The sequence below is a fragment of the Lissotriton helveticus genome, chromosome 6, assembly GCF_964261635.1.
Source record: "Lissotriton helveticus chromosome 6, aLisHel1.1, whole genome shotgun sequence".
Classification (NCBI taxonomy): domain Eukaryota; kingdom Metazoa; phylum Chordata; class Amphibia; order Caudata; family Salamandridae; genus Lissotriton; species Lissotriton helveticus.
The window spans coordinates 545459940-545748297 of record NC_136067.1 but is presented as its reverse complement, the minus strand read 5'-3'; the positions used below and the strand labels follow the sequence as shown (position 1 = coordinate 545748297).

Sequence of the window (288358 nt, the reverse complement as noted above, 5' to 3'; positions counted from 1 at the left end):
GTTCTTTAGGGGTGTATGCTGCCCAGACATTTAGGCCATAGAGAGATAGGACTGTTGCAGGGATTCTGCTCAGTCACAGAACTGTGCACAGAGACTCAGGACCTCAGTGAATTAGGGTGGACCAAAAACTCACCTTAGTACCCAACAACCCCTACCAGACTAGCATCAGTGTTACATTAGCTCTTCATCCTATAGCAAAGTCACCAATGATTAGACAACCCAGAACATGTGACATAGGATACGTCCGGTGTGGTGGGAAACATGAGCACTCTTTTGTAGAACAGGGAGTAAAGGGAGACACAAGCAAGTTTAAAATGTTTATTTTAATGCCGTGATCTCAGGTGCAGCATCTTAGCTAATTCAAGCAGACATATTATAAGAAATAAGATTGTCAGCATAGTTACTATTCCATAAAATACAAAGGGAGAAAGCATGTTATAATGCTAAATGGAAACAGGTTAAATATATACCTATATTTCACCCTCCATTGCTAGTAGGTTATTTTATAACTAAAGAAGGTCTCTTAGGCTTGCATAGGCGACCCCATACCTCAGAGATTGGCAGGAGTGAATCACATCTAGTTCTGCACAAGCTCTCAGCATACAAAGGTTCTCCAAGGGTGTTCAATCCTGCCTATACAGTGTATTATTAAAGGCGCCAGTTTCTGAGCTGTCCACAGCTGCATATATGTTATGTCTAGAACGTGCGCTGATCAGTTCGAACAAAAGCGACAGTGTTGATATAACCTTGAAGGCCTTAGCACTCACTGTTCAGACTAAGCTTACAAAGCAAGTTTAGCAATGTGGAAAAACAAGTTATTCTCATGTGAAGCAAAACTCTCAGCCTAACACGAAACAATAACTAATGTGTGTGCCGTGTGCACAAGAAAGCAAAAGGTAAAATGGCGTTTAAACTTCTAAAAAGCTCCTGCTAACTTAACACTGTATAAATGTAAGTCTCAGCCCCACTACAGGACCTAATGGGGAAGGTTTATCCAGAAACATCAGGCCAGTTTTTGCTCCATTTAGTTGTAGATAAGAGCCCTCCATCCACGCTGATACTTTTTCCAAACAATTGGCCAAATTGTTTTCCCTGTTCCCAGATTGATTAAGGGGAAACAATCAGTTGGGTATTGTCTGCATATGTTATAATCTGTATGCCAAAGGGTTCAACAATTTTGACCAGGGGGCTCATATAAATATTAAAGAGGGTGGGGCTCAGGGACGAGCCCTGTGGAACCCCACAACTCAATGACATTCTCTTAGAAATTGAGTTGTCCTCGAAGACCCGAAACAGACTCAAGCCACATTAGTGCAGTTCCGGATACCCCTGCTTACCTAATCCTAGAGATCAGCAGTTGATGGTTGACAGATTTGAAAGTCGCACTCAGATCTAAGAGGACAATTGCCGCCGAACCTCCGGCATTCAAGATTTTCCTAGCTTCCTCAACAACAACAATCGGAGCTGTCTCTGTGCCTTGCTGAGGTCTAAATCCAGTTTGCAATGGGTGAAAGCAGTCATTCTCCTCCAAAAAGGTGGACAAAATGGAGTTGACATGCTTTTCTGCAATTTTTGCGATCCCTGGAAGCAATGAGAAAGGAAGGTAATTTGCAAAAACCACACGGTCCGCACCTACTTTCTTAAGCAGTGCTCTCATCATGGCTCATTTCCAAGAGGGGACAATCCCAGAAGCCAGAGACAGATTGATAAGTTCTAAGATAGTGGGAGCAACTCTATCAAAAGCTTGGTTCAAAATGGTAGGGGGGCATGTCCCTCAGAAAACCTGATTTTAATTTAATGAGATAGATTTTTAGAGATGTTATGTCCAGAGGAGAGAAGATCTCCAACCTGGTAGTAGGTGAGTTTGACCTATTTTCTGATGGAAGGTCATTTAAAGGGGTGGTTACTGGCGGAAATGCAGAATAAATGGATTACATTTTTTTTTAAAAGAACTCTGCTATATTGTTGCAACGTCCTAATGTATCGACAGCGGGTGAGGCTGGAGGCGGGGGAGTAATTAGGGATTTATCAATCTTAAAAATTTCCTACAGAGAGTTGGATGCTGAGTAGATCCTAGTTGTGTAATTCAGGGATTGGACTTTACTGACTTCTAGTTTATGCATTTTTAAAGCCTCCCTGTAGACGCACTTCCTCTTGTCTAAGAAATCTTTCCTCCACTGTCTCTCTGATTGTTTGCAATTTAATTTCAATTCTCTAAGCTTGGGGGTGTACCATGCAATGCTCTTTGGGCCCTTTTTATTGGTTGTCTACTTCTTCAGGCCACCAAGTCCAGAGAGGCTTCAATCCATTCATTGAATTTATGGTTGGCCGATTCTGGATCAGTCTCTAATATTGGGAAATTATTGTTAAGAGTAGATGTCCATGTCTCAATAGGAAGCCTGGACCAATTACTGCAACGTTTCTTTACCTTCCTTTACCGGATCCAGAAGAGGATCACTAGTCAAAGAGGTCCATGAAAAAGATATCAGGTAGTGGTCACTCCATGATAGTGGAGTGGTGTTCTCCACTATTAAGTTATTAATGTTGGTGAAAATAGGGTCGGTAGATGACCTTTTAGGTGAGTTGGACTATTCACTTTCAGATTAAGTGAAAGGGCACCCAAACTGTCGACCAATACCTCCACATTGGGTGAAGATGTATCATCAAAATGGATATTCAAGTCCCCCGATACCGAAAAATTGGGCAAGGAGCTCACTGATTTAGCTTATATTTCAGGTAGATTGCTAATAAAATGGCCAATTGCTCCTGGGGGCCGATAAACTAAAACCCCGGAGAAGGTACAAGTATGCGAAAAGCAAATGGGAAACAAAATACTTTTACAATCGGAGATCAAGCCCTCCTTGATGCGGCAGCTGAAGGTATCTCTATGGATAATGGCCAGGCCCCCTCCTCTAATTACTATCCAATCTTGTCTTTGGATTACGTCGCCTAGTGGAAGAGCCTGGACCTCTGCTGGGTCTAACGAACTGGTGAGCCACGTTTCCGTAAGAAACATTACATTCTGATTTTCTTCCTCCAAGATTAGCCAAATTTCAATGGCGTCTTTGGGAAGCAAGCGGCAAGTCAGCATGCACATTTTGTAATGTGAATTATAAAGGGGAGTCTTTCCTACAGTAAGTTGGGGATCGAGTACTAGGGTGCAGTGCGGGAATTTATTATTAACAAAGGGCGGCCTGAGGCTATGAAAGCACACCTGCGCTTCCGTTCCTTTGAAATTGGTCAACTGAGCTGCCGTGTAAGAGCAAGGTGTCCTCTTGGGAGAGCCAGGGCTCCTGGTCCCTGGACGCGTTCGGGTGCAGACGGGCGCAGATGGGCTTGCCTTAGGAGCGCCTTCAGCATCTCAAGCTCCATGTTGACAGTTTATCGATGCAGTCCAGTAACTCAGCGTAAGGACTTTACATCACTCGGCAACCAGGGTTTAAGGTACTCTTGTTAAGCAGGCGTAAGTGGGTTTCTGGAGCCTGCCAATGTTCCATCATGGTAGGCCTGAACTTGTGACTTTGTCCTGATCCTGCGCGACCAGATTACCACAGTTGCCACTTTGTGCTTTTTGGCACTATATTCACAGACATCTTTAAAATTGCATATCTCTGGTTTTACTGATTCAGATGTTTCTCATTTTGGTCTTGTTTAATTCATTAAAAGTTAGTATTTTTCTAGTTTGGTGTGGGATATTCCTTGTGTGATGTTTTCACTTTATGGCTGTTTGAAGTGTTGCACAAATACTATACACATTGCCTCCAAGTTAAGCCTGACTGCTGTGTGTGCCAAGCTACCAGAAGGTTGAGCGCAGTTTAATTTGGGGGTTGCTTGTAATTTCATATTGACAAGGATTGTGGTGGCTTCTTGAGTAGGGTTTCACCCCCCTCAACCAGCAACCCAATATCTTGCAGATATATTTGTACATAGCCATTTAACATCATAAAATGACAGCAGTTGTTTGGCACAACAGAGCTTACACCAGTGTTGCAATTGTAAGGCATGCCAGAGAAGTCCTAAACAGAGACCATATATCCTACTCATTGGTAGGGAGAAAAACATCCAGAAATGAATCACATACACCTCAGGTATCTGTGTGTATGTTCTGCAAGGCCTATATAGTCTAAAATATCTAGACAACACATTTTCCCCTTGACAAAATGATTCTGAAACACATAAGGGGATAATAAAAGGGGAGCAAACCTAATCAGGTGTAAGACATTTCCAGACCAAACACAAACGGAATCCTGATGATCTCTGTTTTTTTTAACATTGACTGGATAGAACTGTGCTAAAGAGGTGAAGACTGAGAGAGAAAACTGAGAAGATTAGGGTCACAACACATCATTGAAGTCAACAGTAAATTTCTGTAAGATTTGAACTCAGATGAAGAGTTGTATGTGCGTCTGAAAAGTTATAAAAATAATCTTTTCAGAAACACAAAAAGGAATATTTCATTTTAGACATCTCTAAACCTGTCTATCATGCATTTGGCCCATTTGTAGAGTGTGGCTTTATATAGGGTCTTCCTTACTACCGCCTAGAACCTCTATTTTGGCTTCTGCATTTACATTAAAATGAGTAAACTATAGGAATATATGGGGTGATTTGAGGAGAAAAGTTTAAAGTAGACTAATTTTGAATATGAAGGGTGATATTTTGACCATTGGTCACCCTAAATCTAAACAATAGAATGAGTTGAGCCTTTCGGTCTCTTAAAAAGTAGCTATAAATCATGATCTACAAATACCAAGATTTCACTCCCAATATCAGACAGGTTATCATTTATCCATATAACACAGCAGTTTCAAGGAAAAGTATGTCTCAGTTGTTTTAGATAAAGTATTTTGACAGCTCAATTTTCACATTTGTTTGCAGTATAAAATGAATTTTTTTTGGGGTGTGTAGCTTTTTTGCAGTGAATTACGTTTGAATACAGAAATGTAGAACATTATGTGGCATAAGAGAATGTTGTTACAAACTCAGTGCATTGCAAGAAATACTAGCAGTTTATGTTGAATTATGAGAATGTATCCCTGTAAAAAATTGGGTTTTAAATTGAATGGGTGAAGAACTTTCTCCAGCAACAACCACAATCCCTGTAAGGATGAGCCACTAAAAGTCACTAAATTAACCTGTGCTCAACCCTCCAGTAGCTCAATACACAAGTAGACAGGCTTAACTTAGAGGCAATGTGTAAACTACTTATGCAGCACTCAAACATTAATAAAAGTAAAAACACAACACAAAAACAAATTCCACACCAAATTAGAAAATAGTTAGAATGTTAGTAATTCATTTGACACCAAAACAAATAAAATGTAATCAGTAGAACTGGAGATGCAAATGTTTAAAGGCTTCATGAAAAAATAGCACCTGAAAGATCAAAAGCCAACTACTGCAATATAGTCGACCGATACCAGGGCAAAGTCAAACGTTATGGCTGTCCATGACAATGCGTGGTTCAGACATTTTAAGGAAAAATGTCTGCGCAGGTACGGTTCAGCGGGTCAAGGCAGCCGGTGGTGTCTGAGGTGGAGTTGTCTTCATTGGGGAAGCACTGGATAAAATTGTGTTGAAGATTTCTTCATTCATTCTTTGGCAGGTATATAGAAGTTGAAATTCTCCATTGGGATGAAGCTGCAGGCTGCAACAAGACTGAATACCTTTCCTGAAAGGAGCCGCTGAAATGGATTTGCTGCTGCCTAAAGAAACATAGCAGGAGCTGCCTACTGCAAAGTTAGTCTGTCGGTTCAATATATGGTGAAAAATGTTCAAAGCCCCAAGTTTTCATTCTTGGCTGTTTCGTAACCTTTGCACCACTTCCAAGGGCAGTGGGCTGGTGGGGAATCACTCAAAGGGCAGGACTCACTCCAGGTGTAGGGGGCAAGTTTGTCAGAGCTTTTTTTGTCCCTGTACCTTGGAACAGGAGGTCAGCCAACTACTACTTGGAGTCACTCTGGTAGTCATTAGATCAAGTAGCAAGGCAGGCCTCAAGAAAGTCTCAAGAAGTAAGGCAGTTCTCTGAAGATACAAGGTGGGCTCCAAGCAGCAGGAAAGTAATCTGGCAGGAGTAGGGGAGTCCTCTGGAGTGCAAAACATGCCTGAAACAGCAGTATAGTCCTCAGGAGTATACACCAGTCCTTCTAAGTGACCTTCACAGGCCCAGGATTAAACTGAAGTGTTGGCCTGAGGGTCCAATATGTATACCTTGTGCCGGCCTTTGAAGTAGAAGAAATGTTTGGACTTCCCTTCAAATCTGGTTCTGGAATTTTCTTTCTTCCCCTTCCCAGGCTCCAAAAGGTCTAGGGTGAGAAAGGACAGGTGTCAAGTTCTGCGTGAGTGTGCTGGAGGCAGCCCTTTTGAAATGTAAGTAGGGCAGGGAAGACCTCTACCCATCAAATTTTGGCAGGATGGCTCATCCTGCCAAAACCTAGTCTCCCTTTCTCTCACTGTCTGTGAGGAATACACAAACACCAACTGCCAACTGTTTGCAGTCATGTGACAAAAGACACAGGCTGCTTGCACCAAGTGGTTAGGATACAAAATGGCAACTTTCTAAATGTAGCAGTTTCAGAATTGTGACTTAAAATCTGACTTTGTAATTAAAGAGGATTTTATATTGCAAATTAATTTGAGAGTAAATATTTTTCAGTAAATATTTATCTGTTCCCAATGAAAAATTAGCACCTATTATATGGAGTATGGTAACCCAATATTAACATAGTGAGCGGTAGGCATAGCAGTAGTAACACAAAAGCATACGAGTTTTCCAGTACCAGCACATTTAAAACTTAAAAGTACATGTACAACTATTTAAAGAAACTGTATCCTGCACTATGGCTGAGTAGCAGATTAAAACTACACATGTCTGAGACATGTTTTAAAAGAGCTACTTGAGTGGGTGGCTCAATAAGTGCTGCAGTCCCACTAGTAGCATTTAATGTACCCAGGGTACATATATATGCACTTTACTAGGGGCCTGTAAGTAAATTAAATGTGCCAATGGCTGTAAGCTGATTTTACCATGATTGAAGGAGTGAGCACAAGCACGTTTGCACTGCTCAGCAGTGAAAAAGTGCAAATAGTTGTAAACCATCAAAATTAATGTCAGCGGAAATGAGGTACTAAGGTAAAAAGTTTGTGGGAAGCACGCATCAAAGTCTGTCAGGTCTAACAACCCCAGAAAGAGGATTTGTAAAATTTTTCTTTTTTCCATTATATCAACTATAGTTTACTGAAACACACTTTGTGAGACTGAATACTTAGTAAATGTGGTCAGTTGTTTTGACAATACATGACAGTTTTGAAAATTAACCTCCTTGATATTTACCATGTTTTAGAAAGTCATCCTTTTTGCCCTGATCAATCCCATTTTTTGCTTGATACTGGTGGTAACTGACTGCGCCCTGGGCTCTGCTTACCAGACCCAGGGCCAGTGCTCTAATTCCAAGGTGTATGGTAATTAGGTTTTATTACAATTAGTTAATAACACTACCGTAGATTGGGGGTCAGAAGGGAAAAAAGTTTATAGACTAGTGGGTGTGTATTCCCTATTGAAAAATCTATATACCAAAATACACACCTTTAGTCTCATTCATGTGTATCAAAACAAATTATGCAGTTTAGCCCTACTTCTCTCAAAACTTACTTGAATGATGTATAACATCAAGGGGGAGACATCCCTTAAGGATAAGAACCCTCACTCACCCGAAGGTGACATGCTTCATCATATGGGTCCTCCTTACCAATGTCGAAAACCTAGTCAGCACTGGGAGCTACTACTTCAGTTTTAAGGAAGGAGGTCAGAGATGTTTTTTTGGTAAGGAAAAGGATAGTAATCCCATATGTGGAATCATGGGTGTATTGAGGTTGGCAGCGCTGTGTGGAAAGATATAGAGTGGGTTAAAACTGTCTAGATAGAATTCACTGTCAACTACTTTATTATAGTGTTCTACCTGACAGGATTAAAAATGAAACTGCACAGTGGTATAAATGTATAACCACTGTCATTTAATGGTCAACATGTTTCAGCCTGTTGATCAAAACCCTTTGTATCAGCGGCTTTCTTCAGGACCAGGTATAATCGTGTAATTGCTGCTGCACAAATGTGAAAAAATAATATATATAATGACATGTATACAACACCGGTATTCCTGTTATTCTTTCTATTTTCAGGTCATACCCAAGGTATCTAAAGGAAAAACAGGAAAAGGGGAAAAGAAAGATACAAGAGAAAGGCAAAAAAATACAAATATTTGTGAATCACATGGCAAATTGTGCATTGTGCGTAGTCACTATGTCACAAGGTTTATTTATGCTGTTTATTAGTCACAAATAAAGGGACTTACCCTCAATTGTAGGATAGCCCTGCCTCACCTCTACCTGACAGGCTGCTCTGGAGGGAGGCCCCGCGCTACGGGAGATAAAAGAAAAAGTGCAGAAGGTGTCAGAATGTCTTCACCCACTCCACTTTATTACACTTCTTTCTTTGGCAGTCAGGAGGTCAAAAAACACATCTAGGGGAAACAGACTCAGTGACCCCACGTCAAAATCACCCTCATTACTTTGTATTGTGATAGACAGACAAGAGATTCTTTTAGAAAGAGTTTCTTTTAGAAATGGCCTGGGATTCTGAAGAGGAAATCATATTAGACTTCAACTAGGAAGCGTACCTCTAAAATCTCCAAACAAAGAGTTCCAGGTCAGAGAAACGATATGGTTTCTACTTAAACATTCACCTTTCCGTCTGTACCTCTGCTCAAAGTAGAGCTCGCCCCGGGAGGTACCAGACAGAAAAGCGAGCGCACATTTATACACACGCGGTATAATTGCCTACTGCTGTGTTCAGCCCTGGGTCCTTAGGTTAAGTTTGTCTACTCCACTGCCTGTATATTCCTTCGCGCATGCGTATAACTTGGTAACGCTATAAACTCCGCCTGCGCTCCCTGATTGTGTTATATGTTGACACTTTCTTATAAGGCGATATTTATAAAGTCGTCAACAGTGGAGGGATGCTCGCTGTGCCTTTTGGCGATCTCACGTACATGTATTGCCTATCTTTTTCTTAAAGAAACAATATATCACGGAGGAGAAATTACGTAGAATGATGGACGCTACTCTCCGCGCATGCGCATGAGATCAGTGTCATCTTCTCAACTTGCTGTACTTGTCGAGTGTTATGTCCGGAGACAGAGTGTTTTATACCTTTTAATAACCACATTAGACGCTAGGATTTATGTTTTGATCACTGAGATATATGCAATAGGAATTTTTTGAACCTGTACGCATTATTTACTCAGAAAACCATAGTGTATATGCTGAGATACCAGTTTCACTTCCCCATCTGATTGTATCTGGTTTCTAACAGATGCCACACGTTCCACATCTGAAGGGTCTACAATTGTCCCAGATTTCAAGGTATGTATACAATCTCACCTCAACAGATACAAAAAAATCAATATAGAAAACAGAGGGGGCATGAAAGGTGGCGGTCTTTTAGGTAAAAAACAGTCACTCAGAAGTAATAGAAGCTTAAATCGACACCCAAGGTATTTCTTCGTTTAGGCCTATTGTGTCTGTTTTGAGTCTATAGACCCACTTTTGTTCTTTGCGAAACAAGAACTTCGGTGGATCTATCAAATGTGGAGGGATCCAGGGTTTTTCCAAAACCACCCACTGCAAATCAGTATCAAGATGCCCTTTATCCAAAAAATTATTGGTCAGCTTCGTGGAGCGTTTGCCACACCTTATCGTACTTTTATGTTCTTGAATACGGATTTTAATCTTTCTAGTGGTCATTCCCATATAACGAAGCTGACAGGGACACCATATTAAATAGATCAGTCGTTCGCTGTTGCAGTTGGTGTGTTTGTTAATTATCCATGGGCGTGAAGTCCCTATGTTGATCTCCAGAGTCTTTTCTGTTTGTGGGCAAACCGTACACGTCCCACACGGAGTGAGGGTTCTTATCCTTAAGGGATGTCTCCCCCTTGATGTTATACATCATTCAAGTAAGTTTTGAGAGAAGTAGGGCTAAACTTTATTACAATTAGTACTGACTTCCTGGCTATAACAGGGCATGTAGGTTTAGAGGCCCAGTAGACTTAATGCTAGACTAATGTTACAACAAGCTTTATTAAACCTCTCACAGTCACCGAGCCTACATTGAGAAATGGAGTTGATATGAGTAGAAAAATGGGTATTTTAAACAGTGTTTATTCTATTGAGATAGTTTACTCTGCACCACTCTGGAATCTGAAACAAAATTGTCAACAAAAAGAGAAGGAGGCAGGCTAGGAATGCCCTGACCCCCTAGGACTGTTAGTGGTGACCCCCCGGGACCCCATAAGGTTTAATTTTGTGGCCAATATCGTGAAGATTCTCAAATCCCTATTACATTTTAAAAAACAAAAACAATACAGCCTCCATGCCTGTTTGTATTTCAGTCCCCGGGTGGACCAGGTCCTGGGTGCAAGCATTAATGAAACAAAAGGGGAGGGGACACATGCGGCCCCCTCCCCAAGGACAGTTTATGCCCTGGGGACCACTACCGTTCCAGGGTATATCTAACAATATTAATGGGAGGGGGTCCACAAAGTCCCCCTCCTTTGGCCTTTAAAGGCCCCATGGACCACCACCTCCCTGGGACATGCTAGCATAAAACGAGGGGTGCCGCGCAGACCCCCATGTGATGTTTAAAATTGCCCCAGTACTGCCACCTCCCAGGAGTGTAAAACTTGAAAGAAGGGGGAAGGGGCCACACAGCCCCCTGCTGGGCCTTATTTGTCCTTGGAGACCACCACCTCCTAGGGTATGGGTTAAATTAAAGTGGAAGGGGGACCCTCTTGAGCTGTTTTCAGCCCTGGGGACCACAACCTCTTTTGAGCTGGCCCTCTGCAATCTAATTGAGGTGGGCAGTGCCTAGGGTAATTAATGGCCCTGGGGACCACCACCCACCAGGCCTGCTACCTATCTCCTGAGGGGCACATCCTCAGGAGTTAGAAGTTTGCTTACACTGGGAACAATCACATAGCCAAACAAGGGTATTTCCCGAATTATCACTACTAAAAATACATTATGAACAGAAGGTCGCTGGAGACATTATCACATCCTTTACGCAGCTGTAGTGTAGAACTGCTCGTCTTTACAGGATAGTGTGCTACCATTCTCAGCCCGCTACATACATGTTTATTGTACTACTCTCCGTGACTCAATTGTACTGTAATTATGCAATCTTTCTTTTTTCTTATTCTTACTTGTTGTTATAGTATTTATGTCCTTCCTTCCACCCTATTGTAAAGCGCTCTGATATCCTTCGGGATCTTATTTGCGCTATATAAAACTTTATGAATAAATAAATAAATAAATAAACATGCACTCCTTATTACCCAACGAGTTAGCACTTACTAATTAACCAGAAGAGAGTATTCCAATTAAGTAAATTTTTTCTGCAAAAACTGTGGACTCTTGTCAGATAAAGGGGCAGGCGAGTTTCTGTTCTGGGCCAGTCACTCACACACCCACTCACCAAACTATACAGCCAGTCACACACCCACTCTCAAAGGTTACAGGTTACAGAATTTTAAAACCTTAGATATTCACTATAAAATCCAAAGGTAACAAGGTTGTTATAGTTAGAAAATAACATTAAAAATCCATTGAAATTCACTAAAGAAACCAAATGTTACGGGGATGTTATAGTGAGTGAAATAGAATTAGAAAAACTTAGACATTCACTGAAAAAAACAAAGGTTACAGAGACATTATAGTTAGGCTCATATTTCACTGATACAAAACCAGTGATATTCGGCAGCTATAGTTACCTGAGCTAACTATAATGTATGCACCCCGCAATGCACGGCTTATGACCTCACATATTACATCACTTATGATATGGCCAGTTACATCATGGTTTGAAAACACAGATGATATTACTGATGATAGGATATATATTCAGAAGCAGCTACTGAGCCCAACCATGGGCCTTTTATTCCTAATATTCCAGGGTCCGATCTGCAATGGATTCTCAGCAACTGGGGGTCAAGTACCCTGCAGCACTTGCCTCTCAGCAGCAGGGCAGGTTGAGCAGTCCAACACTTCTTGGGTGGAGGTAGACACAGTGGGGTGAACACAGGCTCAACAAAGGCTCACAACTCAAAATACGTTCAGCAGTAGCAATAAATGATTTTCTACTCAAATAATTGCTTTTATGAAAAAAATTAGGATTTATATATGAACACAGAGTGAAGAATAACATTCACAAGCAATACACAGTCTCCAGAGGTCAGGGTTTTATTGTTTTATATATATACAGGTCCCTGAGTCCCACTCCCCTCCCACTAGCATTAGTGTTTTTTTCCCATTCACTATAGATGACATTCAGATTAAGCCACACTCATAGTCTGAGTCTCAGGACTCCCACTCTGACTCTTTATTAAAATCAAAAAGTATCCCAGGGCCAATGCACTGTATGACAGGCTAGTTCCCCCAGTGCCATTTGGCCTGTAAATCAGTCTTACGTGCGCCAGCAGGATCCGGATGACCAGAGTCTCCAAGCGCTCCTCCCTTGGCTGAGGTACAGTGGAAGTGTCTTGTAAGTTCCTACCACATGGTCTGGAGGGGCAGAGGTTGGGTGCCCTCAAGTTTCTCACGTGTGGTCCTCTATGCACTCTGATGCTTGGGTAGTCCCTTGGGATCCTGCCCACAGGTAGGAGGGTTTACAACGATCCCGGTAGTTGTCCTCAGTCGGGTCTTGGACTGCTCGGGTTACGGCGGCAGCCTTCTCGTTATGACGACGGTCTTGGCCAAACCCTGCTTCTTGCCTTTGCTTGGTGGCCCCCTATGTACTCCACTGAGTACATGGCTACAGAGCAGCAATCTGCACAGTGGGCCCAACTCGCACACAGGGTTCGCTGACTTAGCTCCACACATGGGCTACAGTTTGATTAGCATTGCAGCACTCTTTACGAAAGTCTTACCAGGCATACGGGGTCGCCAACTTAGCTCGGCACACAGCAACAGCCGGATCGGCAAGTTAGCAATTTTCATGAGAGCTTCACCTGGCATACAGTGTTGCCGACTTACAACTTATACACTGGTGATGACCCAATTGATGCAGCAATGGTCATAGCTCACTTCATGGCATATGGGGGTCACTGACTTTTGCCTGTACATTGGCAACTTTCTGATTGGTGCAGCAGTCACCTACTCACACCTCCCTACTGGGATATATTCGCCAGGATCCCCCGCTGGAACTCCCTCCCTCCAGTGTTCTCCTCTTCCTCACAGGACACACTGGCCTTGTTTCCTTCCCAGTGTAAGAATTGGCTTTTGTAGTTTGGTTTGCCCTGTTCCCATCATGCACTGGGACAGGAACAGACTAATTTGCATACAGCCAGGTTCTGAAACTGGGATGGTGCAATGAGCTAAAAAACGGTGTTGGATCGAGCCCTGATCTCTTGACTGGGTGAGAGTATTCTGCTTAATTCAGAGACTCTGTCCCTCACCACCCCTTGTTGTAAATAATTTTGTCCACCCTAAGCGTGGAAGGGTATACTCAGACATGAGTCCCTTGCTCATTGCACCATCAGGATTCAAGCAAGCCGGGCCGAAGACGGCTGTAATGCCAGAAACCGGTCCCCGGAAGCTTGTTTCCTTCCCAGTGTAAGAATTGGCTTTTGAAGTTTGGTTTGCCCTGTTCCCATCATGCACTGGGACAGGAACAGACTAATTTGCATACAGCCAGGTTCTGAAACTGGGATGGTGCAATGAGCTAAAAAAAGGTGTTGGATCTAGCCCTGATCTCTTGACTGGGTGAGAGTATTCTGCTTAATTCAGAGACTCTGTCCCTCACCACCCCTTGTTGTAAATAATTTTGTCCACCCTAAGCGTGGAAGGGTATACTCAGACATGAGTCCCTTGCTCATTGCACCATCAGGATTCAAGCAAGCCGGGCCGAAGACGGCTGTAATGCCAGAAACCGGTCCCCGGAAGCTTGTTTCCTTCCCAGTGTAAGAATTGGCTTTTGTAGTTTGGTTTGCCCTGTTCCCATCATGCACTGGGACAGGAACAGACTAATTTGCATACAGCCAGGTTCTGAAACTGGGATGGTGCAATGAGCTAAAAAACGGTGTTGGATCTAGCCTTGATCTCTTGACTGGGTGAGAGTATTCTGCTTAATTCAGAGACTCTGTCCCTCACCACCCCTTGTTGTAAATAATTTTGTCCACCCTAAGCGTGGAAGGGTATACTCAGACATGAGTCCCTTGCTCATTGCACCATCAGGATTCAAGCAAGCCGGGCCGAAGACGGCTGTAATGCCAGAAACCGGTCCCCGGAAGCTTGTTTCCTTCCCAGTGTAAGAATTGGCTTTTGTAGTTTGGTTTGCCCTGTTCCCATCATGCACTGGGACAGGAACAGACTAATTTGCATACAGCCAGGTTCTGAAACTGGGATGGTGCAATGAGCTAAAAAACGGTGTTGGATCTAGCCCTGATCTCTTGACTGGGTGAGAGTATTCTGCTTAATTCAGAGACTCTGTCCCTCACCACCCCTTGTTGTAAATAATTTTGTCCACCCTAAGCGTGGAAGGGTATACTCAGACATGAGTCCCTTGCTCATTGCACCATCAGGATTCAAGCAAGCCGGGCCGAAGACGGCTGTAATGCCAGAAACCGGTCCCCGGAAGCTTGTTTCCTTCCCAGTGTAAGAATTGGCTTTTGTAGTTTGGTTTGCCCTGTTCCCATCATGCACTGGGACAGGAACAGACTAATTTGCATACAGCCAGGTTCTGAAACTGGGATGGTGCAATGAGCTAAAAAACGGTGTTGGATCTAGCCCTGATCTCTTGACTGGGTGAGAGTATTCTGCTTAATTCAGAGACTCTGTCCCTCACCACCCCTTGTTGTAAATAATCTTGACAAGAAAGCAGGCACTGGTGCTCCAGAAGCATGTGGTCTTGGAATCCCTGGGTGATGGCTCCACACCCATCTTGGAGATTGGCAAGCCTTGGATCCAGTCCTGGTCACAGGCAATCAATCAATCAATCAATCAAGGGCTTTTAAAGCGCGCTACTCACCCGTGAGGGACTCAAGGTGCTGGGGGGATGGGTTGCAGCTCCGGGTCAGCCGAATAGGCAGGTCTTGAGGCTCTTCCTGAAGATGTGTACGGTAGGGGAGCATCTGGTGTTGACTGGGAGCTCGTTCCAGGCCTTACCCGCAATGTAGGAGAAGACTCTTCCACCTGCTCTAGTTCTGTGGATGCGCAGGGTCTCTGCAAGGATGAATTCCGCGGAGCAGAGGTTTTTTTTGGGTACGTGGAATGAGACACTTTTTTTGAGGTGTTTGGGTCTGATGTTGTGGAGGGATTTGTAGGCGTAGGTGAATAGCTTGAAGGTTACTCTCTTCTCGAAGGGGAGTCAGTGGAGGTCTTGCAGGTGCTGGGTCATGTGCTAGTGTCATGGGGTGCTAAGGATGAGTCAGGCTGCGGTGTTCTGGATGGTCTAGAGTTTGTGTAGCAGGGATTTGTTGATTCTAGCATAGCGGGTGTTACTGTAGTCCAGTCTGCTGGTTATGAGTGCGCGTGTGACGGTCTTTCTGGCTTCAGCAGGGATCCACTTAAAGGTCTTGCAGAGTATCTTGCAGAGCATCTGCACCTCACACAATGAGACTGCTTGGTTGACAGTTGACATTTTTAGGGGCCATAAACTCCCATTCTTTGCAGTCCATATCTAGAACCCAAATGTGATTTAGAGTCTTTGAAGTTTATGATAATGGTCTTCTTCCTTTTAAAGTGCCCTCTCCTCTGCCCTGCCTTTACTCCAGAAAGAAGTGTGTCAAAACAGGAGCAAATCCAAATCAGATAGTCCACAACATAAGCCAAGGGAGTGACTAGTGGTTCACACCTGGATATCAGCCACAGTGTAATGACTCCTGGTGTAAAGGCATGGAAAGTAACAGATGCCATTCATGTATGGAGCCGTGTTGGTGTCAATAGACTGACTCTGTTCCTGAGCGCAGCTTCTAACTCTGCTCTAGAAACATTCTGTGATATGTAGCAGTCTCAATCTTTTGGTGTCCAGATAGGTTGCTCCCTCTTGGGTTCAAAAAAAAATTGATTGTGCTTTTGGTAGGTTGTGTTGCACTAGCAATTCTGCTTAATGAACAAAAAAGTAAGATTTTCATGTGCTTTGATTAATTTTGTGTGCAAATTGTGAATAGGGCTCCACCCAAACCCTTAGTACAAATTGTGTCAACATTTCTAGAACCAATGTCCTAGCCACTGTGTCAAAAGGCTGCGTGCCCCCATTTAATCAAAATTGTACAGAAACAATAACAAATACAATGTAACACCCAAAATATGACACAAAATGTTTGGATGAATCAATTCTTTAATCCGGTGGTTTCTTTTGAAAGTGGTACATTTTTTAAGGATTGCTCATTTGAAGTATGACATTTAACTTAATAGTTGTGTTACAGAGCCTAAATTCAAGCTCCTCTGGAAGTTAGGAAAATGTAGTAACAAAAAGACATAGCTTTATTACTGGTGACCTGACAAATATGTTAAGGATGACAAATAACTCACTCTCCCAGCATGCTGCAAAAAGTAATATTAATAATAGTACAGAAATTGAACAACCGAAAGAGGTGAATCTAAAATTAAAACGTGAAGAATACTGAAACCAACGTGCAAACAGATGCAATACACCCTTCTATCAATGTCCATGCTGAAACTGTGAAATCTGAGCTCCGAACAAGCGTTTCCGGCATGTCCTGAACTTTCCTGTTTGCAGGCCCTCCGCTGCTGCATCGCTAAGCCATGTATAAGAAACAAGGTACGGGGTTAAAATAGACACGCTTATATAAGAAAGCATGTTCTTATATCAATTAACAGCAACATTCTGTTGTTGATGGTATTCCGCTTACCTAAATATATGTTTCTATGCGAAGATCCCCTTCCTGGTGAGTATGTGTATTGTGTAGTGACGCTTGCACCTGGAGCACCCCGTGGTTTGCGTGAGGTTTATACGTGCTCGGTATGCTTGCCCGCGCGTTGAAGAACAAAAGTCAAAAGAGACTCAAACGTGGGTGCATCCGTTTGTGATTTGTGCGTGATTGTAGTGATAAAGTTGCGTGAAATGAAGAATATGAAAGAAGCAGAATAGAAGGTATGCTAGGAACAAAATGAAGTTCATGACCCCTTTCTGTGAGTATTGCATTGGAAACTGGCCTGTTCGACACACATATGATATGAGTATATGTACAGATCATTGTTTCACTTTACAAATTGATGCATAAAAGTGCTTTACACCAGTTATTGCCACACTCAATACATATACAATAAAAATTGATGTACAATAAAAATTGATAGTGTGAAAAAACTGCATATCCCTCCCCCTACTGAGTGTGTGGGTCAAATGTGGTACTAAAAACCGATAGTGATGGGGACTAATAATACTGAATACATTGATTAAATTGTGTGTCCTGATCAAGTAGGTTGATTGCTCATGAACTGTTTGATGAAACTTAAGGGTAAAATGTACTGCGTTCTATATATTAAAAAAAGTACAATATTTGCACTTTGTTTTTTACTCCCTAGGGAATAAGGTTTTCCACATATCTGATCCAGTGGGTTTCCTGCTGTGCCAGTAGTTTAGCAATGTCTCTGTCTGGCTTCTGGATTACTCTCTCCATGATGGTAAAATGCAATTGAGCTAAGGCGTGCCTCTCTTGGGTTCAGCCATGTTGGATGTAGGTAGAGATGGGCACTGTGGGATTGTTTGCAATAGAGCACAAAGTAACTGCTGCAAAAGTAGGTAGGGTTACCCCTGGGAACTTTTACCCTATCGGTTAGAGAGAAAATAGGCGTCACCCCAACCCACAAGCTACTGTCTGGCATAAGATTGGCTCCCTCTGCACCCTCTTCAGAACACTACTGGCCTTTTGGAAGACAAAGGATAGATTGCACCTGTTGTTGAGATCTGTTAGGAGGACTGTAAGGAACCTGTTCACACTTATATCCTGGCAAAGAAGAGTACTTCAAGGGTCAGGTGGCTGGCCTCCTGTTTTTCGTCTGGGACACAAGAGTTGTTAGAAGCCCATTTTCCTGGAAGAGTCCAGCTGACCAGTTTCAACCTGCTGATGAATTCTGTTGGAGTAAGTACTAACCCCCGGGTCTAACTTCTGATGTCCTGGAACCCTTGGCTAGCGTCAGACCATATTCCTCTGGCTTTACCCAAAAATCTTGGAATTTGAAACTTTCTATAACTTTAGGCTGGATAACTGTCAAGTAATCAGAATGAACCTGCCAGCCATTCCACCGAGGGTTCTAACTTTGCCGTAGCACCCGTTACATTCTACGATCAATGTTGAGGCCCCATAGATTCTATCCTGCAGCACCCATCGGCACTAGCATTGACCATGACCCAATCAATGCTGAAGATCTCTGGGACACAAAAACTTGGAATGGGATTTCATTGTGTTGTGTTGTCAACTTTTTCACTGCTGTGGCACTTCTAAATGCTTTGCACAGTTTCTTAAGGTAAGCCTGACAGCTTTGTGCCATTGCTACCAGAGTTTGATCTTAGGTGTCAATAACTGAAACCTTTACTGGATCTAACAAAAATAGTGGCATTATTCCATGTGGTGGATTGCCAACCACCTCAACCAATACTCCACTTTCTTACATCACATTGGAGTTTAGCAGTTGTCTCGATAACTTGTGTTTAGCAATACCACTCAGCTATTACATTGGAAATTAAAAATCCCTAAATTGAACTAAAAGCAAACATTGATTTTTAATTTAAATCAATTCTTTTATAAGTGAATTTATGATTTTTCTAAATAATTTTTGATCCAAAATTTTGCATTGTTTAAACGTTTAAGGGAATATGGAGTTGCATCTGGCCACCCTGAAAACGGTGACAGTGACATAATGATGGAGATGACAGCCTAATGCAGATAAAGAACATTGAAGCTGGGCTATGTTGCCAAGAAGGCATAGTATGAGAAGGTTCTCAGGGCCTGGAGGAAACCCACCATGCACAGACCAGAGGATAAAGGAGAATGGAACAACTTGCCCAATGCAGAAAAAGAACATTGACGTTGGGCTATGTTGCCAAGAAGGCAGAGTATGAGAATGTTCTCAGGGCCTGGAGGAAACCCATCATGCACAGACCAGAGAATAAAGGAGAATGGAACAACTTCCCCAACATGTTTCTTTTTGGTGCATCATCCAGAGCCTGAAGTGAAGTGAAGTGATCTCTACCACAACAAGGCCTTCTGAACTGGACATCTGCCAGTTGGAGCTCAGTTCCACGAATCAGCAAGGGAGCTGCCAGCGAAATTAACATAATAGCCTTGTAAAAAAAAGAAACTGACACTAGATAAAAGAAACTGGCTGTGGAGGGAAAAAAGACAAGACTAGGCTCCATGTCCACTGAAGATTGTGGTAGCAATGGTGAGGGGAGAGCACATACCCCTCATTTGCCCAAGGGTATTGTGTCCAGCTTTGTGGTGGGGATGAAATTGGCAAATAGTATGCTTCCAATGAAAGAGCACTGAGAACGTACAGGATGGGTCAACAGCACTGGGGAGCCTTCATGTGGGAGTTAATATCAACACTGAGGGCGGGATGCACTTCTGGCTCTAGAATAGGGTGGTCTGACTTATACACTCATACAAAAGAGGCCCTTGAGCAGCATTATGGTTCCACGCCTGAGAAGTACTATGAAAATTGATGAGACACCCACACAGAAAAAAACAGCAATCCCGGGTTCACTTTGTAGATGTCTCACTACAAGCACTAGAGGACCAGGTGAAAGGCAATACAGTCACTGCTTATGATGAGCTATATCTCCTGATTATGAAAGAGCACATCTTGTGTAATTGTCATTCAGAGTTATACCAGCATCTAGTGGATTAAAAGTTGTCTTACTCCATGGATCTTGGTAAGGAAGCTGACATGTGGGTGTGCAGTAGGGTGTCTAAAAATTCCCAGGGGGCTATCCCAGGAAAGGAGTCTCAGCCCCTCCTCAGGGGAAAGAGGGGAGCAACAAGGATAAATCTGCCTTTTCCAAACCTAGGTGGGAAGGTGCAAGGGGAAGAACACTTTTGAACCAGTGCAAGCTGAGATGTGCCTAGACCGTCACAATCCCAGTTATAAAAAGGAAGACTTAATTTGTTCCTAGAATCCCTCCAATGGTGGACAGTATCAAGGAATTGTTAGTGTAAAAATTGGGGTGGTAGTTTTCCCCAGGACTGAAGCCATCTCAGTCTCCATGGGGGCAGTGGTGGATGGTAAACGACCTTTACGAAACTTTTACAACACACTACCATTACAACGCGGTCATTACAACGCAAACTATTACAACGCATTGCGCTGGGGGGCGCTCTAGGATAGGGAATAGGTTAATTTACTATCCAATAACCTTCCCTAGTGTCCACGGGGACTGGAGTTGGAATAGTAAATTAAACTATTCACTATCCAACACCCAAAAGCACTATGCGTTGTAATGGATTGCGATGTAAAAACCGCGTTGTAAAGGCAGGCGTTGTAATAGCATGCGTTGTAACGTCATACATCCGGATGTTCAATCCTCAGCAGTACATAGCAGTAAAGGGAATTCCTCTTAAACATATCCCATGATACCTCTTTGGCTGGGCATTTGGTGCAGACCAAAAACTGGTTGGTCAACCACTTTCACTGACCCCAGATATCCGAGAAGGTTAGGCCAACCCAAGGCTCCGTTAATTCCACTATTTATGCTTGAGACTTCTTTTGAAAGGGCTGGATTAACAATGCTGCTAAAATAAAATGCGGAAATAGATTCATCTTGGTTGTGTTCGAGGACCATGCCACTAGGTACTCAGAAGCCATACAACTGAGGATGTGACTGCTCCTGTGGTGGTCAGGCCCTGCTTGATATCTTTATCAGAATAGGATTTCAGAAAGGGGTAATCTGAGATAAGGGGAAAACATAATTTCCTTGTACTCAAACTATATGTAGGATGGGTATTCAGTCCCTTTTATGAAATTGTCTTGTATAAATTATTTGTATGCTTTTATGATTGCTTCAACAATCGAATAAAGCTTTCTTGAACTACAGTCACTTTCAAGTTCACCCCAACTTATCACCCGAAAGCCAATGGTCTTGTGAAGAGATTTAACAAGAATTTAGAAGTAGGCCTGGGTGAAATTGGATTCACCCAAAGTAATTGGATTCACACAAGGAACTCAAAATGTTTTTAAATTATCCTGTTCACATAATATGGAGTAATATGGGGCAGATATGACTGCCAATATATCACAGAAAGAGTGTGAGTGGCCTTTGTCCATGTTCTATTTTATAAGCACTATTTGTATAGCACAAAATGCATCCTCTGGTTCATTTTGGATGCAACAGTGCATTTTAGGTTAGGAACAAAGTAGTAAATGCAGTGTTACGCTCCTCAAATAATTCCATATAATCTCACTTAATTTTTAGTTACACCCACCCCTACTTAAAAGGTATAACTATGGGGTTGTCAGAGATATTCCAAAGGAAGTGGGATGTTCTACAACCGCACCTTTTATTTGCCTACTGGGAGGTATCACAAAAGGGAGTGAACTTCAACCCCTTTGAAATTGTGTATGGTCACTCTGTCAGAGGCCCCTTAATTCTTTTCCATAAAGGGTAGGAGACACCTCTCAAGGATCCACAACAGGACATTGTTGACTATGTGCTGGAACTGCATTCCTGCATGGCTGAGTACAGGAAGAGGGCTGACAAGAACTTAGAGGCCGGCCAGGTGCTTTTCAAGCACTGATATAAGCAAAAAGTAACCTTGGTGGAATACCAGCCAGGTCAAAAAGTGTGGGTTGTACAGGCTGTGACTCCCAGGGTGCTCATGGACAAATGGACTAGGACTTACACTGTACTGGAGAAGATGGGTAAGGTTGCTTACCTGGTGGACCTTGGTACCCACGGCATTGGCAGATGGTGATCTATTTCAACTCTCTCGAGCCCTACTTTGACAGGGCTTGAGACGGTCAGATGTGATCATGCACATGGTCACTGATGGAGGAGAGGATGAAGAGAGCCTCTCCCAGTCTTCCAATCCTGCAATCTCAAGGATGGCTCAGTGGAGGGAGTAGTGTTCCACCCCCTACACTGACTGAGCAGCAGTAGAGAGACTATCACCAATTGTTTGGGCCGTTTGCTGGACTGTTCTCCCTGACACCTGAACTGATCCAGTGGTGTGTTTGACAGTAACACTAGTGACAGCATATCTATTACAAATATATATATATATATACAGATTGTGAGACAGAGTAAAGACCAGCATAAAGGAAGAGGTTTCCTAAATGTAGTCCCCAGGGGTAATTGAGCCCTCTGGTAGCCCCTGGGCCAGCCTAGTGGCGCTGATGCCCATGACCAACCCAAAAGGGTAGGACACCAGAACTCAGGTTCTGTGTAGACAATAGAGGACTGAATGCCATCACAAAGAGTGAGGTACACCCCATTCCATGAAGTCAATAATTGGTTAGGGACTGCCAAGTATCACAGTACATTTAGTCTGACTTCTGGGTACTGGCAGATGTCCCTGACTGAGGGATCAAATGAGGGTACAACATCCTATTCCAATGGGAGCCACTTACGATTTACAGTAAAGCCCTTTAGATTGAAAAATGTCCCTTCCACTTTTAGGAGGCTAGTGCAAAGGGTACTGTCTGGGCTGGAGACCAATAATGCAGCATATCTAAATAACATTGTTGTCTTCAGCACCACTTTTAAGGTAAACCAGACTTGCCTCAAGGATGTACTCCGGACCCGGTAACAGGCAAAACTGACTAGTAAGGCCAACAAGTGCCAGATTGGGTAGGAGTCTGTACAGTACCTGTTAACATGGGACATATGTATCCTCAAAGCCCAAGATCCAGACAACCGTGGCTCGGGATTCTCTCAAAACCTAGAGTAAGGTCAGAGCTTAATACTGAGTTTATCAAGGGGTATGGCATCACTATAGCCCCCTGACAGAGCTGATTTCAAAGAAGACGCCAAAGAAGGCCTTTTGGATTGAGGAGTGCCTATCAGGTCAAAAAACAGCTACTCACTCCTCAAACCAGAGTAACAGGGGCCCCAGGGACACCAAATTGACAAACAGAGGAAATTCTAAACAAATGGACAGACTATGGAAGGGGGATAGGAGTACTACACTTACCAGGGTATCAAGGTACTCCATGAGCATGAGCCCAACAACAGAAAAGTCTTCAAGGGCAAATAGACAGTCAGACAGTTTTTGTCCTCATGAAGAATGGTCGTAGTTCCTCTGCCTTATGCAAATAGAGAGACCAGTGTTAGTGGCCACCCATGCAATTACATCTTTATGCTAAATGTTCCTAACGTGAGGCCAGGATCTTTCGAAAACAGATGTTCATTAGTTAATGAAATCATTTACTGGCTGCAACAGGTTCGTCATTGCAGATCTATAATAAGGGTTGATATTGTGATGGTAAGATGCCACACAAACAAGTATAGTATTAGAGACTACATTGGAGTACGATTTACTGATAATAACATGTATGAAGGTTTAATAGTGCTGGAACACAGAGTATCATTAAATAATATATGTATAAAAATGAATTAGCAATGGGTTTGTATTGCAACACAACGAGACGCTGGTTTCTTGAGAGGGTAGTTCATGCTCCCTGGCAGTGAAATATATAGATTGACTCCCACAGGCACACTGGAACAATAACGATGGAAACTAGGCTATAATGTGCGCCCCAAAGGGGGCAATTGGTTGAAACTCCCAGTGGTTCACAAGTGTGGTTTAGGAAGGCACATGGGATTTTGTAAATGGCCACCTAAAGTATACAGTACAATCCAAGACTGCAACCTTGGATTTCTCCTTGTCCACAATTCCAACTGTCTCTGAACCTGGGAGGGGAGCTATAGTTAGATTTGTATCATGGAACATGGCGGGGCTACAGGCTAAGTTTAATGATCTTGAGTGGGGGGAATGCATTGATAACCATCATATTATCCTTCTGCTGGAAACATGGCTGATGGAGCAAATCTATAGGCCAGCCCCAGGTTACCTTCCATTCTTTATGAATGCCACTCTTGCTAGATTGGGAGAGCCTCGGTGGGTTTACTAAGCTGGCTAAATGACATGAAACACTTTAAGGTGAAAGTCATAGATTCTGGATCAATGGACAAATTGGGGATTATTTTGATGTCCCTTAGTGCTGCCTCGATTAAACATGTTGTAGGGACAAATATATATATACTTTCAATCCAGGATAACATTGAATCTCCCACCATACATGCTTTACACACCTTCCTACATACTAGTAAACACTACACTTGAAATGTCATTTTAGCAGGTGTCTGTAATACGAAATTTTAACCTATTGAGCCCTTTTCTCCATTAATGATAGCGGAGGACGATGAGTGGGGCAGATCCGAGCTTATAAGTAAACCATATAAGAAATGGCCAAAAAGGGCAAGCCAACCTTTCCACCTTTGCCTAAAATATGACCTGAGAGCTGCATACGGGCACAATAAATCCAAACATTGCTCATAACGTGCATTTAAAAGAGAAGTTTAAATGAATTACATAGATTATATATTGCACAACATAAGGATATGGCTTTATATGGTTGACATGAAAATTGGTGTACGTCCGGTCAGCAAGCACACCGCTCTTGTTGAAGAATTTCACTAAGATTTGTCTTGTAAGTCCCAGGAGCATATTAATAATGCCTTCCCAATGCTGCTAGCTCTGGCAAATAATTGCAGGAATATAAAATGGCTAACATCAATGACAATGAATATGCTAAAGTCAAAATGTATCTAGCACTGGTTGCTTACTTTGAACATTATGCACATAAAAGTTTAGCACTCCTAACCTAATCTCAATACATTCTGATTTCTTTAAAACTTTAAAGCTTGTTTTTAGAAAGCAATCTAGGAAGTCGCAAGTTAAGACCCTGGTACACTAAAGACTGTAGGGTGGCAAAGGGGGGGGTCTGATCGAGGCCATAAAAGAGGTTGCGGAACTTGGTAGAATACGAGCCAAGACAACTTTGACTAATTCTAAAAAGAAATGAGAAGAAGATCAGTTGGTTGACTTAAAATAGGTTTTGAAAAACGAAAAATGTTAGAGCTTACTGTAGGATTATTGCCACAGGCAGCAGCTCTTGAATAGTCACACCAGAAGTATTCATCCCGCAGAGCAATGAGTTGCATGATTTCTGCTCTATATGATGTAAGCGATAATGCTAGGTTTATATTCTAATACTGATGATATATCAGTTCCTTTTTTGGCCCCTCCATTCTGCTTAGGTGGCCCATCACTCATCTTCACTCTTAAGGAAGAAACAGGTTATTCTGAGCACCACTAACTGTGTGTTATGAAATCAGAGTCCAATCCATCTTCTTTCCACTCCGATGTTTATTTCTTACGATACTCTCCTCACAGTTCACAATTCATCCTTTTTGACACACTACAATGTTCTCCAAATAGCCAACACGTGTTTAGTCAGATATGATGCGTTTGCATCTCTGACTTCATCAGGGCTATAAGCGAATAGACATCAGAAGTCTAAATTACAAAAGAAAGGCTAAGTAAGATCACCTTCACCATATCACCCATGTGCTTGGCGGTCTCAACGTGATTTGCATAATCCTAAACACTCCAACTCATATGTAATATTATAGACCTTGGCAAGGCATATATTACAGAAAGAGGGAATTGAAGAAGGTGCAATTCATGTCACCTTAAAATACATAAAACACATAATCTCATTAAGTGTGAGAAATACGCTCACACTGTAAACACAGAACAATGTTTACATGTGTACTTAAACACAGACAGACATGTTGTGCATAATAAATAAATCACCACCAACCCCGTAACTATCACCATTTATCTCTTTAGTTATTCCGGTCAATGAGCTCACCTATCAAATATCTCTCTATTCCAGAAGTCAAATGCTTAAAAAAGGTTTCTGTTCAATCTAAAGCACAAGATATGAGAATCACTATCCAATAACCATAATTTCTGTTGTAAATACAAGCCACACAAACTTCCATCTACAATAAATGCAGAGAAGTTTAATTTCATTGCCTCAAACCACATTGTACCTTTAGAATTAAAGGGTTCTTGGATGGAGCTTCTATTTAGAAGGTCAGGAACTTTGACTACCTAGGCTCACGGACACGCTTTCTAGAGATCTCCAGTTGTCAAGAAGCAACTATATTCTCCTGCATATATAAGCGGCTATTGTGAAACAGTTCATGTCAACATCTAGAAGGTCAGTTTCGCCAGCCCTCGAGATTTAAAGAGCTGTTGCCTTTGAAGGAGCATTGCATGGGGCAGACATGTGGGTTTATGGGGATGACACTCAACTGAATCTGTCGGAAAATACATTTGTGAGATCTCTCCTGAAAGTCCAAGTTAGCACACCTACCGCTTGTTAGACCTGACATTATTAGCGTGAGTCTCCCTTCCATTTTGACGGATTGCCTCCTCTGTTTTGATATGTTTTTGTTGGATATATGCTTTGGGCACTGTGGCACTGCTATTTAGTGCCACAGTGCAAGTGCTCCCTATGTTAAATTGATGTACTAATTAGTGATTCCATGATTGGGTTATTTGATTTACCTGTCAGCCCCTAGTACAGTGCACCATGTGTGCCCAGGGCTTGTAAATCAAATGCTGCTGGTGGGCTTGCAACACTAGTTGTGCCACCCACAGAAGCAGCTTGTAAAGAGTGTCTCAGGCCTGCCACTGCAAGGCCTGTGTGCAGTCTAGTACTGTAATGTCGACTTGGCAAGTGCACCCACTTGCCAGTCGCTATACCTTACCTTTGCTTCATATTAGACACCCCTATGGTAGGCCCAAGGGCAGGGTGCATTGTAAGTATAAGGTAGGACATGTTCTGGTGTGGGTAGTATGTCCTAATAGTGAGTTACAGCCATTTTCATTTTTTACTATTGCACGGCTACCTGTTCTCCATAGGCTTGAATGGGCAGTTAGATTATTACATTCTTATAATCCTAACTGACTCAGAGAACATGGTAGAAATTCGAATTTAGTGTGCCTGAACTCAGAATTATAAAATACATCTTTTAGTAAACCTGGCTTTAATAATCTGTGTTTGAAAATACCACTTTTAGAAAGTAGGTATTTTCTTGCCTAACTGTCGAGGCCTGCCTCTGCTAGTTTGTGTATTCCTTGTCTGGGTTTGTGAGTGACAGGGCTGGGGAATTCCAGGAGACAGGCTGGGGCAGCCCAGTGGTGAATAGAGAGATCTGCATCAAGATGGGAGGGAGGATTTGCACCTGTGACCTGAATAGGGCTGGGCCTTCCCTCTACAATGCTGGCTCCACCTCCTGTGGCTTGTCTAGTGTCATTGCGAATTATTAACTTTTGCTTTATTTTAAATTGTGCACTACCAACCTCTGCACGCGCCGGTGACCCGGTGCACTTAGATCCTTGCTGCCCCCCCCCCGCAGCTGATTTAGGTGCTGTTATGGGGTTGGAATTTAGCAACAGCTGCCATCTTGGGGGAAGTGGAAGGGGAGCGCTTCAGCTGCCTGGCCCCTCCCACCCTCTTCCGCTCTAAATGTCCGCCTCCATCCGTCTGCGCCCGTCCGCGACCGACCGGGGCCAGGGGCCCCTGCTGGCTTTATTCCTATGAAGCAATATAGCGCCCTGGAGCTTATAGAACTATGCCCATTCATAGACAATAACTGTAAGCATAGCATGCGTCTTGAGAACAGTGACAGAAAGTGTGTGCTCTGCCCCTTTGCCGTAAACCGGCAACATAGGTCAAGGCGTAGGGGACAGACACTAAATCTCGCCCTCATTAATTGTCGCTCATTAGGGAAACATAGGATGGAAGTCCATGACTACCTGGTGGACGGTCAGGTGGATGCCCTTTTTCTCACTGACACGTGGCTTAATGCCTCGTCGGCACCAGATGTGTTGGCTGCCCTTCCACCAGGATATGGTATAAACAGAATGGATAGGAAGAAGGGGAGAGGGGGAGGGATTGCTATAATACATAAGCATGATCTGACCTGCACCCTAGAGGAGGCGGATATTGCGGACAGGGCGACTGGGTTTGTCTCAATTTCTGCAGCCCATAACTACAGCTTCAAGGGATTTTTGACATACCGCCCCCTTGGGCCAGGAGCCAGGTTTGCGACACAACTGATGGAGAGTCTCACACAATCAGTGTTAAAACACGAGAGACTCCTTCTCCTAGGGGATTTGAATCTTCACTTTGATGACCCCCTGAATACAGAAGCTCAGGAGATTAGACAAGAATTGGCAGGTATTCAGTTGTTGCTGAAGTCGGAAATGCCTACCACCTACCAAGGTCATCATCTCGACCCTCTCTTTGCTAACTGGGATGCGCTGATCGTAGAGCTTCCAACTCATGTGATTTGGTCAGACCACCTTTTAGTCTCTTTTAAGGTAGCGGTCTCTGAAAATGTAGTACAGACTGGGACTAGCACTCCAAATAAGCGCAGGAAATGGGCGAAGTTTTCTACCATGGCATTTAATAAAGTAATAACACTGGGAGTGGGAATTGAATCTGCCTGTGAGGCATTAGATTTGCGGATCCAAAAAGCGCTAGACTACACGGTGCCATGGACGCAGAACCCACCGGCGAGGAAATCCAAGTCTGCCCCATGGTTCAATAATGAACTGCGGGAAACAAAAGCAGATTGTAAACGCTTAGAGAGGAAATGGAGGAGATGTTTTTTCTGAGACAGAGAGAGGTGGATACAAACAGGTTTTGAAGGAATATCATGCCCTAATCCGGAAAACTCGAAAAACCTACTATTGCACTAGGATCAAAGATGCGGACAACTCCATGAAAGAAATGTTTCTAGTATATAGGGAACTGTCAGATCTCGCCTGATTAGCAACTCCTATGAGCGGATCAGTTAAATCATGTAATCAGGTAGCAGAGTTCTTTTCTAGCAAGGTAGATAAGATCTACTCTGCCTTTCCGGACGCAGCCAGGGGAGGTGTTGGGAGGGAGGGAATCCCCACTACTATTCAGGATAGGCATTTCTGGTACCCTCTCGGGAAATTTTATGCCAGATTGCAGGAAGCATTAAATCAGGCTCACCTAGTGATCCGGCATCTCCAAAAATACTCCATGGCAGCATAGATATTCTGGAGCCCTACATTAGGTACCTACTTGCACTCTCCTTTGAATCTGGGGAGGTACCTAAAACATGTAAGAAAGCAGTAGTTCTTCTTTTGAGAAAAAAGCCCAACATTAGTATGGAGAAATTAGAGAATCTACGGCCTATCTCGCTTCTCCCTTACTTCGCCAAGATCGCGGAGAAAGCAGTTAAAATACAACTTTCTGCGTATATTGAGACTAGTGGATTGCTCCACCCCTCACATTCGGGATTCCGCGCTCTTCACTCGACGGAGTCAGCCCTGCTATCCTCTACCGAAACTCTACGAAGATTTGCGGATGAAGGTCAGACAGCGGCGCTGATTATTATTGACCTCAGGGCCGCATTCGACACTGTAGCCCATCATACACTGCTACAGTGTCTGAAAAAGGGAGGAGTGGTGGGCAAAGCATGGGAGTGGCTGGAGTCATTTTTAACAGACCGAAGCTTCCAGGTCGCACTGGGACCTTTTTGATCTAAAGAAATAAAACTAAAACAGGGAGTGCGACAGGGCTCCAGTCTCAGCCCCACTCTATTTAATCTGTATGTGGCACCAGTAGGAGGTATCACAGACAGATTTGGGGTTGAGATAGTGTCGTATGCAGACGACACACAATTAATTGTGACTCTGACGCAACCAAAGGAGCAATGTGCCGCCAATTTCTCGATATGTATGCAGGAGCTCGCCAAGTGGATGGCTGACAACTGCCTCCAATTAAATGGAAACAAGATGGAAGTGCTGATTGTGGGCAAATCACCTTCAGTGTGGGCCTCGGCCTGGTGGCCGGATGCGCTGGGTGTCTTACCCGCACCCAGCAACCCAGTGAAGAACTTAGGAATCTGGTTAGACAATAAACTATCATTTGATCACCAGACCAAACAGGTGGCGGGCACTTGTTTTGGCATGTTACGGGTCCTAAGGAAAACACTGGATCTTCTGCCTGTGCCGGTAAGACAAACCCTGGTCCACGCCCTGATAACGTCCAGATTGGACTATGGAAATGTCCTATATCTAGGTGCTAGCGTAAAATGTTTCCAGAGATTACAACGCATACAAAATGCGGCTGCCCGCCTGATCCTACTGCTACCTAGAAGAGCGTCAGCAAAAAAAGCATTGAGGACTCTAAACTGGCTCCCGGTCAGGGAGTGAGTGACTTTCAAGGCCTTCTGTGTAGGGCACCGCATCCTACAGGGAAAGGGCCCCAAGTACCTTCATAGTCTCCTCAATTGATATGAGCCCACTCGCCAGTTACGATCCCGTGGTACTGGGCAAGTTCAGGTCCCAAAGTTCTATAGAGTGCGAATGGGTGGACGCTCCTTCAGAGTCCTGACCGCCAAGAATCCTGACCGCCATTCAGTGGAACAAACTGCCACAGAGGCTGCGATTGGAGACATCAGAGTCCATCTTCCGGAGAGAACTCAAAACAATTCTGTTCCCCAAAGACTAGTGCATGAACTATAGATACTCCCTATTCAGGCCAGGACGTACGAGAAGCGGCATCTAAGCAACTAGCGCGAGGACACACTAGCCAGTGTAACCAAGCGCTCTATAAGCTGTATAAATAAATAAATCAATTGTCCTGCACTGTGAAAGGAGAGAAGGAATCTTGTCAACAATGTGATCCAGAGCTGTGCCTTCCCTCCCCTGTGCTGGCTCTACGTACTGTGGGGCGGCTGATGTCTCTGCCCTGCACAGTGAAAGGAAGGAGAGAGTCATGTAAACAAAGTGCTCAGGAACTGGTTTGGACTAGGCAGAGGCCTCTCTGTCTTCAGAGAACAAAGGATTTTGGGGTATAAATATTGGGATCCTGATCCCAAGAAATTAGATCACTTCTGGAACAAAAAACCTTTTGCCAAGGAGAAGAACCAAGGAAGCTGCAGGAGTTTGACTGCCCCTCTGGGAGAAGGAACGTTTTAAGGACTTTCATAATCTACGGAATATTCTCCAAGGGCTTGAACTGTGCTTGCCTCCTGCTGAAGTCTCAGGGACAAAAGACTTAATCTCAAGCTCCCCTCTGAATTTCTGTGCTGGGAATTCTAACTCCAGACATTTGTGTGTCGCTGGGAGCTGGAAGCGCGATGCATCGAGAGGAAGCGTGTCGCCGCCGCAGCTGAAATCGTCGCATCGCCGGAGAAGCGTGACTTTGCCGCATCTCCCTGGAGGCGTGTGTTCATCAAAGCTGCCTGCTGTCGCATCACTGGAGAAGCGTGACGCCATCAAGAGAGTCGCCATCGCATCACCGGAGAAGCGTGTCGCAGGGCCTGTCACGGCTCCAAAGTACAGAGTCGTCGCATGGCTGCCAGGGCACTTATGCATCGTCATCGCAGCGTCATCGCATCATCGCATCAAGGGCGCCATCTTCTCGCATCGCAACCTGATCATCGCATCAAGGTGACATTTTGTGCACCGCAACAGGCCCGCAGGCTGAGAATCTATGCATCAACCCAGATGCACCAGCCAGTTTATAACTGATTGATTTGTTTGTCCTGTAAATCTGATTATGACCGGGGAGCTGCGATTCTACACATGCATAATGTCAGATTATTTTAAATTTGGCAATTTGTATCTTTTTGCTGTCAATGTAATACGATGCTTTTTGATTTTGTTATGCTTCTATTGTACTTTTATGGTTGATTATGACCGAAATAATATAAAGAATGCATGAGGGTTGAGGAGTGCCAAAAGCCCTTTGACACCCCTAAGGAGGCATTGTGGACAGAACATGTACTCAAGTCACCTGATTTTAGCAATGAGGTTATTGTAAATGAATGAGGGCCAGGATTAACCAGTTGGCCTCATAAGTAGCTGTTTATGCCCCAAACAGCAGCGTTGACATGCCAAAGAGAGGTAAGCCTTTGCTCTGGTTTGCTCATTGAAGAAATTGACATCTACTTGTTTGGGACTCCCTTCGGGGTTCAGCCTAACCACAGGTCTGTCATATGGCCCATGCCGATCAGAGGGGAAACCCAGAAACCTTTAAGTTGACCATCTCCCTGTAAGGTATGAATGTTACAATGGACCACAGACCTAAGACAGAACATGCAAATTCAGATGCCCATCACAGCTTCTTCTCCTTAGATGATGAGAACTGCCAAGGGAATAGCTGAGTTGCTCCTCATCTTTCATCTTGATGGGTGTTAGGAAAGAATATAACTCTTTAGCATAATTCCCCTTTTTTGGACTGATGATGCTGTTTTTTTACTTTGTTCACAGGGACTTTGTGCTCTGACCCTAAATACATATTAAAAGTGGCTTTACTCCTAAATGCCATGTTTAACCTACCTAAAATCCCCAGGTATATGGTCAAAGTTACCGAGGCCCTTCAGGTTAAATGTCACTAGTGCACTGCAGCCCATATTGTGGCACCACTAATGTCACAATGTGAAACATGGCCGCAGCCCTGCCACCAGTACCCTGGCTATGCAGATTTAAACTGCAAATACATCCTATCACTATAACCCCTTTTTGACAGGGCCAAATACTCCTTTGAAATGTTATTAAGTAAGACTTAATCCACAGTAAGGCAGAATGCATGACATTTATCAGTAGAGCTTTTTAGTGTTTAGGGGCCGATTATGATACAGCCGGAAAGGGGCCACACCATAATGGGCCACTCGGTTTCCTTTCTGTCTGCCTCATTATGTTGGAGGAGGTTAGAATGGAAACCAGACAGTCATTCCAGCTGGCTTCCGATGGGCCAGTCGGAAGTCTGTAAGTAATCTCAAGGATGGGTCTTTCTGCCCTTGAGATTATGATCACAGTTTCCAACATGGTTTTCATGCCTGTCTGTCTGACATGGACACCACATTGCAAAGCGTGTTTGGGGATCCCCAGCAGGGTCCCCTTTGGTGCGCCTCCTCCGGTCTTGAGGTGCTTGCCACGGGGTGCATGGATGAACAGCACCTCTCATTTAACTGTGGGAGCATGCATTACAGCTGGTATACGGCTATAATGCATGCTCCTATAGTGAAATATGGGAATGTGCCTGAACAGTGTTCCTTCCCATCATAATTAGGTGGTCGGGACTGCCGCACGGGTATCAGTTGGTCCCATGACCAAGTCGTTGTTGGGCGGAAGTGATTCCGCCTGACAACGTATTAAGCCCCTTAAATGTAAAATATGTCCTTTCAGTGACAAAGCTTTTTATAAACCTAATTTATTGGTAAAATCAGAGGGGGCTCTGTGACAAAACCTATCGGGGCATTACCTGTACCGTTGCTGTTGGTGTCCCGTGTGTCCCGCTGTTGGTCTCCCTCCCGCTGCTGCACTTCTCCATCTGCGCAGCGTCGTCAGAGAGGGGAGAGGAGAGGGGGGGACTACAATCCCCGTGAGCCTTTGCCGCGGAAGCCGCCACCTCCTACACCTCGCCCGGAGGCGCATAAAATCGAGGAGAGCCCCAGTGGAGCGGGGCTCTGTGGCAAAATCTATCGTGGCATTACCTGGACCATTGGTGTTGGTGTCCCATGTGTCCCGCTGTTGGTCTCCCTCCCGCTGCTGCACTTCTCCATCAGCGCAGCATGGTCAGAGAGGGGAGAGGAGAGGGGGGACTACAATCCCCGTGAGCCTTTGCGGCAGAAGCCGCCACCGCCTACACCGCGCCCGGAGGCGCATAAAATCGAGGAGAGCCCCGGTGGAGCGGGTCTCTGTGGCAAAATCTATCGGGGAATTACCTGGACCGTTGGTGTTGGTGTCCTGTGTGTCCCGCTGCTGGTCTCCCTCCCGCTGCTGCACTTCTCCATCAGCGCAGCGTGGTCAGAGAGGGGAGAGGAGAGGGGGACTACAATCCCCGTGAGCCTTTGTGGCGGAAGCCGCCACCGCCTGCACCGCGCCCGGGGGCGCATAAAATAGAGGAGAGCCCCCGCGTCACGGGATCGCACGCGGGCCGCGCCGGGCAAAGCTCGGGCCAAGGGTGGGCCCGTTTGAGCCCGTTCGAACCAGGTCGAGGCTGGACTGGGCCCCCCTCCAAGTCCTTCGTATAGGGTAGGTACATCTGCCCATTGGCTCTATTATTTCTGTCACTGTGGTACTAAGTAAATCACCGGGTAACATGTCTCTGAGAACTGGCACTGGGAGGAAGGGCGTAGCAACAGGAAGTGTTGCAGGGACCCTTGATCAATTTATTATAAGATCTTCCTCAGTCCTTGCACACGAGTTTGAGCTGACAGAGCGTCGTCTCTCTATGGACCCAGTCTTTACAAAAAGATCATCTTTGAGGGCCATTGAGCGTGCTCGTACACCGGACAGACAAGGACAAAGTGACACAACAATAGCCCCGCAAGAGGTGAATATAGTAACCCAGACAGCTAGGGACCCTGAAACCCCTCTGAGTTGGGAGGCAAACTTAACATTACAGGAGGATGAAATCCCTGAGGAACCAGGACTACTGGTTGAGCGTTTGCGGGGGGCAACCAGTACAAGAAAGTGTGGAGCAGCTCAATTATGTCCCGACCAGAAAGGGAAAAAGGCGAAAAAAAGACGGAAAACTCCCCAGAAAGACATCGTTGCTGAGGATCACAGAACTGGTGATAACTTGATCCTTCAAGATACAGGAACTGCCCCAGAGACAGCAGGGACCCCTGCGGGAAATCAGGACTTATTTTAGACAGCTCACTTACAAGCGCTGGAGGGCAGACTCAAAGCAATCGAATATAGACTTGGGAAGTCAGAGGATGAGATAAAGGACACCTTAGGAAGTCTAACTGATATGCTTAGGAGGGGTGACCATCTGGAAAATATAGGAAGATGGAATGTAAGGGAGGGAGAAATAGACCTAATCCTCAATGAAACAGCTAGACCTCCCAATGCAGTAAAAACCCCTCTGAAGGGAAAAACAGGGGTAGTGGGGGAAGGCAAGAGAGGGGACAAGGATGATAAGGGTTCGCAGAAGGGCCCGGGTAAGGAAGGGCTAGGAAATATCACTGTTAAAAAATAAATTGCAGCCTATTCTAAATCTACCCCCAGATTGTGTCCCGTATGTTGCAATCTTAATGGGGGTCCCAGAACTGAATGCAGAAGTGGAGGAATCCTATGATCAATTAAAAAACAAAACTATATATTGGTTAAACTGTAATAGGCCCCTCCCCCAAGAAGCTAAATGCAAGATATTGCACGTAAGGAGAGTGGGCTGGGTGGGAACCAACAAGAAAAATAAAGCTGGTGACTGTATTGAGGTAAACTTCAATGATCCAAGGGCAGCCCAGCATGTTACTAACGCCCAACAGAAAAATACCCGTAGCAGTATAGAGGTGCAAGACCTTAGTTACTTTTATAAGCCTTATCAGCCTGGGACCACCGGTAGGCAACGGGAAGATTGGGAGGGGTGGACACAGCAGTATAATAGACGGAGGGGCTGCATACATAGAGTCAGGAACGAGAACCCGGTTTATCAACCTAAGGGGTTACAGTCACTTGAGAGCTGGGAAGCAGAAAGAAGCGAAGGTTGTCCCATATCCTTATATAATAAATATGCTCCACCGAGCTGGGGCTCACACCTCAGCGAAGTGGACTGACTATCCAACACTGTAACAGCGAAGGATTGTGACTTACAGTTAAGGACAGATGACAAAGCGATAATAAAGGGAGTGTTCCCAAATATGACAGAGGGGGCACATGGCAATATATCGCGAAGAATAACAACCGACACTAATATAGCTAATGGATCCTCCCTTGTCACAGGCTCTATAACGTTGAGCGAATGGAACACCTTAGAATTACTGTCCTGGAACGTGGCAGGGCTCTCAGCCAAATTCCAAAACACTGAGTGGCTGGAATATGTAAATAAATATAATGTAATTTGTGCCCAAGAAACATGGGAAGTCGAACCAACTAATTTTAATTTGGTGAGGTATAAATTGTTCGGAATCCCAGCTGTCAGATCCACGGCAGGTAGAGCGAAAGGGGGCCACTTTCTGTGGGTCCGTCTGACTCTAGGGGGGACCTGGAAGGATCTTGATTGGAAGTCAGACTGTATGTTAGCGGTACAGTTCAAAACTAAGGATCTTAATTTGATCATAGTCAATTTTTACAACGCGGGCGGTTGTAGAGTAGGGGAGCTGGAGGAAAGACTAGGTACCCAGAGAGAGCGGATGAATGATGCCTCAGCTCCACTGGTTCTAATCGCAGGGGATTTTAATTGTCACTTATGCCCTCAGTTGATACATTTTATGGAAAACTGGTCTTCCTGTAATATAGAGGAGGGAGCCCACTTTGACCACACAATAGAAGGGGCTAAATTTAGCATGATGATGAGAAGTTTTGATTTGGAACACTCAATGGACCTTTTATCTTTTAACTCTAACAGAGAGGTCAACCCTACCTTTAAACGAAGAGGCTACTGTTCCTACATTGATTTTATAATTATGACGCACCTACTAAAACAACAAATTCTGGGATTTAATATTGACTGTAGTGGTTTAGTGACCATAACCCCCTCACAGTAACAGTGGCAGTGTCACAGGTGACTAGGGAAACAAGGAGGAGAACATCAGATGTTAGGGAGACGGTCACGGACCAGGCCCAACGCTTAAAATGGGCAAAATTGGACAGAAAAAGCTTCTACAAATCATTATTGGCAGAGGGGGAATAGCACGTAGAGATGTGCCTAAACTTAGAGATAAATGGCTCCCCGCTGGTTGAGGCATTTGAAGAAATAGGACGGCTAGTAGATAGCCTAATGCACACAACAGGGAAAGAAAAAGAAAATAACTAATCCCAAATGGTTTGATGGAGGATGCTCCTTGGCCCAAAGAAATCTTAGAGCAGCCCTTAAACATAAACCCAGAGATGGTCTAAGGGTAATCCGCTGCAGGCTACAGTACAAACAAGAAGTAAGAGGCCTTAAGAAAGCCCTCCAAATCGAAACGTGGGAAGATTTACATCAGGCAGCAGAAAAAAGGGATTTTTCTACTTTTTGGTCAATAATTAATAGACCCCGCTTCCAAGACGGAACTAGCCCTACTATGGCATCAAATGTACTCCCCGAACAATGGGTGGAATATTTTGGTGGTCTATATAATAGAGGGACCCCAACGGAAGGAGAACAGGATGATAGTAGGGAGACTAGCCCAGAGGTGACAGTATTCACACTAAAGGAGATTGAGGGGGGTATAAAGGGCCTCACCCGAAATAAAGCCCTTGGCCCAGATGGGATTCCGCCGGACCTCTTTCTAAGTAAGATAGAATTATGGGGTCCGGTACTGACAAGAGTTATAAATGCGGCCATAGTCTCGGAACTACCCCGCTCATGGTCGACGACCACAATAGTACCAATATTTAAGAAGGGCAGTAGGGATAGCCCCCAATGTTATAGGCCCATCTCATTGATAGATGTAACAGCTAAAGTAATGGGTAGGGCGATCCTGAACCATCTCATGAGTTGGGAAGAGGAAAACCGTATCCTTACAGAAGTTCAGTATGGATTCCGGGCTGGCAGATCCACGATAGACCAGTGTTTAAATTTATATTTATTGGTCACAAAGTGTACAGCAGCTAGTAATGACCAAATATATTTAGCTTTCATGGATCTGGCAGCAGCATTCGATTGTGTAAATCGAACAAAGCTGTGGGCTATATTGTCGGGTCTTGGGGTTGATGCTGGTCTCATTCATATCCTGAGAGCCCTTCATCAAAACACAACAGCAAAAGTGAGGTACAACTTGGAGGGAGGGCAAACTGAGTCTTTTAAATGTACGAATGGGTTCAGGCAACGATGCATATTGGCACCCTTCCTGTTCTCTATTTATATTAATGGCCTAGAAAGTTTTTTAACCAATTTAAAAGTGGACTCACCCAGAATCGGAAGTAGATCAGTCCCAGTTTTGCTCTACGCGGACGACGCAGTCCTGCTGGCTCGCACGCCATTGGGACTGCAGCGTCTGATTGACGGGTTCGTAGAGTTTATGAACAGTTTAGACCTGTCTGCTAATCTGACGAATTCATACGTTATGGAGGTGGGCCCAAAACACAATGGGAAAATATTTAACTATAGAATAGGCTCCACAAGCTTGGCAAAGGTACAGACCTTTTTATATTTGGGCATTTTATTTGATAGGAATATGAGTTTTAAATCACTGGTCGAGGAGCATGGTAATAAGTTAGCAGCTAGCTCAGGAGCTGTAATGAACTACGGCCGTAGATTGGGTCGATGGTCCCCAGAGCAAATGCTGACTATGTATAACTCGATCACTGTCGCCAAAGTTCCATATGGAGCAGAACTGTGGGGGATGGCGAATGTTAATAAATTACAGATAGAGGAGAACAAATACCTAAGGAGGCTCCTTTAAGTTCCTCAATGCGTATCATCGTATATAGTACATGACGAATTAGGGTGTAAGTATCTAGAGGACAGGCTGAGGAATAGGCCCCTTGTGGCCTGGCTGAAGATATGGGTCAACCAGGAAGCCAACTTGACCCAGCAGATAATTACAGACTGTATGGGTAGGGAGAAAGGAATGTCTATTCCTTGGCTGAAATATGTGAAATAGGCCCTTGATAGAATTGGTTGTGGAAATCTGTTTTTAAACCCACAGAGTATTACTAAACAGGACCAAGTTAGAGTGAATGAGAAGCTGCTTAAACGTACAGCTACATTACGGGATGCTGACGTGAAAAATAAACAGTCACTCCAGGCATATGTGGCAGTAAGGTCCTGCAGCGGGCTGGAGCCTTATCTTGCCCTTGTATATAATCCCCATGATAGGTTTTTATTAACGCGTTTTAGGCTCAACCTCTTCCATCATTTATTAGCTGAGCCTGCGGGTTTCACTAACTCAGTTGAGTCAAAGGGCCATGCGGCTGCGATCACCGATCTCCGCAGGACACTTTTCATTTTGTATAATTTTGCCCATTTTATCAAATGCCCAGGTGTTGTTTTTTAATAGATCTTTTTAAAAAAGCCAATCTTAAGTCAGTGAGAGATGCCCTTGATTTTTTAAAAGTGTCCAGAGATCCCCTGACTCTATTTTGTGTGACACATTTTTAAAGAACCTCAGTTACAATAAGGGCCACTATTGGAACGTGATAGCTGATACTGTTATAATTTTGATCTATAAGGGCAGAGAGAAAATAATGCCTTTTTATACAACTGATGAACTAGGTGTGTTGTTTCATACTGGATCTTATTTTTAAGAAATGTTCGTATATTTTTAATATTGTACTTTTATGGTGTTACTGAAATGCAGAATAAAGAATATATGATGATGGTAAAATCAGATTTGTACTAAATATTTTAGAAAAGGTAATTTTAAAAAGATAGCTTTAGCCTGCCTATAGCCCATAAAAGCACCTGTAGATAACTTTCCACTTGTCATCCAGGAGCTGAATAGCACCTTGATTAGGTGTGAACTTGCTCCCAGAGTTGAGACAAATGCCTTTAGGCACGTGGAGGTGTTCTGTTACTCTTGCAGAATGACTATCTTGGCAGTGTCTAGGAACTTAATTATCTTCAAAGAGGCCTTCCCTGTCACAGGCGGATGTAACTAACACTAGAGCCACCAAATATTTTGTCCTGTTAGCCAGCACAACACCAATCCCATGAGGAGAAGAGAGTTGCCCCAGAACCAATTTCGAGTGACCACAGAGGCGGGATTGCTCATTTTCCTGGGCAGACCTCCAGGGTGGGCACATTAGCTCTGCACAGGTAAAGAAAGGTTCGACCATCTTGGTGTGAGGTAGAGAGGGTCAATGTGGAACTGCTGTAAAAGTAGTTAGGGTTAACCCTGGGAATCTGTTTCCCCACTCACAGGCTAGTGCTTGGCATACATTTGGCACCCCTGGGCACCCTCTTCAAATCACTAATGGAACTGTGAAAGACAGAATAAGGACTTTACCTGCTTTTAAGACCTATGAGCTGAAACCTAAGGTTGGGCTTGCTCCTCCTTGTACCCAGAACAAAGATGTGAACTGCAAGGGCTTGTTGGCTGACCTACTGTTCAGCTATAGAAACACAAAAACTACAAAAAACTCACTTTCGTGAAAAAGTCCAGCAGGGTCCAGGGCAGGCCCAGTAGGAACTAGCCTGTTGGAGGCTACTGAAGGTATTTCCAACTGCCAAGTGGTGTCGATGGGGTCCTGGAATCCTTGGCTGGCATCAGAGTGTGTTCTAAGTTCCTAACCCTAAAAACTGGGCCTTAGAACATTTCTACAAACTTTTGCCTGGAGAGCGTCAATGGATCAAGACCAATCTGCCTGGTGATCTGAGGAGGAGGCATCACCAGTGGACCTTACTTTGCTAAAGCTCTCGCTTGATGCTGGAATCCAAGGCCAGTAGGACTCCATCTGATAGACGCCTTGACACCGCCAATCAATGCTGAAGATCTCTGGGATGCAAATCCTTGAACTGCTCCCACCAGAGCTTTCCCTGCCTGAATCTGCGCAACGCTTGGGTTGATGGCTGTGTTCCAACTTTGGATTGCCTAGCCCTGGACGGCCCAGTCTGCAGATAGCCTTGCAAGATGGCAGCTCCCACTCCTTGAAAATCAGCGTGAAGATAAAAGCTCCGGATTAGGTCCCATTGCAACTTGATTGATTGTTATTTGAAATATTTTAGCAACCGGGGGTTCACCTTTTGTTCCTGAAGTTACCACTACCAACTCTCTTTCCGCCTCTGCACTCCATTTGCTCTGTGTTGGTCCCTGCCCACTGAATATTCCCTGTTTGGACTCAAGGCCCTCATCTAATCTGCACTACCACGCTTGCTTTATGTTTGGGTTGTGGTAGCAGTATGTGGAGTTGCCTATGCTGATCCGCATCACATAGCGAATATATTTCCCTTTACATATATTCTATTGCCTCTGTATTCCTTCTGGTTTCCGACTTTGCTTTCCTTCTGCGTACCTGCGCTCCCGAGATGCACCCACTGCCCTGCTGACATCTGGTGTAACTCCAACATTGCGTGATAGTTACATTCTAAACACTACTTCATATATCATAACCACTTGTTTTTTATCATCACTTGTAATGATGTTGCCTGTCTGCAACCACTTTTCTCTACCATTATTGTGGGAGACACTAAGCTTAACAGAGACCACTAGTGGAACCATAGATCCTTCATCAAATACCCTATGTACTCTTGCCTCAAAACCCTTTAGGATTCTTTTGCAGCAGCACAAAGGTGCCAAAGGCAAAAGAGAGCAAAGGTGCCTTGAAGTGAACCTTACAGGAACAACTAGTGCCTGACTCTCCAATAAAAGACACATCTTAAAACCCTTCTACTCTTGAGACAATCCTAAGAAAGTTGTATAAAGTACATCCATGCTCGAAAATAAATACAAATATATTGCAGGTAGACGTTGGTGGTATGAGAAAGGGCCGTCAAGATCTAAATATTAGAACCGCAAATGCTGAAAATAGAATTAGTGCCATCGAAGACTGCAACAATTAACACTCCAAACAGCTTCTGAAACCAGACCTTTCATTGCTTCCCTCAAACATGATAGTACAGATGTTGAAGACCGAAACAGGAAAAGCAATCTTAGGATCTTTGGCTTGCTGGAAGGCGATGAAGAAACTGCACATTGGATTATCAGCTTTTTTGGAGGAATGAATACCTTAAATTTTTTAGGACAATTGATTTTAATAATTTGAGAGAAGGAGCATACAATCAGATGATATTGCATTACAAACAAAGGGAATGAAGAATAGGTTACAGAAGACATGTCAATAATTTATACACAACAGTTGTTACAGCTGGGTATATGAGAACAATCCAGGTCCAGAGGACTATAATATAAAAAGTGCCTGCATGATAACTGGAAAAGTATAAGCACCAAAGGTATCGTAACCTGTATGAACTGTGTTCAAAGGGTAGGTTCAGTACCAAAGAATATGGCATCATTTGTATCACCTGTATACCAAGAAATGCCAAACAACAGAGAAGATTAGGAAGAGGAGGGCTGTAGAGGTGGGAGAGGTGAGGTGGGATTTCTGCTTCATAAACAAAGTATGACATTTTAGGGAAAAGACACAGTAATAAGTTGAGCAACAAGACCCTGAGAACTTAGTTCAATGTATTTATCCCGGGATCGCCATACAATGCTAGAGATTGATGGTGCAGGTTTATTCTTAAAATGTAGCGTGCAAGCACCTCTGAGATAACACACCCAAGCCCACCATGTGTGGTAAAATGGATGTTGGAAATATTTCAACTCTGTAAGTATGACTTTAACTGCAATGGTTGGGAGTAAGTCCAGTAGTGCCATATCATTGGCCTCTATGGACAGTGCAGATGCAGTGCAGATGGTGAAGCCCAGGGACCCAAAGTTACCATAGAGAATGTTGGAGTTATGGGTGTATTAATGATTACTGACAGATGCTTCTGTATCAATACCCAGTACGAATCTAACAATTTGCAACCAAAGAACATGTTTTTGTGTGTACCTGTATTCCAGTCATAGTTCCAGCATTTATCATTATTTCATAATTTCAATTTGTACAGGTGAGCTGGGGTCCAAAGCAAGAGATTTATCATAAATATTTTAGATTGAACAAGAGACGGGGCGATTTTATTGCACAAGGGAAGTTTGCCAATCTCATACCAGGTGGCAGGTGTAATGTGCCCAAAATTACCCTCATCAAAATGCTTGGCCCATTTGGTACAAATAATTGAGTTTTGTGGAGGTTGAGGGTCAGAAAGGATTTTGCAGATGTTGGCAACGATTTGCCCAGTGTGTTGCCAGAGGGCAAGATTTGTAATTAGGGCCAAATTTCTAGAGAGGTCAAGCTTAGATATTCTAACCATGAGTTTTTAAAAAATATAAAGGTCCAGGTTAGAAAGGTTGTATTTCCTGGCTAATACTGAAAAGGGGAGCGGGTCATTATAGATGTCTTTATTAGCTTGATTGCTTTGGAGGCCCACACAGTTGCAATGGTAGGGGCAAGTTCAGCCTTAATTTTAGGACTAAACCATAATGACTCCCATCTACAGTTATGGGTGGACTCTGGAAGTCGTTCATCCAAAATGTGTTATTCACTAGCCGTATCAGAGAGAGTATGTGGTAAGTGTGTGAGGGGTGAATTTTGACATTGTGATAAAGGAGGGTGTTCTAAGAGGGGAGTGCAGCTTACGTTCAATATACATTCATGGGGGTGTGTTTTGTGAGTCTGGGAGAAACCAGGAGCTCCTTGGACCGCTAAAAAGACTGATGGGTATAAATTCCAATTCAGGAGACTGCCCCCCCCTTGTGTAGCTGTCTTCCTGAGAGATTTAGAGGAAATCATTGCTCTCTTACCATTCCAAAGAAACTTAGAGACAAGTTTATCTAAATTCTTGGAAAAAGAGGGGCAAGGTTTTAGACGGAGCATGGCTGATAAAAAAATCGGAGTGATCATCATTTTGGGTGTTTGGAGTCTACCACACCAGGAAATAAATTTTGGTGACCAGGCAGTCAGAAGATCTCTATCTTAAGTACAAGTGTGAGATTTGTTAAAAAGTACTGCACTCTTGAGATTTTTACGGAACTAGAACCTCAGATATTTAAGGCGTGTGGATTGGCACTTAAGCCCCGAGTCGCCTAGATAGGAAGGGGGACAAAGCGGGTTTTAGGGAGATAGCTCAGTTGTGTCCTTCTTTAAGGTACAACAAGAAACCTTTGAAAACACACACATAGGGGTCAATTCCGATTCGGGAAAAAAAACGTCCGTACGATTTGTATCCGGAGCCCTCTCCGTACGAATCGTACTCATCCGTCCGAGTCGCGTAGTACGATCCGTATTCCGCGAATCCGTCCGAATCGTCGCGATCCGTACGTATTGCAAGGCTGAAACCATGAACCGTACGACTTGCCGTACGACTCGTACACATGCCGTACGACCCGACGAGTACGATCCGGACCGGGGTATGAGGATGCGATTCGTACGGTCCACGTCAGGTAAGGGCGAGTCGTACAGAAAAGCACACAAACACATATGTTATGTTATGTTTGTTAGACTCTTTTATATAGCGCTCGAATCACCGGGGGGCATCTTGGCGCTTTAATCAGAGACCCGATAGGGTGGGCAGCATAAAGGCGGAGGAAGACTTGGAACAGGAATGCCTTAAGTTGTTTTCTGAAAGCCGGATAAGCGGATTTTTCTCGCAGATATGCTGGGAGGCTATTCCAGTATTTGGGGGCGAGGTAGGAGTAAGCCAAGCCCCCCAATCTATGGAGTCTAATGCGAGGTACCTGAAGCAATTGCTGCATGCTAGACCTCAGAGAGCAGCTTGGTACATACTTTTATTTTGAAGATACACGGGACCCTGGCCCTGAAGGGCACAGAAAGTGAGACAACAAATTTTAAAGAAGGCTCTTTGTTTTATCGGCAGCCAGTGTAGTTTCCTGAGCAACGGACAAGAGGGGGAGCCAGCCGGCATGTTCAGGACCAGCCTGGCTGCCGTAATCTGAATTACTTGCAGTTTCTTCAGAGATGTGATTCCAACTTCTGCCAATAAGGCATTCCCGTAGTCTATACCGCTCATGACTAAGGCTTGGGTCAAGGTTCTCCGGTGCTCCATGGGGATGAAAGGTAAAATTTCACGGAGCAATCTGAGTCTATAGTAGCAAGCCTCTGATACTGAGGCTACATGATCTTGCATGGATAAGGAGAGGTTTAGCTTCACGCCCAAGTTGTTGATGCATTGCTTGGGCATTGGCGATGGGCCCAATTGAGAAGGCCACCAGTCATTATACCAGACTGCTGCGGCTTTCCCTAGAAGCATGACTTCTGTCTTGCCCGGATTTAACTGTAAGCAGTTGTTGGTCATCCAGTTTGATATTGCAGAAATTCCTGTGGCAATGCGGAGTCTGTCAGCCTCGAGGTTATGGCCAATGTTAAACAGCAGCTGGGTATCGTCTGCATACGAAATAATTTCGAACCCCAGGGCTTCCACCACCTTAGCCAGAGGGGCCATATAGATATTAAAAAGGGTGGGGCGAAGGCAGGAGCCCTGGGGGACGCATTTGTCTAATGCTGTTTTCTCCGATTGGTAGGGGCCCATAATGACCATTTGTGAATGTTTCTCCAAAAAGTTTTGTAGCCATTTAAGAGCCGAGCCACGGACGCCGAAGAGGCTTAGCCTCTCCGCAAGCCTTGTATGGGAGATGGTATCAAAGGCCGCGGAGAGGTCAAGCAGATTCAGAACTGCTGAGCCACCAACGTCTATCGTTGTTCTCAGGGAGTCAGTCACGGATAGAAGGGCTGTTTCCGTGCTGAAACCCCAGCGGAAGCCGGACTGTGAGGGGTCCAGGATATCGTTTGATTCCAAGTAGTCGTTCAGTTGCTTATTGATCATACTTTCCAGTATTTTCCCCAAAAGAGGGAGCAGGGATATAGGGCGGTAATTGCCCAATTCCAACGGGTTTGCCAAGGGTTTTTTTTTAAATGGGGCGAACAAAGGCTTCTTTCCAGGATGCTGGGATTATCCCTTCCATAATAGAGAGGTTGAAAATCTTTTGTACCCTTGGGGCTAGAATATGGGACAGGAGCGACATGATCTTGGGAGGGCAAAGATCCGCTGGCAAACCCGATTTGGCCGCCTCTAAAGCCATTTGGGTCTCTACTAAGGTGACAGGCCTAAAGCATTCGAAAGACTGTTCAGTCCATATGATAGCATCGCTTGGGTAAGAAAAACTGGGAGGAGCTGTCAAATTTACTTGGGGAAAATTGGCATAGATTTTTTCAATTTTTTCCTTAAAGAAATCTGCCAGTGAATTACATAAGAGCTTTGGACTCGATGGAGGGTTGTTTACATACCACCGGCTCCACAAAGTCTTTTACAATATCAAATAAAGCTTTGGCAGAGTTATTAGAGTTCTCAATTTGGTTTGCAATCAACAGGCATTGCGCTGCTTTTAAGTTTCGGTGGTAGGCCGTCAGAGCAGATTTAAAAAGTTGTTTTGACTGAGCGTTATTTTTCCGTCGCCACTGTCTTTCCAGTCTTTTGCAGGAGGACTTTTCCTGGCTTAATTCAGGAGTGAACCATTTGGCTGAGAGACGGTTTGCGGTGGATCTGGGTTTTTGTTTTACGGGGATAATGACATCCAAGACCTTCCTCAATCCTTCATTAAAATCTACCAGCATATTGTCTACACCCTGATCTTCTGTCAGTGGGATTGACTGGAAGGCTACCTCAAAGGCTTGTGGGGTGAGTTTACTCCACGGCCTCTGCATGGTTAGGCTTCTGCCAGTGGACAGGCCGCTAGGTCCCTGTAAGGGTGGGGGAGAAGTGAACTTAATAATTGAGTGATCAGTCCATATAAGGGGCCATGGAGGGTCATATTCAAATGTGTCAATGTTTGTGAAAATTAAGTCCAATGTATGGCCACCATTGTGAGTAGGTCCTTGTATTCTCTGCGGGAGCCCCAGCTGCTCCATATCGGTAAGGAGTTTGTTCACCTCTGGTAGTGAGCACAATTCCCCGTGAAAGTTGAAATCCCCTAATATCAGAAACTTATTAGCTGCAAGGACATGCGTAGCTATCAGGTCTATCAACTATCAGTAAAATCTGTTTTTGGGCCCGGTGGTCGATATACTAAGGCTTCCGTCCAGCTCTCAGAGGCTGAAAGTATCACTTTAAAAATACCGATTTCCAAGTCCTCATCTATTTGAGAATTTAGCCAGGAGATGTTAATGTGCCGTTTACAGGCGATGGCTATTCCACCCCCCGTTTACCTGTCCTATCCAGATGAATAAACTTGTAGTTTTCTGGGATGGCTATGTTGATAGTCGGGTGGTTAGTGGGGGACAGCCAGGTTTCTGTCATAAAACAGATTTCCGGGGAGTGTGAGTTTATCATATCCCAAATTTCGAACTGATGTTTGGCCAGGGACATACACACCGTACGGTCCGTACATACACCGTACGGTCCGTACACCCACATACACACCGTACGGTCCGTACACCCCATTATCAAAGAGGTACAGTACGTACCCCTGCGATCATGGGGTGTACGCACCGTACCACATGTACGCTGGGTGTACGCACCGTACCCCATGTATGATGGGTGTATGCACGTACACCATGTACGCTGGGTGTACGCACCGTACCCCATGTACGATGCGTACACCCAGCGTACATGGGGTACGGTGCGTACATCCATCGTACATGGGGTACGGTACGTACACCCATCGTACATGGGGTACGGTGAGTACACCCCATGATCGCAGGGGTACGTACAATACCCCTTTGATAATGGGGTGTACGGACCGTACGGTGTGGTCATGGGGGGACGCACCGTACCTGGGGGGGCCGTTCCGTACCTGTTTCGGCGCGAACTCTGCTTTTACGGCTGTTTTCAGCTCCCGTAGAAAAAAGGACGTACGGTGCGTACCCGACACGTGTCGTACTTACTGGGTCGTAAAAACCAGCCGCAAACCGTACAGATGTCACGTACAGCGGGTTCCGAGGGAGAATCATACGGAGATTAGAGTCGTACGGTCTCTGTACGACTCGTACGGAGTACGGCTCCTGGTACGAATCGTACTTCGTCGTACGTACGGGGGACGTTGCAGGGTACGATTCATATGGGAAAAACGCTCCAAACAGCTATTCGGAGCAGTTTTTACCGAATCGGAATCGGCCCCATAATGTTGATGATACAAGGTATTGCTGTTTCAACATCCTTAGAAAAGATAATGATGTCATCCACATAAACAGCTGTTTTAAACCTGTTTGGCCTAAATTCAAAACCTTTGATTTCCGGATCAGTCAATAGTTAGTAGAAAGAGCAAGGCTGTGAGGGTACATTCTTGTCTTGTACCTTGGTGGAAGTCCAATATGAGGAGGTTTGCTTTGGGATTCGCATAGACCGCCAAAACTATATTAATAAACGAGTCACCCAAATTGTGAGATTCAAGGACCACATGTACAAAGGCCATGACACTTTGTCTAATGCCTTTTTCACCCGCCGAGAGCAATCCTCGCAGACGGCAGCAAAGAAAGTGGAGCTTATTCTAGCATATGACAAGAAGTGTTAATATTATCTCTCGCAAGGCGCCCTTTGATATAACCCATTTGACAGTAATGGATAAGTTTAGGTATGTAACTTTCTAGCCTCACGTGTAGGATTTTTGCAAATGTTTTTGCTTCCATATTTACTAGAGAAATGGGCCGAAATGTTTTGAGATACGAATGAGCCTTGTCCTCCCAGGGTATAAGCACGGTGGTGGCCTCTGTGGCCATGCCCGAGACCTTGCCTGACGGTGCAAATTGATCAAATAACATTTTTCAGGTGCTTTATGATCAATGATGTAAATGTTTTATAAAAGCAATTGGGTAGACGTCCGGGCGCTTTCCCTGAGTGAACTACCCTTATTGCTTTAACAATCTTCTCTGTTTCTATTGGCTTAGTCAAGTGCATCCTTTCTTTTTCAGAAACTGCAATCATAGGTAGAGGGATAAGGAACTCTTGGTATTTTAATTTTTCACATGACAACAGTGGGGTATACAACTTTTGTAAAATTCTCTAAAAACCTCACCTGGAATTTTTGCGAACCATCCTGTTCTGTGATGTGGTTAATTTGGGTGTTGAGGTTGTTAAATTTAATAGTGGAGGCCAGTAATCTACCAGTTCTCTTGCGTAGTAACAGTTGTCGGGATTTCTGAACATGAACACCGAGGTAGGCTCTTTTACTGACAGTGGAGTTAAAGGTGTATTTTAACTGCATAATGTTTTGCAGTAGGGACTTATTGCTAGCGTGTCTATACAATTCCTCTTTCCTTTTAATTTCATCCCGAAGAGATTGAGTGCAGAAAATTTAAAAACTGTTTTGCCTGAACAGAGCAGGGAATTACTTGCTAACCTATGTATTATAAAAACACATCAATAACTTAACTTAATCTATTAAAGATCTGAAAGGCAATATTACATTAAAAACGTCAGAGATTTTAGAGGTTTTCCAAACATTATATGCCTCTCTTTACACTGCTGATTCACACACTACCAGGGAGGCATGCCTAGATTTCTTACAAACTGACCTGATGGACTCACTTTTAGAAGCGGATCAAATTCCTTTAAATATACTTATTGATCAAAGTTAAATTCTCTTTGTAATCAAACTAATTTCTTGTAGAAAAGTGTCCCGGACTAGTTGCCCATTAGCTTCTACAAAACATTTACTATATACATAACTAGCCCATCTAGAATCATTGCTCAATCATTTAGCTTCTACAGACCAAGTTACTGGCGCGGCGGCCAAAGCTGCAATTGATGTAATCTCCAAAGAGGGCAAAGACTACAACAATCCAAAAACTTCAGACTGATTTCCCTGATAAACATGGAAGCTAGAATGGGTGCAAAAATGTTAGCCAATTGTCTTGAGCCTCATATACCTAAGCTAATTCCCCCCTCTCAATCCGGATTTGTTTAGGGTAGTCTAGCAAGTGATAAGCTGCCATTGCTATAGCGTTGGATGCCAAGAAGGCTCTCTACAAAGTCTTTTGACTCAACTTAAAAGCAATACTTCACAAATACCATCTGTGTGACCTATTTACTAAATGAATCATGGCTTTATACGAAGCTCCCAATGTGAGAATTATAATTAATGGTTCCTCCTCTGACTCCTTATTAAAGCAAAAAACACAGTTGATGGACAGAATGTAGAACAATGTCATACATTCACCCCAGTACAAGGATCTGGGCCTAAATCCATCGTTTTTTTGCAGTCCACACCACCCTGGGTTAGACACTGGCTATATGCAAATCAGCTCCGACCCTGTGCCTCATGGGAACAGTCCAGTCCGGACTACCAAGCCATGTCTTTCCCAGACCAGAATCAAGCATCCAAGGACCGGTTTCTGGCTATCAGCCTTCATCAGCCTGGATAGCTTGACTCCAGTGGTGTGGAGAGCCTGGGACTCTCGTCTGAGCATACCCAGCACACTCGGGTGAAAATTGCAAAAAAACACAGTTGATGGACAGAATGTAGAACAATGTCATACATTAACCCCAGTACAAGGATCTGGGCCTAAATCCATCGGTTTTTTTGCACTCCACACCACCCTGGGTTAGACACTGGCTATATGCAAATCAGCTCTGACCCTGTGCCTCATGGGAACAGTCCAGTCCGAACTACCAAGCCATGTCTTTCCCAGACCGGAATCAAGCATCCAAGTACCGGTTTCTGGCTATCAGCCTTCATCAGCCTGGATAGCTTGACTCCAGTGGTGTGGAGAGCCTGGGACTCACGTCTGAGCATACCCAGCACACTCTGGGTGAAAATTGCAAAAAACACAGTTGATGGACAGAATGTAGAACAATGTCATACATTCACCCCAGTACAAGGATCTGGGCCTAAATCCATCGTTTTTTTGCACTCCACACCACCCTGGGTTAGACACTGGCTATATGCAAATCAGCTCTGACCCTGTGCCTCATGGGAACAGTCCAGTCCGAACTACCAAGCCATGTCTTTCCCAGACCGGAATCAAGCATCCAAGAACCGGTTTCTGGGTATCAGCCTTCATCAGCCTGGATAGCTTGACTCCAGTGGTGTGGAGAGCCTGGGACTCACGTCTGAGCATACCCAGCACACTCGGGGTGAAAATTGCAAAAAACACAGTTGATGGACAGAATGTAGAACAGTGTCATACATTCACCCCATTAAAAGGATCTGGGCCTAAATCCATCATTTTTCTGCACTCCACACCACCCTGGGTTAGACACTGGCTATATGCAAATCAGCTCTGACCCTGTGCCTCATGGGAACCGTCCAGTCCGAACTACCAAGCCATGTCTTTCCCAGACCGGAATCAAGCATGCAAGGACCGGTTTCTGGCTATCAGCCTTCATCAGCCTCGATAGCTTGACTCCAGTGGTGTGGAGAGCCTGGGTCTCACGTCAGAGCTGATTTGCATATAGCCAGTGTCTACCCCAGGGTGGTGTGGAGTGCAAAGAAACGATGGATTTAGGCCCAGTTCCTTGTACTGGGGTGAATGTATGACATTGTTCTACATTCTGTCCATCAACTGTGTTTTTTGCAATCCCTATTAAAGCAAGGCACCTGTCAAGGCTGCCGCTTTCTCCACTTTTATTTTTGTTACTGATAGATCCCCTTCTGGTGATGCTCAATCTTTCCTCATAGATTAAGAAAATCAGTTTTGCATCCCGCGTCTTTAAAACCACTGCATATGTGGATTATATTTTAATTTTCTCTGAAGCTCTTGACTCCACCATACAGACAACAATAAACATTCTTCAATCCTTTTCCAATTTTTCAGGCTGTTCATTGAATAAAGATAAGATGGAAAGGCTGCTCCTTAATATTCATTTTCATCCCTTTTGTATAGGCTCAATGAGCCTCCAATGCCAATACACATTCATCAAATATTTAGGTTTTTGGTTCTCTTGTGATCTCGCTGAAAGGATTATTCATAATGAACAAAGCGCAAGCCAGAAAAATAAGGACTTACTTTTGCTATGGTCACCAAAACACATATCATGGTGGGGTAGAAAGGAGACCTTCAAAAATATGGTGACTCTCAGCTGAATTTCAGCATGCTCCCTTTAAGATTCGCTAAGGTGTTCTTTTTTAACTTGGATAAAGTCACTTCAGAAATTCTCTGGCTGACCAAAAAACCCAGACTCGCTCTCAAAAAGATTTGAGTCCCTTATGACATGGGTGGATATGATCTCCCAAATTGGTTAAACTATCAAACGACCTTCCGGACTACTTGTGGTTCTCTTTGATTATCTGGCATCTCTAGTGATAGTTGTCCCTGGCTTATCATTGAGCAGCAGCTCAGCAGACCTGTCCCTTTTCCTGTTTGGATTTTCCCTTTATAATCTTAGTTCCTTATAGAGCCTCTTCTTCTCCAGGTCTATCGAATATTGAATTGTCATTTCTGAATCTCCTATTAACCATTACAATAAAGATTATCCTTTTAGAATGGAATTCCCTATGCCTATGCAGTGCGCATGTGCTGCATAGGAGAACTTAAGCCGCCGTACAGCTCTTTTTCCAAGCACATACTCGTGCTTGTGGCGGCATACAGCTTGTGGGAGTGCGCAGCGGCACGCCACAAGCACAAATATGTGCTTCAAAAAGAGCAGACTGTGCGTGCACGCAGCACTCTAATGCTAGTTCTCTTTCTACTCCTCCACTATTCCTTTCACTCGTTAGACTTCCTCAAATGAAACCTCCGAGAGTTGTTTTGTCATAAGGACATTTTGGGTCCACCCCGCGGTCTTGCAGTTTTAATAAATGCTTTCAGTGAGTTGTAGTAGGGTGAGTTCCCTGCTGTTAAACCAACAGGACTAACTCAAAGGAAAACTATTATTTATTGGAAAAAATATCAGGACTGCAAGCGTTGTGACCCAATGACCTAGGCTCACATACATATCCTCCCCTCAGGCACAAATTTCCCAGTCTGATCTTTTTCAACTTTTTCAAACTTGTTGACTCGCGTTCACACTATATACTGCCTCCTGTCCACCCGTTTCGCACCCATTCTTCATAATTGTTTACTCTTTTGCTTCTCCACTGTACCAGATACCAGCTACAACCCTTCTGTTGCAGCAGAGTCTTCTTGATACCACTTCTCCCAGTTGATTGTAATTGCTGTTGTTCACTGCCTCAGGTACTGCTGTTTCACCTCCTTATGCCTCTTCCTAGACCACCACAGTCATTTGTCTCACTGCCGGTCTTACTACATTTCAAGTCCATGGAACCTGTTTCACCCACCTGTCTGACCATAATTTCACCTGCTTCTCTCATCTCCATTAGACTCCAGTGTACTAAACTTTCTACTCTCGGGGTCCGACTGCGGCCCCATCATCCTCCTGCGGTCACCTTTCACATCCAGCTGGTCACTTCCGATATTACCAGGCTGTCTCTTTTCTCCCACGTTTCTAATTTCATGGTACCTCGTATTTATCTACTAGGTTGTTCACTGTTTCACCCCTTGACCCCCCTTTGCTACCTTCTGGATTGCGCTGACTCTATTCCCTCCTGGTCCATGTTTCTATCATCACTGCTTCTGTTCATGCTGCCTTTAATCAGATTTTAAAATTTTTTTTGACAATGTGTTGAATCCATACATAAAACATTAAGCGTAGAAGTCCTAAATGTGGAAATTACACTTAACTGAATTATGTAAATATATTTTGTAAACATTGAAATGAAAGATGGAAGATTATTGGGGGGCTCTTAAGACATTCCTCTCTTCTGCAAGATAATTACAAGGGGACTAAAGGTCAGCGTGAAGGAAGTTTGTGTGACACCACAGCATCACTCAGCACCACCCCAGCATCATTCAGTGCCACCACATCATCACTCAGCACAACCACAGCATCACTCAGCGCCACTACAGCATCACTCAGGGCCACCACAGCATCATTGAGAGCCACCATAGCATCACTCAGGGCCACCACAGCATCACTCAGCACCATCACAGCATCATTCAGGGCCACCACAGCATGACTCAGCATCACCACAGCATCACTCAGTGTCACAACAATATCACTCAGCACCACCAGAGCATCACTCAGCACCACATCAGTATCACTCATCATTGCCTTTGCACTAGTATACCACCACATCATCATCACTCAGCAAGACCTGAGTATCATTCAGCATCACCTCAGCATCGTCTCCACACCAGTGACCACCACTACCACCACTACCAACTCAGCACCACCTGAGCCTGCTCTTGGAATCTGGCATCTGTTGATTCTCCCCTAGCGACTGAGCGCTGCTAGTGTTATAATACAGGTACTTGTTCCCAACCTTCACCCTCCGGTGGTTTATGCCCCCTCAAAAAAAGCTTTAACATTCAACCATTAGAATAGGCACAAACAAGTTGCCAGAATTGCAAGAACAAAAGAAAGCTGAGGACATTTTTTATTGTAAATCCTATTTTGATATGGTCGTTCAATTGTACATAATGCCTTCTTGGTCATATATACGGTAACAAAAATTCTTCTGACACTTTTTAATTATAACTTTTCAGCATGCTGCGCAACAGCCACACTTCTCTACAGCACAGTTTGAAGACATTGGCAAAGTCAATAGCTCTGGCTAAACACTTAAAAGGCCCCAAAGGTGAGAACTACTGGCTATGCCAATGCTTGTTTCTTCTTGCATTACCCACATGGAACTTCCGACTCCTGTTGCCCTCCTGTCCCCTTCCTTTACACGCCCCTGGTTTCAAATAGGTGCTGCCACTCAATTGTTTTCATTTGTCGCTACATTTTGTGACTACATTATTAATTACCTAACTCTTTTTTGGTTTTTATGTATATATCGATTTGCTATGTTTTCCTTGTAATTTTGAAGCTTGCTGCTGATCTCTACATATTTTGTTTGATGATGGTATGTACCTCTTTATCAATATAACTTTGTGGATTGTATTTCCTGTTACTTTTTTCTTCGAAAATGAATAACATTATTTAGAACAAAAACAAAAAGAGCATGGTAGCCAAAGCAAAAAAAGGGTCAGTAATACTTGCAGGATTGGAGGCGTTAAACGGAAATTTCTCCAATATATGTTAAAATTCCATGATGTGTTTTTTGCTGTTTACCTCATTTTACCTACTCTTTATAAATCAGTACCACTACAATTTTCATTTGGTAGGTTAGCTGGAAAGTGTGATATATATTTAAACATAATTTGCTCTTGTGAAAATTTTTGTCATTATGTGAATGGTAGGCACAATTTTAGAAGACAACTGAGAACCTAAATGCAATTGTCTGAAAAAAATGAATAATTTACTCAGACATTGAGAAATGTTCCACTATGCATTCTACTGGTAATTTATTCTGAAGTTTAGCATGGCACCACTAACCCTACAGACCCAAACTGACACACTTGGGCACAGACAATGTGCTTCCATTCCACATGGTGGTGGTGCATTGAGGCAAAAATACATTTAATACCGTCATGGCACGTACTAAAAGGCCGCTTCTGAAACACTGTAAGTTAAAAAAAAAGTGGCATATCAAATAGCAAAAGAGAGTTCTTACAGTGAGCGGGTCAAAAAGTTGATGAGGAGGGTCTACATGTACCTGTAGGACCTTGGGGAGGATGGTGCATCTCTGTACTCTTCAGGTGCAGCCGCGTGCTTTATAAATCCATATTGCATTGTATTGCAGCTCCATGATAGAGTCATGAACCTTTTTTTTATTCCATTCACATTTAGTACTCTGAGAATCTTCCTGGGTAGGCTTACTGGTATTGCCAAAGCTCTCCTTTGACCAATCACAGAGGTGGCAATGGGGACTTTGATATTTTCTTCTTGTCCCTGCTCCAGCTGATAAGAATACTCTTTATCGTGGACTGCCTGCGGGCTTGCAAGCAAAGAAAGAAGCGCTTTCATGTGATTCCACCTAATACGCACTTTAGTGAGTCTCTGCGGTGGGCGCGCTGATGGCAGAAGGTGCACCAAAGGCTAGTCTCCGGGCCTGTTCAGGATAGCGGGCCGTCACAATGCCAGTTTGGCTTCTTGCTCACCCCCTGGAAGGAATGGTAACGTCTGCCCCCACACACCTTAGCTCAGATCTTTGTAAAACTATTTACACCTATTGCACCTCGGAATTGAGACAGCTAAATGTGGACAAGGGTTTAACACAAGCCCCCGCAGCCCCCACGTTGCGGGGGGCCCTGGGCTCCAGGGGGCCCCGGGTCCCTCACTGTAATACATGCATCATGATTCATTGACATTGATTTTAATGGACGGTCCGTGCGCTGTGCGCACTGCACGCCCGTGCCGGCTCTGACAAAATGATGAAATGCGTGGGCCCCGCCCATGGCCCTGCGAGTCTTAGAAATGGTGCAGGGGCCCCGGCTGGGGCCCCTGGAGTCTTAGAAATGGTGTGGGGGGCCCAGCCACCGGGGCCTGTGGGTGAGGAACTTCTGCTTCAGTATACTGTCTGGCCCGGCCTGAGGCTCTTGAGGACTGGTGCGGGCGAGATCTCGGCCGGGGCCACTGAAATTGTTATATGATGCGGGGCCCCGGCTGGGTTCCTGTGAGAGGCTGGCAGCGGCTCTTGATGAAGGGTGCAGGGCCCTGGCCGGGGCCCCTGTGAGTCTTAATGGTGGATGGTGCGGGCAGGACTCACTGCGGGCCCCGCCCATGAGACTCTTAAATGGAGTGGATGGTCATGAATGGTGTCAGTGCGGGGCAGCGGGGACCCCGGCCGGGGCCCCTAAGGCACATATAAATGGGGCATGGGCCCTTCAGAAATGGGTCCGGGCAGCCCCTGAGCAGGCTCTCTTTCTAGTCTTTACAATCAATGGCGGCAGACAGGGTGGGTGCGCGGCGCCGCGTACTTGTTTACTCCTCCAGACTTTCAATTTCCGCCTTCCGGGACACGTATGCGCGTGGGGGGCGGGGGCAGGGCTGGCTGGTGACCAATGCCCTCATTACATTTGTCGGGGGACAGGGATAGGACTGTCAGAAGTCTGTCACCGGCGGGGCCTTTATTTACAATAATTTAAATTGCCCGGCCCCTACCTGGCTAGCCTTGCGCTGCCCCCCCCCCTCAGCCCCTGCCTGCCTTCTGCCCATTCGCTCGCCTCGCATCCATCGCGCCGCCCTAACTCTGAGCTGACGTAGCCCTCAGGTCAGGTGAGTGAGTCTCGTGACGTCGCGAGTCATGCAGTGAGACCCTGGCATGTTGTAGAACGTTAGTGTGCAAGGCGCAGAAACGCTATGACATGTGACTAAAACTGTGGGGTACTGCTACTGCAGCTAGTCATAGTGTGCGCCAGTATTCGCTTCGTGAATGATTTTATTATCAAATTGCTGAGAGCCTCACCTAGGCCTCTCTAGAGCGAAGTTGTTCTTTTGTTGTGCTGGTATGGCAGATGAACTAGGGGTTCCCGGCTCGAGGATGCTTTCCCTTGGACTTCAGTTCCACCTGAATCTTCTGTTTGTCGTCGCCGCGCTTCACACTTCGGTGGTGTTAGAGCAAGCAGCGGCACATCCTTACACACCCGGCGGTCACTCGCCGTGTGACCTCAGCGGCTGCTCTCAGTAATTGTATTTATGGAGACGGGCAGTGGAACTTAGAGCGGTCGACCTGGAAGCTGGGGATCTGGGTTCGAGTCTTGGCATCCTCGCTCAACATCCTGTGATTCTAGCTAAATCACTTAATCTCCCCGTGCCTAACACTAACAAAAATGAATGTGTCTGTCCAACTGTAACGAAACTGTTGCTCATTAAAGCGCTCTGATACCCGATTTCAGTTCGCGCTATATAAAAATCTGGAAATAAATAAATAAATTATAGTGCGAATTGCGAAGGTTGCTGACTGTTCTGGATGCCTGGGCTCTTCAATCCGGTTAAGTACGGTTCTTATTTCATTTGGACGTGGAATTATAGCGCTGAGAACGTCGGGAAAAGGGTAAAAACGCCAGACACATAAAACTTGTGTGACTGAAGAGACAATTTATATCTATATATACAGAATGTCCATGTAACAGTTTTTCAATGAATTCCGCACCATGCACCAAATCTATAGGCATGCAATCTTGGTAAAACAGCATTGCAGAAACAAAATATGGTGCATATGTACATCGAGGAGTGCGGGAGGAAGGAGCTATGTGGGGTAAATAGCTGTGAATTTATTCCCTGGTCTATGTACTGTGTAAATCGGGGATGTTAAAACCAGTCGAGCGTGACATTTATATGTTGTGATACTACAAGTAAACCTCATAGTAAGTGCTCTAGCTTATTGTGTCCTTCTACTCCCTATTGGAATTTACACACGGTGACCTTAAAGTCTGCATGGCCGCTTCGCCTAACTGTGCCTCCTCATCAGCTGGGATTGGCCCCTTTAGGAAGTGTCAACAAACGCTTGTATTTATTATTTGCACGTGTAACAGATATTGTGTGGAGTTAGTATTTGATGGGCGGCCACGGTGTTCTGCACACATATTACAATGTCCTGCATAAATAAAACATTTCAAACTACCCTGATAGCTGCAGTTGAAAAACCCCAGTGTGGTAAAGGTTTTACAGTTGTCCTGACCACCCCTAACCTTGAGCTATATAGCGCATGCACGTAACTTTCGACAGGGCAGAATAATTAATTCAAGCTTAATTTGTGTGTGTTTTAGATCCCGTGGCCTCCACGCTCTCTGCTCTGCATTGATTGAACGCTGATGGTGCCTTTTCACAACCCTAGTGAAAATCCCCGTTGGCCGATTGCAAAGAGTTTCTGCTAGATGTAGTAGCTACCATATTGTTTTTTTGACACCTGATGTTTTCCTGGGGAACACTGCAACCCTGCAACTGGTTATTGGGATGTATTTTCCAGTGTACTCCCTTTTAAATCTCACGCTCTGTAACTGACCCGAGTAAAACATAAGTAAGTAGCCAGATGGATTTCCCATCAGGGATTTTCCATCTGAGAATACATAGATATTTGTGAGGTATTGTATTGTGCTTACGAATTTAAAATGTTTCCAGACAACAGTGTGCTTTCAAAAAGGTATTTATATAAGAACAATGCTGCCTTTTGAGTCACTGTTACTCAACATTGCTTTTGATAGTTATATTTATAAAGGGTTTTACAAAAACTGAGTGTTCAAAAATGAATCACATGCCTGAATGACATATATATATTGAAATATCTATTATCTCATTTAGCAAGCAATGGTTTATATCAAGGTGATTGACGTCCTAAAATTATCATATTTACGCAACAACTGTTATTCCTCTAAACATTATAACCAGGGCGAGGGTGCAACATAATGGCATTGCCGGTAATTTACCCATGCCCCCCCCAGAGAGCGAGAGAGAGAGTGTAGAGAGAGAGAGAGGCAAGTGGAGAGACAGAATGTGGAGAGAGAGAGAGAGTGGAGAGAGAGAGTGGAGAGAGAGAGTGGCGAGAGAGAGTGGAGAGAGAGAATGGAGAGAGGCAGTGGAGAGAGAGAGTGGAGAGAGAGTAGAGAGAGAGAGTAGAGAGAGGGAATGGGGAGAGGGAGTGGAGAGAGGGAGTGGAGAGAGAGAGTGGAGAGATTGGAGAGAGAGAGGGGGAGACAGTGGAGAGACAGTGGAACGTGACAGTGGAGGGAGACAGTGGAGAGAGAGTGGAGAGAGAGTGGGGAGTGGGGAGGGACAGTGAATAGACAGTGGAGAGACAGTGGAGAGAGAGTAGAGAGAGAGAGGAGAGGCAGTGGAGAGAGAGAGAGTGGAGAGACAGTGGAGAGAGAGAGTAGAGAGACAGTGGAGTGAGAGAGTGGAGAGAAAGTAGAGAGAGAGAGTGGAGAGACAGTGGAGAGAGAGAGTGGGGAGAAAGTAGAGAGAGACAGTGGAGAGAGAGAGTGGAGAGAGAGAGTGGAGAGATTGGAGAGAGAGAGTGGAGACAGTGGAGAGAGATTGGGGAGAGAGAGTGGAGAGAGAGTGGAGGGAGAGAGTGGAGGGAGAGAGTGGAGGGAGAGAGTGGAGGGAGAGAGTGGAGGGAGAGAGTGGAGAGAGAGTGGGGAGGGAGAGTGGAGAGAGACAGTGGAGAGAGACAGTCGAGTGAGAGATAGAGTGGAGAGAGAGTAGAGAGAGGAGAGAGAGTGGAGGGAGAGAGTGGAGGGAGAGAGTGGAGGAAGAGAGTGGAGAGAGAGAGTGGAGAGAGAGTGGAGGGAAACAGTAGGGAGAGGGAGTGGAGAGACAGTGGAGAGAGAGCAGATGGTTAGAGTGGAGGGTTAGAGTGGAGGGTTAGAGTGGAGAGAGAGAGTGGAGAGAGAGAGTGGAGAGAGAGAGTGGAGAGAGAGAGTGGAGAGAGAGTGTGGAGGGAGAGTGGAGGGAGAGTGGAGGGAGAGTTGAGGGAGAGTGGAGGGAGAGAGAGAGTGGAGAGACAGTGGAGAGAGAGTGGAGAGAGAGTAGAGAGAAAGTGGAGTGAGAGTGGAGAGACAGAAAGTGGAGAGAGACACTGAAGAGAGAGATAGAGTGGAGGGTGACAGTGAGTGGAGAGAGAGTGGAGAGAGTGGAGAGAGAGTAGAGAGAGTGGAGTCTGGAGAGAGAGAGTGGAGAGAGAGACACAGTGGAGAGAGAGTACATAGAGAGAGTGGAGAGGGAGTGGAGAGACAGAAAGTGAAGAGACAGTGGGGGGAGAGAGTGGCAAGATTGGAGAGGTTGGACAGAGAGAGTGGAGAGAGAGAGAGTGGAGAAGCAGAAAGTGGAGAGAGACATTGGAGAGAGAGAGAGTGGAGAGAGAGTGGAGAGATTGGAGAGAGAGAGTGGAGAGGTTGGAGAGAGAGAGTGGAGAGAGAGAGAGACAGTGGAGAGAGAGAGAGTGGAGAGACAGTAGAGAGAGACAGTGGAGAGACAGCGGAGAGAGAGAGTGGAGAGTGAGACAGTGGAGAGAGAGTGAGACAGTGGAGATAGAGTGGACAGAGTAGAGATAGAGAGTGGAGAGAGAGTAGGGAGACTGACTGATTGACTCAGAGACTGAATACTGACTGACTGAGAGACTGACTGGCTGAGAGGCTGACTGAGAGAGAGAGACTGGCTGACAGAGAGAGTGAGACTGACTGACTGACAGAGAGAGAGAGAGACTGACTGACAGAGACTGCCTGACTGACTGCGGTAGAGAGATACTGACTGACAGAGAGAGACAGAGAATGACAGCGAGAGGCAGAGACTGACAGAGAGAGAATGATTGACAGGGAGAGAGACTGAGAGAGAGAGAGACTGACAGAGAGCGAGAGACTGACAGAGAGAGAGACAGAGAGAGACTGACAGAGAGAGAGAGATAGAGGCTTACTGACGGAGAGAGACTGACTGACAGAGACTGACTGACAGAGAGAGAGAGAGACTGACTGACTGAGGTAGAGAGAGAATGACTGACTGAGAGAGACTGACAGAGAGAGAGAGAGAGACTGACAGAGAGAGACTGACTGACAGAGAGACTGAGAGATTGACAGTGAGAGAGACTGACTGACAGAGAGAGAGACTGACAGAGAGAGTCACTGACTGAGAGAGGGAGAGACTGACTGAGAGAGACTGACAGAGGGAAAGAGAGAGACTGTCTGGAAGACTGACCGACTGAGGGAGAGAGACTGACTGACTGACTGAGAGAGAGAGACTGACTGACTGAGAGAGAGAGACTGACAGAGAGAGAGACTGACTGACTGAGAGAGAGACTGAGAGCGAGACTGACAGAGGGAGAGGGTCTGACAGAGAGAGACTGACTGGCTGAGAGAGGGAGAGACTGACAGAGAGAGTCACTGACTGAGAGAGGGAGAGACTGACTGAGAGAGACTGATAGAGAGAGAGGGTCTGACAGAGAGAGACTGACTGACTGAGAGAGAGAGAGAGACTGACAGAGAGAGGGACTGACAGAGAGAGAGACTGACTGACTGAGAGAGAGAGAGACTGAGAGAGGGTCTGACAGAGAGAGAGAGGGTCTGACAGAGAGAGAGAGAGAGAGAGAGACTGACAGAGAGAGATAGAGACTGAAAGAGAGAGATAGAGACTGACAGAGAGAGACTGACTGAGAGAGAGAGAGAGACTAAGAGAGAGATAGAGACTGATAGAGAGAGAATGACTGAGAGAGAGAGACTGACAGAGAGATAGAGACTGACAGAGAGAGATATAGACCGACAGAGAGAGACTGACTGAGAGAGAGAGAGAGAGACTAAGAGAGAGATAGAGACTGAAAGAGAGAGAATGACTGAGAGAGAGAGACTGACAGAGATAGTGGAGAGAGAGTAGAGATAGAGAGTGGAGAGAGAGAGTGGAGAGAGACAGTAGAGAGACAGTGGAGAGACAGTGAGACAGTGGAGATAGAGTGGAGAGAGAGAGAGTGGAGAGAGAGAGAGTGGAGAGAGAGTAGAGGGACTGACTGACTGACTCAGAGACTGAATACTGACTGACTGAGAGACTGACTGGCTGAGAGACTGACAGAGAGAGAGAGAGAGTGAGACTGACTGACAGAGAGAGTGAGACTGACTGACAGAGAGAGTGAGACTGACTGACAGAGACTGCCTGACTGACTGAGGTAGAGAGATACTGACTTAGAGACTGACTGAGAGACTGACTGACTGAGAGACTAATTGACTGAGAGACTGACTGACTGAGAGACTGACTGACAGAGAGACTGACAGAGAGACTGACAGAGAGACTGACTGAGACACTGACTGAGACACTGACTGACAGAGAGAGAGAGAGACTAACAGAGAGAGAGACTGACAGAGAGAGAGAGAGACTGACAGAGAGAGAGAGACTGACTGACCGACAGAGAGAGAGAGACTGACTGACCGACAGAGAGAGAGACTGAATGACAGAGAGAGAGACTGAATGACAGAGAGAGAGAGATTGACTGACTGAGAGAGAGATTGACTGACTGAGAGAGAGAGAAAGAGATTGACTGACTGAGAGAGAGAGAGACTGACTCACTGAGAGAAAGAGAGAGAGACTGTGATAGGATTGGGGTCACAGTGTTTATGAAGCTATGCAATGCCTCTTAAGATTGTTATTGTCTGCTAATGAAAATGTATTATCAAAATTTGCTCTTTGTAGTTACATCTGCTTTTGAAATAGGGCATTGTTGCATTGTCTAATGTTTTAAATACAGAAATGAGAAGGAGCAGTGGATGCACTTTTGTCAAAACTGAACGATGAGTGGACCCGATGTTGTATATCATGACAGGAGTCTGCATCAGGAAACCCACCTGAAATTGGGCAAACTTCCCCGGCCTACTGATGGCAGGGACCCTGTAATGAATAGACCACCACCTATGATAACCTGCGGGCAGACCAAGCCCAACCTTTAACTCCACCATCCAGTGTTACTTATAACGGCTGTATTGGTGACAGATCCGTAATAATAGCTCCGCATCCCCTGCAGTATGGCAGGTCGCTGGCCTGAGAGCTCTAGACTGGCACGGAGAATGGGAGGGGGGCCCCCTCCATGTAGTTTGCAGGGGGGCCCCCTCGAGTTTCGTTACGCCACTGAATGTGGATCCTTCAAATTTGCAAACTGATACTTTGACTGTCTTGAAACGTTCTTATATATATAAATTCCAACACCTGTAGGAAGTTAATTCGAATTGTATGACTAACTGCCCTGAAGCCCAGCAATATCTACCACATGTGATGGCTGATAATTTGCATATGAATGAAACTGGAGGAATATCAATTGGTCTCATAAATGCCCGGTCGTGGTTTAGGCACAAGTTGAAATAATAGATTTGAATAATTTACACAATTTTGATATTCTATCAATCAAGGAAATGTGTCTAGAATAAGGTTCTGAATCTAATATGAACAAATAATACCTCAAGGGTTCAGCCTCGCTAAAGTGACTGCGTAGGTAACAAGAGAAGGGGAAGAGTGGCTATATTAATTTAAAAAAATATAATGTTTTAAAAATTCATACCTTTAATTTTCGTGAGGCAGATATATTGATCGCTTCAATTAATGCCAACCTTACTTGTCCTGTGTGTCATATTACTTTATCGGCCCTCTTCCTTTCCCTCCCTGCTCACCCTGGAGCATTTGTAAATGTTAGGGTGGTGTGTGAATCATACCCTATGTTGTATCATGGGGGATGTAAAACTTCATCTTGATAATCTGAATGAGTCTTCAGCAAAGCAGAGCCTTCTGCATTGTATGGATCTTGGTCTTGCACAACATGTAAGGTCTCCTAAACACAACGCAGGTCACTTTTAGATCGGATTTAGGCCTTTGCAGACACTATTGCGACCCCTATGATAGTATGAACTGATCTTTTTTTCTTTCAATCACAGTAACACTGGCACGCTCACAAAATGTCACATTTATGAGAAAATGGCAAAATGTTGTAAAGAAAAATCTTGTTCAGTCCTTCTTCTCGTCCCCTCAGCTTAAATGTTCGAACTTCAGATCTAAAAAGTATCTAAACTGGGCACTTTCCATTGTAAAAATAAGAGTAAAAAGTGGATGACGCAAACGTTTTCATTGATACTCTGCTGCGCTGGTCAAGCTTAAGCTGACAGTCAGACAATCTGAAAGAAAATGGAGACATTACTCTCCCGGAACCCAATCAGTCTTTAAAGAGAATTTGTAAAACTACAAAAGAGTGATTCAAAATAATCCCAAAGATGTCTATGCTAATCAGATCTTATCATACTCAAATACTGAACTTCATAAATTAAATGATCACCCTCCAAGGTTAGTAGCTTTCATTGACACTCCAGAGGTGATAAACTTTCACAATTCTTCATAGATAAAACCGACTACTTTTGCAAAAGTATTCAAAGCAATATTGGTTCTTCCATTCTTCCACTTACTCAGACCCTTTAGCTGTCTTTTACTTTGACTGTATGCCTGACGACCTTAGACCCGTGCAATTTTTGGATACAATTTTATCCTTCTGAACTTGGAATGGTTTCAGGTGTACATATATAGGCTGCCATTCTGGAATAGTTAAAAAACGTTCAAAGATACCACCTACTAATGTATTAGCAGTCACAGCATATACAGTGCTGAGGAGGAAATTATGCCTCTGAGAAACAGAAAGTTACAAAAAGATGGGGGTGGGAAGAGGGGGTTGTAGCCCATTGGTGATATGCACACTAGGAACCTCTTGCTTCTGGTCGGACTCTGAAGAGCAAATACGTAATATACAGGGAGGTGTTAGGGTGTGGTTGATTGTAAAGTATGATGTATTGTGCAGTGTGTGGGTGTATGTTGAAGAATAAAGTAATGATTGACCACAGTTTCCTTGTGGCATAATTCTTGTACTTGCTTTAGGGCTGAAAAAGACGATCCAATTGGCAAAGGATAGGGTATATGTGCAAGAAGAAAGTAAGACTGATCACCTTGAGCATTTCCAATGGTACAGCAAACTGCTCATTCATGCTACATGTGCCCAGAATCAATGCAAAGCAGTCGTGCGACTGCCACATGTAGAGTCAAAGCTCTGCTGCAGCCAGTACATGGCCGCAGAACAGTTCAAAGCCCTGCAGAGGAGCATATTCAAAATGCCTGCCAAAAAAACACCAGAGAGGTGGTTGTCAGAGATGCTATTTAAAGTCAAAGGAAGATCCCTGGACAGGTTAATCCTATAACACTCGCTAGCAGTATATAATTACAATGGAAATAATGTCGACGCGTTCGGTGTTTCCGTTTGGTCTACAGTTGACCAAACGGAAAGGACGCGAAGGGCTGTACCCGTGGCGAGCACTACAGGAAGATCTAAAAGACACACGTGAATTCCTATAAAATCCTTACCGCGAAGCAAGACAAGTGTCAGAAAACTAAAGCGAACCACGGGGAAAGTGACACCTCCAATAATATAAGGGCTCCTGCGTCCACCCATTTGAAGAATATAACCTATCAACAGAGAACAAAGATCTCGAGTCTAGGAGTGAAGGAAGCAATACTCCATACAACCTTTTTCTAATCGATTGGACCGAACTGTACTTTTCCAATCCCTCTTGAGGCGGTGTGAATAAACTGACCTATACCGCGACATAGAATAAGCATCCTCATTCTGAGCATGGATATCTGCTGACTGAATGAGATGACCCCAAATGAAATTGTCCTGATGAAGGTGTAACCACATTAATGGTCTGATACACCGAAACGCGTCAACGCTTTTTTTGTATGAAATTCAAGCCTCTGGGATTCTGGATATTTTGCACATTGTAATACCAGAAATCTCTACATATCTTTTTGAAGGCGGTTGAATTGAATTATCCGTTGAAATATTTGGTATTCTCTCTGTATGTGGGGTTTCTCCTTTCTTCTTTTTTTATCTTTCTTTATCTTTTTTATCTTCATTTCCTAAAGATGAAAAGTGTACTGCCTATGTAGAAAATGTGTATTTTTCAAATGACTGTGCTGTATAATTTAATATAATTGTGTCCAACCGCTTTTTAACTTTAATTTTATTGGATATTGTGGTGTGTCGTTGTATATGAAATCTGTTCAGTACATTTTATGTTTTCAGTATAATTTATTTCATACTGAAATTTTATTCAAAATATATGCCTTTTATAATAAAAAAAACTATGAACGTTACAAACTAGTCTGTGATCAGTGATCCCGACATTATTTCCATTGTAATTATATACTGCTAGCGAGTGTTATTGGATTAACCTGTCCAGGGATCTTCCTTTGACTTTAAATTGTCCTTAGTACCCTGTTCCCTGGAACCTGTGGGGTCTTCTCTCAATTTATTGACTGTCAGAGATGCTACACTGCACTCTGAATACAGAGCACTTAGTCAGATGAAGCAAGAATCAACAATAAAGTCAACAAGGTATGAGAAACAGAGCATTTACACACCATCCAAGACAACTGAAACATACTGCAATGCATGCTTTTCCTGCGACTTCTGCTTGCAGAAGTTGCCTGTGCCAGCCTGCACTGGATTTGCCTAAACAGAACTTGTCAACATAATGGCAGATGAAGGGGATGCAAAATACAATGCAGCCATGTTTCTGATGCCACCACCACCTTCTAAGAAGCAAAACATTAGTGTCAGGAGAACTGCGTGGATCGAAACATTCATTTACTTCATAGATGCACTAGAGGAAGAAGATAACAAGAAGATCTTCAAATATTTGAAAAACTTTGCAAGTGATAGAGTGAAAGAAATATTAAAGAAAATCTCGCACACTGATATAAAATCATACCATTAGGTAAAATAGGCATTGGAGACCAAGTTCAAGCCAATACCGAATGTTAATTAGGAAAGGTAAATCTTCAACCAAGCACAACAACAGGTTGGTAAAATAATGAATGAGTTTGTTGAAAGACTGGATGCACTCTTTAAACATTGCAAGTTAAGTGACTTGACAGATGAAGAAGCCATGCGGCTTAGAGGTATTTATGGCTGCCTTTCAGATTTGTTTAGAAGGTGCATGCTGAAAGAAAGGCACAATCTGGAGAAAATGCTAATGGCTGCGAGAGCAGAAGAATGAGCAGACTGATAAGCTGCTAACATGGAAGCATGAACGGCACACAATAAATCATCACTGATCGTAAGAAGCAACACAAGCATAAAAAAGATACACGTAAGTTGATGTATGCAAAGAAAGCAAAGCTATGCTTCCGTTGTAGATTTTCTTTTCCCCAAAAAGGTACATGTCCAGCCATAGCACAAGTCTGCAAAGGTAGTGGGAAACAGAACCATTTCCTAACCATGTGCCAAGATCAAGATAAGTCAAGTGCATCACAACATCAATTGAAAATGGATGCAAGAAGCATTCTCATAATGCGCCTCTGACCAAAAAACAAGAGCAGTTAGAAAACAGGCAAAATCCATTGTCTTCAAGCTCATCGTACAAAGGTTCTTCAATGTCACTATCGTATTCCAGCAAAGAAGATGGATGTGCGCTGATGATATATACCAAAGGACAGCTTGCACATGTGGGCTGAGCTGGTTGTAAAGAAGATCACAGTTCAAAGAAAACTCACCAAACAATGTAACCAACTTCATATGGACGCTGTCCCAAAATCACACTGAAAGTGAACCATCACCTAATAACTTTCATCATTGACAGTGGCGCATTGATTAATATCATGCCAGTGGAAAAGCTTTACAGCCTATCCCCTGTGCCTCGTTTCACTCTATCAGGCATGAAGGTATATACCTGGGCAGCTGCTGAGCCATTGCAAAGCCAAGGCTCATTCATAATGTCAATGTGACACAAAAAGACATTGGTGTGAGTACCCATTCATGTTCTACATCTGGACTTCATCGAGTGCCAGTTTGCTCAGTTTTGCCACTGCTGCTGACATGGGGTTGATGTACCTCCACTATAACCTCTGTGCTCAGTCTGATATCACAAGTCAGTTCCCATCATTGTTCCATGACCTGAGAAAACTCAAGTAAATTAAAGTAGAGCTTCATAACTATGAAGACATTTGCCTTGTTGGTCAGAGACACCGTTGAGTTGCTTTTCATCTACAAGAAGCTGTAGAAAAAGAGTTAAAAGCACTTTTAAAATATGACATCATCAAATGCTGCACAGGCCTCACGCTGTGGGTTTCACCCATAGGAGTAGTAGTACCAAAAAAGGAAAGTAGTAAAGCAGTGTGCATTTACGTTGCTATGCGCCAGGCAAACAAAGCCATTGAGTGGGAGAGACACCCTGGTCTACACATAGCAGTCATGATCATGCATGCAATTGAACAGAGACAAATTGTGTTCCCATTTTGACCTTAATAAAGGATACCAGCAAATTGAGCTTTAGGAGAGCTGCAGGTACATTGCTACCATTCTGAGTCATGTTGGTTTGTTCAGATATAAGAGACTGAGGGTTGGAGTATCTTTGGTTGCTGAGAACTTGCAGGATGTTATTCGTCGAGTAATCCAACCTGTAAATACATATTTTCAATTACAGCAATGACATTCTGGTTTTTGGGCTGCACAGAAAGAACACAACAAATCCCGTACCCAAGTGTGCTAGGTACTTGCTGATGCAGGTCTCACTCTGAATGCTGCAAAGTCTGAGTTTCACGAAACCAAATTCAAGTTTTTGGGCAATGTGGAAGGTGGATTATTAGTAGGGGTAAGTATGTACCTTCCAAATGCACTAAGGCCGTCAATCCGATAAAAGGTCCAGAAAAGGTCTCAATAAATTATTCCTTTGCTCAACCCTTGTTAGCTGGCAATATCCAATTTATTAAAATTAGAAATATTTTTATGATTAAAATGACACCAAAATGACAACAATCCTATATAGGGAACCGGAGATATGCATTTTGAAAGAATACACATGTTCTAGTGCTTAAAAACCATATAGCACCAACTTGGGACATGGTCACACTTGACTGGAACAAAGACAACGTTTGAGGTTGACTGCGGTGGAGCCCTGGTCAGATACACTAAGCGGGAGGCCTCAGTCAAAATTTTACCTTAGCCCTTAGAAACGTTTCTGGGGTATTTTCTCTCGACATCAAGCGATCTCTTCAGCAGTCTGGATTTGCAGGGGCTTCATCGACTTGGTTTAGCGAGAGCCCCCCGTCAACTCCTGCAAGTCTTGATCTCCAGAGCTTTCAGCAGGACGAACCTGAAATCAAGGCCGGGTTGTGGTCCTAGGTAGGGGGCTTGACTCTCAATGTCTGGTCCGTCACTTTATGGGGCGTTTTCCAAACATTGCTCCAAACTTCTGTAACTTCTTCCTGAAGTACCTCTTGATGACACAGGTGTCAACAACGCAAATCCAAGGGTCCAGAGTCTCTGCATTGCACCTCAGAAGTTGGGACTACAGTTCCCACAATGCAAATCACCAAATTCTTAAAAGTCCCCTGGCTGCGGACTTCTTGGTGTAGATGGTGCAGGTGAGCTCTAATAACCTGTTGCTTTCGGAGAATCCACTCTTTAATCCTTTGTAAAGCAAGACAAAATCCTCTAGGCTGAAGTTCCAAGAGTGCAGCTGAGCAGTCCTTCAAAGTGCAATCCTTTGGGTTGCCGACCAGGGTTCCTGCATTGCAGTCCTTCTTCTCCTTGTAGTTTCAGGCAGCAGATCTGAGTTGTTATGTTGCTCTCCCATATTTATCCATTATTATGAGGTGACAAGCAGGAGGCACCACTGACCAATGGCATCCAGGGTGCCACCCAAAAGCATGATAGGTTCCTCCAAAGTGTTGCATTTTCCTGTCTTATAAAGGGTATTAAGACAAAATATCAAAGCAAAAATATTGTGCTACCAAAATATTGTGTCCAAAATATCATGATATGGAAATATCATCAACACGAATATCGTTGTCAAGAATATCCATTTAAGGGAAGTAATATCGATTTTGAAAATATCAAAGTCAATAATATTGCTTATAAAAGTTGCTAATAATATTGTTTTTTAATTATTGCTATGCATTTTAGTATATAGTTTAAATGTATATGTTTTGAATATTTTGCGTAATTATTGTTTTCTTTTTTAATAGAGATACCACATTTGTTGTGGTTATTCAATTAAATATAATACATTTTTGTGATTTTTAGTACCATAGTGGGTTGTGGGTTTACAGGGGTACAGGGTGGAAATGTATTTAATTATAATGAATTAAAAATTAGTTTTTGATTAATATTAATAATTGAATTGATAATTAATTATATTAATTGTGTAATTTTGTTTATAGGGGACAGGGTGGGAAGTCATTAGATTTTAATTAATTAATAACTAGTTTTTAATTAATATTAAATATTTAATTTACAAATATGTTAATTGGTCAATTAATATTTTTGAAGTAAATTTGTTGGTAAAGGTTGTGGAGTTTGTAGGAGTACAGGGTGGGAAGTAAATTAATTAAAATTCATTAAAATTGTGTTTTTAGTTAATATTAATTATTTAATTAATAACTAATTATTTTAGTTGTTAAATACATTTTCTATAGGTAAATTTTAGGTGTGGTTTTTTTTGGAGTATAGGGTGGGAAGTAAATTAATTTTAACTAAGCATTCATTTTTTTTAATTTTTAATAATTTTTTATTGACAATTATGTTAATTGTGTAAATAATTGGTTGTTACGTTAAATTTTAGGGATAGATTGTGTGTTTTGTAGGGGTACAAGTTGAAATGTAACTAAACTATAATTATAATTCGTCTTTTGTTATTAATTAATTTTAAAATAATAATAATTCTTCAAATGAAAAAGAATTATGTGAATTGTGTAATATACTAGCTGTATTTTTGAGGTGTGGGTTGTTGTTTTTGTATATGTACAGGGTGTGTAAGAAATTACACTAAATAATAAATAATGTTAATTTATAAAATAATAGAAATGATAAATAATTATGTAAAATATGTATATACATTATTTATTATATTATGTTATATATTAGGTGTCATTTGTTGGGTTCGTATGAGGAAATGGTTGGAACTTAATTAAATATGAATTATGTATTATTACTTCATTAGTAATAACCTCTAAAGAAGATAGGGGTCCAACACTCCAAAGGGACATGACACCTTAAAAGACGGTTAAGTCGAAAATTATCTCCCTTAGGGGTATTTGATTAGTATACCAACAATGCATTCACCACAAACATCCTACTCAAACACACTCGGGTCAATTTATCAGTAAGACAGTAAGTCAGATCTAAATCCACTTTCTACAAATTATATTAAAACTTTGTAAATTTTATTAAGTTGCTTCAAGAAATTGTATATATTAAAACACCTTTTCATAAATAATACATCATAATACACATTAGAAACACAATAAATAAAAAAAAAAATTTTGAATAGAATTGTATCTACCTCTAATTCAAAGATTCAAAAAGACGCATAACCCTAATTACATACAACAATGGATATATTAATGCATTTGTAAATTTATGTCAAATAGCACTAGAATACGTATAATCGTCGGCCATAAAAACGACGCGTTTCGGAGGGTTTAGATTAATCCAACATCCTTCTTCAGGCTTCTTAGTGTTTGGTTTTGACAGCAGTGTCTATGCATAAAAAACATTTTTTATGAAACATGCAAAGTTGTTACATATAAAACATAATATAATAAAACATGAACCAACCATCTAGCAGCATCATGCATAATATGGTCATGAACCAAAATGTATTAACAATCCTAAACAGTTTTAGACAAAACTCATTAATTCATTGAGTTGCTGGCACTGAACATACAATTAGACCCTTCAAGCATCCATCTGATGGAGTCATTAAAATAAAACACCATCTGATTCTCTCCACCATAGTATTGTCATTCATTCAATGGATTCAAACCACGTCCTGCTGAATGGGCTGATTATTCTCCATCCTGATTCCCGCTATATCACGTTTAAAGTGACAAGTGCACCCATAAACCAATTTATCTGGAGTGCACTAATATATATAGATAACGAATATGCATCTATGCTGCGGATGCTACATAGGTGATAACACACACATATATATATATATAATATATATATATATATATATATATATATATATATATATATATATATATATATATATATTTTTTTTTTGTGGTGATGGGATATGGGTCCTGCCTTCGCATTGTATCGTAGGAGTACAAATACACCCATACGATAACTATCATTTCCATAAACAGAAGACTGCCATCTCCTCAAAGACAATCACTAGTCTCAGCATTTGCCTCACAATCATGTCTATAAAAATAATGTATGTATACCCACCAGGCTATCAGTTAGTTCATATAATATCTTGATCGTTTCAATCAAGATGTATCCTTCCAACAATCCTTGTAATCAAGCTTGGTGATCGCTGCCAGTGCCAATTACTTCATAATGCATCCTAAAATAAAGATACGTTTTGGCATACTTCGTGATTGTGTTTTTAATTTTTGTAGCTCAATTGTCTAAAGAAACATTTTTGCTGTAAGTAGACAGTGCACCCAAATCAAAAAGGTTAGGATCTACCATTTGTTGTATGTAAATGTGGGACAATTCCAATGGTTAAAAGCCTCTTGTGAATATTAGGTATCAATCCTACAGATAAATAGAGGGTGTCCACATATTAATGAATCACCCTAAGTTTGATACTAACTTAAATAGTTTAATTTGAGGCGAGTGAAAGATGTAACACGTTCCTTTATAATATTGGAAGAGTGCGCACTCTGTATTTTGTTTGGTGTGCTGTAAAGGAAATTTATCGTCTGCCCTGTGTTTGAAAAAACATTCTGTGTCAGATAATGTTTTAGGCCAATTGCTAAACAAAGTGTGTCTAACTTAATCCAATATGCCTCTAAAAAATATATATTAACACCATTGCCACTGCAACTGCCTGATTGAATAAGACAATAACTATCTCTTATAACAATACCCACCAGCTTCATATGTTGATGTGCATACACTCTGTATTTCCCCCATCGTAGGTCTAAAAACCACTCCAGAGACTTCCTGTCAATGTTCTATATATCCTTATCTAATGACTCGGTATATAGGTCACGTTTAAACACTCTAGCCATAACATATTAATCAGACAGGAAGCCCCTACAACATGTTCATAAACTGTCGATGTCCGTGTTGCATTATTTACAATAATGAATTCTGCAACCCGCTGACTACAAAATAAAACATCCCCAGAATACGCACTCAGAGAGTCTCCGTTAGTGGTCCCAGTCTAGGGACAGAGATCTCCAAGCGGCATATAGATGGACAGGTCTAATATCCTAGTAGCATTGTTTCCACTACAAAACCCCCTGCCACCAAACTCGCACTCAAAAGGCCTCCGTTAATAGTCCTGGTCTAAAATCAGGGAGCTCAAAGCGACAAAAAGTCGGACAAGTCTAACTTACCAGGATTACAAAATCACCTGCATCACCACAGCTAGTGTTCATTGACCGTGGTGTTACCGCTCTTCCCTTTTATGCTCAAGGTAATCAGGCAGAAAGGGCACCAAACCACGTATTCACGCAAGAGATTTAGAAATAGTATTGGGCTCACCGTAAGCCATGCACCATCTCCTAATGTAATGCAGAGGCGTTCTGGATGCGTTAGAGCCGTCTCAGGAGTTTGGCCGAGGCTCCTGCGTAGAGGGCGTTTCCGTAGTCCAACCTGCTGCTGACAACATTAAGAGCTACAATAAGGCTCCTAAACTGCTGGTCCTGACGAAAGCCTGTCATGTAGTTACTGCTTATCTATATACCGTGTTAAGTTAGCATGAGCTTATTAAATGTTTAAACGTCATTTTTTCCTTTTGCTGCTTCTGCACACGACACATAATTGTTGATTTAGCTTTCAGCCTAGAAGAGCGTTGTGATTTACATGAGAATAATATGTTATTGCTCTGATATCAGCTTTGCTTGGTAAACTATGTCTGTACAGTGAGTGCTGAAGCTTCAAGGATAACTCGACACAGAATTGTTGTGAGGTCTGATCTCCGCACCTTCATAGACATAACATAAGTGCAGCTCCTGCCAAATTCTGTCTTTAGGCGCGTTTTATATTGCTTTGCTTAGAGCACACATACACACTTGATGCGGTTCGCATACAGAGAGCTAGTGGAAGCTGATGTGATCTCTTCACACTAGGATTTTGAGGTATGGGGCCGCCCTGCTAAAACCCAAAGAGACCTTCTTAGATATTAATATAATATGCTAGTTAGGGAGAGTGAGAATTAGGTGTTGCTAACCCTTATTCATTACAGTATTTTAGCATGCTGTCACCTTTTGCTTTCTATGGACTAGTAACTATGCTGATAACTTTGCTTCTGATAATATGTTTCCTTGTATTATCTAAGATACTGCGTTTGAGAAAACGCAATTAGTAAATAAATATTTCAAATGTGCACGTGTCCTCATTTACTCCACGTTCTGGTTTGTAACGATTGTATAACAAAAGAGTGCTCATGTGTTCCATGTGACCTGAGGTATTGTAAGTTCATGTTCTGGTTTGTCTAAGCATTGGGAGTTTGTTATGACCAATGAGACACTGTAGCTAGCTCGGTAAGGGGGTTTTGGGTACTGAGGTGAGTTTTGGGTCACCCTAATTCACTGAGTTTCCAAATCTCTATGCACAGTTCTGTAGGAGAACGGAATCCCTGCTACAAGCCTCTAGAGGTCCCAAGAGGCTGAAACATGTTGACCATGATGACCACGATCACCAGTGCGATAGACGAGTAACTAAGTCTAAAAACGCATGCCACTGTTTTTAGTTTTCTACTTCACATGCCTCAAGAATAAAACACATGAGACTTGAAATTTGGTAATTTTAACCCAACTTTTTAAGCATGAGCACGCCCATCTTTTGATTTCTGGCCACTGCTGTAAACCCAGTTGGTCTTCCTCCATGTGGAGGTCAGCATAACGAACAAAGGAAAAGACCCAATGATCATGCTGTTTTGTTACACAAAGGTGGAGAATCAACATATACCGCCCAAGGCCTGTGTCCGTATATGAGGGTTTATTACAACAATGGTTTGCCACATTACTTGAGACCCTGGTGACAAGTGATCCACTCTCTCCCCAACTTGATCTAATCGTCAATAAGGGTTGTTTGGACTGGTACAAGGTGCCCACTTTAATTAGTGGTCAGCAAATACCAGAACAACTTCTCACAATCAGGTTTTCCGGAGCTTCGTGTTGTTCATTTTCAGTTCTGATGAAACTGAAAGCTGTGCAGTGAGGCATTGTGGGTCATCTTGTCACTCGGTGTCAGTTCTGATGAAGCTGGCAGGTGTGTGGTGAGACTTTCCTTTGCTCTGTGTTAGTTCTGATGAAGCTTGCAGGTGCGTGGTGACACTTTGCATTGCTTCACTCTGGATTTGATGGAACCTTCAGGTAGGCCAGGAAGATTTCTTTCCAATTTCAGCCAAGGGTCAAGGAAATGTGGGGGCACCTCTTGGGGATCAGGAACTCACTGCAGCCAAGGCCAGCAGGGCTCAGGCAGGTCCAGTTGCAGGTCCAGACAGATTAAATGCAGCAGGTCAGCTGGGCAATTGAAGGGAGGCCTCCAGAGCTTTCTGTGCCACTGTAGCTCAGAACAGGAAGATCAGCCAGCTGCCCCATAGAGTCAGCCAGCCTGGGATGAACGGAGCAGGTTGTCTTCCTTCTCAGGAAGAAGGGCAGGCGCCAGGCAACATAGCAGCCTCCAGTGGCAGGGCAGTCCTTTTTCTGTAGTGTCCACAAGTCCAGTAATGAACTAAAGAGTGGGTCTGAGTGCCCAATATGTATACCTGGTGCCAGCTTCAAAGTAGGAGAAACATTCACTTCACTGCACACCTAGTGTTCTGGAATTTCCTTCCTTCCCCTCCCTAGCTTCCTACGGGTGTGGTTTGACAACAGGATTGTGTTGAGTTCTCTCTGAGTGTGCTGGAGGCAGCCCCTTAGAAATGTTTTTGGGACAGGTAGCAGCTCTGCCCCTCCCATCCTTGCAAGATGGCTCATCCTGCCAAAACGTAGACCCCTGTGTTACTCTGCCTGGGAGGAATACAAAAAGGCCAACAATGCGCAGTCATGTTACAGGCTACAGGAACTAAATGGTTAGAATGCAAAAAATGCCAACTTTTTCAAAGTAATCAGAACAAGGAAGGCTTGGGTCCGTAAATCCTTGGACTGGACCACAGGTATACTGAAACAACAAATAGGGTGCCCGGGAAGATTCATCAAGTTGGATCTCAATAAAACTTAGACCGTTAATTCTAACGTCTATAAGCTTTATTGAGCTTAGGTTGGATTTTTTTCAAAGAGGCATTCAAAGTCAATTATACATGTCTTTAAAATGAATGACACATTATTAAATCACACATTGTCATTTATTTGAAAGCATAATTCAACATAAACAAATGACAAAATCGTTTTTGTGAAAAAGTACAAAACACAAATGAAAACAAACATATATCAATAACTCGTATGTACAAACCAAAAATGTATCCAGTCCTGAGTTCAGATTTGAACACTAGGCGGACACTAACTCATTGTTGGACACATGTCTGCTGTCCTGCCTGTGATCACAGAATGGGGATACAATAACAATACCAGGTGTTGTCAACACTAAGAGGGGGGAAACTATTTGACCAATTCCATCATGGCACACCCCATCAACGGTCCCCTATGCTCAAAAGTCAACGAGTTTCGAATCCCTTGTAGTTCCGAGATAATGCTGTGAAACGTACCCCACCATGTTTCAACAATAATTCAGTGACTAACAGTATATTTCTGTACCTTAGTTGAGGTGTAGAATTAATCAGAAGAAACTGTTGTCCGATGGTGGTACTTCTACTCTTTTGTAGGGGTGGGCAGAATTTGTGTAATCGCGTTACGCAAATCTCCGCGAAACGGTAAAAAAATCTCTGCGAACACACAGAAATTCCGCGAACACGCGGAATTGCTCGTTCACAATGCTTTTTTACTGTTGGCAATTGCTGTTTGCGTGCTCGGGGGGAAATATCTCGCGAACATACATTTGAGAACGCGAACAAGCAAATAATTTCGCGAAGTCGTGGAATGCAGAATTTTTAACAATTTTGCGTTCTCCCCGGAACACGAAATTACCCAAATTCCGCAAATTCCGCTAGCGGAGCAGAATTTACCGCCCAGGCCTATTCTTTTGATAATGAAGCTACAAAGAGTTTAAAAATTGGACATCAGGACATTATATTAGAATATACTCTGTGAAAAAGCTCATCACAATAGATTAATCTATGTGAGGCAGGGACGTGGATATTCCTACCTTGAAGTGAACAGGAGCGTAAAGCTCCATTCAAATTACAGAGTTGCAGCAAGCTGATGCAACTAGCATTACTGAGTGTTAGTTTTCTTGTGTGTAGGAAATAGACAGGATATCTCACACGTAGACCCAATCAAAGTGTAGATTCATTCTTTGATGGCGTCTGCTGACTTGAAGGTAACATTGTATCCAAGTCTGTGTTGTTTCTTGGCGTCTTGCACATCAACGCGCGCTTGAATTTAAACATACATCAGAGCTCTTACAATTCTTTCACTTTTTGGTATTAGAAATTGGATTCATGCCAGACTAAACCACAGGGCTTTAACACGCCTGTTCACTTCAAGGTAGGAATATCCTCGCCCCTGCCTCAAACATTTGCACCATGTGGCGATACATTGATGACATTTTCTTAATTTGCAGTGGGCAACTAGATGAAATTGTGGATTTTCTTTCTTACATTAACAATCTAGATGACCACATACGATTTACTCACACTGTGAGTTCCACTTGTTTACCTTTTTTGGATGTTCAAATTTCCCTGCATGACAACAAACTCGTGACTGAACTCTTTGTTAAAGCAACAGACAGAAACAATGCTTTACTCTACACCAGTTGCCATCCTACATCCTTAAAGAGACACCTGCCTTACTCTCAGTTACTGAGGGCCAAGAGAATCTGCTCTGATACCAATTCCTATCAGGTTTCGGAACAAAACATCCTTCAGAAGTACAGGGATCGGAGATATCCTGAACCCACCTTACAAACAGCAAAAACACGCATCTCGTCTAAGAATCGTGAGGATCTTTTGACTCCATGTACCAAACAAACAAGTGATCAAAGATCGGTCTTCATGTCAAAATACTCCACCAGGAGTATGGCTATCAAAAATATCATCCTGAAAAATTGGGATATGATTCAACATGAACCAGACTTTCAAGGCATTTTCAACCATTGACCATTGTTCGCATATCAAAGGTCCGAAAACATCAAGAACATCTTGGAGTCTGGACCGACTGAAACCTCAACCCACTTCACGGGCACCAGACCGTGTCAAAACTGCAGTCACTGCCATAATATCATCAAAGGCAACATCATCAACCATCCATCTTCAGGCCAACCAATTAAACTCATGACTAATGCCACTTGTGACTCCAAAAATGTTTTCTATCTACTTAAATGTCCATGTGGACTCCCTTATGTAGGGAAAACTGAGAGAAAAATAAAAACCTGACTTACAGAACATAAGAGCACAATAAGGAACAAGACCACGAAAGCACCCCTAGCTGCTCACTCTACTTCACACAACCATAATGTCAGCCAACTATGGTTCCTTGTGTTGGAGATTGTACCTCTGAGACCAGGCATGGATAACAGAAAAAGACTTCTACAAAGAGAAACCCTTTGGATGAAAAGACTTGATACCTGCCAGCCAAAAGGTCTCAATGACCGGATTGAATACAGCTGTTTCCTGTAATGCTGAAGCCTTTCCATATACATTAACGTCTACTCTTTGTTCCCCTTATCTTTAAACCTGTTCACTCTCTTTACCCCTTTTCAACCATTTACATATTTCTTTTCTACACCTAAGATTATCTTTAACACTCTCACACTGTTTTCTGTACTTTATTGTCCCGACTTTTTCTGATGTGTCTGTTTTTCTTTACCTCTTTTTTCCTCGTGTATTACCCGATTTCTTACACATCCTTATTTTTTACTCATACAGGCTTGCTTTCCCTGATTATACATTCCGGTTTTCCTTACATCACGTACTACACTATCCCGGGTTCCTGTTAGTTATGTTAGTCCCTTGTTTGTTTCCAACCTCTTCATGCCGTAGCATCACATTCTAGCTTGCCTTTCGTTTGTGTCTACTTTTTCACGTAACTCCGCCCACCTGCACCATTTACTTCACGGAACATTCACACGCTATTGCTGCATGAACTACGCCGCTTTGGATTACGCCGGTAAGATTCCACTACCTGCACTTCAATAACCTCTTGTACACCCTGCGGGGTACATAGCCCGTTCGGTTTTCAAGATTTCTCACTACCCCTCACCGTATATTGTTTCCATCACATCTGGTACCCTGGGAAATATATTTGTTTGTTTAACATTTTATTGTATTTTCCCTCCTACACTCGATGCACGTTTTCCGCTTTTGTTTTGACTTATCACCAAATATTCATGTTTCCTGCTTGCTTTCACCATTCTGAATTGTTATCCTTTAAGTACTTCGTCGTTTCACCTTCACCGAATTTCCACGCAATTTTATCACAAACTTGGCACCTCGTTGATTTAGTTCAGTCTTTCTGTATTTTACATCACCTCCGTGTTGGTTTTCTCTATTCCTGATTCCGTGAAATTTTATTCACAGATTGCTCAACGTCCCCTGATGAAGTGCATAGGGATACCTTCAATGCAATTGGATAACCTGTGACATGATGAACTCATACTTTTATTGAATTGAGATCGCTATGACTGAAATATGTGATCCTTCAAAATAAAAACTATCCACATGAACATTTTATGAAGTGTGAATCCTTACAAACTATTTGGATTACCCTATCTAGAACTTTGCAAGAGATGTTTTCTCCATCTGGAGTGCCATTGGAAATTGTGTAGGTGGTTCCTACACACCCCCCTAATTGTTGATTTAATAATGTGTCATACCTTTTATAGACATGCATAAATGACTTCGAATGTCTCTTTGAAAAAAATAAGCTTATAAACGTTAGAATTAATGGTCTAAGGTTTATTGAGATCCAAACTTTTTAAAAGTGACATTTTCAGAACTGTGATTAATCCAATATTACCACATATCAAGTTTTCAATTACAATTCATTTGAGTGTACACATGACATTCCTACCTGACTCAACCAAAGGTTTTCCATTATTTAATGTAATAAGTTAACCCAATGTTGTCTAATGGGAGAGATATGCCTTGCAGTACTTAAAAATGAATTTAGGAGTGTTTCACTATTAGGACATGTAAAACTTCCAACACCAGTCTTATGTTTTAAATACAATGCACACTGCCCTATAGGCTGATTAGAGCTTACCCTACTGTTCAATTATATGTTAAAAAAAATGTTTTGGGGTGTGGTAAATTGTTTATTTTGCCAGGTCGAAATGACAATTTAAAACTGCACTAGAGGCTGCAGTGGCCGGCCTGAGACATGTTTTAAAGGGCTACTTAGGTGAGTGGCACAATATGTGCTGAAGGCCCACAAGTATAATTCAATTTCCAAGCCTTGGTACATGTAGTACCATTTTACTAGGGACTTAATAGTAACCTAAATGTGCTAATTGGTTGAAAGACAATTTTACCATGGTTAAAGTGTGAGCACAAGCTCTTCAGCACTCGTTATGGACTACCAGGTCTAACTTCCACCCACTCAGTTCTGGTTTTTTCTCACTAAGCTGCAAAGAAGCCCATTGGCCCGGGGATGAATTAAGTGCATTAGATTATCCTTCCCTATAGGGATTTGAGAAGATTGGATGAATATTCCATGAAAGCAAAATCAAAGCTTGCCTCTGAAGTAACAAAAAAAGATGTACCCATAAATTATATTGCACCATTGCCACCAACGAGATGGTCTCTTGTAAGCTGGTCATGGGAGCAGTCTAGTTACCTGCTTTGGGGCTATGGAGTTTCTATATTTTTGAATTCTGTTGGATTAGCAGTCACTCAATATAACAAGGAGGCAAATTTGGAACTAGAAACGAGAAAGGCAAGTTGGTACAACTGCAATAAGAAGCTGCAAACAAATAGACAGGTGAGAGTACTGAGTGAGGCAAGAAGAAACAGATATAAATGGAGAAAAAGAGAGACTAATAGAGTGAAAGAAAGGCTGAAATAGCGGGGATGGGAAGGAAAGACACAAACAAAAACAGAAGACAAGTGAGAGCATAAAAAAGATGGCAAAAGTGAGACATATAGAAAAGTATACGATTGGGTGAAAAGAAGCAGGGAAGACAAGAGAAATATATGAGAGATTGACAAAATAAACATAGATGAATGGTCAAAAAAGACAGGCACACAGAGGTAAAGAGGCGTTTGGAAATACTGAAATAGAAAGCGAGAAAGCGTAATGGAGAGTGACCTTTAAGAGGAGAAAGAGATGAGATGAAGGAAAGAATAGCACAATATATATGTTAGAGAGTGAAAGTATGTCAAATGGAGAAAGAAAATTCAGTGCCACATTTCACTCTCTCTACTACTACTTATATGCATATACAGTTTAAAGTTTTGTTAACGTGAAGACTCATGTAAAGCTAAAGCTGTCTGTAGCAATCCCTAAAAAGTTTGAAACATCACAGTAGATAAGCCCAGGCCATTCACATGGTCTGACCACACAATCATCAGCTTCAGCATACCTATCCCACACCATTGCTCTAGGAACTGAAGACATGACTATTGCCCTAGCCCCGACCCTGACTCGGCCCATTCAGCTCCTGCTTGAGTGCCAGGAGACTCTCCTGGTTGAGTTGGGTACTATACAAATACACATAACAACATGGGGAAACGTTCCTGAGCACTGGCTTATCATTCTCATAATGGAGAAAAAAAAACGTGCAAATATAAGCACACACTATGATTCTTTGCATTTGAGGCTTGACTTGCGTTTTTTGCACAGTTTTTACAATTGTCTAACTGTGGATTTATATATTTAAATGTGATGTGCTTTTAAAAACATACGCTCACACTCACCTCAAAGGATTAGTTACCTGTCCCCGGTCCACCACGGGAGTATCCGGTTTGTTGTGAAGGGATTAGGCATCTTCCAGTGGCAGGGGTGGTTGGCGTTTTAGCTGCCCAGCCTTCCCCCGTAAAAACCGGATGCTATACAGGACGCGTGCAGCGGGCGCGCGGATGGCGTGCCAAAGGCAAGCCCGTCTGTGCCCGTCTGCACCAGACTGGGCCCCGGGGCCAGAAACCCTGCAGGTTTGGAGCATCAGCATATATGTAAATAATCTGGGGAGGATTTACTCAAACTGAATAAACATGTTTACCAAAATATAAAAACAGTATTAATGCGGACAGAAAGGCACTAAAATGTGCACACTGTAATTACAATCTAGCAGGTTGCAACAACTCCAAAAAACAATAGAGGAAGTTGTGTTTCATTCTACTAAATTGTCGGTCGATGGATAAATACAAATTTACAATTCGTGACATTTTAAAAGATAAAAACCCAGATACGTTTTTTTTAACGGAGACTTGGCTTAATGAGAGCTCTGATCCAGATATCGTAGATGCTCTCCCAGAGGGCTATGAGACTTTAAGGCAAGAAAGGGAGCAAAGAGGGGGAAGAAATGCAATTATTCATTAAACAACCTTGAAGTGTAATATAAGGGAAGTAAATATAGACCACTTTGAAGCATTCCTTTTTAAACTTTCAGTGACCGATGATATGACCGTAGCAGGCATCCTAATATACCGTCCACCTAGCCCAGCTGTTCAATTCATAGCAAGCTTAGGAGAAATAACCGTTCAACCTGCTTTACGCTATAAAAACTTTTACATACTTGGAGATATTTTTACTAACCAAAAGGAAATAGAGGTGGAAGCACCTTGGCCTATTCCCTGGACAGACCACTATTTAATCACATTCTCAATACATGTGAGTAGTCCAAGGATAGAAGTACTGGGGGCAAAGACTACTTATAGGAAATGGACTGGCTTTAGTACCAGTTCTTTCTCACAGGCATTGGTTAAAAATAAACCAATACTAGAAGCGGATATAAATACGGCCAATGATCAAATTGAGAAATGGTTAACACTTGCCTTAGATGAGATACCTCCCTGGACCACTAGGCGTTTTAAGAGACACATGGCATCAGCTCCTTGGTATAATGAAATCCTTGCTAAAGCTAAGAAAGAGTGCAAGAAACTGGAGCGGATTTGGCTTAAAAATTTCTGTGACAAGACTAAAGAGCAATATAAAAGTGAAAGAAAAAAATACCATACATTAATTAGGAAAACGAGGTGCAAGTTCTATACGGAGACAATAGAAAAAGCGAGGAGTTCATCCACAGAAATTTTCGCTATACTAAAGTCACTTAAATCCCATGACAACCAAAAGGAAGAAAGAACCTCCTCAATGGAAAACTGCAATAAAATTGCTGAATTCCCCGCTGAGAAAGGTGGCAAAAATATATAATGCCTTTCCAATAAAAGCTTGCCAGGGAAAAAGCTCAGAAACCAAGAAGGAGAGGAATTTTACAGGAGACTGGTTCAACGAATTTAAAATGCCAGAACTAGAGGAATTAAAAATAATTGCCAAGGGAATTAAATCATGCTCCCCCTGAGATCCGGCGCTCCCATAACAATTATTAATGAGAGCAGATCATATCATGGCTAACATTTATGAGCTCATTACCACCTCCTTCCAGAAGGGAGAAGTCCCCACCGGTTGGAAGCAAGCAATTGTATGTCCACTGAAGAAAAAAAAGTCAATATATCTAGCACACTTAGAAAATCTGCGTCCAATCTCGCAGCTACCATTCATCGCTAAGATTGCAGAAAAAGTAGCTAACAAATAGCTAATTAATCATATTCAGGAAAATGATCTATTACACAGCTCCCAGTCTGGCTTCAGAACAGCCCACTCGACAGAATCAGCTCTGCTCCTGGCCACTGACACAATGAGACTTTGTGCGGAAAAGGGGCAGACAATAGCTATGATCTTACTGGATCTAAGTGCGGCGTTCAATGCCGTCTTATATGGGCTGCTTCTGCATAGACTAGAGGAATGCGGTATTGATGGTACCCTATTACGATGGATGACATCCTTCTTATCGTTATGCAGTTTCCAAGTGTTACAGCAGTCACAACTTTCTAAGAGTATCATGTTGCCCCAGGGAGTCCCACAAGGATCAATTTTGAGCCCCACGCTATTTAAACTATATGTGGGACCACTGGCACAATAAGTGGAAAAACACTATGTCACCATCGTATCGTACGCTGATGATACTCAGTTAATTGTGACACTATCAGGAAACAAAAGACTGAAAGCGCTCAATTTCATCAGGTGCCTGGAAGAGGTAGCAGGATGGATGTCTGATCATTGCCTGAAATTGAACAGCAATGAAACAGAGGTAATGATAGTGGGTAATGCACTGAACATATGGTCCTCTGCATGGTGTCCAGAAACTTTGGGACAAGTCCCTACGCCTAAATCGGAAGTCAAAAACTTGGGAGTCTTATTTTGTCTTAAACTGTCTTTCGAGGATCAACTTCGGAAAATAGTGGGTAAATGTTTTGGAATTCTAAAAATTCTGAGGAAAATTCTGGACCTTCTACCACCTAATGCAAGGAAAACCATAGTGCATGCCCTGGTATCATCACAATTTGACTATGGTAATGTACTGTATTTGGGAGCTCCTAAAAGGGGGCTAGCCAAATTACAGGTGGTGCAAAATGCGGCTGCATGGCTTATATTGAATCTCCCTGGAAGAGCTTCCACAAGGAAAGCTCTGAAAGAGTTGCACTGGCTGCCGGTGGAGGAAAGGGTCCTCTTTAAGTCTATGTGCTATTGCCATAAAATACTTGCAAAAAAAGGACGTTACCTGCACCCCCTAATCTCCCAATATATCCCAGGCAGCAATCTGTGATCAAAAGGATGGTCGCTAGTGAAAGTTCCGAGAGTTCGGAGTACAAGAATGGGGGCACGGTCCTTTAGCTTTCTTGCAGCAAAGTACTTGAACGGACTCCCGAAAACCATAAGAATGGAATCATGCGAAGGCAAATTTAGGAAGAAGCTAAAAACCTGGCTATTCTCCTCTGTGTATTAATGTATAGGAGAATCGCAAGAATGCATTTGTTGGTAAATTCTATGTGAAGTGCCTAAATTTGCTCCCATTTAGCGAGTCTGCTCAGCGCGGGGACACGCCAGCTGGCATAACACTGCGCTTTAGAAATTTTAAAATAAATAAATAATAAAATACATTAACACGCTCCAATGAATATTTGGTGATATTCCAGGCACTTTGCATCAGAACTATTGATTATTTTTCGGATTTGCCATGAATTAAAAAAAATCTCTTTTAATTTAGGCAGTGATGTACTGGTGGCTGCGATTCATTTTTCAGATACGTTACCAGAACCTTTCTTTCATTTGATTAATAAACACTGGCATCTGTTTTGATACGTTAGTTAGGTATCCTTACAGCATGAAAAGTCTGTAAACGTTTGACTTATGACGTCATTGTAAGTCAAAAGTCTGATCACAGAATGACAATCTACTTTATTGAGATGTCTTGATAAACCAAAAACATTGTCTAATTCCCTCTTCCCCATATTAGTTAAACAAGTGAACTGGGTGCAATATAATGCACAGATTTTGTTTTGCTATACTTCTTAGCCATATCTGAACCTCAAAGATGTAATAATTGTATTGTGAAATTGCTTTGTTAAACAATTGATAATATTGTAGACATGCAAAACCTGAACAATAATAGCATACAAACTGGAAACAGTGCCACGATTTTGGTTCTGAAATAAAATGAAACAGGAATAGTTCCAAATAGGTATAGTCACAATGTATCTTATTATTTTAGTTTAATTATTTAATATTGTGTGTGTATAACATTTGTCATTAAATCCAGCGGTATATAACAAATACAAATGGTGTGGTTGCAAATTATGTTCAACATTTCTCAATAGCCTTTCAATTGTATGTTTCTGTAAGCCGCTTTCCTTTAAACCATCTCAAACTGCTCTCCCTGCTCTATTCATGTTTTATAGCAGAACTAATGAGGATGAGATTTTCTCCTAATGAAATTATTAACTTAGATGTGGAGAAAAGTTTCCACAATCAGAACTTTCAGACACTTCAAGATTCACTTGAGAAGCTAATTAAAAAGGGCTACAAGAAGGGAAGATATCAAAGATGACATGGTTTCAATAGATAATTTCTTTTACTCTTGGTTTCAAAATATTCATTTATTTCCAAGCTCAGGGGTTGCATTTTATTTTTGGAACATTTCTTACACAAAGGTATATCACATGGAAGCTTTAATAGACCTTCAAAAACAGGTTTTATGTTCACTGATATATAGTAATTTTTCTTGGGGAAATGAGATGGATGAGAATTATCGTGCCTCCTAACCTTTTCAGCGCGACCGCGTTTCCCCCTCCGGTGCTGGGCCCTAATAGAAAAGGGCGTGGTCATGACGGAACGGTTCCGTCATGAGCACAGCTCAACCGTAGCTCATGACGGAACCATTCCGTCATGAGCATGGAAGGGGTTAAGGTGTCTTTGCTGTAAATTGTTAATCTGTCCTGCATTATTGAACATAAATGTCTAATTTGTGGTAGTTATCATTCTACTGGTTTGCTATCAGTTTCTATAGGCTACGTGGCTGTTCACAATAGTGCATGATTTACAATCTCTCATCTGATGGAACATTTGAAGTTCATTTCTCGTGGTATGCATTTACAACATCACTTGCATTTCCTATCCCACAGAACTTAGGCAGTTACTGCAACCTTGTTCATTCCCCTTTCCTGATACGTAATGAATAGGAGGCTTCATCTGTTCAATCGGCCTTTGCCTTTCTTGCCAAAGATTTTCTTCTCAGGCCATACTATAATTAACTAAAACATACATGAATACTCCTTTCCCTTAGCTAATAAATTCATGAGAATGCACCTGCAAAAGAAAGAACACACTAACCAAACAAAATACATTTCCTAAATTAAGGCATCTAGGGCTAGATGTAGGTAATTCTATTTTACCACTTCCTAAATACCGAATTTTACCGATTCGGTATTTAAGAAGTGGTAAAATAGAGGGGGGGATGTAGGTATTTCAGAATCGGTAAATACCGAATCGTTAAGATTCGGTATTTACCGATTCTGTAAATACCGATTCGGTAATGCCCATTGATTCCTATGGGCATTGAAGCACATAGGAATCAATGGGCAATACCGAATCGGTATTACCGATTCCAGCAAGGGTGCAGGGGGTGTCACTTTGACACCCTCTAGCACCCCAAATACAGGCATGTGTGCCATGTGGCACACAGACATGCCCTAAGGGCATGTCTGTCGGTCACATGGCAATGGTGTGCATGCACATATGTGCATGCAGACCTGAATTCGGTATTTTACCACACAATAGGATTGTGTGGTAAAATACCGAATTCGGAAGGCCTGTAGCACGGTAAACAGTGCTACCTACATCTTGGATTTACCGAATCTGTAAAATTACCGATTCGGTATTTTACAGATTCGGTAAATTTACCGATTCGGTAAATTTACCGAATCTGTAAAATGATGCCCCTACATCCCAAAAACCCATTTACCGGTCGGTAACGGCCAAAATCGGCCGTTACCAGCCGGTAAATGGCCACCTCCATCTGGCCCTTAGTCAGGCAAAAGAGAAAGGTGGATAAAATGAGAAATGGCCTGGCACTCCCACAATTATCAGTTTATTCAACTGATACAAAGTCAGTGGCATAGCTAGGGAAAGGTGCGGCAACAGCAAGCCACCCCCGCTCCTCAATGCATGAGAAAATGCTCACCAGCAATACCCCCCTGCTCTTTACAGCGGCTGCTTCAGGGCAGCAAATGCAGAGAATGCCACAGGCGCACATAGGGCTAGCTACACTACTGCAAAAAGTTGTGGTAAGGGTCGTGGGGAGTTAACAAAAAAGTGCAATCGAGAAATATAACCCACAAAGTTAGGTTGTTGGTTTAATGTGTTTTTAGTTTCTTGTTGATGCATACAATCAAAATCATGACATTTAGTCATACATCAAATAATGAACAAGAATCAATAGAAATCACGATAATTATTAACAGATCCAAACTTCAAACAATTGTAACACTCAAGTAGCAGATTTGATCGGTAAACATAGCACTGAATATAGTCAATATGTGTTTTGCAGAATCTGTGCTTCTTCAGAGCTACAAAGATAGGGGTAAAAGAAAAAAAGAAAAAAGAGACCATAAATTCCTACACTACAACACAAAGGGGTCTATTAGGATGGCGGGCGGACTCCATTCTGCCCCCCACCCTAGCGGTGCTGGCACCAGCCGCCAGAGGTGCGGCGGTCCCGCACCGCCAATTAGGATGCCACCGCCACGGTGGCATTCCGTATATATTAAATTGTGGTGGGCAGTGCTGTAAGCAGCACCCGCCACAATGCAATATATGCATGTTGTGCATTGGCATGCACAAGGTGACAGGCACCGTGCGGTGCCTGCCACCTTGTGCATGCCAATGTTGGGGGGTACCATGGGTACTCAACAAGTGCTGTCTCCCCACCTCCACCTGCAACGGGCCCCCAAAGAAAACTCTGCATGCCTCTTCATGGAGGACTCTCCGCCATGGAAAGGCATTGAAAATGTCACATCATAATATGGATGGTGATGCCTGCAAAGCACCGCCACCATGTTATGGGCCTTTTCCGCCCAGTAGGCTATCAGGACGATTGCCTACTGGTGGAAAAGTGGTGGACGGTCTTTCTGTCCACCGTGGTATTCCCGCGATGCTAATGTGGCGGGGTAAAAGGCCATCCGGCAGGGTGATTTGGGGGGCAGTGGCGATCCACCTGCCATCCTAATAGACCCCAAAATGTCAAAAACCTAAAAAGACTGGACCAAGAAACAAAGTGGCATAAAGTAATGGGAACAAAAGGAAACAATATGAAGAAGCAACATGCAAAAACAATGTGATGGAGAGGATGAGGGGGGAAAGAGAGAAATGGAAAAATGGGAGGTATACCCCTTAGTACTGCGTTATATCTAGTGCTAAACATAATATGCAATCACATTGATTGATGGAAATGCATGAATTAAGCAGTAAAATATCCTCCAGTGGAATAAAGAGGTACTTGTGTACATATATAACAAAGCAAACTGTTATCACCAAGAAAAGATTAAACAAAAGGAGAGTCTGCATGTTTGATAATTGAAAAAATTGTAAATATGATGAAAGTATCTGGTTTTAAACCAGTTGTGCCACAGAATATTGGTTATAGTACCCTGTTTTTTTCTACCCAACGGGACTTAATACCATTTGAAACGTTTTTTGATAATTTGTCTCTTTTCTATTGTGCAGAATGTTTAGGATAGTGGTACAAGACATTGCTCTACTTCCGTATATAAACGGGTGTTCGAGCCCCGGTTTATTTCTTTATTTATATATATTTTGTGTTCATTATTTTGTTTATTTGGTGGTTTAAATTCAATCAAATTTATGTATCATGCCTTCTCAAAGCTAATTTCTTTTTTCAATCATTATATTGTTTACTATGTATCTATGTTTGGAGCTTATATTGGATGGAATAGTGTTTCCTTTTGTTTAGCATGTCTAAATAGGATGGTCCTTGTTCACTTAATATATGTATTTTGGATCAGGATTTGCACTATACAAGATGGCGATTGGACGATTTTAAATGTATGCAGGCAAATCACGGATGGTTCTCCCATGTGGAGGCATTCACAATGGTTTCACGTCTGTTGAAACAATTTAAACCCACTTTGAAGTACATTTGAGCTTTTGTCTGTTGAATAAGGTGGTTTATTTGGGAATGCACTCCTACTTTTATAAGTCTTCATGTAGGGGTAAGTTATCGGAACCTTACCATGTCTTAAGGCTATATGTTGATTCTGTGGTGCATATCATTACCGTTTTTTCATTTCCTCTTAATTTCTTTTTTTTTTAATGTGGCCCGCTGCACCACAACTTAGAAGTGATTTTGTTTTGAAACTGTAAGTAATGTTTGGTTTCCGGTCTATTACTTCTTTAATACTGGAATGATGCTATATTGTGTCAGTGAGAATCGGTTCTCACTGACTCGGGTTCAGAGAGTCCGACAGATCAATTACGATGGTTCTGAACACCGTTCTGAAAGTCTCCCATTGACTTCAGCGGGAGCCTGTGTTCTGACCTACATCACAGGCTCCCATTGAAATAAGGGTTACTTGCGGAAAGCCTTGCACCCTGTGGCATGCACCCCAAGGTGCCTGCCATACCGTGCATGGTTGTAGAGAGGGGTCCCATGTTTACCCCGCAGGCCCCAACCAGAGGCCCCTGGATGAAAGGGGGCTTGTTAGGGCCCACAAATTCAGTTTTGGACATCCACTTTGTTTCGGATGGACCGATTCGTAAAGGCTGTCCGAATATGAAACAGTAATATATCGGTGAGAAACATGGTCCATAGACTGTCGGAACCGATTCTTAAGGATCGAATAGCTATCTTTCCATCATAATCGGTCACTCAGAATTGTTTCTGTTTTAGGGGCCTATTATGATGCCTGTCGGAAAGGCTCCGAATGACATTCAGATTTTCCTAACCCTTGTCGAAACCCATGTTTCTGACAGACTCCGAAACATATCCGACCAACCAATTACGATAAAAGGAAACAGTTCGGTCATTCCAACTTGGTTACGACCGGCATTCAGAGAATCCAAGTCATCCTGAGCCAATTTGTACAGCTCAATAGATAGCGTTTCCAACCAACTGATTATGATGCCGAATTCCGACAGCCTTTCTGACTTGGTCTGTCCGACACAAAAATGTTGTCGGAAACTGACTTTGGGGCCCCCAACAGGCCCCCTTTCACCTGGAGGCCTCTGGTTAGGGGACGTGGGGGTCCCCAAGGGACCCCCCTGTTGAACCATGCACAGTGTGACAGGCACCATGGGGTGCCTGTCAAAATTACCATAATTCATTGTCAATTAATTAATTAATATTAAGTAACATCTAAACTCATTTTAATTAAAAATGAATTACTTCCTACCCTTTAGCCCCATAAACCCCACCTAAAAAATGTACACAATTACCATAATTAATTATCAATTAATTAATATTAATTACCAACGAATTAATAATTCAAAATGAATTACTACCCACCCGTTACCCCATAAACCCCACAACCCACACCTAAAAAAGTACACAATTACCATAATTAATACTCAATTAATTAATTAATATGAATGAAAAACAAATTATCATTTAATTAAAAATAATTTACTTCCCACACTTTACCCACATAAACCCAACAACCCACACATAAAATGTACCCCAAAACATTTAAAAGCACTCTTAACACTATTAAATATGAATTAAATAAATATAATTAAATATAAAATAATCATTCATTTATTATAATTAAATTACTTCCCACCCTATTCCATTTGAAAACCCACAACCCGCTACAGAACAAAAAAGAAATTCAATTAAATATAATAACTACTAGAAATGTAACACTAAGGGGCCGATTCCTATGTCGGACGGACCTGAGTCTGTCTGACATCAGCCAGGAGCTATAACTGACCGACCTGCTGTCTTCGGTCACAGCCCTACTAGTACGATGCGACCAAACAGGGTTCGGTCGCATTCATATACTTAACAATACAAGCATGCCTTTTGAGTGGAATGCATGCCTGCATTGTTGAAAGCAGGGGTGCAGTTCATCCCTGCATCCTGTGGCCGGCACCCCAAGGTGCCTGCCACCGGGTGCACGGATCAACAGAGGGGCACAATAGGTGCCCCCAGGCTGCCATTTGGTGACCTCGCACCCATCGGGGCCCTGCTGGGGGCCCCCAAAGCCAGTTTCCGACTGCCTTTTCGTGCTGGACAGACCGGCACGAAAAGGCAGTGAAAAACTGCCATCGTACTCCCTCAGTCCAAAGAGGTGGTTGGGGAAACACTGGAGGATTTCCGGACGGAGGACGGGCTCTCCAAGCCTGTTGTCCGCAATTCAGAAATCCGAGTCGGATTCCTTTCCGACCGAGCCCATCAGAATGGCTTGGTCGGAAAGGAATCCGGCCCACACATTCCGGTTCAGTGGGAAGGGCTCTGACCATCGTTCGGAGCCCTTCCAACCGAAATCAGAATCGGCCCCATAATATTAAAAAACCTCAAACAATACTTATACAAAAAATTACATCACATACATTTAAAATAAATACTAAAATACATATCACTAATTAAAAAATCAATATTTTAAAGAACTATATTTTTGCAAATGATATGACTTCTATAGTTTTTAAATTGATACTACTTAGCTTTCAGTCAATATTCTTGACAACGATATTCTTGCACTTGATATTTCCACGACAAACCAACTTCTGCCCCTTGACTCATCGTTTAAAGACTACATCTTCATCATGGGTGTAAAATTCTACCCATTTCGAAGTACAATAAATAGTGCAATTTAAGCTGCACAATAAAATATGTCCTAACAAGCTCAAAGGACACGAATAACATACCACAAACTGGTGATTCTCCTCTAAGGACCCTATTTTAGCAGATATTTCTTCTGTAATGGGGTTTGTCATTTGCTTATTTGTGTCTCCAACAACTTGAAGTTTTTTTCTTGATAGGTGTAGGTTTTAAACTTCCACTGTTCTAACAGAAGAGCGGGTAACACCAGTATCGATCAAGAATAATACAGGACAGCCATTCACCTAACCTTCAATACAAATGGACCACTCCTGTCTACCACTAAGACTGTGCCAAGTACACAATTTTCCTCTAGCACTATCTTTGTGATTGATCAGGGCCATAGCCCTAATACGCATCAAACATAGGAAATTGTCAAAATGCATTCTGATATTTGAAGGAATTTTGAATTAGGTTGGGGATTTCATTCGATTAAAATCAGGGACCATTGCATTTGTCTGCTCCGTCGGAGCTTCTGGATGCTTTATCCCTGGAGCTTGAGGCACATTAGAATTTTGCATTTTTGGTCTTGGTACACACTGTGACTGTACAGGGACATCACTCCGAGGCGGTACAAACCCTGAATTACGAACCTGGTTCTCAGTTGTTACCTTGTGGAGATTAGGGGCCTGATTACGACCGACATTCAGATTCCCATAGAATGTGGGACCAATTACGATCTTGTCAGAAAAGCATTCAGATCGAATTGGTTCCAGAATGCTTTGCGGATGACTTGGACAAGGGGGGTAGAACCGATCGATTTGAATGCATTTGGATGCTTCCAGATATGATTCAGTCGGAATCCTATTGACTTCAATGGGAGCCTGTGTTCTGAACAAGAACACAGGCTCCCAATGAAGAAAGTGGTGCCTGGGGAAAAGCACCATTTAGTGCCTGCCACACTGTGCATGGTTGGAAAGGGGTCCCTTGGGTACTCCCCACCGGCCCAATTCAGAAGGCCCTGGGCGAAGGGGGGCCTGCTATGGGCTCTCAAATACAGGTTCTGCCAGCCATTTTGTTCCGAGCAAACCAAATCGGAACAGATGTCCGGAACTGTCATCAAAAGTTGTGCGAATCAGCTCTGAAAGGCTCCAGCTGTACGAATGCATTTTAGAACCAATTCGGACAGCCCTTACTGTTTCCGGGTAGTGTAATTGATAATTCAGTACTGGGGACGATTTGGCCGGAAACAAGGGTTCAGAATCGTATTTGGCAAACCCAAATCCACTTCGGAGCCATTCCGAACAGGATCTTATTCGACCCCTGTGTCGGAACTCATCTGCCCGACCGACTGATTACGATGCTTCATTCATTCCAAATCAGTTCCCACTGGCATTTGGAAAACCCAAGTCTGTCACATCCAATTCATAGAGCTCAAAAGACAGAGTTTCTGATTGACTGGGTATGGGGTCAGATTTCGACAGCCTGTCCAACACAAAATGGCTGTCGGAAACTGACTTTGGGGGGCCCCTAGCAGGTCCTGTCTAATCCTGAGTCCTCTGGTTTGGGGTGGAGGGGTACGCAAGGGACTTCCCTGGAAAACCATGGACAGTGTGGCAGTCACTATGTGGTGACCGCAACAGGATGCAAGGTATTCTGCAGACACCCATTTTTCCCGTAGGAACCTGTTTTGTTGGCCGGAATACAGGCGTTTATTGAAGTCAATGGGAGTCCTTCCGAACGGTATTAGGAAGCATCATAATCAGTCAGGCGGAACCGTCGACAGTGAGACAGTCAGAACCAAATCCAAAAAGAAGTTGGGCAGTTTAGTTTCCGACCGACATCATAATCAGGCCCTAAATTGACATTCCCTCTTCTAATGCCTTAACTTATTGCAGAAACCCATTTCCACCTTGTTTCATAGGAGCAGCCTGCTGAGTGCCCTGCTGAAACACTCCTTGCATAGGACCAACATTCCCTACAAAAGGTTGACTCTGACTTTCTTTTTGTGCTGCTTTCACCTCTGCAACTATCAATTTGTCTGACCCTGCTCGCAGGCAGGTCGCTCCCCACACTGCTGCACGGCTCTGCCTGTCTTTGCCTTGCCTTGCTGCCTGTACTTGCCATTATTTTTGCCTTTTTTTCCCCTCCTCTGTGCCTAACTTGTTTTTCCTTCCTCTGTGTCCAGTTTTCCCTCTGCCCTGCCGTCTCTCGCCTGTTTTTCCCGCGGCTGCATGCCTGCGGTCCCGCCCCCCTGCTCTCCCATTCACCACCCTGCTCCCGCCTCACAGCTACTCCTCCCTCCCACCTCCCCTCATATGGAGGCCGGGCAGCGGGCGCGCGCCACAGGTGTGCCACTGGTGTGCAGAAGGCATGTCTAAAGCAAGCCCGTCTGCACCCGTCCGCTCCTGGACCGGGCCCAGTGCCAGAACACCTGGCCCCAGCGAACGCCACAACGCCCAACTCCTCTCCGACTCCAGCACCCTCCACGCACTCAACGCCGGACAATCACGCACCTGCTGCCTGGCCGCCCGAAGCGCACACAAGGACCCTTCTCCTGCCAGAACTGCAGCTACACCAGCATCCGGCCCGCCAACCCACCGACCAGGAAAGAACCCAACTACCTCAATTGCATCCTTCTCAACACCCGGTCTGCCCTCAAACACGCCATCGAACTCTGGGACCTACACGATGCAACCTCCCCAGATGTCGCTTTCCAGAAGGAGACCTGGATAAACCCCTCCTTGGCACCCGACATCACCATAGCCATCCCGGAAGGCTTCAAGATCACCCAGAGGGACCGCACCAACGGAGTAGGAGGAGGAATCACCATCGTCCACAGGAACACCCTCAGATTCTCGACCAGCACCGACAACACCCTCAGCACCACCAGAGCCAGATCCACACCAACCCCAGCACCACCTTCAGAGGAACCCTCGTCTACAGATCCCCCGGACCCCGACCACAATTCAGCGACTTAATTGCCGACTTCATCAGCACACAGGCCCTCGCCTCCAAGGACTGCATCCTCCTCGGGGACCTAAACTTCCACCTCGAGAACAACGACACCGACTCCACCACCCTGATCGACAACCTAGCCAACCTCGGACTCAGACAACCCGTCACAACACCCACCCACTCAGCCGGCCACACACTCGACCCCATCTTCTCCGCAAGCCCCCACAACTGCTTCAACCACACCACCGAACTCCACTGGACCGACCATCGCTGCATCCACTTCACCTTCCAGAAACCCACCACGCACCACCGCTCCCAACAGATGCCTCGCTGCCACTGGAGCAAAGTCACCGAAAACCAGCTAACCACCACCCTCGCCCAGAGCTCACCCTTCGAGACTATCAACACCGACGCCGCCGCCCGCAACCTCGGACAGTGGATCGACGACTGCGCCAACACGCTAGCCCCGTTCAAGAAACCTTCCAACAGTCACACCAGCAAGAAAGCCAGCTGGTTCACTGAAGACCTCCAGGCCTCTAAGCAAACCTGCCGAAAGCTGGAAAAGAACTGGCTACGTGAACGAACACTGTACAGCTATGCAGCCCACAAGAACGCCACCCAGAGACACCATCACCTCATCAGTTCCGCCAAAAGGGCCTCCTTCAAAGACCGCCTAGACAACAACGCACACAACAGCAAAGAGCTATTCAGCGTAGTGAAGGAACTCTCCAACCCCATCTCCAACACCAACGACATCCCACCTTCGCAAGACCTCTGTGACTTGCTGGCCACCTTCTTCCATCGCAAGATCGCAGACATCCACGACAGCTTCAACAACACGACCACCACAACAACCCCTGAGACCCCCGGCCCCCACAACCACAATCTGCACCAACCACCTTCTCTCCCGGACCAACATCAACGATGATGACACCATCAAGATTGCTCACTTTGCCACTGGATTCAAGATAGCCTGGCTGGTGAGGGTTATGAACCCGAAACCGGTCCCAGGATGCTTGTTTCTGGTCCAGGGAAGACATGGCTTGGCAGTTCGGGGGGTCAGATTGATTTGCCTATGGCCATGTCTGAACTGGAATGGTGGAGTGAGCTAAAGAATGGTGATGGATTAAACCCAGATCAGTAGACTGGGTGTGAGTGTTTAATTTGCTCAAACGCTCCGTCCATCATCCCCTTTGGTATTGCTTTGTTCGCCCTAGGTTGGCAGGGTATGCCACAAACGTGGGTCCTATGCTCACTTTGCCACTGGATTCAAGATAGCCTGGCTGATGAGGGTTATGAACATGAAACTGGTCCCAGGATGCTTGTTTCCGGTCCAGGGAAGACATGGCTTGGCAGTTCTGGCTGGACTGTTACCATGAGGCACAGGGTCAGACTGATTTGCATATGGCCATGTCTGAACTGGGGTGGTGGAGTGAGCTAAAGAATGGTGATGGATTAAACCCAGATCAGTTGACAGGGGGTGAGTGTTTGATTTTCTCAAACGCTCCGTCCATCATCCCCTTTGGTATCGTTTTGTTCGCCCTAAGTTGGGAGGGTATGCCCAGACGTGGGTCCCTTGCTCACTTTGCCACTGGATTCAAGATAGCCTGGCTGATGAGGGTTATGAACACGAAACTGGTCCCAGGATGCTTGTTTCCGGTCCAGGGAAGACATGGCTTGGCAGTTCTGGCTGGACTGTTTCCATGAGGCACAGGGTCAGACTGATTTGCATATGGCCATGTCTGAACTGGGGTGGTGGAGTGAGCTAAAGAATGGTGATGGATTAAACCCAGATCAATTGACAGGGGGTGAGTGTTTGATTTTCTCAAACGCTCCGTCCATCATCCCCTTTGGTATCGCTTTGTTCGCCCTAAGTTGGCAGGGTATGCCCAGACGTGGGTCCCTTGCTCACTTTGCCACTGGATTCAAGATAGCCTGGCTGATGAGGGTTATGAACCCGAAACTAGTGCCAGGATGCTTGTTTCCGGTCCAGGGAAGACATGGCTTGGCAGTTCGGGCTGGACTGTTCCCATGAGGCAAAGGGTCAGACTGATTTGCATATGGCCATGTCTGAACTGGGGTGGTGGAGTGAGCTATAGAATGATGATGGATTAAACCCAGATCAGTTGACTTGGGGTGAGTCTTTGATGTTCCTTAGTGAGCAGGGTTGGTAATTGGCTCCTCTTGTAGCACTGATGTGGTCCTGCATATCTAGGCATTTGTCCAAGATTAGACCTAGTGATCTAGTGAAGGTAACTACATGCTGGGTGCAGTTGAGGGCTGTTAGTTGTTTGAGCCAGTCCTGAATGTGCACAGTATGATTGTGGGGGGCGAGCAAGAGCAATTCTGTTTTGAGTGAATTTAGCAAAAGGTTGTGCGATAACCATTGTTGGGTTTTTAATATTGCAAGGTTGAGAGTAGTAAGGTCTTGCAGTGAAGAAACGTTCATATATAGTTGTGTATCATTAGCATACATATGATATTGAATGTTTGACAGTTTCAGAATTTTGGTGAGAGGCTCCAGATACAGGTTGAAAAGAGTAGGTGATAGTATGGATCCTTGTGCAACTCCAATTGAAGCAGGAATGCTGTTGGAAAGGTCACTGTTTACTTTGAATCTGAATTCTACCTTGAAGGAATTAGATAAACCAATTCAACACTGTACCAGATAACCCCATCCTTGTTTCCAGGAGGACAATTAATGTGTCGTGTTTGACTGTATCAAATGCTGAGGAGAGATCCAACAGTATATGTAGTCAAGGTTCATTCTGGTCTAGTAGTCTTAGGGCATCATCCACATTGTGTGTTAAGGCGATTTCTGTACTGTCATCCCATCTGAAGCCAGACTGGTATTGATCAAGGAGTTGGAAATGATCAATGTGATTACAGAGTTGAGTATGTACATATTGCTCGAGTAGTTGGGATAGAGTCATGATAGTAGAAATAGGTCTGTGGTTGATAGGTTCAGATAAATCTGCCTTAGGTTTCTTTGGTATGGGGATGACTTGACCAACCTTGAGGCAATCTGGAATGAGGCCTTGCATGAGAAATTCATGTACAATCTTTGACCAGAGCGGAAAAATGGATGAGGTAAGCTCTTTAAAGAGTTTGCTGGACATAGGATTATTGAGGTGATTTGATGGTTTTAATGTAGTTAATAAATTCCAGCTCAAGATCATCCGGAAGTCTGAAGATATTCCACAAAGAATCATTTTTTGGAGTAAAGGCAACTGTAGCAATCATAGAGAGCTCTCCATAGTGAACCAGAGGCTGGGGAGTAGAGAGCTTGATTCTGCAAGTCTGGTGAGGAGTGTTGCAGATCTAATTCGATCTTTCTTTTTTTTCAGTGAAATGGGCTGAGAAGCCCTCACTGCTTGGGATAGAGTCTTTAGGTTTCAAGAGTTTATTAGAGGGTTGGTTTGATTGTTGTTTGATGATTTCAAATGTTTTTTTTTTGGTCTTGTTTTGACCTTGTCAAGTTGCGATCTAAAGTGATGAGATTTAGAGCTGCTATATGTTTGTTATAGGCATTTTGAATCTTCTTTAGTAGTTTGAGGTTATCTAGGGAAGGAGAAGTTTTCCATGATCTTTCAGCGAGCCTAAGATTACATTGTTCCTCGTTAAGGGAGCTGTTGAACCAAGGCTTAGAATGCTTGTTTGGGTTTCATTTGAGATGTAGAGAAGCAAGTACATTGAATATGTCCGTCATGGAATGAGTGTAGTGGTCAGTGAGATCGTCCAAGAATGTTGTGGGGCAGCTGAAGAGGAATATTGCTCATATTGGTAAGATCATTTACAGTGATGTTTCTCAGATCTCTAGACCATTTTTCATTTTTTCGATGATGACCTTGTCTGATAAGTATTTTTTCCATGATACAAAATGGGATTATGAGATGATATGACCAGTCACAAGGTGCTATCTTCTCAAGTTGAATGATGTAATCTTTGGCTATGATATGATCTAGGGTGGAACCTTTGATATGCGTAAAATTGTTGCAGAATTGGGTAAGATTCAGGTTGTACAGGAAGGTCTTGATGGTGTTTCCTAATGGATCAGTGTCATTGTTTCAATGCAGGTTGAAATCCCCAAGGAAGATATGGTTGTGAGATTGGTCCGCGTTCACTGATATGGCCTCCATCATTTGGTCAGTGAACACAGAGTTAGATCCAAGAGGGTTGTGGATAGTGTGAAGTGTACACATTATTTTATCATTGTTCCAGATTTCGATTTCCAGGTGTTCGTATGAGGACATCAGAGCTGGGTGAATCAGTCTCAAGCAGAGTCTAGATCGATGGATGCAATCAACTCCACCTCCAGTTTTAACTAGTCTGTCCATTCTAATTAAGCTGTAGTCTGGGGGAACTAGAATGTCCAGGATTGGTGTAGAGGTTTCCTTGAGCCAAGTTTCAGTTAGGATCAAGAGGTCTGGATTATGTGAGAGGAAAATGTCTGGAATATCAGCTGAGTGTCTTACCACTGATCTGCAATTAAAAGGCATTGATTTGATGTGAGATTTGGTGATAACGCTTTCGTGGTGTGAGGTTTGGACCAGAAGTAAGTTTTCCTTATTCAAAAATCTGAGGTTGACAATGGGTTCTCTAAACGGATTGGAGGTAATAGTTTGTATATTGAAAGTAGAGGGAGAATATACAGTATGGACTGAATTCTAGGATGGTAACTGGGAGTGAATATCTGTATCTGTTAGATGATTGGTAACCCTATTATGTCTGGAGTGATTGTTAATGTATGGCCGAGATTTCCCGTGAGTATTCCCTAAGTTATCCCTGGCCAAGATTTCCCTTCGTAAGTAATTGAGCACAGAGGAGAGGTTCTGTTGATTGGTCCCTGAAGTCAAACTGAGATTCTCCGGTTTCTCTACTTTTATAAAGATGTGCCATAAGATCTGTATACTTTCTTTGACTAGTTTGAGATCATTCTTGATGTCATGCAGCTTATCCTCATTAAATGGAGGGTTAATCATGTTTAAGGGAGGTATGGTGGTAGGGTTGAGAATGAGATCCATTGGAAGGTAGAAAGGAAGAGGTAATCGAGGGATCCTCAAAAGAGAGGGAAGAGGAAATAGGGGAGTTGATCTGCAATTGATGGATCATGGACATTGAATTGGGATCGGGATGGGAGATGGTTAGTAAGAGGGGTCAAATGACTACCTTCACTAGATGACTTGGGTTGTAGATCTGATGAGACATGTGGTTTGGAGGTAGTATTGCCAGAGCCGGATTTGCACGAGGGTGATTGTATATTAGAAAGAGACGGAGCATCCCTAAAGTTCCCTAGATTGTTGTTATTGCAAACTATAGAGTGGTGTTTCTCAGTCAAATGTTTAGAGGGTTCAAGGTGGTTCAATGAGTTGTGGAATAAGCATATTATAGAGGCTGTTATGTGGGCTTGGATTGACCCCAGAGGAAACCCGCTAGTGTATTGTGTGGGGTCAGCCTGCTCTCTGGTAGGGGAGGAAGATGTCATATAGGAGGTAGCGTCTGTGGCAACGCATTTGGGCTCCACTGAAGTTGTTAACCATCAAATTTTTAATTCTCATAAAATGATCCCAGTGTCGTATAAAGAAATGGTGAGGTCACCTTTGAAGACAGGCAAGGGAATAATGGATAGTCTAAAACCATGAGGTGTTTTCTTTATTGATTTGGCACTGAGCATGGATGTAAAGCCTTTTTTATATTGGGCTCTTCTGTCTGTAAAAAAGATTAGGGTTGTTAACTATGATGTTTTTCGACGTGCATATGTGTGCATCAGGTATAAGTGCTCCGGGTGCCTCTTGAGAAGGTTGTGTTTGAAGTTCTTAGTGGTGTTTTACAATAGATTAGGAGGGTAAGTAATCTTAAAGATATTATTATGAATAACCAGTGAGAGAAGGTCCTCAATAGGGCTGGTGCTAGTTAGTGACATGGTGAGAGGAAAACCAAGGAGTGAGTTAAAGCTGGGTTTGATATGTGCACTAATCAAGTGGCATTAAGTATTTAAGGGATAACAGGCATTGGCTTCCGCAGTACAATTTATATTGATGAATAATAGTGTGCAGAATAATCCTAGCCTAAATGGTGTTAAGTGCCACCATGCGTGAGATGGGGGGCGGGTTGAGATCTGAGTATGACTTGCCTGTGAATAATAGAGACACCCTTCTAAGATGGCTGCTCCCAGGCATAGCTGGATTTGAGTCCTACTTTACTTTCATGCTGGTCAAAAATGCTCATAGTCCTCCTTTGACTTCAATTACTACCTTGGCCTAGAGTCCTACCGTTCTTTCAGTTGAATTCAGCTGGGTCAGAGACCTTTTACTTTCAGAGACTCTCTTGTGCCACAATAGTTAATCAGGTGGGACAGCCATCTTGCCACCGGGAAGGCAGATTGAGCTGCAAAGTGCGCCAATTGAACTGTGAATTATCGATAATGATTGTGGCAAGCACAGCCCACATTCCTTCAAACCTTTCCCTACTTTGCCTCCCCCTTCTGCAAACTTTGCTTCCTGGCACTCAAGCGTATGTGGGGGGTCGAGCCAAAAGCCAGCACAAAATGCAGTGTGGAGCAAGCTTGAGCAGGACTCAGTATAAGTCTGAATCCCTGGGCAAATGCAAAGGGGAAGGGGAGGGGCGCGGGCCAGCGGTTTACCACTCCAGCGCTGCCCTCTCCAGGTCCCCAGAGTCAAAAGCAACTGTCAGCGCAGAGTCTGCTCACTCACAGAGCAAGGAAGGTGGCTGGATGCCCTCACCCTGCTCGGCAGCCAAGACTGGGTTGGCAGCCAGATGTTGTGTTGTGGCACTGCAGCGGCTGATGCTCCAGCTCTGCTCAGACACAGGCAAACATCGCCTCACCACATTGGACAGGGCCAGAAGTTGGGAGCAGTATGGGGCAACCGCAACATAGCCGTCTTCAGAGCACGGCAATTACAGCAGCCTCACTCCACTACTGGGACCATTTCATCGCTGAGGAGGTTGAAGGTTGCTCCTACGACTTCAGTAAGGGATGAATAAGTCTCTTCACAAGTGATGTCTGCAGCAGAGGTTTGGATGGCAGGGGTTAGCGCAGGATGTTCGCAGATTGCGATCCTGAAATCCAGGAGCTTTGCTTTGTTGCTCCATTTAAGCGGCCATCTTGCCGATGTGAAAGATTTGTTCATCTAGTGAACCCTCTACATGGATCAAAGTTATACGATTCAGTACTTCAGGAAATATACAGCTGTCGTTCATATTCTGCAGAATATCTAGGATTCTATATTAATGTCCCAAACCAAAAAGAAAAAGAAAATGGTGCAAAGATCTTTCTGATTGATTTTTATGTGTCCTTTGTGCAATACGTTAAACTTTACTGTTTTATTTTATTCAAAATGTATCTAGCATTTATTTATTTTGCCCAACCAGATTTTTTTTCATAAACAATTTGTAGCTGTAGCAATGGTATTTCATATCTGTACATTGCCTTGCGTACAGATAAGGTAAACACATTTTCTGAATGATTGTATTTACTGGATAACAACAGTGCATCAACATTTACTAAGTGCACAGATTGCACGCATGCAGTGCAACCAAACTGCTCCCCTTTCTACCTGCTTACAGAATGTACTTACTTATGCTGGCTGGCATGTAGGGCAGCAACAAAGGACCCGCACTTCCATGTGTCTTAGGCAATTTTTGTATGGTGCACGAGCTGTGGTTCATGGTCTTTATTTCAGTTTCCACTGTTCGCCTCCAGGCTTTCTTTGTCCACCCTCTCTTCTGTTTGCCTTCTGGGTTTCAGTGGAGAGCTTGTGGTGGAGCCTTGTTCTCTTCTAATGGTGTGTCCAATGCATCTCCATCTTCTTCTTATTATGGTAGTGTCCATGCTGTCTTGTTGCAACTGGACCTCTCCTCAGTCCCAGCATAATAAGCTACTTTTGGTGAAGCCTGTTTGTAGCTGCCTATATAAACAGATGCAGGCCTATGGACTGGGACCACCCACTGAAAAATAAGGCATCTGTAAGTGTAACTTACCTTACCCATGCTCCTAAGCTAAGTAAATAAGTTAGTAAATTCTTCATTGTGCTATTATTTAAAATCATTAGAAATAGGAGCCATAGGTGCATTTGTTTGCATATCGACAATATACCAGTGCTTACAAAGGCCTGTGGAGTCATAAAAACTTGAGTAAATTAGAAATCACTAACATTTAGAAAGTATGGTTAAAAAGGTCACTCTGCCTTATTAAAGTACATGAATGTAAGGTGCAGATACTACTGTGCCAGAGACATTTTCCACTGGATGAGGTACAGGGTTGGCCCCATAACCAACCACATAACTTCTTTTTTTTATTTCAAAGTACTTTATTACATTTTTATACATACAGTTATCATCGCTTTACCATTACAGGGTAACGGCCAAAACTGGCTGTCCTTGTCGAGTATACAAGTAAGTGGTATATATGTGTGGCTGTCCCCTTTTCCACTGTCTTGCTAGAGATAAGAATGGATGAGAAGGGGAAAGATAGAGACTAAGAGAGAGAAAGGAGGAGATAGTATACAAGAAGATTACTTCAGTCGTGGGTCTGTTCTGGGGTTCCGGGGATATGCTTGTGAGGTCCAGGTACTCGTCCAGTGATGCCCACATTCCCCTGGTTGCTGGTCTCCAGGGTGAGTTCCGCAGGGCGGTGCTGTATGCATCTCTGAGGTACATCACCCAGTTAAGCCATCCTTTGAATGACGCCTTGGCTGTATCCTTCCATTTGGAAAGTACAATGTTCACTGCCGCTGTCAGAAGATCTAACAGGTCCCTGTCGTGTTTTGAATGTAGCTCCGTGGTCATAAACGCGGTGGCAAGGGTAAAGAATTCTGGCTTTAGTGTGCATCCCAGCGCTTTTTTTATGAACATGAATATTTTCTCCCAAAACCCTTTAATTTTGGGGCAGTAAAACAGCACAGAGTGAAGTGCAATTGCGATGTAAAAACCTGGCTGGAGGTCTAGTCAAGAGCATAGCTTATCCATTCACAGTACCTTTTAGCAGAGCCATGGTTGAGATATAATTGCTAAAGGATGTCATAGAACCAAGGAGTGCACATGTTAGTACAAATGGTCTTCCTGTGAAGCTACAAATAGAGAGGGAAACAACTTAGGGCTCATACAAGTACTTTATCCATGTGTGGTGCCTCTTAGCTAAGCCTAGATGAAAATGCAGTTGCTAGGTAGCGTCACGGAAACATGGGGGCAACTTTTATTTCCTGTGAGTAGTCTTTCAATGGTGTCAAGATAAATAAGGTGAAAGGGCAATGGGTTCTCCAGCGGCAAAGTTACGCATTGAAAGAATTTAGCTGCCTATTAGGGTGTAATGTCAGGTACACATGTTGGTCATTCAAAGACTGCTGTCAGGAACTTCAGGAATTGAGCTGCCTACTGTGCTCCTAAGGATTGCATTTGGGGAACTACTATTGCAGTGGATAATCCACACATGTAATGTTAAACCTTTGTATGCTATAACATTTAACTGATTGTGTTTTCATGGTTTACAGTTCATCAAGGTTTGAGCTTGTATTAAGGCTATGTAGTAGCTTGCTGTTTTTTCAAAGATACTGCACAAATTATGTAGCGTGTGATGAACACATTGGTGAAAATATTTCTATATGCAATGTATATAAATTGGACTTTACTGTGTTTTCATTGGCATGTCCTTAAAACATTGAATATATACATCTTTATTTTCTGCTACTAGTATATCTTTGCATATATTATTTTATTATACTGGCCATCTTTAGTTGTGTGCATTATGTTTTGGAAGTCATATATTGTGTGAATTTAGCTTGGAAATAAGAATTTTCAGGAGTCACGTTATTTATCCTTTACCATTAGTATAATACGCTTTTTACAGTCTTCCATACCATTTGAAATTTTCAAATTTTCAATGTAAAAATATACTGATCACATAAAATGGTTGCAAGTTGCATCTTAACTTTTTACAACTAATGTATTTTTTACAAACTGATCCATGTTCCAATATGTTGATTTGCAAATACTGAATTGGAGTGGGGTTGTAGAATGACCTGCCTAATTTATACACAATTTCACAAAAAACCTCTCCAGTTGACTGCAAAGACAGGAATGGCGGCCTTCAAGGGAAACCAACAACCATACCTGTCTTTGCATTTCACAACTGACAACCCTTTTTAAAACAACATTGTTTTCTTAAAGACAACAGGACAGCTTGAAAAAAATAGGTTTTCAGTTTTGAATCTCTTCTGTAAGAGTGGGCAGTGGTCCTGCTAGACCAGTAACTACTACCATTGACGCTGACACTCCAGTTTGCAAATGGAACAGGACAAAGGGCACCCCTTCGGTCTTGCAAATTTGTTACCGCCTCAAGTTGGGAGTCTGTAACTCATCAAGGGTTTGCGATCAGAATTACGGTAAAAAACCATTGATCTCTAGGAAACAGATTCAGAATTGGGAAGCAATGTCTATGACGTACTCAAAAGGAAGGGGGAGAAAGAGGGAAAAAGATGCCTAGGCTCACCCTCCAAAAGTTATGTAGACCGGCAAATCCCTGAATCTAGGGTTCAAGAACCTAGCCCTTGGATGACTGGTATTCACAAAATTCGCTGGAGTTGGAATAGTTAAGTGTCAGAAAGAAAAAAAGAAAAAGTTTTCTTTCTTTCGTGTGCCCTCACTCCCCATGGCTTCCCCACGGTGACATGCTTCATCATTGGGGCCATCCCAGTACTCTACGGACGGAGGCGTGCTACGACTTGCGGAATTACGTAGGAGCACTGAAGTGAAGGACTATGTGTAGTGCAGTCAGTGTAGTGAAGTGGAGTGGGTTTAGAAGTGAGTTAAAACTACCTATCTAGTGGGCGACGATGATTTATTGTTGCTCCTGGAAGGTATGATTAAAAACGGGGTAGAACACTCGGGTTCCTAATTATAATGAGTTAAGTGTACCTAATAATTCCAGTCAACATGTTTTGAGCGATCCCCAATCTCTTCGTCAGGACTACACAGGGACCAGCCCTGTGTTCGCCACTCCTAGTTGTGATCAAGTGAGGTAAAATCTTAAAAATTAAATGCTGCAACAGTAAAGCATGCGTTAGTACATACGTATATTGATAGTCACGTAGTATCTGTAGGGTAGAAAACACACACAATATGGTTAAGGGGTTCCAAGGGCTCCTTCGCATTTACATTGTAATTTATGTAATCTTAATCTCTGCACATGAAAGACACAGAATGTGAGGTTTTTTGAAAACATTCCCTGTGCCTTAGTCCATAATAAAGGTAGCTGATTGGCGTGTTTTAGGAAGAAGTGTCTTTGTTTAAGAACCGTGAAACTGGCACTCTGTGACACAACACACACACAATGCAAAAAACAGACAATTACATCCATTAATGGGGACCTAGCTTTGCCCCATGGTCGTGGAGAGTTGTTGGTATCTCTTGAATCTAGTTGTGAGGGAGAAAATGTGGGGGAAAATATTGCCATGTTAGTGGCTATTTAGGTAGAAACTCAAATCAGATTTTTTCCGGTTCTGCCTGCAGTCCGCCGTCTCTCGGCACCTATGGGAGTGAAAACGGGCCCTTACTTGCTCATACTTGTAAGGTGTTCATATAGAGGGTGGAATAGAGGTTGTGCCATCAGAGTTAATCCATAGGCCTGAGATTTTGTTTTCCTCTTCCATCCAAAACATATGAAAAGACCCTAACACTGAGTCTGGTCAGAGTTATTCTGTGTCAGTCAGTTATCGATTTGCCCCCTGGACTGCTTTGATAGAATTGATTGATTTGCCAGTCCGGATAAGACTAACCTAATTTCTCCTCAGTGTGGGGACTTAATCTTTTAGTGTATGTGAATAAAATAACCCATGAGGATACTGAATTTAGACCAGTCCTCCATGGCGGGCTTGTGTGCCCGTCCTGCCACATTCTATGAAACTAATAATATTTCAGACAAGCCTTCCACAACTTACTTTCAAACAGAGCCAGAAAGCTTCTTAAGTTTCAGCTAGTTGGAGGGTTTCTAGCATAGTTCCTGGAGTAATCAATGTGTATTTCAGTAGAGTAAAAATCATACCAGACAAATACATTTTGGAACTACTTTTGCCTTGCTAGTCTTGATTAAAGATATTTTGCACAATTATCCTGCGTCTATTTTTGTGAATCCAGAGAATTGTCAGCAATTTACAAAATTATAGTGCCTTCTTTGAGAAAGCCCACAATATGACATAGGTACTCACTCGCAAACAGTTTCCCCAGAGCCACAAAGTAAGGTCTGTGGTGTGCCCAAGGGCCACAATTGATATCAGCAGGGTGGGAGTGGGATTTTGCAGTGGGGGCGGGATATAATGTGTGCTTAGGGGAAGCAAAACATGTACATGGTATGGTCACTGAGTCATGGAGTTCTTTTGAGGGTTTCATCCCATACTGCCTACTATGTTAATACACTAGTCTCTAAAATAGTCATAGATTTGACAATATATTGTTACGCTGAATCTGAAATGCTATCTCTCTACCGCACCTTGGGATAAGCCTTCTCTGCTAGCTGTGACTACCTGGGGAAAGTCGAGTGTATGGAAGTCTTATCTTATCTTATCTTATGCGGAATTTGTTAAGCGCACGGTCACCCAGAGGTTTTATGGCGCTGAGGAAACAGATGGAAGATGGTAAGTAAAGAGGCAGATGGAATAATGCTCTAACCGTGCGCTTGTTTGAATAGCCAGGTCTTCAACGCTCTCCTGAACTCTGTCAGCTTGGTACAATTCCGGATAGACAAGGGCAGTGAGTTCCAGGTTTTTGGGGCGAGGTATGCGAAGCAGGATCCACCAAGTCGTTTCTTTTTATATGTCGGCACCGTGAGGAGGGACAGATGGGCAGAACGGAGGTCGCGGGTCGGTTCATGTTTGTTTATGAGTTGATTGACAAACCTGGGGATTTTACCATGGAGAGCCTTAGTTGAGTAAGTTGATTACTGAATTGCAATGAAATAGGATTGCACAATGTGAAACCAGAAAACCTGGTATAAATTCCTGCTTCCCCACCTGACCAAATTGTGTGATCATAGGCAATTGTTTTATTGCACTCTGTCTCCTTTTTTTTACTGTTCACATATAAGAGCACCTTGGAATACATGAGTTCAGGATATCTGCTGAAAAACCCTTCTTTTGTGTTTGATTTAATAAACAACAATGCTGTCCAAGTAAAACATCCCAAGCCATCCAGAGGGCTCCCTGTGACAACTCACTTACCTCTTAGTTTTTTTGTCAGAGTCGAAGAAGGCATGAAAGTTTCTAGTTTCATTATTGAAAACTACCATGTTAGAAATTGGGTCTTTAGTTGTCAGAGGTATACACCCCATCCAAGTAGGGTAAGTCAGATACACAACCTAAATTAATCTGTACTCACTCTCTGGTAGCTTGGCAAAGAGCAGTCAGGCTTAACTTCAGAGACGATTTGGAAAGTAGTTGTGCATCACTTAAATTTCAGTAAGACAGGGAAGACATCACAACACATCTCCACATCAGTTTAGAAAGATTGAGAACATTTATCTGAGAAAAACAAGACCAAAATGCCAAAGATCCAATCAGTAGAAGTCAAGAAATTAATTTTAGAACTTAGAAGTCAATAGCAGTAATTTGAGGTCGCACTGGACCAGGATACATTCAAAGGTCAGGCCGATGGTGACGGAGGGCAGGCCGGCTACAGGACCTACACATAGCCCGCTGAAAAAGTACCTTGTACAGAGCAAATGTCAGCAACTCTCTTGCATTGGTCCTGATTCACATAGTCGGGTTGATGCATCAGAGTCGAGTCTCGCATTTGGTGTTGAAGGATATGCATTGCGTCAACATCAAGCCTCGCAGTCAATGCTGAAGGATCGATGCTGCGTTGTTGACCCACCTCGCAGTCGGGACCTGTGCTGTCATCTGCGGAGTGCAAAAAAACGATGGATTTAGGCCCAGATCTCTGTACTGTACTGTGCATTCTGTCCATCAACTGTTGTTTTTGCAGTCATCGAGTCAGCACTGCGTCAGCTCCTATCGGCTTAAGGGTGTCACTGTGTCAATTTTTGCAGAAAACAACTGTACAACGTACTTCTGAGGCCCAGGGCTGGAGGGGGGCACCTCTGGCAAGGGTATGACTCACAGATGGCAGAGATCAGCAGAGTTGCAAGAAGTCATTTGTAACATGGCAACTTCAGAGAAGAGGAAGTAAGCCAACAAGCTTGTGGACAAAAAGTAGGTTCAAGGATGAAGAGAAGAGGTCCAGTCCTTCTCACTCACAGGCAGGAAGCAGCAGGGAAACATAGCAGAGCAGGTAGCAAAGTGGCAGTCACTTCTACAGCACAACAATCAGCAGGCAGCAGGCTAATACAGCAATGCAGGTAGCAAAGTGACAGTCCCTCCTTTAGCACATCAGCTCTTCTTCCCGACTGAATGTCCTTGGTTCTAGCAAAAGTTGAGAACTGGTGGTGTTGGGGGTCCAGTACTTATACCCAAATGTTCTTTTGAAGAAGTAGAAACATCAAAGAGGCATTTGAAGATCACAAGGCCTATGCCTTTCCTGCCCTGGCTCCAGACTCACTACAGAGGGGTATGCAGCATTGTGTGGGGACAGGCACATCTCAATTCAGGAGCAAGTGTCAGCTCCTCCCTTCGAACCTTCCAGCAGGAAGGATCATCAGCCTGCAAATGTCACACCCCAGCTCCCTTTGTAGGATTTTATAGAGGGAATGCATAAAGCCCAGCTGTCACCCAACCCAGGTGTGTATTTAGAGACAGGCAGAGGCACAGAATGGTTGCAGTATGACAATGCCAATTTCCTAAAAGCGACATTTTCAGACCTGCAATTGAAATCTAAGTTCCCCTTAAGTTGTGATTTTAAATTGTTAGTCCAGAGACTCCAAACTCCAAATCTCTATCTTTTCCCAATTGCAAATAGCACTTAAAATATGTTTTAAGGCAATCCCAACGTTAAACTTTGGGAGCGATAGGCCTTACAATATTGAAAAACGAATTTAGCTGTTTTACACTACTAGGTCATGCATAACTCAAAAATACTTGTTCTACCTTTTAAATACACTGCACCCTGCCAATAGGGCTGCCCATGGCCTTTCTTAGATGAGACTTGTTTGCAATTAAAAGGGAAGGTTTCGGCCTGGCAATTTACCGGCCTTGGGCACATATATTGCATTTTTCTAGGAGCCTACTAGTAAATTAAATATGCCAATTGTGGACACGCCAATATTAACACATTTTAGGGAGATAGCATATACGATCCAGCACTGGCTAGCAGTGGTAAAGTGCCCAGAGTCCTAAAGCCAACAAAAACGAGGTCAGAGAAAAGGGAGTAGGGAGGCAAAAGGTTAGGGGGTCACCCTCCCGAAAGGGCCCGATCCAACATACCACTTTAAAAGAAAACACGGCTCAATAGATTAATATAATCTGGTGTACTGAGATGAAATGCTTCTGCAAGTTAATGGAATGCACTTTTATGAATTTTGAGGCACTTTCTCATATTTTTACAAGTATGTTGAAAGTTACCTTACAAATTAATTTATTCCTAAAGTTGTGGTGCAAGACACCTTTTTTGCTTTTTTTCTTTTACTTCAGTTATCATGTACATACATGCATTGCCCGTTCATTTAACACCTTTCTGCATGTTAGTGCTCTCTCAAATAAACAGCAGCCCAGTGCTGTCATTTAGCAGGGGGCCACATGTAAAGGTCAGGAGGGCCACAGGAGGTCCGTGGGCTGTACTTTGAGTATCACTGCATTAGGATATGCCATTGTGAGATTCTGTATCATTTGTACAGATTATCCTCATTTTTGTATGTAATAGATGGTAGACTATTTTTTGTATATCTTAGCACATAGTTGACTTGAAAATTATTTTAACTAGAAGCATCTAGGTTTTATTATAAAATGCCAAGCTCTAACTGATTGCTTTTAGTTCCTGTGGTGTACTGTCCCATTTTTCTAGGCAAGATCTCTTATGGACAAGGAATGTTTTAATAGTCTCTGTTGGTTTGCATCAGAGAGGAAATTTACTTCTTTCATTGGAGCAGTGTGATCCTTCTGCATCATTGTTTTAGTCAAGTATTTTTTCTTCTATAGCCATAAGGCTTCAATTCCTCTAGTTCAAAAGTTTGTGTGTGAATACTCAATGGAAAGTAATATTTATCACTCGCCTAAGGTTTGACATAGTTGATCCGAAAAGGATGATAGGTACCATACCAAGACAATACAAGGTGCTGTAATTTGAGTTTAGAAATATTGCAATATGATAATGTTGTCTAAACTGCTGTTGGGTGATGGAGTGGAATGCATTGCACGTGCTAAGAATAGTAGCTGTTATACGCACCAACTCCATGGTCATATACTGAATGAACATACCTCAACCTTTTTTTGCTCCATAAAATGGAATTTGCTTTCCTCACCGGGTAACACAGCACTTTGACAAGTCACTAGGCAGTCATGGGGAAATATCATATATGCTCTGTGGACATTTCACCACAGTGCATACAATGAGACACATTGGATGCCAGTGTTTGCCCCATAATGATTAGATTTTTTCTTTTTTATGGGGGCGTACTCTCCCTTTTCCCCGCTGCCCTCCTCTAGGTACCCACAGGCATTTAGCCACCTGCAATTGCAATGCTGGTTAACTCAGCACTGCAGTGTAGGGGCAAAAGGTCTGTCCGCATAATAAAGTCTGCATACAGTCAAATAATAATGAAGCTTACACTATAAATTGACTTTAGTTGCACAGGAAAAGCTGCCCTCTTACATAATGACTTGGGTATGTATACCATTTTTTCTTTCTGATTTTTGTCACCCTTGCTCAAGTCCATTAAGAAATCTTGATTCTCCCTATCCTATATGCTGCCTGTGACATACTCCAGTTGAACAACCTCAAGGAATGGATGGGGGACTTGGGGATTGTCCTTGCATGGATTCACAGATTTCTTCACAGCAGAGTCAAAAAGCTGTTCTGTTTCATCCATCTGTGAACGTGCAAAGCAAAGTCCACCAAGAGTTGTCCTTGCAAACGTTTCCAGCTTAATGGAAAAAAATAAACATGTATTTTTGACTATTGGACTGGGGCATTTTTGCAAGGTCATCCAAGAACATTTTGCCTTCCTTCTGTAATTTTTCCTGACTTGTAGTTGGTGTTTTTAGGACTCTGGAAACTCTATCACTGATGTTCAATGCTAAAGTGCATGTGCACTCTATGGTAAACTTGGTAAGATTGGTCTAAACCTGTTTGGCATATTCAATTTATGTGACAGTCCCTTGTACAGTGGTATCTCTATACCCAGGGCCTGTAAATTGAATGCTACTGGTGGGCGTGCAGCTCTGCTTGTGCCACCCACCAAAGTAGGCTTTTAAACCTGTCTCAGGACTCTGCCACTGCAGGGCCTGCACGCACAGTTACTGCTGCTGTGACATAGCACATAAAGTGGTTGACAAGTCTGTGACTCCCCTTTTACTACATATCAGTCACCCTTAAGGTAGGCCCTAGCCAGACCTATGGGCCTGGAGCGATGTAGGTAAAAGGGAGGACATGTGCCTTAACTGTGTGGCATATTCTGGTAGTGACAAACAGCCTATTTGGTTTCTCACTGCTGTGAGGCTGCCCTCTCATAGGAATGCATTGGGTATTCCCTGATAAGTGCTTCAGTGGTAATTTCTGATCTTAGAGGGGAAGTGTGATCAAGTTTGGTATGTATGGAACAGTGGTGATAAATTCTGTGTATTGGTGTACGCAGATTTATTATTACTATTTTAGAAATGCCACTTTAGTAAATAGGCATATCTGCGAGCTATGTGTCTTTGGTCCTCTGCTAGGATGTGTATTGACTCTCTGGCTTTGGAGTGACAGGCGCCTGGGATGTGCAGTGGTTACAGATAGTCTGGATGAGTCAACCCTAGGCTGAATAGGCCTGGTCTGTATTTGGAGTGGTGGGGGGAGTAGCACCTGCACCTGAATAGGGATGTGCCTACCTTCTACAATGATGGCTCCAACACCCTGTGGTGTGTCTGGAGCCAGGGCTTACACTTACAAAGGGGAGTGTTGTGCACTGTAATTATCTTTTTCAAGTGCCACCAGAACTTGTTGAAACTGGGCTCAGGGCCCTGTTTCAACAAGTTTCAGAACAAAGACACTTACTTGTATAAGTACTGGGGCTAGGACCCCATGTCTGTTGAGCTTGCTTGGAACTTGTGGAGCTGAAACACTCCTTGGACTGCAGTGCACCAGGAGGAACCACCATTGGACTTTACTGTTGAGGGAATGACTGCAACTTCTAACGCACAAGCCTTTATGCTGGCCTTCCTGTGCCCATCTCTGTCTTGGCAATTCCTGGAGAAGAGCGCTGCCTGCTCCCTGTTGTGTCTTCAAGTGGGAGACAGGAAGAGCACCTTATATTCCTCTTAATGCCCTGTAATCCAGTGCAGCGAGCGGTCCAGGATTTCTGCGCCTTGTGAGTTAAAGCCCCTAACAATGGCTCCTGTTGAAGTACTGCAGTTGCGGGTGCAAAGAGAGCAATTGCGCTTTTGCAAGAGAGTTGTGTCATTTTCCTCCGTGGTTGATAAGAGGAGAATGCTGAGGGAAGCTCCTGCAGATGTGGCTCCTGTTCCCACCCCCGCTGGTTGTTGTAGCGACGGGGGAGCCGTCGGAAGCCAGGCAGGAGGAAAGGGCCGCATGGCCGAGCCTGGTTGTAGGCAGGGCCAAGTATGATCATGTACCACAAGGCTGGACGGAGGAGACAAAGCCATGCGGAGACTTTGCTGCATGGTCCACCCCTGCTGTTCTGTGCCAAAGGAGCCAGTATAGCCCGAGGTTGGTGGGGTGAGTGACCCCACAGTATTTGTTGTCCCGGCTGGAGGAGGCAGTGTGGGATAAGGCCTCGCTCTAGTTGTTAGGCAGCGATCCCGCATAAATGCAGGCTGCTGCCCTGGGTGACCCTTCTTTGTGCTCAGCAGTTCAGATGGAAGGGAGGCCTCGACAGAGGTCCTGATCCGGATGAACAGATTGGAAGCACCAGGCGTTGGGGCGCGGTGCCATCTGATCTGCTGGTTGTTGCAGCTTTGGGCCTGATGTAGGGGATGTGGACAACAGTGAAACCATGTGGGTAACTCCTGTGTTACATACATCTTGGGGGGGGGCAGCCTGTGCTCCAAGGTTTTAGGACTTTGTTTTTTCTAAAAAGTACCAGGCTGCCATTTATAGTGCCAGGAGGTGGCATTTATGTACTCTGGTGCCATATATCGCAGTTAATGCCTAATGTGTTGTGCTAAGTACCCTCTTACAAGTAGTTACTTGTTGTCCTACCTACCTGTGATTTACGTTTTTACGACCATGGCCCAATTGGCCTATTGGTTTGACATATGATAAGTGTGCAGACTAGTGATTCATATGTCTTATGCCCTGACGTGCTACAGGAAATCTGTGGACTAATGTGCAAGTAAGGTGTACCTGGTGCACTGTTGGCATGATGTGTTTAGGAAATGTACACTACTGCAAGTGTTTACTTGGGTGCACTGTTGCTGAGGTTTAAGCATTATGCGTTGTGCTGAAAGGTGGTCCTACCAGTAGTTACTGGTCACCCTGATGGTGTTATGACGGTGGTCCGATTGGCCTGGTGATGTATGTAATGTTCTAAAAATTGCCCAATTGGCAAGGTGATTTATGCAATACCGGTGAATTCATGACAAGTGCCTGGTGGCATAGCATATATGTGATTGTGTTCTAATGTGTTTTCATGGATAATACAAAGACTATTTTTATATAACCTTGAGTGGAGTTTATTTTGTGGTGCGCATAGTGTGTTGCTGAGGTGTGAGTGTGTTGCGCAGATAATTTACACATTGCCTCTGGGATACGCCTGACTGCTCTGCCAAGCTACCAAGGGGGTGAGCAGAGGTTATCTTCAGTTGCCCTGACTAGATTGGTGGTTAATGCCAGGCTTATGCGCACGCCCTAACCAGCCAGAAATCCCATTTCTAACATTGACCAATATGACATGTGATTGATTGTTCAGTGAATTAGTATTCCAGACTATAAAAAATAATTTTGGGATGGGATTCTGATTTGTATTTCATGAATTCCTTGTCAAATTATTTCAATTACAGCAAAGCTTTTACTTATCAACACACTTTTCATGGTTTTCTGAACATTTAGGAAATCCATGCTAGTGCAATATAAATCCAGTTCTTTGTACTGCAGGCAAATGCCTGAATTCATAAATAATGATCATTCAGTGAAATAGCTGCACAAATAGACAAACCAAGTCAATTTTTTTGAAGTTTCCAGCAAATGCAGGAGGTTAAAAAAAGAATGTATTTCATATAAATATTTGGGATTAATGTTTATTATGTCCCACTTCAGACTTTGGGCCTGATTACGATTTTGGCAGTGCAACGCCAGGTCCACCCTGCTGCTGCATTGCCAAACTTATGGTCAGGCTGCCCACCAGATTACAAGTAAACTACATTTCTGGAGGTTTGTTTTTTACATTCCCACAGCAGCACCCTGAAATTGTTTACCGCAACCGCAACTCCAAAAACAGTTCCTACACAACATGGACATTTAGGTTCATGTGGTGCAGAAACTGGGGTGCATGCACACAGGGTAGCACATGTTGTGCCCCCCTGCATGTACCTCAGGGTGCAGAGGCAGCAGGGGGCCCTACTTCCCCTCCACCATGGTTTTCATGGCAGTTGAACCACCATGAAAACTGTGCTGGAAAGGAAACTCATAATATGCTTGGCGGGACCATGGCGATCCCGCCAAGCACATTGTGGTCTCATGACCGCCACTACACTTCCAGTAAATGGCAGATGCCTGGCGGGTGAGGCAGGGCAATGGCGGTCTGACCACCCTAATTGTAAAAAGATGGTTGGAAGACTGCCACACATTAAGACTCTTAATAAAGCCGTTAATGTTCATATGAAGGTGCATTTATGAATCTAGTCGTTTACCTTTAATTGTATCCATAATTTCCATAGGTCAGAGAAAATGCATAAAATAATGCACATCCTGTGCCTTTGAACTTGAGCTGAAATTATAGAGCTATTGCCCAGATGCATTCAAAAGTGCACATATATTTAATTCACTTCTTTGTGTATAACTGAAGACATGCTCACAATTCCATATATGCATTCACAGGTATGAGTGTGTTTTATTCATAAGCTTCATGTAAATATGGATCATACCTGCCTCTGGTAGCTTGGCACAAAAGCAGGCAGGCTAAATTCGAGACAATGTGTAAAATATTTATGCAGTACACCAATAGTAATAGAGTAAAACTAAATCATAAACCAAAAAATAGAGTGAATCTTAATAAATAAATTGATACCAGAATGATTAAAAATCTAATCAGTAGATCCAGAGATAGCCAATTGTAATGATTTTTTGTAAAAACAGTGCCTTAAAGTAAAAAGCGCCACCTTAGTCACCTGATCACACTAGACCAGGGAAAAGTCACAAGTTCATGGCTGATAGCAATAAAGTTTGGGCTGGATAAAGGGACCAGGTTAGTCCCACTGAAAAGGTTACCTCCAAAGTTTGTCTCTTAGAGTTCCATTCATGTTGGAGGAGGCTATATGTAGAAGGCTGAGCACCTCAGACAATCGTTGCTGTAGCGGGAAGAGCAGGTCTGACGTTACACGCAATCATTGATGAAGCATGCAGAGCCAGTCGGACATCGCGGACTGTCTTTGCCATAGCTTCGCATAGACGGTTATAACTGGCTGTTGTTTCTGTAGCACAAAATGCAGGTGTCGTGTTGCCGATTGTGCTGACTGTCATTGTTGTCATGAAGACCCAGTTTCATCAAAGCTTCACCATTGGATGCAAAGTTTGGGCACAAATTAGCCCATTCACAGGCGCTAAGAACTCAGACCTCAGGATTTGTACATACTCTTTAGGCTTACACTCGGATGGCAGCCATGGATCCAGGAAATGGCCACCAGAGCTCAAGCAGGTCCAGTTGCAAGTTAAGGCAAATCCAGTTGCAGCAGGTGAGCTGGGCGATTGCTGGGAGGCCTCTGAAGCGTGTTGTGTCCCTTTAGCTCAAACAGGAGGTCAACAAATTGACCATTGGTAACACTCCGGTTAGCCTGGGATGAAGGCAAGTAGACTCAAGCTTGCTTCTCGGACAGCAGGGCAGGCCATCAAACAGCAGCGCTGTCATCTGGGAGCAAGGCTGTCTTTCCTCAGTAACTTCCACAGGTCCAGGAATATTCTGATAAGTGGCTCTCAATCAAGTCATTTGTATAGCGCACTACTCACCCGTAGGGTCTCAAGGCGCTGGGAGGGGGGGGGTGCCGTTACTGCTCGAACAGCCAGGTCTTGAGCTTCTTCCTGAAGGAGAGGTGGTCTTGGGTCAGGCGCAGGTCGGACGGGAGGTCTGGAGGTCAAGTGTCTATACTTGGTGCAAGCCATTGAGTGAGGGCACTCACTGTCCTAACTCCACCCTTGATTCTGGAACGTTTTTCCCTTCCCTGTCAAAGCTCCACATTTTTTGTGGGTGGCAAGAGGTAAGGCACGCATAATGTCTGATTATTTTGTATGTGCAGGAGGCAAAGCCCTTTAAATTGTAAGTGGGGCTAGGTACAGCCCTTTCTTTCCACACCTAAGCCCCCTATGTGTCACTGTCTGAAATGAATACACAAACTACAACAGCAGGATACTGTCAGAAGAACAATGCCAAGAGACTGGCAGAAGGCACAAATAGTTGGGGCAAGAAAATGGCAACTTTCAAAAAGTAGCATTTTCAGAATAGTGACCTAAAATCTGACTTTATCAATACAGAGTTTTAAAAAAAAAAATCACTTGTGTGTAAACAGTATATTTCTATCTACTCCCAATTGAAAATTAGCACTTATCTTATTAAATGTAATAAGTTAACCCTGGTTTAGTCAATGGGACAGTCCTTAGAAAGTGAAAAATTACCTTAGGGGTTTTTCACTGCCAGGACATGTAAAACCTAAGTACACATGTCCTGCTTTTTAAATACAGTACACCCTGTCCTATAAGTCTGTAGTACATACCTTAGGGGTGACTTATAAGTATAAAAAAAAATTTTTGGGCCTGATAAAAAGGTTTATCTTGCCAGGTTGAAATGGCAGTTTAAAACAGCACTTCAGGCGGGAGTAGCATAACTGAGACATGCAATGAAAAAGGCTATGTTAGTGGTTGGCACAATAAGTGCTGCAGGCCAACTCGTACCATTTAATTTACAGGTCCTGGGTACATGTAGTACCATGTACTAGAGACTTGGAGAGTAAATGAAAAGTACTGATCAGGTATATGTCCATTGTAATATGTTTGAGGGTGAAAGCACAAGCACTTTACCATTGGTTAGCAGGGAAAAGTGCATAGTCTCCTAATGCTAACAAAAAACAGGTGCAACAACCAAAGTCAAAGATCTGGGGGATACCCTGCAAAAAGGACCCAGTACAACTGTGCTCCATGCCCTTCTTATTGGTAGAGGTTCTCCTTTTCAATATTTGGCTGACCACTGTATGTGTGATATCTGCAGCAGTATATAGTATTTTGACCTGGCAAAGCAAATCTTTTTAAACCTTCCTTTTGAATGCTAATAACTCAACCCGTAGAAGGGCCCTGAAGGCTCATAGGACAGTTTGCATTGTATTTAACAAATAGGACATATGTACTTAAGTTTTACATGTCCTGATAGTTTCAGTGTTGTAAGGCCTTTCTTCCTCATTGACTAACACTGAGTCACCACAGAGAAGGGGGACCCCACATCAATTGAAGGCAGGTAGACGGGGAAAATTACAGAACAAGGCAAAGACAAGCATTTACAATGCAAAGGTTTCGCCTTTGGAAAAGTTTGAGCTATTGGCATTGTAAATGACAAAATTTGTATTTATGTGTTGGTTTTGAAAACAGATAAATAAATGGCATTGTCATTTACATTGCTAATAGCTCTAACTTTTCCGGAGGTAATGGGGAAGGGGCTCCAAAAAAGACTGGTGCACCAGGCGCGACCAGTGCTAGGACCAGCCCTGGCTGGGAGACTTAACACCCTCCCCCCCCACCCTTAAGTTCTGGTCTAGTTGCGCCCCTGGTCATATGATGTGCATTGCAGCACCCCCACAGTGAAAATTGTTCGCAGCACTACTGGCACCGACTTGTTCAAACAGGAAGTAATTCTACTTAAAAAAAAAAAAAAAGCCAGCCTGGTCATGTTCATGGTATTTGAAGGAGGCTCTCTGGTGTGCGTCAGTGCCTCTTAAATTGGAACATCCATGAGATTCCTAGGAGCAAAAGCGGAGAGATGCAAGCATAACTTTTAAAACACCCAGTAACTAACTGGATAAACCAAATTTCACTACAATAAAAAAAAAGCAAGCAGAAGTAAAGAATCTACGGGATGCACGAGACATGCAACCTTTGCTTTTGTTTTCCTCCACCCAGTCCACATGGGCTGGGACTGGAATATTTTCAAAGGGGCTGGTTTTATTCCAGGCCTTATTTGGTCTCATTAAGAAAGTCTCCCGCCAGCCAGCCTGGGTCCTGTAGGGGAGTGCAAGCGCACCCACCGGCGGACGCTGCACACGCCCGCAAAGAGCTGGGAAAAGTGACTTCTCAAAGCAGGAACCTTGTGAAAAGAGGTGTTGGTTTACACAATTAATAACAGAGCCACCGTGAGATTATGTTCAATGTCACTCTAGCGCCAGTTAGGGTACCATTAAGTTGCCTCACGCTAATGAAAGAGTTAACAGTTCCAGTCGGGGAGGATCTGGTCTCTCCAGTAGCCTTCTCACCAGTAACAAATCCGGCACAGAAACTGCTTCTAAACCTTCAGGGATCGTTAAACACCGATAGTGCTGCCTTGTCCTTAAGTGAGAATCTCGTGGTTGTTGTTCTTACAGTCTCACAGTCTTACAGTGTGTTTTGATTTCTAGGTACATAAATTTGAAAATGTTTTAGGCTGTCTTCGTAAAGTTTGCAGCCTTACTTCATGTTCATTAAAATACGCTGTGTTGTCAAATAAGCTTAAAGGGGGAAAAACCAGAATGACAGAGCTAAGAACAAGGAGTGAAGCCGAATGGTGTTAACGGATAGCTAAACCCTGGAGTGCAGAGTTGGGGACGAGCGCTAATATGCCTCATGATCTGGAAGAAAAACAAGCATTTACCCTCGAACCTGAGGAACCTGTGGAACGGACGGCTATTGGCTTCTTACTCTCACCGCATTCCCTAAGCAGATGGGGATTGGGGTTGTCAAAGATTGGTTGAGGAGTATTCTGAGCCCTCGCGGTGCTCTACCGACCTCCACATATTTTGTTAAAGACTTGTGCTCCCACCACTTCGTTACTTCACTTTTCATCTTTTTTTCAAGATCTTTTAAAAGAAATTTGACATCATTGTCCGTATTAGATTCCAATGTTCTTGTATCAGTACCGTTACTGCCGACTTTTGGTAAATTACTGAACAGCTCGTCTGCGGCTGCCTCTCGCTCGTGTCCTGCGTCTATGGACATTTTTAGAGGATATCTCCGTGAATATTTGAACCTCAACCTCCGTGAGTTCAACAACTTGTACTGCCAAAGGTCCTCTCACCCCGCCTACACAAATGCTGTCTCACTCACCAGTTTTCGATGGATTCCTTTCGGGAGTCCTCCGACTCAACCGACGGTGTCCTCTCACTGGCGTATGCTCTCCCGGACGGCGGGAGGGGGCGGGAGGGGGCGGGAGTGGACACGGACGGCGGGAGGGGGCGGGAGTGGACACGGACGGCGGGAGGGGGCGGGAGAGGACACGGACGGCGGGAGGGGGCGGGAGTGGACACGGACGGCGGGAGGGGGCGGGAGAGGACACGGACGGCGGGAGGGGGCGGGAGAGGACACGGACGGCGGGAGGGGGCGGGAGAGGACACGGACGGCGGGAAACGTGCACAGGACAGCGAGGGGGGGGCGGAAAGGCACACGGAGGGGGCGGGAATGGACAGACTTACAGTGAAAGGGGAGGGAACGGGAAAAAACGTAACTCCGCCCTGGGAAAAAATCTCGGGAACGCCCCCGAATCTGGTCCGGCCTTGACGGACAGATGTCTGTTCCAATGGCTAGCCTCCATTTATGGAGCTAGCCAATGGGACAGGGGGGCGTTTTCCATTTTCCTTACTAGAATCAAGAGATTACTCTGGAGGCGGAGCTAAGAGCTCCGCCCTCCAGCGAAACCTAAAAAATGACCTGCCTAAAGTATAAAAATATAGGCCTCAAAAAGGTCCAACTATATTTGTGCTAACCTCAAACCACATAAGAAATTCTTGAACACATATTTTTACAAAAATATAAAAAGATTTTTTTTTATTTTATATGACAATGTTTATCCATTTCATAGGCATAATCCAGGTTAGTTCATTGCATATAGATCATAACTATTGGATACAGAAAAATTACACAAAAATACAACAAAATAATTAAGTTACATCCTCACCATAGCCCACGCATCATACAGCACTATCATACCAACATGCATACAATTCAAATCACACACATCCAACAAGTTCATATATTACTCGACAAAGATGTTACAATAAATGATCGATTGGGGACAGTTGGTATAGGATCCCAAGTCATTCAGATATTCCTCAGATGGTAAGAAACGCCAATGCGCGTTTCGGTGTGAGGCCCCAGCCGGGGCTACACCTTCATCAGGGAGGGAGTAAACAGGGGCACAAGGAAAGGAAGTGAAGGAAATATTGGTACATTTTAAAATTCAAGAAATTATCAAATGTGGTTTCAAGGTAGGCTACATTAATTGAAAAAAACATTAAAAAAGAGACTCCCAGGAATTTACATTATCAGGGCAAAAAGAGGAAATATAAACATAAGGAGGGACCAGTGAGTTCATTCAAGGTGAGGAGTGCACGGGAAAATGGACAACAATCAGAAAAACGCAACCGGAGGAATAGTTTAAACCACCACCTCAAGGACATCCCAGATAGAGCATAAGGGTGCAGGAAACCAGATAAGACGTGGGTAAGTTCATGCAGAAATGCTGCTAATTGAGAACAGATACCTTTGTTCAATAGGCTGGGTCCTAATGAGATATCTCAGGATAGAGTTAGCCTTGGCTTAGATGATCACAGCAATGGATGGGAACCATTCGTCAATGCTATAAAAAGAAACAATACTAGCAGGTTCATCCCTGCGCAGAGGGTTGAGGAGAGGGTGTGGAAAAATTTGAAAGATGTCAACAAAATCATACTAATACAGACTTCGTGCAGGGGCTTCTCTTAATATGTAGTCAGTAGTAGGTTCCGGACAGCCATGTATATATGGAAGGGCTTCCTAGATCCTCTTATCCTATGCATGGGATTTAAACAATAGCGATTAAAATCCCCGGATAGAACAATAGTACACAGAGTTTCAGTCATTAATATAGGGGCCACACATATGTCAGACGGTGGCCTCATATATTTCCTCTAGTTCTTAGAGGGAGTTCCAGGTGGCCTATGTGGAACAAATATTTTAAAGGGTCAGATAATTTAAAGGGCCAGCGGGAGTCTGGAAGAAGGGCAGAGAACACTCTCAGGTCCGCAGATGAATAACTAATTGTCTACGTCACCCTAGACAGCTATACACCCTCCCCCTACGGTGATATACGAGGCAAGATCAGGGGGACGACATAGGGGTACGAAGGCATATTCGAATATGAGAGGGACCCTCCCACCTACAATGTAGATGAAACACAATATGGCAGGGGATTACAGCCGGTTGTAGTTTAGTTTAAAACAACAAGGGCACTTATCAGCATCGGGTCGAGAGGTTCCCAGACTTCAGTCACCTTATTACATTTAATAAGTCATTGCTTTGGACGGTGGGATGATCGAGATATGTTGTTTACACTCACATTAATTGTAATTTAAAACCCTCTTTAATGTAAAGTCACATTTTAAGTCACAGTCTTGAAAATGCCACTTTCAGAAAGTTGTCATTTTCTTGTCTTAACCATTTGTGTATCCTGCCAGTGTCCTGGGTCAAATGACTGTGAATGGCTTTGAGGTTTGTATATTGCTTCCACAGAGTAACACAAAGGGATCTTAGGTGTAGGCAGGTTGGGCAATACTGGCAGGATGACTGGGAGGGGCTGTAACCAGCCCCACTTACTTTTCAAAGGTCTTTGCCTTCTTCACACACAAAGGAGTCCAACACTCCAACACAATCATGCCCAGTCTTTGGTCACCCCAGATAGTTTAGACCCTTGACAGGGGAAGGGGAAGATGCTTCCAGAACTAGATGTGGAGTTTGGAATCCCTAAAGCCAGAGGCTATCACTAGATATAAGTAATGGAATTCCAGAGTCACTCTTGACAACACTTCTGGACCTGTGGAAGTTATAGAAGAAGGACTGTGCTCCTGCCAGAGGACTGCCCTGCTTGTGGGACTGTCTTGGTGTCAAGAAGGAAGACTGGACCTGCTTGCCCTCCTCCCACACTAAGTAGAGTGAATTCAAGGGTGATATGGTTGACCGCTAGGAGCAACAGGCAACAAAAAGCTTCTAAAAGCCTCCCTGCAACTGCCCAGCTGACCTGCTGCAACTGGACCTGCAACTGGACCAGGCTGGCCTCTGCTGGAGTGACTTCCCAAGAGGTGTCTCCCTGAGTTCTGGACTCTTGGCTTGCATCAGAGGATACTCATCCTAAAGAGAAGTAGAACATCTTGAAGTTTGGAATCCTCATGACTGCTAATGGTCCAGTTCGCACCAAGACTGCTTTCTGCTAGGACCATCACCACAAAGTACTAGTGAGACCTGCTCTTCGCGTCAACAGCAATCCAAACAATCTGGCAATGCGAGACGTGCATGTTGAGTTACAGCAGTGATAGCCCCGAGTGCCCCCAATAGAGAAGCTATAGCATTAGCAATGACCATCTTCGACGCCCGACTCCCAATCTGTTCTTCTGTTCTTCATGCTGCAGCGACAACTCAGTGTCCTCCTCGTGCATCCTCCATTGTGAGCAAGACCCTCTGCATCAGACTTTGATGGTAACTCTTCAGCGGGACTAACCTGGTCCCAGGATCAGATCCACACTCCATCAGAATCAGCCTGAGTTTGTTAATTTCCCCTTGTCTAGCATGACCAGATGACCACAAGGGGAACTTTGTGCTTTTAGTCACTACTTTCACTTAAAACATTAATATTTACTCTCTCCAGTTCTACCAATTGGATTGTTGTCATTTTGGTATCATTTTATTTACTTAAATTTGCTCTATTTTTCTAAATTATGTTAGAAATGTTCTTGTGCTGCCTCCAAGTTAAGCATGCCTGCGTGGTGCCAAACTACCAGTGAATTAGGCACAGGTTAATTTTGTGACTTGTGTGCTTAACCTTGACAAGGATTGCGGTTGGTGCCTCAGTGAGTCTTCCAAACCCCTCGACTAATAACCCAATCTCTTGCAGGAACTCATTAAGGGAGATTATTCAAACCAATTGAGTCCAATTGATGATGGTATTCTCAGCATGGGCTACTGTGAAAAATCTATCAAAAAAGATGGAAAGATCTGTGTGTTGGACACATAGAGATCCAACAAAAAGATAATCCAGGTGCTCATTAACAAATTGTAGAGAATTTCCATAAGTGTGTCTGATATGCATAGAAAGGGAAGGGTACGGTCTGGCAAGTGGGTGCACTTTTCAGAACAACGTGGTAGTTAAACAAACTGTGCGCTGGCACTGCAATGGCAGGCCTGAGTATCCATTTTAAGGCCACTGGTGTGGGTGGCACAAGTAGTGCTGCAGGCCCACTAGTAGCATTTGCATTACTAGACCTGGCACACATAGTGCACTTTACTAGGGACTTTACTAGTAAGGCCAACATTCCAATCATGGACAACCAATTACCGTTATACTTTATACAGGGAGCCCTTGCACTTTGACACTGATCAGCAGTGGAAAAGTACCCAAAGCATCTAAGTTGGCAACACCATGTCAGAAAAAAGTTCTAGGGGGAAAACAAAAAGGACCAAATACTACAGCCCCCAAGCAAAGAAATAAGCAAATAACCGGCAAGTCCACTCAGGCAGGACAAGACTGACAGAACACACAGCAAGCATTCCACTTCAGATGGCCCGCACACAAAACGCAAGAACCGTGCTCCCCGGGAGTCCACTAAAGTAGGATACGGGGAGCGTGAAACACAACATAAATACACAAAACGAGATCACCTCAGCATGTGCAGCATACCTCAAACCCAGGGATATCAGAGTATGCTAGAGCAGGATCTCAATCCCACTTACCCTAGAATACAAAAAAACAGGTCTCGGTGTTGTATGGCGCCACCTTTTATCCCATTGGTGAATGGAAGTGGGGGTCATGTTGGGTAGGTGGGAGAGTAGTAGGCTGACTTTTGTATTCTTGCATTTCTGGGGGAGCTTAAAGCTCATGTGTTAATTACTGTGGCAAGGAAGATGGACAAGGAGGTAATGAACATATGCCAACACCATGTATTTTTGTTCAAACTTTTCTTTAAGAAACATTGATTTCTAAGTCAAGTCTGTGCAGATGCACCCATCATTTGTGCTGCAAGTCCCCCCTTGACTGTCCTGCACTATGCATCTACCTGTAGTAATCACAGGCTGAGCAGCTAGGGACAAGTTAACATAAGATACAGATAGCAATGGGAGATTACTACACTACCGTTGCCTGGGTCTGCTACCACAGTCTCTCACAGTCCCTCAATGCACTCTAAGACTACAGCCCTCTCCTAAGCAGTCACGAGCACCTGCCAGTGTACTGAACAATGAAGTCTCCACACACTGGTCCCATGTAATTGCGGTGGGGATGATTGAATGAAACTGAAATCAGCTCCCAACCAGGCCTTAAGAATGCATATAAAGCAGAAATCGAGGCTTGGCTTTTAAGTGCCATCAGGCCTGCCAATGTAACCCCCTGATAAACGTGCATGAACAGCAGACAGAAGAATTTCTAACAGTGATGACATTTTTAGAAGTGATGTTTATGCCATAGGAGTTATGAAGACTACTGAGTATTTTTTTATAGTAATAAACAAATATGTATATGTTTTCACAAAAGAAAAACAATGAATACTGAGTGGACCGAGCATTTATTATGAGTGTTGCATGTACTGTCTAAAATAAAGTAGGCTAATACTATTCAATTTTTCTACCCCTCTGTAAAAGGAATCTTAAAGAGGAGTTATTTGGCAATTCTTCTACTTGCAGAAGACCCTGTTTCCTGTGTTTCAAAGAACAGCGACAACGCCTGTTACATGGATGTTCTAACTACCCTTGTGTTATACAAGCTGCAGAAAACGGGCTTGCTGCACATCGACCTACCAGTTCAACATCTATCCTGCACTCACCCACCCACCTATTCACTAACTCACTCACTCATCCACGTAGCCAATCGCTCATTCTTTCATCTAGATTATTACTCACTAATTAATGAATTCATTCAAGCACTCACTCTTCCATCCAAACATAAATTAATTGCTAAACTAATTGGCACCTTCTCGTATGTCCCTTCTCATCCAAACTCACTGAATAATTACAAGTATCTGCAAAATTAATTACTCGCGCTTTCACTTATGGAGCCAGTTCCATTTATTGGCTCTTTTCAAGGCTGCTGGACACACTAAACTTTTATTTCATTAGGTGTCAGGAGGCAGGTGGAAGAAAGATGTTGGGATGACAATTCTGCCTGCCTTCTGGCAGCTGAAAGGGGTCTCTGTAGACACTAAAGACGCATCTTTCTAATAACAACCATGTGCCTCCCAGTGATTGTACACGATTTATATTTGTATACCAAACATGTCTGAGGTGAAGAATTGAGTTTCACAAAAAGTGCGATGATTGTGTGTACTTTTCAGATGTAAAATAATCCCACAGGAGTTTTGGTGGTAGAAGTTCCTCAGAAGTAGAAAGATACACCAAAACAGCCAATAGAATGCCCCGGTTACTTACCGGTAATCTTCATTACTCCGAGTATAGTCTTCCTCGCCACATGACTTACATAGTGAGCTTCAGCTCCACACCAGAACCCTCCAAAGCAAAAAGTTAGCCTCCCATGCCTCCCATCCCTTCCCAAGATGGCCGACCCATTACCACCTGACCACTATAAGAGGTGGGCCGGCCCAACCCATCAGCCTGAAACCACCAAGCACAAACATGAAGCCGATAGCCAGACAGGGAGGGAGGGATGGGAACTCATGTGGCGAGGAAGACTATACTCGGAGTAATGAAGATTACCGGTAAGTAACCGGGGCATTACCTCCTCGTTAGTCTTCCTCGCCACATGACTTACAAAGTGAGCACATACCAAAGCCAAGCGGCTTCATGGAAACTCACAAGAAACCAACAGACCAGAAGGGAATGACCACGAAAGAGGCCAAACCCAACAGACCAGTACGAGCGGAAGGACCACCCCGGAGAGAGGCAACCACGAGTAGGACAACCAACCCGGGACCGAAGACACCGGGAAGGCCGAAAAACAAACCGGACCCCAGAGACACCGCCCCAACCGAAGGAAGGCAGAGAAAGGCACGGAACCGGACCGCACGGAGCCAAAAAAGGCAACAGCAACCAGGGCCAGAACAGAACGAGCAGGCCCAAACAACACACCAGGGCCGCCCAACAGGCAGCACAAAGCGAGAGGGGAGCAAAAGTCCAAGAGAGGAACCGAATTAACAGAGGACAACCCACCACAGCGACCTAACAAAAAATCAACAGTGGAAAGAGGCAACCAGTCCGTCCAACACAGCAATACCGCAAGGGCGACCACAACCCGCGAGAGAGCCGAACCAGAAAAACAGGGAAGCGGCACCAGAGCCATCCAACAGACAGGCAAGAGCCGGAAGAATGGAAAAGGGAGCCGAAAAGAAACTGAAGGGGAACAACCCCCGCCACACAAAGGACCCCTGGAAGGGACCGCGACTCCAAGGAGAGAACCCAGGCAGGCACCAGGGAAAACGAACCCAGGAAGGAGCCGGAAACGACACCAAAGAGACCCGGAGGAGAACCAACCGGGCAAAGTGAAAAACCGAAAAACCCACAGGCCCGCCCACGGCCAGAAGGGAGAAGAAGAGGCAGAAAGAAGCCAACCGGCCAGGCACGGGAAACACCCTGCACAGGGACCAAGCAACCGGCCCAGGAAGAAACACAAGAAGGGAGCGAGCCCCCGAAGAGAGCACCCAGGCCGGCAAACAGACAGCCAGCCCACAACCAGGCCCAGCCCAGCGAGACAAAGAAGAACCGACAGGTACAGGATTGCGGCAGCCACACACCAAAGACGTGAAGAACAGAAGGGCAGGGTGAAGACGAGCCCGAGCCAAGACAAAACACCCAGGGAGCCACCAGAGCCAACAGGACCCGGGACCCCAAAACCAGGGGAAAGAAACGAGGACACACCCACACCGGAAGCGCAGGGCCCCGCCAGGAAATCCCAAAGCACCGCCAGAAACAAAAACAGCCAGCAGGCAAAGGGACCCCAGGAAGTGCAAAGCCGGGAGCCCAAACGAGAAGGCCGAAGAGCCAAAAACCGGAGAACCAAAGCAGACAGGGCCAGACGGACCCAGGAGACTCCCGAACCAGGCACAAAAGAGGCCCGACCCACAAACCACCGAAGGAGAGGCGATGAGAACACGAGCACCCAGGACCAGAAAAGCCGCAGCCAAAAATGATCCAGGCAAGGACAGTACCCATGCGCCAAAGACAAAAAAAGGGGCGAGCCCCGCACACTCCCCGGAGTACGAGGCAGGGGACAAACTCACCACCGGGACCAACAAGCCCCAGTAAGGCAGGGGAAAACCCCAGAGAAGCCAAGGAACGGCAAAACAAAAGCCAGACGGGAAAAATGACCACAGGGAAATCCACCGACCCAGCACAGACCGGGAACCCAGGCATGGCCAGAGGAAGGCACCACCAACACACGGGCAGGAGGAACCCAGCTCTCCCAGGAGACAGAGCGGGAAGAGTCGGGGGAAAAAGAACCAAGGAAGGGCCAGAGGCACCGAGACCAACAGGAAGGGGAGGATCCGCAAAGGACAGACAGGGGTGAAAAAACACCGCCAGTCCACAAGACCCAAACCACGACCAGAGGAAGGCCCCACCAAGGCAGACAACCCCAACCGGAAAAACCCACGAACAGGACCCGGAGAGAAAGGAACAGCGAAACCGCAAAAAGCGACCCCGCAACAAAAAAGAAGAACGCACGCCCCACCAGAGGCAGGCGCCAAATTCCATGCCCGACCAGGCAGGCACCACCCAAAGGAAGCAGAGCCACCAAAGGGCCACAGCCCCAAGGGCAACGCAGGCCCGGAAGAGAAGGAACGCAACAAAGACCCGACCCCCAGGGGGCAAGGAGAAGCACGGTGACAGCAGAAAGCCGACAGGAAAAAGGAGCAAGAGCCGCCCACCGAGTCCCGACAAGACCAGGAGAGCCCTCCAGGAGCAGAAACAGTCAGCAAGAAAAAACCGACGCAGCCCAGAGACGGACGGACAGACCCCAACAGCAGGAAGACCACCTCGGACAAGCCGCAGCCCACAGCCCCCGGAAAACCCCAGAGGACGGCCAACAAGGAACCAACCGGGACGGACCCCACTCAAAAATAGCGGGGACAGGAGTCCACAGGACAAAAGGACCACAGGCCCAAAGCCCGGAAGGTAACACAGCGAAAACACGAAGCAGAGGCCCCACAACCCAACGCCACAGGCGCCGAACAACAAGTAACCCAAAAATGCACCACACATGGATACAAACACAACGGCCGGAAAAGAACCCCGGCCTGATACAGGCGGGCACCACCAAAAGGGACAAGACTCACCCCCCGAGCCACAGCACCATGGACTCAAGCCAAAGCAAGGAACCCTGCGAAAAAAGCAGAGAGAGCAACCCAATGGGAGACGCTGAGGTGACAAAGGAACGCCTCACGAAGAAGCGCGACAACCACCGGCAAACCGGTAACCCCAGAGCCCCAGGAGGCAGCCGAAGCGAACACGCCCCAAGAGCACCCGCAGAGCATGTGAACCACACACGAGGAAGAGGGCGCAAGGGGAGCCCGGCGAGCACTGGAGCAGGAGGAGGAGAAACCACCGCCAAGGCACATGGTGGAAAAAGTCCGAACCAAAAGCCAACCCGGAGACCACAGAAGCAGCCCGAGAAGAAGAACAGGAGCAACAGCCCCCGGAAACCCCAAAGGCCACACCAAGCAGGACCAGGAACGGTGTAACAGCAGAGCAAACCAGACCCGAAGCCCCCACAGAAACATGGGTACACAGGCAAGCACCCACCTACACCCGAAACAGACCCTCGACGAGCCTGGAAGGTACAAGACGGAAGATGTCAAACGAGAAACAAAGAATATCAGCAGGAGGAACAAGCCAAAAAGCGGGAAGGCAAAAGGGATACCAGGCAGAGCCCATAACTTCATCCAACAAAGCAGGCCAATGAAAATGACCGCACAAACCAGCAGAATAAACAACAGCCAAAGCGAAACGAAACACCAAAAACGTGACTGCTGGGGCTCGAACAGTGAAATCCGCAGCCTGGAACCAGGCACCCCGGCCACTGAGCCACAACCATTCCACCTGAAACAAAATAAAAAATCAGGGAATAAGCGCATTACATGAGCTTGTAATGTCACCTGCGTATTTAAAAATGCACAACAGCCGAGTCCAAGACATAAGTCATTAGAAGAAAGGAACCTCACAACTGTGCCAAAAGGCCGAGAAGCAATAAGCACTCAGCGCAATACACAAATACATAAAAAAAAAGTACAGGTATCACGCACATCAAGAATCAGCAATACGCCGAGGACAACATACCTGACCTCCTCCCGCCCAGGCAACGGCTGAAACCAGCCGACTCCGCCAATCCCGAAGGAAGCCGGAGGCGCCCGGCCCCGCCCCCGGACCGAGGCGAGGGAAACATGGAGGCACACAGCCCGGAGAGCAACGGCCGCGTCCCTGAATATGGCGGGGCAAGAAACGGAGCCCAGCCGCCCCCTGGAAACGGAGCGGGGGGCAGCCAACACCCGCCGTGCGGAAACCCCAGGCCGCCTAAGGTAAGCCCGTGAGAGCGGGTCACTATCGCATCAGGGTAGCAGAGCCGCCGGCGGAGTAATCAGGGTAGCAGAGCCACCGGCGGAGTATTAGTATACGTGCCGCCAAAGCGTAGGGGAGAGGGGAACTCGCATATCAAAAAAGGAGAACACATGCAGAAACCCGGTAACGGAGGACCGTGAGACCATCAAACTAACGCTCCCTTACATAGGACGACCCACAACATGTACATAAAAAAAATACAGATATCCCAGCCCCCAAGGCGTGTACAACAAGCGCCCGTCGACCCCCCAAATACCTAAAGAATTGGCGGGAGAAGACCGAAACACAAACTGCACTTGGCAAAACCAAAGTGCCAGCCCTAGGGATACATTACAGGAGAACTCGTGCCATAAACCTGTGGGACGAAAGACAGAGTAGGACCAAACCCGGAAAGGATTCCGGCAGCATGGACACAGAAGGCCACAACATCCCGGGAGGTCCCAAACACTACTGTGAGCGAAGGGACGGGCGTGAGACAGAGCAATAACACTGACACTGTGCGAGGCGAGGGCAGAAAAGGGGCGCAGAAACAGGAGCCCCAGACCCTGCCCGCCCCCCCTATTGACCCATGGCCTGCTAAAGCAGGGCCTAACCGGGCCCCAAAAAAAGGGACCGGGGGAAGGAAGGGGGGAGGTCCAAACAGCCCCAGAGTCCGCCGGCGCAGGACCACCAACCAAGGACCCATGCTCCTGCTACAGCAGGAGCCACTTACCTGAAGACGCATCTGGAGAGAAATGACGCGCAGAACTAAAAAAACAGGCTGATGGGTTGGGCCGGCCCACCTCTTATAGTGGTCAGGTGGTAATGGGTCGGCCATCTTGGGAAGGGATGGGAGGCATGGGAGGCTAACTTTTTGCTTTGGAGGGTTCTGGTGTGGAGCTGAAGCTCACTATGTAAGTCATGTGGCGAGGAAGACTAACGAGGAGGTAATGAGGGTGAGACTATAATTCTCATCTGAACTTTGCAAGATTTGATTGCCCGTGCTTCATGCTACAGACTGAACGGTCACCCTAGAAGCCCAATGAAGGCGGGCAATGACTTTACCCAAAACACCTACTCTCTGCAGGTTGAACACAAAAGGTTAGTTTCACTAAACATAAAAATAACTTTCGTGTATTGAAAAGGCTAGATTATTTAGCTTTGACGTGCTCTTTTCACTCAAGTGCTGCCTGCTAACTAAACGTGTTCGAATTAAGTCCTTGATTTAACCTAAAAATAACTGGAACTTTGCATACCAACGAAAAAAAGAAAAAAACATGAATAGACTTTTTACATTTGGGCATTGTTATCCTATGTTCTGCTTCAAAGAAACATGCATTATGCCTGTATGCAATGGGCAAATGAATTGCAACATTTAAGAGCTGCAATCAAAAGGGAGATAATTGTGTTTCAAGTCTCTAAACCATCACCATAATTGCAAACTATTGTTTGGTCTATTAAGCATGTGACTTTCACATAAGCACAAATTCACGAAGCCATTATCTAAGAGCTGGAGCAAAGGTATAATAAAACATAAACGCAGTTATCTAAACGACAGCTCTCCATTGCTGTTCTAGCAAATGAGTGCTTAAAAACACATTTCACAGTTCTCCCTACTCAGCTTCATTATGTCAGAAACACGGAGCTATTTTACAATCAGCAGCACATGCAAGCGCTGCAGTTCTTAAAATACTGGGTTATGTTGGTTTCACGACTTGTTTTACTGCCTCTCCTATGCCTCAGTCAAACAAAAGGCAGGGGCTTGGAGAAGATTGTTAAAACCCAACATCGTCTCCGGGCTCAGTCGTTAATAAATAGTGTTTACTTACAAATATTGATCCAAACCTTTGTGTCTCGCGGCTTAGATTCTGACTGCAATGGTTTGATTTCGAAAGCGAGTTTAAATACCATCCTGGTGCAGCAGCAGTGCTGAGGCAAGGGAAGCGCGGGGGGTCACATTTCAGCAACGCATTGAACCGAGATGCCTGCTGCCCGGCCTCCCTCCAGCACTTGTGAAATCATTTCAGAGAACAATTGCCTGGACCTCCTGTCGCTGCCGTGAAGCTGATCTCGTCAGAGGATGAGGGAGAAGCCATGAAAACGGCGTAAAGTTTGTGTGTGAAAGGTGTTTCACAGTAAAGCTGCAGCCAGAGTTAAAGGGCTTTGTGTCAAGACCGCTCCACACGTGGATCAACGTTGAAATATTTAACATCAGACCCACTTTATTCTAATAACTTTTTAATTGCAGGTATTTTCTTTAATATCGCAACACCCTTAAAAATATATATCAGCAGTATAACTGATTTGTAATTTTTAAAATATAGTTTAAACAATGACCACAGTTTAAATTGCATCAGTGTATTCAAGTCAATGCAGATGCTATAGTTCCAGGGCGCCATGGCGCACATTTTAGGAGCATTCACGCTGCTACATGGCAGGTAGGTTGTTCAGTCCTGTTCCCACTCCTGAAACCTTTCATAGTTTACACAGTGTTCCAAGGCGGTCGTTTGGGGGGATTTGTAACCACCATGACTGGTTAAAACCCCACCCATGCCATATCCAGCGCGCATGTCTTCCCATGTACGTATGTCTAATACGGAATGTGAACGATTGTGCTGGTTAGTGCAACATATGCATTGCACGAATTTTTGTAACTCTTCAGTGAAGTCACCAAATGCTGACCATAGTTATAAACTAGGTAGAATCGGTCAGTTGGTGAATATATACCTGCTTTGGAATGACTATCATCTTGCTCATGGACATTCTGCCCATAAATACATTTTCTTCTGCAAGTGATTTTTAACAGATATGTTTCTAATATTTTTTTACTCGTTTAATGTTTTTTCAGCATGCGCAATCGTCATAAACTCTGGCTTTGGCCATCCCAGCCACCCTTTAGATCTTGGGAAGGGAAATCAACAGCCAATTAGAAGGTTTCTGAACTGGCTCAGTTGATGTTAAAGTCTACACTTGGAAGATATTAATTGCCAATGTGTTAGGAATGTGTTCCCTAGGTATGCATGCATGTGCCTCAAGGTGGTAGCGTGTGAAGTATACATTATTGGCATTTAATACTATCTAGTTGCAACAACGCCCTATTTCTATATTGATGCCATGGCCTACATGTCAAAAAGTAGGTTAATAATGGGAAATGTATACCTTGATCAACTTAATAAACACAACCTAGTAAGGTCTTAACATGGGTTTGAGTCAAACTTTGCTCAATCTCTGGCAGTTATGGCCCAAGCACCAAGCAATTCCACAGAGAAATACATATTCAATTCAAGTAATACCAACTATTTTAAAGTCAAGAAAACAACACAATAACAGTTTGAAACTAAGAAAATTTGAAAAAAAAGTAATAGGCAAAAATACACTAAAAAAATATGGACTTTAAGGTTTGAAGGCAAAAGAAAAATGAATGCACAATTGCAAAATATCCGCTTGCAGTTGTTGGAAACCAGGACCTTTTTGCAGTGTCCCCCCACTTTTTACCCCATTTGAGACCCCTAGATGCTGGTTTCCTGCCTCTAAGAGTGCCCAGGGCTCTGCCCTGGGCAGGCCCAGTGACAGTGCTATGTTGAAAACACCCAGGGAAAACACACACTTGCATTAGGGTAAACTATGTGCTAGGGTACGCCTATGATTGACAGGACCTATCATATAAGTGCCTAGTATATAATATGGCAGTGGGATTAAAACTACCTTTCATTCCCTAGTACATAATAGGGCATGGCAGTTTAGAGGCCAGTAACCTTTGTTGCACTTGCATATGTGCACTGAAGAGAGCCTGTGGTCATTTCAAAAGCAGCTCTGTGTTGCAGCACTTCTTCTATATGTAAATTGTGCCCAAATTCGAATTTGGTGGTAGGGGCACTTAAAAAGTGATAAAGTACAATATTTTGACTCTTTAGGTATCCCCTGTGGTCTGCCTTAGGTGTCCCAGGGTTTGGGGGTCATGCTATTAGAAGGAGGGCCTTTATAAAATATGTTTTCTATGCCCTGGGGATAGATAAATTGTGCATTTTACTTTCCCCATTGTATTAAAGTGCATCTCAATATCGACTTTGGTGCTATATACACCGTGGAGTGTGGATCTACACTATATGTGCATATGCAGGACCCCTAAAGTCTCCCCTGGGTGTTCCAGGGTTGGGAGGTCCTTTAACTACAAGCAGGGGCCTTATTAAATATGTTTTATAAGCCCTTAAGATGGAGAAAGTGCACATTGCAGTTTCCCCATTGTAGATGCTTAGCCCCAAAGGAGAACATGGTACTCATTTATGAATGCATAAATATTGCTATGCATTACATACAAATACTGTACAAGGAGGATGGTATTGATAAATCCAACAATATGTCATTGTTGAGTTTTTCTTAAAGGATACAGAAAATAAGTTATAAGCATTTATTTTCAGTAAGCCAAAATTCAGCCTTCCTGCCAGCTTCCCTGATAGGTCAGGGTTAACAGGGTTAGCCAGGCAGCTTTGATGAAGCAATAAGTGGCTTAACCAGGGAGAGGCTATCTGTTGGAGAGAGCTCTGCTACACAGGAATGCCAGAGCAGGGGGAAGGGGTTGTAAAGCATGTAGTTTCAAAAGAGGAATAGGAAAGGCAGGAAATGCCAGATCCATCTACCCCATTCCCCTTGACCCACCCAGATGGCAGGCTTAAGGAAGGAATCCACAGATGTTAAGGGTATGAGAGCCTTAGGTAGGAGCAATACTAGATGTTGGTTTAGCTAGTTCTTGCTCATCTGCCAATATTTCAACCATACTGAATTTTGGAGGAATAGTGTTTTATGGGAGATGATTATGCCACACTTTGGATGAAGTGATCATGCTCAGGGGTGTTGATTTGCACTTCATTTAATAGGTGTGGTCTTCTGCTTAACCATAGAGAATACTAAATAAATATGGGAGAGGAGCAGAGCCTCTCAGATCTGCTTGAAATGAAGAGAAGACTTGCTAAGCTAGAAACTTGATTTTCACCATCAGGCCCTGCATTCTGACTGACTGCACCTGCTGCATTGTCTGGATCTACAGTCCTTTGGATGTACTTTGCTTCCAGGGGGATAAAGAGTGGACTCCCTTCTAGCTACAGGTCAACAAAGCTCACCTGGACCATCACCACCAGCAATCATATGCCTGGTGTGTGTCCAGTGGATTTGTAGGGGTTTTGTAAAGGTGCACTGTGAGAATTGTGGTCCCAACCTTTCAAGGACCATCTTGAAGATCCTAGACCCTTGGATTGTGTTTTGGATATTTTGGGCTGTTAGAACCGCCTATTTCTGGTAGGCTAAGGCTGACGCCAAAGCCAGGCAGAAACCACCATTCTAGTCAGGGCAAGGGAGTCACACGCCAAGATAACCCCTGCTCACCCCCTTGGTAGCTTGGCACTAGCAGTAAGGCTAAACTCGGAGGCAATGTGTAAAGCATTTGCGCAAGCACACAACAGCAACAACATCCTAGGCACACCACAAAAGGAACTCCACACAAGGTTATATAAAAATAACTTCTGTATTGTCAAAACACATCAGATAGAAATCACACATGTACATTGTGCCAACTGGCACAGGCAATATTCACAAGGGATTATTCACAAGACAGGGCCACATAGGTCACGCAGGGAACCCGGACCTCACTAGGACCACTTGTACTAGAAAGAACAACCACCTAAGTATCAATATACAATTAGGGGTATAAGCAAGAACACATTACACATGATGCATCACAACATTCAGAGGTGTAGGGAAGGAAAAACACATGATGCATAAAACATACATTCAGCGGTGTAAGAACAAGGCACATGATGCATCAAAAACACATTCAGAGGTGCAGGGAAGGAAAAACACATGATGCATAAACCAACACATTCAGAGGTGTAAAATCAAGGAAGACACATGATGCATAAAAACATTCAGAGGTGCCAGAACATAACTCAATAGCGCAAAAACACATGATGCATAAAAACATTCAGAGGTGTAAGATCAAGTTGCTTAATTATATTAAATGCATTACATTTCCTAGCACCACATCACATTGCGCAAAACTCACATTTGGCAGTTACCATCACATAGATAATCACATTGCGCCTAAATAAAATCACATACCAACCCCCATCTAATAAAGGGACTAAAGAGCCCTGTGTCCAGAATGTCAGGGCGCGCTGCCAATGCAGCGCCAGTCAGGGGTGCGCCACCGGCGCAAAACCTAAACGTTGCAGGTGCCAACTACTTGCTGGGCACCTGGGAACAATCACAATACCTAAACGGTGCAGCTGCCCACTAATTGCTGGGCAGCTGGGAGTCAAAACTGCGACAGGGTCCTCACTGACCCTAGAACAGAACTGTGCCAACTGTTGGAGCCACACAGGCTCTGAAAACACTCGTGTCACATTGCGCAGAACGTTGGAGCCACACAGGCTCTTAAACTGGTGGGGAGAAGCACAGCGTGGGAGCCTCAGGGCTCCGACCACCTGACTGTGTCCCTCAAGAGCCTCTCAGGGCTCGCAAAACAATGGCCCCTCGAGCCTCGCTGGGCTCATAAATCAAATATGGGCGGAAGCCTCTCGGGGCTCGAAGAACAGAAAATGCCCCCAGAGCCCTTGTGGCTCTAAATCAATCATGTGGGCAGAGAGCCTCTCAGGCTCAGCAAATATGCCCCGACGAGCCTCTCACAGACTCGTAAACAATATGCCCGGGTGAGCCCTGGGCTCGTGAATAAATGTGGGCGGGGTTGGTGGAGTCCCTCTCGGGGGACTCGGCATCGAGTGAGGCCCCACGGGCCTCTCAGCACCCAAGCACCCACGCTGCAGGGGAGGGGCGGGCTCCGGCAAAATGCCCTGATGCCCCTCCTCTTCTTCTGTCCACTAATCGGGTCTCTCCTCTTCTCCGGTCTCCATCTCAATCACGGGAGACCGGTAACATCGGCCATTGCCTCCTTTGGGCACCAGCAGGGCTCTCCCTAGAACGCGGGAGCCCTGCTCACATCAGCGCCGCCATGCTCCTTCCTCGCTCGGTGGGCGGAACCTCCATCTCCTCGGGCCGGCAGCCAAGCACGGCGCGGCCCGGGGAAAACATCACAAAGGGACCCCGCCGGCAGCCAATCCCAGTGCGGCAACTCTCCCTGGGGCCAGCCAATGGCAGCGCGGCCCTACTGACGAGCCTCCAGGCTCCGGGTCGTGCTGCGGAGGACAGAGTGGCGATCTCTTCCGGGCAGTATCCGGGGTAGGCTCCCGAGATTAATTTAAATATAAAGCGGGCACCCTCGCTACCTCGAGCGGCACAACTGCGAGGTGGGCACTCGCTTGGGGTCAGCAATCCTGGGCAAATGTCGGGTGGGCACTGGCTTTCTCTCACGCAAAATGCAGGGCAGAGAAACGCTCGAAACTAGGTAAAAGCACCACAAAGCGCTCCCAGGTGCTAAGGGAACAAATACAGCGCTTCCAGACGCTATAAATACAAATCAGGCGCTCCCAAGCGCTAGTAGGCAAAAAGAAGGTCCAAGTAAAAATGAAGCGCTCCCAGGCGCTAAGGGGGGCAGAGTCTATCAAGCCCCCAAGGCAAAGACTCCCGTAGCAAAGGGGTCCCAGCAAAAAGTCCTTCAGGAATCATGGGGCTGGGCAGGGCCCAGGGATTCCCCTGGGCCCAAGCAGCAGCACGCCCCTGGCAGGATTCAAGTTAGAAACAAGAACATTTTGGAAGGGGACACAGCCCCTTTTTATACAGAGAAATCCTTTGTCTAGCAGGGTGCAGGCAGTGTGAGAACCAGCTAGAACTGGTTATATGTAATTCCTTTCACTGGCCAGGCTAGGGATATCAGACGCACCCCAGGGGGTGGGGCCAGCATTGTGTGGGGAAAACCCAGCCTCACTCAGGACCCTCAAACCAGACGGTCAATCCACAAGCAGGCCCAGGCTCACTCCCCCCCTCACATCAGCATGCTAAACACTCCATTCACCACTGGGGCAGACCCTCCCAGACTCTTGGAGCCAGGCTCACCAGCCAGCCTCAGCCAATCACACGCCAGACAAAAATTACACAAATATGCCAACTTCTAAAAGTGGCACTTCTACACTAGACACAATCATGCCGCATACATCATTACGCAGCATTTAATCTCACGAGTTCGCACATACCAAACTCGACCCTGCACTCCCCACACATCAGGAACTACCATGGTCACACATATTTCCCATGCATTCCTATGGGAGGGCAGGTCACTCACCACACATACACAGAGAGCTCACGCACTTTACACTGTACCACAGTGAAAAAGTGCGCAAAGGCCTAAAATCATCAACACTAGGTTCCAGAAACAGGCTAGGAAAAAGCAAAACAATTCGGAGTGAACCTGCCAAAAGGGCCAGGTCCAACATGGGCCATCAAGAGAAACTTCAGGAAGAAGTTCCAGAAGTTTGTATGGGTGATACACAAAAAAAATAGTATACAATTTTAACTCTACCGCTGGCCGCTACACCATATACGGTAATCTCATCTAATGTTCCTGTTCCTTCTGCAGGGAAAATGAAACCTGGTTTCCTTTACGGTCCAAAGCCATATACTACTTAGGAAGCAGAATAAAACTGACTAATGTTATATAGAAATTAGGTCACCATGTACAAGAGTCACAGATCTATAATTTATCCTTACGTCCAATCAGGATACATAATTTAGGGCTGCCTGTTCCTTGCAGGAAAGGGCAGTATCGTGACTACAGATGACACAATTTGCTGTTTATTTTTCTTCAATACTTATAGCCAAATTTGACATACACTGGTGAAGTGTTGGCTGTCTGGTTCACAATATGAAAAAAATCATATCTGTGAATTTTAGTATCAGCGAAAATTTCACCCAACTGTTGTACAGCGACATGTATCGTCATACATGTCCCCTCACAACAACACAGGTGAACTTGTAATAATTTCTTAAACAGCAACATAAAACAAAAACAACATATGTCAAGCCACCAGATATGCATGCAGTATACCAAGCACAAAAAATAGACAAATTACAATAGCACATGTAAATATGCGGTAACGCATGCATTCATGCAGCCCAAAACCCAAAATCCAGGCCTGCTTAATTTGTCAGGCTTAAAATCAAAATCAAAATTATACCAAAATTACACTTTATTTACTCTCACCCTGCTTTTGACAGCAGATCACCATGGAGATCAGCTGTCAAATAAAAGTTACAGTGTTGCTTCTGACACACAGGACCATCAGGAACGATTCATAAAGGAGAAAATGCGAAAACATGGAAAACGCACAAACATGTTGTTTCAAAGAAATCATAAGAAAAAACACATCTGTTTTCAACATACTGCTGACTGCACATAACACACAAAATATCAACTGTAATTAACCATCTTCCGTAAACATACTAAATTTTAACTTTCCAAAAGTAAAACTCATTCACAAACCCTCTGCGTGTCCCCTGCGCCAGCACCCCCTTGAGGCCCTGCTTTTTACTTTTACTAGACTGTTCAAGAATGCACTTCTCGGAGACAAAGCCCTAATTTAATAGGCTGCAGACGTGGATGTGAAAGCCTCACACAATCCTCTAATGTGCAAGCTTGAATTTCTGGTAGTCAGAAAAGCTTTACCAAGCAGTTAATTCTCCATCTGTTTTCACTTACTTCTAAACCCCATCTCACTGACCTTAAGGTGAAACTTTGTCTGGCGCACCCCGCGTGCTCCTTAGCCCCCCTTCCTATTCCCTCACTCGAGCTGACAAAGGCAAAACCTTCCAACTCTTTCTAACCTGCAATAATCAACCCTATTGAAAAAACACATGTTATATAAATAACTTCTTTTAGGGGATAAAATTCATTTATTCTTACATTATTAAAACATTTGCTGTGAATAGTGCGCAGAACATAATAACATAGCATACCAGCTTTAGAACAAATGTTTGCTACCACCCTATACAATGGTACTCATTTTAGCAACCTAACATGGATGAACGTCTAAATGGGCCCCGCTAAAGTTAGAACCTACAACCCTGATATTAAACACAAACTTCTGCACCGGGCACATTGGCTCACTGAGCTATGAAAAACAACCTTGATAACAACTCGCAAGTTTGTATTATACACAAATGTATGCATTTACTGAAGCCAGAGACACTTTCAAGCTATGGTAAATGACAAGAATGCTGTGTTAAAAATCCATTTAACTCATTTTCAACTTTTATCTTTTGGGGCACTTAAAAATAAAAAAAAATCATACAATTATATTACTTATTAATCATCCCCAGAATGTGCTTTACAGATTGCAAAGATTGGACATTAAGCATATCACATCTAATTCCTTTGAATAAATGAGTATTTACGCCTGCGCCAAGTGAAAACCAACATGCAAATTACCTAATTATACAGTAACACATAACTTAAATCAAATTTTAATACTAGGAGGTCATAGTGTGAGTATTAAGCTTTATAAATATCAAAAAACGATTTTAAAAAGCACTTATTTTTTTCTCAAATATTTTTTTCATAATTAATAATTTTTCGTTCAATGAAACCAATTATCTGTTTTTATGATAATTCCACATATTAAGGTAAGCTGCATCCCTTGCCTATAATTTTAGATGCATTAATTTTGCGCCTAAGCACAAAAGCCTAACTTAAAACATGACATTTTTTGCTCCATTTATTTTTTAGAAGGACAATCAGTATTTAGCAAAAGAACCAAAAATATACTTTAAAAAATGCTTAAAGAGAGGAAAACCGCAATTGAAATGTCTTCCAGTGATACAAAATGATGAACCTTATTTTTTGTAACCCTCTAAAACACTATTCTGAAATGAAAAAGTCCAACTGTGCTAAATAAACATTCCGATGCCATTCATGTCCTTCGAAAAACATCATCTGCTGCCTTAACGGCAGGAAAGGCAGTGCTGAAACCTGAGCACGCTTCCAGTCTTACTGAAAACAGACATTTCAAGTTTTTTAAAAATGCGCGTGCAATAAGATGCATTTAAATCTAGCAAAAATTCACTTTAGCTGAAGTGTTTGCGTTTTACATGTACTACAATGCATGTAAGTAAAAAAATGCTATAAATTCGTTTTGCTACAAAACACACAATTATTTTTGAGGCCCTTCATATTCCTAGTGCATGTGGATTTTAACTTTATCTATTTTAAGCATTTAACAGTTTGCACATATGCGTTGTTGCTTAGTCTGTAAACTAAATAGCAACATATAGCCATTTTAGCATGTGAGATAGTAAATTGCTGGAGTGTTATTTAATTTCTACTTAATATTAATTAATCTGACATTTTACTTAACAGACTGAAAACATCAAGAAACCCACAAACACACATTGAGCTCATTGCAGACATAAAGAGAAAGAATTGAAACACTCAGGACACACAATACAGCGCTGTAGCTATTGTTTCATAAATTGCGGCATCGCAATTCACATACTGAAGTTACACTAATGAGAAAAACCACATAGACATTGAAACACACATTGAACCCACAAATCAACACTCAGGACGAAAACAACGGACAGCCCACAGACTGTACCCAAACCAAACCATTTGCAAATACTAGCTGTAAGTCATATTTACAAGAAACACATCTCAATAGGGTTCCAAAAGACTGCAAAAAACACAGCCCAACAGACTGCTGTATGTGCACGAAGCCACAATACACTTAATTCACTAGCTTTGGCTGGCAGAACACCAAAAATCGTTCTGCATATCTCCATTCATAAAATTGCACAGAACAAATGATCCTTGTTTATTATTATGTCATATTTTAATTCCCTGTGGATACAAAATCATCAAGGAAGAAATATGTTTTTAAATCTAAACCTATTTAGATATTCCCTTTAGGGGAAACCGGCTAATCCAAACGTATACAAAGTTGGCCAATACAAAGCTCCAAATTTGCTAAGATCAGGCATCTTATCGCTCACTAATCTAGCTTCAAACTTCAAGGGGCTATCTCTATCGATACACTCGTAAATATACAAGACCCTCGGTTTTTGAAAATTGCAATCTTCAAATAAAAACTAAGGACAAATCAAACTAAGAACCAAACTAAGGAACCAAAGAACAAAGGACTGGGAGCGACCCACTTATACTTAACTCTTACTTTTACTAATCAAAAGGTTATACAAATTCTAACTGTCAAGTTCTACATGACCTAACGGTCTTTTTAGAATACTCACGCCAAAAAGTTTCTCAGTCAGGAGTGACATCATGTGGAGGATCAAAATCAGGAAGATCAGAAATATACTGGGCTGCAGAATCAAAGAATCTCCAGAATCCCTGTGCACAGAGTACCTTCTTAGAAGAATCCTGTTCTGTCCTCCTCAGTAGACTTCAGTCTCCTGACAAGATCACTCCCACAGAAAGCCACTTCTCTGATGAGCCCCGCGTTGGCTGCGCCATCTGAAGAAATGTAATTTTCGTTCTCAGGGAATTCTTACTAATATAACAAAGAACTTGGCACAGAAGCTGTAATATGAAAAGACATCTTTATTAAATTTAGCAAGTGAGGCCACGTCACCCAGAAGCCGTACCAACTGAATGAGGTAGTCTGAGGAATACAGAGGACAGAGGCCTTTTATATGTTTTAGGGTTACATGACTCAACACATAAGTAAGGGGCAGTCCTAGCTTTTGCAAGCAGGCAAAAACAAATCCAACATTCCTTCCTTACAGTTTGACCATTCACATGTTTCCACGACAAAAGCAGGATCATGATGACAAGCCCATTTTTCAATTTGTCCAGCCCTTAATCAATCATTGGTTAAACTTAACATTTTTCATCAGACAGGTCGATCGGACCCATAATAAAACCGGGCACATCCCCATCATAAATAGGCCATAAAGAAAGGAGCAGAGACAGGTGTGAGTAAGATAAGACATAGTTGTATGCAATAAAGGTTTATGATGTCCTGCGCCTTGATGCTTAATCTTGATCAGCTACTGGGAAAAGAACGGGCCTAACAGGTTTGGCTTTAGGCAACGGAGTCAGCTTGCCCAGGTCACACAGGAGTTAGCAAAAGGTGTACGTGTCCATGGGCCCGGTCGGCCTTAGTCATCGACCTATGTGAGGGCAACCACAAAATGGCTGCCATACACAAAATGGAACACGAGGGTTCAGAACGGAATCCCTGATTTCATGGTGATCTCGCCACTCAAACATGAGGAAAATACTTGCACACCTTACACTCGTCATTTGCGGTCTGATGTTACCAAAATCGTCATGATACGATGACTTTTATGACACGGGTGCAGAATTTCAGTACCACAGTCACCTGAAGTCAGAGTCACCTGAAGTCAGATATGTTGTTGTTGAGTTCCAGCTGAAGCCATTGGTTTCACAGTAAAATGTTCAGAGTGGGGCAAGATGAGTTTTGCAGCCACCAACACCTTTGGGATAGATTTGCAACCATGCCCCAGCTCTAAGTTTTACTTTTAGGATAAGTAACTTTTTTGGTGCTCATATTTCTCCAATGGGGTAAGGCAAGAGGCTGCAGCTAGGCATGGCTCTACGTGGCTGGATACAGTCACTACAAGTTTTCAACAAGCTCAGAATGAGACAACATAATGTTATTGCCTGCTTATTATTTGTCCTCCCTGGGCAAGACTCAGCAGAATGTCCCCTTCCTTCATAGTTGGAAAAAATGACTAGGTTCCACATATCTCCAGCTTCTGGGAAAGCTCTTTCTCGTTTCTCCAGTAGCCAGCAGGTCCTCACGGGTAGGCTTCTAGACATCAATACTCTCTCCAGTCAGGCCTCCTGCAGGGTCAGGTACACTGTGGTCACCCGGGCCCTCTTGGAGTAGGGAGTCATCATGATTTTTGTGTTGTGGAGATGGCAAACAGGAGGGGTAGCCACCGTGTGGTTGGAGAGCATTTCCAGACCCTGGATTCCAGTAGGAGTCTGGACTTCGTGATTCTTCTTTCTTTGAGTTGGGCCCTCTTTTTAGATTTAGATTTCGCAGGCCAGGAATGTTCTGAGTACATGTTTCAGAGGTGCAAGCATTATAATTGCATTGGCCAGTGGTTGGACAATGTTTTATGTTCAATCCTGTCTACGTTCTTGACTTGTTCTCACCTCTGCTTGCAGCACTTTCTCTTACGTTTTCAGTAAAAGTTCACAAAAGCACTAAAACCCAAATATCTAATCCCATTATACTATCAGAAGGTTCTCTGGCTCTCTCGAAACCATATTTAGTAGAACTTACCTTTCACTGTCAGTGAAAACAACTGTTCTTTCCCCTGCTGGGACTGGAGTCATAGAGTCTAGGATGCCACCGGGAATGACTGGGAATTGGATTCCACCAGCCCTGTTTGATATGTCCAAATGGAAAGAGGTAGTGTGAAGGCTGTCACTTGTTGCAGCAACTGTTTCTGTACCCCTCTCAGTTGTTGACAAAACCCCCCATGTCTTCCTTAGCCCCAAAGACCAGTCCTACAGTCTGTGTTGACACCTTTAGTCAGTCCTGTCTTTCTAGCTGAGAACAGATTGTATTCTGGGACATGAAGTTTCACAATTTTTCGAATTGTAAGTGTGGCCCAAAACACTAATTATGTTATGTGATAAAGACTAAATGCCAGGACTGGCCGTAGCAGTCATATAATTCTTGTGTCACATGGCAGCTAAATGGACGAGATATATTTTTAACAAGTGGGATCCAGTTTGGATAAGAAGGTGCATTTAACAAATACTGACAAAATAACTTTGATACACATGTTATGAGAATAGCAGAACTCTCGTGTCCCATTCAGTCTATTGTTTTTGCATTCTGGGATTTGTAGTTCCGTGTATAACTTTATATAGCCATGACTACAAGTCCCAAAATGCAAAGAATAAACGTGGTTTGGGCGTCCTACTAACGCATGGACTTAGATTACTTGAAAGCCCTGCAATTGCGCTAAGAATTATCTCGATGCTTGATGGGAATTTTTTTTATCACTTGAGGACTATTGATCCGGCACGCACAGATTGCTTCATTAGCAGCCTGCTGCGCTGAGCTCATGCATGCACTGCAGACCTGATACCAATCATTCATTCTTAAAATTGGCAAATTAATCCCTGATGGTTGACACGTTCAGCGATGACATGCGTGCCCCTGACAATTTTCTCCTTGGGAATCTTACACGACTTTCTAGATTGTTTTAGTGAGATCAGAAGCTATCCTTTGGCTTGAGCAGTGTTACTTAAAAATGTAATTTGTGTGCAGCATATGAGTAAATGTAATTATCCCTTCGGAAACGGCTAATGCTGTCATGTTCGTTAGGCACAGATCAAAACAAAACCCTCTGAGCACCTCCTTGTAGAAGGAAGGTCAATGAAAATGGAAGGTAACATTGTCAAAAACTATTGTGAATCATATTTACAGATGTAAAAAGTAATTATGCCCATATGTTTGTCTGTGATGTAATTTAGCGCTACTTTTAATGTTATGGTTCATTCAGTGTAAAATGCCTTACACTCTTTTCTGTGATCGATACTGAACCATCTCCATTGATCTCCTTACGAGGAGCTCGCATTACAAGCATCTGTGTGGGAAATGTACGACCTTCGCCACAAATTCTGAGAAACTAGTTTGAAGCACTTTAATGTCCAATAAAATGCACCACGAGTGTCCATTTCTACATCAAAACAACCTGCATTCACTGCTATACATAGACATTGCTCTTTTAGCTGCAAAGGGAGTGGTCTGCCAGCATGATTATACAAGTTAATTTTGCACAGGGCCACCATATAAATGAGGGTAGACTTTTACCAAAGTATATTGTCCATAACCTATTGTGAGGAATACAAAAAGTATGGGTGGAATTCTTGAATTAATCTCAGCCACTGGTTATTACTTGGGGCTGTATCCTAGTCCATCAATTGTTTTGCTCACTATGCCACATCAAACAGGAACCAGCCATTTGCAAACCAGCCATTGTCCTACTCAAATAGGAACAATTCATCTTGAACGGCCAGGCAAGTCCCTTCTCAAGTGGAGTCATATTTTGGGTGTTCATGTCACAGGAAAGAGATTTACTCTACTCTTGACAGGATTAAAGCTCTGTTTCTGAAAAAATTTTGTGACTATCGTGAAAACTTCTTAGGAAATAAGGGATATAAAACCTGACTTGAGATATGAGCGTGTTGATTCAGCCTGTTTAAATGCTGCATAAAAATGAAAGCCCTAAGTTAATTGCTTCCCTTGAACAATTCCCGGAAAAATTCATCTTCACTAGGAGATATACATGTTGGAAGTTGTTGCTGTGGTTAGCTTACCCGTTGTAATCTCTCTTTACAGGGGCCTTCTCAATTCATGGAAGGGAGACGGAAGACTTAGAGGTTTCAAGAATCCTTCCTCAGCTGTCAATATGTCTTGGGGATGAGAGTCATAGAGATCACCATAGTAGGAGAGAAGGCCTCTGTTATCTATATAGGAAGGGTTAACAATCAACCATCCATGTCACTGATGTAGGCCATTGAAAATTAAGACTCCTTTTGACACAATTCCATTGTCTAGAGCCTCTCTAATTTCTCTCCCCAATCATAGTGCCTCTATCTCAACTTCACTAAAGTACATTCAGCCTGAGAAGTATATACCAAATTAATGGAACATTTTGTGGTTCTAAGTGGAGTCTCAAGCAGGGTGACAGATGCACCGCATGCAAAGCAGTCAAGTCTTTTTATAGAGCAATTGTGGAGTCTTCAGAAGGGGCCCCTAGATCTCCGAACCTGCCACCCATATCAGCTGTTCTCCAGTGTGATTGTATTTGTGTTTTCATCCTTATAAATGCATAAATGTGTCCTTGGTGTGACTTATGCTACAAACACAATGGTCCCTCACAAGTGCAATGGGAGAAAAGAAATACATATAGAAATACAATTAGCTCTATATTGCGCTGTCCAACCGGACAGGACTATTTTTAATATTACATAATTGGAACAAACAATGAAGTGAGTGCACAATCTTGCGGCGAGCACGATACGGACAAACTGAAAGGGTCAGGCAAAACGTAATGCTTGAAAATATTTAATCAATTCGGCAAACATAAATAGAGAGACACCATTAAACATTTTAAATAATGAGTATGATTGTATTAAGGTGTCGAGGAGTCGATGACATTTCGATCCCAAACATAAAATTGCGGGATCATCATCAAGACATTAGATTACATGCCTGAGTAATTGCCAATTGCAAGAGCCATAAGGCCTGCAGTGCGGCGGCGAACAGAAATCTGAATGAGCTATCTAGCTCGTTAACCGATATTAGGCAGGGATCCGCGCGGATTAACAAGTGTGATCACTCGAATCGGTGATCAGTTGGTTAAGCATGGTGTTGTTCGTTCATGCCTCTTCGTTAACCACTCAGTGGCGACATGTTCAAGCAGGAGCCAGTGCAATAATGCATTATCGCACTGGCTCCTGCTTGACCAACCGTATTCACGTTTTTATCTAATCTTTTTGATTGCCAATTAAAAGAGAATTCTCCTCCTTAGTTGCTGGTTTTCTTAACACTGTGATAGAGAACCAAGCAGATAAAGCACTACTGTATCTCTCACTCACCTCCGCAATACAAATGGTCCTAAATAACTGGCACAAAGCCTCCTTCAAAGGTTGGATTAATTGGATCATCCATATTAGAGGCGCAGACAACATCGCTCTCCAACAGTCACCTTGGAAATCGTCAGTCAGACATATCTGTGACAAGTTAGATACCTATTTCATCACAAATAAACCACCTTGACATGCTCTTGGAGTCGTTCTAGCTGGTTTATCCCCATTCACAATATGACCCTTACATCCACTAACACTCATGAGTGTTTTTTTCTCTCTTAACCACATCGACGCTGATGACGAGCTCAGCTCGTCATGAGGTACACCTCTTGTATGCTCATGACGAGCTGAGCTCGTCATGAACCGCGGGTTTTTTAAAACTTCAGCGCACAGCGGGAAAATGCGCCGCACTGATGCGGTTAATCCTACTTATGCCCAGGTCACAATATGCTTATATTAAATCATGCATGGGAAAGGAATCCGCACTTGCTTAACACTGCTCTTCCTCTCCATATATCTATACACTTACTCGAACCTTAACCGATTCACAGACCTTCAGGCCAACTATTGTTTGATTTGCATTATTTCGATTTGTATTGTTTTTGGATGATCATCTGCTGTCTGTTTGTAGATGCTTATTTTATTTACTGCTAGCAATAGATCATACCATTTGGAACCTGTTATTGTTGAGTAACGCCACCAATTTACAAACTTACATGTACTTCATATATATAATTCTTACTATTATTTCAGTTTGTACATTGTTTACTTTCTTAAAACTCGTAATAAAAATCATTTGAACTACAAGAGTAGTAATTTAACTGGAATAATGCATTATCTGCTTTTGTTTCAGAACTATATTTAAATGTTTTTTGGGCTTTAATGGGATGCTATCTGCTTGTGAGTCTCAAGCAGAGGCTGTTGACTCCTCGGGATGAGTTTAAACACTGCAATTCCCTTGTGTGGTACCTTCTTGTGTGAGGAGCATCATGAGAGGTGCGTTGTGCGGGTGCATTGGGTTGAGCTGGGATGTAGTAGAGTTGCGGGAGGCGCCTTCAGGTCTTCTGAGGAGCGTCTTCTGTGATACATAGGTTTATGGAAAGCTATGTCATTGGCCAGAGTTAGCAAATTGTATACTGGCTGTTTTGACGTTGCCAGTCTCAAGTGTCATTGTTGAGAGGACCTTTTCACAGATTACAACTTTTACAAAGGAAGGAAAGAGAGAGTGTGCATTACCAAAGACTCACTAAAGAAGTATTGTATGGTGTACTACAATAAGTTTGATTTGTAAAAATGTATTTGGACCTCATATACCCTGTACACATTCTATGTATACACATGCACTATCAGTGCAGAAAGCAAGCAATATTTCTAAGCAAAATGTTCAATAAACACCAGAAAAGCACTGTTTCGGCTGTTTTTAATGGCGCGAAAATGTGCATCCACTGATAACCACTGTTTTTTAAGGTATTGAAAAAAAGTGAAAAAAACCCCACCAGAATTTTCCAAAAATAGAAACTGAAAACAGGAAATCCTACCCATAAATGAGCTAATGGCCAGATAGGAAATAATTAAGATAGAAATAGGACAAATATTTAGATGCATGCATGTGTAGCTCATTCCAGCATCATGTTGGCCATTTTTAATGGTTGGGAAGGCAGGAATTGAGCAAAACTTTGACAGTTCAAAGGTACATGCATGGAGGGTTTTGGAAATTGACAGGAATCAGCTGTTTGAGTGACAGAGGTGAAAAAAAATAGTTCTTTTAGCACAAACGATTTTGATATAGTCAAAATGGATAATAAGTATATTTCACTTAAAATATCTGAGGAAAGAGGTCCGAGAGAGTAGGAGATTACTATGGAGGACAGAGTATTAGAAGTAATTGACACATTTCCTCAGAGGTTGGCAATAGAGTCAAAAAGAGATTGCATCTGATGTTACAGGCAAGAGGTTTAGGGTCAGAAAAGGAGCATTTTTGGTCAGCAGGTGTTATAACTTATTAGAGAGAGAAAAGGATAAGGTTTCAAGAAAGAGAGAGAATATTGAAATAAATGTGACCCCGATTAAAAGAGAGATGTCTGTGGAGGCAGATCAAGGTTCCTGATATCACACAGGATATAGAAGTGTTGAGGACACACATGGTGGGCAATCAAAAGACCCAGAAAAAGAAAAAAACATTTTTAAGACAGCATATAAACAAACTGTTGTGCATTGTGATGAATCCTCTGTCAGTGTGGAGGTGGAGTTAGGCTGTTCATCAGATTTGGATTCAGATGAGCAAGGTTATGAGAGATCCAAGAAAAAGCACCTGTTGGGGCACAGCAAGGATGAGGATCCTGAGGTATTACCAGGTCCTTTATGTTTGACCTGATGTTAATAACCTTCTATTTCCTCTGAATGGACTTCAATAGCTCATGTAGAGGAGCATCTGAAATCCTGATTCAGGAAACAAACACTGAAAGAGGTAAGAATAAGGTTTATAGTCAGAGTTCCCTAGACCTTCCTTAGCAAATACGGTGATGATTACATTAGAGCTCGATGCTAATATTTTGCCGTTCATTGGAAAAGAAGGATGTGATCCTCTTAAAAACTTGGAAGAGGGCTCGAGAATGTGCCAAGACAGAATAATTAACATGATTTGCCCATTAACACAAATATTTAATATGGCTGAAGAGGCATATGTTAATAAGGAACCTTTAGATGTGTAGGAATTAGGCAATGGCTACAATGCACCATGTGTCTTTTAGCTTATGCTAACACTACCACTTCAGTGAAACGCAGGAGGAACATCCTACTCAATCAATCAAAATTTCTTTATTCGGCATTTTAGATTAACGCCATAAAAGTACAGATAAAAATGACAGTATTGTACAATTTAAAAAGGATACAGAGGCTATTACACTTACAATTCATTGGGCCCGTCTCCTCCCCACATATTAATCAGAGTTATGGGGGTATTTTACTCAACAAGTCCCTCTAGTGTCTCTTAGTTTTACTGCTAACCTTAAGAAGTTCGTCACGGAAAGTAAGGTCAGGGGGTTTTGGTCCATTTTTAAGTGCAACAGGCCTCATTTGCATGCCTGAATTTGGCCTTTTTAGCAAGCTTACTAAAAAACATGGGCAGTGAATAAAATGGACATAGTAGTACAAAATGAAGGGTATCCTGCGAAGATCATTAGATCATTGATCGCCGCCGCAGTGACCCTTTGACTCAACTGAATTCGTAAAACCTGCCAGATCGGCTAATAAGTGATGTAAAAAGTTGAGCCTAAAATGCGTGATTAAGAATCTGTCCTGGGCATTATGTGTGAGGGCAAGGTAAGGCTCTATTCCTTCACAGGTCCTCACTAAACCGTAGGCATTGACTGATTGTTTGCCCCCATCCCTAACATCTCGGGCTAGGGCTTTGTATTTGAAAAACATCTCCTTGACCCTAACGTAATCCCGACCTGTTATGCCGGTCGGCATCAGAAAAAGGTCCTTACATCCGATGCTTTCCAAGGCTCCCTTTATGTACTTCAGCCACGGGATATTCATTCCCCTATCCCTCCCCAGGCAGTCCGTACTTATTTGCTTAGTCAGCCTAGCTTCTGGGTTGACCCAGATCTTTGACTATGCTAGCAGGGGCTTGCTCTCCACCCTGTCTTCTATAAACGCTCCACCCAGTACTTCATGTATAATGTAAGAGGATACACACTGTGGGACTTTGAGGAGCCTTCTCAAATATTTGTTCTCCTCTGTCTGCAGCTTGTCTACGTTGGTGATTCCCCACAGTTCTGCCCCATTCACCGCTTTAGAGGAGCAAATTGAGTTATTTAGAGTCATCATTTGCTCCCACGACCATCGCCCTAGTCTGTGACCGAAATTCATTATTGCCCCTGAACTAGATATTAGCTTGTTGCATCGTTCCTCAATCAGTAAATTAAAATGTAAGCCCCTGTCAAATAAAATGCCAGGGTAAGAGTAAGACTGTACCTTCGCTAAACTAAATGCACCTATTCTGTAGTTAAAACATTTTCTAGGTTTGGTCCCCATCTCCATGACATACGACTTGGTCAAGTTGGCAGATAAATCTAAACTGGTCATAAAATCCATGAAACCGTCTATCAATTGCTGTTGTCCCAGTGGAGTGCGTGCCAACAAGACCGCGTCCTCTGCATAGAGCAGGACAGGGATTGCTCTACTACCTACTTTGGGTGAGTCCACTTTTAAGCTTTTTAGTGATTCTTCCAGGCCATTAATATACAGGGAAAACAGGAACGGGGCCAAAATACACCCCTGTCTTACCCCTCTAGTGCAAATGAAATGCTCGATATTACTGCCATCCAAGTTGTACCTAACATTGGCCGATGTATTCCAATGCAAAGCTCTCAGGATCTTAATAAGATCTTGGTCCGCCCTAAGCTAGACATTAAGGCCCACAACTTTTCCCTGTTCATACTGTCGAAAGCTGTGGCCAGATCCATAAAGGCTAGGTAAACCGCTTGATTATTGGGCATTGTATATTTCGCCACTAATAAATATAGGTTTAAGCATTGGTCTGTCATTGATCTATTGGCCCTAAATCCGTACTGAACATCAGTAAGGATGTGATGGTCCTCGGCCCAACTCATCAGGCGATTTAAGACGACTCGACCCAGCACCTTAGCAGTCACGTCTATCAAAGAGATAGGACAGTAGCATTTGGGGCTATCTCTATTCCCCTTTTTAAAGATGGGGACTATTATGGCCGTTGATCATGAGCACGAGAGCTCTGAGGCTATGGCAGCATTTATTACTCTTGTTAGGACTGGCACCCATAGGTTCACCTTGCTTAGGAAAAGATCCGGAGGGATCCCATCTGGTCCCGGTGCCTTATTTCGAGTTAGGTCAGGATACCCGCGATAATATCTTCTAGAGTAAATTCTAGCGCCACCTTCCACCTCCCCCCACCCTCCTCATTCTCCTGTATCTCAGCGTTCCCCCGATTATAGAGCCCTTTGAAGTACTCCACCCACTGTTTAGGAAGCACATTAAACGCTATCTGCGGGCTATTTGTCACTTGGAAGCAAGGGTTATTAACTATCTTCTAGAAGGTGGACAGGTCTTTCCGTTCAGCAGCTCCTCTCAGGTCCTCCCACGTTTGAGTTTGGAGTACGTTCTTCCGGCGCTTTATTGCCTGCTGGTAGATTAGTCTGCAGCGCATAACCCTCTGTTTATCCCTTGGCTTATGTTTAAGGGCTGCTCTTATATTCCTCTGGGCTAAAGAGAACCCTCTATCAAACCACTTGGAATAATTTCTTCTCTTGTCCTGCCCTGTCGTTTGCATAAGGCCATCTATCAACCGCCCTATTTCTTCAAATGCCTCTACTAATGGAGGACCTTCCACTGCTATATCTATGCACACCTCCAGGAGCTGTTTCCCCTCTTCCGTGAGGGACTTATAAAAACTTTCTCCGTCAAGCCTAGACCATTTCAGGCACCTGACTTAATCCGTAACCTTCTCCGTATTTGTCCCCACCCCGCTCCTTGTAACCTTACTAACGTTTGTCGCTGCCACCGACAGTGTTAGTAGGTTGTGGTCGCTAAAACCACTCCACTCTATTGCAAATCCCAATCGCCACTTCTTAAACAGTTGGGACACTAGTATAAAATCAATGTATGAGCTGCAACCGCTCCCTTTGAAGGTAGGATTAACCAGCTTATTAGGTTCAATGGTCAGTAACTCCATTGAGTGTTCCATTGTATGTCCTTTCATCGCCCTGCTCAGTACCCTGCCTTCCACCGTGTGCTCGAAGTGTACTCCCTCTTCTACCCTGCATGAGGTCCAGTCTTCTGTGAAGGGTATCAGAGTTGGGCACAGGTGACAATTAAAATCCCCAGCTATTAGAGGCAATGGAGCCATTGCACCCTGGACCTTCTCTCACAGTAAACTAAGTCTTTCATGCAGCTCTCTTGCTCTATATCCTCCCACATTGTAAAAATTGACCAGAATTATATTGAGGTCCCTACTTTTAAACCGTAAGCCTAACATGCAATCCGAGTTCCAGTTTAGGTCAATCCACACCCCTTGCAGATCCAAATCTACCAGCGTTAGGAGACCACCCCTTGCTCTTCCAGCCGTGGACTTGCTTGCTGGGGCCCTGAAGGACTTATACCCAGCTAGATGAAAGTTGGTGTGATCTACTTCCCAAGTTTCCTGCATACAGATTATTTTGAATATTTTAATGTATTCGAGCCACTCCTGGTTTTGGAATTTAGCAGACAAACCTGCCACATTCCAGGATACTAGCTCGAAAGAGCTCCCATAGCAGTGTGTGAGGGGGCTAATGGGCATAATAGACCCATTACTGTTTTGGGTGACCTCCAGCCTAGCTAGGTTTAGGTTGCAAGGGATCAACTGATTCTCTTTCAGAGAAGCACATTCCAAATACTCCCCTGCCAATGATGTTGAGTTTGACTCCCTTTCTTGGCCTAACTACTCTCCGTGTAGTCAGTCCACTTCGCTGAGGTGTCTTCCCCCGCCAAGTGGAGCATATTTATTGAATAGCGGGAGCACTGGCCCTCCTCCTTCCCTCTGTGGTGCTGCCTGGCAGTCGTGTGTATTTCCTCCCACTGCAACTCTTTCCAGAAACTCACTCCTCTCTCCCTCAACCCCCCCCTCACAGCCTGCCTAGCTGATCATTCCTCCCCCTATAGGTCTCAAAATGCCCATGATTAGACCTATAATCTGCTGGCCTGTAGAAATAACTTAAATCCTGTACCTGGATTTTTGATCGTGAACCTATCTGGGGACCTTGGGTGACATAGTGCACTGCCTTTGAGTCTTTAAAATTAACGACAATGCAATCACCTGCTCCATTTTTTTGCCTGTGTCCCACCCATCTCACTCTTCTTACAAAGAGAATCTTACAATGGACATCTCGGGGCAGTGATTTATTGTTATTTAAACAGTGTATTGTCTTGTTTTTGAGTTGGTCATAAGATTCCATTGCACCCGATTCCAGTTCAGGGACCCCGGCAGGACAACGACATAAGGCGTACAATCTGACGGTAGATCTAAATGGGGATACAATTTCTTTGCATTATTCCTTCCCCTATCAACATTACTTGGTTCCCCCTCTGACCTTGCAGGGTCTGGGTTTCCACTACCTAAGGTTCCCTCCCTGATTTGTCAGTGCCCAATGATTGCACAACATGGTCCACAATGGGTGAGGCAATAAGGTTCGTACCGGATGCACCCTCCATTTCTCCCTCCCTTCCTGAAGTCTTAGTACGACCACAGTTCTCTATTTTGTCGTCAATGCTACCCAGGCTGTGCATTATCAGTCCTTCCTCCTTCCCAAGTCTATTCTCAATTGCAGAGAGTCTTTCCAATAGGGGCTCCACACGGGATGTTAAAAGGGCCCCTATTTTTGTCCAGTACATTTCCTCGATCTGCAATAATCCATCCATCCTTCTCAATATTAACACAAAATTAGTAGATCTGACAAATGAGGCAGTGCCAGTTGTGAAAGATCTCTTGTTTAGAAATTATTTCATCAAAGATTTATCTAAATATGTGAGGGGACATATTTCAATTCAAAAGTCACAATAAGACATAAGTAAAGTCTTTATTGAGTGTGTTTTTGGTTGGGCCTAGTATACAAGGGGTCGGTTCTCCGGCTGAGAACAGCGAATTATGAGAAATTCTTCTTTTCTGGGATATAGACCCTGCATACAGAACCAACGTTCAAGTCAATTGACTGGATTCTACCCTCAAAGGCAGAGGTTTAGAGGAACAGGAATATGTGGAGATGGTCGCAACCGAGGATCAGGTAAGGTTAGGTCAATTGAAATCCTGTTAAAATTGGGCTGCAGACTTGCTTGATTGTATCACAGTTGGATTCAAATATCAGGAGACCATTGGATTTTGCAAATAGTTCAAGGGTATCGCATTGATTACAAAGAGGAACTGGTTCAGTTTTGGGTTCCCAAATGCATACATTTGGGCATAGACTTGACAAGGTTGGTAAAGAAGGAGGCTCAAGAATTGTTGGAGAAGGATACAATAGTGGGCGTACTGCAGGACTTGCAAGTGTTTGCACGGAAGGATCAAGGAATGCTCCCAGTGATACATTTAAGAATTCTCAAGGGGTGGGCAATTTACCAACATTTCAAGATGGAAGGTATGCATATTCTAAGGGACATTTTGCAGACAGGGGCTTGGTTGACTCATTTGGATCTGAAGAATGCATATTTGACAATCCCAACATGGGAACCTTAGAGAACCTTCAGAGCAAACTGAAAAGAATAAAGAAGGAGATTCTGAAGGTTTTGAATTTAAATCAGATTTCCCTGAGAATGTTGGCTCGAGTTGTAGGTCTATTGTCTTCAAATATACAGGCTATTTTTCCTGGACGTTTGAATTATAGGGCACTTAAGAGAATGAAAACAATGCATGTGAGAAGTAGATTGAGGTATTCAGAGAAAATAGCTCTTTCCAAGGAAGGGAGAAATGGACTTAAATTGTGATTAAGGAATATGGAGGCTTTAATGGGAGAACAAGTTTTGGGGAGAATCCAAAATTGGAAATAGGGTCAGATGCGAGTTTAGATGGCTGTGGTGCACATTTTGGAGCTGTGCCAACAGACAGTCGTTGAACAGAGGAGGAAAGCAAAATGCACTTACATTACCTAGAGTTCCTACCAGGATCTTTTGCAATTAGATTTTTCATGAAGAAACAGTTGAGGTGTTCTGCTCTGTTAAGTATAACAATGTTGCATGGTAAAATATGTGAACAAGCTAGAGGGTCTGTGGTCAAAGGATTTAGTGGACTTAGCAAGAGTTTTTTGGAAGTATTTTCTAATGGGAAAAGTATCAGTTCAAGCGTAGCACATTCCAGGGTTGAGCAATGTGGTGCCAGATTGGTTCTTGATGGGTTTCAGAGATTCTAGCTGCTGGAAGTTGAACAGAACAATTTTGTTACAAATAAAGACTGTTTGGGGTCCTTTTGGAGTGGATTTGTTTTCAAACAGGCTGAATGCTCACATGAAAAGATTTTTCAGTTGGTGTCCAGATGCAGAGACGTCAGGGATAGATGAATTCCATCAGGATTGGCGACGGTCTCCCCCTGTGTGTTCCCACTCTTCTCCATGATTGCTCGGGTGTATTTGATTGAATGGAAGGAAACTGTTGTGGTGATACATCTGCTTTGTAGATCACAGGTATGGTTTCCAATACTGCTGAAATTGTCTGTGGTCGTTCCAAATTGTTTTACCAATGTTTCAATAAATTCCGGTGGGTACAGTCCAGTTGAACCTAGTGGTGTGGAAAATGTTGAGAGTTACCAGGACTTCCAGAAAAGGCTTCAGTTCTAATTAAGGAATCCTGGCCACCAGGTATTAGGACGTTGTATAGACTGGATTGACAGGTATGGGTTTGTTGGTTATAGAGAGGAATTTGATCCTATTTGAGTGGATGTAGATGGGGTGGTTATTTATTTATCAGAAATGTGTGAGGGAGGATGAGCTTACAGAACTATTAATGTACACAAGTGAGCAATTGTTGCTGGGCATGTTCTGGTGAACAGTTCATTAGTGGGTCAATATGTTTTAATGAGAATAAGAACTGCAAAACCACCAGTATCAAGATATAATTCTGTCTGGGATGCCACAAAAGTTATATCTTGTATTGAGAGCTCAGGTTGAATAGTGACTTGTCAGTCAGAGATTTATCTCTGAAATTGAAAAAGTTGTTGTGTATGGTATCATTCAGGAGGGTGTCCGATGCAAGGGCGCTTGATGCGGCACGTAGGATTTGTCACCATAAGGAGTATGTTGTTATCTGACTAGGAGGGCAAAAACAAATTCTTTATACATTTTTGTCCATTTTTTTATGAAAAATAAAATCTGTGTGGTACGTTGTGTGAAAGAATATGAATGGAACACATAGCGTGTCAGGTTGTTGTGGGTGACACAGTTATTAATTTCATTCAAAAGACCTTTCAAACCTGAGTCTTCTCCCGCACTTGCTAGGTGAATTAAGAAGGTGATGCAAAGAGCAAGTGTGGATTTAAGTGTGTTTGGAGCACATTCTGTAAGAGGAGACCAGCTGCCTCAAAAGCCTTTATGATGGGAAGTGTTGTACAGGAAATGTTAAGGTGTGCAGATTGTTCGAGTGATGAAACATTTAGGAGGTTTTATTTTAGACCTGTAGAGAATTTGGCTTGTTGTTTGATTGAAAAGCTGTAACCGTGCCGACTGTCAGCCTCCTGGTCTTGCCATAAAATGTAGATTTTCCACAGCCTGGTGGGCAGAAAGTCTGGATTTTATTAAGGACAAAAAGGCTAATAGTATCCCTCTTTTTATTCCCTCTCTTTTTCATCATTATTTGCTGAACTTCTGGCTAGTGGACAAGTAATTTCATGGAGAGGCTTCTCTTGTCAATTAATGGTTGACAACGAAATATCAGAAGATATTGAAGATGTCTTACCAGGAATTGTGAAGACTGTTGTAGAGTTAACAATGTTAATTTATTGCCATGTTTTAGTAGCTAAAAAGAAGGAAGATGACTGGGGTTCTGGCCTTTTATTGAGTTATAGAATCTTTACAGAGTTCTAAGGTTTTTAAGGAGGCTGCTGTTGTAGAAGCCTACTAAAGAAATGCCAGTATGTCAGCACATATGATAAAAGAGAGAATGTATTACATGACAAGATTCAAATCAATAGTACATGCAGCACGGAGACATACAGCAAAGGGGCTGAATGTCCTCCAAAACCTTTTATTGGTGCAAACCACAAAGAAAAAAGTCACTATGCATGCAATATATAATTTCAGTAAAAGTACAAGATTACAACACTTCTTAAGAAGTTAGACAAATTCCCATCAGTAGCTTCATTATGTTACACAAGTATACAACCTTAGGCCAATCAGAAGAAGTCAGCATTGCCTGATGCCTGCATGGACTGAGGTGGTGTGGCTGTTGCACCAATATGTCCCCTGCTCATGACACTTTGAGACTGCCCAAGCATATGCAATTTACCAGTTATGTTAATTTCTACAGTAGTGATTTGCAACATCTGTTCTAGTGAAGGACACACAATCTGTGCCAATTATAAATATGGTGAGCCCAAGCGCTTGTGGCTAAGCTAACATCATGTACTGTCTGAATGTGGTTCTTGAGAAAGCCTTGCCATATGGGAGCAGCTTACTTTCAGCAACTTTAGAAACATTTATTTAATTATTTTGTGTCAATGCTCTACAGGCCATTAAAGTAGATATTGTGTATCATAAAGCAGGCAGCTTAATTGGGTTAGGAATGTAATTATAAAATCGGCGTCCACACTGTGAGTAGTGGCAATAAAGGAGATTGCAAAGGGCCCGTGTTTTTAATCAATTCTAGTTTTCCTGTCCACGAGGCAGTGGAAAATCTACATTTTCTGATTACAAACGGTGAGTAGCACATCCAGAAAAGAGAGATAAAGCATGTGTTTAGTATTGCTGCTGGTGAATTTGATGCTAGGATGGATACTGTTGATATAAACTGTAAATTAATCATATTTTCTAATTCCTGCATTCCATTCTATAAATACGTCATCATTGTAGCTTACCCATAACAGTAGTTTGTTCCTAGAAGTAGCAAGTTTATGGTAATCTAGTTTACCCAAAATGATAGTTTCGAAGGGTGAAGCTATCCAAGTGCCCATGGACGTTCCTTGTATCTGCAGATATCATTTAGCATTGAAGTAAAATTGTTAGATTTAAGGCTAACTCTTGCAATGTTTGCTAGCACTTTGGTTGATGACTTTCTCCTAGACAGTTTTAAGAACTTAAGATAATGCCGTAAGACCATCCTCTTGCGGTATGTTGGTCTATAATGATGTAACGTCAAAGATGTTTAATTTTTCGATAATCTGAAGGAAGTAACTGGTATAATTAACAAATGATGGAGGTTTCTGAACAATGGGCAGGAGGTGCAGGTCGATAAATAAAGATAGTCTCTCAGGGGATATATCATTGCCAGAGATAATGGGGCAGCCATGATTGTTCAGTTTGTGTATTTTGTAAAGAATATAAAATCTCCCAGGCCTTGGCTTAGAATGAACAAGTACATCTACTGTTGTTTCATCAATGACATTTAAACTCCTGTACTTTACAACCACATAGTTAATTTTTTCGATCAACATTTATTTTGGTGTTTATTCCATGATAGGTCAGTGATTTGAGATGGTGGAACTTCTTAAATCAGTCTTGTAGGTAAATTGGCAGATAAATATCAGAATTATTATTAAAGTCTTCCGCAAGTCTGTCTTCCTTCAAAGGATTTTTGGTTTCTCATCATGTTTGCAGTATTATGGTTCTTAGGTACATTATAGAAACAGTGGCCTTTGCTCAAAAGGTTTATTTCACCCCGTGATATGAGACCTCCAGTTAAGTCAGTAGCTGTGTTAGATACCTGCAAGAGCTGTAGGTAATTTATGCTATGAAGTCTCTTATCTGTTCTTTTTATGCTGTTTCCTTAGAAGACTTACACTGACCAGCAAATACCCCAAAAATTAATTATTTATGAAGTGGTGAGGTACATCCTAACATGGCTCTTTTTACTTCTACAGAACTCTGTAGTAAGCTATAGCAGTTCACAAACACTTGTGTTCTGTATTTATATATATGTATATATATATCTCCACGAACAAAGATCTGCAAATTAAAAAAAACCCTCTCAGGATGTCAAAAAATAATTGTTCAGTCACCAAATTACAGTCGTGGCACAAAAGTGTGAACAAACAATATTTTTTATTTACCACAGGTAATAATGTCACTATAATGTTTTCAGTAATTTAACCTGAGTTCAACCCCTGGTAGCTATGGCACAGAGTAAACTGGTTTAACCCCTTGCGTGCGGCCATGATTCTGTGCCTGTGCGGCATTTTTCGAAGTGGGCGGGTTCATGACGGCCCCCAGCCGTCATCAGCACACGCCCACCGTGCGGCATGAAGGATGGGGGCCGTCATCAGCACTCAAGGGGTTAACTTAAGAACATGTGTAAAGAATTTAGTAGTACCAAAACAGTTACAAACACAGCAGAGTACAAATCCTACTCCATTTTTGTAAAAATAGAGAATGATTTAATAAAAAAATTACACTGAAACAACGAAAATCCAATTAGGGTAACCAGAGATTTGATATTTTGACATGCAGTCACCTTCCCAGAGCCAATAGTTGCCAGAGGGATCGCTTCCCTGGGACCAAAACATATAAAGGGGAATGGGTGTGCAGACCCCTCCCCAAGCCATTGACGTCCCGACGTACCCATCCCCCGGGGCCATTATGTTTTTTAAGGGAAGAGGGAATGTGGCACCCCTCCTGAGCCAATAGTGGCGCCGGGGATCCCAATTCCAGAACCTTATATGGGTGCCTCAGTGTCCACTTGGGGCACGCACAAAATACTATGTTGGAGGATGTGGGGGAAGCCCCTGGACCCCTGTCAGCTCCCCTCATGCACCTATCCCGGGTGCATTAAGAGCCAGCTTTGCTCCCATCTGACGGGAGCAGCAGTTGTTGCTTGCTTCCTCTGGTTGGAAGCAGTTCGAGTCTCCCTAGCCACAAGAACATGGGCAGGGAAACATATGTCTGCTCCCACCCAGCGGGAACTACTGTGTCCCTGAGGTGGGCTCCCTAGAACACAGTTAGTGAAATATCCCCAGGGAATGGACTCCCCAGGGCCTTTTCAGCATGAGAGAGGGGGTCTGCATGCTCCCTCCCCTTGCCTTTAATGTTGGGCATGGTGAAATAGGGTCCCCTGTGCCTTTATAGGGTTGGGTAGGTGGGTCATGCACCTTTTCCTCTTTTGTAAGTATTCAGCCCCAGGGGATCTCTGCATTTTGTTAGGTTCCAGGTTGGGGCCACGTGCCACCCTACCCATTCCACTACACCTGTCAGGTCCTGGATCTCCCGGGGCTATTTTGTTTGGGTAGCGCAGTAGTCTTTTTTTTTTTAGGGTAAATTTGCTGCATATTTGGGGATCCTCCACGTACTTATAGCAAAAGTAGATACAAATATTTTAGGATCTGTGTGGTGGGTCACTCTGGGACTCCTCACCCGGCTTAGGGGGGATTGGAATCCCTACCCTGCTACTTTATGTCTAATTTTTCATTTTTTCAAGGACTCAGAACTGAATCCTACATCTTAAGATGGCAGCCACCACATCGTTGTTGATGTGGTGGCAGCCAATAGGATCTTATTTTAAATACGGTTGGCTGCTCCGCAATGTGAAATATACAACGTTTTTGAGGCTTAATTACTCAAAAATGACGGAGCAGATTTACACCAAATAACAAAAAGCACGGTTTCTGGATCAATATCCAAGTTTATTGTAATTCTGTTCAGCAGTTTTGGCGGTAGTGAATCTTAGAAGAGTCTATGGAAAAAACATAGAGATTTTGTGTTTTGGGACCTCCCCCTTTTTTTCAGAGCCACCACTTGATGGATCACTCTAAAACTTTTCATGAACTAACTAACCACTTTTTGGAAAGTTTCATGAAGACTCATCAAACGGTGCTTAAGTTATTTCCAAAATAAAAAAAAGGCATTTCCTATGGAAACACTGACCGAGCTTCCCCAACTAGAACTGCCCAGAATTGTGTAGTTCTAGTTAAGTCAGAGTTTCTCTGTTTCCATAAGAAGAGTGTTTTTTCGTTTCTCTGATAACTTTGAAGCTGCCTGACAAATCGTTAAAAAAAGATCCAGAAAACAACTTCATCCATCTCACCTCTTACCTGGAAAGTTTTGGGGTGATACAGAAATCAAGGCCTGGGAAAAAGGGTCCTTTGGAAATTGTAGTCAATAATAAGGAAAAAACTGCTTTTTAGCACCACATTTGGCAGGAAGATAGAGCTTCAGAAGATGTGTACTTTGTGATTTGGTGTAAATCTGTTAAGCAATTTCTGGAAAAATTAAGACTCAAAATGTATAGATATGGACAGCTGGTGTCTAGATATTCTTGGCTTGGCCAATTTAGAGGAGATTAATCATTCCTAATTGGCTGATCACAACCTGAACAATAAGTTTTGGTAGCCAGTACAGAACATAGGGACATAGTCCATGTGTCTTAAAAAAAAAGTTAAAATATATATGTATATATATATGTATATTCCAGAAAGGAATCCCCCTTGATTGTCTGGCCACAACATTGACAACATGTTGTTGCAGGCATGAAAGGACCCTGGGACATGGTCCTCATTGAAATGCATTGTAGTGGAATCCTGCTTTTGAGGGGCACAAAAAAGGAGCACATAAAGTATGATAACAGATTGTAAATGCAAAGTAATACATGTTGGAACAATACTGATTTTATTACATCGATAAATGGAAAACTGGTCTAGTGCGTCCTTGCCCAGGTTGTGATGATCCAAATGAATCCCTAATGCACGTGGTTTTGTTCTGTCCTGCTTATTCTGTTAGCAGGAAGAAATGGATTATACAGCTATGTGTGAATCTAGGAATTAGGAACCATATAGAGTTTTTTAGAATATTAAAAACTGATACTAATGCATTAATAGTTACTGCTATAGCTAAATTCTTGTTTTCAATGTGGTTAATCAGACGGAGAATGATTCGGTAGTAGCAAGGCACTCCAATGGAGGTAGATTGCCTGTTCTACCAAAATCTAGATTTCTATTGTGTTTTAAACTTTTTAATCTGTGTATTTATTGTTTCAGTATTTTAATCGTCACTCTAGATACCACATGCTAACGGATTTACTGTATATATATATAAAATGGGATGTAACTGTGTATTAGTTGATTGTTACAAATGTATTTTTTTTTCTTCTTGATGTACTTTTATGGTTCATAAAAAAAACGAAATAAAGTTAAAATGATGATGATGATTTTATTAATCTTGCTTTATGGTGATCCTCTGCTGTAATTTAAATAATCATGTTTGAGAGAAAACTGTTACCTCCCATGATTTTTTCATAGAGATTATGGAAGGTGCTATAGGAGCTAAAATGAGAGCATATTTTCTGTGAATTCACACAATCCCACTGAGCCATGTGATAATAAAGTCTGAAACACTGAGTAAAACAGATGTCCAACTGCAGCAGCACTCTGTCACAGTGTTCTAATGAACAACTATAGCACTAATAGTGTTATTTATGACAAAAGTGTGACACACCTGAAGCCATCTTGATTCAATCAAAGTTGTAAAACTGCAACACCATGAAGGCAGTAGGGAAAGAATAGAAGCACAGACTTGGAAAATGGAGGGCAGGGGAAAAGGGAGCTTGGTCACCAAGCTGATAACTCATGGCAAGTTGGTGAGGCAATGATAGCCCAACTTACCAAGTAGGGCAAGCAGAAGGAAGAGTGGCAGCACAGTGGACCATAGCAGGAGGAAGGGAGGGGCACTGGCAACACAACATAACATGGTGGGGCAGCAGGGCACACAGGGTAGACGGGAGAGGCAGTGTCAGCACAACAGATGACAGATGACAAAGGGTAAGCTCAATGAACTATGGAGTGAAGGACGTGGGGGTGGGGCACATACACAGACAATGGAGGGTAGTAACTGTGGGGGTGGAGCATGATCAGCAACCTGATTATGCAAGTCTGGTGGAAAGGCCAGTGGAATAACAACACGCCATGAGGTGCAGGAATGAGAGGATAGTGGCTGTGGAGTATCAAGGAAAGATGGTAGGTAGTCCGGGCCAGAAGCACCAAACTGAGTATGCAGAGCAGGTGGGAGAGGCAGTGGGAGAACAATGGAGCACATATGACAGGCAAAAGGGTGACTAGCAACTCACCGAACCTTGGTGGGCAAGAGGGAGGGTACTGGGGAATGGCAAAGGACCATGCAGGGCAGAAGGGAGAGGGTGGGGGCTGGACACCGACCACAGCAGGTGGGGGAAACGGACACTGTCAGCAACAAGCTGACCAGGCAAGGAGGGCAGAAGAGCCAGCAACAGCACAACAGACCATGAAGAACAGGCAGGTGGGGTACCAGCAGCACAACATACCATGGAGGGCAGGACGGAATAGATAGGGGCTCAGATGATGGAAGGCAGGGGGAGGGGCAGGAACAGAGGCTGCAGGCTTACCTGCTAGGAAGAGGGAGCAGTGGCAGACCAACGGACAGAACAGGGCAGGCAGGAAGGACAGTGACAGCTCAAAGGATTATGGAGGGGAGAATGAAGGCAGCAGGAGCACACACATGAACAATGGAGAGCAGGGAGAGTAGGGCAGTGGCAGCAAGGTTACCACACAGGGCAAACAGAAGGGTGTTAGAAATTGGATTTCTGGTTGGCAAGGTATGTACACTGTCCAAGCAGGAACCACAATCCTAGTCAGGGTAAGTCACAACACACCCTCAATTAACCTGTGGTTACCCACTGGTAGCTTGGCACAGAGCTATCAGGTTTAACTTAAGAGGCAATGTGTAAGGTATTTTTCCAACACTTCAAACAGTAAAACAGTGAAACAGCCACAAAACAGTTTCCATACTAGGTTAGAAAAATAGAGTATGATTTTATAAATAAAACATGCTTGGAAGCAATAAGCACTTAAATGGGATATCTAGTTGCTCTGGATCGGGAAAGTCAAAAGTTCATGCTGAACTCGGTGGAGCATGGTCAGGATACAGGTACTCACTTAGGCTCCGCTGAACAAAAGTACATTGATCAGGGATGCGTTGACGAAGATCTGAGGTGCAGCTCAAGCGATGTGTTGGTTTTGAGTCATGCAGTGGATGAGATGCATTGACTTTCTCCACGCAACTGAGGTGATGCATCAGTTCGGAGTGCGAAGCAGGATTTCTAAATGATATGCGCTGCTGTTGCTCCTGTAGTAGATGATGCACCAATCCCAAAGGCAATGTGCTTGTTCCAAAGAAGATGCGCAGTGTCCGCCCAGCCCAATGACAAAGATGCTCTGGTTCCGACTCACGCAATGGAAAAGATGCACCGGGTCTGATGAGGATGGGTGGGTTCTGGTTGAGGCAGCACTTTATGCCCACTTCCAAGGTCACAGAATTGGGTTGGCACTACTTTGCAGGGCATAACTTCCAACAAACAATGTCCAGCGCAGTCGCGGCGGGTACTGAACATTATGTTGTTATCATTTTATTTCTCCTTCTTTGCACTGCTGAAAGCAGAGGGGTGATGCTTTTCTGCCTTAGCGGAGGAGCTGCCACTGGTCCAGGTGCTGTAGCAGGATGAGTTGAAGTCTTTGATGTACCTGAGACTTAGAACAGGAGTCAAGCCAGCAAGCCCTTGGAGTCACTCTGGGTTCAAGTGATGCAGCACAAGTCCTTCTAACCTAGGTAGCAGAACAACGGGCACCAGGTCAGCTCAGCAAGGCATGAGCACAGCAAGGCAGGAGTCCAGAAAATCAGCAGTCCAGTAGAGTGACAGTCCTTTCAGCAACACAGCAGTTCTTTGACTGCTTCTGACAAAGTGGTCACAGGTCCAGAAGTGTACTAAAGTCATGGTGTCAGGGGTTTACTACTTATACCCAGTTGTGCCTTTGAAGTGGGGAAGACTTCAAAGAAAGCTTTGAAGTACACAGAGATCCTCCCTTCCTGCCCTGGCTCCAGACTCACTACAGGGTAGTATGCAGTCCTGTGTATGTGAATAGAAGACAGTCTATTCAGGTGTAAGTGTGAGGCTGTGCCCAGCTCCTCCTTCCAATCTCCCAGGAAGGCCAATCAGGACACACCTAAGCTCCTTTTGTGTGTGGCTGTCTGGAGACAATACACAAAGCTCAGTTGTTGCCCACTCAGACTGAACAGAAACAGGCAACCAGCACCAGACACCAAGGGCCAGATGTAGGTGGCCAATTACCGGTCGGTAACGGCCGAATTCGGCCGTTACCGACCGGTAATTGGATTTTGAGATGTAGGAGCATGCTTTACAGAATCGGTATTTTACCGAATCTGTATTTACAGATTCGGTAAAATTACCGAATCGGTAAATACAGACTCGGTAAAAATACCGAGTCTGTAAAAGCATATGTAGGTAGCACATCTTTGAGTGCCGCAGGCCTTTCAGATTCGGTATTTTTACACCCAATCCAATTGGGTGTTAAAATACCGAATTCAGGTGTACATGCACATGTGTGCATGCACACCTAGCCATGTGACAGACAGACATGCCCTTAGGGCATGTCTGTGTTCCACATGGCGCACATGCCTATTTTTGGGGTGCCAGAGGGTGTCAAAGTGACACCCCCTGCACCCTTGCTAAAATCGGTATTTACCGATTCTGTAATTACAGAATCGGTATTGCCCATTGATTCCTATGGGCTTCACAGCCCATAGGAATCAATAGGAAATACCGATTCGGTATTTCCAGATTCGGTAAATACCGAATCTTAAAGATTTGGGGCCAGATGTAGGTAGGGTTTTACCGTTCGGTAACGGCCGAATTCGGCCGTTACCGACCGCTAAAAGGAATTTGAGATGTAGGGGGCAGAATCGGTAAATTTACCGTTCGGTAAATTTACCGATCGGTAATTTTACCGAATCTGTAAATATACCGGTCGGTAAATTTACCGACCGGTATATTTACAGAATCTGTAAAATCGATATGTAGGTGGGACTCTTATGAGTCCCACAAGGCCTAAGAAATCGGTATTTTACCATCAAATTCAATTTGATGGTGAAATACCGATTCAGGTGTGCATGCACATGTGTGCATGCACACCTGTGCCATATGACAGGCAGACCTGCCTTAGGGCAGGTATGCCTGCCATATGGCCCCCGAACCTTTTTTGGGGGTGCTAGAGGGTGTCAAAGTGACACCCTCTGCACCCTTGCCAAAAATCGGTATTTACCGATCGGTAAATACCGACCGGTAATGCCCCATTCATTCCTATGGGCTTCAAAGCCCATAGGAATGAATGGAGCATTACCGGTCGGTATTTACCGAATCGGTAAATAACGACTTTTAAAGAATCGGTAAATCCACATCTGGATTTACCTACATCTCGGTACTTCATATTTACCGACTCTTAAATACCGAATCGGTAAAATTCGGTATTTAAGAGTCGGTAAATATGATTTACCTACATCTGGCCCTTGGTATTTACAGATTCGGTAATACCTACATCTCCCCCCTTCATATTTACCACTTCTTAAATACCGAATCGGTAAAATTTGGTATTTAAAAAGTGGTAAATAAGAATTACCTACATCGCGCCCCTAATGGCTAAAGTAGTAAACATATACCTTCTAAAAGTGGCATTTGCCAAACTATAATTTAAAATCCAGCTTAACCAAACTTGAAAAGTCTGTCCCTTTACAATTGGGGCCCCTCTTTTTATACAGCAAAATCCTCTGTTCTCTGGTGGCAGATAAGCCATGTCCTTAGTCAAAACTAGTCCTTTCCTCAAAAAGTGATTGGAGGGTGTTATAAATTGTGCTTTTAATTTAGGTGGTGGAAACCTTTTAAGAGTAAAAATCAGAATCCTTGTCCAGGTAAGTGACAAAAGTCCCTAAATTGACCTGTGCTTAACTCTCTGGTATCTTGACACACAAGCAATCAGGCTTAACTTAGATGTACTGTGTTAGGTATTTATGCAGCACACACACCGTTATAGATTGAAAACACAACAGAAGAACAATCACAACTTGGAAAAATAGAGTAAATCTTAATAAATAATTTGAGACCAAAACAACAAAAATACAAACAATAGAACCAGAGTTATGAATTGTTAATGTTTTTATTAATAAATAGCAGCTAAAAACTCAACACCTGGCATCTTGTTGCATGAGAACAGGGCAAAGTAAAAAGTTATGGCGGAAGCCGATGTTGCATTGTGTGTATCCTCGAGGAGGTTTGGGCCCAGTCTCGGCTTACATTCAGACTCAAAGAGAAGAATTTATTAAGAAAAATAAGTTCATCGGGCAAGGTAGCTATCAGTGTCTGATGAGGAGCTGTTGCCAGGAAGCCACAGTACGTAGTTGTGCTGTAGACTTCTATATTTGGGCTTTGACACTTGTTTGGAAAGCTGCAGGCTCTAACTGATGAGGGCTCCACAAAGGTACATACCCTTCTAAAGAGGAAGCGATGTAAAGGATGTGCCAATGTGGAGAAGAACTTAACAAGAGCGACTGCGAAATCACAGTGACTGACAATGCACCTCGGACAGAGCAGCGAATAAGTAGGTTCCAGTCTCCTGATGTTTTTCGGACTACTTTTAGTGGAAACATTTCTAAGTTCCAAGTTTTGGATTTTGACTGTTTAACACCCCTTTCGAGGGTCCAGGCCTGGGTGGGTACCACTTGGAGGGAAGGACCCACTTCAGGCAGTGTCCAGATGCAGGGTTCAAGCTGTTGGAGCTTTCGTGTCCCTGTAGCTCAAAACAGGAGGTCAGCCAACTAGCTTTGGTGTCACTCTGGTAGCCTAGCTTCAAACAGGAAGGCAGGCAATACGCAGCAGGGGCACTCCTCTGATGGTACAAGTCTGTCTTCAAGCAGCAGAGCAGTCCTCTCGTAGCAGTAGGGCAGACCTCTGAAGTATAGAGCTGGCCTCAAGCAACAGGATAGTCCTCTGAAATACAAGGCAGTCCTTCTGAGTCTCCTCAACAGGTGCAGGAGTGAGCGGAAAGTTGGTCTCAGGATCCAATGTGTATACCTGCAGACAGTCTTTGAAGTGGGAGAACCTTCTAGGCTCTTCTGGCATCTGGTTGTGAAAATATCCCCTTTTCCCTGCCCAGGCTCCAAGAGGTTTAGAATAAAAAATTACTGATGTAAGTGTACTGGAGGCAGATCCTTCAAAATGTAAATGGGACTGAGACCAGCTCCATCCCTCCCATCATGGCAGAACTGCCAACATCTAGTCCCCTTTTGTCTAATTGTCTGAGAGGAATACAGAAAGGCCAAATACACCCAGTCATATGACCCAAGACATAAGCTGCAGGCACCAAATTGGATGGATAGGAAAATGCAAATTTTCTAAAAGCGACTTTTTAAGAGCTGTGACTTAAAATCCATCTTTGCCATTAAAGAGTGCAATTCACAATTCTACCTGTTCCCAAACAAATGTTATCACTAATTAATTAATTATGTTATTCTATGCAATGAGTAGGAAGTGCTGTAGTGATAAACAAATGTAAGAGTTTTTTCTACTAACAGGACATGTAAAACAATTAAAGTAAAACTGCATGTCTAACAACTGTTCAGGGCAAACCCTAAGAGTGACTTATATGTGTTAAAAAGGAAGTTTCCTACTTGGCAAAAGGCTTACTTTGCTGGGTTGAATTGGCAGATTAAAACTGCACACAGTCTGCAATGTAAGGCCTAAGTCATGTTTTGAAAGTCTACTTTCGAGAGTGGTACAATGAATGTTAGGGTCCTACTTGTAGCATTTAATTGACAGAGTCTGGGTACATGTATTGCCATTTTACTAAGGACTTACAAGTAACATACATGTGCAAATTTGTTATAAGCCAATTTTATCATGTTTAAAGAGAAGAACACATGCATTTTAGCACTGGTTAGTAGTGGTAAAGTGCAAAGAGTTGTAAAAGCCAACCAAAATGGGGTCAGAAAACTGGAGTGGTGTAGCAAAAAGTTTAAGGTGATCTGCAGAGTGGGCCAAATCCTACAGAGGTGTAACTGGGTAATCAGAGCTGAAAGAGGGCTGTTATTGCATTGTGATAGAGGAGGGCAATATTAGAGTAAATTGCTTGTGTCATTACATACAATTTGTGAACGTTAGGCATAATTAAATGAAAATAAAAACAACCATTTGGCACTATATTATAGCTCAACATGTGTCCCTGCTTCCATTTTGGACACAGAAAGCATTTAATGCTAAAAAGAAATATTGGAAAAAACAAGCACCACAAGCAACAGTCACCTGTGTTCTTGTCCTTCACATGGTACCTGCAAACTTGTGCAAAGTTTTTAATGCAAATGGTGCATAATTACTTAACGAAGCATAATAGAAGAACTTTGGTAATTTTACTTAGCAAGCATAACACTAAATTAACAAAATTATGTAAGATCAAGCCAACTAATTGTGATGTAGTGTTCTTTAAAGAGGTGTGACCCAGTGCTTTCATGAATTAAAGCAGATGTGGGGCAGTTCTGTTGGATATTGGAGTCAAAGGAACTTGTCAGCCAAAAAGGTGGGGGTGCCAATCGCGATAGCTTTGTAGATGATATCGCTTTTTGCAACATTGGAGTATGCTGGTAAGGGGAGGTAGTGGAGACCCATCCATTAATCTGAGGGTGAAAAATACATATTTGTATAAACAGTTAAGGAGTGCTGCTGTTGCCTGTGTGGTGGGTTGAAGGTGCAAGTCAATCCCACCAACCAGATGTAATAGAATGAGGACTTGAATGGCAGATCTGTCCCTACTTCTAGGGATGAATGTTTTGCCTTTCTTTAATCTTTCAAGAGGATAGGTTTGGTGTTTAACATATTGAAGGATTTGTGTGGAAAGCTCAAGTGTATATTTTTAGTGCTTTGTTAGTGAATCGAACTGATGGTTTTACAATAGTTCTATTATATAATTTTTAAAATAAAATATGAATATTAGACTAGGCCTGGGAAAAATATCAAATGCCTCAGAGCAATTACAGCAATTTTGGTAAACGCATTTTTTTTTGCAGGCAATTACTGCCAATAATGAGATTAAGCCCGCTTGTGTAATTCAGCGTAATGTGGAGGAAAAAATCCTACAGCATGAGCACATTTAGTGAGTGCAAGTGGCAGCTCATGCTGTTGTGCACTATTTTTGTGAGAGGGCATTTTGCGCTACAAAACTAGTGTTGAATGCCGGAAGTTAGGGGGTCATTAGGATCGTGGATTTCCGCATCCTCCGGGCCGGCGGAAGCCACCGCCGGCCCAGAGGATGCGGGAAAACCGCCGCGGATGCTTGAAAGACCTACCGCCAAATTAGGATGGCTGGTGTGTCTTTGAATCTGTCCGCCGCTTTTCCGCCGCGGTCGGCTTCCGACCGCAGTGGAAAAGCATTAACATGGCTGGCGGTGTCTATCAGACACCGCCAGCCATATTATGATGGAGTAGGAAGTATGCTTTTCCACGGTGGCTTTTCCGCCGTGGAAAAGCATACGGACCTTCACTGTGGGGGCCCGTTGCGGGCCCCCTGGGTGAAGGAGGGGTGGGGGGTGCACATCCCCTGCATTTGCGTGGACAGGACTCAGGTCCGTCCGCCATCATAATCGGCCCCTTAGTTGGGGGAAAATCCTACTTCAAGTGTGCTGCTATTCATGTTCTGTTGCCTTTTACTCTATTTCTATTTCTGATTGCGCTACATGAAATTACGTGAGCTACGCCCACCCCTATATTAGATATATAAGTCCATAGAACTATAACATAACGTCTGACAAAGGCTAACATAGTGAAGCAAGAATAATATTTCAAGTTAGGCACCCTTTTTAAAAAATGTAACAGCACCAAAGCAGGAATTTAAAAGCACTACACACAGTAGGCGCTTTGAGAAACAATACCTAACTTTTCTTCTGGGATCACAGAATTTAGGGCATATAAGTGGCATGCGGCTTAAGGATCCAACAGCCTTTAAGGTTCAAATGCTTGTACTATTTTTAAATGTAATTTAACTTCTTTTTGCTATTTTATTTGTTTGTGAGTGAGGAAATGGGCTCTGACCCACAAACCCTCACCCACCACAGTTATTTTTGATTTTGAATCATCTGGTTTTCAATCTATGCTACGAGTGGGATTGTAAGCTTCTGTTACAATGGTTTCGAATGACAACCACCACTCCGCGAAGTAACTAAAAAACTCCACCGCACTACACAGAGTTTTGCAAGCGGCAGAGTGTGTTTGGTCATGCCGTTCATGTTGGATTTCAGCACCGGGTGATTGTCCCATGCTGTAAAATCAGAGTGAATTGCACCATGTGCAGTTCAAGAGGGCCCTACTTCTTTTCTGCTGCTCGCGTAGATTGTTTATTCGAGCAGTAGCTTTCTCAACAAGAACAGAAGGATTCTCAACGCGAGCCATCATGACCGCAAGCTTTGAAAAAATCTTGCTGGGAAGTGGATTTTCCCCGCTTGTGCTTGCCAACTTAGGTTGGCAGGCACAAACACAGAAAAAACTCTGCCCCACAATGCGTAGTGGAATTATTTTCAACTCTGAGTGCTCCGCGGAGCATGGAAGCGGAGTGAGGGAAAACTCCTCAGAGTGCGGGAAAACTCCACAGAATGGAGTTCACCACCCAGGTATAGAACGGATCACTCCTTCCACAGGCCTATCCTTCTCCTTGGAGTCAAGGAGATCAGGGAGAGGTTCACTCTCCTCTTCTCTTCTCTATCTGTCACAAACAGCATGATGAGCTCACACCTCTCAAAGTGGGGTTAGAGGCGATTGATGTGAAGCACCTAGTGGGGCTACCAGGGGGTGTCTTAAGGTCCACCAGACAGTTAGCCATACCCTTATTATTAATCACCTCATTGAGCCCAAGCTTTTGGACCTGGAGGGTCCTGGGTTCGATAGGTTCCATAACCCACACTTTTCGCCTAGGCTGCAACTCCACAGTGGTAGAAATTTGGTCACACCACTCTTTCATCACAGCCTGACTGGATTCTAAGTTGTCAGAAGCTTCCTTCTACAACTTAACCATCTGGCTTCTGAAGGACAGCATGTAGCTCACTGCATCATGGTGAGTCCTCCTGAGAGATTGCTCCTATCCTTCCTCTATTAGACTCAGAGGTCCTCTAACAGGGTACCCATGTAGAAGTTCATGTAGGATGTCTACTAATTCCCCAACTCCTCAGAAAGGTCTCAAATAATGCCTTTCAGGTTCTTGTTGAATCTCCCAAGAAGCCCAATGGTTTGTGGATCGTAAGGATTGGAAAACTTGTAAGTAACTCCACGTTCCTTCCACATTCACTGCATATGAGCAGACATGCAGTTTGTGCCCCTGTCAGACACAACATTCTTGGGGAAACCCATTTCGGTAAAAATCCCCATCAGGGCCTTTGCTACTTCAGGTTCAGTCATGGTCCTCAGAGGGACTGCCTCTAGTTACTGAGTGGCATGATCCTTAGAATCAGGATTAATCTGTTGCCTGAAGAAGTCTGGGAATCCATAGGCCCTACAATTGTGAAGCCCATCCCCTCAAAGGATGTTCCAATGACTGACGTGGGTTAAGTGGGGCTTTAAGCCTTTGGCCTGCCTTCCCACTAGCCTGGGAGGGTATACAGGTTCTACAGAATGCATCTGAGAATGATCAGAACTTGGGCCAAAAGAAATGTGGGACACACCTTGCAAAGGTCGTGTCTTGGCCCAAGTATCTTGCCAGGGGAATCTTGTGAGCCAGCTCCAGTAAGAAGGCCCTGTAGCATAAGGGATTTTAAGGCCTGAAGCAGTCTGGGAATCCATAGGCCCTACAATTGTGAAGCCCATCCCCTCTGAGGAAAATGAAATTTTACATGACCAATATGTCCCCTGCGTGTACCCTATGTTTAATGTATGTGCATGTCATACATGCATTTTCCCTTAAGTGGCCTGAATCACAAGGCCTCTGCATTTACGTCCTGCATTAGGATGCCAGTCATCAAGTCTCCCATGTAAGAAATATTAAGTTAGCATTTAAGGCCCATGTATTTGCATTGTGCACTTTTAAATAAGTCATGATGAACCCGTTTTGTGGTTCAGCCTGAGCCTGTTTCTGAATTAGGGCTCCAGGTCTCCAGACACTCTGAGAGCTGCAGTTACGTATCCCTGACCTTGCATACCTCTGGCTCAGCCGAGGCCCAGCACGGGGTGCCAAGACAGTGTTTTGCTAAATAGTTATCTGCTTGTTGTACAGAATCACATTCCTGCCCAGTGAAGAAGGTAAACAGAACCCTTCTGCAGAGAAAGGGCCTAGCCTTTCTGTCTCCGTTTAAGTAAATTACAGAGCTTGCATCCGTAGAAAGCCCACGGCCCCCATGCAATGCACGAAGAAATATATGCCCCCTCTGGCTCTTAGTGATGAGCGACCTTTCCTTCAGATAAAACATCCCCGGACTCAAGATATCAGATAATACCAGACGTGCTGGTCGCCCTGACACTAAAGGCCTCTCTACTAGACTGAATGTCAGCTTTCCCCCCAGTCACACGTCAGCTGCACGTCATGATCAAGTTGCACGCACAAGTAGGGCAAAGTTCCAGCCTGCCATGCAACCCCCCTCCATGTATCCACCCACCTATGAATCACCTATGACTCATCAAGTGTACACCCTCATGCACGCCCACATGCTCTTATCTTCTTTTCTCTCCTATGTACAAGACTGCACGTATAAATATGTAATCAGAAAATAATGTTTAGAAGACCCTTCCTGAACCTTAGAGGTGATGGAACAGATTCTCCCTTAACTCGAGTTATTGGAGTAAAGCCCTTTGACTCAGATACCACGGACTCTGCCTCTCATTTAATGCATGACACTTTGTTTATTTAAGGAAATTATGACAGGGTAATATTTTATTTACCACACCTCAAAGGATGTTCCAATGACTGACGTGGGTTAAGTGGGGCTTTAAGCCTTTGGCCTGCCTTCCCACTAGCCTGGGAGGGTATACAGGTTCTACAGAATGCATCTGAGAATGATCAGAACTTGGGCCAAAAGAAATGTGGGACACACCTTGCAAAGGTCGTGTCTTGGCCCAAGTATCTTGCCAGGGGAATCTTGTGAGCCAGCTCCAGTAAGAAGGCCCTGTAGCATTGGGGGATCATCAGGGACCTTGCTGTCCAATGCACAGGAGCCTTAGGCTCACTGTAAAGGAGGTTGTCCTCCCAGTAAATATAGCACTAAAAGATTACTTGAGCTTGTAAGGTACCGGGTAAATCCCAAGTTCAGGCTGAACGTGATTGAGGGCAGGTCGGCTACGAGACTTATGCAGGTCCTTCTGAAATAATACCTTGGATGGAGCAAAGCACTTAGGCCACACTGCATCTATCTTTTCCATGCAGTCGGGTCGCTGCGTCATTGTCGACATCCGTTAAGATGCAGGCAATGCGTCATTGAAGGGCCACCCAGGCTGTAGAACCGATGTCATCACACAGCCACTGCAATGGCCTAAATAATGTGATGCATGGGTTCCAGTTGGCACAAAGGTGATAATGTGTCTGCTTTGTAGCAAAACAGCTGCAGAGCCAACTTCTGAGGCCTAGGACAGGAGGGGGCACCCCAGGCAAGGGTATGACTTACAGGTGGTAGTGTCCAGAAGCACCAGCAGAATTGCAGGACGTATTTTGTTTCCCTGAGACTTCAGAAAACAGGAGGCCAGCCAGCAAGCACCTAGAGTCACTCTAGGTTCAAGTGAGATGTGTCCAGTCCTTGTCCTCAACAGGGCAGAGATCAGCAGGCAGCAGGGCAGCTCAGCAAACGAGAGAAACAGTTCCTCAGAACTGTCAGTCAAGGCAAAGTGGTAATCCTTAATGCAGAGCAGTCTAACTTCAGCAGACTTCTTCAGAGGAGCAGCATTGTACTGAGTGATTTGGTAGGGTCAGAGCTCCAGTACTTACACCCAAATGTGCCTTTGAAGTGGGAGTGATTTCAAAGCAGCTCCTTGAAGTGCACAGGTCCCCTTTTATCCCAGCCCTGTTTGCCAAGCAATATGTGAAGGGTAATCAGTCATTTGTGTGGGGACAGGACATAGCCTTTTCAGATGTAAGTATGAACTCCCTTTCCACCTTCCTGCCCAGGAAGCCTGTCAAAATGCAAATGAATGCAGATGAGTCCTCTGTCACACCCTCCCTTCCTGTGTTTGTGGCTATCTAGAGGGAATGCACAAAGTGTAGCTGTCACCATGCCGAGACGTGCATTGGAGACAGGCTGCGGACAATCAGAGCTAAGATAAGAGCAGAGAAATGCCCACTTTCTAAAATAGTAATGTGAAATCCAACTTTACCATTAAAGAGGTTTCATTGTTACCATTTCAAAGATATGAAACATGATTTATCTGCTCCTTTCTAATCAGGTATTACAGCTTAAAAGTGTTTTAAGGAATTGCCAATGCAGGTCTATGAGAGGACTAGGTCTCCGGTAGAGAAAACAGATTTAGCTGTTTGTCAGTACCAGGATATGCTAAACCTAAAAGTATATGCTCTACCTTTTACTTATATATTACCCTGCCATTGGGCTACCTAGAGCCTACTTTAGAGGTAACCTATATATAATAAAAGGGGAGTTTAAGGCTTAAAAAGTGGTTTTAAATGGAAAGTTGAAGTGGCAGTAAACTGGCCTGTCTCAGGCCTTGCAATGACAGGCCTGAGACAGGTTTGAAAGGCTGCTTGTGTGGGTGGCACAATCAGCGCTGCATGCCCACTAGTAGCATTTAGATTACAGGCCCCGGATATATGGCATAACACTTGACACTTAACTTAGAAGGAAACTAAGTATGCCAAATAGCAATGTGACCATGTTTAGGGGAGAAGCACAGGCACTTTAGCACTGGTTAACAGTGGTGCAGTGCTCAGAGTCCTAAGGTAACCACAAAGATACAGCAACAAAGTAAAGTTATGCAAGCAAAAAGCTGGGAAAGACCACCCTAAGGATGACAGATCCAGCAGGAGGATAGATTGATATGGCATCCCTGGACTGACTAAAGATCCTACCTTTAGAACGCCCCCATTTCCACTTTATTGAATCCCTGCGAAAGGAAAGGATATTTGGGAAGAGTTGAATGACAGAGAGGAACGATGGACTGACTGACTGTTTAACTCCTGCGAGGAGGGAGAAGAACATGTCCCTTTTGGACTCTGATGGACTCTGATTGGCTTCCCAAGAGGGTGGACTTTCTGGGAATCCATAAACGAGGGGAATTGTTTGGATGTCTGTGAGGTGCGGCATTTGAGAGTGGCCTTCAAGTGGCTCCCTCTGACTCCTGATGGACACAGAGTTTAGGGATTTCCCTTTTGGGCCGTCTTTGGTTCTCCCTTAGTTTTACATATTAGCTGGTTTAGCCTGCCACTGCTTTGCATTGCCACATAGAATAAAGAAATGTGACATGATATTATTTTAAAATATTATGCGCCTATTATTTGTTCTTCTTCTTGAGATTATGTCTGAACATCTTGTACAAGGTCAAACAACATGGTGTACTGTTTTCTTGTGCCCGGTCAGCAACATCTTTTAAGATTTCTAGACATAACACAGTAGTACAACTGCAAAATTCCAACACAGTAGTTATCATATAAACCATGTCTAGCCCCCTAATGGGCAAGGAGGAGAATTCTAACAGACCAGTCATGGAATGAAGGCAGAAGCCTTGTCTAAACTGAACTTACACCTATGATGCAAACCACCAAACTACACACACACCAGGTATGAGGCCAGTTTCTAATCCCAGGGATCACTAATATATCTGCCTGCTTATATAGGGGCGGATTACGATGACGGTGGAACTGCCACTGACAGCCCATCGGTGGAGGTCCCAACACAAGAAAGACCATCTGCCATGGATCCGACTGGCTCCTTGAGCCCCGCTGTGCATCGGAGGGACATCTGATCCCTTCAATCGTGGTGGTGCCTGCCAGGCTCTGCCGTAGGGATTATGATGTCCCTTACCACCATCATTTTCATGGCAGTGAATCCGCCATGAAAAGGCAGGGGGAAAGGGACTTTGGAGGCCCTTAGTGGGCCAACCTTCCCCCCTAGCCCCAAGCTGTGATTTGTGGGGGGTTCCTATAGTGCCCCCCTACATATCCCTGCATGTGGCAAGCACCGCCAGGGGCCTGCCACGTAGTGCAGGGATGTGTAATATGCAACCGTGGTAGCGGTCGCATCATAATGCCTCTATCGGAACCACCCACAGCCTGTCGGGTACTCCCGTTTACGATAGGGTCATCCGCCTGCCATCCTAATCAGCCCCATAGTGAGGGTAGGCCTAGACGGATATTAGTTGCCAAGGTTGGGATGTTCCTTGTATACCGCCTGCTACTTCTGTTGATTACATTGCTCAGTTGAATTTGTTTACTTAACGCAGCACACCTGCTTCAACATGGACTACTATAGTTTCAATAAATATATTCTAAACTTACTTTGTGTCCTTCTTTTGTTTACTATGGACATGCATGAGTGAAAAAGTAAAGGTAATGATCTGTTTCCACGATTGGCTTTGGGACTACACGTTCATGTTCTAGGATTGCAAAATCACCTGCCACTCTGAAAAGGGTAGGAGTTAAGGTGAGGTTCTGTGAGATAGTTGGATTAGGGCCTACAGGTACTGATGTGGTAGAGAGAATCAGTCCCTACATTCTGACTTGCTGTTATCCCAAGGCACAGTTCTGCTTCCCAGCGGAATCCCTGTGACAAGAGGCATCCCTGGAGTGCAGGCAGGGAGAATATACTCTTTTGCATTGAAGAGGAGCATACCTTATTACCCTATTTCTATGAATTCTATAAACTCCTATAAACCTAGCGTGCCACAGAGGCAGACATGCTGTCTGGTCATGCCTTATTCAATACTCATCTTACTTCAAGTAATACTACTTGTCCTCTGTTCACTCTATTTGTAATGCTTATACTTCAAATATTCTGATAGCTTCACTGCAAAAAGAGATGCGGCCGATCTTTCTGCAGTTAAGAATAAGAATAAATTGCTCCAACAAAAAATTCAGGCTTTGACTGTACTTAGGCAACAAAATTCAGCTAGATCGGTTCAAGATCAATTAAATGCGGCCAAACGAGAGCTCTCTCAGGAGCTCTTTACTCAGAGTGATGAGATCTTTCGTAAGAGCTCACAAAAAATGTATGAAGAGAGTAATTTTACTGGTAAACTCCTGGCGTGGCAGGCCAGAGAGCAAGCCTTGTCTAATCTCATACATTCTCTACACTCTCCAGACACTCTCAGAGATACATCGGTTCCAGCTGAAATTGGAGAAATAATGGTAGCACACTATAAGAGGATCTACAACACTCAATCGACGATAGATCATCAAAAAGTATTGAATTATCTGGAAAAGTACTCTCTTCCCACTCTTTCTCCTATAGATCAAGTTAGTATGGCCACTCTATTTACTAGAGAGGAAGTAGAGAAAGTGGTACAACAGCTCCCAATAGGGAAAGCGGCCGGCCCGGATGGGTTTCCCTCAGAGTTTTTTAAAGTATTTTTTAGTTCCTTCTCAGATTTTTTTGTCCAATTATTAAACTTTATGCTGTCTGGTGGTTCTGTCCCGAATTCCTTCAGGGAAGGAACTGTAGTAAGTTTTCTCAAAAAGGGTAAACCCTCCAACGATCCGAATTCTTATAGACCCATCACGTTACTGAATACAGATTATAAAATTACCACTAAAATATTATCTACACGATTTAATTCTTTTTCTTCAGATTTGATTCACGCAGACCAGAATGGTTTCGTTGCCGGCAGGCAACTGTTGACTAACACTCATTTTTTAACAGAGGCTTTGGATTTTTTTGAGTCACGTAAGGTCCCCGCTTTAATTTTATTATTTGATGCCGAAAAAGCTTTTGATTTGGTGGTATGGGAGACACTTTTTATTATTTTACAGCACTTTGGTATCCCAGATGTAATTATAAATTTGATTCGGAGTCTTTATTCAGGGGCTAGGGCCAATATTATCATTAATGCTGAGTCTCTGGGACTAGTATCGGTTAAACGCGGTACTAGACAAGGCTGTCCACTTTCTCCGGTATTATTTGCTTTCTTCATTGAACCCTTAGCAACTGCAATCAGGAAAGCTCCTCTTTTATTCCCCCCTATTAATTTGATGCCTAAAATCAAACTTTACGCAGACGATATAATTTTGTTAATTAAGCCTGAAATGCAATGTTAATCTCATGCACTCCAAATATTTGAAGAGTTTGAGGCTTTGGGGGGCTATCGGATAAATAAAAAAAAAACGAAATCCTAGTTTGCGGGGGCATTAATCCTGTAATTCACCCTGATTTAAGATCATGCATTATTAACAAACCGAAAAGATATTTGGGGGTTTTGTTCTCTCCCTCAGTTTCTGATCTCTACAGTCTGAATTTTGTACCATTGTTGCAGAAGGTACGAGCAATGTTTGAAAGATGGAATCCTTTACCATTAACTATTATTGGTCGTGTTGCACTAATTAAGATGTCGGTCCTTCCTTTATTTAATTTTTTATTTTCAACCATACCTTGTGCTCTGACTGGTTCATTCTTCTCCAAAGCTGAATCCTTGTTTTCCTCCTTTATTTGGGCAAAAAAGATGCCTCGTATTGCCTTGAATACTTTATTCGAAGATAAGGGACAAGGAGGGTTGGCTCTTCCCAATCTTAAAGATTATTATAATGCATATTTGGCTCAATTCATGACCAGATTCAAGGATAACAATCAGCAACTTTTTATACATTTTTTCATTGATTTGATTTGTAAAGAAACCCAGATTCCCTCCCCGCTCAAATTATTTAAATCACCAAAAACAGTCAGGTATAAGGTGCTGCACTGGTTTTTTAAGAGACGTACAGCACTCCTAAAGAGATACTCCCTTTCGTTTCTTAATACATCCTCTTCCCTCAGCTCGGCTTTCTCATTTTTCGGAGTGGATATTAGCATGGATCTGCTAGAAAAATGGCAGAGGATAGGGTTTAAGAAGTTAAGCGATTATATGGAAGATGGCGCTTGGATTAGGATGTCTGATATGACTTTCCGGGTTCAAGGAAATTTCTTATTGCTGGGATCGTATAAGTTGATTTATGGAGTTTTGTCTCAATTAGACCCTACACTCCTTTTTTCCCCTGCTCCGTTAGTCAATGAATTATTTTTCTTAATACGAGAAAGAAAGCCGGGGGAGTGGAAACGATGCTTAACCGCGAATAGGGACCCGGACTTATGTCTCAAAGCAATTAATAAGTGGCTAGGGCAGGAAAATATGGTATTAACCCCTGCTGTATGGAAGAGAATTAATGTACTGAATTTTTCCTGTATTAAGAGGTGCCAACTGGCGCAGAATGCTGTTTTTTAGTAAATGGCTTCTGTATTTCACCCCGGCAACGGTTAGTAAAATGTATCCTAATTGCTCTTCCAATTGTTATAGATGTCTGCATTATAATCCTCCTAATTGGTCTCATGTTGTTGCTCAATGTTCTAAAATTGTACCTTTTTGGGAAGATATATTTGCATTCATGCAAAACCAGTGTAAAATCTCAATTTCGGTTAATCTTAAATTGATTTTGTATGGATTTGATCCTGAATTGATGTTAGATGGGCAACTAGTTAAACTAATATATATAGCTATGGCTGTAGCGAGATCGCTAATTCTTCAGAACTGGCGTTCACAATATTGCCCTAATGTACATGAATGGTGCTATAAAATGCAAAAAGTCAATGCTCAAAGAGTTGGGGCGATTTGCAAATTTGAGAAAATCTGGGGTTCGTATTTCGACTTTAATTGATTTAAATTGATTATGTTGGGCTTTTTTTCTTTTTTTTTCTACTGTGTTCAACCCTTTTGAGATGGCCTTATGTGTGGTTCCTGAATTTTTTGGGGTATGTGTACATTCTGGTTAGCATATGATATGTCAGTATATGTTTTTGCTTAGCTTATCCAAGACTTAATAAAAAATAAACAAATAAATAAAAAGCTTCACTCCAAAAAGTTACTACTCATAGATTGTACAATTAACAGTGCTGTGTTTTTGAAAAATATGACATAAACATAATCTCATTTAAACATCATCAATGTAATCTGTTACAATCACAGAAAACACATTATTGAATGTTGAACACGTTGCAGAAATTCCATTTCATGCTTGAGACATTTTCACGCTCGGCCATGCTGACCCTTTTTCAGGGGCTGAATCTATAAATAATATAAACATGCATTCGTGAAACATACATTCAATGGGCAGTAAAGTATATGCAACGTTAATTGTCTTGTACTCTGAATGTACACATGCGTTATGGCACCAAAGAATTTCAGGGCACCAGGAGGTGTCACAACTGTGTGCATTGCAATAACGTTATCAGTGGGAATTGCATTCAATATCCATTAACAGAAGAGTCGATTAAACTGAAGCATAATGCAGACTGCAACACCAGGTATTTAATTTACAACATAAAGTGTCCTTGCGGACTACTTTTTGTCGGGAAGATGGAAAGAAAAAGAAAAATGTGTATTTCGGAACATAAAACCATGATACGGAATTGTAATATCAACAGTAGTCTAGCAGTACATTGGATGAAAGCCCGCCATACCATCTCTCAAATCAAGTTTCAAGTTATAGAGATAATAGATCCTGCACCTGGCCAAGATCTCACCAGATCATTGTTACAGAGAGAAGTCTTTTGGATTAGGAAATTAGACACTCGAGATCCTAAAGGAATCAATGAGAAAGTAGATCTGGGGTGTTTTTTGTGAAGGGAGGTCATAGGTACCATTGTCAGATGCACGTGTAGGAGCTTAGTCATAAATATTGTTTCTCATGTTAAGCATAGGCTTTAATCATTGTTCACCACTACAGAGGTTTTTTGTTACACGTAAATGCACCTGTGTTCATTTTTATTTCATTATCTACATTGTTTATTTCTTTCTCATGTCTGGTCTTTTCTTGTATTTCTCAGGCTTGTGTCATTCAGATTGCATCACATAGGCAGTATCGTAGGATATATATTAGGCATTTTTGTGTATTCATTCACCTCCTTCCCCCCTTCCTTGTATGTGTAGTTATATGATCGGGTCTTGTAAGGGTTTCAAGTAGAGATATTAACAGTTAGTCTCAGTTTGCTCAGCTTTCTGAGCACGGGTCCATAATCCTTTTCAAACATTTAAATTTAAATGTGGTAACTAGTCATGGTGCTCCATGGGAAACTTGGACTACATTACTTTCCCTAATTGTGCAGAGCGCCCATAGTTAATGACTGGTTACCACATTTAAATTTAATTGTTCTTTTTAGTAACTGGGCAGCCACGAGGGTAGCTATGAATAGAGATAAGGAAGCACAAGAACTATTTAGCAATCTAGATGCGGATGGTTCAATTGGTGCAGCTGTTGGTACCTCTCAGAATGTGAAAAAAGAGGGTCTTAGAGCTAAGTTTGTGAAACTCGAGTCACTTAAAAGAACTGAACTCACTAAATGGTGGGATGCTGCAACATTAAAACAATATCTCACCCTAAATAGAATACCTCGTGGGTTGAGGTCACAGATCATACCCACGTATGAGGATTTAGAACCCGATCTTTATAATACTTGGGAGAAGGAACTAAACGATAGCTCGAGAAACCTTATGAATATACTTATAGAAAATGCAGAGAGGAAGATTGTGAAACTCCTAATTGAATTACAAAAGGCGGAAGGTGAGATTAAAGCACTCAATCTTCCGGAAGCAACAGAGAAGAATTATACCATTTTAGATGAGAAACTGAATGAGTTGCAGACAGATATAAAGAGGAGGAAAGCTAGAAAACTAACGCTTGTACTTGGTCATTAATAAGGTATGCTCCTCTTCAATGCAATGGATGCCTCTTGTCACAGGGATTTTGCTGGGAAGCAGAACTGTGCCTTGGGATAACAGCAAGTCAGAAATATTTGAAGCATAAGCATCACAGACACAGTGCACAGAGGACAAGTAGTATTACTTGGAGGGAGAATATACTGCCTTAGGACCATGGAGTACCGATGCAGGAAGACTAAGGGGAAGGGGACCACTTGGTGCTATGTCAGGTGGATAGGTTCTGGGTTCTTTCCAGCCTACTCTTAACAGAACTGAGAAGTAGCAAGGTTTTGAAAATATCATTTAAACAATATCCAAGTTTAGAGGTCAGGAGTCATTAAAAGAGCTTTCCAGATAGAACAAAAACAGACAGCTAGGGGGGAAATTGCCCATTGGTGCCAGAGATCTCTAAATGTGCTCTTACAGCATTTCAAGAGGTGCAGCAGTGTCCCTGGAGGTGAGGAGTGCCACCACACATCATCTAACTGAAAGCGGGATTTTGAATTTCATCCTTCTAAGCCTGTGGCCTGTGCTGGTGGCACTGTGAAAAGGTGGAATATCCCATGCTCCATTTCATCCAGCAGGCACTCACCTTTTCTCCCTACATTGAAATGGAAACAAGTGGGAAACAGGTAGCAGTAGTCTTCCAGACCAAGTGTGTGGAGCAACACACAGCTGCAATTAAGGCTATACCTTATGGTAGTAGTGTCTCACATCACTCCTACATGCACACTCAGTGGTGTCAAATGGAGGGCAGGGGCATCACAAGAGGACTTTGAAGTTTTGGGGGCACCCAGGAGCGGCAGTGGGCCCCTTTGCAAAAGCCACTACATTTTCTAAATGTGAAACTCCAAGTCTCATGGGTATAAGCAAGAGCAATTGTGAGATATTGCTACCATTTTTGAATGATTTCAGATCTTGAGTTGTGGCCCCAGAGGATCTGGAGTGCATGCACCATTGTTTGGGGGACCTCTTTGATTGCTAGGCCACCTTATTCGATGTAGAAATAAGATTCTTGATTAAATAGTCTGCAAATCGTCACAGCCTTAATGATATTTTTTTCTGTAAATTGTGTAAATAGCAGAGGAGCATCAATGTTTGCCTGTAGTATTGGTGTCGTCTGTGTGCCACTCTTGATGTCCTGGCAGGACTGCTATAGAAGTGGGTGTTGTAGCAGTCTTGATATCAGATAGATTGAAATGCAAATCATTTTCAGGACAGCCACGGTGCGCAGGCTAGGTCATGTCTCAGGCACATACCTACTCTGCAAACGTACAAGGAGGTGGGCGGATGTACTCTGTTTTTCTGTTTTTTTGGAACCCGTTTTAGAACCCTTGCAAGGTACTACAAATAATAAATACACTGTACTTGCCTCAGAAGCTTAAAATGGCGGACTGGGAATCCATTTGGATCTCCCTGCAAAGCGTCCTATTTTGATTTAAAAGCGTTCGAAAGCTCAAGGCAGTATTAATTCACATTAAAGTTATCCTTTAATTGCAGGATTTTTCTTATCCATTTGCTGTTCATGCTGATGTAAGCAGAGTACGACAGTGTAGCGCTGAGCAACAGGCTGACATAGACACCAGAGCTATGCAGTGAACTGCTAAATAAACTTTATTTGAAAACCATTTCTTCAGATCAGTATTCTGTTGCTCGAAAATCAGTAGCTTGTAAGATGACATTTTTGCAGGATATGGCATATTATTTTCTTCTCTGACGAATTTATCAGAATAATTTACTTTAAAAATGTTGACCAATAAGCAACACTAAGAGCTACCTCGTTAGGGAAAAAGTTCAAGGTCCTGATTGTATGCTATTTTAATAAGGGCCGGCTTTAGGGCGGTGCAACCTGTGCAGCCGCACTGAGCGCTGATCTGTAGTGGGTACTGACCTAAGAGGGAGGGACAATGTGTTAGCAATAACTTACAAACACCTGTTGCAGAGTTCCTTGTGCGTCCAGATTTCATGCAGGAATAAAAATGTAAAGATACCTTGGCGCCTCATTTATGAGACTGTGTGTCACTTTTACGCCGCCGGTGCGTCACTTTTTGTGACGCACCAGTGGCGTAAAAAATGCGCCTTCTTGTGCCATATTTACAAAGTGACGCATCTAGGTAGATGCGTCACTTTGTAAACCCCTGAGCCACATTATACTTGCGCCAGGTATAATGTATGCAAGGGGGGCGTATTGACGCAAGGACGGGTCATAGAAGTGACGCAGTGAAATCTATGAGATTTCACTGCGTCACTTTTAGGACACCGTTGCGTCAAAATCTTGCGCCTGCCTCACAGCAGGCGTAAAGACTGATGCAGGCCCTTTCACATGGGGCTTGCCCCATGTGAAAGGGCGCATTGCTGGAGTTGCGTCACTTTTGTGACACACTCCAGCAATGCGTCACTTTTGCGCTTACAGATACGTCAGAAATACTGACGTATCTGTAACTCCTTGCGACATGATGCGTCATACATTAAATATGACGCATCCGGAAGGTCGCAAGGAGTGCGCACTGAAAAGTGACGCATCACTGCTTTCAGGCAGCGATGCGTCATTTCTCATAAATGAGGCCCCTTGTGATTAATGTTCCTGCTAGAGAGAGCAATCGGAATTCTGTCTAGTGGCAGTTTTCATTCGCCTTAAAGTAGCGCAGCGGGTTGAAATGCCTGCTACAAAGAACATAGTTGCATGTTATGTTGATAGCTGAGTGGATTTGTGATGCCAGCCTTTACCAGGCCTTTAAAATAAATAAAATGTATGTAAGAGATTGGATATGGAGAGAGGATGAAGTCATGGGGGAGGGAGAGGCGTACCAAAAAAGATTGTCGTTACTGGCGCCACCAGCACTAAACCCGGCGCTGCTGTAATTATGTGTGGTAATACCATAGTCACAAAATACAGATGCCACTGAGTGAGGTGTTTAGTGGAAGAGTTATATCCATATGATCACTTCTACACCTCAGAAAGGGGGACAATAGGATATAAATCATGTTCCCACTCTTCTGAACTGGAAAACTTAAAATAATACTGTGTTTACTGATTTTCTTATAAAAAGTATGAGGGCAAAACGTCGTGAATGTGGTAGTTATCAGAAATATGGAATCCCTATTGGAGGTATACTTCAGTTGCACCTAAATCAGGATTCTCGCAGGTCTCAGAATTACACCCTTAGGGCCACATGCATCATTGTTGGTATTTGGGATTCCTAAATTGCAAAAATTAAGGAATCGCATTTTAGAAATCGCAAATACCTATGCATCAAAAACTCGCATATATTTTTGCGATTTCTAATTTTTCCTTATTTGCAATTCCCAATTTTGCGAATCGCAAATAAGGAATCCCTTAACATTGATTCCTATGGGTCTAGAGGCCCATAGGAATCAATGGGAAGGCATTCTCATTTTGCGATTCGCAATTAAGGAATCGCAAAATAAGAATGCAATTTCTAGGGTGCAGTGGGGGGTCCAAAGGACCCCGCCTGCACCCCTGAAATGTAACATAGATTCCATTTTTCATAGATACATGCCCAAGGGCATGTGTGAGTGTAAAATGAAAGTGTCAAAAATGCACTTTTGTGCATTTTTGAAACTTTTCTTAAATTACCATGAAGGTTGACTTCATGCTAATTTAACACTTCTAATTTGCGATTTCACAATTTTTTTTAAATGATGCATTGCATTTAAGAAATTGCAAAATTGCGATTTCTTAAATGCAATGGCAATTTAAGAAATCGCAAAAAAATTGCGATTTCATAAATTGCGAAAAAAAAATTGATGCATCTCAAAAATTGGATTTGCATTCGCAAACGGCCGAACTTTGCGATTCGCACCGTTTGCGAATGCAAAAACCAATGATGCATGTGCCCCTAAAAGTCTCTAACGTCAGCCATTATTTGTTCTCAGGAAGTCTGTCATAGGCAGAAACTGTTTTACGGTTGTCGGTGTCTTCACAATATTTCCCAATGTTACCAGGTGCATCTTTTAATTAATAATAAACGTGGCCACCCATGTTAATTGGCTACCTATGCTTTCAAAATATTCTCTACTCTCAGAGATACAGCTACCTCTAGTTAATTCTCTCTCCGACATTTCTCTCACACAGAAATATCTATTTGGCTAAACCATTGCCTGTTTTGACCCCCATAACCAAGCCTCTTGTGCAGGATTTCGAGCAATTATCATTTCTAGGTGAAGATGTTCACTCTTGTGCACCTATGCATTTAAATCGTTGATTTTCCATTCATTTCTCCATACCTTTTGCCTGATAGACATGTTCACGCCTATTCTCGGATGCTGTTCTCTGTCACTTAAAAGCGTAAGGAAGTGAAGATTTAAATGTTTGAACAACTGCCTTAGCCACTGAAGTGTATGAGAACTCTGCCCCTAATAAGCATTCTTTTAAGTCTGTGTCATAAAGTCACAATGTGTGAACCGACTTCAGTAATTGGAAACAAATGTTAATTTGTAGAAATAAACGGATGTAGATTGTGCTATTTGTGCCCCCTTCATCATAGCAATTTGATTCATAATATCTCAGTACATATTATCTCAAATATGATCCGTACTATCAAATAAAAACCTAATCCAGCACTTTTCCTTGGAACCAAATTTGCATAATTGAAATGCTTTTCCTGCTGTCATGAAAGCAACATCCTATTAAACTGCTTCTTTTTGCAGATATAATGCAAAAAACTAATAAACTGCAACAATTTATATTAAGATTAATATGGGAAAAATATTAATTTAAGATGTGTCTAATTTTATTTTCAGGATAGGGTACAATCCCCCACCGACCCCTCTCTCCATGACCTTCTGCCCTTCCCAAGCCTTCAGCAGTAGATTGGAATGATATCCTGTTTACTGCATGGATGCTATGTTGTGATAGTTAGAAAACAAGATATTCGATTTTGGAACCAGTGCTAAACCTCCCAAAGACCTGCTTTTTGCCAAAGAGATTTTAGTAAGATAAAACTAGGCCACACCAACCCATTTTTAATAAAAATTATTACAATGGAAACTGCATTTACACCAGCACGTTTGCAATTTGCTCCTAACTGTTTTGTGATAGACTGTATTCAAAACTCTCCTCTCATATCTTTCAAAGTATGTTCAATGTGCACTTGGTGTCATCTCATGCTATTTTTCATCCACGAATCCACTTTAACATCCGACGTAGTCCTTCTGATGCCATTTTTATCTGTTTCGTTTATCAGACGTATTTTGTGCTGCTGTAATGAAGACTACCATGCAGTATGCTCACTGTGCCTCCCTGCTTCCATAAATGACACATCCAAGATAAAGGGTGGATGGTTGTTGTGATTGGTTTATTAGAGAAGCAGGCTTTCCTGGTTGTAGGTGTGAAATAAAGGACGAATTACAAACACCCTCCTCATTATGAGCAAGCATTTGGTTGCAAAAGGAGATGGAAATGAGGTGGATGACAAAAAACGACATCTTAATCAGGTCATTGGGTGCCCCATATTGGGGACCAGTGTGTGGAGCCCCTGAACGACGAGCTACACTTGAACATATTTACTAGTTCCATCTGGGATTAGTGCTACACCGCATATGTAGTTCTTTGTATTTATTTTTGTTTGCACCATTCTATTCCCGTAGTACCATCAAACTAGCAGCACTCCAAGATATTATGCAACAGTGCAAGCTTCACTTTTTAACACTTTCATCGTCCTGCAGAACCTTGTGGTACTCCTTCTGGACCACACAGGAGGGCTGCTCTGTGTCCTGTGGGAGCCTTGCGGGACCTTACGAAAGACCTCACTGGGCCTCGTGCCACAGCACCAATGTTTTTAATTTTGCCCCCTCTGGGTCCCTCTGCCTCCCCCCACCCACCCCCCCCCCTCCACAAGGGGCAGGGGCTTAGGGGTAGCCCTACTCAGCCCTCTCGTGCCTTTGTCTTTCTCAGAAACTGAGGACATGTGTGCTGAATCCCAGAGGCCTGAAATGGCGGCCACAACATTTCTGTTGATGTTGGGGCCAGTGAATCAGATTTCATGGTCCCATGAAACCGGTACTAGTCCTCAGATTTGAAGAATCCGATAGGTACAAAAGCCCTCTCAGCCAATCAATGAGGTTTTTTTTTTTAATTTGCTGTACCATGATACCTTCCATCCAGATACTGCTATATTTTGACCTTCAATTTCTTAAAAAATGACTGAACATATTTACACCCAATCACAGAAAGATTCCTGTAAGAAATTGGGTTATTAGTTGAGGGAGTTAAGTTCCCATCTCACGAAATGTTCACAATTCTTGTCAAGGTGAGCCACTAACTAACCTGAGCTCAACATCCTGGTAAGTGTGGCACCAAACAAACAAGCTTATTTAGAGGGAATGTGTGAAGTATGTGTGCAGTACTAAACAGAAATAAAGTCGAAATGCAAAACAACTTCAGGAAGGGCTATGGTAACCTATAAAAGTAATCTTTCCAAAATATTAATTATAAATCCAGCTTCACCAGTGAATTGGGCTTGTAATGGAATATTAAAAAAAGTCCACAAATTTAATTTATGGCGGTTTCCTAGGTGGTGATAACATTTATTGACTTTAATGATGTTTCCCATTTCTTTCCTATGGAACAGCTATTCCTGCTAGAGTGACAATAGCTTGTGGAACTTTTTCACTGTAAGGACATGTTTAACATTAAACTCTTACATATCTTATTTTAAACACCATTCATCATACCTTATGGCCAATAAGGACTATCTAGGAATGACCTATAAATATTTAAAAGGAACATTTAGACCTGTTAAAAGGGCTTATTTTGAAAAGTCCAATTTGCAGTTAAAACTTGCATTGCCAGGCTACTGTTTCAGGCATGCAGTCATGTTTACAGTTTCACTGTAATAGCTGGCATATCGGGTCCTGCATTTATTTGTGATAAATAACTTACAGGCCTTGGGTACATATTGGTACCATATACTATGGACTTTTCAACCACGGCCATAAGAGCGGTGGGACAGTGGGGCCTAGGGGGGATTTCGAGAGATGACCACAAGGGAAAATAAATAAATAATTAGTTTTCCCTTGTGGTCATTTCTCTAAATCCCCCCCAACCCACCCCACTGCTCTTACCTACAGCGACCAGCAGTATATCTTTGGTGACCGGGGGTAAAGTGCTCAGAGTTCTAGAGCCAGCAAAAATAGGGTTCAGCAAAAAGACCCTGCAGAAAGAGCAAATTTCCAACACACACTTTCTGAGTAATGATCAGGCATTTTTTCAAAATTTTATGTGATTCTGTTCAGCCATTTTTTCACCAAAATTAATTTGGAAAAAAGCATTGGAAATTGTGTTTTGGAAGCATTCCTTTTGTCTCGGCCCCCGCTTGATGGATCGGCCCAGGACTTTCCAGTGAGGTGCTTAGGTGGATGATATTTTTTAGGAAAGTTTTGTGAAGTTTCTTCAAACAGCACCAATGTTTTTTTACAAAAGAACGCTCATTCTAAGGAAACATTGACATAACTATAACTGCAAAATGTATTATAGCCCTGACAAAGTTCAATAACAACAATTCATCAATCATTAATAATCGCAGGGCACTCAATTGGTCACTCATTGTGGACAGTCCCAAAACTATGACAGAGATTTATAATATCTTCTCTGATGCCCTATCCCATTAAGTAGATAACACTCCAAGTGGGATCCCTATTATGCAAATACTTTTGACTAAGCATTCTTGGGAACATGAGCCAATAGGCACCTCCAGCCCCCCCCTTCACAAACCATGGTATACCAAGGATTGGCGCGTGGCAAAGAGACAACTGATAGCAGCCCAATAATATAGAACTCATTAGAGATGCAAGGGCAGAGCATAAGAAAACCTTAGCCCTAGCCAAAAAGAACTTGAATGAGTCAAATTGGAATGATCTGATTGACACAGCTAGAGCCAAGGATCATGCTGTTGTCTGGAAAATGGTGGCCCAAGGTAACAAAACTGGTAATTCTATCAGCGAGCTTCATCTGGATCCTGGTACTTGGAGCAGGCACTTCTCACAGTTATATTCTGCCATTGCTAACTACTTGCAAACTAACCCTCCACAAATCACATATTATGCAATTCCTTTGGATTCTATAAGGACTGTAGCACATGCCTCTTACTTCCGTCTTGATGAGACAATGGTAGCAGTAAAAGCAGTCAAACAAGGGAAAGCCCAGGCCCTTACAACATACCATTTGACCTTCTGAGATACGACAAGGCAGTATGGGTACCTTATGTAAATTTGCTTTGTAACACAGTGACAGCAGGGCCCCCTTATACCTGAAACGTGGAGAGGAGCTGAAATAGTCATTATATTAAAGAAAGGCAATATGCATGAACCAGCTAATTAAAGACTCGTTAACTTAATAGACACTCTGCAAAAGGTCTACACCAAACTGGTCTTAAGCAAACTTCGCAATTGGATAGATGAAAACAACATCCTCTCACAGTACCAAGTGGGTTTTAGAGTAATAACAAGTATGATTGACCAGGTTTTTAGACTGTTGTGTATCGCTTGAAGGGAGGGCACTTGTACATAGCGTTCATTGATGTGGTCTTATTCCTAGGAATTCCTTCAGAGTTAGATGGGGCCTGGGAGTGAACTTACAGAAGCAATTCTGATAAAAATGGGGAGTAAGACAGGGATGTGTATTGGCACCCAACTATTTTTCATTAAACTTGACTCCCTGAAATTAGGAGGGTTGCCAATACCGGCATTACTATTTGAAGACCGTACCATTCTTATATTCCAGACACCAGAGAGACTATTAAGGCTATTAGATTGTTTTAATGATTTTTGCATTGTAAAATACCTTGAAATCAACTCAACTGAGACTAAATATATGGTCATAAGACTGCACAAGTCTTTTGAGAAAAACATCACTGTCCAAAATCAATTCTTGGAGTACCTGGCCAAATTTACCTATCTTGGCATCAAATTAGACACAAAACTGTCCTAGAAACCACATACAAACAAACCTAAATCCGTCTTGCTGCAAAACTCCATTGCCATTGTGAAAAAGCAGCAAACTAGCAAATCGAAGGCCGTGTTGCCAGCCTTGAAGGTCTATAAGTACAGGGCTAAATCACAACCCTTTGTGGGGGCAGAACCTTGGGGGAGGGTAACAACCTGGGTATGATTACCAGAGATGAAAAAAAAACTGTAAAGATGCTACTCTGCCTACGTGCATGCACACCCATGATTCCAGCATACCAAGATCTTAATGTTAAGAGAATTGAGCTCAAGCCGTATTAAGCCCCTTGTTATTCTGGTTACGTTTATGGGTTAGACAAGAACTTACATGTTAAAAGAGGGCTTATTTGAAATTCTGAGCCTTGACTCTCACAATACACTCCCCTGGATTCGTCTCGTACAAACCTGGTTCTATAAACTAGGCTTAAGCTGTTTCTGGGATGCTCCCAATTTGTTAACAATCCATTCAAAGAAGGATCTGAAACATCCATACTAGGAGCACACATTAAATAGTGTCCACTGTAACCCAAATGTAGGCAGGCTGACAACACAGTTTTATGTGTCAAACCGATCCCTGCGCTGGAATCATACTTGGATGAAGTACAACCTCAACTTGCAAAGTCTCAATCAATCAATCAATCGGGGTAGTGTAAATTGCGCTATTCACCTGTGAGGGTCTCAAGGCACTGGAGGGTGGGGGGGTGCCTCTCCGTTCAGCCGAAGAGCCAGGTCTTGAGGGTCTTCCTGAAGGTGTCCAGGGAGGGGGTGCGTCTGATGTCTATTTGTAGCTCATTCCAGGTCTTGGCTGCGATGTGAGAGAATGATCTTTCGCCTGGCCTGGTTCTGCGGATCCACGGGGTTTCAGCCAGTGCGAGGTTGGAGGATCGCAGGTTTCTGTTTGGTACGTGGAAGTTTATTCTGCCATTGAGGTATTTGGGTCCGCTGTTGTGCAGGCACTTGTAGGCGTGAGTGAGGATCTTGAAGGTGACTCTTTTCTCCATGGGGACCCAGTGGAGTCGCCGTAGGTGATGGCTGAATTGTTTATGTCGCGGGATGCAGTGGATGAGTCTGGCGGCGGTGTTCTGTATTGTTTGCAGTTTGCGGAGCAGGGACTTGTTGATGCTGGCGTAAAGTGCGTTGCCATAGTCGAGTTTGCTGATGATGAGTGCGTGGGTGACTATTTCCCTCGATTCAGGGGGATCCATTTGAAGGTCTTTCGGAGGATGCGGAGGGTGTTGAACAAGCTGGAGGTGACAGAGTTGACCTGTTGGTTTATGGTGAGTGATGAGTCAAGTATGATGCTGAGGTTCTTGGCGTGGTCTGAGGGGGTAGGTGTGCTTCTGAGGGCAGTGGGCCACTAGGTGTTATCCCATGCTGAAGGGGTTCTTTCGAGGATGATGACTTCTGTTTTTCTTGAGTTTTATGCAGCTGTTGGCCATCCAGACTGCCACTTCTTGCATTCCTCCCTGGAAGTTGAGTTTTGCAGTGGTCGGGTCTTTGGTGAGGGAAAGGATGAGCTGGGTGTCGTCGGACACGATGTTGAGGCCGTGTTGTTGGGCGATGTCTGCGAGGGGGGCCATGTAGATGTGGAAGAGCGTCGGGCTCAGGGATGATCCCTGTGGTACTCCGCAGGTAATGTCGGTGGGGGCGGAGAGGAAGGGCGGTAGTCTGGTCCTTTGGCTTCTTCCGGTGAGGAACGAGCGGATCCAGTCTAGGGCAGTTCCTTGTATGCCGGCCTCACGTAGTCTGGAGATTAGTTTATGATGAGTGACGTGTCGAAAGCTGCGGATAGGTCAAGGAGGATGAGGGACGTGGAGTGGACCTGGTCTAGGAGGGTGCGAATGTTGTCTGTGGCGGCGAGTAATGAGGTCTTGATGCTGTGGTTGGCTCGGAATCTGGATTGGGATGGGTCGAGGATGGTGTGTTCTTCGATGAACCGTGTGAGTGCCCTGTTGACTGTTTTTTCTGCCACTTTGGCTGCGAACGGGAGGAGCAAGATGGGCCGGTAGTTCTTGAGGTCGGTGTGGTCCGCCATGGGTTTCTTGAGCAGGGGCCTGAATTCGGCCCGCTTCCAGTTATCTGGGAAGGTGCCTGTTTTGAAAGTGGTGTTGATGGTGTGTTGCTGTTGGGGTGCCATGATGTCCGTGGCTCTATACAAGTAGTTCTGTTTTTATATCCTTCAGATTAAATCAAACAGGTCTAAATGGTCATGTGGTAATGTCAATATAGGGGAGGTTTACTGCACATTAGGCATGTTAAGCACTGTAGAAAACCTTCCACTTATGTTTTTTTTCTGTCCAGCCTATGCTACCCCTAGGAAAAAATAGAGCAAACCAATTTGTCGTAATACGAGGACTAGGAAACCTTTGGCAGTGTTAGAAATCTTAAAAACACATATGTCTCACCCTACAGTTTTTAGTCTTAGTAGATATATTTTGCTGTAAACATAGTACGCAAAGCAAAGTGCTTGACATTTTAACATAGAGATGAATAATACTATTTACCTGGTTTAATTCCTATACTGTTGTAAAGGAATTTAGGATGAAATAGAAATGTATTTAGATATTATTTATTGTATTGCTCTGCATTATATGATTGTTGGTTTGTATGTTTTTTTATGGTTTTTAACTGAAATAAAAGCCATTCTACTTTTATAGCCCTGACAAAGTTCCAAATATATGAAATAAACCTGTTGGCTGGATGCATTGTGATTTTGTTTCTCAAAATATGATCACACTCAAGAAAAGGATCATCATATAAATACTGCATTGGAACCCTTTGTTATTATGAAAGCTCATGAACTGTTGGACCTTGAAAATATCAATTATACCTTGTGATTAGCTTTCAGTTCAATTTGCTGATTTAAATGTGTCTGGTTTGCTTGCATAGCCAAGATTCCTAAGATGATAATGTAGTTTTCAATTGGACATAGTCAGCGTTCCTGTTTTCAGGCACGCTGTGAGCATGGAGTGGAAATTCCTACTAAGACTTCCTGATATTAAATCTCAATCCAGCAAAAAAAAATACTTACTAACGCCCTCCTGAAAAAGTATTGCTCTATCATTATTCAAATCAATGATTCATCATTAACACTGGCACTGGATATTTTTGATTGATCAATTTAAAGGACTGCTCATTTCAAGGTACAATTTGCTATTAGTCTCATAATAACTTAGATATCTAGCCTACTTAAACTTTTCAATAGTTTTCTAGTTACAATCATATTCCGTCGTAATGACATACATCCATAGCTACACCAAGTCGGTGAACCGCCTGTGCACCACCACCAGCAACTTGACCCGTCGCAGCATTACCATGCAGGTGGAAATGTCACATTGCTGCTACGACCTTGCAAGAGGCCTAGCGCAGGTCACCGGTGCAGTAGAGCGGATGCAGAAGGCAAACTCAGGTGGCACAGCACTCATGGTCTCTGGGGAGAGTGAGGAGACATCAAGCAGGAATAGCAACACACCAACATTGTCAGATGCTAGAAGGCGCAGTGGCAGACAGGGTGCAGCACCTACGTACCCAACGGAGGTCACTCAGCCAGGAGAATGGCCAGCAGCAATCCGTCACCGAAGGAGGTGAACTGTACACTTAAAGAGTAGCGCCAATGGATGATGCAACCCATTCATACATACTGAACAGTTTTTTTGGAACTACCTGCACTGTGGACATAAAATGTGCTGGGGACAGCAACAGTCAATGAGTTTGATCTATGAATAAACACAGTACTGATTTAAATAATTATGTTGCCTCATGTCATCCTTACTCACCTAGAATTAGTTCTGTGTGATCTCAGCCCACCTCTGACATCGACAGCTGCCCCAACTCCTGATACGGGTCTTCCAGGGGCATCTGGGCCATCATCATCCGATGTATCTGTATCGGTCACATCAATTGTGGTGCCTTTTTTCATAGCCATGTTGTGGAGCATTGCACAGCATGCCATGATTTTACAGCAGGTCTCGGGCTGTATTGCAGTACTCCTCCACTTTTATGCATGCAACGGAACTGGCTCTTTAGGATTCCAAATGTATGCTCTGTGACGCAGCGCATAGATCTGTGTGCCCTGTTGTATCTCCTCTCCCTTGCATTAGCTGGATCCAGATAAGGGGCCAGGATGCAGTCCCGCACTGCATAGGCACTGTCACCTGCAGGGATAGACACAATAGGTGAGTCACTGCCCCCCCACCCCCCCTCAGAAGATGTACTGGATGGATGGATGTGTGCCATGCATTTACCTAGCAGGTATCCCTCACCAAACTCTCCAGCACTCAGACGTCTGTGTATCCCACTATGTCTAAATATGAAAGAGTTGTGAGTACTGCCTGGGTATTTAGGTACAATGTCATTGATGATATACACTGCACACAATCTGTATATTTAGGGAATGGTAGCATTTACGGTTTCTGTAGACATAATCAGTTGCTGATGGGGGTGTGATGGCCACATGGGTCCCATCTATGCAGCCAATGACGTGGGGGAAACGTGCAATCTGGTAGAAGTCAGTTTTGTTTGCAGTAATGCCTGTTGGGTGCTGGGGAAGTATATGTGATGTGGTAGCCTCTGTAGCATTGCATTTAAAAAGGCATGGAAAAAGCGCGACAGGACACTCTGTGAGACCCCGCCAACCTCTGCTATCACCCCTTGAAAACTCCCTGAGGCAAGGAGGTGCAGGGAGCACAGGACCTGCACATGGTTGGGAATTGTTTGCGTCCTGCATGTTGGGATTTCAAAATAGGGCTTCAGCTTCTCAATCAGGTCCAAAATTATCTGTTGGTGCAACCTGTACTTGTCATGGATCTCCTCTTCAGTCTGCTGGAAAAGAGTGACGCACAGCCTGAAGATCCGTTCTTGTCTCATTCTCCTCTGTGCTAGATCCGAATTCGAGGCCTCCTGGCTATCACAGATAGTGCTGCCATTGTGGAAGAATATGTTGCATTGTGGTCTGGTTTAAGTAGCTTGCACCTGGTTACTACCTGCATGCACGTGGTGGTAATTGCGATTTCTTAATTTGCGAATTTGCACTTTTCACAAATTGCGAATTCTTCATACATTTCCGTGCCATTTCTTAAATTGCGATTTTCATTTTGCAAATATCGCAAACTGAGAAAATGGCAGTTTGGGAATTCACACAGATATTCTTAGATTTCTTGTTTCGCAGAATAAGGAATCGCTATTTTTGAGATTCCTTACTTTGCGATGGGAATATGTCTCATACATCGCGATTTGCGAATTTTTAGTCGCAAATGCTGTTTTTTGCGATTTGCAGCATTTGTGACTAAAAAGTCATTTCATACATATGCCCCCAGGTAAATGAAATGCTACTAGTGGGCCTGCAGCACTGCTTGTCCCACCCACTAAAGTAGCACCCTGACCATCGCTTAGGCCTGCCACTGCATGCAGGACCTGTGTGTGCACTTTACTGCCACTTCAACTTAGCATTTAAAAAAAAAATTGCCAAGCCTTAACTTTTCCTTTAGTACACCGAAGCCACACCTAAGGTAGACCCTAGGAAGCCCTAAGGGCAGGGTGCTGTGTAACTAAAAGGTAGGACATTAACTTGTATGTTTTACATGTCCTGATAGTGCTAAATAGCTAAATTAGTTTTTCACTGCTGTGAGGCCTACTCTTCCCATAGGTTAACATTGGAAATTCCTTAAAATACCTTCAAGCTGTAATTCTTGACTAGAAAGGAGTAGCTGCATCGTGATTCATATCTCTGGAATAGTAATGATAAATCCTCTTTACTGGTAAAGTTGGATTTACCATTACTATTTTAGAAGTGCCACTTTTAGAAAATATTATGGCCCTAGAGGATGGACAGAAAGCTGAATTAATCAAATATTCACCCCTAACCAAGAGATCTGGGTTAAATCCATTGTTCTTTTGCTCACTATTCCACCCCAGTTTGGACCCAGCCATATGCAAATCAGTCAAGACCCTGCTCCTCATGGGAACAGTCCAGCCCGAACTGCCAAGCTGGGTCCTCCCCTGACCGGAAACAAGCATCCTGGGACCGGTTTTGGAGTAAAGCCGCTCATCAGCCAAGCTAGCTTGAATCCAGTGGCATAGCGAGCAAAGGAACCACTACTGTGCATACCCATCAAACTTAGGGCAAAAAGTGCTGCATCAGCAAATGATGGCTGAAATTCTGAATGTATCAAACATGCACTCCCAGTTAAGAGATATGGGCTAAATCTATTGTTCTTTTACTCACTACGCCACCCCAGTTTTAACTCATCCGTATGCAAATCAGCCTTGACCCTGCTCCTCATGGGAACAGTCCACCCCTAACTGCAAAGCCAGGTCGTCCCTTGACTGGAAACAAGCATTCTGGGACCGGTTTCAGAGTAGCACCCCTCATCGGGCAGGCTAGCCTGTATCCAGTGGCACAACAAGCAAGGGACCCATGCCTGGGCATACCCATCCCACCTGGGGCAAAAGGTGCTGCAACAGCAAATGATGAACCAAAGGATGAATGAATCAAACATTCACTTCCAGTCAAAAGATCTGGATTAAATCCATTGTTCCTTTGCTCACTACGCCACCCCATTGATATTTACAACTACTTGCCAAGCCTTAAACTCCCCCTTTAGTACACCAAATTTACCCCTAAGGTAGCCCCAGGATGCCCTAAGGGCAGGGTGCTGTGCAGCAAAAAAGTAGAACATGTATGTTTTGCATGTCCTGGTAGTGACAAACAACTACAATCATTTTTTACTGCTGTGAGGCCCACTCCTCTCATAGGCTAACATTGGAAATTCCTTAAAATACCTTTGGGCTGTAATTCTTTACTGGAAGGGAGTAGCTGCATCACGATTCATATCTTTGGAACTGTAATGATAAATCCTCTTTACTGGTAAAGATGGTTTTCCCATTACCATTTTAGAAGTGCCACTTTTAGAAAGTAATAATAAAATCAATAGTTTGGAGAACGCAATGTACCCTTGGAGGCTTGGGCGACAATGTAAATGGTAAAAGGAGCCTACAAGGGATTTTAATTCACAGCAGTCTCAAGGTATTCAAAGATAAATCAGGGAGTTAGTCCTAATGGAACAAATGCCAAAATGTCATTAGACAACAGCAAAAATAAAAGAAGAATTCTTAACATAAAAAACACGGGAGAACCTATTAGTTTGAAAAGTTTATCTTATTTTATGTATTTTTTATAGCAAAAAATATGTAGATAAAAACATTCAGCACAAAGTCATGGAGAGAAGTAAAAATCAAATTGACCTAACAATACATGATTATACAACTATTCCAATTAAATCATAAGTAACAGATCTCTTGATGAGAATACTTTTAGAAAGTAGACATTTCTTCTCTTACTTCTCTGTGTGCCTTGCAGCCTGTCTCCAATACATATTTACAACAAGGGGTGGTGAGGGACATAGTCTCTGAATTAAGCAGAATACTCTCACCCAGTCAAGAGATCAGGGCTAGATCCAACACCGTTTTTTAGCTCATTGCACCATCCCAGTTTCAGAACCTGGCTGTATGCAAATTAGTCTGTCCCTGGCCCAGTGCATCATGGGAACAGGGCAGACCGGACTACAAAAGCCAATTCTTACACTGGGAAGGAAACAAGCTTCCGGGGACCGGTTTCTGGCATTACAGCCGTCTTCGGCCCGGCTTGCTTGAATCCTGATGGTGCAATGAGCAAGGGACTCATGTCTGAGTATACCCCTTGTTGTAAATATTTTTGTCCACCCCAAGCGTGGAAGGGTATACTCAGATGTGAGTCCCTTGCTCATTGCACCATCAGGATTCAAGCAAGCCGGGCCGAAGACGGCTGAAATGCCAGAAACCGGTCCCCGGAAGCTTGTTTCCTTCCCAGTGTAAGAATTGGCTTTTGTAGTCTGGTCTGCCCTGTTCCCATGATGCACTGGGCCAGGGACAGACTAATTTGCATACAGCCAGGTTCTGAAACTGGGATGGTGCAATGAGCTAAAAAACGGTGTTGGATTTAGCCCTGATCTCTTGACTGGGTGAGAGTATTCTGCTTAATTCAGAGACTCTGTCCATCACCACCCCTTGTTGTAAATATTTTTGTCCACCCTAAGCGTGGAAGGGTATACTCAGATGTGAGTCCCTTGCTCATTGCACCATCAGGATTCAAGCAAGCCGGGCCAAAGACGGCTGAAATGCCAGAAACCGGTCCCCGGAAGCTTGTTTCCTTCCCAGTGTAAGAATTGGCTTTTGTAGTCTGGTCTGCCCTGTTCCCATGATGCACTGGGCCAGGGACAGACTAATTTGCATACAGCCAGGTTCTGAAACTGGGATGGTGCAATGAGCTAAAAAACGGTGTTGGATTTAGCCCTGATCTCTTGACTGGCTGAGAGTATTCTGCTTAATTCAGAGACTCTGTCCATCGCCACCCCTTGTTGTAAATATTTTTGTCCACCCTAAGCGTGGAAGGGTATACTCAGATGTGAGTCCCTTGCTCATTCCACCATCAGGATTCAAGCAAGCCGGGCCGAAGACGGCGGAAATGCCAGAAACCGGTCCCCGGAAGCTTGTTTCCTTCCCAGTGTAAGAATTGGCTTTTGTAGTCTGGTCTGCCCTGTTCCCATGATGCACTGGGCCAGGGACAGACTAATTTGCATACAGCCAGGTTCTGAAACTGGGATGGTGCAATGAGCTAAAAAACGGTGTTGGATTTAGCCCTGATCTCTTGACTGGGTGAGAATATTCTGCTTAATTCAGAGACTCTGTCCATCACCACCCCTTGTTGTAAATATTTTTGTCCACCCTAAGCGTGGAAGGGTATACTCAGATGTGAGTCCCTTGCTCATTGCACCATCAGGATTCAAGCAAGCCGGGCCGAAGACGGCTGAAATGCCAGAAACCGGTTCCCGGAAGCTTGTTTCCTTTCCAGTGTAAGAATTGTCTTTTGTAGTCTGGTCTGCCCTGTTCCCATGATGCACTGGGCCAGGGACAGACTAATTTGCATACAGCCAGGTTCTGAAACTGGGATGGTGCAATGAGCTAAAAAACGGTGTTGGATTTAGCCCTGATTTCTTGACTGGGTGAGAGTATTCTGCTTAATTCAGAGACTCTGTCCATCACCACCCCTTGTTGTAAATATGTCTCCAATACATGTCTGGGCTGTGTGGCAGTAACACTTTGTTAATTTCCTCCAGACAGCTACAAACACACGAAAACTAGGTGTACCCATCTACATTCATTTGCATTCTGAAGGCATTTAATGGACAAGAAGGGTGGATGGGGGTCACACTTACACTTCAGAGGCTAGTGGCCTGACCTTACACAAAGCACTGATTACCCCCCACAGGTAGCCTAGCAGACAGGACAGGGTTGACAGGGATACTGGTGCATTTCATAGCCATTGTTTGAAATCTTCCCCACTTCAAAGGCATACTTGGGTATTTGTACTGAGTCTCTGACCTCAACAAATCAGACACTTCTGGTGCCAACACATGAACCTCTGTCAGAAAAACTGTTTTGCTCAAGGACTCAACTGGCCTGCTGATCTAAACGGCCTACTGTTCTTCTTGGTGCCTTGCTGCCTGCTGCTCTGCTCTCTGGCTCTGCTGTGGGAGAGCTGACCACTGTCTTCTTCCAAGTGATCCCCAAGGGCTTGTTTGCTTGTCTCCTGTTGCTTGAGACTCAGGGATATCAAAGTCTGTACCCCTGCTCCTATGCCTGGCTCACTGGAAGTGACCCAGATACTTGCAACATGGATTTTAATGCATCTTTCGTCTGCGTATATTAGTACCGGTGCATCGGTCAGGTTTCAGGAGCAAAATCTGTGCATCGTTTCAGAACTAGCACTCAGCCTTCAAAGAGTGACGCATCGGACTGCAGATTACGGCTGCAGCTGCTTATTGAAACAACACATCCCCTACACTGCGTTACAGAAACTGATGCATTACTGTATGCCTCTCGACTCTAGCACCCCTCTTCAGAACTAACGCATCGCCCTCACTGTGTGGTGAAATTAACACATCCCCTGATTGCGTTGCAGTAACCGGTGCATCACTCTACGCCTCTCAACTACCGCACCATGTTCAGAACTGACTCATGGCCCTCACTGTATGGAGAAGATCGATGCATCTTGCTGCTTACGACCAGAAATGGTACTTTGATCACTAGAGCCTCTTGGTCGGCTCGAACTTTAACTTTGCCCTGGTCCAGAACGTCTCAAAGTAACCTTTTTATAGCTACTTGCTTCTAAGCTTTTTACTGCATCTATTACTTAAAAATTCAATATCTCAACATCTAAACATTGGATTTTTTTTGTTTTGGTCTTTTACTTATAAAGTCCTATTGTAATTTTCTAAACTGTTGTGGAGTCATTTTTGCAGTGTTTTCACCGAGTTACTGTATGAGTTATTGCACACATACTTTATATATTGCCTTCTAAGTTAAGCCTGTCTGCTCTGTGCCAAGCTACCACTGGGTGAGCACAGGATAATTTAGGCTGTGTTGTGACTTAACCTAACTAGGATTGTGGTCCCTACTTGGACAGGGTGCATATCTCTGCCAACTAGAGACCCAATTTCTGAAAATTAACTAATGATTATCTTTTTGGCTTCTATACTGATTTTTCTCAACTTTAACTAAACCTTCTTGATTTGCACTTTGAACATTGTCTAGTGTGGATGTTCTTGTGTCGATTTTCATATGTGAATTCTCTGTGGTAATAAAACTTATGTTTAGTTATCTTACCTTTAAAGACTCACATATGCCCCTGGTACATCAATCAGCCGTATTAAAACTAGACATGATGACATTCACAAATCTTTTGTTTCTTGTCCTCTCCATCTCACATTTTATAACAAAATATAACATGCATACATGTATGTAAAATGACAATGTAAAAAACATATGCGTTCTGTGAACTCATGTAGACATTTGGTGTGTCTCATTCTACCACCATGGGCCTGACTATGTGCTGGGTGGGTCTGTGGGAGATAGTGTAAAAACTCATGAAATGTACCTTAAGAAAAACTAATTTTAAGTCCTGATGTATGAGCACTGCCCTAGTTGTCCTCTGTCATTTGGCGGGAGCCACTTACCCATGTTCTTGGGAGCTGGCTGTTCTTGACTGGAGAACGAACTACGTGAAGTCTGAATGGAAGACACTGAGGTGATGCAGCCATGTTCATGTTGAAGAGACCAGATGATGCAAGAGCTGATATGCTAGCAACTTTGCGAATTAACTATGGGATAGGCTGGTACTTGCTTTGAGGCAGGACTTCCAGACCCACAACACTGCCCTGATGGAGGGGACGGGGCCCAATATTGTTGCAACACAAGCTGGGGCCATATTGATCACGGCACAGGAAATACTGATAGTTGCTTTTGGGCAGGACTTTCACGCCTACAACACTGTGCTGCTGGAGGGAGCAAGTCCCAAGATTGCGGTACCATAAATCGGGGCCATATTAACCACAGCTGGAGAGATGACTAGGCACAGGCACAGGCGAAAAGTGTGCTTGTCTGGATCTGTCCATGCATAGCTGGACTGGGTCCAGTCTCTTTAGTTCTCTGTTCCTATCTTCCTTGCCCTTTTTTTTGGCCTGGCAGTTTTATCGGAACAATATGGGTAAGCAAAACAACTTGGCAAATCCTCCTTCTCACTTGTTCCAGCAGTGTAAATGTAAAAGCTCTTCATCAATTATGTCTTTTTAAATTTCTGCTGTAGGTGCTCTTACAGATGAGATCTCAATAGTAGAGGAGGTCTTGGGGGCAGTAATAAACCCATGGCTTCTGTTGGTAATCAGGCCATGCTGCCTAATAAGGAAGTAGATTTGTAACCATACTTTCAAGTGGAGAACCCCCTACTTCTTCAGAGAGGCCTGGAAAATTGCTGGGCAGCTGATGATGACCATCCTTCCACCCTTTCTGTTTCCTTGGATTCATCAGTTCTTACTCCTGCTCATAAGCAGAAAAAGAGAGACCCTAAGTGGAAGAACTCTAGCGGACGATATTCCATGCGGCTGTTGGTGCTGATAAAACAGGCACAGTTGAGTAATATGTTAAAGAAAAGGATAAGGCAGCAGCCAAGCCACCATCTTCGTGTTACAGAACCCATGATGGAAGCCTTGATGCCTAATGACTGGTTTGATAAGATTCAGCTTCTAATCAGGAGCTCTTTGGATTTGACCCCAATTATGCTACAAGCTATAATGGGACTTAGGGTCAGTCTTTCATTAACTTCTAAGGTTGGTGACACTCTGCGATCTGCTTTTTGTCCTGCTCCCCAGTCTCAGTCCCTAGGTCTTTCAGGCCTTTCAGGAGAGAGCTCCGGGGCCTTGTGTCCACTTGCTGTTAAATCAGAGAACCAGCCTGGTGATTTAGAGCCCTCTGTTTTTACTGGTTCTGTTGACTCTCTTCTACCTTTTAATTGTATTATGACTTGACCCTTCCTGAAGTCAAATAGTTTAACTGAGGTGTTTGTTCCTGAAATTGTTCCAAGACACAGTTGTGTAACTATTCCTGGCAAATATTGAACCTGCTCCCTGGACTTACACTGTACACTGTTATCTTAGTGAATGTTCCACCAATGAAGTCAGTGGTAGTGGAAATCACCAAGCAGTTATTTAACAAAGTAGTTCACAGGTGCAATAGGCAGTGGAATGGGCAGCTGTTTTTATTTAACTACATCAAAATGGCAGATAGGTTAGTGCCGCTGGTAAGCACCACTCTAATGCCGTTCTTGACATCTATCATGCTAAGATTCTCCCAATCCTATCTTATGCTCTTGGGTACAACCCCCTTTGTTTTTGGTCCTTCGCAAATCAGTTTGAAGGAAAGTTTCTTCAAAAGCTGTCTTCTTTATGTCTTTATGTCAGGCAATGCCTGCCCAGGTGTTTTGGCTGGATTTGCCCTTACCATTACATTCACCATATTATTGCCAAATACATTCAGATTGGCCTGCAATCTATTACATGCTACTCTAGGCACCCTAAGAGATTTTTTAAAAGAGCAAACCATTAATGGAAATACACATTACCACACCTTTAATAATAATCGTGGAGGTGCCTTCACTCAATTGTAATGTACAAATGACCACTTATTAAAGTGGACTCCAGTGCAACTCAAGCTGTTTTTAAAAAATGCCGATATTAGACTTAGCTATACCGGGGACATCAATCATTGTTTGACTTTAAAAATAGATAGAACCTATTGTGATAGGATGTCTTTAAAACAAACTCACAAAGATCTATCATTTTCTGTGGAACGTAATGTGAGAAAAAAATAATCAGGTTAAAAGCGGATATTTTAACTAAATGACTTAAAGTATGCTGGTTCGGTTAAGAAGATTTGTCAGGAATTTGTGATTTCTGTAATGGGGGTGGGGTGCAAGATCTAAAACATGCACTCTTTCTGTGTCCGTATGCGGCGGTGGTGGAAGCCAGAAATTGATTAATAAAACCTCCTCCTTTTAAATCTAAAATGTTTAAATTTGATGAATTGATTACTTTGGTAAAGTCTCCTCTAAATGGGTTAGTTTGCTATGATCTTTTTACATTTTTTACATCGTTTAAAACAATGTAATAATTGTGGAGGATGTGATTTATTTGAATTCTTCGATAAACATTGTTGATCTCAGCTGAGATCTAAATCAATAAAAATCTTTTTTGTTGTATAGTGGGTTGATTTAATTGGGGAGGATACTAAGCTATGTGATGGGGACTGTGTGGTGCTTAACTGTGATTAGCCTGAGACCTTCAGCTCTTATTACTAGTTCTTTTATTTTGGGGAGGCCATTGTTTTCTTTCTACCCTTCACCCCTGGACAAAGTACATCATGACAACTTGCGTGCTCCCAAATCTGTGTTAGGATCATTCACTTTTTAATACCTTTTAATATGTCAATTTCAAACTCTTTTGACCCACTGAGTGCTTCGGATTGCACTGACTGATAGACTTGATAATTCAGTGTCTTTTATTGCCAATGACCCTGCTCCTTCTGATGTTGTCCCCACAACTATCTCTATTAAGGTGATTGACTCTATGAATTTATTATATTGTAATATTGTGAGGTTGGGCTGTAAGGAAAATATTAGTGAATGGTCAGAGATTATTAGTGGTTTCAGCACTGTTTGTTTGCAAGAAACCTGAGCTGTGAACAATACCTTCTATGTGAAGGTTTTTGTTTCTTTTCTCCAACTTTTCCTACAGTTCCAGGGAGAGCCAAAGAAGGTGTATTTTTTTGTTTTCAAAATTTTTTAAGAGCATCATGAGTAACATCAGATACAAATAGCTCAGAAAAGCTAAAAATAATAAGGGTCAGAAGAGGCATAAAAAAAAAACTAAAAAAAACAAATAAGAAAATATATAAAGCATAGCTCCAAACAGTATTGAAAATCACTGTATCAGTTAAAACATTAGGACATAATTGATCCCCATATTTTTTCCATTTTTCATTTTTTCCCATGTCCCCTAGTTACCGCCAAAGAGCTTTCCATATGATAAATGTCTTTAACCAAAAGCCACCATTCCATAACCGTGGGGGGATGATTTTGAATCCACACCCTAGCAATAGCTAGTCTGGCACATGTCAAAAGTATATTCATTAATTCCCTAGGTGTATTGTTTTCCCCATCGACCCCGATCATGATATCCAATTGGGTGAGTACAATTGGCCTAGCCATTTTGGCCGAGATAACACTAACTACATCCTTCCAAAAAATAGATAATTCAGGGCAGGAACAAAACATATGAATGACATCTGCCCCTTTAAGTGCGCACTTAGGACATTTTGTACGATCACTCAAATCGTTATCACAAGCCCATTTTAGAATCCTGTCTGGAGTATAGTACAGTTGGAATAATGTTCTAAACAGCTGTAATTTCAGACTTGACGATTGAACTGCATTATTTAGACTGTTCAGTGAAGAAGTTATCATATCAGGGGTTACATTCACCTCTAACTTAGTACTCCACTTTTCTGCCACCTTGCTGATGTCGTCCTTGTGTAAAACAGAAAAAGTCCTATATCCATAACTAATTAATGCTTTATCAGAATCTCTATACATACAACTCCAGACTTCGGATTCAGCTATGCTGTTAAGGCCTAACCTACGAGTAAGATAATCTTTGATCTGATTATATTTAAACCAAGCCCCTTCTGGTAAGTTATACGTTATCTTCAGCTTTTCAAAAGTAAAGAATCCAATATGATCAAACAGATCTCCAAGATTACTTATGCCATGATCAGAGAACATAGTGTTAGCTGGATCATGAAACACTTCTGGCAAACCTGGATTAGACCAAAGGGGAGTTTTGGCATGAAAAAGAGAGATATTATTCTTATTAATAATGGAACGCCAGATATTAACCGTGTCTCGGATCGTCTTAAACCGTACTCGTTTAAAGTAGTTAGGGTCATTAAGTCTATACAAAAACATCATAGCCTCCCCCCCTAGTATGAATCTATGAAAAAAAAGGCTTTTTTCCGGGACAAGCAAACCCAAGTCCACCATGATCAAAGGGTAGTTTAAGCAGAGATAAAGCCCGTCGTGCTTTCTTATACCCCCATATGAAGCTACTGATGATACCCTCCAGTCTACAAAAATATGTATTACACACTCTTAAAGGTAGAGACCGAAAAAGGTATAAGAATCTAGGCAGGATCTTCATTTTTATTAAGTTGATTCGACCCAGAATCCCCAACGGAAGTTTATGCCATTTTTTAAGGAAAATAGAGGTTTCTTTTAGTAGAGGTTCGTAGTTTAGTGCTAATATTGATTCAGGGTTAGAAGATATTTTTACCCCAAGATATGTTGCCACATTACATACCCCTACTAATGGTGTGGATGAGGGAAAGTTTATGATTACTTGCGTTTTGCTAATATTTAGTCGATACCCTGATACTAAACCATATTTCTCTGCTTCAGTGCCAATACCTAGTATCGCATCAGGGACATTTGTAGAAAAAACTGCCACATCATCTGCATAAGCAGTTATTTTTAGTACATTAAGACCATTTTTAAACGGGGTAATCATTTCTTGTTTGTACAGTGCAATCAAAAAAGGTTCTATTACTAAAGCAAATAACAAAGGCGATAGGGGACACCCCTGTCTTGTACCACGTTCAATTGGAAAAGTAGGTGAGCATAGTCCTGAATAACATACTTTACCCTTTGGTTGATCGTATAGGGATTTAACCCATTTCATGTATTGTCCTTTTATGCCGAATGCGGCCAGAACTGCCCAGAGGAAGTCCCACCCCACGCGATCAAATGCCTTTTCTGCATCTAAAAGGATCATACCGAGCGGGGTGGGACACGTCCTGGCAACATCAAATGCAGCTATAGCAGTATTAATATGGGCAGTAGTGTCCCGTTTAAGAATGAACCCATGTTGAAATGGTGAAACCATTTGTGGCAGTAATGGTGCAAGCCTAGTTGCTAAAGTTTTCGCAAATATCTTTGCATCTGCATTAATTAATGATAATGGTCTGTAGGACCCTCTCTCTTGTGGGAGTTTACCCTTTTTAAGAAAAAATATGATTTTCGTGTGGTTCCAAGATTTTGGGGCTTGTTCTCCTCTGCCAATGGCTTTAATGACCATTAATAGGAGTGGAATTACTTCTTCCATACATTTTTTGTAAAGCTCTAGGGGAATTGCATCTTCGCCAACAGCCTTTCCCATTGCTAGGGAATTAATAGCTACCTGAATGTCTCCTGCTGTTATATCTGCCTCTAAACGCTCAGCTTGCTCTTCCTCAATACTCTGTACCACATTTTCAATCAAATAGGCCTTTATATTATCTCCTAATGGGGACGTTTCAGGTGTGTATAGCTTTTGGTAGTAGGAAGCAAACTGAGATAAAATTAATTTGGGGTCTTGATGTAATTGTCCGTCGTCGCCTTTTATTTCCTTAATCAACATTTGGGCTCGGTCTTCTGCCACTTTGTATGCCAACATTTTTTCTATCCTCTCCCCACTTTCATATTGATCCAGCCTATATTTAGCTAGTTTGGAGATACATTTCTCCCTAAAAAGATTTTTCAGTGCTAATCTTAGTTCCATTAATTTTGAATTTAGAGCCTCGACCTCATTTGCCCCTGTATTAGTAGTTAACATCTTAGATAGCCTATCTTCAATACTAGATATATCATCTAGTAATTTTTTGTTTTGAGCTCTACCAGTTTTATTTTGTTGCCAGACAAACTGTTGGGTAAACCCACGGATGCTAGCCTTACAAGCGTCCCATACCATCAAAGGAGATGAAGAGAACCTATTTATATCAGTAAAATCTTTTATGTGTTCTTTTAGCATGCTCACAAACTCAGGATCAGAGAATAAATACCTAGGAAACGAGAAAGGCCTAGGTGGACGCATATCTGTAACAACTTCTATTGAAAATAAAAGCGGGTTGTGGTCTGATGTTACCCTAGGGCATATTGACATTGTACTGGCTGATAAAATAGAGTCAGAAGCAAAGACCATATCGATGCGAGAACACAGTTTGTGAGCAGCTGAATAATAAGTATAGCCTGCTATATAGGGGTATAGATACCTCCAAGCATCTTTAATTGCATGTATAGTGGCCAAGTCTAGAATCGCTGCCCTCGTCTTACGCATCCTCTGAAACAAGCCCTTTCTAGTAGTATCCAAATTATAATTCATGATACAGTTAAAATCTCCTAACACTATCCGCTCCCCCTCCCATGTAAGCAGCTCCATATTAACCTGATCAATTATTCTTGGTTCATCCTGGTTAGAGGCATAAATCCCACATATTATATATTTAAAGCATTCCAATGTCACTTGTACCATGGCCCACCTACCAGCTTTATCAGTCATTTTTCTGTTAACTTCCATTTTAAACTGTTTGTGCTTAAGTATAGCCACGCCTCGGATTGAAGCATTAAACTCCGTGCTTACCAAAAGATCGTAACCTAATTGATTCAATAAACGTCTATCCTTATATGCGATATGAGTCTCAGTAATAACCACTATTTGGGGGTTATGCATCCTAAGCTCTTCATATACCAGACTCCTCTTAGTCCGACTGTTTAATCCAGCCACATTCCATGCTAGAAACTTTACCTGATACATTTAATGAAATTTAATATATATTCTAGTATGCCTTCTACCCAAAAAAAACACATTGTACCATACATATAAGCTTTCCTTAGCCAACGCAACAAATATATTTATACTCATGATGCATTTTTTTATTTCTCCCCCCCATTTCCTCTACTTGTTCCCCCCCTACCCACCCTTGGATTACCCCCCACCCCCCTCCCTTGTGCCTACCAAGGAGCCCCCCCACTACCAGACTGCCGCTGTAGTGGCAGCCGAGCGAAGACGCTACCCCAAGGGCCCGACAGGTCAGTATTCTAAAACCACCATGGATCATATATCACCTTCTATGCTTGTACATCACAATCAGTTCAAAATTAGAATCAACCTAAAAAAGGGGGGAGGGAAGCTTCCAATTATAACAAAAAAAAAAAAAAAAAAAAGACCAAATAATAGCAAGCTTATTGTCGGCCTTCCCCAGATTCCCCAGATTTCCATTTAGACATTAGCTCTTCAATCTCGTTTACATCCGAGAAGTAATATGTACGACCATTTTTGAGAATTTTCAGCTTAGCTGGTTCTTGTAGGAAAGCTTGACCTCCTAGCTCTTTTATAGGGTCAATAAATTGTTTCAGCCGCCAGCGTCGCTCCATCGTAATTTTGCTCAGATCAGACCTTACAAAAAATGTGATAAAGTCAAAGGTAACCGGGGTATTTGGCCTTGCCTTAATCGATATTGCTTGGCGTAGTAAGAAATTTCCAATGCAGAGCAGCATTGGACGCGGAAATTTACCCCCTTTGTTTCTCTGTATTAGTGGCAGTCTATGCGCCCTCTGAATCTGAGAGTCCCAATCCCAGTCTGATAGGTCGGGGAAAGCTTTCTGGAATAGATTAACCATATATGTTCTCGCATCAGCCCCTTCTGCCCCTTCTGATATTCCAAAAACACGTAGGTTCTGTCTACGTTGCCTATTTTCCATGTCCTCCAACTTTGCCTGTAGTTGACATATCTGAGCATCATGTTTGTTTACAACAACTTCCGACCGGGTCGATCTTTCCTCAGTTACAACCACTCTGTGCTGAAGTTCCTCGACATCCTGTGAAACAGTATTTAATTTACAAAACATCTCTTGCAGGGATGATTGAGTTCTTCTACTGTCTTCCCGCATCTGTTCGTAATGTACTTGAGCTTCGCGTTTCTGCTCACTGAGTAGTTGGAGGATCGTTTGAAAAGAAGAAGAAACCTCTCCCTGAAGGTTCCAGTTCGTGTTTGTGTTCAAATTCATATTACTCCCGCAAGCGTCATTGATAGGGGGACTACTAGTATTATCACTGGCTAGTAAGTCATGTCCAGAGGGTAAATAAGATAGAGAGGAAGAGCCGAGATTAACTCCAGAAATAGTTGATGTCGTTGGAGGAGTCGTTACAGTGTATACTTGTCCCGGGGTTGGAATTGCCGGTGCAGATGTTGGAATTGTTGACCTAAGTGGTCGAAGAGAGACCCCCCCTGTTGTCGTTGTTGGATCGACCTTAGCTGTCTCTGATCCTATATTTGTTGTAGCGGCATTGAGGGCAGAAGCATTAAGATGGTTGCAAACTGATATAGGAGGGTCCATTAACATAGTATTGTCCATAGCTTCAATATTCGCAGCTTCCGTAGAAGGTATAGTTACGCCCCCTCTCTCTTCTGGCCCCGTGCTTGTCTCAGTAGGACTATTGCCCGATAACCTTAGTACGATGGATTTCACCCCGCCTTTAGCTTGTACCCACTTTCTGATAGGGCTGTTCTCCACCAAAGAAGGTGTAATCACATTGATCTCTTTGAAACTTGTTTGTAAGGCTATTTATCATAACCCTGTTAGCCCTTACCTATTAGCAGTAAAAATTATTGATGTTGAAATTTTATAATTTGCCAAGTGGGTCACGATGTTCTGGGCATTTGAGGACTCCTAAAATGTTACAAGATAAATTCAGAGAGGTGCATAGTTCTTTTATCCCCCTTTTTCTTTTAGGTAATTTTTATCTAAATTTGTGTGAGTCTAATACAAGATTCTTAGTGGTACAAAGAAAAGGTGGATACCCTTCAGATTGAACACCCTACTGATGGGGAATAATTGAATAGTATTTTCAATTAGTTTAATTTTGTTTTCTCTCTGTATAAAGTATTTTCTAAATGTTCTCATAATAGGTGTTCAACTTTTATTACAGTCAGTTATTGACTATATTTTTGTCTCATCCCCTCTGGCTCCCTTAATAAGGGATTTGAAGATTTTGTGGAGCACCTTGTGTGATCACAATCCTTTAAGCCTAGTGTTATGGTGTGAGAAGGTGGTGAAGAGGCTGCATAAGTTGGGTTTCTGAGGTCTTCTTCATAACAACTTTAGCACTTCAGTTGATTAAGTTTTGAAAAACTAAGGAGTTAGGCCCATGTAAGGGGTGGGGTAGGCTGGACCCTAATATGTAGTAACAAACACAAATTGCCTGCCCCCACCTTTTCTTTAAACACTTATTCAAACCAATGGGACAAACACAAATTATTTTACGTTTGGTCTGGTATTTTATTTTTACCCATCCACCTCGATATTTTACAATTATTTTTTGTATATAAATTATACGGAAAAGGAACGAATACATTCAATATATTTCACTTGAACCTGTACACAACTATTTACAAAACAACAATATATACATTTCAAATATACAATTATCATACATTCTACACATAATCCACAATACAAACACAAAGAATAAATTGGGAAAATTATTATTCGATAGACCTAATCTATATTCATGAAGAAAAAAGGGGACAAAGTCAAAAAGAAAGAGCAAGACTTTAGTTGGAAAACAACTTGACAACTGGTCATAGCCAGTTGGAACGCTTGATGTTATAAATTGCTCCTTCGGATGTGCCGATGCGTTTCTAGTCCAACAAAACCAGTTCCTGGACTTTCATCAGGGCTTTGTCAATTGTCTGTGTATCTTCTGAAAACCTGGCTTCTTTCGATATCTTCAGGCTCAGGCAAAAATTTTCTGTTTACTGTTGTGCTATTTGTAGAAATTGAGGACAATTCCACCTCTCATGAAGAGGATCAAATCTCAGTTGCAGCTGTGTATCCACTCCTAATCCAATTTTTAAAGCGGAATCTTACTCTTAGGAATGCGCGAAGAAGAATCTCATTTCTGTTCGCCCATTAGTGAGCTCCCTCACGGAGCGCTTGGAGCGCAGATTATAATGCGCTTTCTGTATCCTCTCCAGGCTTTTGTTTCCAAAATGCGCGTGTCCTCAATCGTTGCACCTGTTGTCAGCAACTTCACCGGAACAAAGTGACTCGATTCTGGTCAAAGGGCAAAAGATAATGTGGGCTAAAGCTACTCCCAGTTATTTTTACAATAACATAATTACTATCTGTAGTGGGGAGATAGATACATGTCTCTCTTAGACCTCTAATGAGGAGGGAAACAGTCCTTACAACAAGGTTTTTACCTTGTTGTGCCTTAACCACGCTTTTCTTAGCAGGCATATTTTTTCCACATGCATGCCTTTACTTGGCATGCCTTTACCACACATTTAAGGTAAGTTGTGGGGTGTGGAGGTTCTCCCCCACAAATAAATTGTTTTTATATATAAAAACAATGTGTTGTAATGTTGTGCGGTATAAAAGCATGTCCGTGGTAAAAAAATACGTGGTAAAAAATGAGAGGTAAAGACATATGCTGTCTTTTCCTGCGTTGTACCATCGTAAAACCTAATTAGGAGATTCTAGTGTCCTTGAAAGTGATCTGTAATAAGAGCAGCATTGGTTTGACTTCTCATGGGCCACACAGATCAGTCCCCCATTGTTGTTGGTTTGACAAGGAGTGCTCTAGATCTCAGAGAGATCTTCTTAGAGAGCTGAGTATGTTGCCATGTGATAGAGCTGCATTCAAGGGCTGTCGATTGATGTATAAATCTGCTATTAGAAAAAGTAAAAATCTTAACCAAAAGAATGTGTTGGGTCTGTTGGCTCAGGATAGTATAGTAGAGAGAAGTATGTTATACTGACAAATAGTAAATCACCCATCTTTGCCCAGTCTAAAGCAAACACTGTTTATTTACATATTTCCCCAGCGAGGTGGGCAAAGCATTTTGAAAAGGTGTGTAGTCCAAATGTTGATCTCAAGGAAGACCCTATGATCTGCTCTGTATGGTGCTTGTCGTATACTTCTTTCGATGTAGACGAATTCTAGGATAACTTGGTTATCTAACAATAAAGCACTGGAACCTAATAGGTTGCCTCCTGATTTTTTAAATTGATTCTGAAGTTATCTGTCTCTATTTTAACTCAGGTCCTTAATGCTGCAGCCAGAGACCGCATTCCTTCCTCCTGAACCAGTGCATCAATATAGCGTTTTAAAAAAAGGGTAGAAGAGCGAATGTTGCTATAGATCAATTTCACTAATTGATAGTGTTACAGTGATGGGCTGGGTGGTTTCGAATAGTCTTTTTGTTTGGGCAGAGGACAATCAAGTTTTTTCAGATTTGTAAAATGCTATTAGGGCTGAGTGGAGTACGTTTGATCAGTGTTTAAACTTACATCTCCTGATTTTTAAATATGTTATGGTGAAGCATGGCAGTCTACATCTCACTTTTAGGGACCTGACCTCAGCGTTTGATATGGTCAAGAGAGATACATTGTGGTCCTTAATGTTTTCTATGGAAGCTGATCCCACTATTGTTATATTGTTAATGGACCAAAATAAGGACCGGACGGCTCCAATAAGATATGGGGTCGAGGGGCAGTGTGCAGGGAATTTTAATATCAAGAGGGGAGTTTGACAAAGATGTTGTTTAGACCCATTTTTATTTACCTTAAATATTATTAATTTATAGGAGGTTCTAATTATGGGTGCTAAAGATCTCCCTCTTGTTGGTGACAGTCAGACCAATCCTGGCACTTCTTTATGCAGATGATGGTGTTTTATGACCCCGCATCCCATGAACTCCTAGGCTTTGTATTGACTTGTTTGTTTCTTTTATGGACTACCTGGACCTGTCTACCAATTTTAAGAAATTGTATTAATGGTAGTTGGCAGAAAAGTAAATAATGTTGATTTATTTATACAGGGTCATGAATTGAGTAGGATATTGATGTTTTCTTATCTGGGTGTACAGTTTGCTGAAAAATATTCCTGGGTTCCCCTTATACATTTAAAAAAACTTTTTTTAATTAGGTCAGTCTCTGCTATTTTTGATTTTGACTTAGGCATGGGTAACAAGCCATTGAAAACTATAAAGAAGATATAGCATGCCAAATGTGTCTCATTTCTAGTGGCTGTGACATCTGGGTAGTTGGGGACACTGCTATCTTACAAACTGCTGAGAATAGTTTTCTTAGAAGTTTGCTGTCCCAACACAGGGGCACCCCAGCTTTTATAGCTCATGAGGAACGAGGCATGGGATATGTATCTGATATTCTTGCTTTGAGATATTTACTTAGGTGGCTCTAGGTCTGGTTAAATGTTGATTTAGCATTTGTAGAATGATATTGAAGGGTTGTCTATGTCTTGATGGTGTCCATGAAATCCAATGGCTGTTGTATATTGAATCTGATTTGTATGCGGTGGGCCATCCAGAACAGTTTGATAACGTGGATATTATCTCTATAGCAGATTTGAAATGGACCAAAGTACAATTACTTGCAAATTGTAGAGATAAGCGAGAATCTGTGGCGCTGTTAAAACACTTGGTTAAGGCCCATGTGATGCTGGAAACTAACTTCTCTATTGAACCCTACTTGTCGCTGATGGTTCACCCAAATCGCTGTTATCTTCTAACTGTGCTTAAGTTAAATCTTTCGCAGTGTCTAGTAGCAAATCCAGGGGGCTGGTGGTTTTTGTAAAAAAAATCTTATATATTTTCAACCCAAGACATATTGCACTTTATCCTATTTTGCAGGTTTTAGCAAATGTATTCTTCCCCTTCTAAAGGATATGCATATTAACCAAGCAAGACTAGCCCTGTTTATTTGCAAATGTTGTCCTCTGCTCATATATGTTGTGCGATTGTTGCCTTTTTAAGAGGTGCTATCAAGAAGAGGGCAGCTATGGTCTATTAAATAATTTTTGAATTTTATTGCTTTTTACTATATTGCTGCTCGCTTGTCATGTTTCATACATAACATTAAATTGGTATTAATGTTGTGCTTCAAAAGTGTTTTTTATTAATCTGTGTTTTGTATGTTCTTTTGTGGTTTTATGCTAAACGGAAATAAAGAGAACTTGACTGATTAACTAATTGTAATTGCAGACGTTGAAGTTGAAGTCATTCATGTGACCAACATATATTCAAAAGGATCACACATTCATAATAGAGAAGGGACCACAAAGTCTCTGTAGTGCATCAGATGCCATTTCAGCATAAATGGTGACTTACACCATGTAGTATTATGATAGATCTAAGGTTACTAGGCAAAGCCTCTTGGTGGTCGTCCATTCACGCTAGCCTCGTTTAGCTAGTAATTTATTTTCATTCAAGAGTACATTATTTCCTGTGATTCTAACCCCATGAATAAATTGCTGAGAAAACCCAGAATTCAAGCTGATGCTCTGCTAAAAAAGTGTTAGTCCTCACATTCTGTGACCTAGCATCTCTGGTGAGGGCCTTCAGAGGCCGTTTTATGGGTTGTCAATGCCCCTAGAATATAGTCAATAAGTTGAAAGTGAACCAGAGATTCTAATGATTAATATGTTCTTCATTTTGACTCAGCAACCTTTATTCTAAAAACAGGTCAAAATGCATTCTAATAATACTTTTAATATTTGTTTGCATCAACAATTGCATTTTTGAATTTCTTTTTGTACACTCACAGTGCACTCAAACTGGTTTTCAGACCAGATATAAGTTAATTCTGCTTCTAGGGTTAGGAGGTTCAATAACACTGTGAGGCACTACTTTGTGGTTGCCTTCAGTGCCATACCTTATGGCCTCCTCATCCTCCTGATCTGTGCTGTAGCCCACAGATTCACTATTAATTCCTGGTTAGAAAATCATTTTTACAACCAGATTATTACTAAGCTCATATATTTCATATTCTTCATCAAATTAGTATCTATGATTCTTGATATAAGTGTAAGACAGCAGTCTAAATTACATACATGAACACAGGACCATAGGAGAATTACAAGGATGCCCCAAGTCCTCTGCCTCAATATTTGTACTTTGTTTCTATATCACAGGCTAGCATATTGCGGGCTGAAAAATGTGAATCAACCTTCATTCCTACCACTGCTTTACTGACACTTGACTTCCGTTTGTCATCTATGAGCGTACCCACCTGAACAGTAACTTCAAGGAAGGCGATAAGAGTGTACCTTGCCCTAGTTGTGCACTGCCTATTCCACAGATTACTAATTAAAACTATTTGTGGATCACCACCAATTAAAAATACTTGTGGTATATACCCTATCACTGTTTTCCTAATCTGATCTTATCTTATGTTGCATCTTTCATCAACACATTACAAACAGAAGACATTTATTTTCGCCACTTTCCCGAAAATACTCTTTATCTGAGTACTGATGGCAAATGGAGCTTTATCAACTTGATAAGATGTCCAGTAGATCCATTCCTGGATGACGCAGAAACAGTTTCAACGCAAATTGAGAAATCTGAATTCACCCTCGTAGATCTCTCACCTACGACCTGACAAGTGCATGAAAAGACAAAATTGGACTATCTCCTAAAAACAGCAAAAACTGCAAAAAGAATTGATTATACATTTGTTTTTTTGTTCGATGTCGATATGCACTCAGCATGTACTTGGGCAAAAATGTGAGCGCTAAATGGAGAGTACAATATAGAATCAATCAATTTCTCTCCACAACGGCCTGAGACTAGCAGTAAAAGCCATACTTATTAAACAATTGACTTTGGAAATGCCCTATTAACTGGACTTTCAACCACTTCAGCCCTGCCCTAGGTTCCCTCGAACAGCTTTAAATGAAAACACATAGGGGCATATGGATGAAAAACCGATTTTGCGATTCTCAAAATGCAATTTTTTTGCGAAGCTAATTTTGTGAATCACAAAATATGATTTAAATCAAAAATGGCTAAAATTTAGTGATTCCCAAAAATTTGCAGATTCCTTAATTGTGAAAACACATAGGGGCATATGGATGAAAAACCAATGTTGCGATTCTCAAAATGAAATTTATTTGCGAAGCTAATTTTGAGAATCACAAAATATGATTTAAATCAAAAATCGCTAAAATGTAGTGATTCCCAAAAAATTGCAGATTCCTTAATTGTGAAATCGCAAATAAGGAATAGCCATTTTGGAGAATCTACAATTCAGGTGCAACTTGATGACATCACACCCATGAAGTATGACTCCCCATGCTGTTCCTGATTGCTTGAGGCTGTGTGAGAGGCTGAGAGGAGAAGCAAACCACTTTGGACTGCAGCTCCAACATCTTCCAATGGATCCCTAGGAGAAAGAGAAGGATAAGGAGGAGGCTGGGAGGCAAAGAAAGCGCACGTTTAGTAAGAGGGAGCAGGAGGTGCTCATAGAAGAAATGGCAGTAAGCTATGAGTTGCTCTTTGGCAAGAAATCACTGCATGTGCCAGAGTCACAAAAAAGAAAATTGTGGCTGGACATCAAGGCAAAGGTCAATGCCATTGTTGTGACCCAGCGCTCTGTTGCAGATCTGCACAAGCGCTGGTACGATATGCGCGCCAGGTCCAAGGACAAGGTGGCAACCAGGCTGGCAGAGGCAAAGAAGACTGGTGGGGGAACCTCCACTGCAACTGAATCTACACCTCTTGAGGAGTTGTTGGAGTTCACCCTACAACCAGAGATTGTCAGTGGTGGGGCTGACATCGACAGCTCTGACCCTCCCAACACCAGACAAGGTAAGATGCATGCCAAATCATCCCCGTCACATTACCATCTCAATCACACACTCAGGAATGCACCAACTACAAAGTAAAAATGCAACTCCATTACACTTTTTCCAGCATGCCCAGTAATGCATCATGGGAGATGTATTCAAATGCATCCTACAGTGGGGCAATGACACACAGCAATGTAGAATCAGTAGACGTAAATCATTAAAGGCAAAAAACGCTAGACAGCACTTAGCTAATCCAAAATCAGAAAACTTTAGTAAGTGAACAATGTGAAGCAGAACATACAATTAAAATATGCCTTTTCATTTACAGTTCTAATTAGAACACATGATGACAGTTGAGGAGCTGAGGAGCCTGCACATACAAAGGACCAGGCAGGGCAAGAGGACACAGAACAAACCACACTGACAACGCCTGTCCCACAGAGACAGCATTATATTGTGCCTCCACTTCCACTGTTAGAGGGAGAACCAGAATCCATAGTGGATGAGAACCAGCCAGACCAGGCACAGCGTGTAGAACAGGTCCAAGAACAGCCCCCTGTGCACCGTACGGAAGAATCATGCAGAAGACGCAAGCGAATGGCAACCACCAGTGCAGCTGCTGTTTTGGATCACACATCTTTGCTGGACTGAAAGGCACCATGGTAAAGGTCCAGCGCCTGCAAACAAAATCAAAGCATCAATACACCAGTAGCTGATGTCTTAACAATAACCTTTGTGACATGAAGGAGGGCATGAGAGAAATGACGGGCGCAATTAAAGAACTGTGTGCCACCATGAAGAGAGACCAGGCAGGCAGACGCAGGGGGACACAACGTCTCTACAGCCGTCCGGACACATATAGCCAAGCGGTCAACCGCCTGTGTAATGCAACATTCCTGCTGTCACGCCGCTAAGTAAGCAAGCAGGTTGAAATGGCACACTGCAGCCAGGATGTGGCCAAAGGGTTGGTGCAGGTGACTAAAGCTGTAGACTAGCTACAGACTGCTATATTAGGAGGCACAGGACTCCTTGGCACAAGGGATAGTGAGGAGCTGTCAAGCAGAAGCTGCATCACCCCACCAATTGCCGAACACAGACGGCACAGTGTAAGGCAGGGAACAACGACGGGTGCCTCAAGGGAGAGCAGTCAGCCCCATGAGCGTGCGACAACAGGACGTGCCAAAAAAAAAAACTGTTCCAACACCATATTGGCAATGGGTAAAGTAACCCAGGTCATGTTGACTTTTGTTTACCCTCATACATGCACTGTGGCCATAACATGTACAACATATTATGCCAGTCATAAAGTTATTATTTGAAGCTGTGTGACTGATATTTACCTGCAGCTAAAGGTCAAATAAAACACAGTCATGCACAAATTATCTTTTGCATTGCGTCATCATTACTCACCTAAAAATAGTTTTGTGTTATCTCATCACGTCTGAGTCAGCCCGAAGCTGCCCCTACACCACCTGCTGGTCTGCAACGTGGACCTGGGCCCTCATTCTCAGATGAATCAGTATCAGTCAGTTCAACTGGAGAGCCTTTTTTAGTTGCTATGTTGTGGAGCATGGCACAAGTAGCCACAATCTTGCAGCTGGTTTCTGTGCTGTATTGGAGTGCTCCTCCACTTTTGTGGAGGCAGCAGAACCGGCTTTTTAGTATCCCAAATGTCCGATCTATTACACAACTTGTAGATTTGTGTGTACCATTATATCTCCGCTCCCATGGATTGGCTGGATTGAGGTAAGGTGTTAAGATGAAGTCTTGCACATCATATGCACTGTCTCCTACAGGATGTAAGACATAAGGTGGTTAATCAATGTCCTCCCACTTCAGACCTTAACTGTATGTTAGAGTGTTAGACATGCATTTACCTAGCAGGTAGCCCTCGCCAAATTCGCCACCAGTGAGACATCTGTATATCCCACTGTGTTTAAATATAAAGGAGCCATGTGTACTGCCAGGGTATTTTGCATTAATGTTGTTGATCATATATTTAGCATTGCAGATGACCTGTATGTTGAGGGAATGATAAGATTTGTGGTTCCTGAATACGTACTCATTGTTTGATGGGGCTAGATGGGTTCCATCTATACAGCCAATGACATGTGGGAATTGTGCAATCTGGTAGAAGTCCAGTTTTTTTTTTGCTGTAATGCCTGTTGTGTGGTGGGGAATTGAATATGATGTGGTAACCTCTGTACCATTGCATCCAAAAATACCTGGAAGAAGCACAACAGGCAACTCTGGGAGACCCCTCCTGCTGCTGCTAACACCCCCTAGAAACTCCCTGATGCCAGTAAGTACAGTGAATACAGGAACTGCCCATGGGCTGGAATGGTTTGTGACCTGCGGGTTGGGTGTTGAAGCATGGGTTTCAGCTCAGCTATCAATTCCATTATGGCTGAGTCCAGCCTATACTTCTCAAGGATCTCCTCCTTAGTCGGCTGAAACAGAGTGATGCACACTCTGAATATCCATTCCTGTCGCCTCCTTCTCTGTGCTGCAGCTTGAAATTGCATCTTCCTGGCTATCACATACAGAGCTGCCATTATGAAAACTCATGTTGCATTCTGGGCCTGTTTAAATACTTTGCACCTGGTTACCACTGCTTTTAGTTGGTGGTATACTGCATGTGCAAAATTCCAAATACTGATAATTCGGAATTTGCAATTTTTTCTTACATATATTTTGCAAAATTGCAATTGTGATACCGCAATTTGCAAAAATCGCTAATTGTTTGTTTGTATTAGTGTATTTGTAAATCAATTTGCAGATTTCTATAGTCGCAAAATAGGTATTTGCTAATTTTGCGAATACCTTTTTTGCATTGCTATTTCAGTTATACATAGAAAATAGCTTTTTTGCGATCGCACAGTTTTTTTGCGAACTGCAGTGTTTGCGACCTCAAAATAGCTTGATACATATGCCCCTAAACATGCACAAATCACTTGATTTTTAATTACAGGTATGAATACACACATAGGTCATCATGAAACATCCAAATTACCCTCCTAGAATTATGCTCATTCATTATATTCTATATAAAAACTATATAAAAACTACAGCAAAATGTAGGCCCATGGGGTACGTCAGGGGTGATACTGGTGAGCTAGGATATAAACGACTGCAACTTCACCCAGTACATGTGGTGTGAAAGGCAAATTAATGCATGGATGAGCCCCCTATTCCCCAAAGCTTTTCTTGGCAGAAATTAAAAGTAGTTTTAACTGTGCAAATAAGATTTCATAAAATGCATTGGAGCAGTAAAATGTGTACAACTTCAAAGGATTTGAAAAATAGTGCTTAGAGGTGCCCCAAGGTGCCTTAAACTCAAAGTTGTTTTGGGGAAAGATAATGCTAAAAAGTATATTTATAGGTATATTTGCCCAGTAGCTTAATTAAAAAAGAATCTATTTAAATATCCCCCAGAGAAGCTTTTATTAAGAGTATTTCCGTCATCTAGTGTTTCATGAAAATAACAAAAATTATTTCATTTTCATACATTTTCAAACGATGCTTAATACAGGATATCTTGTCAAATGCTTTTTATAAGTGTAGATTGTGGAAGTCATTGACCTGTATCGCTTCTCAAATTATGGCAACATTTCAGTTTTATTTTCTTTCATGTATGTTTCTTACAATAAGTTTATTCCACACACGTTTTTGGTTTATAAATCAACTGTGATGCTCAGTCACATCTATGGCCTACAGTTTAGGGTATCCTATTCGTTTGCCTTTACAGCATAGAGCAACAAGCCAATAATCAAGTAAAGGTACGTGGTATAATTTTGTAATTAGGTTTTTATTATGAGATTTTTGAGAGTTGTGGTATTTTAGAATGGGCATTTTTATTTATTAATGCTCGTGTATTAGAGGTATGTATAGGCCTTGCGATAGAAAGAGGTTTTATCAGTTGATGTTTTCTTGTACATGTTTCTCGCAACTAATTACTAAGAATGTGAATTATGCAATGCCGCAGCAGATTGGCTGCGGGACTTTTCAACTGGATGAAGTCCCTCTGCACCCACACGCCAGGTTGAGATACCGCGCGAAGGTCATCAGGTAGCGGTAAGAGTGTGTGTGTAGTGGGGTGCTGTTATCAAGAGATGTCCGTTATGTGAATACTCTAGCGGGACATGAGTGAGAGGATGTTTATGATTTTTATAAAAGTGTGCCTTGTGGTTCTAGTATCCCGGCCGGTCCTTGCATAACCGCCAAGGTGTGGCCAAGTATGTAGCTGGTGACGGCTTGCATTAGGGTCTCAATTTGGGATATCGAGGGTGTGCCTTAAGAAACTAAGTGAATATAGGGACGTGATGGCATATACTTTTGTACTGAATGGTTACACCAAGGCGACGTCCCAGTTATGGAACCAAAACTGACGATGTTGTGATACATCGAGGGACAATTTTAGATGTATCTAATGATATGTGTATATTTCCACAGATAAACCTATAAGCAACGGCTGTGCTGTTTGAGAGGGATCAAAGTATAATAGATATACACCCTCGTGACTGAGTGGAAGCTGGTACGTGGGGCCATGGCTCCCACTAGGCAAATATTATGATCTTTATAGGACAGAATTTGGGGCTATGTCTCAATCTGTGTTCTGATTTTAATAATATCTGCACTGACGTAAGCTGCGAATGGGGGTGTTTCTAATTTTTAATCATTCATTTTTGTTTGTCAGTCACTCGTGACTCAATGTCAGATGTCCAGGGAGGTGATTGCTGACCTCGATTGTCCTGACCAATTTTACCGCAAAGATATAAAGGCAATGAAACATGTTGGCCTTCCTTGAAGAGGTTTACAACATTCTGTGTTTTTAATGTGGAGCAAACTCACACTTAGGATTAAAAAGGGTACAACCATATACATGAGTTTACCTCAATTTTATTCGAGACACTTTGTCTTGTCTTCTCACGGGGTCTCCATTTTCTTTTCTGTTTTCTTTAGTGATATGTTGATCACACTGCATTATTTTTGACATCTTCTTTTCATTGGACATGCAATTTCTTTTCTATATGAGAAAGTTACAGATCATGACAAAACCGTTGGCAAGCTGGTGAGAACCTGCCAGTATCCTCTCTGGTGGTGCGACCGTGAGGCACTTTCTCCTTTCTCCACACATTTTTCTTTGTGGTATACAAACACCTAATTATAGAGGGTTTGCTATTTTATGAGTGACCTGGCTTACACTTTTTCTTTTTGAAAATATTAGAGAAATGGGCACCGAGGAATAGGTTAGACTGTAAAATTGAGCAGCATTGGTTGGGTGGAGATAGATAGAATCCCCCTACGCCAGTCCTACGTAAAATATATGAGTGTTGCCCGAGAATGTCAGATCCTTTGTGTTCGAAGACTTTTTTTTTTAAACACATTTTATTAAACAGTTATTCATGACTTTTTTACATTAGGCACCATGAATACACTTTTCCATACACAATATTTCTGCTCACCCACATATCAATATCCTCCTCCTCTTTTTAAACTACCTGTTAGGGGATCACATGCAAGTCGGAATCTTGTCTTCCCACTATCAGTTGCAATTTATCAAGCTGTCCGCTATCTTTTGATACTCTAATGGCAGTGAGCCATGGGTTACCACATGCTCTTGTCTGTCTCTTGCAATAAGCGACCAACTCCCACTGCCCCCTCCCGCCTGATGTGTTGTGGTAAACATTGGTCCCTACTTACAGCCTATGTGACATTAAGATCATGATAATGTGAGTGGATCTATTCCATACCTTTACTCCTTACTCATACTGCCTTATCAATCCCTGCGGAGGGATTGTCTCTAGTGCACTCCGCAAGGTGACCCGCAGGTCAATATTCCCTGTCTCCAGCTCTTATGTCACCCCGGCATTTGCTCCTTTGAGCCAGCTTCTGGCTGCTTAAGTTGTGCCACTAGTACTTCCCATGCCCTGGCTGTCTTTAGGGATCCCTTACTCCCATTTCTTCTGGCTTCTCTCAGCTGTCCTGCCCCCTCATAATCTCCCCATTGTGTTAGCTTCCTCTTCCACCTGTCTGACCTGGGGCCCCCTGATGTCTTCCAATGACTAGTAATCTCCCATTTGTCCAGTACGAATCCCAGGTCTTGACATTTACTTGTTACTTTATTTTTGGAGGTGTGAGGGAACCAGGGTAAGAGACAGTACCCTGTTGTTTTGGCCACTTCTCTCCCCATCACTTCTGTGAATACTGTGACTACTGCTCTCCAGGAGTTCTCTAGTTCAGGGTAGCTCCAAAACATGGGACAGAACTCAGCCCCCTCCCTGCCACTTCGGTGACCTACAGCTGTTTGTATGTTAAAGTGTCTATTAATGTGACCTGGTGTGAGGTATGCCCTGTGAAGGACATAAAAATGTATTAGTTGAAACCTGGCATTTCTAGAGATCTTACTTGCTTGTTCCACTAGGCCACCCCATATTTTCTCAGCTATGGGTTGCCCTAAATCTTTCTCCCGAAGATTGAGTGCTGGGAGTATCGTGTTACGAGACATCTGTATGAGCAGGTGACTGTTTTCTATGCCCTGGAGGCCGTTATTATGTACCCTTCCGGCAATGGTGGTTCTGAGAGTCCCCCTCCCCATTGTTTGTGTATCGCCACTGTGAGTGCATTGTGTAGCAGAAAATGTCCCTGAGGCACATCATACCTTTCCCTAAAGTCATTAAACCACAGCAGGGACCCATCCTCAAATAACATGCCAATAGTGGTCACTCCTGCCTCTATCCACGACTCCAGGCCTTGCAGGTCCCCCCCATGTGTCAGTTCCATACAGATAGATAACGGGATGTCTGGGGCATATGGTTGTTTTGTCTTGGACCTCTGCAAACTTCAGACCCAGCATTTGCAAATTACTTTTAATTCAGACATGCTATCTCCCCCCTGTGTAGGCAGGCATAACACTATACGATACAGGATAAGAGGCTTAGGCTCTGAGTCACAGCATCCAGCTGATCAATCCTCTGCACCGACTGACAACCCATTTTGTGAGCCATTGCAACTGCCCAGCTATATAATAATATTCAAAATCAGGCAGTGCCAGTCCACCATCTATCTTTGGTCTTGTGAGCATGGTCAGTGCCACCCTGCGTCTCCCCGCGTCTCCCTGCCCCCCAAAAGATTGACTTGACATCCCTGCCGGGACCCAGCCCGGAAGTACTCCAAAGAAATATAGCTACCTTGTCAGAGTCCCTATCTTCAGTAGTGCTACTCTTCCCCCCAGAAGTCAAAGCATGATTTCACTCCACTAATCTCTTTTCCTACATTGTCTTCTAAGAGGTCTGTTTGGTTGTGGTAAACCTGTACCCACAGGTGTGGCAGACAACTGCTTTCCGATAGTACTCCGTCCACAGCCTGCGGCCTCTCCCGGCCTGCTGTAGCGGGGAATAGGCATGATTTCCTCCAATTCATCAGAAGACCTACTACCCTCCTCATGGCCGCCAGCAGTTCCCTTGCTAAGAATGTTTAGTAGACATGTTGCCTTGAAATATGTTGATCTACCAGTGGGGAGTATGTGCTGGGTTTTGTTATTTAACCTTGTAAAGGCTAAGATGTTTAAGGAAAGGTAATATGAGTGAAGCGTACTCCCCTACATTATTTTTATATGTAACAGCTAGACCTAATGGACTAATTTTCAGAATCACGGATTTTGAATTTATAGAATTTGCCTTTCAGCAACATCAGCGTCAAAGAGAATAATTAATGAAACTACAGATTTGACATTGAGCTTAGCTTTTAATGAAGGAATATATAATCAGTACTAATATTTTGGGTGAACCAGGTTTTGAAGAACAGTCAGGTGAAGTTCAAAACCTAGTTGACTTGATATAGAAGTCTGCCTTAACACCAAGGGGCAGATTTACAAGCCCCTTGCGCCACTTTTGCGACACTTTTCCCATGGTAAAAGTGACGCTAAAGTGGTGCAACAGGCTTGTAAATCTGCCCCCAAATTTTTTTCAAATTATACTTATTAAAGAAGAGGACTGTCCTCACATTTAAATTGTCTGCCCATGCACAATATGGTTCATAACAGATTTGTGTATTTATTGGTACAATACGATTGATTATGGTAACTTCCCATGTTCATACAATTACAATTAATTTGTAGTGTTGATGGCGCACCAAAAAACCCAGTAATACCTTTTCTTGAAGGACCTAATTTGTCATGTTAGGGCACCAGGACATCTAATGCATCAGAAGTACACTTGTAGGGGCGTGGCTTGGCGCCGTAGGTGATGGCGGCGCCTGAGTGAGGCTCCGCCGAGGTGCCGGGAATCTTGCTTTCCTTCCCGCGATGTTCCTGTCCTGACGTCGCATTCTGCCGTCGGAACATCTCCGCTATGCAGCGGCGCCTTTGAAGACCTTTCCTGAGCGACGGAAGCGAAGATATCAGCCGCTCTGCCTTCATAGCCGCTCCGGTGCGCGCAGCCGCCATTTTGCGCATCCTGTCACGGTGCGACTTTTTTACGGAGACGGAGGTGGTTTTTCGCCCAGCCCGCACATGTAGTCTGCTTCTCTTCCGGATCACCAGCGCACCTCTTCAGGACCCAGACATGCTATCACCTTTCTCCGGTGCCTCGCACATGAGGTAAAAATTACTCCTCACATAACGCGGCCGCCATTTTGAGTGCTCTGCAGTGTTTATGATTGACTGTGGGACTATTCCTCCTTCTGCCTCACAATTTGGCTTCCCATAATTATATTTTCTTCTGGTTACTCTATGGAATGACTTTCCTGTTTACACCCTCATTTAGCTACAAGTAGGGATGGTAGATTACGTACTATCCTCCTTCATTAACATATTTGCATGGGATTTGCCTTAATGACGCAGCAGCTTCCTTCATGTCTCCTTCTTAGCCCAACGATGACTTGGTGAATTGCCCTTATCAAAGGTCTTGCTGACTTACATTTCAACTTTGGATGTTTGGAGCAGTTTGGGGGAACTTTGTATGAAGTGCATGGTTACGCTTTTCCGCCATTTTGTCTTTTGCTCTTCTTGAATAGCTCATCATCATTGGGGTCGTTTCCAGCACTTTTCATCGCTATTACCAAGTGTTACTCAGTCTTCGCTTCTTTGTTCCTCTACATGGGAAAACAACAACTCATGTCTCGCTCTTCCTCCAAAGCATCTACCAGGGTGGCTTTTATCAAGAACTCTAAAGTATTCTCTGCTCTCTCCCAATTAGAAGACTCTCTTTCACCCTCAGGCTCGGAGGAACTAATGGAAACGCCCTCTCCTCCAACATTGGGGAAGACAACTGTCAAGCGGTTGAAGAAAACACCTCTTTCTCCGCCTAAGTCAACATCTCCTGTTTCCATGGAGCTGCTATTAGAGGAAATACGCTCTTTTCGTCCTTATCTTGAGGAAATTGGAACACTTCGCCCTTTCATGGAGGAGACTAACGCCAAGCTTCAAGTTCTCACGGACAATTGGTCTCAAATTGAAACGAGAGTTTCTTCGGTGGAGCACTCTGTTGCATCTTTTCAAGAATCGCAAGCCAAAGTTACCCACTTGTCTTCACAAGTAGGAGCTCTTCAAAAGCAGGTGGAGGAGTTGGAAAATAGAGGCAGGCGTAATAATCTTCGTATTTATGGTCTTGCAGAAAATCTTGAAGGGTCTGACCCGATTGCCTTTTTTAAATCCTTCCTCCCTAAACTGCTCCATCTACCACAGGATACATCGCTCAACATCCAACGTGCGCATCGTCTGGGCCGTTTACCTACATCCCTTTCCATGTCCCAAAGGCCAAGGGGTGTTATCCTATATTTCCTGGAGTACACAGACCTTTTGAAAGTTCTAGTAGCGGCTAAGGCTCTTCCCAAACTGACTTGGCTTAATTCTCCATTATTCTTTGCTCAGGATTACGCCAAAGCTACTGCTGCTCGTAGAAAAGCCTTCCTCAGCATGGTTTATATCACCCGTGTCTGTTCAAGGTCACCTATAACAACAAGACCACCACCTATGAAGATCCAGTAAGATTGCAGAGTTTCATCAATGCCCACCGCACCTCTACTATGGATACATCTGGTCCCTCATCTTCTTCTCCTGGCTGACTGTTCACACTGCACGCTTGTTTGGAGACTTGCGCTCTTTCATTGCTGTTTTGTTGTTGCCTCCTATTTTAGGCTGCTTCTTTGATTATGCTAGTTGCTTTATGCACTACCCATGCGTTCTGTTGTTCTAATCTCCCCCTTTCTGACGTTTCATGTTTGATTGTTTGTTTTCTTCCTTTTCCATATTATGACGTCTCCCATTAAGTTCGTTTCCTCACCGTCATTTTTGCCACTGCTTTTTGTTTTGTATTGCCTTCTCAGCTTTACCCCGTCTTTGTTTCCACAGGAACCCATTGATCCATGATGACATCTCCCCGGTTCCTTGCTCGGCTGACCTCAGTTGTGTTGCCTTCCCTACCTGGCTCCTTCCCCCCTCGTCTTCTTCTCGTATTTTCCCTTCGTAGGTATGTTTTCTTCTTGTTTTTTGTACCTTTTTTGTTTCCTGTCCCTCTTCACTTCCCCTTACTTTACCGACGTATTTTCTGTTTTGCTCTACGATGATGTTCTTTTCTCTTCCGGTTATATTTACTCTTTTATTGTTATCACTGCTTTTTATTTCTTACTCATTTCTACCTCCATCAACATCCTTTTCTTCTTTCTCATTCTTCCCTCATCGCTCTTGGACCTCTCTCCTATTTCTGACCTCATTCTTCTTGAACTTTTCTTCCTTCTTCCTCATCCTACTTCTATTTTCCTACATATCCTTTTGATCACTCATTCTTCTGTTTGCTATTTCTTCTTTTCCTACTCCTCCTTCTTTCATGGAAGCATTGCTCAGCTATTTTATGCATTTTATTCGTAAACTATGTCTTTAAATTTGGTGTCATGGAATGTTAAGGGTATTAATTCACCTGTTAAGCGACAGCGTATTTTATCTCACCTGGCCAAATTAAATACTGACATTGCATTTCTTCAAGAAACCCACCTATCAGACATAGAATCTGGTAAACTTAAGAGAGGGTGGGTGGGTGATGTCTTTTTCTCACAGGGAGATGGAAAACGCAATGGTGTTGCCATTTTATGTCGTAAATCACTTCCGTTATTGGTCCTATCTCAAGACTCTGATACCAATGGTAGATGGACCCATGTCAGACTATCACTTAGAGGTGTTCCAATCTCTCTCCTTAATGTTTATGGTCCCACGACGGGTGACCCCCTTTTTTGGGCTGACCTTTCTCCCCGTATCACGCAATTCATGGATGATAACTTCATCCTTGCGGGAGATTGCAATCACCCTCTTGATCCTTTTTTGGATAGGAAATCCGATGCTACTTACATTCCCACAAAGCCTCACAAATTGTTTACCCAAGCTATTTCGCAACATAAGCTTGTTGACTCCTGGCGTTTATGCAACCCAACTTTGCAAGAATTTACTTTTTATTCCCCCACCATCGTTCTCAATCACGGCTTGATTATATTTTTGTGTCACACGCTCTTTCTCAAACACTACAGGCGGCAGAAATTGGTCCAATTTTACTTTCGGATCATGCCCCTGTCTTGGTTAGTCTTGACGTTTTACCCAAGACGGAGGGTCCCAAGAGATGGCGTTTTAATAATGCTCTCCTTCTAGACCCCAATTTTTCTATTTCTTTTTCTGCCTTTTTTGATGAATTTTTCCTTTTTAATGATGTCCCACCCATTTCGAAACATACTCTCTGGGATGCCTTTAAAGCAGCAGCCCGTGATTTCATTATTAACTATGTTGCTAAAAAACGTAGATCTGCTCGTCACTTTACCAAGAACCTTCTTCAGGATATTAAGAGATTGGAACACGCCTATTTTACCTTGCACTCTTCAGATAGTCTGACATCTCTGGTTGCTGCCAAACTTAAGTTTAACGAGAAGTCTACTGAAGATGCTTCTTTATATTTGCTTAAATCTAGTGCCAAATTTTATGGTGGTCGGAACAAAGCCGGAAAGATTCTTGCTAATTACTTGAAAATTAAACAAAACAAAATAACCATTGAATCGATATATGATGATGATGCCCATTTACATCACAAAGATGCTGACATTCTTGCTACTTTTTCACACTGCTATGAGTCCTTATACACTTCAGACACACCTTCTTCCCCTCAGACTCTAGCCCATTTTTTCTCTACTATTCAAGCCCCTCCTTCTTTCCCTCTTGACCTCTCCTCCTTAGAATCTGATGCCTCGCAAAAAGAACTACTTAACGCCCTTAATCGTTTAAAATTGAACAAAGCGCCTGGCCCCGACGGGTTCACTGTTGAGTTTTATCTTCATTTTTCGAAGCTTCTTATTCCGAAACTTCACTCCCTTATACACTCTTTTACTGAATTAGGCACTTCTTCTGGCACCTTTTCCGACGCCCATATTTGTTTAATTCCCAAACCGGGAAAGGATGTCCAATACTGTAAAAATTATAGACCCATTTCCCTAGTTAACATAGATTATAACATTTTTGCCAAACTACTAGCTCTTAGATTGGACCATCTGCTCCCTGACCTCCTTGGAGATGAACAATCTGGTTTTGTCAAAGGCCGTTATATTACAGACAATACCAGACTCCTCTTCAACATCTTGACAAAATCCTCACATCTCCAATCTCCTCTCGCAGCTATTGCCTTGGACGCTGAAAAGGCATTTGATAGAGTAGAGTGGCCTTACCTCTTTCACACTCTTAATTGGTTTGGATTTGGACCTAAATTTCTGTCCCTGGTTTCGCTGTTATACTCTCATCCACGTGCTGCAGTTTTCGCAAACGGCCAAGTTTCTCCTTATTTTGATCTTGGTAGGGGTGTTCGTCAAGGCTGTCCTCTCTCGCCCTTTCTCTTCAACCTGGCCTTAGAACCTTTTTTATCTAAACTCCGTCAAAATCCTGATATTCATGGCTTTCACACTAATGACCTTTCCATAAAATTGGCTGCTTATGCAGACGACATTTTACTATTTATCTCTAACCCTACTGTCTCTATTCCCGCTTTTTTGGTGGAAGTTCAACATTACTCCTCAATCTCTGGTTACAAGCTTAATAATGATAAATGCGAAATCTTGCCTTTGACCAAATTTACTTTTAAGAATGATTTTACTGCTTCAAACTTTACCTGGAGTCCTTCTAATATTAAATATTTAGGTTTGCATATTACCCCCTCGATCCCTGACACAGTCTCCCTTTGTTTAACCAAGTGCATCCAGAAAATATCTGATCTCACTGCGAGGTGGCATCCTCTTTACTTGTCCTGGTGGGGTCGCCTAGACACAATCAAAATGATGCTTTCCCCTGTTATTCTTTATACCCTATCTAATATTCCTGTTGCTATTCCAGCTAAATTCATAAAAAAAATTAATTCGATCCTATCTTCTTTTCTTTGGAGTAAGCGTAAACCCAGGATGTCTCTAGCTCGGCTCATTCGTCCTATTTCTGATGGTGGAGTTAATTTTCCGGATTTTTATGCCTATCACAAGGCTTTTCTGTTACGCCAATCCTCTTTTTGGTTACAGGATCCTGATTCTCCTTGCCCTTTGTGGACCAAGGTGGAACGCCTGTTTCTCTCACCTTTCTCTTTTGCCGAGTGTATCTCCTTTTCACGCAAACCTGCCTCAATTCTCACTCCTATACATAAGTTCACCCTTAAACTCATCCTGGCCTCCAAACCCCCGCCTCCTGCCTGCATTGCTGATTTCCTCTCCTCCACTATTTGGCATAATAAGTACCTTTTGATTCGAGGTAGGCCTATTCTTTGGAAGTCTTGGAGAACCAAAGGGCTGCTTTGGATCTCACAACTGTTTTCCAACTCCGTCTTCCTACCTTTTCACACCCTTCGTCTTCATTTTCACCTACCTCTCTCCTCTCTTCCCCAATATCTTCTACTTAAAGCATCAGTTATGGACACATATAATAGCCTTCCCCAATCTCGTCCTCCTACATCCACTCCTGATCCTATCACTCACCTCCATTCTACTTTACTTACCTTTCCAAAAGCTGCACTCCTATACAAACATCTTCATACACGTACTCTCCCTAGACTCAAAAGCAAAGTTGAGGAGCAATGGGAGACTGACTTTTCCTTATCTTGGCCCACTTCCACTTGGGATAAGATTTGGTTGAAGATTCGCAAATCCTCCAGAGCTGCCTCCCTAACGCAATCCCTCTTTTTTATTTATAACCGTCTGCTTCATACTCCTTCCACCCTTCATACACGTTTTCCCACCACACCTGATACATGTTGGTCATGTGCTTCCCCAAATGCTACCTTGTTTCACATGTTATTCCTTTGTAAGAATGTTCATGCCTTCTGGTTACAAGTATGGGCTCAACTCAATGTCATTTTTTCAACTACTATTCCATTTTCACACGCACATATTTTTCTAGGTAGCCTCTCTCCATGTTGGGACCACATTGATCTTAGTGTTCGAATAGTTGATTTATTAATAGCAGTTGCCTTTCAACAAATCACGGTTAACTGGAAATCCACGTCGAGTATTACGTTTAAGGCTTGGTGGTATAATGTGTGTCATAACCATAGACTGGATACTGCTTTTGTTTTTCCTCCACAGATGGCCACTAAACGTGCTGAGTTATGGCTTCCTATCACCTCATATTTAGATAGTTGTACAACCCGTTCCTTTCGTCCTCGACCTGCACAGCAGGAAGTTCCTAAACCCCCTTGATCTCCTTCACATTTCTTCATGTTCAACTAATCCATTTTACTGCATAGTTATATTTGCCTTTTTACTCTATTGCATATTTACTGTATTTTATATTCTTGCTTTCCATGATTAGTTTCTCTATTATGAATTGTTTATTTCCAATTGTATTGCTATTATATCTTTTTTATTGATCCGTCATCGTATCTTTCCCCTTCCCTTTTACCCCCTTTTTTCTTTTTCCCTACAGTATTTGTTCACATTCTGTTCCTTTACCATGCATTTCTTTCAATAAAAATTTTTTGAACTCAAAAAAGAAGTACACTTGTAAGACTTGCCTGAACATAAAAACTGCATAAAGGTGATTGGTGACCCGTTCTGAGGAGGACAGCTCTTTGCAGGAGGTTCAGAAGAAATAACGCCATTAGCTCATTATCATATTAATCGATTTTTTCATTTAATTAAATATATTTATGATGCTTGTATTTGTTTTGTGTGTTAAACCGAAATCAAAGGTCGATCTATTTAATTTATATAAGAAAAGTTGCTATTGAGCGTCAGCTCTTCGACTACGCATGAGGCCAAGATCTCATGTTTGCCAACGATGTGTTAGGAGACACCTACATTTTTTGAGCCTCCTCGCCAGTGGATTCAATCATTTGTATTCCGGGAGGCTGATTTGACAGTTAATGAGCAGGCACATAAAGATGTCACTTGTACGACATTCCGATTTAGTTTAAAACCTCATGCCGCTCGAAGATGTTCATTAAGTATGTATTCTAATTTGTATTATATGTGAAAAAGGGTAGAGCAACAGAAAATAGTTTCTCTAACTGTTTTAATGAAACACTTTAACATAATTAGATGTTTCTAAATCATGCGTTGGCAACCAATCAGTAAAATAAAAGCCATACATTTAATTAACTCACTTCTATAGCGTTCTCACTGGGATTCTTACAGAAATGAAGTGAACATCACTGTAAATGTAATCTCCTGTACTTCCCTCAGACATATGCTTATTTAAAAAATATTTCTGAAAAAACAAATTGTTCTCAAGAGTCTTATTGCAAAATAATATTTCCTGGCATTCAAAAAATCCACACAATGTAAGAACACATGAAGCTTGAAACACTAACTCCTACACTTTTAATACAAGTGTTTCCCTGAGCAGCCATGCCAAAACATATTTGCCTGAATCACGTAGATTGTGGTTTCAAATTTCCCTAGGTATGGAATAGTAAGCAGTGGTCTTGAATGCACCAACACGTTTACTAATATTAAAAAGTGAATTGTCATCTAATCTAAAGAAAAAAAGAAAAAAACAACAATCCATAATACTAAACATTAAACTTTTCCAATTAACACGTTTAGAGAAACACAGATCTCTTTGAGCTTACAAAAGGTGAGGGCTTTTACTTTCTTGTTGAAGCTTATTGATGCAGAAGCTGCATAACGGTTGTGCCTCCTGCATTGTCTTGAAATACATGTTCAGAAAAAGATCTCCATTAGCAAAGTATTACTCCTATTATGTTTCTCTCTCACACTTCTTATATCTAAATTTTGGGTACTGGGAAACTCACTTTTATATTAGAGATTGTTTCTCGACATAGAACAATTATTTTTTATGGAGGGCTTCAAATCATGCAATCAAAACATAAGTGTGCCCAACAGATTCATAATCAATCGCAGTTCAAGAAAATATTTTAACAGTCACATCTTTCTCTTTCTGTAAGCTAGAACACTGCTTTCCTAAGCATTTTGTCTCAAATTCCATACTCATGTAGAAGATACTTTCCTGTGAAAACCTGACTGTTGGACGGTGTGCATTGAGAAAGAAAAAGGACAGCTTAGTTCTTAATTATTTAGTAGAATGTATTAGACTGATACAGTTTTGACATATCTCATAATATCAAACATGCCTGATAGTATCTGGTTGCGCTGGACCTAGACAAAGACATTTGTTCAAGCCTGCTGTTTATGGAGTGCAGGTCAGGTACAGGACCTGGGGCACCCAGTCGCTGATCAGGAGATGTGATGTGCTACGATGTGAGTGCCTGTATCGGTCTGTGTCATGCTGCTTCAGATCCTGTGAACCCAGTAGTACACGCTGACTCCAGCCAAGGGTCAATATTCTTGTGAGCAGTCGGTGGGGGTCATGAATCAATCCCACAAAACAATCAGAGAAGACCAGGTCAGGTCTAGTTGGGTCTCGTCAGCTGGTAAGTAGAAGAGTCCTCTAGAAGCTTGTTGTGTTCCTGTAGCTTAAAAGGGAGCTCAGCCAACTGACCATTGGAGTCACTTATGGGTTACTGAGTTTAAGAGAAGCAGGTTCAGCATCCTTCGTCAGACAGCAGGGCAGTCCTTTCCTTGAAGTTTCTCTGTTGGAATTCTAAGGGAAATAAAAGATGCTTAAAAAATAACCATATTCAATATAGACCCCCCCAGTGATTTTACCTATATCTTGTTAGGTGTACTTAACCCAAAGTTCACAGATGAGAATGATTGTTATTTGTTAGATCTTATGCTCATTTTGGCCTGCAAAGTTGTATTCACTAAGTGGAAAAACTCCAAAGAAGTCTCCTTTAGGATGTGGCAAGAATGGTTGTCCTTCCTCAGAGGGGCTGACAACATCTCACCCAACGCCTCTCCCTGGCATAAAACAAACAGGAAGTGATGGAGATCCCTTGATGCCTCTTCCTTCACCTACCACCCACCGTGAAAATACCTCAACCTCGTATATTGTATTACTTATAGATTTCTATGTCCTCTTGGTACACTGGTATTGTCTTGTATTTTTATTATGATGCATGCGGAAACTGTGTTCAATAGACCACATGTATCTCTCCCAGCTTCACTGTGACCTCCACGGTAACACGCTTGAGTAATTTACTGCTTTCTACTTCTTTTATATTTCTTATGGCTTATTTTTGCTTATTATTTGTCAGTATTCTTGTGTCCATTAGCATCATTTTAACGTTGTGGTTATCTTCCTGTGTTCATTTGTTCTTTTCTTGGAAATTCAATAAAAACGATTTGAAATTAAAAAAAGAAACCGTCTGAAAAGAGAGCTGGAGAAGCTGTGTGAGGAGCACTGCCTTGCCCTGCCCCTGATGTGTGTGGGGTAGAACGACCTGCAGTATTTGCTTCTGCCTGGTGGGGATGGACTGGACTGTTCTTTCATTGATTTGACAAAGAAGCGAATCGTGAGTGCTGTGTCATTCACCCTTTAATTATAAAGGAAGACTTGGTTTGGGAACTACCTATCCAGATCATGTGGAGAGCTGGGTGTCCCCAGCTCTTGTAGGGAGCGCTTCATTTCATATCAGGCTGCACTTTCCATTTATTTCACATGCTCAGTCCTTATGTAATTAACAATTCAACTTGTACACTGTTGAGTCCAAATCATCCAATTTACGACATGTACATTTCCCACCTGTGTCACATATTTTCTTTTTGCTGAAATTAGAATGTTATCCTCACATATCCTAAATTAATGCTCCACTGGGATATTGTTAGAAATGGTCTCTAGTTGGAAACAGTTTGCACCTTTGTCCAAGGAAGGGACCCTTTTTCCTAGTAAGGGTAAGAGGGATACACTTCTAAAATAACCCCTGCTCACCCCCTTGTTCACTTGGCATGCGCAGACAGGCTTATCTCAGAGGCAGTGTGTAAAGCAATTGTGCACACATACAGTATTACAGTGAAAATACTGCAGATGGACACCACACCAGTTTAGAAAAATAAGTAATCTTTATCTAAACCAAACAAGACCAAAATGACAAAAACCCACAATACAGTTATTCAAATATGACTTTCACAAGGTAGAAACAGTTCTGTTCAAAGCAAATTGCAGATGCGACACTTTCAACACAAAGTACCTTGGATGCGTCAAAATCATGGACAAATGCAGCTGTAGGGAAGGTGATGCATTGACTCCTTATGTGCAGGGAAGATGATGTGTCGGTTCCATACTTGAGGGGAGGTGATACGTTGGTTCCTTACTGCCATGCAGGGGAGGTGATGCATTGGTTCCTTACCAAAAGGGAGGTGATGCGTCAGTTTCGTACTGTGCCGGGAGGTGATGCATTGGTTTCTTATGTCGGTTCCAGCCTTGATGTTGACTTGACGCCCCAGTGCGATGCGTGAGGATCGGGGATGCCTCGGTTCTCGATGCCACAGTGGCAATGGTGCTGTGTTTATTTCTTCAGCTGTGGTCCCATGATGCGTTCATTCTTGCAGCCGCACAGCAGAGCCTGCGTCAGGATCGGTGCTGTGATCTTGGCCTTCATAGATTGGTGCACTAGATGCGGTGTGCAGGCATTTAATGAGCCGCGGGCAGGAGCTGCGTTGTGGCTCTTCTCGTTGCATTACTTTACCGGCTCCCAACGGCAGGAACAACCTCCAGAGGTGCAGAACAGCAACAGGCACCGCTAGGCAGGTCGGAACACTCAGCAAGGGATATCCAGGGAGCGGTGAAGTCTTTGTATCCCTGTGATTTCAAACAGGAGGTCAGCTCTACTTCAAGCCCTTGAAAATCTTCTTCAAGCAGGGAACACAGCACACGTCAAAGTACTTCTCCTTTACGTGGCAGACACTGCCACTGCAGACCAACCCCAGACAGCAAACAGCAAAGGGGCAGTACTTCTCCTCGGTTTCTCCAGCTCTTTTCCTTGGCAAAGTTTCATCTTGAATTCCAGAAGTAATCTAAAATTCAGGGGTCTGGGCCCCACTTTTTATACCACAAATTCCTTTTGTTCACTGGTGGCAGAGCAGCTCTTTGCCTAGCCACAACTAGTTCTGTCCTCTCTGGTGCAGCTTCCTGGCAGGAGATGGAGACAGCATTGTCCAAGGCAGACCAGCATATTCAGGTGTGAAGGAAATCTGCTCCCCCTACAATTAATGCAGCCCAGGTCTATTCAGCCCAGCCCTGACTCACCCTGGAAAGGCAGGACACACCTCACCCCCCACAAGTGGCTAAATGAATAGAATGCACATGCCAGCCCCTGTCACCCCAAAGCCGGACAGTCAATACACAACCTAGCAGAGGCATATAGGATAGCTAAGCAAAAAAAATACCTACTTTCTAAAAGTGGTTTTTTCAAACACTGAATGCAAAAATCATTCTCACTAAAAGATGCACCATTATATTCTGAGTTCAGGCATGCTAAACTGTATCTTCCTATCTTGTCCCATTAGGAAGTTATATTTATAAGATGTTATAAATGAACTCCCATTCATTCCTATGGGACAGATAGCCTTTCAATAGTGAAAAATGAAATTGGCAGTATTTCACTATCAGGACATGCCAAACACATCAGGACATGTCCTACCTTTCACATACACTGCACCCTACCCACAGGGATTCCTTGGGCCTACCTCAGGGGTGCCTCACATGTAAGAAAAGGAAAGGTTAGGGCCTGGTATGTGGGTGCACTTGCCAGGTCGACATGGCAGTACCAAACTGTGCACAGACACTGCAGTGGCAGGTCTGAGTTACATTTACAGGCTGCTTATGTGGGTGGCACAATCAGTCCTGCAGGCCCAATAGCAGCTTTTGATTTATTTGCAGGCCCTGGGCACACACAGTGCACTGTACTGGGGCTGACTAGTAAATCAAATATGCCAATCATGGAATCACCAATCCATAACAACAATTTACAGGGAGCACTTGCACTTTGGCACTGAACAGCAGTGGGAATGTGCCCAAAGCATCCAGACCAGCAAAAAAGAAGTCCAACACACAAAAAAATAAAAGGAGACAAAGGAAAAATTACAGGGACAACCCACCCCAATGATGCCATGTCCAGTTATATTTATCATATTATCACAACAGGATAACATGGTATCCATTGCACATATCACAAATATGTATTCTCACTGCAGTGCCACATTTCATCATACACGTTGTATTTAATGTGCACTTGATCCTGAAACCTTTTTGAGTTTTTCCAAACTAATGTTGAATTTGTTCTAAAAGCATACAGATATTCTCTGGTACAAAAGTACTAGTGCTTATGTGCTACATGGTATATTCGAAAGTGACATGTGCTAATCTGCAATTCCACTATTTGTATCCCAATGGGGTAAATTCTAAAGTGCCGCTGCCTGTATGCTCTAAAGTGGCATGTTGTGTCATGTAGACCATACGATAGTACATTATAGCCCCATATATTGGGTGCTGGATCATTTTCTAAAAGTTTCTGTAATAAACAGATGTGATCAATATAAGATCATAAAGTTCTAATCTATAAGCGCTATTAAGAGTTAAGGACTAAAGGGGTATACTGATTTATAAGTTGTTCAATAAGCTTTCAAGTATTATTTCCTCAGCTCTCGGCTCTAAAGTGCTTATGCCTATGTGCAATGTTTTAAAGTTACATACTGTGTGCTTCCAACTGAATTTGGTTGCATCCCCCTTTAGGGCACTCTCCTTTTATCCTCCAACGAGGTTCAAACGAATTAAAATTAGAAGCTTCAAACTGTAAAGTGTTGCTTCATCTGGTTTTTTTTATTGAAATTATCAGCATTTCAATGTTGTAAATTCTTGTTTTCACATCTTATTCATTAGTAAATACATGAATCTCCAATACATTTCGAGCCGATTGGCTCTTCATCAAGGAGCGATTCTATAACAGAAGGATTATACATTTGTTTATAATCATCATTACATTGCTAAATGATTAAATAAGGTCAAAAACTAAATGAAATACAACAATCTCCTTGCTCATTCGACGAGTGTACCCATACTTTTAAAAGTACTTAATGTGCCCGTGCTGAATCGTGGGGGATGCAACCAAATTCAGTTGGAAGCACACAGTATGTAATAATACATTGACGTAATCCAGGATGGCAATGTCACTCCAGGAGCACCCCAAAAAGAACAAATTCAATCACAACAACATTTCTAAAGTACGTTCATCAGACCACAGGTTGTGCTCGGAGCTAATACAATTTAGTCAATCTTCTAAAGTGGCATATGATACTGTGCAAATCATATGACAATTCATTCACTTCGATAACTCAAAAAGGTAATGAAACTCACAATCATTATAAATATGGAGCTATAAAGTAATATATCCATGGGAGTAATATGCCAAGACAAAACCTAATCAAAATTCTTTCATTTCATCACTCATATTTCCATTTTTCATTTTTCCAGTCTCCCTAGTGCACCTATTCAGTGAGCATCATGTCCCAACCTAATAAGAGATTTCACATGACAAACCTAAAATGATCATAAACATGAATTAAAGGTGCTATCATTGTGAAGTCATAAGCTTCTAATTCATAGTGTTACTCAATTGTTATAAGTAAGCCAACTGTCTGGGACGATTAGTAAGGTTCAACGGATAGTCATGACACACCAAAGCATGTGGATGGCTAAGGACAAGGAGAGGAACATCAGTCCTGCTTACTCAATCAATGATCACCATGCATCTTGGCTCTAGAAGTGAACATGCAGTTCTGCATCCTTTTTATGGCCCCATGGGTTTTCTGTGTCCAGTATCATGATCAGTTGTGATTCTTCTCTCCTTAACTCATTTTCTTTATCCCCTCCTTTTGGATGGGCTTTAATGTGTTTAATTCCAAAATATTTGAAGCTTGCCAAAGATTGTTCAAGGTACTGTTCAAAGTGACAAGCTCTGGAGTAACTCCTGTCATCATTCCTGATGTCTCGCGTGTGTTGCAAGATTCTAATTTTCAATGTATGTGTTGTGCTACCCAAATATAGCTTATCACATCCACATTTCAGGACATTGTCTGAGTGGCAAGCTTTGCGGGAATTTCATCTGCTAAAGCCTTTAATGTTGTTCAATAACCAATTTCCTCCACCTCCAGGATCAAAGTAGCTGCATGTCAGGATGTCACCCAGTGATCTAGTTTTCTTAGATGTCATCAGTGGGCCTGCAACCACTATATCCTTTAGGTATTTGTACTAACTTAGTGCATGACAATTGTTTTGCAATATTTTAATACTGGGTTGGGCCACACTATACTAAAAAAACGAGCCTCTCCACCTTCTCCTCTTTTTTATCCCAAGTCTTATCCTGTTGGTGCAGCAGCTTATCTCCTGGTACCCCGACAACCCATTCTCTAGCATTTTTTAGAACACTTAAAATGTAACCTTGTTCAGCACATCTTCTCATCATGTTATGAACCTCATTGCTGAATTCTTCATCATTTGAACATATCCTTCTTGCCCTCAACATTTGGCTGTATGGGATGCTCCATTTCAATACTTCTGGGTGGAGATTATTGACATGCAAGATAGAATTAGTGGTTGTTGGTTTTCAATGTATTTTCATCACCAATTTATCATCAAATATATTTAGGTCCACAACCAGGAAGTCACAAAGGTATTTGCTGTGCAAACTGGTGAATTGGTTGTTACATTTCTTGGAGTTCAGCTATGTCCATGCAGTTACACGATGTATTTATTTATTTGCTGTATTATTGGAGCACAGACAGTATCAATAATGTCATAGAAGATGTCATGGCTGATGTAACATGTGGTATAATTAGCAGTGCATAGTTACCTTAGGGCAAGAAATATAGTTTCTTGACAGGAGTATAATTATACCTTCTGAATTTATGTGGTTTTGTGAGTGTAAAATCTGAACCTAACTATGATGTCCCTGTAACCTTTGTTTCTTTTAATGTATTTCTAAGTTTTTTTAAAACATGCTTACGACTAACATGAGCTACCCCCGTTGGGAGCAATATATATGAAACATAAACCATAACATGCACCCGCATCATGATCTTAAAGGTAATCAATAATGATTTCATCGAAGATATCTCAAATCAAATGATATCACTGATCAATGGTTTTAACGTTTTGTTTGTAAACATGCCTGGACTTTAATTGTTTTGTGTGTGTGTGGATATATGCACACACACACAAAAACATTTAATCACATCAGTGATATCATTTGATTTGAGATATCTTTAATGAAGTCGTTATTGATGACCTTTTAAGATATTTAATCCCATCAGTGATATAATTTGATTTGAGATATCTTCAATGAAGTTGTTATTGATGACCTTTAAGATATTTAAGATCATCAGTCATAAAGCTGTATTCGATTGTTACAAAATTACAATCATGCATCTTGCCAACATAACTGCGTCATCCGCATAAAGAAGTACCGGGATAGGCTGGCCTGCAACATGGGGAAGGTCATGTGTCGTACTTACTAATGCTTCTCCTAACCCGTTGGTATACAAATTAAAAAGAAAGGGGGCCAGCACGCAGCCCTGCCTCACCCCCCTTCTAATGGGAAAGGTAGCAGTACGTTCCCCTCTTGTTCCAAAGCGCACACTAACTGACGCCCTACTACATAGGTACCTTAAGAAAACAATAATTTGAGGGTCTACTCTCAAATCCTCAAGGACCTCCCACAGTCTTGCATGTTTCACAGAATCAAAAGCCGCAGTTAAGTCTACAAAGACCATGTGCAATCTGCTATTTTTTTCCCTCGTATACTTTCTTATGAGAAGGGCCAGATTTAAACACTGCTCGGTGGTTCCGAGCACCTTTTGAAATCCATATTTGTAGTTCTGTTAAAATAATATTATCTTCTGACCATTCCTGCAGACGCTCTAACATCACGCGTTCCACCACTTTCACCATTGAATCTAGTAAGGAGATCGGTCTATAGCAACCTGGATTGTGGCGGTCCACTTTTTTAAAAATTGGGGCTATTATTGACACTCCTCAGGTTTCAGGTAATCGGGTTTGACAATTTGCATTAATGACCTGCGTTATACCAGGCCCCCATAACAGAATATTACATTTGAACAGGTCTATTGGGATGCCATCCGGGCCAGGTGCTTTTCCGGTCTTACTCCAGTGTAGAGCTCTGTTCATCTCATCTAGAGTGAAATTTAAGTTGACATTAGAGTAATCACTCTCTAAATCATCATCAGATCTAATACAGGAAGTGTCAATGACATTATATACCTGTGAGAAATGGGTAATCCAATTGCTATTGATGAACCCTCCTGTGTAGTTAGGAATGGTGTCTTCACGGCCCTCCAAAAAGCTGCACTATCTTTCAATACTGAAGCTGAATGTAGGGGTTCCCATGCTTCATCTCTCAAAGTATTCTACCTTTCCTTTATTGCCTGCCTATATTCCAATCTTGCAAGTCTGATGTTATCCACTATTCTAGCTTGCCTATGTAATTCCATTTTTACATTTGAATAAGCTTGGGTACATCTTAAGTCAAACCGGCCTGATTCCTTATTTTTCTTACGGTGTTGGTGTTGTACTAATAATAATTTCTTAAGAGCATTCGATATTTCGGCATAGGATGCTACGATACTTGCAGTAGGTGCTGACTCAGACAGGCAGACCTCAATCGCTGACCTACAATTTACCATGAGGGATCTAGTTATTTCTGCGGGATCCACCTTTGACAATTTTAGTGTGTAACAATTGGTTTTATCTAAATTCAATTCACCCGTATTCTCTCTGTCCTTATTTATATTGGGGTCCTTCTTTAAGGGCAAATAAATAACCAAGCGTAGTGGGAAATGATCACTTAAAGGATTCTGGTCAACCTCGAAGCAGAGTAATCTTGAAGCATGATTATATGAAACTAGTATGTAATTGATTGTGGAAAAACCTCTTCAATTATAGGTATGGGGCATCATTACTGGGGGCTCCATAAGCTCGTTTACAAATCCTAAGTCGTTAGTAAGTAAAAATTCATTAAAGAACCCTCCCGCCGAAGAATGACAGAAATGAGTTGTATGAGTACCTTCTTCATATATGGCCACATAGTCTATTGTCCTCAGAGGGGCACATTGCACAATTAAAATCACCCATCATTATTATCATTGCATCTGCAGGGCTAGCATTACAAAACGCATTTAGATCCTCACTTAAATTTCTTTAAACCTCACAGTTGTGCTGAGATAACGTTGTTATAAAAATGTAATATTACTACACATTGATCCGTGGTTATGAACATCTTAATTATCTGATAAAAACTATTACTCAAAAATGCCTGTGTTTTGGTAATTACTAACTTGTTGGAGATATACAAACTCAGGTCACCCTTAAGCCTACCCCCAAGGCCCCATCACGGCCGGTGTGTTAAAAGTTTTAAAGCCATTAATATGAAATGGTTAATTTGCCCATGTTTCCTGTAGGCCTATTATATCTCTATATTGAATGAATTTTTACCATGCTGGGTTATCTATTTTTGACCGCAACCCAGCAATATTCCATGAAATAATATCACAAGTGGGCACATCACCAATCAATAACGGTGGTGGTAGGGCAGGCCTGCAGTTATTAATATCACCAGAACAAGTCAATTCTAGTGTATGCACAGCAGGAATACGTTTTAGAGGTGAAAGCACCTCGTTGCTGTGATCTAAACCCCTCACTTGCTCACCCCCTGCTCTTTGCTGGTTGCTAGCTTCAAACACCTTATTTCTTATCCCCAATGATGTTATATGCTCACCGCTAACAATTCCTGACTTTTCTTGGCCAGGTGGTGGGCCCCAGCAGTCAATCAGTCAATATCCCCCACGGAGCTTAAAGCATAAAATCGATTACTAGTTGGACTAGGGAATCTTTGTTGTACCCCCTCCCCCCCTGGCGAATACTCTGTCTCAATGGGGTATTGGGGACGCCTGGGCGGTTGGTAAAAGAAGCCCAGAGGTAGGATGTTTGTCCCCCAGGGAGTGATAGGTCTAGATCCAGCTCTATCCAGTATAGTTTGGATCGTGTAAGGTGAACTAAATGTTAACACTATGCAATTTCCAGGCATAGATTTGCTAGACCTTCCTACCCAGGCAATTCTTCTGGCCATCTTAAACTCGGCAAATAGTGTGTTAGTAATCCGAGTCCTAGTCCTCAGGAGGTGAAGAGACTTGTTTCTCAGTGTTGTCCAATGTTCTGTTAAGATCAGGATGATGGTGCATGTTATGATTAGTTTGCTGAACCATAACTGGTGATTTGCATTGACTATTAGGAAATATTTTAGCTATACCTGCATTTTAACATTTTTTTAAAATACATTGTAGTGTCAGGAGAACATGGAGTCCAGACATTTGAAGCTGAGGTTGACAGCATATCATGTTTTGTGTGGTGACTATATCAGGTATTTTGTATGAAGAAGCTGTTCTGAAACCTATGTCAACAGTTAATCTGCACTTTGTATGGCCTTTAACTGTACACATTGGATGTTGAGTGCAGGGACTCGCAGGCATGAGCAGCAGTGTCATCAGGTAGTCTTGGTTCTGCACAGTGAAGTGTGAGGTGCAGGATGTGACTACTGGCCAGTCTCTGCAATCCATCCTTCATGGCATCCAACATCTACATTGGATGGGCTTTGGTTGTCTGCAGTGGTGTTCTCAGTGTTGTACACTGCTTTAGGTGGGTGCAATGCTTGGACTCCAGTCAAGGTTTGTACCCCACCCTCCATGGTCGTTTGACCCACTGCATTCTTGACTGACCCTGGGCCCACCATCCACAGGTTTCTGACTTCCATTATTCACAGCAGGGGTCAGCTACAGTATCAGGCTCAGCAAGTCTTCTTCAATTTATTGAAGCTTGCCCCAGTGTTGGTATGTATTGTGGGTAGTGTGGTAGTACCACCTTATAACGCACCTCCAAGCCGTGTACGTCCATGAAGCTTGCACCAGGAGGTGGTGTACCAGCCAATCAATACTAGTACAGGGCCAGCTGGGTCCCCTCAGTCATGGGCTGGCACCCGGGAGTGGTGTGCCAGTTGGGTGGTACTAGCTGCTCGGCAACCAAGCTCCACTAGCTTTTCGGCAGTCAGGTCCCTTTAGTTCCCAAAGTTTTCACCCATTGGTGGTAAACCCAGCTGAGCTCCTTAAGTCTATAAAGTTTGCACAATGTGGTTGTGACCCAGCTGTGCAGTACTAGCACCTTCGCACTTGGGCCCTACTATTAGCTCTGCAGCTGAGACCCTTGAGTTCATGAAGAATACACCTGGTGGTGGAGTAACCGATGGGTGGAACTAGATCCTCAGAAGCCCAGCCCCTTATGTGTGAACGCAGCACCCCTAGTAGTGCACTGGGTGTGCTATATTAGCCCCTCTGCAGATAAGCCCCTTCAGTCAATAAAGCTTTCACCCAATGTTGGTATACTATGTTCATAGTACTAGCGTCTCTGCAGGGTATTGAGTGGGTTGTATTAGCCCTGTGGCTGCTGGGCCCCTTTATTCTGGGACGCTTGCATCTGGTGATGGTTCACCAAGAAGGCAATTCTAGCTCCTCGGCAGCAGGGTCCCATCAGTCCTTGAAGTTTGCATCTAATGGAGTTGATGAAGACAGGTGATGCTAGCCCTTGACAGTCAGGCCCCTTTAGTCTGTCAAGCATGCTCCCTTCTGTGGTGACCCAGCCAGGTGATACTATCCCCTTGACAATCAGGCTTCTGGAGCTTGTGAACCTTTCACCCAGTGGTGGTAGACCCATCAGAGTAGTACTAGACCATGTGTAATCGAAACCCATTGAATCTGTGAAGCTTGTATCCGATGGTGGTGTACCTGCCGGGAAACAGCACTTACAAAGGTGTCTCGACAATGGGGTAACTTTACAACGCAGTTGTTACAATGGCTGCGTTGTTATCACACATGCCATTACATCGCAAGTTATATCAACGACTTCCTGTGGGGGGCGTGCAACACCAGGGAATGACACCTTCCCTGCTGTTGCACAAACTGGAGTAGGAATAGTAAGTAATACTATTTCTAAGTCCAGCACGCACCTACGAATATGGTCGTCTACGAATGATTTAGCACCGGATGCCCCACGAACATGCGGTGCACTAAGGGCGATGGAGGCGGCCCCCTTCCGTCCACGCTCGTTGATATGACTTGTGATGTAATGGCATGCCTGGACCATGTTGTAAAGGCATGCGGTGTAACGCATGTGTTGCAATGTCACATATACGTACCAGAAAAACAGTAGAGGGTTTGTGTCTTAGCCCCTATGCCCCTTGACTCTGTGAAGCTTTCACTCAGTGCTGATGTATTGGACAGACAGTACTTACGCTTCTGAAGCTCGGCCCTTTGTGACTGTGAAGCTTGCCCCCCGTGGTGGTGTTCTTGATGGATGTACTACCCCTCCATTGCCAGGCTTATTGAGTGTTTGAAGCTTGTTATGGTATGATCACTTGTACAGTGTGCCTGCTATCACCGCGGAGAGTTCTGGGGGAGGAGATGCTCCGACTTAGTCCTATTGAAATAGCCAGAATTTCAGTTTATTCCAGAATTCTAAGATGCAACTGTCAGCTCTAATGTGTAAGACGAGGAATTTCAAGGCTTTAGAAGTGACATCTCTTTGGGCATTTAACAGGAACCATCTAAAAACTATTGAGGAGTTTGAGGGTGTTGAAGCAAGTAAAGACAACAGTGTTAACATGGTTAGATATTACATTTTGATATTTGGTCACCATCCGTGGTTTCTTGCTGAGTTTGAAGTTGTGGGTGTTGGTCCTAGTTCTGAGGGCCAATAGGGTGCTGACCAGAGGGAGACATCTTTTCTGAAGTTATCCACCTCCATTGTGTCTTAGTTGAGCTTCAGGTATTTGGTCCTCATCCACTTTGCAACTTTGGAATTTCAGCAAGTGAACTTCATCTGAATGTTGAAGGTGTCATTGGAAAGGGAGCGAATGAGCTGGGAGTCTTCGGGATAGAAGATGATGTTGAGACTGTAAGAACTGATTATGCTGCCTGGCAGGGCCATGGAGACGTTGAAAAGCATAGGGCTGATCAAGGAGTCTTGAAGGATTACGCAGATAAGGTTGGAGACAGAGGATGAGTACAGGGCCATGTTGACAGTTGGGTGTTTCAATGAGTAAGCAGTTTATTCAATGGAGTGCCTGTCCATGTATTCCAATGGTGTATTGGTGTTTTATGAGGATTAGTTCCTGAGACGGTGTCTGAGAGGTCGAGAAGGATGAGTTCTGCTGTATCCTCCTTATCCATGATTGGACAAAGGTCATCAGTGTTGTCAATGAGGCCGGTTTTGGTGCTGTGGTTTACTGTGAATTCTGATTGGGAGGGGTCTGGGAGGTGCTTGGTGTCAAGCTGGTCACCCAGTCACTTGTTAATAAATTCCAAAGGCTTTGGTCATGTGGGACAAGAGGGAGACATGTGACTTTAGGTCTTGAGAGTTTTTTTTTAGAAGTAGTAAGTTAGTGGTGTGTTTCCAGGAATCTAGGAAGGGGGCCTTGGTCAGTGAGTTGTTGAGGATTAGTATAAAGGCTGTAGAGAGGGGTTCAAGTCCTTTTTTGAAGATGTGGTGATGGTACAGATTTGTGGGGGCTATCAAGTGGAGGGAGTGATTGGTGGTGGCAGTTTCCATATATATGATGGTACACCATCAGGCAGGTTTTGCAATTTACTTCCCATTGGATTTGATGCAGAAGAGAGTGTAGTGGTCAGGTTTGGATGTAAAGTTCTTGTAAATAATGGTGAGTTTTTTGCTAAAGTATTGGGATATGTTGGTGCACTTTCTGTGATGGGATGATGGCCATCGAACTGGCGATGGGAGATGTGAATTTCCTACCTCTGCCAATATTCTCTTAGTTGTTGGAGCTGTTTTCAATCTTTCTGGTGATTCCAGTGCCTTTAGTGGTTCTAAGTGTTAGATCTGGGGGGGTGATTTGTATGTGCCTCTGTCTTTGTCATTATAGGATTGGCTCCAAGAGTATTCAAGCTGTTTTCATTTGTGTTTGAAGAGTCAGCTCTCTTTCATGTACCTGCTTGTGTTTGACTTGGTCAGATGTTTTGAAGTCAAGACTTTCTTATGAATCTTGTTCCACTTGCACCAGGGAAACTGGTTGAGAATGACTCTGTGTTGGTTGGGTTGGTGTCATAAGCTGAAATGGAGGAGAGAGTGGTCTGCCAGGTGAGGGAGGTGCCTTTGTCTACTGAGATCCCTGTGATGTTGAGGAGATGGCCAGCTATGCAGGTGTATTTATACACTCACTGTGAGTCTAATTATGCACAGGTCTTCCAGGATTTTGAAGGTGCTGGAGGCATGGATCAGTGGGCGATGAGGTCAGTGAGGGTGGTTTAGGAGTTGGATCTGGATCCAGCTACTGCCCTTCCTAGGATGGTGGTGCTAGAGGTGCTGACAATATGCTAGAATTAGCTGATGAGATGAAATGGGTGGTGATTTCTTCATTGGTGATGGAGATTTTTTCTCTGGGCTTGCTGGGACTATCCCGTCCTGAAATCTTGTAACTGAAGTTCGTCATGAAACTTGAACCTGGTGGTGGTGTACCAGGTGGGCCGTACCCTTGTGTCTGTGAAGCTTGTACATTGTGGTCGTGTACCAGGTGGGTGGTACGATCTCATCAGCAGCGTGTCCCTTCAGTGCACAAAGCTTGTCACCAGTGGTTATGTACTGTGTGGGCAATACTAGCACCTAGGCTCCTGGGCATCATTGATTCCATGTAACTTGTACCCTTTTGTTTGTAACCCAAATGGGGTATGTCAGTCCCTTGCTATCCAGGTCCCTGGAGGCCATGAGCCTTGCAGTCATTGTTGGTGACCCTGCAAGGTATTGCTTGTGAATGTTGCACCTGAAGATTGTGTACCAATCGTGTGATACTAGCCGATCAGTGGCCTGGCCTCTTAATCCATCACACTTGCACCTTATAGTGGTATACCAGGTGGTCTGTACTAGTGCCTCAGCTGATGGGACCCTTGAGTTTGTCAATCTTGTGCTCCGTGGTGGGGAACCAGGTGGGCGGTTCAAGACCATTGACAGCCAGGCCTCTGGTGTCAATGAAACTGGCACCTAGTGGTGGTCTACTGGATGGGTGGTATTACCACCTCAGCAGACCATTGAGTACATCAAGCTTCTACATGGTGATGGTGTGTCAGGCAGGCAGTACCACCGCCTCAGTTGCCAACTCTATTGTGCACTGCCAGCTCAATGGTGGTTGGCGGTAGGGTCTTTCAATGACCATGCCATTCTATTTTTGAATGTTTTTTAGATCCAAAAATCCAAAATGCAATCCTCAAATCAACATTAGATGCCCCCTCTAGGAACCATGAATGCAGGCTGGATCATCAAACACTAGACAAACATTAACATTTTTTGAACATTTTACACAGCCGTTGTCCCTTTAAGACCTCTTTGTATGGGCCTGGTCACTACTGTGTAATTATAGTTAGGCCAAACTCTCCATAGAAAAACAGGTTTGTGTTTTGTTAATAACTTTGGCACTACTTAACCAATATCCACAAAACTTTCTAATTAAAATGCACGCACTCAGCTTCATACTAGAAGAATTAGGGGTCAAGAAAAAGGGGGCATCCCATAACACAATTTTTCCATATGTTTTCCATAGGGAGTTCTAGATAAAGATACAGGAAAGACAGAGGAACCGAATTAGACCAAATTTTGCAGAAAGCTAGATCTTTGCCAAACAAACAAGGTTTCAGTGATTTGGTGTAAATCAGAGCAACTGTTTTTGAAATATTACGTTTAAAAATTATATTTGGGAGGAGCATGTATAGATATGTTCTAATTAGTCACTTTGAAGGGGACTAGTTAATCCTGGTTGTTTTTTCACAACGCAAACAATACGTTGGGGCAGCCATTTCATGACTCAGGGAAATGGTACCTGTGTCCTGATAATGAAAATAAAAAATATATTCTGGGGCCGGGTGAGCACACATAACCCAAAAGACATTTTGTGGGATTCCAAATGGATCCTCCCTTGATTGGTAGGCCGCAGCATAAACAACATGTTGTGGCAGCTACTTCAGGACTCTGGGACATGGTCCCCTTTAAAATACATTGCAGAGAAAGCATGTTTTTGAGGGTAACAAAAGTACAGTATGTAAAGGGTGATAACAGAATTTAGTTTAAATAATTTGTGATACCATACTCATTTTAATTTGGGGAGCAGGAGGGAAGGGGCAGGGGCATGAACCCGGGACAACAGAGTGAAAGGGTAGGGAGGCAAGTTCAACAAGCTGACAAGACAGGGCAGAAAGGAGATGAAGTGGCAGCACTACAGACCATGGGAGGCAGGAAAGAGGGGCAGGCATATGCCAAAATAGCATGAATGGAAAGAGGTAAGGGGCATGCCAAATGACCATGGAGGGGCACTGATAAGAGCAGGGGCAAGAAGCTGACCACGCAGGACAGGTGGTAGGGGCAGTGGCAGCACAATTTACCACAAAGGGCAAGCAGGATGGAGAGTGGCAGCACAAATTACCATGGAGGGAAGGAGAGAAGGGGTAGTGGCAACACAACAGACCATAGAGGGCAGGAGGGAGGAGGTAGGGGCACAGCTTCTGGCTTTGGATGGCAGTGATCAAGATGACCACACAGGGAAGAATGGTGTCAGCACCACGACCCACACAGGGCATGTGGAAGGATCAGTGACAGCACAACAGATCATGGAGAGCAAGAAGATAGGATCAGGCTCTTGCACACAGACAAAAAGGGCAGGGGGAGGCAAGGGCAGCAAGTTGACCACTTACCGCAGACAGGATGGACAGTGGCAGCACAACAGACCATGGAGGGCAGGAAGGAGGGGGCTAGGACACACACATAGACAACTGAGGACATGAAGGAGCAGGGCAGGAACAGCAGCTTACCATTCAAGTCAGATAGGAAGAGCAGTGAAGGACAGGTTTAAGGGGAAGTGTCAGCACAAAAGACCATATGGTGCAGGGGGAGGGTTAGTGGCAGCACATGGGATCATGGTTGGCAAGAGAGCGAGGGCAGGGGCATGCACAAAGGACCACAGAGGGTAGCATGGAGGGGTAGGGCTTTTCTCAGATGGCAGTGGACAAGGGGAAGTAAACAGGAACAGGTACAGTAAGCTAACCATGTAAGTAGTGCAGGAAGGCAGTGGGAGCACAAGAGACCATGCAGATTGAGCTGGAGAGGGAATGACAGAACAACGGACCATGGTGGGCAGGAGGAAGGGGCAGCATAAAACACCATGGAGGGCAGGAGGGTGAAAATAGAATGATGGAATGGATGTTGGAAAGCAGATGAAAGGGAGCAGGGACAGGGACAGCAACCTGTTCATGCTGGTAGGTTGGAGGGGCAGGGACAGTGGCAGCACAACATACTGCACAGCGCAGGCAGAAGGGGCAATTGTAGATCACTGGACCATGGAGGGCAGTAGTGGGCTTGGACATGCACATGGATAACAGGGGGTATGAGAGAATAGGGCAGAGGCAGCAAGCTAACAATGCAAGGTGGAGGGGTAGCAGAGGCATCAGAACAAACCATGCAGGGCTGGAGTTAGGGCACAGGAGCAATGACTTAGACAATAGAGGGGAGGGGGCAGGAACAACAAGCCAACCACAGAGTGTAAGCGGGAGGTACAGTGGCAGCACATCAGACCATATAAGCATGAAGGAAGGGGCAGGGGCATGGACTTCAACAACTGCGGGCAGAAAGAAGGTGGGTTGGGGCAATAAGTTGAGCAAGGGGGCAAGCAGGAAGGGCAGTGGAAGCACAACACACCATGGAAGAAATGCTGGAGTGTTTAGCTGCATGCACACAGACAATGGAGGGAAGGTGAAAGGGGATCAGGGGCATCAACCTGATGATTTAGGACAGGAGGTAGGGCCAGTGGAAACACAACAGACCATGTAAGGCAAGTGGGAGGGTTAGTAGCAGTGCAAGGGACCATAGTGGGCAAGAGGGGCAGAGGGCAGTAAGGAAATGTAGGAGATGGACTGAACAGAGGGCAGGGGGAAGTGGGTAGGAAGAGGGGCAACATATTTTAATGCGGAGGACAGGTGGTAGGGATTAGGACTTGGGTTATGGCAAGCAGGTAGGGAGGGAGTTGGGCGCAGGAGCAGCACACTGACCATCCTGGGCAGGTGGGAGTGGCAGTGGCAGTGGCAACACAACAGACTGTACAGGGCTGGCAGAATGAGCAGTGGCACCTCAATTGACCATGGAGGTGTAGGAGGGATGGGGCCTGGGCATGTACATGCATAAAGGAGATTATTAGAGAAAAGGGGATCGGGGCAGCAAGCTAACCATGCGGTGAGAGCTGAGGGAACAGCGGCAGCACAACAAACCACACAGGGCTGGAGTGTAGGGACAGGGTCATGACTCGGACAATGGAGGACAGGGGATGGGCATTGATAAGGACATTAAACCAACCTTGGAGGGCAAGTGAGACGGACAGTTGCAGCACATCAGACCATGCAGGGCAAGAGAGAAGAGGCCATGGCATAGACTCTGACAACTGAGGGCAGACAGGAGATGGGTCAGGGCAACCAGCAAAGCATACATGGAAAGTCAAAAGGCAATGCAGGGCAGGAGGGAAGTAAAAGGCAAAGGAATTCAGGTAGGAGAGTGTAGGAGCAGTAAGTTGAAATGGATGAAAGGCCTGCGTAATGGACCAGAGAAGCCAGGAGGGAAGAAGAAATCAAAGAGAAAATGAAGATTAGAGAGAGGGGAACAGGGGCAGCAAGTTGACCACTTAATGCAGTATGAAATTGTCAGGAGGAGTAAGCTATCCACAAAGGGCTGATAGGATAGGGCAGGGACACACAGATGGAGATTGGAGGGAAGGCAGAAGGCAGAAGGGGCAAGAGCAGCAATCTGATCATAACAAGCAGGCTGCCATGAGTTGGGGCAGTATAAAGAACATTGAAGGTAGGAGGCAGGAGCAGGGGCATTTAAATGGAGTTTGGAAGGCAAGGATTGCGGTGCAGAGGGCAGGTGTAGCAAGCTGACTACATAGGGCAGTCAGAGGCATCTAAAGCAACCACAGAGAGCAGGCCTGAGGAGGGTGGTGGCAAGCACATGGAGAACAGAGGGTAGGAGGGGCAAGCAGGGGCTACAAGCTGTGGAGGCAACAGTCATCAAGCTACAAATAATCTCTGTGAGGTCCCTTAGTATTTCATATGAAAGATTCCAATGTCTTCTAATCACAATTACTAAAACAAAATCCATAGAACCTGACCTTCAAAACCTGCAGACAAAATGTCACAAAGGGCACCAATACAAAACTAGTACTGCCCCAATATGTTCTGTCATCAATATCATGCTAAGATAAAAACAAATTGTTAAGGCTCTGTTTTGGACTGTTTCATGCAGGCAAAATTAACCAAAATCTGGAAATATACCAGATCTTCCAAATCTTGCTGTTTTAGTTTTAGAAAGAAACACTGGCATATGTAATTTGACATTTGTACGACTTTCAGCCTCATAAAAAGAACAATAATAAAACGAGTCTTCTGTGAATTAGATACAGAAATATACAAAGAAGCAATTGGATATTAGTTTCAGGTAGCTAAGGGTAAACTCACGCTAGATTTTTAAAGTTTATTGCCAAAGTTATTTCTTTGATGCCTAAACAACAAGAGGATACCCAAGGAACAAAAACCCAGAAGTCAACCATTAGGAATTCATGGCCACATTCTTGAATTAATTGATAAAGAACATAATTGACTTATTATTAATATTCTGAAGCACCCTCAATGTTAAGTTTAAAAAAAATTAGACTACTGAAATCAGTTTTATAATCGTCTGAGCATTGGGACTTAACATTGCATTGACAACTTTTAAAATCTGTATTTTAGAATATCAGTTGGTTATAACTTGTCTCTTTTGTCAACAATAAAATTATTTTGAATGGTTTAATTAACTATCAAATAAAGATCACATAAATATAGGCAGTAAGCCGAACATGGAAGGCATGGTGTTATGGGCTGGCCACCAGCAGGGTGCTAGTCCGAACTATTCCCTTTTGCGAATGTCCAAAGGCATTGGAGCTGTTGGATTAATATGTTTAAAAACTAGACATTCTTGTAAAAGAAAAGGTTTTATAGAAATTATTGTCAGTTATGGTAATCTGATCTTCCAAACCACTACAAAACCCCAAGAAATTCATTGGAAAAAACCCAATATTTAAAGGAATATTTTAGTTAGGTGTTAACATGAGTTTAAAATACATGCTTTTAAAACATATAAAAAAGAAATTAGCCCGTTATTATAGTTATGGGAGACAACTATAACTTAAGCCTCCACCACACAGTACTTATGAAATCACACATTACCATGCATGTTCAATGACATCATAGTTGACATCACTGATAACATCTCAATTCTCATCATCGATGACAGCATTTAATGAATGTGAGAGTTACTCTTCTACAGTAAATGTTCTATTTCTTTGGTGCTACTTATAAAAGTATTTTTTGCAACATGATTAGCCTTCTAAAGAGGCTTGGGTGTTTAAAGAGTGAGGAGTTTCTCCTAAAAGCTTTTCAGAGAGTGAGGAATGTGTGTGTGTGTGTGAAGGGTTTAGCAACTTAATGGAGTTGGTTGTGTGAAAAGAGTGCACTCTCTGTGAAGACTTGTGCACAGCATTAGGGCTGTGTAAAGTAAGGGCTTGGGCATCTAACGGGGGAGTGTGTGTGGAGATAATGACATTTCCATATAGATTTGTGCACAAGGTGAAGCTGGGGGTAGCAGGAGCCTTACCACCTAAAAGGGCATGTGTCCCTAGGGAAATTGCCTCTCCATGAATAATTGTACAAAGAGTAAAGGCTGTGCCTAGTAAGGGCTTGGCCTTCTATTGACGCTTGGGTGTGCAGAAAGAGTGGACTCCTCGTAAAGAACTTTGCACAGGGTAAAGAATGTGTGTAGATGTTTTTTTCTACATAATAGTGTTTGCGTGTAGAGGGAGCTGGCTACAGTATACTTATTTTATGCAAGCACAAATCTTATTGGGCCATGCATGTGTGCCATATAGCAATTATTCACATATTTGGAAGTTTGTACTGGTTTGTGTAGTAGCTTGAACAGCGGTAGGCTGCTTGATGTTGTCAGTTCTGTCATCAGTGAAGTCATTTGAGGTGTCATCACTGATGTCATTAAACATGCCATGAGTGAAGTAATATTTGTGGTCATAAGCGGTGTATGGCAGGGGCTCATGTTATAGATATCTCGCTGAATGATATCTGGTTAATTTCAGTGTTTTGTTTGACTTTTACGGGTTAGCTTTTAATTCTTTGCAAGAGCTAACTATAACGTTACTCAAACTTTTTATTTTTTCAGGAAAAAAAATATCTATATTTTTTTCACAAAAAAAACACAGGTTTCAGGGATGTTATATTTAGAAATTAGCATTTAAAAAACCTTAGATATTCACTGAAAAAAACAAAGGTTACAGGGACGTTATAGTTAGGCTGATATTTCACTCATACAAAAGCAGAGAAATTCAGCCGTTATAGTGAGCTGAGCTAACTATAACTCGCGCCCCCACAATGCACTGCAGATGTCGCACATATTACATCACTCATGACCTGGTCAGTGACATCACTCATGCCATCATTTTTTTCAGTGAATTTGTGAGGTTTTTTAAATGATAATACTAACAATAACGTCAGTGAAACCTATGTTTTTTTCAGTGAATTTCTAAGGTTTTTTAAATGCTAATTTCTAACTATGCCTACATAGGTAGGACATGTGCAGAAAGAGGAAGAAAGGCACAGAAAGAAGCAAGAAAAGTGCAGAAAGAAGAAAGAGAGGTACAGAAAGAGGAGGAAAGGTGCAGAAAGATGCAAGAAAAGTACAGAAAGAAGCAACAGAGGTGCAGAAAGAGGATTACTTCGACTTTACCTTTCCACAGACTCATACAAAGTAGCCTAACCACTAATTGTTCTCCCAGGAAGTCTTAAACTTCACTTTTCTCTTAAAGGTTCACTATTCATTGACTGATCAGTAGTTGGGCCACCCACATGTAAAACAGCAATCCTAACGATAACACTGTTGTAATTTGTTATATCTTTATTGTGTTGTGTTCTTGTAATCTATTGGAATGTTTCCTGCTTCTAGGCAACTGCATCTGCATCTTCCAGAGTGTATTCTGGAATGCGATCGAGAGCAGTTACACCGTGAGCGGAGAGCAGACCATCAAGGGCCTTTATCTACAATAAATCATTTCTTCGAGATGACTCTGTAAGTCTCGTCATTTCAAAATTGGTGACGAGTGTGGGATCAACCAAACAATTTCCTGCTCCTAGGCAACTGCATCGGCATCTTCCAGAGTGTATTCTGGAATGCAATAGAGAGCAGTTACACCGGGAGCGGAGAGCAGACCATCAAGGGCCGCTATTTATGATAAATCATTTCTTCAAAATGACTCTGTAAGTCTCGTCATTTCAAAATAAGTCTAACCAGGTTTGTGAAGGTATGCATGTGTGTGTCTCTGCTTTAACCTAATGACATGTTATATAAAAATGAACATACAAATGCTTGAATACCTGTGTTTCAAACATCCTAATCTGTAAATTTGTGTGCAAAAAGGTGTATGTATTTGTTTCTGCTCATTATACAGGGCACCCCGGTATTCAATAATATATTTGAGAGGCTCTGTACCACCTATATACATTATACATATCTTCCTGTGCAACAGAATGGGTTAGCTCTCCTACACATCGTGGTGGTCACCTTCTTTATACTCTCTGTTCCAACTTCCCTGTCTCAGTCAAGGATCCTCTCCCTGTGCCCTGGTCTGATCATTTTGTGATCTATTTCTCCTGACAAATCCATAGTAATCATACATTGGGTCCTCCCTGTCGAGGGACCTGGGGAAAAAATCTGTGTCGAAATAGTTCCTTCTGCTTTCAGTCTTGCTCTTGCTGAGTCACATCCGGCTCTCCTCAATGACCTGAATGGAAACCTTGACAGTTTCATTAGCTAGATCTCTCAGGCAGTAGATCGTCTGTCTCTGATGACCTGTCATAGGTGCACCAGGGATTCCCCTTCTAATCCTTGGTTCTCAACTGAACTTAAAATCCAGAAGCAACTGTGTAAAAAATGTGAACGCGGATGGAGACAGGAGTATTGCCCAATGGCTAGGACGGCCCTCAGAAAGGCTCAAAAGGCCTATTATGCATCAATTACACAAGCAAAAAGCTTCTACTATACTGAACGCATTGCTCTCTACAGGAACAATACAAAGGACATTTTTAACATTGTTCAAAGCTTCCTTTCTCCTAGAGCAGAAGCTATTACCCATCCCGCCTCTTCTGCATGGTGTGAAGACATCTCTAATTTCTTCCTCGACAAGATCCAACCTCTCTAAGCTAATTTTAATATCGATCATAGCCTCTCTGTAGTGAACACGCCACTGAACGGGCTGCCTCCAGCTTTGTCATTGAGACCTTCTTTGGTGGCTTTCACACCTATTGCTCCGCTAGACTCGTTGGTGGTCCTAAAGTCAATCAAATCGGGATCACTGACAGACCTCTGTCTGGCTAGTCTGCTGTCCTCGGTTGCAGAAATAGTCAAGTCCGTGGTAAATAGACTGTTCAACCTGTCTCTCTCGGAAGCCACAGTGCCTATAGCCTGGAAACAGGCCAAACTTGTCCCTCTAGTGTAAAAACCTACTCTGGATCCCTCTGTCCCTTCCAGATATCATCCTAATTCTCTCCTTCCTGCTGTGGCGAAAGTATGTGAAAAAGTGGTTAAAAAGCAACTATCACATTATGTCGAACTTTATGGCCTGCTTCATCCGTTTCAATCAGGCTTCAGAGCCACGTACAGCACTGAGACGGCTCTGGTCAAAGTTGCTGGAGCCATTCAGGAAACTGTGGAGGTTGGCCTGCCTTAATTCTGTTGGACCTGTCAGCAGCATCCAACACTGTGCCACATTCCCTGCTCCTTGACTGTCTCCTGGAAATTGGAATTTCAGGGTCTGCCTGGATATGGCTAAAGTCCTTTCTTGAGGGCAGAATGCAACAGGTCTGGATCCCCCCTCGTTCTTCCTCCCCATGACCATGACCACAGGAGTGCCTCAGGGGGTCTACTTTGAGCCCCCTTCTCTTTAACATTTATGTTACTCCCCTGATACAGATGGCTTAGGAGCTTGGCGCCAAGATCATCGCTTATGCTGATGACACCCAGCTCCTCTTCACATGGAAGAAAAATGATTCCTCTACCTCATTAGCTAAATCATGTCTGGCAGCCGTCTTTCGATGGCTTTCTATTGCTCAGTTAAAGTGAAACGAGAAAAAATTGAGATCCTTCTTTTTTGGAGCTTACACCCTCAGTTCCGGAAATTGTTTTGGCCGAGGGTCAACCCACCAAAAACTTAGAAATCTGGTTTGACGAGAAGTTGAACTTCTCTACTCAGATCAAGAAGCTTACAGGTCAGTGTTTTGGTACACTAAAATACCTAAGAAATGTCCTACCTCTTCTCCCTAGGTCAGCAAGGGAAATGGTCACCCATGCTCTGATATCATCACGCCTCAACTATGCTAATACCTTGAATGTGGGCCTGCCTTGCTATATTTTTAACAGATTGCAGGTAGTACAGAATGCCGCTGCCAGAACTCTTCTCAATAACCCTATAAAAACCAGCATGAGGCAACACATGGTGATCTATACCGGCTGCATGTGACAGAAAGGGTTAAATTTAAATCCCTTGTCCTGGCACACTCAGCTTTATATGAACACAGTTCTGCTTACCTGAGAAAGTGCTTCAGGTTTTATGGTCCTTCCAGGCAGCTGCATTCAGCCACCCAGCTTCTTGCCCACGTCCCACAATTTTACCTCAAGAGAGTTTGAAGGAGGTCCCTTGCTGTTAGGGCGGATAAGCCCAGGAATCTTCTTCCCTTGGACCGCCGCAGATTTCAGGACCCCAAGCTCTACAGCAAAAAAACTGAAGACTTTTCTTTTTTTCTAGTAGTCCTTTCTGCCTTTTCTTCCACCAGATTTGCACCACGACACTCTTTGAGTAGCTTTACGCGTTACAAATCACATAAACATATAGGATAAGCTACCCGCTTGTTAAACTCCCATCTTCTGATGCATTACACATGTGAGAATACATATAGAAGTAGACATATACTTCAGTCACGAGAGCACACATAACTTTCAACTTGACAGCTTGCACTTCTTATTTGAAAGAGGCCAGAAAGAAAGAGGCAGAAAAGTATAGAAGGAGGCAATAGACGTGCAGAAAAAACAAGAGAGGTGCAGAAGAGTAACACATGTGCAGAAAAAGGCAAGATAAGTGCAGAAAGAGGCAAGAGGAGTGCAGAAAGAGGCAAAAGAAGTGCAGAAGGAAGCAAACAAGGTGCTGAAAGAGGGAAGAGAAAAGCGGAAAGAGGCAAGAGAGGTGCAAAAAGAGGCAAGAGGGATTTAAAAAGAGGCAAGAGGGTGCAGAAGTAGCTAGTAAGCTACAGAAAGAGGCAAGAGAGGTACAGAATCACTCAATAAATCTACTGAAACAGGCAAACAAGGTGCAGAAAGATGGAACAGTGGTGCAGACAGAGGCAAGGAAGGAGCAGAAAGAAGCAATATAATGCAGAAAGAACCAAAAGAGGTGCAGAAAGAGGCAGAAGGATGTTGAAAGAAGCAAGAGAAGTACAAAAAGAAGAACAAGAGGTGCAGAAAGAGGCAAGTGAACTGGCAAGAGAGGTGCAGACAGAGTCAAGAGAGGTACAGAAAGAAGCAAGAAAGGTGCAGAAAAAAGCGACAGAGATGCATAAAGAGGCACGAAAGGTGCATAAACAGGCAGGAGAGGTGCAGAAAGAGGAAACAGGGTTGCAGAAAGAGGCAAGAGAGGTACAGAAAGAAGGAAGAAGGGTACAGAAAGAGGCAAGAAGGGTGAAGAAAGAAGCAAGTGAGGTGAAGGAAGAGGCAACAGAGGTGCATAAACAGGGAAACGATGTACAAAAGCAGGCAAGAGAAATGCTTATAGAGGTAGAGAAAGAAGTGATAGAAGTGATGAAAGAGACAAGAGAGTTGCAGAAAGAAATAAGAGAGGTGCAGAAAAAGAAAGAAATGTACAGAAAGAGGTAAGTGAGGTGCAGAAAGAGACAGGAGAAGTGCTGAAAGAAGCAACAGAGGTGCAGAGGGAGGCTAGACAACTGCATAAAGAGACAAGAGAGTTGCAGAAACAGTAGATTGAGGTGCAGAAAATGGAAGGAAGAGAGAAGAAAGAGGTAAGAGGGGTGCAGAAAGAAGCAAGAGAGATGCAGAAAAAAGTAAGAGAAGTACAGAAATAACCAACAGATGTGCAGAAAGAGGTAATAGGGGTGCAGCAAGAGAGAACAGAAGTGCAGAAAGAAGCAACAGAGGTGCAAAAAGAGGCAAGAGAACTGTAGAAAGAGGCAAGAGAGGTACAGAAAGAGGTGCAGCAAGAGGGAAGAGGTTGCAGAAAGAAGGGAGAGGGGTACACGAAGAAGCACTAGAGGTGAACAGAGAAGCAATAGAGGTGAAGAAAGAAGCAAGAGAAGTGCAGAAAGAGGCAAGAGCGGTACAGAAAGAAGTAACAGAGGTGCAGAAACAGGCAAAGGGGAGCAGAAATAGGCAAGAGAATTGCAGAAAGAGGGGACAGGGGTGTGGAAAGAGGCCAGAGATGTACGGAAAGAGGGAAGAGAGGTACAGAATGAAGAAAGGGAACTGCAGAAAGAAGCAAGTGACGTACACAAAGAGGAAAGAGAGGTGCACTCAGGGATTCCACTGCATACGTCTTAGAGGATGTACCAGGAGGGCTTCTTGGCCCCCAAAATCTCTCAGGAGTAAAGTGGACTTCATCCCCCAACCAGTAGTTTGCCAGGAGGCATGTTTGCAGAGTGGTGGAGAAAGTGGGACATGGCCTCAGAAGACATCTTAGCAATCCCACTGTGTGGGACTTACTGGAGGTAACAGGTGTGGTAGTTGGCCCCCAAGGACATCCTTGGGCGCCAACATCCCCCTCCTATTACCTCCAGTAAGTCCCACACAGCAAGATTGATAAATTCTCATTGCAGGCCATGCCCCCTTCGCCGATTACTCTTCAAACTTGCTCCCTGGGGCATTCTTGGATGAGGATTAAAGTCCCCTTTGCTGCTGGGGGTCCTTAGGGGCCAACCTTTTACCTTCAATTAGCCCCACACAGTAGGATTGCTGAGAGGTGGACACAGGCCACAGCCCTTCAGCAACCAATCTGGACCTCGCCTCCTGGCGTGCCCTCCTGTTACCTCTAGTAAGCCCCACACTGTTGGATTACTGAGAGTGGTCAGAGGCCACACCCTCTTTTTACACCACTCTGCAAAAACGCCCCCGGCACACTGCTGCTTGGGGAATGATGTCCTCTTCACTACTGAGATCCTCAGGACACAAGGGGACCTCATCACCCCACCACCAGTGCACCAAGAGGCACGTTTGCAGACTATTGTAAAAAAGGGGCATGGCCTTGGACCACGTCACAGCAATCCCACTGTGTGGGGATAGCTGGAGGTACCTGTTGGAGTAGTTAGCCCCTAATGACCCGTACCAGCACAGGGGACTTCATCCCCATCTGAGAACGTGCCAGGAGGTCATTTGCTAAGTGGTGCAGGGAGAGGGCAGGACCACAGGCAAGTTGCTGGTTGCCTTTAAAAAAATATTATAGGGAGGGGCGGTGTGTGGTCCCCTTCCCTTGAACGTTTTGGGCCCTTGGGACACATTACATGGAGCCTGGGCCATTTTTTTTAATGTGAAAAGGAAGGGGGAGGAAGGCCACCCTCCCTAAGTCGATTATGGCCCAGTGTCCCCATACCCCGGGAATAGGCCTTTCTTCATTCTTATTATATTTTTGAAAGGCCGGTGGGCCGTGTGGCCACAGCCCCCTCCCCAGGCCATTTGTGGCTCCAGGAACCCCAACACCTGAGGCCCTGCAAAATGTTTTTTTATAGAAGGGGGGACGTGTGGCTCCCCTCCCCGGGCCACCTTTGGTGCCAGGGACCCCAAGCCCGGGGCCTGCCTAGCCTTTCTTTTTTTTCAATTTGGAGGGGGGCCATGTGGCCCCTCTCCTGAGGCCAATTTTGGCCCCGGAAATCCCATCCCCAAGGGCCCAGCCTTTAATTTTTTTAAAGTTTTGGGACCCCCTATTTTCTTAGCCCCGCTTGATATTGGCCAAAGAAAAAACGCTATTTTAATAGAAACAAGGTCCTAACTATAACTACCTCCTGGCAAAATGCCAGTAGTTAGTATATATATATATTACCTACTGGCGGTTGTCAGTAGGTATATATAGTTAGGATTTTTTCTCTATGGGATTTTTGAAAATTCTATGTCTAATAACTTTGGCGTTTGTGGACGGAATTGGCTGAAATTTTCAGGAAAATGGCACATTTTGTTTCTGAGCAGCCCCTGAAAATTGGGGGGGGTTCGTCCAGGGGGGGTTGAGAAAAAAGGGGGGTCCCAAAACGTGTTTTTAACATTGAGTTTTCCATAGGGCGGTTGGCCTCACTTTTAGCCCGAACGGCTGAATGGATTTGCACGAAACTTGGCAAAATTGTAGGGACTGGTAGCCCGATGTGCCTTTTGTAGGTCTCAATATATGTGCTCCAGTGGATTTTGAGAAATTAACGTTTAAAAAAAGATATATATCTGTAACAGCGGACCGGGCAGCGCTCCGGTTCGCGTACTTTTCGTGCAACGGAGCTTTGTGAAGCGAAGCTGATTAGTTCTCCGGCGTCTGTAAACATTCCAAACAGTCCGTAGCGGCCGCCATCTTGTCTCTCGGTAGGATCGAGAGACAAGAGGAGGCCAAAGCGAAGGGGCAAATGACCATAAGGGGGCATAGTAGATTCTCGCTGACCCCCTAGGTTTGATGTGGAGGTTTTAAAAGGGCCCCGCGGGGCAAAAAAAAATAAAATAATAATAATCGAACGGCTGAATGGATTTGCACGAAACTTGGCAAAATTGTAGGGACTGGTAGCCCGATGTGCCTTTGCTAGGTCTCAATATATGTGCTCCAGTGGATTTTGAGAAATTAACGTTCAAAAAAAGATATATATCTGTAACAGCGCTCCGCTTCGCGTACTTTTCGTGTTACGGAGCTTTGCGAAGCTGATTGGTTCTTCGGCGTCTGTAAACATTCCAAACAGTCCGTAGCGGCCGCCATCTTGTCTCTCGGTAGGATCGAGAGACAAGAGGAGGCCAAAGCGAAGGGGCAAATGACCATAAGGGGGAATAGTAGATCCTCCCTGACCTCCTAGGTTTGATGTGGAGGCTTTAAAAGGGTCTCGCAGGGCAAAAAAAAAGATATTGTTTTTTTAGTTTTTTTGCGTGGAGTGCGCCCGGTTCGCGAACCGGGAAGCGCCCCAGGGAGCGTACTTTCTTGAAAATTAGTGAAAAAAGTTAGAGTAAAATAATAATTGTGAGTGATCAGATGTAGGGTAGCTCTGAGAAGAGCTTTTGGGTTTATGGTACATTTAGGTACTTATAAGTAGGTACCAATGCACATTCTTAAATTCAGAATGAAAATTCTGTTGCCCTCATCTGAGAAGTGAACTCCATCTCCTCTGTAGATATCTTGCATGTAGTAACGCAAGTTATTGTTGTACAGGGAGCCCATTCCATGGTCTCTCATGTAAGCTGAAACAGATTTGTTTACATGCTTCCTCGATTTCTCAATTTGTGGACAAAATTGGTTCGACCACCTCCATTTTTGTCTTTGGCATATATTTGAATATACCAAGGCAGTCTGAGGAAAAAGTGCCATCAATTGCTCAAAGGTGTCCTTTAAAAGCATTTCCAGACCTACCCCAGTCAAAGTACCCAAATCATTACCTCCACAGTGCACAATTAACAGGTCAGGTTTTGGCAAATGCATAAAGGTTTTCACCAATGGTATCAATTGGTGACATTTTAATCCTCTGTGGCCAAACCACTTAATTTCCACATCTTGTAAATTGAGGTTAGGTAAATTCCTGTTTTCAGCGTACCTCTGAGCCCAATAGATGTAACTATGTCCAACAATCCAGACAGAAAACATGGCGAGAGAAGGTTCTCCTGCAGTCAGATGAAGTGTGGCAATGAAATGGCAGTTGAAAAAATGAGAGTGTAAAATGAAAAAAACTGAGGAGTTTCTGTGTTAATGAAGCAGTAAGAGTGATTGGTGGATTTTGATTGCTGAAAACAGAAAGTTAGGGTGCATGGATGAGTTCGTTGAAAGATGTATTTTGAGTGGCGAAGAAAAAATCATTAAATGAAAGATTGCACTGGATATGCAGGTGCACTGAGAGTTCAGAGTTCAATTGCAACATTGTTGTGTGAACTTGGAAACACCAGAGGTCTTGCAAGAGGTGGTTGCTATGCAGAAAAAGCAGAGAGGGGGCAGAGGGGGGAAGGGTTTTGATTTGAAAAAAAGTGAGGGAAGAGTTTTGATTGGGTGACATGAGAGATATGTGTGAAGAATTACAGCATTTCTGTGCTTTTGATAGCTGCAGACTCTGGAGTGCATACCTTTTGCTCTGCTGAAGACAAATTGGTGTGTTTCTGAGACTGTTTTGAAACTCAAAGTATTTGCTAAGGTGAGAAAAGATTTCTTTAATTTAGATAGAAAATAGTGTGCTTTAAGGAGAAAATTATGAAGAAAGTTGTGTTTTTCAAATGTTGCTTTGTCTCAAGTGTTTTACAAATAGATTTTGTTTCTTTGAGAAATTGTAATTGGAGAAAATGTGAAGTATTAGTACTGACAGGGTTTTTATGTGCATAGGAGCTGTGGAGTGTTTTCAAATTATGACTTGTAAATCGTTTTTGAGAAAAAGCAATGGTTTTAATATTGATGACAAGGACATAATGGTGTCTGCTTCTTTATAAGGTAATTTAGAGTCTCTGATGTTATTTTTCCCATTTCAATGTAAGAAGTTTGTCTGTGGAGCAAATTGCTTGTAAATATGCTCCCACCTGTGCATGGCAAATTGAGATTTTGAATGTTTGCGTTACATAGGCATGTTAAAGGTGACTGAAACATGCTGCAAAGGCAATCAAAAAATGCTTTTATGTGTCTTAAGGACATTTTAAGTCATTTCCCCATGTGCAGTGTTTTCAAATTATGAGTTGAAAATCGTTTTTGAGGTAAAGGAATGTATTCAAAATTTATGTGCGCCATATGCCTCCAAATTTCTTTTTCAGGGGTGCAGCAGGGTGTTCTTGAGACACCCCTGCACCCTCGGAAAAATTTGTAATTTGCGATCAGGTAATTGCTAATGGCAAATTGCACCTTCATTCCTATGGGCCTCCTGCTGCATGGAAATGAATGGGTAATTTGTAATTAGCAAATAGCTCATCGCAAACTAGGAATGGTAAAGAATCGCTATTTATTCCTTAAAGTTCGCTATTTAGGAAATGCAAAAAACTTTGATGATACATATGGCGGTTCATCTCTAACAAGATAAGAAGCATAGGGATAGATTTATGATGACTGGCGCATCACCAGGGATGTGTTAGTCATTCTGTGCCGCTGTTCCGTCACCTATGGTGTGCTGCATTTACAATGCGGCGCATCATGGGGCAAAAACAGCACAGATGCGTGACGTATCTGTGCCGTAAAGGTGGCGCATTGCTGGAGTTGTATCGCAAGTGTGATGAAGCTCCAGCAAGGCTCAGGGGTGCCCCTGTCGCAGGGTTTCTGTTCTCACACAGAACTGTGGACAGAGGATTGGAACCTCGGCGAATTAGGGTGCCCCAAAACTCACCTTAGTAATCAAAAACCCCTTAGCAAGCTAAGTACAGTGTCACATTGGATATAACAAACTCTCAATGTTTAGACAATCCAGAATATGAACTTATAGTACCTCAGGATACGTGGAACTCATGAACAGTCGGTCGTTATATATTTCTTAGAAACCAGAACATGGAGTTAAGAAGAACACATGTGTATTTGAAATGTTTATTTACTAATGCCGTCTTCTCAGGCGTAGTATCTTAGATAATACAAGTACACATATTATCAGTAGCAAAATTACCAGCATAGTTACTAGTACATAAAAAGCGAATGGTGACAGTATGTTAACATGCTGTAAATGAATAGGAGTTAGCAACACTTATAAGCAGCCGCGGGCCGTGGAGGGAGTTACGGTGGGGCAGGGAGGCGGGGAGGGGGAGGGGCAGGGTGGAGAGGGCTCCACCCTGCCCCTCCCCCTCCCCGCCTCCCTGCCCCACCGTAACTCCCTCCACGGCCCGTGGCTGCTTATATCTCACCCTCCCTAATACACATATTATATTATTTGCTAAGAAGGTCTCTTTGTGTTGGTTTAGGGCGTGCCCATACTTTAGTGTCTTAGATTTGAAGGAATCACATCAGCATACACCAGCTCTCTCTTCATGTGAACCGCATCAAGTGTTGTGTATGTGTGTTCGGCAAAGCAATATAAAACCCGCCTCATGCCCAGAATTGGCAGAAGCTGCACTTATGTTATGAGTATGAAGTCGTGGAGATCAGACCTCATAACAATTCTGTATCGTGTTGTTCTTGAAACTTCAGCACTCGCTGTACAGATATAGTTTAACAAGTAAAGCAGATAGTAGAGCAATAACATATTATTCTCATGTAAATCACGATGAACTATTAGGTTGAAAGCTAAAGCAACAACTAAGTGTCGTGTGCAGAAGTTGCAAAAAAGGAAAAATGGCGTTTAAACCGGTAATGAGCCCATGCTAACTTAACAAGGTGTAAAGATATCCAGGATCTACATGACACCTCCCCATGATCCGGAAACGAACTGAATAAGATAATAGAAGTGCCATCTCATGAGAGCAGATTGCAACTTTATATGTGCACGGTCCGCAAGGCAAAACATTAAAAACTAGCAAAATTTAATGCTAAAGAAAAATAAAACAGCCAACTACTTTATCGAGGCTTAAGCCAATTGGCAAGCTAAATAATAAAAACTTGACAAATAAGTCAATGAATTGTCAATGAAATGCTAGTACTCAGCATATCAAACATGAAAAAGGTCTATGACATAACTGTGTATGCAAAATAAGCTGCAACAGCCTCTAATAGGAAGTCACCGTCTTCATCCGAAAAGAGTTCAGCCATCCAATTTAAAATCGGAAAAGAACATACGTGCTCTCCCAGCACCGGATCCTCTATCACCATCAGAGGACAGCTCGGTGGGTTTTCAAGAAAGCTCTGTTCCAAGAAAGACTGTGTTGCCGCCAGTAAATTCCAGGGACCAATTAGTCCATGCATCAATGCCACAGCCATAATCCTTTTGCCAGGACAAACCAACTCGTGAGTAATGATAGGAGTCATCAGCTGATTAAAGTCGACGTCAGGAGAAACCAGTCCGCAGAGACACAAATCAATGGCCCAATCGAAATCACAGGTCAGGCAGTGAAATACAGGCTGGACACAGGTGAAGTAGGAGAATCGAAAAGATAATCCATATGCCGTGCTTAATATCGCCAACGGCATTGTGCCATAATATTCAAGCATGCGATTGCGGAACAGCGTCAGCAGCTGCAGGGCGGGAGCTTGCACAGGAGGGACATCCATATTTAAAAATGTAAAAAAGCACAAGAGCGTCCGTTGGTAATGCAAGTAAAAATGGGAATCCACCAAGCACAGTGGAAAAAATAGAATGAAAGAAAGCAGGGATGACTCCAAAGATTTTCTCAAATGAAGTCACGAGACCACTGGTAACAACTTTAAAAAAGTGCGCCAGGCCCTTTGTGGAGGACGCGTTAAAGATAGTCCGAACCATGTCGCTGAAATGCAAAGGCGAATCAGTATTTAAAAGGGTCTGCACCTCTGTACGGGTGTTCGCTATGTGAAGCACGAAAGTTTCACGGGCCGAACTCAAGGCCACCTCTCTCTGAGACAAAAGAGCTCTTATTCTTGCCATGCCGTTGAAATGTGCTCCCAAGGTTGGTATTTGTGGCCAGATTGAAAACTCCCTATGTTCATGTGTGGGAGGAAATAGAACATTTCTGCAGCAAATAACCCGTTCACTTACTGTTACGATAAAAGGAATACTTTTAATTAACCCAGAACAATCTTCATTATTGAGCATCAAATAACTACCATTTTCCAACAACTTGAACGTGGGGATGATAGCAGGAACTGGCGTGCCTTGCAACACGCAAGCCATATTTGGTCGGTGTTTGTTGCATGAACCGTGTAACTGTATGTGCCTACACATTAGTGAATGATCTGGCGTCTCAGTGCATTCCTCTCCATTCAGATAAACTTCTTGATCATCTTTGAAAATCTGTATGTGTATGGAAGCGACCAGACCTCATGAAGAAAACCACTACCTAAAGGTTCATAACGACCTATTGGTATATATTTCATACAATTTGAAAACTTATATAAAGCAAAAGGCAGCGTTATTAAACCGTGGATAAGGCACGTTGCCAAAGCAGCCAACCTTTTGGATTTATACTGGAAATGTTAAAGGAAGAATTACGGAGTAGGGCCTGTAAATCTTTAATGGACAACCGAGTAAAATTACTCCAACCATCATATTCCTCTAACTCCGGGATAGTAGTGGTGTTTAATTTTTTAGAGGTAGCCAATCCAAAGCATTTGGTCTGGGAAATTGTTTCATTCACAAACAACATATGATTTGGGATGAAAGATGCACGGTGCAAAGCCTCAGTGCCTTGTACCTGCCAGGTTCGTGAACCCCAAACTGATGTAGATCCTGGATATCTTTACACTGTGTTAAGTTAGCATGGGCTCATTACTGGTTTAAACGCCATTTTTCCTTTTTTGCAACTTCTGCACACGACACTTAGTTGTTGCTTTAGCTTTCAGCCTACCTGCGTCAAGATCTATGCCTGCTTCAAGCAGGCGCAGGGTTTTGATGCAGCTTTGTCCTATCTGATTGTAAATGCGGCACACCGTTGGTGGCAGAGCAGCGGTGCACGTTAACTGGTGCATCCGTGGGGATGTGCTAGTTAATATAAATCTGCCCCTTTACATTTAATTATGTGCAAGGGACACAGAGTCGGTGAGGTTTATCCAAGGTTAAGAAGAGATGAGTCCTGTTCAGTGAAAAATTGGAGATAGGCTTCACCTCCTCTGCTCCTCAGCATCGTTGGACATGGTTAAATAATAGCTGCAAAATGTTACTCTTGTTAAACAATTTTACTATTATAATCTCTGAGATTTGTCTCTTACTGTGCAACATCTCATTGTTGTTATCTTTCTTTAAAGATAAAGACAACATCAACATGAGCGACAATCAGCAATCAGTTGATTTGACCTCATCATTGAACTCGTAATTGAAACATCAGTGGATGTTGATCCCTTGGATGATTTCAATCCTGAGGATGAAGAAGAACGTGATGAGGATGCAGATTTGTCAGAATTGTATGACATAGGATGGGAAGCTGACGTGCTTGAGCCTATGGAACTATAAACATTTATTTTATAAATTTATAATAAATAAAAAGTAAATATGTAAACCGTTTAATTTAAAAATAAAGACACCTTCAGGTAAATGAATATAAATTCCATTTCTTTTCTGCTATTTCTGTATTCTAAATTTGCCATGTACAAAAAATTCTTCTATGTAAAAATGTTAAGTAGTGTGTTAAGTTTTTGATGACTGTTATTAATTTACTGTTGGGTAATAGTGGTTAATAACATTTTTTATTCTATTTTACCACAGATTCAACTGCAGATTATTTCAAGATTTTAGGATGCCAAGCAAAGAAAGAGTGAGAAAGGCTGCAAAACGTCAAAGACAGCAGGTGAATGAAAAAAAGCAGCAGTCCTCTAACAAAAAGATTTGTCAAGTCACCAAGAAAGCACCGGGTAAGAGTACAAAAACATTCATAAGAAATATCTCTAGTAAAAAAAATATTACTACAGAAAATGTTTCAGTCCAGAAAAGGAGAAGCAATTCAAACGGTAAGGAAAGGCCAATGAGAAATGTTACTGCTAGAGTAAGAGATATCTCTATGCATGAAAGTAGAAGGAAACAACAGTTTAGGGACATTCGTAAACGAATGTTCCGCAACAGGATAATTGGCAATTTGTTAAAAAATATTAAGAAAGGTCAACAGAAAGTGGTTTTTTATAAGAGAAAAAAAATAGTTGAGAAAGTTATTGATCAGGCATTTGAAATTAAACGTAAGTTATTTATTTTGACAATCAATAGAATTAGGAAGCTAAACAAGGCAATTTATGATTTCAAAAGAAATAGTAGATGGAAGAGAATAGTTAATCGTAGTAATTTTTGTGAAGTTTTTTCTGGAGAATGGATGCATAGTTCAAGCTCTGAAGCATTTTTTAATGAGGAGAGTTATTTCCAGGATAATGATTTGGTGCATGCAGTTGACACCAGTGGTCGAGCTTATGAAGTGAAAGATGGTTGTCCAGTTGAAAAAGAAAAACTTGTGACAACAGAGATAGAAGAGGTGTTAGGTAATGAGGTTTTAGGGAGACGTCCTAAGGGTCCTGTGTACACCTGGAAGTGTAGTAGTATTTGCAGTGTACGACAGGATTCCATCAATTTGCTTTGTGACTTTATACGGTCATTTAATAAGAAAAGTTTGAAGCAGAAAATGAAGTTGTTGCAAGAATTAGATCCTTGCAGAGTGAGAGAAGTGATAGGTTTGCATGGTCATTCACTGGCTTGTCTTTCCAGGAGAGTATGCCAGAGTGTTTTTCATCATTTCAGGATGCTAGCAGTGCATCATAATAAAGTGAGGAAATTAGTTAGAATGTTGTATTATGCTAAGAGTCCAGCAATTATGTTAAACAATTATGCGCTGCTCTTTTGCATGGTTCTGAAATAGATGTGAAGAATATATGTGAAGAAATTGAGTTTTGTTACTTTGGAAGTAAAGAGGAGAATGTTGAAATTGACCAAGAAGAAGAGAGTAATGTGGAAGATAGTGTACAGGTTTCCAGTACAGATAATTTCCAGAGGGAAATTGCGACGTTTGAGGTGAAATCAAGTGAGAGGCCAAATTTCACTTGTGTGTGTTGTCGACGCACTTATTATAAGAATCAGACTAAGTTAGTGGATTTATATGGAAAAAGGGAAAGGGAAAATAATAGTGAATGGAAGGATTTTACAACATACTTGATGGTAGAAAATTGTTTTGATTTGGGATTGGATCAACGTGTGTGTACTTATTGTTGTAACAAATTAAATCAAAACCAGATGCCTGCTAGAGCAGTTCATAATAATCTGGAATTGGTTGAGATTCCTTCTGAATTGAAGGATTTAAATACTTATGAATCTATTTTGATTCAAAGTATCCATCCCTTTCAGGCTATTGTAAGAATGGAGCCAAAGACAGGGAAATTGCCTCCATCAGATTTACAGAGAGGATTAAAGGGAAGAGTTGTTTATTTGCCTCTAGATTTGAAGAAAAACATTAACACAATTGGAGTAGAAAAAGTGGAAGAGGAACCTCTTGTTATCTTAGTTAATGGGGTTCCGACAAAGAATAAGAAAATATGGCAAGATTTAGTAGATGTTAGGAAAGTCAAAAGGGCAACATTGTATTTGAAAAAATATAATAAATACTATAAAAATGTATATGTTGCAGAAGAGGAAGTAAGTGAGGAAGAGGATAGCGATTTGTGTGCTGGTCAAATTGAGAAAGTAGAACCCTGTACTAGTGAAGAAATATATGAACATTATAGTGTTCATCCTTTGCATTCCAAGGAAGTCATGGGGAATGCTATTGAGTTGTTTCAAATGAAACAAGCGAAAGGGAGTCCCATTAGTGTTTGGGAGGAAAGTTTGGAAGCTCGGTGTTTCCCACAGCTTTGTCCAACAGGTCAGGGAGGAAGATATGATGAGCGACCTCATCAAATTCCTGCTTCTGAATACCGGACTTTGCGATTGTATGCAGGAGATCCTAGGTTTCGACAATGCATTCCTTATTTGTTTCATCTCCTGTTTGAAAGCGATCTGTCTGGACTGTCATATGCAGTGAACCACATCTTGAAAAGTGGTATACACATGCAAAACATCTCGGCAAGTGACTTTATGGATAAAGTCAATGTCCAAGACAGTATTTTGGATTCTCACCTGATTAATCTCATGGCGTGTCAGCGTGGTACTAATGAGTACTGGTACCGTCGTCATGGTGATTTAAAATGTATGCTGAGGAACTTAGGAACTCCCACATGGTTCCTCACTTTGAGCTGTGCTGAGTATGGCTGGGAAGACTTACTTGAATTTCTACGAGAGGCAAATGCTAACGTAGAAAACATCGAATTCAAGACACCCGGAGAACTGTGCTCTTTGGATCCAGTCAATGTATGTAGGTACTTCAATCATAGATTTGAAGGTATGATGTCTTTCATCATGAATAAGAAGAATCCACCTCTTGGAGAGGTGTTGGATTTCTTCTGGAGGAAGGAGTACCAAGCAAGAGGTGCTCCTCATATACATATGTTGCTGTGGATCAAGGATGCACCTAAATTTGGAACGGATGCAGAAGACTCAGTGATGAGTTTCATAGAACAGTATTCTACGTGTGCTGTTCCAAACGCAAAGGAGAAAAAAAGCCTAAGAGAAAAAGTTCTACGTTTCCAAAGCCATCGATGTGGAAAGTACTGTCGTCGTAAATTCCGGAACAAAGACAAGTTCTACACCAAATGTCGTTTCGGCTTTCCACGACCGGTGATTTCTAAAGGAAGAGTGAACAGTTTGATGTCTTCGCTGCGACATAATGTGATGAAGAAATCACCTAAAAACACATACAATTTGAAGAGGAACGAAGAGTCTAAGTACATCAACGACTACAACCCGGTGATTTTGTCCATGTGGAATGCTAACATGGATATACAGTTTGTGGCTGATAACTGTATGGCTGTGGCTCGGTATGTGACATCTTACATCACCAAAAAAGAGAAGACAGAATGGAAGGATATGTGGGAGGACATTTCCCATGAAAAGAGCCTCAGCAAGAAGTTGTACAGTTTCAGTCTGAAGATGTTGTCGCATCGAGAAATCGGAGCTTACGAATGTTCTGACCGGTTGTCTTCAGCAAGTCTCTATGCCAAGTCCAGGAGTATCGTTTGGGCGAGTGTTGGTCTTGCTGCAACGCGTAATCGAGTTCTGAAACCTGTGCGGGAAATTGAGTATTTGGCGGAAAAGGAGCCAAACAGTACCGACATTTTGAAGAGCAACATGTTGGATACATATTATCCAAATCGAAGCAGTCACCTCGAGAATGTTTGTCTGTATGAGGTTCTGCAAAATTACATATTCAAGAGGAACATCAAAGAAGATACTGAGAAAGGAGTGTATGCTGTAATAGGAAGTGAGGGATGTCTGGTCAAGCAAAGAAAATGCCACTTGATAAACCATCGAAAATTGAGTGGCGAATATCCTGAAAAAAAGGAGTTTTTCTATTTAGCACTTTTGCAACTTTTTAAGCCTTGGCGTGCAGAAGAGGAACTGCTTGGAGATTTCCTTTGTTACGAAGACTCATTCAATGCTGCCAAGGAGACCATAGAATGTCCTGCTTTTCCCAAATATGTAGAAATGTTGAATGTGGAAATTGAGCAGGAAGCAACGATTGCAGCCGAGATTGCCAGAGACAGTTCTCAGGACAGTCAGAGTTCTGCTTCATTGAGTCAGGATCCACTAGGAGGACCTCTTATCGAAAATGAAGCTGCCACTGCTATGAATGAAGTGGAAAGAGCCATGGCACATGCTCAGGAGGATGCGGTTAACTTAGAAGAGTTGGAAAGACAACTCAACGTTGAGCAGAGGAAAATATATGACGAACTTACCATGCAAATTGATCATGGATTAAGTCATGACAAGAAAGAGTGCTCATGTACGTCGTTGAAGCCTGTCCGACTGTACGTGAGTGGAGAAGCGGGAACTGGAAAAAGTTTCCTTATTAAAGCAATTTCATGTTATTTGCAGGAAAGGACAGAGTCATCGCTGTCTTGTGTTGTCACCGCTCCAACTGGACTGGCAGCACATAACATTAAAGGGATTACTTTACATCGTTTACTGATGCTGCCAGTGGAGCATGACAACAAATTAGAATATCACAAGCTATCTGGAGATGCTTGTTTTGAAGTTTCAAGAGTCTTGAGGAAAATGAAACTTCTTATCATTGACGAAGTAAGCATGGTTTCCAATGTCATGCTTGCCTTTGTGCATTTGAGAATGCAAGAAGTTCTCAAAACAGAGTATGATGTGTTATTTGGTGGCAAACACATCATTGTTTTCGGAGATCTTCTGCAGCTGACACCAGTGAAAGGGCAACCTGTGTTCAAAATGCTCACGCATGAAGATACCAGGAAGTGCTTAGGGAGCATTGGCAACGTCAATATATGGTTAAACTTCAATTATGCTGAACTGCATGAAAATATGCGTCAGGCAAAGGATGAAGTTTACAAGACTATTCTACAAGATGTTAGAATTGGAAAAGTGACCGAGCATGGGAAAGAAGCTTTACATGCACGATTACTGACAAATTTATATCCAGACGAAGATGTTGTGCCTGAGAATATTTTTCAGAAAGTTACTGAGAAAAAATCTGGAATATGTTTGATGCCAACTCTTGCAGAATGTGCCAAATTCAACAACAAAATGTTGCATTTAGAAAAGCAAGAGATTGTGAAACTGGAAGCTATTGACAGAGTAGAGCATATGGGATCAACAATTATTTTGTCTGAGAATCTGAAAACAAAATTGGATTCATTAGAGAAGAGTATATCTAAAACTGCGGGTTTTGAAAAGACTCTGAATGTGTGCTTGAACTGCCGTATAATTTTAAGAAGGAATTTACATGTTGAAAGAGGTCTGGTAAATGGATCAATGGGTAATGTTGTTGATTTTGTGAAATACAGAAATAGAGATGGAATTGAATTTTTAAAAATTAAATTTGATGGCATTGAGGAAGTACAGCTAATTGCTCGTTGTTCTGCTAGATTTTTGCTTGTAAAAGACTTATATGTTCGTCGTAAGCAGTTTCCTGTTTGCTTGGCATATGCGGTGACAATCCATAAATCGCAAGGTTTAAGTGTAGACTGTGCATTGGTGAATATTGGCAGTTCTGTGTTCAAGGAGGGTATGGCATATGTGGCATTGTCACGAGTTAGAACTTTATCGGGATTGTACTTGATTGAGTGTGATGTCACAAACATTTGTGCGGATCTAGATTGTGTTAAGGAATACAATAGGTTAAGAAGAGAGTATGCGCCACATTTGCCTCAGTATCCTTTGTTTGAGAAACGTGTGGTAGGCCGGAAACGAAGAAATGTGACCAATACTGGGGAGGTTGTAGCAAAAAGACGAAAAGTCGATGAACCTGAAATTATAAGCAGAAACAAAAAGGATTCTGTTGAAGATGTTGTTGGTTTTCAATTTGAAAACAGTTCTGGTGTCAACTGCTATGCTAATGTAGTGGTTAATGTTTTGTTTTCTCTAGAAAATGTAAAAGAAGAGATTGTGGTCAATTCTGATCAAAGATTTTGCAGTTTGTTAAATTCTGTGTTAGAGAAATGTAGCACTGATAGAACAAACATAGAAAGTGTGTCTGAAATTCGAAATCTGTTAGACAGATGTTCAGGCCAAACACAATTCTCTCAAAATAGTCAGCAAGATTGTCAGGAGTTTTTAATGTATATGCTTGATGTATTGCATGATGAAGGTGTAGATGTAGATCACCTGTTTGGGCTTTCTTATCAATGGCAGCATGACTGCGAGAACTGTAGGGTATCAAGTACTACTAGTGTAGACTCAGAAAGATTTATATATTTAACTTTGCCAGACAGTAAATCAGTCTCTTTTAATAAGCTAGTAAAAGCAGCTGATCACAACATGGAGTGTAGCCAATGTAAATCTGAAATGATGTCCACATTATTTATACGAACATATGGCCAGTATGTCATTTTAATGTTCCAACGATGTAGGCCTGATGGAACAAATATGACAACTTTAATTAAAAATTTTGTGGCTTCACAGTTGTCAATATCAGGAAGGACTTTTGTAACTGTAGCAATTATATATCATGATGGTCCTTCAATAACATCAGGACATTATACAGCTTATTTAAAGTGTAGAAATGGCTGGTCATTCTGCAATGATTCTGTTTTAATTTTCAAAAAAAAATTGCCGTATGACCTTAAAAACTCTTACCTGGTGTTTTTAAAACCAAAATTTTAGGGAAAGAATCTCGGGATGTGCTCTGAGGAATTTCAAGAAGTTCTAATGGCTCCTACACGATTTGGCCTTGAGGATAAGTGTAGTACAGAGACATAACTTCTTACCATAACACTGGACGTCATGGAGAAATACGTGCACTTTGAATGAGTTCAGAAAAACTGTTTCTTTTTATAAGCTAATTGAAGCAGCCAATCAAAACATGGAGTAGAGGGAATGTAAGTCTGCAATGCTGTCTACTGTTTTACATTGCTTTGTCATTAAAAGTGATGTAGAGAATTAAATAATTGTACTAGTCATAAAGGTAGTGTAAGTCTGCTTCATAGTAAGCAGTATCAGTGTGATAGGAAATGTAGAACATGATTGAGCAAGAAGGGGAAGATATTACTAGTCCAGGATTGTGAAAATGATCTTCAACATTTTAATTGTGAAAGTTGCGGAAATACAACATGACGGGATTGGCTTAAAAGAATTCTAAGAGTTATAAATGGCTCAGACACGATTTGGCCTTGTGGAAACGTGTGGTAGAGAGCGAGAAGTCATTTATTGTATGTAACATGTTTTTGAAAACGATGGAGGTTTTCTTTCAGAAAGTGGCGGGTTGAAAGTAATAACAGCACAACAGAGTGTAAGCTGTTCATAGGACATCCTTGGCCGTCATGGAAAGTAAGTTAACTTTAAGGAGTTCTGAATTCTGATTTGTTATGTTGTATGGGTTTTTTAAACACAATCATTTTGATTGTGGTTTTTTTTCCCCGCTGTTATATGATGAATACCTTCAAGTCATTGTTTTAGTGAAATTTGATACATTCTGAGAACAGCAAAAATAAACCATTTAACATGTATAATTAATTCTGTTCTGTTTGCATTTATGATGTACATGTAGAACTGTGTAGGAGGCATGGAGAAGGTGAGGCTTCTGTAAGTGTCAAAGTTGTTGCATACAGTGCGCATATTCTACGTAGTCTTTTATATTTCATTACTTTCACTGTTTCTGACTGATCTAAATTTTTTTTTAAAAAAAGAACAGTAAGTATAAGGGAAGGAAACAGACAGTTATGTTAAAAGAAACACAGCTATAGGGAATAAACTAGGGATACTGTTACCCGCAATCATCTGCTGATGATGTCACTGAGCATGTCATGAATGATGTAATATGTGACATCATCAGCAGTGGATTACGGATAATAGTATCTCTAGTTTACTCCCCTATAGCTGTCTTTCTTTTAACATAACTGTCTGTTTCCTTCCCTTATACTTACTGTTCTTTTTTAAAAAAAAACAATGTTTGGTTCGCTTCCGGTTCGCGTACCGGGGAGCGAACTGGGAAGCGAACTAAGAGAAATAGAGGTTGGCACAGTTCCAAATATTGTACCAATTTTTTAATAACGGGGAGGTAGTTCTGAAAAGAACTTTTTTTTTATTGTTTTTGTTGTTTTATATTTTTTTTATTATTTTTCTGAACATTTTTTTACTTTTTTTGAATTTTTCTGAACAGTTTTATATTTTTTTTGGTTTTTTTTCGGAGGGGGCAACGAAAACGATTCATTGTAAAGGGCTCAACAGGAGCAACAAAACAAAAAAAAAGAATTTATTATTTGGGGCGTTTCGTACAAACTTGCATATGATAGTCAATAGCTCTGTTGATCAGAGTGATGCTACTTTCTCCGTAGCAAATGAATCCACTGCAATGTACGCAGACTTGTTTTACTTCACGAAATCTCGTTTGTATATTTGGCACCATCTCCCTGCCCTCTGGTCCCGTAACTTCCGGTACAACAGATCTTCTGGCCATAATAGGGAGATTATCTAGGTCGTTACGAAACTGTGCAGCACTGTAGTTGTTAGGATGCCACCTAGTCATATGGCGATGCATTGTGTAGTTTCCGAAACTGTATTTTTTGTCGGTCCCTCTGGACAGTCTATCTTGACATATAAGGCAAGTTACGTATCTTGCATTTACTTTTTTCTGACCTTTGGGAATTTTAAAAAATTGCCAAATGAAGTTTTCTTTCCGGTGAGACGTCCTGGGCTCCTCAGGCAAAAAGTGCCTCTCTTCGTGCTCGTCGTCCTGTTCCTCTTCTTCCACTTCTTGCTGAATTATAACTTTAGCAGGTGGTCCACTCTTCCTTGGATGTGGTGGAGGTGGTGGGGAAGCACCAGCTGAAGCTACTAAAGAAGCCATTGCTCACTGGTAACAAAGGGTCTTTCTCTCACAATGATGAAAGTCAGAGTGAGGAAAGAAGGAGGGATTTTCATCATTTGGGAAAAACAATAGTTCTCAACCAATGAAAAGTGTTCATTTTAGATTATATGACCTAGTCTTACATCATTAGGAAACCAAAAGTGAAATGAACCAATGAAAAGTGTTATTACCAAGTCACATGACCTGCTGTGTTTACGTTACGCGCTTTGCAGGGCCTCCCGGTTTGCTTCCAGAAACCTGTGCTTTGCGACTCGGTAAGCGTACCAGTTCGCTAACGTAGCACGTCATATGACGTATCACGCGACAACGCGAAACGTCATGCGGACGGGAGGCGTCACGATGTTGTTTTCTAACGCGGCAGTTGCGGTAAAGAAACGTTTACCGGCTCGCGGTCTATTTCGCGGCATCAAGGTCAGCTAACGGGAAGCTTCCCGATTCGCGAAGCGGGAACGAAGAAAAAAAAATATTTTAAAAAAAAGTTATTAATAAACATATAAAATATATTTTTGGATTTAAAGAAGAATACATTTTACAGCTACAGATATTAGCTGTTAAAAAACCAATGAAATTCACTGAAAAAACCATAGGTTATAGACCATATATAGTTAGGAATTAGCATTTACAAAACCTTGAAAATTCACTGAAAAAACCATAGGTTATAGACCATATATAGTTAGGAATTAGCATTTAGAAAACCTTATTTTACTCACACAAAACCATTGAAATTCCATATATAGTTTGTTGCACTAACTATATATCGCGCACCCGCAATCCACTGCTGATGATGTCACATATTACATCATTCATGACATGGTCAGTGACATCACTGATGACATCATTGATGACATCTCAAATGACATCACTGATGACATCACTGATGACATCTGAAATGACATCACTGATGACATCATGACCCACCAATACCAGTTACTACATACGCACTCACTGATTCCTACGTCTACACACACATTCACTCATTCACCCTTACAATCACTCATACATACAGTCACTTATTATTACAACACTATCATATGCACTCATACACCTATGCAGACAGTCACACACTGCCACTCATCCATGGAGTTACTCACACACCAAGTCAGTCCTGTAAAGAATCAATCACACTTCCATTTCTTCATCTATACAGTTAAACACAGAACACCATACTTCAGTGACATAACTGATGACATCACTAATGACATCTGAAATGACATCACTGATGACATCTCAAATGACATCACTGATGACATCATGACACACCAATACCAGTTACTACATACGCACTCACTGATTCGTACGTCTACACACACATTCACTCATTCACCCATACAATTACTCATACATACAGTCACTTATTATTAGAACACTATCATATGCACTCATACACCTAGTCAGTCCTGTGAAGAATCAATCACACTTCGATTTCCTCATCTATAGTTAAACACAGAACACCATACTTTTCACACATATACTAACACATACTTACTCTCTTATACAATCACTGATACAAGTACACATTGATATGCACAGAGTCACACACCTCCCAGCCAGCCACACACACACTCAGTCTTCCATACATCCAGTCATTCTTCAATATGTAAAACGTATTTAAACTTTACAAAAACACACAGACACTAGATGATGTCATCAGTGATGTCATTTGAGATGTCATCAGTGATGTCATCAGTGATGTCACTGACCATGTCATGAATGATGTAATATGTGACATCATCAGCAGTGGATTGCGGGTGCGCGATATATAGTTAGTGCAACTAACTATATATGGAATTTCAATGGTTTTGTGTGAGTAAAATAAGGTTTTGTAAATGCTAATTCCTAACTATATATGGTCTATAACCTATGGTTTTTTCAGTGAATTTTCAAGGTTTTGTAAATGCTAATTCCTAACTATATATGGTCTATAACCTATGATTTTTTCAGTGAATATATATATTCACTGAAAAAACCATAGGTTATAGACCATATATAGTTAGGAATTAGCATTTACAAAACCTTATTTTACTCACACAAAACCATTGAAATTCCATATATAGTTAGTTGCACTAACTATATATCGCGCACCCGCAATCCACTGCTGATGATGTCACATATTACATCATTCATGACATGGTCAGTGACATCACTGATGACATCACTGATGACATCTCAAATGACATCACTGATGACATCACTGATGACTACATCCAGTGACTGTATGTTTCTGTAAAGTTAAAATATGTCTTACATATTGAAGAATGAGTGGATGTATAAGTGTCTGGACGAAGGATTTAGTAGGTGCATGACTGACTGTATGAGTGAGTGATTAAATGTGTCTCACTAAGTGCATGGGTTAGTGACTAAACTGTCTTAATTTGTGCATCATTATTTCTGTTGTTCTGTAAAGTGCTGCATGTGTTGATCAGTAGCTATATGAGTAACTATATGGGTTATTGATGGGTTGCCCAATTATTTGTATGGGAGACTGAGTGTGTGTGTGGCTGGCTGGGAGGTGTGTGACTCTGTGCAGATCAATGTGTACTTGTATCAATGATTGTATAAGAGAGTAAGTATGTGTTAGTATATGTTTGAAAATGTTATGTGCTCTATGTTTAACTGTATAGATTAGAAAATGGAAGTGTGATTGATTCTTTACAGGACTGACTAGGTGTGTGAGTAACTCCATGGATGAGTGGCAGAGTGTGAGTGTCTGTATAGGTGTATGAGTGCATATGATAGTGTTGTAAAGATGAGTGATTGTATGTATGAATGATTGTATGGGTGAATGAGTGAATGTGTGTGTAGAAGTAGGAATCAGTGAGTGCGTATGTAGTAACTAGTATTGTTGTGTCAATGGTTTCAAAAATTATACTCTGTATTTAACACTGGGTGTAACAGAGGTTATATTAAAGTGTGAGGAGATGCATTGTATTGTCACATGAATGATATCATCAGTGATGTGATCATTTATGTCAAATGAGATGTCATCAGTGATGTCATCAGTGATGTCATTTGAGATGTCATCAGTGATGTCACTGACCATGTCATGAATGATGTAATATGTGACATCATCAGCAGTGGATTGCGGGTGCGCGATATATAGTTAGTGCAACTAACTATATATGGAATTTCAATGGTTTTGTGTGAGTAAAATAAGGTTTTTTAAATGCTAATTCCTAACTATATATGGTCTATACCCTATGGTTTTTTCAGTGAATTTTCAAGGTTTTGTAAATGCTAATTCCTAACTATATATGGTCTATAACCTATTGGTTTTTTCAGTGAATATATATATATATTGACCGCTTGCACTATTTAATTTAATAAAGCACAATAGCCACAACAGCGGAACAGCATATTCCTGAGTCCGTTTTTCTCTACTTGGTGCCTGCAAGCGCCTTGGAGCTTATATATATATATATATATATATATATATATATATATATATATATATATATATATATATATATATATATATATATATATTAAAGCTACTTCGTTTTTGCACCTACTTCACGCACTCTCGGGACGGGTGCTTTCGCGGGCGGTGCCACCCGCCGTAAATTCAAGCTCAGCCTTGCCTCGTATTCCCAAGAAAAGAGAAAGCACTCACAGGAGCGGGTTCATAGTTTTATTTCAGGAACCCACAGCGACCAGACGCGTTTCGGCGTTTTGCCTTTATCGATGGTAAAATGCGCGTATTTTACCATCGATAAAGGCAAAACGCCGAAACGCGTCTGGTCGCTGTGGGTTCCTGAAATAAAACTATGACCCCGCTCCTGTGAGTGCTTTCTCTTTTCTTTGGAATACGAGGCAAGGCTGAGTTTGAATATATATATATAGATATATATATATATATATTACCTATTGGCGGTCGCCAGTAGGTAGTTATAGTTAGGATTGGCTACCATGGGAAATCCGCAACATTCTATTGGGAATAACTCTGGCACCGGTTAATGGATTTGTGTGTAATTTTCCAAAATGTTGGCCAGCTCCACTCCGCTCCTTCCCTGGAAGTTTCGGGGGGATTCGTAGGGTGGGGGCTGAGAAAAAAAGTCTACAGCCCGAACCGCTGAACGGAATTACGCCAAACTTGGCAAAATTGTAGGGACTGGTACGCAGATGTGCCTTTGCTATATTTGGTGAAAATTGCTCCAGTGGTTTTTTTGAAAATTAACTTCAAAAACACATATATATCTATAGGCGCGCTGCGAGCGCTTACCGGTATGCGTACCGGGGAGCGCACCTGGCGCGCTACGAGAGTGCGCGAGCGGAAAGCTGATTGGATGTCGGGTGTCTGTCAACATTCTAAACAGTCCGGAGAGTCCGCCATCTTGTGTCTCGGTAGAATCGAGACACAAGAGGTGAAAAAGAAAGGGGGAAATAATTAAAAGGGGGCAGAGTAGACACCCCCTGACCTCCCATGTTTTCTGAGGGGGGCCTAGAAGGACCCTGAAGGGCAAAACAACGTTTTTTTTTTTTTTAAATTTTCACGGGGTAAGCGCTGGGTGCGTTCCCAGGTGCGCGCTCCGGTATGCGCACCCTGAGCGCACCACAGGGAAAAACAGTGTAAAAAATTATAATAAACAAATATTTTAGAGTGCTTAGAAGTAGGGTAGCTCTGAAAAGAGCTGTTGTGTTATGTGGGTGTTTTTTGTACCTACAAGTAGGTACCAATGCAGAGTCTTATATTCAAGAGGAAAACTCTAGTCCCCTCATCTGTAAAATGCACACCATCTCTCCTATAGATGTATTGCATGTTGTAACGCAAGTTGTTGTGGTAAATGGAACCCATACCATAGTCTCTGAGGAAAGCAGAAACAGATTTATTCACATGTTTCCTTGCTTTTTCAATCTGTGGACAAAATTGGTGGGACCAGTTCCATTTTTGCCTTTGGCATATATTAGAAAATACCAAGGCAGTTTTTGGAAAAAGTGACATCAATTGCCCAAAGATGTCCTTTAAAAGCATTTCCAGACCTACCCCAGTCAAAGTGCCCAGATCATTGCCACCACAGTGCACAATCATGAGGTCAGGGTGTGGCAAATGCATAAAGGATTTTACCAATGGTATCAATTGGTGATTTCTCAATCCTCTCTGTCCAATCCATAGAATGTCCACATTTGGTAAATCAAGGTTGTAAATACCTCTGTTAGCTGCGTATATTTGACTCTAGTGGACAAAGCTATGACCCACAAACCAGACTTTTGGCATCTTGAAGGTAGATGTGCTTGTATTCAGATGAGTTGTGGAAATGAAATGGCAGTTTGAAAGTAGGAGTTATGTAAAAAAGTGGTTGAGATTCAGTGCACTTGAAAAACAAAAAATGATTGGTGCGTTCTTAACATTCTCCACTGAAAACTAGGGTGCATGCTTTTGTTTTTTGAAAGAAGTAATTTCAATGGTTGAGGAAAAGTCATTTTAAGAAACATTGCACATGATTAGCTGGTACATTGAGTGGTCAAACACCCTTGCTGCTTTTTTTTGCAACATAGTATGATGAACTTCTGAACTGTGTGCTGGGTGAGGAGGGATTTACCATGGTAACAGGGGAATGAGCACTTGGGGGATGGGTGAATGTTATGTGACTTTCAAAGTGTTTAAAAGTACAACCAATTAAAATGTGCAGTTTCTTACTCCACTTTATTAACTCCTTCTCTTACTCCTTCTGTCCTCTTACTTCTACACTCCCCTTCCCTCATTCTTTCTCTGTTAGCCTCATTCTCTCCGTCCCCTTAGTCTCTCACTCCTTTTCTATCACGCTCACTCCCTATAACTCAGCCATACTCTTACACTCACCTTCTTTCAGACCTTTTCCTTTACTTTCCTTCCTCTGTCTTCCCATCCTTCGCTCCTTCACTCTTTTCCCTTCCCTTACTCCCCTTACTCCATTTCAGTAACTCCTTCTCTCAATCCCTCCGTCCTCTAACTTACTCACTCCCCTTCTCTCACTCTCTCTCTGTTACCCCCATTCTCTCCGTCCTCTTAGTCTCTCACTCCTCTTCTATCACACGCACTCCCTATAACTGAGCCTTCTTTCAGACCTTCTCCTTTACTTTCTTTCCTCTCTCTTCCCTTCCTTCACTCCTTCACTGTTTTCCCTTCCCTTACTCTCCTTACTCCACTTCATTAACTCCTTCTCTTACTCCGTCTGTCCTCTTACTTCTACACTCCCCTTCCCTCATTCTCTCTCTGTTAGCCTCATTGTCTCCGTCCCTTTAGTCTCTCACTCCTCTTCTGTCATGCTCACTCCCTATAACTCAGCCATACTCCCACACTCACCTTCTTTCAGACCTTAACCTATACGTTCCTTCCTGTCTCTTTCCTTCTTTTGCTCCTTCACTCTTTTCTCTTCTCTTACTCTCCTTACTCCACTTCACTAATTCCTTCTCTTACTCCCTCTGTCCTCTTAGTTCTACACTCCCCTTCCCTCTTTCTCTCTCTGTTAGCCTCATTCTCTCTGACCCCTTAGTCTGTCACTCCTCTTCTATCATGCTCACTCCCTATAACACAGCCACACTCC

General features: G+C 42.9%; 1 long non-coding RNA gene across 1 annotated transcript; it reads left to right on the top strand.

The window, feature by feature from the left end:
- Positions 1-56550: 56550 nt before the first annotated feature.
- LOC144761437 (uncharacterized) lies at positions 56551-259862 on the top strand. Its single transcript, XR_013595715.1, has 3 exons — positions 56551-56730; positions 231432-231549; positions 259593-259862. It is a non-coding gene; the product is annotated as an uncharacterized LOC144761437 (long non-coding RNA).
- Positions 259863-288358: the final 28496 nt, after the last annotated feature.